The sequence below is a fragment of the Passer montanus genome, unplaced genomic scaffold (assembly GCF_014805655.1).
Source record: "Passer montanus isolate IOZ18808 unplaced genomic scaffold, ASM1480565v1 scaffold80, whole genome shotgun sequence".
NCBI lineage: Eukaryota > Metazoa > Chordata > Aves > Passeriformes > Passeridae > Passer > Passer montanus.
In genome coordinates, this window is record NW_024373257.1 from 586373 (window position 1) to 874730 (window position 288358).

Here is a 288358-nt window from a genome sequence, read left to right on the forward strand (position 1 = left end):
ACACAACTTGTATGTATCTGTTTTCTGATAAATTTGTATCTGATAAATTTGGCTACATTTATTTTTCTGGATTTCTTCTCTGAATGATACATCAAACAAATGTAGGGAAGTATATCTTCTCACTTTAATACCTTTTTGCAATAAAGCCCTGAATACATAGAAAGTTTGAAACTCAGATATTAAATGGTATAGAGAAAGATTTAATAACTTTTTGTGTGTGTGCTTCTAGGAATAAAAAGGATTCATTAATGAAAAGTATGATTAGCATCATCTCTACAGTGGTAGCACTTGCATCACCTGGATGATTGGCTACCTCATGTTAATAAGTTATGAAAAAACAAGTCTTGCTTTCAGCTTCCAGTTTTGCATTTTGAATGCTACCCAGGTATAATATTTAGCAATTCTGAAACTAATAATTGAGATTTAAAAACAAAATTTGACTTATTTGTTCTACAGCTTGATATAGGGTGGGAACTTGTTAGAAAGCAGTTATAGGAATTCAGATTTTTTTTCAAAAACAGATGCTGGTTTGTCACACAAAGAACTCTTACCCTTGTACAAATCAAGGTAGGATTTTATTTCAAGGTCAACATTGAAAAGACTGTTCTGTCTGGGGGGCTTCTCTTACACCAAATAATATATAAAATTATTTTCAGAAAGAATAGCAGGAAAAAAAATTCCTCTGCAACAGATTTTGGAAAGAGTCCCAGGGTAGTAACAAGAGCTTCATGGCTTGAGACCTTTCACAGTGATACTGAAAAAAAGCCTTCAGGGAAGTTGCTGCCTCTTCTTTCCCCCTTTTCCAGCCTTGCTGGACTCTTGGCCTTGTATTCCTACAAACAAATCCCTTCATATAAGGCATATGAAGTACTCAGAGTAATGGATTCTTCATTATTATGCCCCTGGCTACTTTCTACAAAACAGCTAATTGGAAATATGTGAAAATCTCCCATCCCCAAACATTAAGTTGATTATTGTCAGTTTGATCTACTGAAAACAGAGTGCCTGTACACCAGTGACAATCAGATCTGCAAACTCTGTGCAAAAAGTCCTGAGGAGATCATACCACACTGATGGACAGATTATGCCCAGGATTTAAAACTGAAGTCATGAGCAGGAAACAGAGATCCATTTATTTAGAAACATGAGCCTCCTTTTTTTTTTTTAAATCAATATTCTCCTGTTTAATCCTTGAAATGAGAATTTAGAAAACCAGTATAGAAATGTTAAAGTCTTTATTCCCTTTGTCTGAATCTGACTGAAGTGCTGACATGGCACACCACATTTAACGCTTACAGCATCCTCAGCCAGGTCTTATCTTCATCCTATCCAGATGAGAGTAACAATATGATCCTGAGACAGGCTCCTGACACATGCTAACTAATCCATTACAATGTGCAAATGAGGCATCTATAGCTGGGAATCACCTACATGGATTCATTTTCCTGTTCAAAGTACTTCATTTATTTCAAGTTTTTTATGTAATTGTTAGCAGTTACCAAAAATAATTTCATGGTTGTTTTTCAAATCAAGTCACATTGACTGGTTCTTTTCTGGTTTTAATAGCAAAATAAGTCCACACTTTCATTTCCTCTACAGGAACTCCAGATTTGTATTCTGTTCACTTTCAGAACACCACTCTTCAAGAAAAAAGTTTTCAAAGTGTTCCCATTTTCCAGGTACCACTGTATTTGCATGAAAAACACAAAATGTTTCAAAATCACAGCCTGAAAAACATTCACAGGAAACTTCCAGACCAACCCAGACTTTTTCAGACAGTATTTCCTTGTCTAACTGGAACTGGAAACCTGCAAATAGGTGAAATACAATCCCACTTTGTTCATGGTTTGTTTCATGCAGCTTTCACAGGTACCTCGAATGATGGACACACTTCTCCAGTACAGACACACAGAAGTTGCTCTCTTTATGCCTTTTGTATATTCCAGGCCCACTGGACGTGGCCAATGCACTGCAGCTCTCCTCTCCCTTTCATAAGTAAAAATTCCATTTAATTAAAAACCAAACAGTATCTCAACAACCAGCAATTATACATACACTGTGCATTACACATGAGACTTTCTGAGTGTCTTCATGGAAATGTTTCATCAGTCCTGAAAAGTCCTCCATGTCTTAGAAATCCATGCTGTCTTATGAAGCAGAAAATAAGTGTATTTTATGTATAAGCATTGTATAAACAATGTATAAGCATTGATACACCTCTAAAAAGATCAGTCACACCAGAAGCAAGGCTGAAGTTCATCACTACTGCTCCAGAAAAAGCAGAGAAGGTCATTAAAAGTTATTTAGGATAGGTGGTTCATAATTTTGGGTTGTTTTCTTTTTTTTTTTTTTTTTTGGAGAGGAAGTTCATGTACCTGTGGGCATCCATTTTTTATTTGTAAATCCAATGTATAATGCTTGCTTTTGCCAATTCCTCCAATTTCCTTCAGAAATTTTCCTTTTCCTTTAGAAATTTCTGTGGTTTAGGAAGGATGATACTTGATTGTGTTGTAAAACATTTCTAGGCACTGTGAGGATGACTCCTTAAATGAGTAATAATATTTTCTAATAATTGATATTTTTTTCTCCACAAACAAAAGTATTCTCTAAAGAACATCCCATTTAATTTTGAACAGCTCTTTAAAAAAACTAATAAAAATATTGTTTCCATATTATCCCAAAAAATGAAGCAAAAAACCTACAAAGAATTTGAAGTATGGAATTGGAAGTATTGTCTTCTTTTACTAATTAAACATCCTGTCATCTGTATTTCAGATGTGAACAAAATGCTGTTCTTGCCAACACTGAACATCTTTTGCTTAATATAGAACATAAACCCCCCCGCCCCTCCCAATTATACATTTCATGGCTTTTTTCTCCTTTCATCTAGGGAATCCTAATTTCAGAAATGGGACGAATTAAAATGATCTTTTTCAGGTAATATCCTAAATTATTACAGGAACAATAGTTCAGCTCTTATCTACACGTGGAATATATTTATCTTCATAATGTAGTGAACTTTAGCATTGTTTGTGATACGTGGGCTTTAGGGATCATGAAGTTTCTTGTTAATACTTTGGAAACACTGCTTTGATAAAGAAATGGATTGGAGAAGGACTGAATCATCAGTACAAAGGTATGCAATACAAGTGGCAGAAAGTAAAATGGATGGAAACATCCACTTGTCCAGATCTTTCCCATATTTTTTAAAGCAAAGATTTTTTTCATTGAAAATACCCAAATATTTTCTAAATACTTTGTAAAGTTTAGAAAAGAAGCCTCCCAAACCATGCCCCCTCCTCCTCCTTGAAATGTTTAGAATTAAAATTTGTATCGTGTTCCATTCCAAATTTTCACCTCCATTTTCAATCTCCTTACTGCTAGTTGGACCCTCCTCTAAGCCAGGACAGATAGAACAAAAATTTAAAAACTCTTGTATTTTTCTTGTCCCAGCAGAAAATAGATATTAAAGAAAAAAAGGTGTATTTTCAGAGGCATCTTTAACCCAGGAAATACCTAAGCACAGTTGTGCTTTCGGTAGCTGTGCACAGGCACGTCCTCGCTGCTGAACAAAACCGGGCAGCATTAATCCCAATTATCCCCCAGCAACACGAGTTCCAGCTCCAGAAGCTCTGGGAGAGGCCCCCTTAGGAATCCATTCCCACACATTGACAAAACTCGGGAAATTAGCTGCAGATTCATGGTTTGTGTCTCTTAGGGGGACAAGCTCTGAATAAAGAGAGGTCAGCGTGACAGGGTGTGAGGGCGTGTGCGGCAACGAGAGTGACGTGACCATTCAAGGACGAATGACTCCTGTATGTGGGTGTCTAGCAAGTCTAACAAGTACGGAGGAATTTTACGGCCCTTTTTTCCCCTGAGCACCGCCAGCCTACGAAGGCCAAGGCTGGTATTTCGACAGAAACCCTGTGTCAGAGCGCTGAGCTGGCACGGCGGGCAATGGGGACCCGCCATGCCGGCCGCGAGGGGCGGGCCCCGGCACGCGCAGCGCGCACGCGCGCGGCTCGCGCAGGCCCGGCCTGGCCCCGGCCCCTTCTCTCTGCCCTGCCACGTACGGGCGGCGGCGGCCGTGCGGGGCCGGACGGGGGGGCCGCACCGGCGGGACGGCGGAGGAGCCACAGTAAGAGAGCCGGGGCTGCCGCCGGGAGCAGCCGCGCGTGGGAGCGGCGGGAAGGAGGGGAGAGAGGGGCAGCTTTGGGCTTGGGACGGGCCGACCGCCCCCTCCTCCCGGCCCCGTCGTTCCCCGGTGCCAGCGGCGCCGCGGCCCCTGGCGGCGGGGCCGGGAGACCCCTCGCGTGCCCCCGGGCGCGGCTGAGGGAGGCGGAGAGCGGCCGCGGCCTCTGGGCCCCGGGAGCGGGGGATCCCGGGGTCCTGCCGCTGCACGGCCGGGTGTTTCCTGGGCCACCCAGCCCCTTTCCTCGGGGAGCCGCAAGAGCTGCCGGCTCCTCTCTGCCAGGCTGTGATTTCTGTTCCCCTTTGGGCCGGGCCTGCCGTACGGGAGCTGGAGAAAAGCGAAAAGAGCTCTTCTCCCTTCTGCTCCCTCGCGTCACCCCCCCCACCTGCCTTGGGAAAACTCATGGCTCTCTCTCGGGTGCCGTTTGGGAGGCACTCCTGCTTGCTCGTGTTTCACTCTAACCCTTAACCCTGTTTTGACAGAAAAAAATTGAAGCAGGAGTGTCTGTCCTTCCCTTGCTTGGGCAGGGCTGTTTTTCTCTGCTGCTGCGCAGAAGGGGTAGTGAAATGCAACGTGGTCATGGGATGCTGGCTTTAGATGGGATCCTGAAGTGGCTGGCCTAGATTGGGCAATCCCTGTCCACATGCACCACCTCGATTAGTGCATGATGTGAATGAAAAGTGAGCCGGGAGGGGAGGAAAAGTCTGTACCTGCGAAACGCAAGTGGTGCACCAGGAAGGTTAGAAAGATTTCAGTGTGTTTCTTATGGAAAGCGGTCTGTAGTCTGAAAGATGGAGACATAAATGTTTTTTGGTTGGTTCCTCCCCACCCCGGGAATGTAGACACTGATTTTGTTAAAAAGCTCATTAATGTGCATTCTGGATGTGTGTAGAACTCTCTTAATGGAGTCATCCATTCAGCTGTGTCACAGTGAGGGAAAAAGCTTTAGTGCTGTGTAATTCAGCAATTTGAGTATTTCACATAGTTTTCTGTAACAGTTGCAAGCAGCTACAGCGGCAGCGTTTAGTGTCTTTAAATCTGGACACCTTCGAGCAGAATGGAGAACAGCTAGACCAAAAGAAGTGCATTTATTCTCCTGCTACCTTTTCGTAGTCAGTGATGGACAGCAGGTTTCTGTGGGTAAATAAGGATTACAGTAGCTCCTTTCCTTGCACGAAGAAGTGAACAGTACATTCAATCTCTTGAAAGGCCACAGGAGTTCAGCTGTGTCCACCAAAATGTGTGTATGTTTAGGACTTAGAGGTGAGGTTCAGTTCTCACTGTTAACAGTTTCTGAGTAGCATACATTGTAACGCTGAAGAAGCAAAACCAGTGCCCAGATCTAACGCTTAAACAATGTGAGGGGAGTACTTAAATGAGGTTTTTGTTTCTGCCACTTTTGGAAGCATTATCTGTATTTGTCCAGTGCAATAAGCTCACCTGGAGCTGTAGCAGGTCTGGGGTGAAAGGGGTGCTATCTTCATGCCTTGCTTATTTCATAAAATGTGAGTGAGGCATCAGAGGAGTAGTCTCTTCCTGTTCCCCTGCTTAGTGTGTCACAGCAGTCTCACTGTCAGGAGCAGGCACAACCCTTTTTAAAGGGGAGCATTTCGTACCCAGGATGAGCTGCCAGCCTTTGAGGACCAGAGAGTGGCTTTGTGTCTTTTCTGGGGTTTGCTTATTCTCTGCCTTCATCCTGTATGTTCCAGTTTACTTCCACTTGAGCTGGGAGGCCCAGCTTTATGTGAATGAAGGGAAACCTACTTTTTTTTTTCCCCTGGTTAGCAGTGAATAATCTAAAAATCAGATTATGGATTTTTGAAATTGGCTGTGCCTGTGAAAGAGAGGAATTGCCAGGAGTGTACACCCATGGGGTCAAAAGGGTGGAGCCAGGGGTGTTCCCTATTGGACTGTTCTGTATGCTAAATCATCTCCTGATCTTAGTCCTGCAAAGGAATACATTACTGTTAGGAATTACTACATGCCATTAGAAAATATAAAAAAACCCTTCTATTACAAAATTTGAAATGTTGTTTGAGATCTCTTTTAGATGAATGCAAATTTTATGCAAATCTGATTGCTACATTATGGATAAAGCAAGGGCTTTTTATATTGGGTATGTTCACTAAGATGTTCTAAAGTGAAAGATGTGAGTTGTGTCATTCTAGGGAAGTGTGACTGTAAATGTTTAGAGTTGAAAGAGGAGAGCTGGGAGGCCCAGCTTTATGTGAATGAAGGGAAACCTACTTTTTTTTTTCCCCTGGTTAGCAGTGAATAATCTAAAAATCAGATTATGGATTTTTGAAATTGGCTGTGCCTGTGAAAGAGAGGAATTGCCAGGAGTGTACACCCATGGGGTCAAAAGGGTGGAGCCAGGGGTGTTCCCTATTGGACTGTTCTGTATGCTAAATCATCTCCTGATCTTAGTCCTGCAAAGGAATACATTACTGTTAGGAATTACTACATGCCATTAGAAAATATAAAAAAACCCTTCTATTACAAAATTTGAAATGTTGTTTGAGATCTCTTTTAGATGAATGCAAATTTTATGCAAATCTGATTGCTACATTATGGATAAAGCAAGGGCTTTTTATATTGGGTATGTTCACTAAGATGTTCTAAAGTGAAAGATGTGAGTTGTGTCATTCTAGGGAAGTGTGACTGTAAATGTTTACTTTCTGATGCAGCTTACTGTTCCCTGGCATTGACAGTGCATGGCGGCTTATCCTAACTCTGTCCTGAAGTGAGGTGGGAAAACTGTCCAGTAATCCAGCATCACTGAACAGACAAGGTAATGGTAACTGTATGTTACCATTTTTGGGTAATGTTACCATTTACTGTTTTGGGAAGGAGATTAAAGGAAGCCTGTGGGTCGATACTGTTTTATTTTTTAATGCTTAAATTAGAAAAAATCCCAACAACCAACCAACTTGTGCAAAACCCTATGCTTTTAAATCTAATTTAAAGTTAATTAGGTTGGGTTGATGTGCCTGCAGTCAAGATTCCTATGTTGCAAGACCTGAATAATGCATTAGTGAGCATTAACAATACTATAAACCTCACAGTTTGATCACAGTGCCTCAGCAGCAAGGTGGCTGTGTTAATTGCTGATCCCTTTCCCTGCAGTTAGACTGTATCCACCTGCCCAGTCTTACGTGTGATGAGGAGAGTGAGTTTTGTTCAATAATTGCTTGTATCTTTTTGGGCTAAACAAAGGGCTTTGCCTGAAGTCTTTGCTTTGTATTAAGTTAATTACCAACATGCCCAGAAATTTAATTGCAGTCTAAAGATAGCATTATACTCCTATCTTTTTAAGGCAAAATATTGTCACTGAAACAGTAGAGTTAAATATATAGAGTTGCATCAAAGAATGTACTCAAGGCTTTAGCTGAGTGTCTTGTTTCTGATAGGAGAGAATTTTCAGTGCAATATTTCAAAAATAGATTCAAAAATTCATTTTTCTCATAAGGCACTGTTTTATAACATCCTTAAAGATAAAAGAAAAATAGCTGCATATCTCTGAGAGTTCTTCTTGTGCAAAAGAATGAACAATGTTCTTGCCAGCATATGGCTTCAGAAATCTTGAGTTGGATATGGGCTGCTTATGTTTTAAGATCTCCAGTAATTGTATTTCAAATGTTAAGATAACTCCTGCTTTAGTTGCTCCTCATTCCAGATCTGTTGTTTTGGCCCTGTCCAAAACAGTGAAAATAGGAGGGGACATTTGACTAACTACCTGGATCTCTTTTTGTGTTTTTTCCCTCCGCTTACTCATTTTTTGAGTAACTTCACTGTAATCTCAGATTTTTAAATGTAAAGCCTTTGTGTTTTTAAATGAGAGATGCTTATATACAAAGTGGTAATTTTTAAATTTTCTTTACTAAAATGTTAAAAGATATAACAGAGGTATATGCTGTGTGCTGCTAGGACACAAGATGACTTTATTGCACTTTCTACTCAGTTGGAGCACCTCTTAAAACACTGAGAGTAACAGACTGTTCTGACCATGTGTTGAGCCCAATGAATAGCTAATGTGTGGTCTGTTGAGCTGCTTTTAAAAGTCTAAAATCTTGGTTAAAATATCCCAATCAAAGTTTTCAAAAATTAAAAAATTGTGCATCTTCTTTTCTGGAGAGGATCTCTCAGTGAGTTCTGATCATCCATGTGATAAAACCAATGTTTACCTCTGCATTTACTGTTCAGAAAATAATACATGATTCAGCTTGATCCCCTTAGTAAAGCTACCTTAGAGCCTGAAATCTTTGAGATATTTGTTCTGGCAGTCTTTTCTTAAATGAAAAAAAAAGTCATTTATTCTTTTTTGTAATGGAGGGGGCATGTAAAAGTAATCAAATTAGGTGATAATGTAAAGCTTCAGAACTGTCATCAGATAGATTAAAATAACTAACAGTTCAGTTTTCTGAAATGTTCTTAATGTTTTCCTGCTAACAGGTGTGCAGGTGATAAGGAATCCACCATGAATGGGCAGCTGGACTTAAGTGGGAAGCTGATCATCAAAGCTCAGCTTGGGGAAGATATCAGGAGAATCCCTATTCATAATGAAGATATCACCTATGATGAGTTGGTGCTAATGATGCAAAGAGTTTTTAGAGGAAAACTTCTGAGCAATGATGAAGTCACAATAAAATATAAAGATGAAGGTAAGGTTTAATTACTACTTTTGAGGTTTAATTGGCTACTGTTGCTCTGATATGGATACCAATAGATAGAAACTTTGACATTCACCTTTTAGAATTGTCCAGTCGCTACTGTTGCTCTGATATGGATACCAATAGATAGAAACTTTGACATTCACCTTTTAGAATTGTCCAATCTCATGGGCAAATGCAAGTGATTTCTTGTGAAATCTTTTTGATCAGACAATAGAAGCTGTATTTTGTTATCTCCTGTTATGCTCTCTTAATAGCATTTCCTCCATTTCTTTCATGAAATATTTCCTCAATTTTTCTCTCTGAAAGTGAACTTTTTGCTGTTGCAAGAAGTCGATTGCAGGTTTCTCTTGTGTTCATTCATTTAATCTTTTTTTGGTGTGTTTTCAGTGGTTTTGAAGGTGTAAAGAGAATAAACATGTATGGCCTAACACAAGTTCTTATAAGACTGAAAACTTAATCTATGTGATAGTAGTTCTTGATTGTTTTCTCCATCTATAAAGATTAGAAAGATAACTTTCAATACATAATTTCAAGTTAAAATTATCTTTCCTCTCTGGAACCCTTTGATCTGTTGCACACTGGTTGTTCCAAAGAAAATATTGATCATTAATGTTGAAACAAACATAACCTTAAGGACTTCCACAGACTGAGGAGCGAATGAGGAGAGCCCTATTTGAGATGCATAGAGACAGAAAGTTGTGATTGGAATGTCAATGGAGCATGGATAAGTTACTTGATTTGGGACAGAGGAATAGTGTTCATAAAATGAAACTTGGAATGAAGTGATAAAATCCAAAGTCTCTTAAAGACTGATGGTTATGCTGTTGCACAGTAAAAAGTGCCATGTTACTGAAGCATTCAGGTTCGTTTCCCTTTATGGCCCTAGGAAACTTCAGTGCTACCTAAAATGTCAACTTTTGTTCATATGTCTAAGCAGTAAAATTTCACTTTGAATAACCCTGAGGCTTGTTTTTTTTGAGGTTCATGAAGTTTTTGAGATGTTGCTTATCAAATTTGTAAGTAGTGTACGTCTTGGGGCTTGACCAATATTTTGGGTCTTGATCTCTGTTGAGAGGGAGCTCAGTGGATTTGTGGTGGTTTTGTACCACATTTTTTTTTCTTTCTGAAATGAGAAAGGTGAAAGGAGATGGAATGCTTTTTCCTTAGATTAAATCAAGTCAGTTACTTTGGTTTTTTTTTGCATTCTTATCTGTGCTTTAAGTATGGCCATTTGGGGGTTTTGGTGTACACTACTCTGTTTTATTCAAAATAAGATAATGATGTATGATGAGTTACTTGATTTGGGACAGAGGAATAGTGTTCATAAAATGAAACTTGGAATGAAGTGATAAAATCCAAAGTCTCTTAAAGACTGATGGTTATGCTGTTGCACAGTAAAAAGTGCCATGTTACTGAAGCATTCAGGTTCATTTCTCTTTATGGCCCTAGGAAACTTTAGTGCTACCTAAAATGTCAACTTTTGTTCATATATCTAAGCAGCAAAATTTCACTTTGAATAACCCTGAGGCATTTTTTTTTGAGGTTCATGAAGTTTTTGAGATGTTGCTTATCAAATTTGTAAGTAGTGTACGTCTTGGGTCTTGACCAATATTTTGGGTCTTGATCTCTGTTGAGAGGGAGCTCAGTGGATTTGTGGTGGTTTTGTACCACATTTTTTTTTCTTTCTGAAATGAGAAAGGTGAAAGGAGATGGAATGCTTTTTCCTTAGATTAAATCAAGTCAGTTACTTTGGGTTTTTTTTGCATTCTTATCTGTGCTTTAAGTATGGCCATTTGGGGGTTTTGGTGTACACTACTCTGTTTTATTCAAAATAAGATAATGATGTATGATGCAGACAGTAATTGCACTTTCATTCTTTGGTTGTCTTTTACAGTCTAGAGACTTCCTGCTTTCACTTACAGTTTTCTTTGTCGCAGAATTGCATTTGGAGACAGTAATTAGAGTTTAATTCTTTGTTGTCTTTTACAGTCTAGAGACTTCCTGCTTTCACTTATAGTTTTCTTTGTCTCAGAATTGTATTTGTTTTGCATGGCCAGGTTTTGGTAGTGGGGGGGCTCCAGGGGAGGCCAAAGCCAGGCAGTTCCAGGACAGACATGCTTGGCCTTAGCTGGCCAAGACTGAATCAGTCAGATATATGTGGTAATGCCTCTGTGGTAACATTTAAAAGGGGAAAAAAAAAGTTATGGCACAGATGTAGTTTTGGCCAGAGAAGAGAGGAGCAAGGATAAGTGAGAGGAATAGCTCTGCAGGCACCAAGGTCAGAGAAGGAGGGGCAGGAAGTGCTCCAGGCAGCCGAGCAGAGATTCCACTGCAGCCCATGGTGCTGACCATAGTGAGGCAGAATGTGCTCATGGAGGTCCATGGAAGTGCAGCCTGTGGAGGAACCTTACACCAGAGCAGCTGGATGCCTGAGAAGAGGCTGTGACCCCGTGGGAGGCTTGTGCTGAAACAGGTTCCTGGGGAACTCATGGGGAGAGGAGCCCATGCTCAAGCAGGTTTCCTGGTAGGACTTGTGACCCTGTGGGGGCCCCGTGCTGGAGCAGGTTATTCTGGAAGGACTGCACCCAACAGAAGAGTGACCCACGCTGGAGCAGTTCCTGGAGAACTGGTGCCAAGAGGATGCACTCACACTGGGGAAGTTTGTGGAGGACTCTCCCATGGGAGGGACCCCAGGCTGGAGCAGAAGAAGAACTCCTCTGCCTGAGCAGTGGCAGAAACCATAACCTTCACTCCTTGTGCCTCTGCACCACTAGGGGAAGAAGAGATAGAGCTGGGAAGGAAGGAGGGGTTGAAAGGTGAATTATCCTGCTCTGATTTTGACTGGTAATAAATTCAGTTCATCTCGCCAAGCTGAATCTGTTTTGCCCATGAGGGTAATTGATTTGTGATCCCTCCCTTTTCTTATCTCATATCTTGTCCTTTGTTCTCTGTCCTGGCCACTTGTGGAGGGGAGTGATGGAGTGGCTTTGGTGGTGTGGGGCCCCGTGCTGGAGCAGGTTGTTCTTGAAGGACTGCACCCAACAGAAGAGTGACCCACGCTGGAGCAGTTCCTGGAGAACTGGTGCCAAGAGGATGCACTCACACTGGGGAAGTTTGTGGAGGACTCTCCCATGGGAGGGACCCCAGGCTGGAGCAGAAGAAGAACTCCTCTGCCTGAGCAGTGGCAGAAACCATAACCTTCACTCCTTGTGCCTCTGCACCACTAGGGGAAGAAGAGATAGAGCTGGGAAGGAAGGAGGGGTTGAAAGGTGAATTATCCTGCTCTGATTTTGACTGGTAATAAATTCAGTTCATCTCGCCAAGCTGAATCTGTTTTGCCCATGAGGGTAATTGATTTGTGATCTCTCCCTTTTCTTATCTCCTATCTTGTCCTTTGTTCTCTGTCCTGGCCACTTGTGGAGGGGAGTGATGGAGTGGCTTTGGTGGGTACCTGGCATCCAGCCAGGGTTAACCCACCACACACAATGTACTGCTATTCCACTATTCAGTGTGTGTTATGCTAGCTGATCAGCACTGCTGTAAACAAATAAATGTTCTTGCTATCAGAATTAGTTGCAAGTGATCAAGGAAAAGGTTGACAAGTTTGCTTGTCATGTGAGAGCTGTTATATCCTTAACTTCATTTCAACTAAGCTTAGATTCTTCTTTAAATCTATTTCAGTCATTAGATGCATTGGAATACATACATTTTAGTTATTTCTGTTTTGTTACTTATCCCTGCAGACCTGCAGGAATGCTTGTCTGGATCTGTTATGAGGAGATAACTTAAACTGGTCTAAGGATGTCCACTACTTCCATAGCCTCCATCTGTGTCTTCTCGGAATTCTTATGCACAGTCTTTCAGTGTTCAAAGAATGTTTCATCTACCCCTCCATATTCCTGCAATACATTTAGGTTATGTAGTGCTTTTATTAATTACCAGAGAGAAGAAGCCTCAGGTTGAACGCTGCTTTGTGAAGTCAAGTTTTATATTCAAGCTTTCAAACTCCTGAGCTAAGGAAATTGCTCTGCTAGATGTGGAACAATTTTCATGTGCTATTTAAAGTTTTTGCACACACAAAACCCAATGTCAGCTAAAAAACCTCAACCCCAAACAAACTAATGAGGACTGTCAGCAGTGAATTTGTACGAATCAAAGGGTAAAATTGCATCTTAAACACACCATGTCACTGAGTTACACATGCTAAAAGGCTCTATAGAGCCAATAACAGGAACTTTACTTTTTTTTAAGTTATGCTTGAATTTAAAAACAGGGTGTAATGTGAGACTGGCCATTTTGCTCTTGTTCATTACCTTGTAATAGAAGATTGTTACTCATGCTGCATGTATTCAAGCTGCTGTGCTAGTCAGTAATCTCTCAGCCTTTGGTAAATTTACTAGAGTGAAGGAAAACTACATTTTGATGTAGTGTGGTTTTTTAATTATGTAGGATTTTGTGGTTTTTGTTTTTTCAAGAATGGACTAAATGAGAAATAAAAGCGTGGATAAGTGTAATAGATAATAAAGCTTAGCAGATGAGGAAACAGCTGGCAGGGCGAAGGAATGAGTCAGATTTCTAATGCCATGAAGGTTGGAATACATCATGGTGATGCAGCATTAATGCTGAAATAGCTTGCAGCCCAGTGGTTAGTTTAAGGGAGTCACTAGTTTATAGAAAGAAAAAAGTTATAATTGGCATAGCAGAGAATGTGGTACATGGGAAATTGTAGAGAGGGAAAGCAGTGTCCGTTGTGAAAACGAGAAAGATCTATTCCTAAAATAACAAGATTAGAAAGGAAAATAAAGGAAAGTATGTCTTATTTTTCAACAGAAAATAATTAACATTGTGTAATTCTATCCATGTCATGGTAACAGGAATTAAGCTTCATTGGCATTCCTTAAGATGAAGAGTTTTTTTTGCTATATCTAATATACTTAAATTGTCAGGCTTGACATATACCTTATGAACCCTAGCTTATACTCTACTTCAGTAATAATTTGATAGCTGTCATTAGGAATCATGGAACTGACTTTATGCATCTAACAAGATTCTGTACTTGGTACTTCTCAGCCTTTTTTTTTCTGCTAACAATTTACAACAGAAAATTTGTTCATTATTCTTAATGCCTTCAACCTAAAGGTTAAAATAGGTGAGGGAGAATTAGGATGGAATGATCCCAGTTCTTTTGGGTGGCATTAAGCAATGTGTATTGATGTGCATTTTCATTTCACTGTGCAGGATAGACTGTTTAGAACGTGCATCTTTGTTCAGGCAGTGAATCTGACTGTTCACTGGTATGACAGAGGAGCGTCAAAGGATGGTTTGCCAATGTTGTTAATTACTAAGAGAAGTAATTATAATTTATTGTGTTACCATGATAATAAGGAATAGAAGGGCTTTGTGTTAAGACACCGGTGGATTTTAGTATCAGTGTTTAGGAAAGGTTACTGAAAAGCTGGAGAAAGTGTTGAGTTGGAGGGAGCACAAGGTGGCATTAATCCATGTAAGCCATGTGTCTTGATGTGCATTTTCATTTCACTGTGCAGGATAGACTGTTTAGAACGTGCATCTTTGTTCAGGCAGTGAATCTGACTGTTCACTGGTATGACAGAGGAGCGTCAAAGGATGGTTTGCCAATGTTGTTAATTACTAAGAGAAGTAATTATAATTTATTGTGTTACCATGATAATAAGGAATAGAAGGGCTTTGTGTTAAGACACCGGTGGATTTTAGTATCAGTGTTTAGGAAAGGTTACTGAAAAGCTGGAGAAAGTGTTGAGTTGGAGCGAGCACACACCTCATCACACCCCTCTTTACCGCCAAAGCAAAAAGAAAAGATCTGTTTAACTTTGGTAAGGTCTGATTGTCCAAGTCCCATTATTGATCATAATGGCAAACAGGGACACTGAGCCTCCTCTTCCTGGCACTGGCGAGGTGGCACCAGGGAGGCTGCATGTCTGTGCTCACTTTTAATGTGTGCTATCCAGGACAAAAAGAACTTGGAAAAGCTGCAGAGGGGTCTAACAGGGTGTGGTGAGGACTGGGAGGGGCTTTGTGCAGGTGGCCTTCAGGGAGCATTGCAGGGAGCTGGGCTTATTCAGTGTGCTACAGAGGGGGCTAAGGGCAGAACCAGTGGAGAGGGAGTTGCAGTGTGACCATTGAGTGCAGTGTGACCACTGAATGTGAGCAATTTGCAGTAGCACCAGATGGCAGCAGTCAGAAATTGCAGTTTGGGAGGTTGAACATGAGTTTTGGCCAGGAGGGCAATGTGTCACTGGAGCAGGCTGCCTGGTGGGGTTTGGAGCCCTTGCTTCTGGAGACTTTCCAGTCTCTACTCAGAGAATCCATGGCTGATACTGCTATCAACAGATGTCTTTTAAGATTCTGAAAGTGAAAGGACATAAAAAATCTTGGGAGGCAACACTATTTCTTTCAGGAAAACTTGAAAATTATTTTATATGGCATCACTTTATTAGTGTTTGTAACTTCATTTTGTTGAAAGCACCTTCTTTGAAGACTGACAGGCACTGTGAGGTGTTATTAATAGTACTTAAGAAAACCTTGCTTTGCAGAGGTGTGACTTGTAGTCAGGGATGACAAAATTAGAATAAGTAGTTCTTAAAATTCTGAGCTGTTTTCTACTTGATATCATGTGGTTTATTACTATTCATACTGAAGGATTAATTTATTTGAAAATTTTAACCGTAACTTAGATGCAGTTTGCCCTTGTCACCAATGTGTAAGGAATTTATATATACAGAATTTTTAGACAGTAATCTGTAATGTAAAACATGTTCCTGTGTCTGTCCACAGAGCCTTGTTGCTACAGTGTTTTGTGGAGGAGTCTGGGCAGCCTGGACATGGCTTTGTTCCAAGCCGTGTGGCATTTATCTAAACACTGTTGCTTTTCGAGGTGAAACTTCACTGGATAGTGTTTCACCTCAGTTATGAAACTGCTCAGGCAGGAAGTGTTCCTGCTATTCCTTGTGCCAGTGCACGTTTTCCTGATAATGTGCTCTCATTCTTTCCTTTGCACTGCTTAGCTTGGGCTGATTTAAGCTGTGAATAACCTGTTGAACATGTTAAACACCAGGAAATCTGTCCTGCCAAAGACAATAGTTTTGTTTTAGTTGTGGTTTTGTTGAGTAAGCAAAGATGTCAACATAGCTTTCCTTGACTCAAATATCATGAGAGACCAGACTTAATGGGAACTTGGTATCACTTTTGAGGATTAATACGATTAAAAGTGATCAGTGATCAGTACTTCATGCATAGCCCTTTGTAGCTTAAGAGTAAATGATCCCATCCAGTTCTAATATAGTTCCTGGGACAGATGGCAATGTGTAAATTCATTAGGATCCTCTGACATGTGACATGGAAGAAATCCATGCCTAAGAGTTGTGACTTTGTGTAAAATTCCTGTTTGAGAGAAGTTTTCTTCTAACTATTTTGGCGGCTTTGTGTCTTCATACTTACTTGTGTGTTAAAGCTGAGAGAGCTTTACTATTCACTTTTACACACAAACTTTGTTTTTCAGCAAGGCAATGATAATAGTTTTGCAACTCATGTTCTGAATAAATACCTGAGGAAGTGTTCTAGACATTTGAAATTTTATTTTGATTTAAAAAAAATTAATTGGGTTTAGCTTGTGCCATTGTTTTGACTCTTGTCTGTTCATTAACAGTATGGTTCTGGAGCTGCTTGGCATAGCCATTTCACTTTTAACTGGTAGCATCATTTTTCCTGGTGTTGGACTTTATGAACTCTTAGCTCTAATATTTCATCCTGTATGTAAACATAAAAGAAAGATGGACTATACGAAACATCAAAGGGCTAATGTCAGAAGACTCCCTTTTGGAGCCATGCATGTTTCTGTCTTACCTTCTGTGCACAATTTCTCTGCACACCGATTCTTGCACTAAAATAATAAACATTTTTTTCTAATGAATTCAAAATCAAATAGGAAGGTTATTTTTGAGTAATGGAGGAACACTTCTGTCCTAGTCATAGGCTGTGATTTTAATGTAACTTTTTCTTGTTCTTTTCAGATGGAGATCTTATAACAATTTTTGATAGCTCAGATCTCTCCTTTGCAATTCAATGCAGTAGGATACTTAAGCTGACATTGTTTGGTAAGTACAGAAGGCTATATTTTTCTATTTCTTTTAAATAATATTTATTAAAAGTCAGGCAGTGGACTTCACTGAGAGGTACAGAATACTTTAAATTGTCACCTCAGAAGGTGAAGAAAATGCAATCAGTAAGTTGGTACTGCTGAGTTAATACATAATAGCTGTTTTCTCTTGACGTTTTTAATGAGACTTCCAAACTTAATGGAAATGGAAACTACTGCTTTTTCACACTTGCTCAACGTGTAAAAAGCATTTAAGTATTTGGCATGTTGGATATGCGTGTGATCAGTGGTGCTTTCTTCCTTAGTGCTCTTTTCCATGCTCTCTTCTGCTCTAGCATTTGTGGGGTTTTCTTCACAGGTGCCTGAGAATTTGAAGCTGACACTTATCTTGCAGTGGTACACTGCTCCAAACTAGTGTTAGTTGCTTGGAGTTGAATAGATCTTAATGTTTATCCTTTAGCCTTTGTGTAAAAGTTCTTTATTTTCAAACTAGCATAGGTAACTTAATGTGCAGTTCTAAGCCTTTAACTTGGACACTGACCTTCCTTATGAATTGCAGCAGGGTTGTGTGGACTGTGTTAGTTCTAAAGGGACACTTTCCAGAACCACTGCATCATTCAGGGTATATTCAGGGAAATGAGTAAACAATGCAGACACTCACTGTGGACTTTGATATTTTTTAGCTTTTGCTGAACTGAGATTATATGAAAGGAACAGTAAGCTCTAGAATGAGTTCAGTCTGTGTGGACTAAATTTTGTCACTTTAAACTCGGCAAAGGATGCTGATACTACAAGCAAGTAAAAGTTGGAATTTTTTTGGTCATCTTAAGCTGGATGTTACTACAGTCTTAAGTTTATCTAATTGCTGTTTTGCAGTGAATGGACAACCAAGACCCCTAGAATCTAACCAGGTGAAGTACCTGCGCCGAGAGCTGATAGAACTTCGCAATAAAGTCAATCGTTTATTGGACTGTTTAGAGCCGCCAGCGGAACCAGGACTTTCCACCAATCTGCCCGAGAGTGGTAGGCAGCATGGCAAAGAGTTTGATTTGCAGAGTGGTGTGCTGTTTAACAAAGTGAAAGATGGATCATTTTTAATTGTCGCTTGATGGCTCAGAACTTAATTTTTAATGCTTTAGTTATTTCAGAGGCAGAATTTTTGTTTGATGTATCTGGTGTAAAGCCCTGAACTAACTTAGGAATTGAAACTTCAGAGTCTGAGGTTTTGTTGCAATGTATGAAAACACTGTAACTAACACCCATGAACTCCAGCAATGTCTTGAGAGGGCTTTTTAGCCAAATTAATACCTTGTTGTTGCTGAAGAGTTCTTGCTCGCAGTTGAGTAGTCCCTCTGCTTACTTTGGGCTAGCTCTGGTGCTTATCTTGTGTTGCTAAGCAAGTTTGATTCACTAAAACAGTAAGAAGTGAATTCAGCAAAAATTATATCCACTTTTTTTGCCAGGTTAGGAAATTGAATCCACACATTTTGCGCTCAGACCAGCATCAGAGCTGTCTCAGGGTAAGCAGCACAAGGGTGCAGGTAGGGGTGGGAAAGGATTTTTGGGGGAGGGCAAAATGGGAAAGAAAGTCTTATTCTCACAGTTTTGAGGTATTTATCACCTAGCTTAGGGCAGTTGTACTGCAAATATTGTATCTCTGTGTGTTTAACTACAGAGTTTAGGTAAGCTGGACACAGAAAATAATGACACAAAGTCATGAAGTACAGTGCTCTGAGTAAAGAGGTGAACTGAGAACATCAGGCTGCCTTTTAGGAAATGTTACTTTTGTATTTGCACTTTGAAATTTACTGCTTTTGTTGCTTAAAAAAATCCCAGCCCTGTTCCTATAATACGTGCAATTAGTAATTTCAGTGGAATACCATGGATGCTGGTTACAAACTATTTGGAAAGAGGTTAGAGTGGTGGTCTAAGAATGTAAACAAAACTAGCCAGTCTGTATCTATCTGTAGTTGTTTACTTTTAACAGAAAATGTATCACTGTTAGGTAAGGCTTTTTTGAGCAATTCAGCTACTTGTATAGTTGCAAAGATCTCAACTTCACCTGTCAGTTTAGGAAAGATTAGTGGAGAAGGGTAGAGTACAAACCAGAAACTGTAGATGATAAAACACCATAATAAGTTGGAACTATGCTGTATGTTTTCCTAATTTTGGATTCTTTGTGGCCAATAATTTGTTTGAAACAGGAGCTTTGTAACTTTGCATTTCAGAACTGGTGATACATGATATTGATAGTCCACAGTGTTAGTGTATCTTTAAGCAACTGTGAAAGAAACCTAAGCTTTGTGATCCATCCCGGGTTCAGATACATCAGTGATTCTTCACTGCTATCCTAACACGCACATTTCAACAGTTGAATCTGTGAGGCGCCCCAGCTGTGCGATGTTGCGATTGCTGCAGTGCGATGTGTATGTGTGTGCTGGTGTTTCAGTTCTGGAGAGCTGGTAACCGGGCGTTTTGCTTTGTAGATGCTGTAGATGGTAGGGACGAAAAGCCTGCTGCTGCTGACGCTAATGTTAAGCCATCCACTCAAGTTATAGCAGCGAGCATGTCTGCATTCGATCCGCTAAAGAACCAGGATGAAATCAGCAAGAATGTCATGTCAGCCTTTGGCTTGACAGATGATCAGGTGTCAGGTAAGGATGTGGCTGGTGAAAAGGAAAGCTAAACCTGTTCATAATCAATTGCTCCAGTTTTGATTTGTAACAAAGCATTTGTTTGTTGGATGTATTAAGCTGTGTTCTGTGTTCACTGTGTCTTTTCAGAATTCTAAAACTTGCTATGTTAAGGTGTTGTGTCTGTGTGCTAATGTTTGTATACAAAATATTGAAATTCTGCTGTTGATTGTGTTTAGGGTGGAGTACAAAACAGCTTCATTTTTTTAAAATTTGAATTACTTAAAGCTATTGTGTTGACTAACTTAATTGTTATCTGCCAGTGGTAGTAGAACTCACTGCTCTCTGCTTTAAGGTTTGATCTTGCAGTTCATGTTCTTGGCTTGTGCTTCTGCAGTTTGGGTCATTCAGAATGTGTTGTATGATCCCAGCTTTTCTCTCTTTCATTTTAGAAGTAAATAGAATCAACATTTTCACAGTTAACAGAAAGGAATAACATACTGCTCTGAATTATGTTTATTTTTGAGGAGCTGTAGGACTGCTGGCCCTAGTAATAGAATGCTAAGCATATGAAAACTGACTATGCTAAACTGAATGCTGTCAACTTGAGACAGGATAACCGAAGCTAGAAAAGCAATGTAGAACGTGATAAGGAGTGTGATGCAGAACTTAGGGAAGTGATTTTGCACAGAACCTGTGTGGGCCTGGCAAGGTTTAATGGTTCATTGAAACATGAGAATGAAACTGCTGTTAGCTAACAGGTTTTGCTGTGTAATCCCATCTCCAGAGCAAGTGAGTTTATATGATGTGTGAAGTAATGATACAGATGAGCAAACCAGGAGGAACTTGAGGTCGTTCCTCCAGTATGCCTGCCATGGCAGAAGTCTGGAGTAAAAGTAATAGATCTGCACTGTGTGATTGTGACTGTACAGTATCTAAAGTTGTACCCACAGACAGTGGTTGACTTCAGTGTGAAGTACAGGTCTGTGGACCAGGCCTATTGTGTGATCTCCTCCTCCATGCCACATTTTGGGTATTGTCACAGCATGGTTCTTTCACAAACCAGATGGTACTTAAAAACTTGCAGTGGGCTATCTGAACAAGTAAGCAGTAGCAAGTGAGGCACAACTGGCAGAAAATGTGAGTAAATTTTTGAATGAGTGGTTTTGATCAGTGATATTTCAATATTTGTGTCTCCATAATTCTTCTGAGAGTGTGAAATTGCTTGACCGTTCTTTGAATGTGCAAAGAACTCCACAGAGGACATTTAAACAGGGTATAAGAAATCCCATTTCTAAAGCTGTCATCCTGCAGTTACGTATATAAATGCGAGTCAAGAGGTAGGCAGATGTAGTTAACTTTCCCCTAATAAGGTTAGCATGAAAACACAATGAGGGACTTGTTGGATGCATATTTATATTGTGTAAATATAACTATCTTAAAATTGCAGATGTACTGGCAGCAGTTCTAGCACTTGTGCTTAACTTAAAGTGTGTATTTGAAAGTAGTGTCTCTTAGCATTCATACAGTTGCAAAGATCCAGGTTTAAGCTCCCTTGTTTCTAACATTTTGCATTAAATTGTAGTGTATTATATTCACATGTGTGTTTCAGAACTTCTTACTAATGTAGAGAAAATCTGAATTCCCAGTTTCCATGGTGTCTTTGGGGGTCAGCTGGAATATTTTCAGAATTAGCAGAGCAGACAATTGCTTTTAGACTAAAGCCTGCCATATCCTGTCTTGGAGTGTGATTTTAACACCTCTTTGGAGGTTTTCTGTTCACGTGCTATTTGTGGCCTGGTCCATGTGTTTCACAGTAAGACGCTAATCCATTTGGATAGTTCCATGCAACCTTTTACCTTTCCTCCAGATAAGAAAAAATAGGTAAGTACATGTTGTGTCCAAACATGGCAGCTCCTCAGTGTATGTACGTGCAAGGTTAACACTTGAAGCTGTTGAAAAAACATGCTGTCATGAAGGGTTTTATCTCTCAAATGAATCAGGTTCCTCAGAAGAATGAAATCTGAGTGACCTAGAGATAGATGGAAAATTCTGCCCCCTCTGCCTGCTCCCACCCAGTATTTTCAAATGAAAGTTTAGGTGTGCAAATATACACTTAATTTTAGCTTAAGTATGACACACATGTAAATCTGAAGTGGAAAAAATTATAAAAAACATTGCAAGGGAGGGATCTTGTATTAGAATTTTTTAATTCCAACTCGGTGTTCATTTCATATACTGTATTTTGGTTTTGCTCCTCTAGGACCACCCAGTGCCCCTGCCGAGGAGCGATCAGGAACGCCGGACAGCATCGCTTCCTCCTCCTCTGCAGCTCATCCCCCTGGGGTTCAGGCACAGCAGCCACCCTACCCCAGCACACAGCCACAGACGGGGCAGGTGGAAGGTAAGCAGGGTGCTTTTCTGCTGTCCAGGATGTGAAGGATGTTGTCTGATTGTGCCTTGAATCAGCAGACCCAAAGTGGATACCAGACTGCAAATGGATGTGTGCCCCTAGGCAGAACAGCTTTTGTCCTTGCTGCCCGCGCTGGTCCGTACAGAATCAGCAGGTGGAGCAGTGGCTCTGTTTGAAAGGAGAGGGCTGTAACACGAGAGAATTTTCAGGCTACTGTTCTGTGCTTGCATCTGTGCTCGTGTCATACACTGTGTGTTGTGTCAAGCTTTCACTCAACTATCAGTTTGTGGACTTGTCTTCTATGTATTAAAACAGTTGTTTACTCACCATTTCTAACAGATTGGAGCTAGTATTTCATTGCTTCCTTTTTGTGTGTGGCTCTGTGCTAGTCAAGTGAAACCCTGTAACCATCTTAAATGCATGGTGGTTCCTTATAACTCCCGAGAGCTCAGCTGGCTATCTTTTACAGTTAGGACCTTAACTCTGGTATTCAGATTTGTTTGCACTATGCCCTTAAAAATTTTATTTAACTTCTCAAAATTTACATATTCTGAGGTTTCCTATATTTGGGCATCCTTTCTTCTGGTGCTATTTTGTAAGTGCGTTGAGCCTTCAGACCTTCAATTTCTGGATTAAACTGTCTGTGAAATAACCTGCTTTGTTACTTCTTCCTCCATATGAAGAATAATATAAAATTGTTTCTGTGCTGGTGTAGGCACAAGTGAGAGCCCCCTGATGCTTGCTTTACTGATGCTCAGACAAGTGTGAGATAGTGATCATAGTATCTATAGTCATTTGGATTGTCTTGCCTGAAGGGAAAAAGTAATATTTTGATCAAGCACAGCATTTGAACAGCTGGTACTTGTATATATTTAAAGAGGTATGAATACTGCTGGTTGAAGTGGAGCTTAAGAAACATGTCTTTTTCTGCTTTCAGCCTTTTCTTGCTTATTAGTCAAGTGTTATAACATAGTAAGAGACAAATTTGTAGCTTAAAGATAGAGCAGTTTGGTGTTTATGTATAAAATTTACTTTTGCAAAAAAGGGCTCCAGGTTCTTCTGTTGGCAGCCAGAAAACTTAATGTTCAGAAAACATATTCTCAGCTACTGAACTTGCATTTTATGAGTTTAATTTTTTTACTTTAGTTTAATACAGTAAGGTAAGAAGTTTTAAGTGTTGCTGTTAAACTGGAACTGAAACAGAGAAGTGAAGCACTTAAAAGCACTAGCAACACTAGCTTGGAATCCTCTATGGCAGCTAACACTAGGGAAGGGGAAAAGTATTTGTTTCATTAAAACTCATCTTACCTTGGGAGAAGATGTTATCTAGGCTCATGTATCAGAGTAGATGTAGTGATTTTTCTAAACTGTGGTCAAGGAAAGTATAGTGCAACAGTACCAATTATAAAGGGTTTGATCTGTAGTTTTATTATTGCTACTGCAATCTTTTAAGTATTGATTATATTTTCTTCACTCTGTGGTTCAGTCTTTGGGAAGAGATCAGAAGTAACTTTAGTCCTTGTTCATTAGAAATTAGAAATACATTGCTTATGCTGTGCATGGTATGTATGTGGTAAACAGCAGTCTCTCCCCAAAGCTGGGTAATGTAAGTGCAATCAATTTTATTCCAAAGTGTTCCAAGACTTTTCTTTGGAACATGGAGTTTTCTGTACTTCACTGAGGTTTGATAGGACCTCAGTCCAGTGGTAATTAGGGGGCTTGTGCTGTCCCCACAGAGCCATAACCCAGCCAGAACTTTGGATAGGTTTTGATTGTTAGGTTTTTAACAGGATGGGCTCACATAAATGGTACTGCTGGTGAACAGCAGGTTTGGTTAGAAACTAGTTTTGAAACTGGAAATTATTAGCTCACTTCATAAAAAACCCAAAACTCCCCAAGCTCTGCTTCCCCCACATGCTTTCTCAGTATTTTGAAGATATGAGTAAACTGGTGATGCCAATCATGTATCAGTCATTCTGGTGTATCAGGGCTTATTAATGGCTTTGTCTCCCAGTAAATGCCATGATGATTATGATTGGTTATTAGGTTGTTACCTGTGAATATCAAGTGCTGGTACTACTGAAGGGCTGCCACCCTTGAGAAGTTTTCAGCATTCACTAATTTGAATTAAATCAGTCCAGCAAAGATGTTGTGGTACAGTGCTGTGTCTTGTGGCCTCTGCTTTTCTATCACTAAATTCAGTCCTGAGCACACACAAGAAGCAATTATATACAGATGTGGATGCTTTTTTAGTCTTTGCTGAAATACATGTGAAATCTCAGTCCCATAAGCACTTCATGATTTTCTAGGGTAAAGACTGTTGTGTGGATATATGTAAATGGTCTGTATTCTGAATCAAACTAAAAGTCTTTTTTCAGTGCATAGAAACAATGGTAAATACTGGCAGACCTTTCACTGCAATAAGCACTGCTAAGTACAAAACCAGACATCAATGCTGTAGCTCATCTAGTTTTCAGAATAAAAATGCAGGGAGGGAAAAGAGTCTGTGTCTGAGGACTCAGAGTATCCCTGCCTGTATTCATGGCTATAAATTAAGAATGTTTTCTTAAATGGCATTGGAACACCTCTCTGTTCCTCAATAACACCTCGGCCCTGGAGAAGACAGCAAGCCTTCTCAGAAACCTTTAGTAAAACTCTGTGCTGTTTCTTTGCTATCCCTTTACCTGGGATTTCCAGCAGGGGCCACTGTGGTCTCTCTGTTAGCCTGTAGGGAACTATCCCAAGATAGGCAGCCTGCTGGTTATTCTCCCAGAACTTCCCCATGTCAAATGAGCTTCAGAAAGAGAACTTTCTGAGTTTCTAATTCTTAATTATCAAGCTAACAGGCTTAAGTTCTCTTCAAGCCTTGTGTTTTGCACTCTCATCATCCCACAATAATTGCACACCAAATAATATTTTCAGTGACTGCATCAGTATGAAGTATTCTAAACACCTTATTGTGAATATAAAATACTGTTACTTTCAGATGCAAGTAATACAGATAAAAGAAGAAATAAGGAGTTACTTTAAAGCAGTGTGGACAGGGATCTGTCTGGAAGAACTTGGAGCAGAGTTGAGTTGATTTTGTCTCTGTGCAGCTCCGAACATAGAGTTTACAGTCTATTTATACAGTCTGCTGATCTTTGCAGAATGAATAATAGTACAGTAACACTTCATAATAGTAAAGTTTCCATGTCTGCTTCAGTTCAGCTGAGCTTTAGTTTTGGCAGATAATTGATTTTGTTCTTTGACTGTGACTTTCTAGATTGAAAAACAGCAGAAGCATAAAGCCTCAACAGGACCCATAGGTTGTGTAAACAAATATTCTGCCTATTCTGGCCAAGAAATTGAAAACAGTGAATGTAGGAAAAATAAGCATTGGCTTGGACTGCCAAGCTTAAGAATATATGGTTTTATTTTTGCTTTGGGTGTATACTGCTGGGTCTCTTAAGAAAACTTAGCAGTGCTAGGAGACTGATGTCTTATCTGGAAATTGTGGTCAGGATAAATAATGTTCCGCTTGCTTACAGTACTTGGTTGCAGAAATGCTCTTAAAAAGCTAATCTAAACAGACAATCTAAGGACATGTTTAACTTTAGAAGTACTTTAATTTACAGTGTAAGTTCTTGAGCAGTTATGAAGATGTTTAAAGATTCCTGGTCTGTTACCCACCAGAGCAGTGCTAACTAAGGTGCATAGATGTGCAATAGTAAGCCTCACATAACTCTAGATAAACTTCATTTAGTCAGAACAGCGTCTTTCAGAAACTAAAATCTGTACTTTGGTGTCACTGGGTTTGTTTCTGTGATGTTGAACTGTCAGGGTATCGTTCACTGTAATGCACCAGGGTACTGGGCTTCATCGAACTGCATTTTTAATCCCTAGGTCAGATGTATCAGCAGTACCAGCAGCCTGGTTACCCTGCTCAGCAGCCGCAGGCTCAGCCCCAGCAGCAGTACGGCGTGCAGTACCCAGGTAAGCAGCTCTGCAACAGCAGCTCAGCTGCAGGACCTCTCCTGCAGTGCCCGACCCTCTCAAGCTTCAGTTCCTGACCCTGTGGGGCAGGTCAAGATGCTGAGCTGCCCAGATGCCTGTGTTCCTTATGGGAACTGGCACAATTCAGAAACAGCCAGGAAGGGAGTGCTGTAGCCTTTTATGTTGTTAATTTGTAGTCAAAGTTCAGTCCAACTTGATTATGAGCAAAGGCAGAGCTCGTCACTAATCAGCAGAATGCCGTGTTAAAAAGGCAGGCCAAATGAATCACCTGAAGGGTGAGCAGCCTTCAGGATTATATTCTGAAGTCATAGGATTCTAGCAAGTAAGTGACTAAACATCCCAATTTAGCTTCCTTAAATATCAAAGGTGTCTAAAGATGGCCCCTATTTCTTGCGTCTAGAATTATCTCTGTGTCCAAAATTTACTGTTGCAAACACTGTAGTTGTCATTCAGTAAATCCTTGGCTAACAGACATACTGTAAAAACCCAGAGAAACTTTTAAGTGATAGTTTTTCTTTTTTAGTTTTTGATTTTGCTGATATCTTAAGTAAGGTGCCAATAGACTTTCAGCAGTAGAATATTTTAGTGTACTAGAGGTTTATGTGCAGTGAAATATGAAAAGCTGGCTTTGGTGTATACCCAAAATAAACCTGACATCAGAGCTTTCAGTTCCTTTAGGAGCAGCTGATATCTAGGAATGCATAGTATATGCTAGGAATGATAATCCAGATGAGGTTTAGGGATGAACCTGTAAAAATTCAATTGCAACAAATTGCATTTTGCTTAATAATTTTAGAAAATGATACTAAGCATTTATTTCTTGTTTCAAAAAATCCTCCTTAAACTAAACAAAAGACTCCCATTAAGTGACTCAAAGCCAGTGTGACCTTTTCTGGGTGCACAGTGGGAGTGCATCACTTTTTATGTAGATGAGAAGATTTGCAGAGCTCACGAAGAAATTCCATGCTTAGCTTGGATAAGAACCCTAGAATACTTGGACTAAACGTTTTGTGCCTCAGACCTTGTTCCTGTGCACTGTGTGAGAGCTCGTTAGTTTGAGTGTCTAATGGTATCTTGTTCTCTGCAGATTTCTCTCCCACACATTTGTAATTAGAATACAGAGACAGATGTATTGAGGTATAATTTCAGAAGTAGCAAGCCAGTAGAAGTAGTAGAAGGGTCTGTCTGCCACTCTAGGCTTAAAAACTGAGTGGGGAAACAAAGGACTTCCAATCTGCTTTCTAGACATATCCTGCCATGGTCTAATCCATTATTTTACTGATGTTTCTGTGAAAACTGTAGTGCAATGTGAAGTTTGCTTTCCAACATCATTGTCAAGTATGAATGAAATGCCACCAGAAACTTACTGGGCACCTCTGTTTGTTATAACTTGGTTCACAATTAATCTTCAGAAACAGAGTTTGCTTTGAGGACCTCTTGACAGCAGCCTTTGGAGATGTTGAGTCATAGGATCTTTTTGTTTGTGTTGCTTTAGTTCTCATGAGTATTGTCTCCTTTCAAACCCATGTCTCCCCAAGAGCAAGATACCTTCCCACTCTTGTAGATCTACTAGGCAACAGTGGCTATTTATACATGAGTGTAAAAATGGACCCTTCAGAGGTTTGCCTCATGAGTAAATTTTGATCTCAGTTTCAAGGTGAGTTTACTGCAGTGCATTCTTACCCTTACTCTTTCCATTTAGGGCTGTGCACTTTTAATAATTTGTGTGTCTGGTGTTTAATGCTGACAGGATTCCAGTCACTGGAGAGGTTTCATTGCAAGTAGCTGCAGGTGTGTTTCACAATGGATAAAAGTAGCTATTTCTTCATGAAAGGACTTTGTTCCATTTTAAAATTTCTAAGAAGAAATATTCCCTTTGGAAGCTAGTGTTATACAGGAAAATCAAATTTGGAACATGTGTAAATGGAAGTTTTGTGCTGAAGTGTTCTGTAATACATAACCTTTTCGTATTTAACGCTAAAGAACTGAAAACACCTATGATTTCACCAATGATTTTTTAATATAAAATCCTGAGAGTATTGTCAAGACAGTTTAATTTGGAGGTTTTATTTGGGAAAAGGATTGAATTTTGCCTCATTTGCCAATGAAGGCTTTTGTTTTTTTGCGTGATATAAAGGAAAAGACTACCTGCCTTTTTTTTTTTCTTTATTTCTTGTCAGTCACAGGAAAACTGTTTTATGGTAACTGTTGTCAGTGTGCTGTGCTGCCGCGGTGTGCACCAAAACCCCGGCCGTGCGCTTATGTGAAAGGCAGGAAAACTCGCAGCTCACGCTTGGTTTGCCTTTTCTGTGCTTCCTGCATCGTTTTGCATTTGTCACTGTGAACATTAGGAACGAAAGGTCTTTCTGCAGGCACCCAGGGCTCCTTAGTGTCTCTCACCCCGCCTTGCTCTCTGCCTTTCCAGCAGGCTACAGCCAGCAGCAGCCGCCGTCGCAGCAAGCCCAGCAGTTCCCGGCCTACAGCCAGGCGGGTGCCCCGGCCCCGGCCGCCGCCTTCCCGGGGCAGGCGCAGCAGCCGCCGGCGCAGCAGCCGCCGCAGTACTCGGCGGGCAGCTTCCCCCCGCAGCCCTACACCACGCAGGCCTCCCAGCCCGCCGCCTACAGCGGTTCCCAGGCGGCCCCGGGCACCTTCCAGCCGCGGCCCGGCTTCACCCCGCTGCCCGGCAGCACCATGAACCCCCCGCCCAGCGGGCCCAACCCCTACGCCCGCAGCCGTCCCCCTTTCGGGCCGCAGGGTTACACCCAGCCCGGGCCCGGCTACCGCTAAGGAGGTGCCCCAAAGACAGCTGCTGACACGTGCGATTCCATCCCGACAGACTCCAGAATTTTTAATTGAGATTCCAAAACTGTAATGAGGCAAAACTATAGCTGTTAATTAAATTCTGCTGGGGGGAGGGAAATTACCAAATCTTTCCTGCTTTAAATTGTATTCGCTTCCTAGTTTAATTTGGGGCTGGGTGGTTTTTGGAAAACACTACTTAAATGTCTGTAAAGTGATTGACATTCTAGCTTGCCTTGTCTGAAGGATATGAAGATACTAGTTGGAAGTTTAGCCCACTTATCAGGCTTGTTTTTACTAATACCATGATGTACTAAATTAGATTCATTCTGGAGGTCAAACTAGATATGATGTATTATAAATTGTAATGTTCACATGGAAAAACTAATAAAAGCCCTGAATCTATTCAGTGCCTGATCTTGATTTTAGAAGTTAGGTAACACTGAACAAGACAGCTGTGCTAAGACCAGTGTGCATGCTGGGTGCAAAGACTTCATGGTGAAGAGCAGCAGTGCTGGGATCTGTGGGGGGAGAGGCAGATTTCTGGGTGTGTAAATGGAGAGGTGCTGGGACTGCAGATGGCTTTCACAGCAGGGAGTGGTTTTGTGCTGTCTGCTGTCATTAATTATCAAGTGTCTCTTTTACCAAATTGTTAGAAACCAGTCCATAAAATCTTAAAGCCTCTTATCAATTTTGCTTTAACAAGTTGTGGGAGAGAATTCATTTATTACTTGAAAATTTAAACCAACTGGGTAATTTAAAAAGAGCTCTTAAAAAAACTCCCAACTTTCCACAGGTTCTTTGCCACCCAGAAAAACTTGGGAATGACTCAATCCTAATGACTCAATTTTGAGCCAAGAAAAAGCAGATCAAGAGCTGTAATGAAGTCAATAGACCACATTACAGCAGAGGGCAAAACATTCTGCCAGTTAATATTTTCCATTTTGCAGAGTCTAGGAATATGTAAAACTAAGCAGGGAATAAAAGAAAATGAGCTGGAGCAAGCTGCTTGAGCTCTCCTAAAGACAAACTAGGAAGTTGAGTGAAAATATTCCTACCTTCAGCATCCTTAAATAGTGCTATGCCCACAGCTACTCAGTAAGCTAGGGCTGTACCTCCCATTTCTGGTCTTGGACCTAACACATCCCATGTTCATCAGACCATTTAACAGGGCCTTGGTTCCAGCAAGCAGTTTGTTCTGAATAACAGCATTTACTGCAGAAACTAAGTCTTGTTTCCATGTAAAACACTTGAAAAAACCACTTGATTAAAAAATATTTTATTAGGAGTACAGTGTACCTGCAATGTACTTTATAAGGTATTTTCTATAAATGACTACTATATAGATCTGGTAGTTCCTGTTCATATTTCTTCAATACATTAGTAAGGTAATGAATAACACCTTTAAAAAAAACCTACATCTCTTTATTTAGTTCATAAATGTTCAAGCAGTACAACAAGTAGCTTTGGGAGAGGTTTTAATCAAAATAACTATAAAGCAGTTTTAAAGTTCAGTTATCAGTATTTCCCCTTTGTCCCCAATGAAAACTGTTTTAAACCAGAATTTTTCTTTTTAAATAAAATAAACCTGATCATGCTGTTATAACTAGTTCATTCTTTTTCCTCTTTCATTTGTCTTTCCAAGTCCCCTTGCACGGTACATACATTTGGCTTTTGAACCAGTAAGTGTCAGGCTCAAAACTACATTTTCCTGAAAAACTCCAGCTGTGGAGGCCAGCTTTGTTTTCTTCATTCCATGTACATATGTACCTGTCCACTTCAATTAGAGAACACCAACCCTCCCTACCAGCCACTGCCAGGCTCTGACTCCATAGTGACAGGCTGAACATGGCTTTGAAAACAAACATGGAAGAAAACTCCACTGAACTTGATCATTTAAAGCTGCACATACAGCAACCTACCTTGGCATTTTGGCAGGAGCATAAACTGTTTGTACGTGTAAGGAGAAAGTGCTTCAAGTTTACTGGCTGCAGGATATTAAAAATTATAGGATCTTTTCTATAATTTATGACTGAGAGATGTTACAGATGGTAACAGATAGGATGGGTAGCTTATGGCACTTGCATTACAGGACCAGTGAATATTTAAAACTAACACACACTGCATTCCATGACCAACTCTGGCATATTTGTGCCTTAAACATTTATTACAACATCGTGATAAATAATATACACACTGTATCTTTTAAAATACCATATAAACCATACCTCAAGAATAGGGAGCCAGCTTCCCTATGCATTATCCTACAACACGTCCCTAGCCTGTGTTTTGTTTTTTTAAATTCTAAAAACAAATTTGTAACACTGGATAACTACAGTAAGCAGCCTACACTATTACACAATGAATGCAGTATTGGCATTAGACCGGTGTAAGCGTTGCCTTCCTGCAGCCTGCGCGGGGCAGCTGGGCCTCTGCTCCCTCTTCCCGTGGCACCTACCACTTGCCAGGAATCGATGTGCCGCACTCGTACCAGCGCACGTAGTTTATCTGAGTCTCCCCGCCTATCTTCCCAAATTTGACAGGTTCCTGACGAACTGCCCTGAAAAACCCTGGAACAGAGAAAAGAGTTTTGTTTGCATGAAGCTCTCAGGACAGTACCGTGCTTTGGTTCCATGAGAAGTCTGTAACTGACAATTCAGGGAGTGGCTGAAATGGTCACCAAGCCGCGAACCCACCTGCCACAAGCAGAGCTGTTTGCTGCCCATACATCCACTAGCACTCTGCAATTTGCCCATCCAACTCAAAGCAAAAGTACTTGGAGTGGTGGCACAGAGGTGAAGCGTGCCTCCCCTGGAGATCCCAGCACCCTGCCGTGGGTGGGGCTGGCTGGGCACAGCCTGTGCCCCCTCTGTCCCCCCTCTGGCTGTGCTGGGCTCCTGGAACAGGAGGGTGCACTGCATTGCAAAGTGACAGTGACAAATAGTCCCCACTGTGCAGCCGTGACACTGCAGTGAACTTCAATAAAACCCGGCCACTGGGGCAAGTTCACAGCATCCCCCATCCAAATAATCCTTCTGCTTTCACTCTGTTGCTTTTGACAACACGCTTCCCATTCAAACAATTAACATTAGGTAAAAAATTAAAGTGAGGAGTTGGGGCTCCATGCAACCTGACTGTAAGGAATATATGTGTGGCTGGAGCCAGACACACAAAAAATACTTTTCAGCTGAAAGACAGCATCAGCTGTGATTCTCTCACAGCCCTTCAGGTCAAATATACACACTGTATCTTTTAAAATACCATATAAACCATACCTCAGGAATAGGGAGCCAGCTTCCCCATACATTATCCTACAACATGTCCCGAGCCTGTGGTTTTTTTCACTCTCATTCTCTCACAGCACTTCATGTCAAATGCGTGAAGTTAATTCAGAAATCAATTTGCTGCAACTACAGCAATTAGTGTGTTGGTCTGTTCAGTTCATTTGCTAGAAGTACAAGCTACTGAAAAGGTGAAGTCTTTTGTTTTCTTGTTTTGTTGTTTATTTTGGCCTAAAATGATCGTACCTCATGAATTCACTCAAATCCAGTTGCTGAAATCAAATTGGTTATAAGTGTCTTTTAAACTGAGGTAGCAAGGTTGTTAGGTAAAAGTTTTTTTAAATATTAAAATATTTTTAAAGGTGTGAATCTGGTACAACTGAGAAGTTTGCTGTCCTGGCAATGCAAATTGGATTCTGACCATCTCTTACGCAAAATATCTTTTCAGATGGGCAGCACTGACTGGGAAGGGAAAAGCAAAAACCTCTTTAGAAAAAACCCACAAAACGCATAAACAAACACCCTTCAGACCATTCAATTACTTTGTTTTTTGGAAAAACTTGTGAAAGACTTAGGAGCTTCACCTTCATCTCCCACACCTACCTCGAAGTGTACCTGGACTCATGTGGGGTGTTTCGTAAATGAAGCACAGGAAGGTTTGGTAAACACGCTGATATTGTACTGAAAACTGTTTTGCTGTTTTCCTCAGTAAAATGTTCCGTGACATGCTCAGCTCTCGTGCACGTACCAGTACAGCCTGAATTCTTACCCCACAAGGAACAGAACACCTCACCCTGGCACTGCTGCCAGCAGCAAGGCAAGAGTTCAGCTGACAGAAGTACAAATTTCTTATCCCTCAGCCTCAGCAATGGATGAAAAATAGCCAGGCAGGTCACGGCTGTGTTTAGCACATCCAGTCCCATGTCCACTTAGACCAGACTGGAATTTCGGGCACCCTTTTGCAATTGGTACACACAGAATTACTGCAGCATGAATTACATTTTCCGGCCATAAATTTTCAGTTTCTCATTAGTACCAAACAAGGTATTTAATGCCCAACTGATTATGTACTGTGCTTTAAATCAACCTTGCTAGTTTGAACACACCACTTAATGCCTCTCTGCAAACTCAAATTTGTGGTTGGGTTTAAATATGTAATACCAACTGTGAATAATTTGTTGGGATGTTTTAAACAGGAGAGAGGCTGTTTGCTGCCTAACAGAACCCAAGTCATAACTTTCTTAATAAGTCATCATTCACTGTCAAAGAACTTCTTGACCCTCTTCTGCCTGCAAAGCTGGCAGCTCCTTTCATCGCCCACCCCAGCAGTGGGCATTCAATCCACTGGTAGGAAATAGAAACAAACAAAGGAGTTGCCCAGGTTTGCTACAGATACAGGTGTTGGGAGTTACCATCTTTGACTGGCAGATCTTCTTGCTGTCCTGTCCTTCCATCTAAGAATGAGTCTACAAATTGGCAGTGATCTTCTCCATGGCCCCTCTGGTCTCCTATGTTATAAAATTTTCCTGAAAGCAAAGAAGCAGCAGAGTTAGTGAAGGCTATTTCCAAAAACCACCAGAGGCAATGGGCTGTGCTCTTTCCTCTGTGGGGAAGCCAAGGTGAAAGCTGTGATTCTTTTCCTCTCAGGACCTGTAGCTGTAATTTGAACATGACGTGCAGGCTCCAAGTGCTCAAGGCTAAGGCCCCACTCCTGGCCGAAATCTATGCCTGGACATAATTTTTCCCTCTCCTTACATTTCATACAGTAAGGGAAATCTGTTACTACCAAGAACATCATCAAAAAGCAAGTTTTGGTAGTGATTTGAAGGGAAGACAGGTTTGGTTCCCTGTCAGGAAGCCCCCAGTACCTTCAGAGATGTTTTTACAGACTACCTCCTAACATAGCCAAGGCCTGTTTTATAAATCATCATATTTTTACAGCATGTATGTGCAAGTGATAGCCCTTAACATATAGATGACCTCGGATACTAAGTACTTATCCAGAGTATGGAGTGTGTCCATGTGTTTGTTTGCTTGCAGGATTACTTAACAGGACACTTGACTGTAACTGAGTAGAAATCAAGGTCTCAAGTGTCCCATGTAGCATGTGCTGATGTGACAGACTGTGCTTATCCTGTTAGCAGACACAGTGAAGGAGCTTTGACAGATTTTTTTTACTTGCTGATTTGATTTGCAAGACATTAGTAAAATTCAGTTCAGAAGATGGAGGAGAGCATGCTATGTTCTCTTCCCGAACCTGGGATGGAAACCTTTGTAGATAAACCTACCATTCTTTCTAATCTCCTTTCACAGCACATAGTTCTCAATATGTTCAACCTTTGGTTGAGATGTTGAAAGGAAAGGTAAGAGAATTTAGGAAAAGGCTCAGGATGGAGGTATAAGCTAAGCAGAAAGTCCAGTTACTCATTAGATACTGGGTGTCCTGGAGCCTTGAATCCATGCCAGTCTGGCCATTTGAGAGGTGGTGGGGTAGGTTATTATACTGCTCCCAAAGAACAATTAATAAAAAAAAGGAGCCTACCAATAAACTCCAACGTTTTTGTGATCTGAGCAATACTTTGCCAGAATTTCTCACCTCCAGTTGATGGCCTCTGTGCATGTGGTTCTTCTCTAGCTTTACAAAATTATTTATTGCTATCTAGCTTTGGCTGAAAACATGTTTTTTTCCGTAGGAGAACTGGTCAGAGGGAGTTCCTCTCAGCAAATTTTTGCACTGAAATTAAGAACATTCAGGCTGCCCAAAAAAGCCTTTTTTTTTTTTTTTTTTTCCACAGCTGTTGAAGGTCACACATAGAATTTATTTTTTTCCTTCCCTCAATAAATACTTATTTTTAGGTGGCCTGCTTTTCTGGAATGCCTACAGTGACTGCTCTGGAGGACTGTTAAATGAGGTCAGCAGTAGATGGTGGTTTATGGAACAGTCCTGGCATGTGTAACGGAGATCAGTTTTTCTCCATAAGAGAGAGAATAAGCCAGATATTTTAATGGCTAACACCAGAACAGTAACTTGCAGATCCACACATATTCTTCTGGCCCACATCTTAACCTATGCATAACTCAAATAATTGGTCTTCATAATTTAGCAGCATTCTCAGTGAATATTACATTCTTACTACCCAATTATTTCCATAATAAAAGAACACACTTAAGACCATTCAGCTAACAAATAACGGATTTTCTGCTTTGGGGATAGCAATTCTAGCAAAAGTTAATTTTTCCCCCCAGTGTTCCCTTGTGGGTGGCCTTACAATTGTACATACCAACTTTGTTTTATACATTATACTTGTTTTATACATTATAAATTCCGCAGCACTAGAAGAATAAATTCACGCTGAAAAACAGCATGCAAAGATACAGTTGCTGCCTGCCTGATACCATGGCATTTGGACAGAGCGCCCAAGTTGCCAGGCAATTACACTGCTTCAACAGCCAAGCGTTGGAAGATTTTTCAGCGTGCAGTGGAGTTCAGAGCTCGGTGCAGCCCTGCACAGCCGGCACACACGCTCCAGCTGGCAGGTGCTGGCAGGGACACTTCCGCTGGCCTCGGGGACACGGCGAGGTGGCCGTGAGGCACATCAGAACAGAGCCTGGCCTCAGACGGGCAAACTTCTCACTCACACTCAGAGGCCTCACTTAGCAAACGGGGCAAAAGCTGCTTTCCTTCTGCATAAATATTTCACTTCTTTTAAATATTGTGGCAACTGGTCAGCGCTGGTTGTAACAATTCAAGTGCAAGAACCAGGCTTAGCGAGTATAATGAATACAGTGTGTCTACCTCATTTTTTTCCAACGAGGTTAGGCCACCACCCTTCCAGCAAGAACAAAAACAATCTAATGAAAATAGGAAAATGGGCTCCTGATATTAAACTTTTCAGAGTGGAGCTGCTTTCACTGCAGTGTTAATTCACTTGATTTAGGGTTGAAGTCTAGTCCTGCTAGATTAGCACTGCTATTTCCTCTGCTGGCTGGTTTTGGGACACATCATGCCTTGTTGCCAATGCTTGTCATTTGATCACAGCTGGTTAGTACAGCAACAGTTGAATGAATGATACATCTGTTCAAAACATTCTCTTATTCACATAATATCTAAGATATTATTTACATACGGAATGTTGTACTTGACTATTAATGACAAGGCTTTCCTTCCTTTTCTGCTCATCAGAGAACGGTGCCGGATGCAAAGCAGGGAGGCTTAAAATTATGGCAGCATGAGCTGCCCTACACTCCCTTGCTCTTTTCCTTCCATATTCTTTCCATGAAGCCCAGAGCCCTGCTCCTGTGAGGTGCTGAGCTCAGAGATGCGGCAACTTCAGGTCATGAAAGTGGATTCTTCCAGACACACTGTCACCCTAACTAATTCAATGCAATGTGTTGAACAAACTTGCCTGACTTTCACTCAAAAGGCATTTCCCACACATCTTTGTGCTCAGATGCCATGCTAATGCTATTGTCACAGAGCTGGCTGATAACAGGCTTCACACAGAAGAGAGCCAGCAGCTTGGGATGCATTATAAGAAGTTAACATATTTCTTAGCAGATACAGCTTGGACAAGCTGCATGAGACACAAAGATCTCCTATCAACAAACTGAAAAACACTTCTCACAGGCTGATTCCCCAGCATGTCTCACCTCATTCAGGTCTTAAACACATCACACTCAACTGGCCTTAAAACACCAAAAAAACCTTGAGAATGTAAGGCCAAGAAATTTCCCTTAGAAATGAAATATAACATGAGGAATACAAAAAGGTGGAGGAAAAAGATCATAAGCAAAAATGGAGAATGTGAAAACAAAGCAAAAATTTCAAAGCAGGTAAGTAAAACCTGTTGACTAGAGTTAAAGCCATGTCTTTATAATCCTCCCAGTAAAGAAGTAAGCAGATGTTTACTGAAAGGAGTGGGAATGACAGATGTAATCCTGGTATAAAATGAGGTCCTGATCCTCTAATTAATAATTCTAATTAATAATTCTTCTCTAATTGATAATTAAACACCAGTTTGGCTGTTTTACAATATATGATATTCACTCTGATCTTTGTTTTCTGTATGATCCCCAGTATATGAACAGGTGCCTAAAATAATCAGATGATCACCACAGAGAGGTACCTCTGGAGTCTGAAAACTCAGTATCAAACATATCAATGGTTACTGAGCACAAGCAGATTACTGATGATTAATCTGTGGACTAAATTAAACAAATCTGATCACACTTCAGCAGAGCTCATCTTGTTAAACCTCTTATTTCAGAAACCATAATATCATTCAGGAATGTGTAATATGGACAGCACTGATTTAAATGTTTCTTACCTGTAAGTGAATCACTGAGGTATATCTTGTATCTCAAAGAATTGCACAGCTGCACACCTACAAACTTCTTATACCAAGTCCTCTTTACATATTGTTTGCCTTTGCATTCCGAGTATGTGTCTGAATTGAATGGGATTTCAGTCCAGATAGCATCTTTCCCCACTGCAGGAGAGGAAAAAAGAGGCTGAAGTATGATGCTGCATACAAAATTACACACAACAAATGTGTTTGAATAACTAGAATTAGAAACCTTGATGAAGCAGAATGTACCATGACATCTGCATTTTGAACATGAGAAATATTTCAGGGAAGCACCAAAATATGCAGATACAATTGGTGCTGTGAACTCCTGCTGTCCTCTGGTGCAGGTTTGGAATAGGTTCATTCTAGGACCTTGTTAGGGGGCAATGCTTGTATTGGAAATACTTTCATTTACGAAGTGTGTGATACAGTGACCATTCTTCAGTGTGTTCAAGCCAAGGCAATCAACTTTCAGCAAACTGTGATCTAACAAAAACACATATAAGAACGAAGTGCCATTAATTATGTGGAGAAAAATGGTGCCACGGTGTTTGTCAAAGTGAAAGTGATGACTATTACAGATACAAAAAGCAGCCCAATTTGCTTGAATGATCTCAGCTCTTCTTCAAAAGCTCAGTCCACCTTCCATCAAGGACAGGAAGAGTCTTGTAAGTGGCCTAAAGCAGAGCTAGATCAAACCTTCTGAAGCAGAACATTTTCCTAAAACACAAAGACAGATAAATAGAACCCTCCGAGTTGCGCTCTGTTAACTCACTTAAAAAGTGTGGAGTAGCTTATTCATTTTGCAGAGCTTTCTCTGCTTTAATGACAAGGCTGAGAAAATATGAGGCTGTCCTTGGCTCATTTGTGTACATTGGTTTGAAGCCATCCCAGCTGCCATGGGAGCTCCACATCACGTTGGTTGCCTGAAGCTCAGGTAAACAAACAGCCTCGCATGAATTGCTTAGCAGGGGCATGGGTGGAAGGAGTGAAATTGTGTGTGACTGCTGTTTGACTCTGTAACTCATCCAGCTGGTGCAGCAGAGCCACCCTCCTCGTAAAATTCTGCTATCTCATTTCTGAAAAAACTGCTGATCAGATTTATATATAAAACACTTACTTGAAATTGGCTCACTCACTCTTGGGTCCGCTGGGGGAAGAAAACAAACATTCAATCAGACACTGTAAAATGAACGTTTCCAATAATTCTATGGAAAAGCATTGGTAAGTGATTTTTTACAGCTGACGTAAGCTGTAATTTGTGAAACAGAAAGAGTTTTGGAAGCAAAGTTAACTTTTGTATTAAATTAAATTAGAAGAAATATATTTCTTGTGTGAAACTCCAGTATCAATGAGCTTTTAATAATTTTACTTATGGGACAACACCAGCCAAGCAGAGCTCTAGTAAAAACAAGAGTTTAAACCTGTAAACAGCAGAACCAATTGTACTGTGCCTTATTAAAATTTCAATTGCAAAACCTAAATAATAAAAAGGGCACATCTGTAATACTTGCCACAAAAATCTTGGCTTTGAAATCCCAAATGTGAGAAATGGATGTGTGCAATTAAGAAAAAACAAAACTGCATGCTTAATTTGTCCAAACTAAATAGGAGACAGAACACAAGCCTTGTCATTCATGAAAATTGCACTTGGCACAAACTTTTTTTTTTTGCTTTTAACAATCTAGAATTACAAAGAGTGTATTCAGAGGTTTTAAATATGTGTGGCATAGTCTGCACTCCTCCCTGAGTAATCCTTTGCTCAGCCAAAACTCTCATCCATCAGTGACAGCACTAGCTGAGGACTACTAAATTATTACACCTGGCTCAAAACACAGATTGAGAAAGTCCTTTTAAAAAGGCTAAATCCATTTTGTGTTTTATGTGGTCTTTCAGTACTACCAAGCAATAAACACTTCTGCACAAAAGATGGTATCTTACTTGCCTAGAGTCAACAAGTCAGCAAGAATAGGCAAAGCAAAAGCTCTCTGATTCTCACCTCTGAGTCAGAGAGTACTTGACTTGGGAACCAACCAGTGGCCAAAACAGGCTTGTACACACCTCTTTAGGAGTTTCACTGGAGAGTAAACAGCATGGAAGGGGACCTACTGGGACTCTGACTTTTCACAACAGCTCTTTCTCAATCTTTGTTTCAGCCAAACAACATCACTGTTTACAGCAGCCTTATTGAACAGGTAGCAAAAACACCTATGAACACACCAGCCCAAAAATGTCCCTAATGTTCCCCATCCAGAAGCTGTTAATGAGTTGGATAGATGCAAAAAGGTCAGGAATATAAATCTTAAATTACTGAGCCCTCTCTAAGGATGAAGTAATTTTCTTTGCAATGAATACCAGACAATGTTCCTCTGTTTCTTTTCTCTTGCAGTCTGTGCATCTTACATCCTCACACAACACAGTTCTGGTCCCTGGCTGACTTTGCAGGCATGGTGGTAAAAAGCCAATTAGGAGACATTAAAGAGCAGGACTGACTGCACAAAATGAAGTGAGAGAGCCTTTCATGCATCCCACAGACATGGGTACTAAAGGCCTGTAGATGATGATCTGATCTTTGGAAGTTCTCACCTGATTCAGTACTGAATGTCACAACATTGCTACTTGGACCTTCGCCAAGGGGGTTCCTGGGTTTCACATGGAATTCATAACTGGGGAATAAAAGAGAAGAGATGAAAATTTTGCAAACTGAGCATTCTTGAATAGTCTGGAGCAAGCAAGCAACACACACATTGAGGCTACTCCCCTTCTGGAGAACAAAAAAGCCCAATTTCTTGCCACAAAACCACTGAGATGTTTTTTGTCCTAACTGTGTAAGATCTGAACCGAACACAAAATTAACCCGTCCTTTTGATAATTCTTTGCACACATACTATTAATATTTGATTTAATTCAACACTGACTTGTCTGTCTCCTCTCACACAGCAGTTTCATTCTGGCACAGGGAGCAAGTTCAGATGAGGTCTGAGGCAACCTGATAAGCAGAAACTGAGTAAAGGACATTGCTATTTATTTGTACTTTTTGCTTTTTTAAGAACACAAACCTCCAATTCAATGCCTGTCAGGCCCACCCACAGTGACAGACAGGACCAGTAGCAAAACACAGGGGAAGTCTTCCAGGACAGGGGCTCAGCCAAGGCAAAGATCCAATTGCTTGAATGTATGTTAATAATAAGTATATGAAGCAATGACAAGACACTGTGCAGTCTCTTTTGCATGTGTTTTTACTGATGTGACACAACACTGGCCTGTGCTGCAATTGTCTCATAATCCCTTTTCACCACTGTGTTGGGAACCAAAACCAACACAACTGAAGAAAAAATCTAAACCAGCCTCCTCTTCTTAAGCCTGCCCCACCTCTCAGTGCTTGATTGCCAGTGGAAGTGCCATGTACAGAGGGACATCTCCCATGCTCTGAGCACATGCATGGTGAATCTCTCATAACAGAGAGGGTCTCTTCATCAGTGACAGGGAGCCACAGGGCATGAGTCAAATGGACTGGAAAACAGGCCCCAAATTAGAGGCACTTTTGCTGTAAACACATAAAAAAATGTGAGTCCCAGAAGTGGGCAACTAAACCTTCAGCTCTTGACTCAAGAAGGATCATTTACCCATGATAATTTTGGTAGCTTGTGACTGTAACATAGCATTGTAACGTACTGCTGGAATCATTTCCAAACAGCAATTTTCTAAAGAAAGAAAACCCCCATACCACACTCTGCACAGTTGGAAATTTGTAAACTCCATTTGCAATTCCCCAGAAGAATAATTCAATCCAAACTTTGGATTACCTTTCATTCCTCCTTGGCTCCCGCAAAACCTGAGCTAATTAACCTCAGTGGAGTATTCATGCAGTGCCCAGCAACTGTTTTCCATCCACCATACTTCTAAGACAATATTTAAATTTAAAATTGCTTACTTAAGCATTTGACTTTATTTCTAGGGTTTTCTTTTCTTTTTGAGGGAAATACTTATATAGACTGGTATGCTGAACAGATGCATTGTGGAAGTTCATGGATATTACTAAGAGAAACATGGGCTTCTTTTGAGCTGAAAAAGTCTATTTGGAGAAATCTTGACATTTATTTAAACATGCTGTAGAGAATTTGGAACTACCCATATTACCCCATGGTAGGAGGGAGACATACTAAATAATCAGTTTAATAAATTTATAAATCTTCATTCCCAACTTCACATTGCTTAAACAAAGACATGCTTTTAAAAATATGACCTGAGCAGTTAGTATTCACATTGGCCACGTGGTACAGAAACTTCTTTGGTCAAGAAGTATTCTTATCTGGTAGGAAATGTCATAATATAGAGAACTATAGCAAAGGAGTCGGAGATTCTTTCTGAAGAACCACTGAAGCATAAACAAAGATTTCCTAATGTGTTGGGACTCTTAAAGTAATAGCTAGATGATACAATTTTAAAAATGTAGATGTTAATCCACCCCCAAAGAGAAAAGACTGCAAAGAAGTTTTCCTGCTTCCTTCACAGGGGGAACACCTGATCTAAAGCTATTATTGTAATAGTGATCATCAAGATGGAATGTTCTATTGCTTTATGGGCAGTTTATGGTTTGATCTCATGGGTGATAATTATCTGGTTTTGTCCCTTTGTATGTGTTTTGCTGATTGTTGAGCAAATATATTGTTCTCAATAGTTGCTATCTCTGCTTTGGGATGCATTAGGCAACATTCTTCATAGGAATCAGTCCTGTTCCCAAAAATCTTTAGTCTATGAACTTGGACTCATCAATTCTCTAATTCCAAAGAGACAAAAACAAGAACTGAAGGCTATTTTCCAAGCACTGTTTTTCAAATTGTGGTTTAGACATCACTAGGTTCTCTGCAAAAGACCAAACCACAGCTTGGGAAATTAGGGCAAAATTTAAATAGAGAACTAAAATCTACAGATAGGTATTTCAGCTTATGTAAACATATAAAGAAAATTGGAGAAAAGAAAAATAATAAAGAAATGTCCAAAGTTTAGCTCAGTCAATTAGGGAAGCCTCTTATTAACAATGTTAAAAAGAAATTTTAGAAACTAAAATACATGCAGTTCTACAGTTCTGTGGTATGTGTTTTTACAAGCATCACAGGCTCCTTTCCTCTGCCAATTTCAATGTTAAAACAATACCAGTGGCTTCTACAGTATAAAAATAACAACCAACCACTTTTGGAGATGAAGAGAATTAGCTAGTTGACAGAACATTGAAAAGGAGAGGAAGGAAATGTCGGACAGAGATCACAATATGACATGGTTTACTGTATTTTTAAAGCTATACTGTGGCTGTTTTTATAGGAGACAATCTAAAGTCTTCCTTTTTTGTGTAAGGTGAAAGATCTGAAAAATACAATTAAAAGTGTAAAAAAAGTGGACTATCTGCTTTGTTATGCAGTCCTATAGAAACCACAAAGAAGGGGGAAAATGCTCAGAGTTTCAAGAGGAATGTACATCAAAATTAATAGAATCCATGTCTGCTCCTTAGTTAGACTTACTTAATGAGAAACTAGAGTCTACATTCCATCTTTATATCTGCCTGCCTAATATACCAAAAACTCTGCTGCCCTGTGTAAGCAGCAATCTAATGCCTCACACCTTTAACATCTATAAGATTGCTATCCTACAAACTTTTGGAGACCAGGCTTTCCAAATCCTCCCAAACTGTGTAAGACAGTCCATTAATCTGCACAAAGTCCTTGTGCAGATTGAATGGACTTGACTTACAGTAATTACTACTTGGAGCATATTTTTCCACCACAGGAAATCGCTATACCACATGGAACTCTGGCAAATGCAGCTGCTCCTGCATTTTTCAAATCATGCAAAAGGAGAAGATTGCAGAACTGAAAATAGGCGAAGAGAGATTTTCACCATAATTGGAGAACTGGAGCAGCTGAGTACAGTCCTGGGACTTTAGGTCTGTTTCTGGGGAGATGCTGGTGTTGGATGACAATTGTGCAGGGCTCTGTGCACAGAGCTCCTCTGTGTCTGCAGAGTGTGCTTGGGTGGCAGTGTCAGCAGGAAAGAAAGGAAGAAAGAGAGAGAGAGAAAGAGAGAACAAACCGCTATGCTTGTTTGAGGAATCTTTCTCCTAACAAATTTGGAAGAAGGGCTAAGAGAAACGGGAAATGCTTATCCATGAACCCTGATATCCACAGCAATTTAGTACAATACTGTTAGTTTTTTAATAAAACAAATAGAAACCTCCAGCATTTTTCTGCCACTTTCTGAATTTTGTTGCATTGAAGCTTTCTTTACAGTTTCCATGTCTTGGCCCTTGCGGTTAACAAAAGCTAAACAGTGATAGAGGTTTTCTTGGATTTTTCCTTGTATGTGATTAGAATGTTTGGGTGCTAACTACAATAAAAAACAATATTAGATAAAGGTGATAACAGCCTTAGGACACAATCAAACCCAAAAATCCAACAGAAACCACTCAAAACATTTTTAAAAAGAAGAAAAGTATATTTGAAATCACCAAAATAATTAATGGGGAAGCAGATCAGTACCTAATGGGAAGCTATACAAAACTGTGGAATGCAAGCCTCACAGGCTTTTTGTTTCTTATTCATACTCTTTTTCTACAGTAGGCTGGTGGAACACATCCTCCAATGGCTACTCAAACTTTCCCAGAGCTATTTGTGACAAATCTTAATATCTTTCTTTACTACCTTCCTATTACTGCCATCACAAACATGCATGAGAACAGTTTTCAGCAGTCTTCAGGCTTTTTTGACGGCTTGTATAGAAATTTGGGCTGTAGAACTTTCTGGACACTATGGTCTGTGCTATGGGCTACACTGCCTTTAAACAAACCACCAGAATGAAACAGAAAATGTGCATTCAACTGAAAAAGAAGGGTTTCAAGATAGGGCAGGGATACAGAAATAAGAACTACATATTTTGGCAGAGAAACCAGCAGAAACAACAAAAAAATCTCACTGGAAAAAAAAACCCAAACAACATCTGCATTTAATATATTAGGCTAGGAAAGTCCATGAAAAAACTACAGATCAGTGAAACCATTTTTTTTCCAAGGAGAATATGCAGAGGAACACCATTATTACTACAGAAGAGATGGAATTAAGACAACAAAAACCACAGTAAGCCCATTTCTCTCAGGCCTCTCAATGTTGCATACAAGCAGCTCAAGATGGAAAACACTGAAAATTGTGGATAGTAACCTTATCTTGATTCACATATGGAAGATGTTGCTTGACTATTACCATAGGAGAAATTACTGCAATGCTTTCTTATGAAATTTTAATGTAAAACAAGGAAAGAACAGAGTCCTGGGTATGCCAGTGCTACTACCACTGGGAGTTCCAATGTGAGCAGCCTTTTAAGGAAACTCAGAAACAGAAGACTGTAAGACAACTTAGGTGGAATATTGCAGGTCTCATTCCTCAAATGGCTGCTTGGAAGTTAGACTGTAACTACTTTGACCAAAATGATCAGTCTTGCACTTTGACTCTTTTCCAAGTGGAGTAAACACTGCATTTCTCACTATAAGAATCACAGAATTTCCATGTGGAGTCAAAACTCGATGAAAAATTGTTAGTTCATACTAGTGCATTTGTTTCTTTTTTGCTAAGATAGAAATGACATTTGCATTAACACACTAAGCCATCTTTGCCTGAATTAAAGAAACCAGAGGAAAATGAGATCTACAAGACCAGAGACTCTCCCTAAGGTCCAATCTTACAACAATATGTGTTGCAAGGCAGCTGTGAAGGTGACCTGGTCCAGGCCCCTTTTCAGCTGCTTTGAGCTCAGGATTCATCAAGTACAGTAGTGGCAGACACTCACTGTTTGAACAAAAGAGTAAAGACTGAGTAACTCACTGCTGTGTTCAGAGCAACCAGGAGAAAGAAGAATAAATATTTTCATTAAAAGAATAAAGATAACAAAGACTGCAGAAATTTTGGTGTGTGCTTCAGTGGGATAATGAACAGGGTGCTGAGTGAAATGTGACCTGAACCTACTCTAAAGTCCTTGGAAATAATATAAAGGGTAACAAAAGCTAACTACAGGATAAAGTCATAATCAACACTGTGTATATGTGAATATTAGATCATAGTAGCACATCTATAAGAGAAATGTTTAAGTAGGAGACATAAAACAAAAGGAAACTTTCTTCAGGCACTGGTTATATCCAATTAACTATCTGTATAAGGAAGATGTATATTTTTACCTAGCTCACATAGCATAAAAACACTACATGCTTTGAGATATTTCAATTAAAGGTTACAGGAGCAAATCTGATGAAATTAAACAGAATTCTAGACTGAAGCCAGTCAATAGCTTACTTACAGCAAGAGTACCAATTTCAAGAACTCTGACCAACCAAATAATGGATATCAAGATTTGAACTTTCCGGGTTATTTAGACTATCAGAAATCTTCTAAAATTTGAAATCCTGCAATTACCACATTTGATAATTCTCTAGGGGAAAAAGAGGATAAAATGTTTGTCCTACAAGGAAAAATCCTTTAAATTAATGTGTGGTTGTCACCTGTGAGGCATGCCTTACTGTGGGAAAATGTCATGGATGTCTTTCCTTGGGCAAAAAACATATGGATGTCAGCATTCCAATAAAATCACATTGTACAGGCACCTCTAAAACATTTTTTAAAAGAAAAAACTCCAAAACATCCCGTTGCATTAGAAAGCAGCTGACTGTGCCCCACATTTATTTAAAGAGTCTACGTCTTCACAGTCAGAAGCTTTTCAAATCTCTATTTTACTTTCATCTCAGAGTATCAGACTTGCAGTCAAGTCACCAGGAACACATAAAGCTGGCATATATAAGACAGAAAGGCAACAAACTTCCATAATATACACAACCTGATTTGTTTAAAATTAACCTTCACAAGTTGTTGTGCATCTATGAAAGTCCATTTCCATTTCCATCTCCATATTATCATGGAATGAGTCTGCTAAAACCAAGTACTTGATAACTGTACTCAAAGTCAAAACTCTTTTTTCAGCCAGTGCATTTTTTCTGGATCTAGTCACTTTTCAGACAGCTAAATGGACACACAGAATACTACACCATAATCCTCATCCCATTTAACTTCTGTGTTTGTACTTACTGACAGCTGCAGTCTCACATGCAATTTTTGATGAGCGGCTGTAAAAGTCTCTTTGTTGCCTCCCTAACACTGTCCAAATTCCTGAAATATTTAAAGTCTGGCCATTAGTTCCTAATGTTTAAAAGCTGCCTTGTATAAAGGCCAGCTGAAAGGGAGAAGGGTGTCTGCCTTGCTGCAGAGCTTTCCAGAGGTGTAGCAGTATCACCTATTTGAAGAATGTAAAAGAGTGAAGCAAACAAACAGCATGATCTGGCCCCCAGCCTTTCCCTGCTGCTTGTCCTCCCCCTTCACACCAAAAAGTTGTTTGTCTTGCCCTCCTGTTGGTTGTGGGCAATTAACTCATTAGCTTCTGGGCGAGGCACTCCCATATCCTACCTGAAGTGCCTCAATAGGATGCTAGACCTTGGCCAGCATGAGTGCAGAACCTCTGCCAGGTGCAGCTCCCCAAGAGCCAACACCTGCACAACTACAGCCTGCTTGCTGCTACAGGGTCTTTCTGGTTTAGACTTACCCATGAAGGCTGAGATAACAGATTCACAAACATTTTTATGCCTTTTTGGGAAGTCTTTGTTTAGGTCTGTCTGCTTTAGATCTGTCCTGGACAGCCTTTAGCTCTGAATGCACTGGACCTTCAGACCAGCATGGGGGGCTCACACAAGCCTCACTGAGGGCTTCAGGAAAGCTGGAAAAAAATAGGTCTCTAATTCAGCTTGTCAGTTTCTCCAAAGTGTTCCCAGGCCAAGAGGTTCTTCCCAGTTAATTCACCTTCTGCTACTGAGCACCTCTGTTTCCATATATTGCTGGTACTTTTGAAAATACTGATCATTTGTGGGAGGGATTTCTATTTCTCTACCAAGTTTCTTTTCCAGCTCTACCTCTTCTGCAGCTTTTCCCTTTGAGGCTAGTTATGGAAAAGTTTCCTTCCCAGTCTAATGTATTCTTGATGAATTTTTAAACATATCAGGGACTCTGTTACAATGATTATTGAGCTGTGTTTAATTTCTGCTCTTCCTCCCATTTGCAGTCAGTTTTATCCACAAGCACATTTCCTTCATCTAATGAGCAGCTCCTGATAGACAGGAGACTTTTATTATGGACATGTGATGTTTCTTGGCAGAACAGATACTGTCTACATGATGCCACCTGTCTTAAACACCTTCTTGTTTTCCCTGAATTTAGCGTGCCAGCAAGCCTGGATTTAAGTGGTAACAGTGACTTGTACTTCTGCCAAAGCTCTCAAGGTGTCCTCACAATTAGGAAACACACATTTCGCTTGGAATGGGAGTTTTATAGAACAGAGACACTCTGAGGACTTTACAACCTTAAATCTGATGAGACTTGGGGGACATGCACCACTGCAATTTATATCAAAGGTTTTCAATTTTGGGCAGTGGCCCTCTGGATCCAGAAAGGCTTTCATTGTCTTTCTTTTTTGAGGTTGGGATGAATGAAAAGTGAATGGTAGCTGCTCCCTTCTCAGGAAAAGCTATACCTTTGTATCTTAGTTTATCTAAAACAGAAACACCCATTCACCAAAGCCAAATGGTCTTGCAGGAAAAACCGCAAGTGTTGCTCATTAACTTTCTGATGAAATTAGTAAACAATGTAACAAACGACAAGTGGTTCTCTTCTCTGCTCTGAATTTTACCATAAAAAGAAGAATACTTTTTAATGAGATTTGATATTTAAAGACAATCATGCTTATTTGAACTAGTTGCATGAGAGGCACACCATGAACTGGAATTCACGTGCTCATTTTTAATTTGCCAGCTCTTCTAAGACACTGAACGAAAATGATACATTCAGGACAATCGTGTTTTTCCTCTCACAGCAATTTTCTTACTTTTGACAAGTAGTCTTTCTGATACAGTAGGTCACTTCTGCAGCTTGTCCAGACCACAAATACTCTTGTAAATTTCCTGAAGATTGCTCAAATATGTTTTATCTGTTAACTTACAAGAAAGCTAAACCAAATCATACTTTTTTTTTTCTTTCAAAACAGGAGTAAAACCAATCAGGTCTTCTTTCCACAGGTATTTCCATTTGATATGGCAGACAGCTGACAGTAAATTAGTTGGATTAACTTAAAACATTATATTATTTATCTACCTTGTGTCAGGTTTTAGGTTTTCCACAGTAGAATGGGTTTGATTTGTAGTGATAATTGATTTCTCCTTTTCACCATCGCTTCCTCCATTTTCAGTTGACACAACCTCATACTCTGGAAAATTACAGCAAAGAAAAATTAGATCAAGTAACATCTCTTGCTTGAGCTTCTTAAATACAGCCAGATAGTGAATGAGTATGCAATTTTACAGGAATTCAGCCTTTCTGCCTCTTGCCAGCCTGAAGTCAATACATTATGTGGACTTTTAAATTCATTCAGGTTGGAAAAGAAAATGCAGGAAATGAATGAGCATGCAAATATGTGCATGCACACAGGCACACACCAAGAACCACGGAGTCCATCCAGTGCCTGCTTCTTACTCAGTGCACAAGGCAACAAACTGCCCTTCATTTCTGTGGCGACACAAACGAGCAAAGCATGAGCAGAATGGTCTTGGTTCCCTGACGCTTGCAGTTTTTATGAAAACAAGGAGGTGAGTGTGATCACTGTTTTGGTTGTTATTTGTCAGACCTTTCCATTATGCTTTGGTTTTGGGCATACCCAACGAAACCCCTTGTACACAGTTAAAGTCAAGCAAAGTAAACATTCAAAAAGCAAAATGATGCAACAAATTATGTTTTCTGTTTCCACCTTTCTATCTGAAACAGCACATTTATTAAAAAAAAAGAGATGTGATGCCTAAATAAGATGATTGGAAAAACATGCATAAACTACAAAAATAGAAAGAGATGACAGCAAAACTGGTTTAAGCCTGTCTAAACAAGTAGTGTCATACTGGTGCCAATATGAAGCAATCACTGTTTTCAGAAAACAGGATTCAATGCCTTCTCTTGAATTCAGAATTGATTTTGATGAGTCATTTACTGAGTTGTTAATGTTGTTCAATGTTCAATTTTTGTCAGCTAATGTTGAAATACAGAAGACGATGGAAGAATGGCCATGTTGCATGTTTACCTGTCTGTGTGCTGAGCCCTGCATGACTCACAGGCATTTATTCTTAAGACAAAGCCCTTCCTTTAGAAACGAACGAAAAAACAGATTCTTTTAACAGAGTGGGCATGTTGACCCTCTTGCAGTGAGTCATAATACTGCAAGTATTGTGCTGGCACAGTTCTACTGACTTACTAGATGGACGTAAGCTTTGATTGTGTCTGGCCCACTGAAACAACAGCCTCAAGTCAAGAAAGATGCCTAAATTATGTGTGTGCATCTAGATATACTGCTGTGTTGTTGGTACTTCTTGACTAGGTCTTACCAGATCCTGTATAGAGAGGAGCCAGAAAATTGGAGGAAATACAGAGTCATATTTCTTAAGTATCTTTTTGTGTCATCACTGACACCAATTATCCTTGTTGTGTAATCTAGCAGCATTTTCTTATCCACACTGGAGCTGACAGTAGCACAAAAATCCCCAAACCACTGGGCTCCTTTAATCCCTGGGGATTAAAGTCCCTTTAAATGACAAAAAACTACTGTGAAAGTAAATTAAGCTGGAAATACTGTATTACCACACAATGGAGGAAAGAAATCAAACCAACCAGTAACAGTGTCATTATCTGGTTTCTCCCAGTCCAATATGACAAAGGATGGACAGCCCTCTACAGTCACCACTGTGAGGTTGGTTGGAGGATTTTGTGGAGGACGAGTGGGTTCTTCCTTGCTGCCAACTTCTTCTTGAGGAAAATGCTCAAGAGAGCTTGTGATGGAACAAGGCACATCATCATCTTTCTTCATGTACTTGACATGGGGGGCTAAGAACAATATAGGAAAGAGCCTTTATTCAATAGAGTGTTTTTACAAAATGGCAGTGCTTTTCACCTGGTGCACAATATCCATCTCAGGACACCAAGCAAAAGTCTGCACAAGTGAAACACAAAGCTTTCAGAATAAACCCCATATATTCAATATTAAGCTCCTTGTTCTCATTTTTGTTTGCTTGTTTTGGATTTCGTGTTTTTGTTGTTGTTTTTTGGTTTTTGGCTTGTTTTTAAAGTTTTACTTATTGTTGTTTGACCTGGAATCTGCACTGCTTCACCCTCTTCCCACTGGCACTACTGATGAAATGATACTCTGAAGATATTAGTAGGTGATACACACTGTTCGAAAGAATTAGAATCTGTCACAAAATAAACAAATCAACTTTATTTCTTCTACAGTAAAACGAGACTATAATTCTACTTGCAGCTTTTGAGGGGTATGCTAATACAATGACATGCATTTTTGTTTCACCAGAAGGAGCAATAACTTTAGTCCAGAAAAATATGGTTTGTACTGCAGCTCTTACATCTGCCAATAAAGTGACACAGAATCAAATAAAATGTCAGTCTTTGAATAACCAAATAAGATAATTTGATGCAAGATACCTCAGACTTCATATGCCCCCTGAAATAAGAAAACCATAGCTATAAATATCCTACCTTGGTACCTTGGTTTTCCTGAAGAATCGGTTTCTGATGTAGGACTTGAGCTGAAGACTGTTGCATCAACTGCGGAAAACACAGTTATAATTTGCAATAAATACAAAGTTTCATTGTTAGAACTGCAGCATTTCACAGTTTCTTTGGCATTTTAAATAATTTTAAGAATAGATAAATGGTAGATATTTGCTGGCAGATCTGGCTCTTCATTTTAGGTATTTTTTCTGTGATGCTGTGTGAACCCTGTACTTACCTGCTAGTACAGCCAGCCACAATCAAAATTACATATTTCGTGACTGCAGCTGGATTCAATTAATGCAATATATGTAAAATACTTTTTAGAACATTGTCTTGCATTTGCTTTAATTTAATTTTTTGGTAAGGAAGAAAAAGGCCAGCCATGGAAAAAGGGTCTTTTTGCACTGTGCTGGCTATTTAGCTTGGAGACTTTTTGATGTTCCTGGGATATATAGAACTATTACATTGGCAAAGTAACTTGTCTAAAAATAACAATAAGGAAATAAAAAAAAAAAAAATTAAAAATATGTCTTCAGAGTATACAACTTCCACAAAATTTGAAGGAAATTGAAAGCAAATACACTGGTGAAGAGAAATGAGCTAAAGCAATCAGGATTCATGATACAATGTTATATTAATTAGACACTACACTGAACATGATCCAAGTACTACAGTGGACCTCAACAGATAAAACACAATACCTTCCCAACAAGCATTTATAAATAAATCTAGCATCCAGTGTGCTTTACTGGGCACTGTGGGTCACAGTGAGTTCATGATCATTGTAAGGAGACAAGAATTTAAGTGTCACTATAAATCCAGGAAAATTAGAAGCAGCATCATTCATGACAATATACCAAGAACTGCACATTTGGGCCCAAAAATTCTAAGCACATCCTCCTCCAAACCCATTACTGTATGCCACCTTGAAAAGACTTAGCTCTGAATTTGTTATCAACTCCCAGTTTCATAAAGGACAAATTACCCACTGAGCACTGTGATTGCACTACAACAATTTTTTTCAGTTAAAATGGTGGCAGTTTGATCAAATAAAGGAGGCTATCACATCTGTGATGAGGACCCTCAGTCACTGAAAAAATAATATGTTTAATTTATGTCCTAGGAAAATTGAAATATCCAGGAAAAGTACCTTATTCAGTTTTTGCACAGCTTTAAATAACCACAGAGTAGTATTGAAAGCCTACTAAGCATGTCTGGATTTCTGAAGATGGAAGCCTTGTCATGTTCTCAATTAACAAGATGAATATGAGAAGGGAGCTAGATCTCAGTCAAATCAGAAAAGCCAAAGGCATAAAAGAAATAAGAATCACCCCAGACATAATATTTTTATTTTAAATATACAATGCATCAATAAAGTTCAGGGAAGAGAAGCAAAAGAAAAATGGAAACATTAATGTTAATTACAAAAAAAAAAAAAAACAAAAAAAAAAAAAAAAAAAACAGAACTGTTTTCAACATGCTTACCGTAATACTCTGGAGTTGCAAAAGCTGTTGGTGTCTTATATAATGTTCCTGTCCTCACAGGTGGTGTTGGTCCAGCAGGCTTAGCTATAGTGATAGATGGAGGGACTTGTAGCAACAAGACATTCAGCATTTGAAGGAGTCAAACAGCTTTCTCATTTTCTAAGAGAACTCAGTTTGTGACAACTGCTTCATGCAACAAGTATTGTCATTGAAATCTTAGTAATCCCTCAGCTGGATTTAGGAAAGTTCTGAACTGTGCTAGTTGCAAACATAACCTAATCCTAAAACCCAGTAAGAAATTTCTTTGCTACTTTGAGGTTGTCTTGGAGGACCTTAGTTGGCTAGAATATAACCTGGTGTAATGCACAGAACCATCCTACACAGACTGGTAAAAGGATGCAAAATGACCAGCGCTAACATTGCTGTTCCTAGAAAAAAGGGCACGCTTGTTCCTGAGTTGCAAGGCACAATAGCTGAAGTCAGCAAGTGAAACTTGGATCCTTCCTTCAAAGATAGGTAAGATTAATTTCTGCTCTCAACACAGCACATACATTAGCGGTGCTGGAACATTTCCAACAATAAACACCAAGTCCTTAACTGTGGTCTGCATTAAGAGTTTAACCACAAAGCAGTACTGAAGCTTACACTACATGAAATTAAGATACACTTCAAATGAAAGCAAAGAAAATGCAGCCAAGTCCAGCATTTTCAACATTTATAGCACTATATCACTCAAGAAGAAAAGTTTTCTTGCTGAACTCATTTCTGTAGTAGGTTCCATAAGTCTGGACAGAAACTAACTGATAGAGGCAATATTATCACCTATAATTAAACAATTATTTAAAAGAAGTGTTTTAGTTTATGTGACATTGCTGTTATTCTTCAGCTGTTACCACCTAATAAAGAAAACAGGTTTCTAAGAGGCAAACAATCCATGGTAAAGGTCTTGATTTCTTGCATAATAGCTGTAAAAGACAAGAATTAAATTCATAAAACATGCAGATACTCCCAGATAACCATGATATGACAGTGAAATCTCAACCCTGAAGAGTCAAGAACTATATAATGTAATTACCTCCCCATCATATATGATCCAGAACAAGGCAACTGAGGGCAGAACTCTGGTGAGCCAAGTTTAAGGCAACAAAAATCCCTACTTTCCACTAATTTTCTTAATGAAGTGGAAATCTGAAAGATTCTTGCTAGAGTTCAGTTTCACAAAGTTTCTGGAACTCTCATTTCCATTTGTTTTTACCCGTTCAGGAGACTTCTAATGTCTGCATAGAAACCTTTCCATAATATCCACTGGATGAGTTAGAAAGATTCAAGTAAGGAATTAATCACAGTGTTAATGAGAAATAGGACAGAATCCTGACAGGGAAAATCCAAGAAGAACATTGAGGCAAATTTTTCCTGTTAGTACAGTGGAACTGTCTCTCTCTCCAGGGAACCAGAAGAAACAAAATTACAGTGTTTAAAACTAAGCTGGATAAAACACTAGGAAACACAGAAGAAGGAAAATCTTCTACTGTCCCCACAAGGAAGAACCAGATAATTTAACCAATTTATTCCATCTTAAAAACCTAGGAAGGTATGGTAAATGCTGACTACCACATAACCTGGCATCCACTGTCAGGAAAAAGGCTGAAATTTCAAAACACTGGTAAATTAATTAGACACTTAGTGGAGAGAATTAGTATTGACCCTAATACAAGCAAAATAAAATATATCAGGTCTAAGACTGATGATGTCTTCTGTTTTCTGGGAACTATTACTAAGGAAACACCACCCAACAACAACAAGTACAGACACAGTATTTCAATCTTGGCTCTGCTGATGAATAAATATATAGATTGTCTCATCCATCCCGGAGATACTTGCTACTCATCTGCCACACAAAATACTAAAGCATTATTTAGGTGTTTCACAGCAGATAAAGTCCCAAATGAAATAAGGAAAAAAAAAAAACAAAAAACCCCAAAAACAAACAAACAAAACAAAAAAACCCCAATCAACCAACCAAAAACAAAACAAAAAAAACCACCACCAAAAAAACCCAAAAAAAACAACAGGAAATCCAGTAAAGCCATATATTCATATATAGCTGCATATTCTAATATATAAAGACCTTTACATCTCCAAGGAACTACAGAGATCAATATCAGGAGGAAAAAAGCTGTCATGATGTTAAGCTTAAGGAGATGATAGTTTCTGGAATGGAATATGGAATAATGTTAGCCTAAGGATTCTTATATAGAATCCATTGACAGAACATCCATGTGGATACTGAATACCTGCTTCAGGATTAATTTAAAATAAAATAGGAAAGGTGGAATTTTCTATGTCCTCTTAAACCAATACTGAGAAGCCAGAATACTTTAGCACAATATTCAAGGTAAACTCTGCACATGAAACAACTTAGCTTGCTCTACCTCCCAGTGCAGTTAGTTGTCTAGGTGACTATTAGCTCATTTTTTGCAGTGGTTAAAATTCCATAACAAATAACCAGCTAGGACTAGGCACTGAAGCACAGTAGTCAACACCTAACATACAACATGCACATTAAATAGCAAAAAATGATATTAGTAGACATGACATAGTCTCGAGGTTGATCTAAAAGGATGACTTGGAGTGTGTTATTTTGCTTTCAGCTTCCTTACTAGGTGTGATTTTGATATAACTTGGTTAGGGAAAAAAAAAGAAACAAGGTTTTTGTAAGAAGACAAAAAACTACAAGGCCTGTATGTTCCAAAAGATGAGTTTCTATAGATACCACAGATCAAAGAAATCTATGCTATAGAATTCTCCTATACCCTGCTAGTCAGTATTATCTCACACACAATAAAATGTTTATGCTGAAAAGGCTGAAATACCTGGACTCCCTGGTTTACCAGTCACGGCGTTAGGAGGCAGAGGTTTTCTTCTCATTTGTGTAGGTCTGGCAGGAGGTATAGGAGGGTACTGAGGGCCAGGTGGTATAGTCACTGAATGACATTACAAGACAGCATTATTAATTATTTAACCTCAAATTCCATAAAATCAGAAACACACTACAACTTGTATTCTGACTTCTCAAGCAATGTTTCATGTCTGATTTAAAATCAAAAGTGGAGAGGTGAGATTAGGAGAAAATCTGAGTTGTATTTTCAGTCTTAAATCTCTGAGAACTGTGTGCCATAAAGTTTTAAACAAAGTTTACACTGAAAAAATGTAGTTCCTTTGAGATTTTGCACAAGTGTTTCAGTGATTCACTTTCTGTGTAGTTACTAATTTTTGTCAACAGTAATTTTTTGGCATTCAAATGGATACATCTTCACACAACAAACACCACCTCAATGTGCTAGGAAACATCTTAAGTATCCTACTCACAAAATTTCTGACCTCTTGTCCTTTCTGACTAATACAACTGGCCACCCTCAGCTTGAAGCAAAATATGTAAGAAAATGAAATTATCATTAGGAACACTTTATTCTATGTCATTCAAAACTGAAAAAAGTTGCCTGATACAGTGACATGGCTAAAGACAATTACTGTTGTCAAAATTTCTGAAGCACCCAACTTGGTTATTTCAATGTGCAGCTCCAGCCAGTACCCATTACATTTCTCTAATAATTTCTTTTGACAGTGAGGTCTAAAAGGAAAACCCAAGCCCCTTAATTCATACTTACAAATAATTTTACTGTAATTTCCAGACAATTATGAAGGATTTTATTATGCAAAGGAAAGGCAAAGGAAAAAATTTTTGTTCCACTATTCACCTTTGCCCTTCTTTCCTTAAGAAAATCCAGGAGATATGTGAAACACATTTATGTAACAAAAGCCTTTTTGTACCTAAAAGGAGAAAATGCTCAAGAGTAGTATAATTCTCATAAGGCTGCCAATGTCAACAACCATGCAAGTTGCCTGATACTGAATTCCTGGCTCCATAAGGTACCTCAGGTCCTGTGTGTCAGACCTTAGTTTACCCTATAAATAGAGAGACTGTGGGCGAGAAAGGAGCAGATCCAAAGACTCATTTAGGAGAGCTTTTTTGGAAATACTTACAATATACAACCAGGCATATCTCCATCTCTCTCTCTTCCTTTTTCCTTTTAGGACTCTTGTAGTCACTTATGAAACAGCTGATTTATTTTTTTTTAAATCACTCAGATCAAGACAGAAAATAATGGTCTATCTAATTTAGGAGGATGTCATGGTTTTGAAAATAGCATTTCTAGGTTTCATAGTAATTTTTAATTTCCAAATGGAGATTAAAAAAATATGCTTAAGGCCAGAAAAAATATAGTAAATTTTTGTATATATGTCATCATACCCTAGATATTACTATATGGTAGTAGTCATTATTACCTTTCCCCCTGCCTATAATTAGAGAAGGTAGAATTGTCCAAGATATTTATGAAGTAAAAATGTGCAAGTATTGATTGACTTGCCAGTGGTTTCTATCACATTTTCTGAGCAGCACAACTACAACAGTTGCAGGCAAACTAAAACATCGCATTCAGACTACTGGATCACAATTGAATCTACTGTACTGTACTCTGGAAAAACAAGAATTCCTACTTTTCCCTTCTGCTACTTCTGACAATGATTTGGGTGCTGGTTGATGATGCTACCAAATCTAATTACCAGTGTGTGGAGACTGAACTTGTAAACTAGGATGCACAATAGAACTTAGGGATTTTGTGACTGTAGATTCTTGTAAGGACAACAACCTGGTGAAATGTTCTTATTTAAATAATCTCTAGGCTTCTTTCTGAACGGCGAGTCCTTAACTCAGACACTCTTGATGAAAGAGAAGGACGAGCAGCCTCTTAGGGCAGACATCTTTACTGGGGACACAACAGAGGGAATGAGTGCCCCCTCAGCTATTCTGTGGGTAATACCAAGCTGGTCGTGCAGTGGACACACTGGAGGGAAGGATCCCATCCAGACAACCCTGGCAGGTTGAGCAGTGGCCAATGCAAACCTCCTGAAGTCCATCATGGCCAAGCACAAAATCCATCTCCTGGACTGGGTGCAATCACCAGTCTCAGTGCTGGCTAGATGAGAGATTAAAAACAGCCCTGCTCTGCAGATATGGACTTGAGGATACTGGTGGATGAAAAGCCAGAGGCAAACCAGCAATGTGGGCTCTTAGCCCAGGAGGCCATTTGTACCCTGGGCTGCACCAAAAGGAGTGTGGCCAGAAAGGTGAGGGAGGTGTTTCCATTCCTCTGCTCTTGTGAGGTCCCACCTGCAGTGCTGCATCCAGCTCTGGGGTCTCCAGTAAAACAATAACATGGGCCTGTGAGGGCAAGTCCATGGAAGGGCCACAAAAGCCATCAGAGGGCTGGAGCTCTTCTGCTATGAAGAAACTCAGAGAGTTGGGGTTGCTTAATGAGGAGAAGAGAAGGCTCCAGAGAGACTTTAGTGCAACCTGCACTGCTTAAAGAGGGCTTGTGAGAGAAATGGAGAAAGGGTTTCTAACAGGGCCTGCAGTAGTAGGACAAGGAGAGACAGCTTTAAACTGTTTAAAGGGCAGATTTATTAGATATTAATATATACTGGAAGAGAGTTGGTTTAGATTAGCTATTAGGAAGAAATTCTTTACTGTGAAGGTGGTGAGGCACTGGAATAGATTGCCCAGAGAAATTGCGGATGCCCCATCCTTGGCACTGTTCAAGGCCAGGTTGGATGGGACTTGGAGCAGCCTGGTTTGGTGGAAGGGGTCCCTCCCAAGACAGGTGGGGTCTTTAAATGTTCTTTGATCTTTTTCTTTGATGAATTCTACGGTTCCATGAATTTTGATACACATTCTAAGGCCACATGAAGAGAGCTGAGATTGCAGCTATACAAGAAAATAATGAAACAGTAGTAGCTAATTTTACAACCACACCCAACTGCCTTTTATGACTACAGTTCAAGGTGTTGACTGACCTCAAAGCTCTAAAAGCTTAACTTTAGACATCAAATGTCATAAAACAAATAAAAGTTGGTCTTAATGTTCCCTCAAATCTATGTGCATAAAAAAACCTTCAAGTCTCTGCAAATCACAAGTTGGATTTACTTAAGGAAACACCACTGCCTGACATTCAGTAACAAAAAGTGCAGAGTATCATCCTTGTTTTGAGTTTACACTTTGCCTTCAGCTGCTACTAATAGTACATCACGCTAGATTTAATCTTTGCAAAGTACAGTGGTCAGACTGAATAAACTAAAAAAGCATGAAACATCAGAACCTGGCCATCAAGATAGGCTCTTATCTTTGTAGAGGTAAATTAGGTGCAAAGGAAATCCAACAGGGATTAGGAACACACAGCAGTTTATAAAACAGTATTTTAAAATCCAGTAACATGTTCTCAAAGAAGAAGCTACCTAAAATGAACATCTGCAGCTGAATAATAAATAAATTTAAAAAAATTAATTTTCAGTCAGTTTCTATGTCAGAAAAAACCACAGACAAAGCAAATTTTGTGCCTGATAATGCTTATGAAACAGAGAAATTCTTTACACATCTGGGTACTCACCTGTTGCATGTATGTTTCAGTTAAAATGTTTTGATTTTTTTGAAAACATGATTGCAAGATTTGCCAGAAGAGTAAACCCTATAAATCTTGTATTATACATGTAAAAAACCCTGTAACCTGATTTACTCCACATTGTTATTTTCCTTCAAGCCTAATGTTCAAATTTTTCAACAATTCCAATATTCAATGAAAATTCCTCATACATGGGACTATGAGTTTGTTATGCTTTTACCTGATTCTCCTTTGCTATGTGAAAAATATTAGTATGAAAAAAATCAGTGCTTACAGTATTGTAGCTGTTAGATCATAAGGATACAGCTCTGGTGGTGAAAATTTCTACCATACCTAGTGACTAAGCATATGTGACTAAGGAGCGGCTATAAATTATTCTTATTTTTATCTTTTAGTAGCATCTTGAAGCCATAAGAATGTGTATTGATGAGGATGATTATGAATGATTTTTTCTTCTCAGTAGAGGTGCTTTGTGTGCAGAAAAGGCATAATTTTTTATTTTTAATAGCAACTGTTAAAAATTGCTCTATTGTTTACTTTCATTAACCTTACCAGAAATTGGCTTTTGCCAGGTGTCAACATATTCTGGAGGTCTTTTGACATCCATGTCAATTGGTCTGGCAGTAGCCTCAGGTGTATAAAGGTCATCTGTGAAAGGAAGGAAATGAAATAAGTATCTGCAGGTATACTTGTATATTGAATGTGTTCAAACTCCAGCTGACATCATGTGCAAAACCAACATGCGTCTCATCTATGTTTTTACTGATAACTTGGTGATATCCATTATCTTCTTCTTCAGCTAAGTGGAAAGTGATCAGGTTCTACAAAGTATGCAGTTTAATTTCAAACATTCCCCGAGTAAAGCATATTTGGAAAGAGAAAATTAATAAGATGAAGAGGTAACAGATGAGTTAAACCAAGATTATATGTGGAAAAATGAGTAGAGAGAACACTCTAGTTTTTCAGTGTAAAATGTCCATTGATTCTTGCAAAGGGCACAGTTCTCCTTCTCCCCATTATATGACCTCTGGTCACCCTCCATATTAAATGGTTAGAGCAATTCTGGACCAAATATATTCACCATATTTGGAGTACAGGAGACAAAGTATACACAACATCCAGTTTGTATATAAGAGAAAGTCCTACTTGAAAGTTATATAAACACATTTTTTTTAAAAAGTAAGTGGCATTAACAGACCAACACAACTCCTGGTACAGAACTTCTAGTTTTTCAGTGTAAAGAGTAAAATGTCCATTGATTCTTGCAAAGGGCACAGTTCTCCTTCTCCCCATTATATGACCTCTGGTCACCCTCCATATTAAATGGTTAGAGCAATTCTGGACCAAATATATTCACCATATTTGGAGTACAGGAGACAAAGTATACACAACATCCAGTTTGTATATAAGAGAAAGTCCTACTTGAAAGTTATATAAACACATTTTTTTTAAAAAGTAAGTGGCATTAACAGACCAACACAACTCCTGGTACAGAACAACTGTTTCACATGCTGGTATTTTTAGGATGGCCAAACTGTTAAATTAATATCCTGTCTCTACATAAAATAAGTATATTTGCTTTATAAAGACTGTATATACAGTAAAGAAAGAAGATGCATTGCAACTTCATCATGTTTGTGGGACCCCCCCCCACCTTGCTTAGTGTGTAAGACAAAAACTCCTAAAATCTGTTATATTTAAAAAAAAATAAATCTCAATATTTAATTATCAAATTCCAACCCTGTTCCAACATGATGTAACCACTTCAGCTAAAGATTTCACAGATTTATAATCTGGTTCTCAATTTGTTTTGATATTTCACTAATTTAAAAAGTAAGTGGCATTAAAAGACCAACACAACTCCTGGTACAGAACAACTGTTTCACATGCTGGTATTTTTAGGATGGCCAAACTGTTAAATTAATATCCTGTCTCTACATAAAATAAGTATATTTGCTTTATAAAGACTGTATATACAGTAAAGAAAGAAGATGCATTGCAACTTCATCATGTTTGTGGGACCCCCCCCCACCTTGCTTAGTGTGTAAGACAAAAACTCCTAAAATCTGTTATATTTAAAAAAAAATAAATCTCAATATTTAATTATCAAATTCCAACCCTGTTCCAACATGATGTAACCACTTCAGCTAAAGATTTCACAGATTTATAATCTGGTTCTCAATTTGTTTTGATATTTCACTAGTATTTTAATTGTATGAAGCAGATAATTTTTCAACTGCTTTACTATTTGACCATTTTTGTTGCGTTTTCATTACAAATCCACAATCCATACATGATAAATAATTTACTGAAGATTAAAGCAAGCTGGGAGTAAGACTTGCAGGAAGCTGGGAAATGGATGCAGGTGACCTGGTCCCTATGTAAAATATCTGAATACATCATATGGTTTTATATAACTGCAAATTGTCTTCAGGTAATTAAAAAGATTAATTAGATCTTCAGCTATACAAAGCACCAGAGTGATAATCAATGTTTCATGTGAATGATGTTCAAGGAAGAAAAGGCATGAGAAGACCAGCACCAGCCTTAAAAAATTAAAAATAATCTTGTACATCATGAGGTAGAGTTTAGTTTCTCAGCTCACCTTTAAGTGAAGATATCAACAAAATGTGGTTGCACATTGGCTAATTCACACTAAATCACCCAAGTGTATATTACAAGTCTAAATTACTTTTGCATGTTACAGTCTCTACAGAAAACCCATCTCTATTCTGCTCCTTAGAATCTAATTTAGATTCATAATCTTTCTTGAGTTATGGCAGCTGAAAATGAACAAAATATTGTCCATGTTTTAGTTGGAAGAAGTAATTTTATTTTCTTTTCAGAAACATGCATTGCTGTTCTGATATTAGTAAAGTAGTAACAAAAAATAAGTCAAAGTTTCAAACCACAATACCTTCATGCTGACAAAATCTCCTATTTTGAGTGTTTCAATATGCTTTAAAGTTACATAAAATTTTGTGTTTTCACACGAGGTAACCGCACAACCAAAGTTTTCTGTATTTGTCATAGCATTTGCCTAATGCTATGCTTAATTCTACCTAATGTAACTTGCTTATTAAAAGCACTTATCACATTCATCCAAACTTTTAATCAGAATTTAGAATAGACCTATTACTTGCATATGTCTTTGTGTCTTCTTTTAATTCTGTATTTTTTCCTGGAAACACTCATGGGGTCTGGAACATGTTAAACTAACCTCTCCATCTTTAATTGTAGGAATACTATTAGAAGGGAGGATCATTTAAAGGGAAATAATAGAAAAAGTCCCCTTGATAAAATAAACTGAAACACCTTTATACTTCAGTTCCTCTGGAACTTGGCTATACACACACAGTTTAAAAATAAAAAGAAAATAGAACTCAAAGTTAATGGTCATTTTAATGAAAACCATGTATGCCTCCCTTTCAAAAGGGAAGCAAAAATGTTGCTCAAAGTTTGTTTGCTGACATTTGTCAGAAAGCTCAGTAGATCAGAAGCAGTATTTAAATGGTTAGGATTAAATTAAAAAAACAACCCAGTAAGGTAAGTTACATACACCAACATCTGAATAAAATGGCATTGTAGAGAAAATGACTAAAACATGACAAAAAACGCAAAGGAATGCTAGTCATGAGGAAGAAATCCCTGCCTCTTTTCCACAGTCCAGTTTACCACCTGGCACTGCAGCTGGCCAGGAGGCTGAAGAGCCTGCCAGGAAACCAGCCACAGCCCCATGTGCTGGTGATGGAAAAAACAAATTCCGCGGCTCATCATCTGGGCCCTGCAGCTGCCAAGCCCTCCCTGCATGGGGTGAAACATCTTTGCACTGAGGCTAACAAACCCAGTCAGGAAGAAGAAATGGAGTACAAACAACAGCGGTGCCAGTCCAGCAAGGAATAAAAAGATCCAAACTGGTGTCCAAATAATGGAATATCCAAGAATAAGTGATGTAATGTCTAAAGGTAAGTCTGAAAACATACTGTTGCACATATAGAGCATATTCCTAACAGCTCACTTAAAAATGTTCATCATCTTAGGTCAAAAGTTCAGGATTTTGATAAGCCAACCCCAGAAAATAGTAAAAGGAACTTTTTTTTGTCTTTGCTCAGCTGGTAGGATTTGGGGTTCCAGGTTATAGGGTTCTTTCCCAAGTATTTTGCAGACTTAGGAATTCTTTTGCAATAGGTAATTCACTGTACGTTGCTTGGGATAGATACAGAAGATTTCTTTAATTGGTTACTTGAATTCCTTTTTGTGTGAATTTATTTTCGTGGGCACAGTCAGCCTTGTGTCTCAGACACTGGAGCAATACTGTGAAGTACTTGCCTTACAGAAGACTTGGGATTTCGCTTACTGATCATCAAGAAAAGTACAGACGGAAAAGTTGTGACAAGCTCCAGTCCCCTCTCAAGATGACATAAATGTATGAAATTCATTGGTGATTTATCTTACACTTCTCAGAAGAAAGGTGCAGACTCAGCAATGTGTCAATGATTTGTTGTGGCAGGGGGGTTGGGGGTACAAAGAAGTGGGCAGGAGATACCAAAGGCCTTTGGTACTTTGACTTACAGGGCTTACTTGGCAGCACACAAAATTTAGCTGAGACATCTACAGCATGTTTCTTTAACTTAGAGGAAAAATATGCTTATTTAACTTGGCAATGGAAACCACTACTGGAAGTATAATTTTTCAGAAGAATTCCAAAAGAAGGTACTTATTTACCAGTGAGTACACATAGCATGCCCAGTAATTAGTAGTTTTGTGGTGACTTCTGACACCATCTACCACAATGAAGCTCTAGTTCTTCCTGGCAACAGGCACTACAACAAAGGCTTGGAAATAATAACAAATGATGGGCACACCAAGAGGGCTACTTACAACATGATTGCTAAAAACAATACTTTGGCAACTTAAACCAACATTAAGCACATAAAACTAGTAGTAGTAGCTAGAAGTTGATACTACTGATTTACTTAGCATGTATTAATTTTTGCTGGTGTTTCAATAACCTACCAATATCTGCTAAGTTTATGCTTATAGAAGAGAAAAGCTCAATGTACTGTGTAATGTGATTGTGTATTTGTGCATAATTTCATAATGTGATCATTCCTGGAGACTTGTGTGCATTGTCCTATTCCAGTAATCAGACATTAGAAAGCTCACTTGTATAAGGTGATTTCCAGTGCAAGTTAACAACAAAAGCTTTTGACCCACAACTACTGAAATTGGGCAATTGATGCTTTAACTGGCTCTGATGTCCTGGAATTTGACGGCCTCATTTAATTTACCAGGTTATGATTATAGAAGAGAAGAGAAAAGCTCAATGTACTGTGTAATGTGATTGTGTATTTGTGCATAATTTCATAATGTGATCATTCCTGGAGACTTGTGTGCATTGTCCTATTCCAGTAATCAGACATTAGAAAGCTCACTTGTATAAGGTGATTTCCAGTGCAAGTTAACAACAAAAGCTTTTGACCCACAACTACTGAAATTGGGCAATTGATGCTTTAACTGGCTCTGATGTCCTGGAATTTGACGGCCTCATTTAATTTACCAGAAGGACTATGAAAGGTCAAAGAACGTGTAGCTCTAGCGAAGGTATTCACTCCATATGTAATACAGAAATGTATGCCATACTCTAAACAGGTTAAATTTAATTCAGTTTAAATATACAACCATCTCCGCTGAATTTTTACCATTTCTAACAACATGGTGGGCTTGTGAAAATGAACAGGAATGAGTAGCTCAAGACATTCTATGATCAGCAACAGGTATTAAATTGCCAAATACAGCAGAAAGAAACATGACACAGCCAAAATTATTTAGAATAGATGGAATATCACTCAGACTACCCTAATCTAGCTAGCATAGAAATAGTAACAGGAGCCAGCAATAATATGGGACAATAGAACTTTTTGTGGGTGGCCAGCCAAATATTTGCCTTGAATATGTACATTATTTATTTATTTATATGATTTATTATTTTAAACTTGAACTGTTGGTGAAGAATTCCAAAAATATATATTTAATTAACCAATGGCTGTATTAAAAAAAAAAATCCCCAATGCTATTTGTATTGACGTAATAAATTAATGCTCTATGAAATAAAAAATATATGGATTCATTTTGAATTAACACTGAAAATATTATGTTGATTGGATGGAAAAATCAAGTACAACTGAAAAAGGATAAATTATATTTCCTCCAAGCAGCCATATACTTTTAATAAATCTTTGTGGTTAGGGACGTTTGTTATCTGTTGGTTAAGGACTTGTAAACTGAAACTCTCACTGTCGCCTGCCATCCACCAACATGGAATTTTTTGGTGCTGAAGTATCCAAGCCTGAATACTGCACAGTCCAAATACTGCATGGGCTGAGTGTGAGTAGGTCTGATGCAAACACACCACGGGCACAGGGAGTACCTAGAGAGATACTTGGCTTTAAGGCTTCCCTACCAAGCCTCCTGACTTGGGCTCCAACAAATGGGTGATCTTTTTCAATGAAGCATTTTCCAGTACTTATTGTGGATCTGACATCTAGAAAACATTAGGAAAGAGTAGCCACACAGTAATAAATCTGTAAATTTACACAGACGAGTGCCAGTATAATTTCATAATCACCCTCAGGAATTGTATAACAAGATCAGTAGAAGCAATTACACATGGCACTCTGAGGAATTAAATCTAGAATAAAACACAGAGAGCGTTGTAAACTGAAACTCTCACTGTCGCCTGCCATCCACCAACATGGAATTTTTTGGTGCTGAAGTATCCAAGCCTGAATACTGCACAGTCCAAATACTGCATGGGCTGAGTGTGAGTAGGTCTGATGCAAACACACCACGGGCACAGGGAGTACCTAGAGAGATACTTGGCTTTAAGGCTTCCCTACCAAGCCTCCTGACTTGGGCTCCAACAAATGGGTGATCTTTTTCAATGAAGCATTTTCCAGTACTTATTGTGGATCTGACATCTAGAAAACATTAGGAAAGAGTAGCCACACAGTAATAAATCTGTAAATTTACACAGACGAGTGCCAGTATAATTTCATAATCACCCTCAGGAATTGTATAACAAGATCAGTAGAAGCAATTACACATGGCACTCTGAGGAATTAAATCTAGAATAAAACACAGAGAGATATTTTGCAGAGTTCAGGATGACATGGGGAAGCCACATTCCAGTCTTTTATTGATAAATTTAAAAAAAAACCACCCCAACCCCAGAACTCTACCTGTTGTTGGCATAATCCACTTTGGCAGTCCAGGTGCTTTTGTTCTGACTGGTGCTGGTGTGGTTTTACTAAAAGCTGTGAGAGAGTTTCAAAGCAAAAAAGGAAAAAGAAGAAAAAAGAAAGAAGTTCCATGAGAAAAATACCCAACAGACTTCTATGTGATGCCAAGAATTCCACACTAGAGAAGAAGTAACACCTGCTGTGATGACACACATAGTTTTGGTTTCATTTCTTTTTCTTTTCTTTTTTTCTGTTTTGGAAAGGCTTTACCACTAGACTTATTAATTGATTGAAAAATATCCCCTTTTTTTCCTCCCAGCAGTACTTAAAATTCAACTAAGAATAGACAAATTTAATTAACTATTTAACCTCCTCCCCATCCCAGACTGAATAAACAATTATTACCAGGTCTGGTCTGTGATTTATCCGAAGGCTGTGGTCTTGCAGAAGTCAGACGAGTTTTATGAGGTGCTAAAAGAAATAAGGTCCTGTTTCAATGTTGTGTGCAACAGAACACGGACAGCACAGAGCAATTTGCCAGACAAAAAGGTCCATGCACCAATGTGATACAGCAAAATGGACACATGAGAGCTCTATGAGTTCTACTCCAAAATGCATGTGGAAAATGCTAGTTTCTTTAGTGGCCAGATGACTCCATCATGCAGTCTGACCAGTTACATTCATATATAGGTTTAGGAAAAAGATGTAAAATATTTACAGCCAGTTACCCAACTGTATATGGATACAGAGTTAGCTCTGCAAGGTATCCATGGCCTTAAGACATTTAATTAGGTTCTGTAAAAAACAAACAAACAAAAAACCTCAAAATAAAACACCGAACTGAATCTCCCCAAACCAAAGACTTAGATAAAACTGTGAAACACTAAAATATTGCTGAGAAAACAACTGGGGGCATTCAATGCAGACACTGTGCAGGGCAGATGAAGAACAGTGTCATTAGCAAGGCTGAAATCAGAAGCCCTCAACCTTTTTTTATTATTGCCTTTCACTTGAAAAATAATTTTGATAGTCTAGATGTTATGGGATCTGTGGAAGCTGAAAGCATGAGCAGTAGTCACTGTAAATCAGCTCTTTTAAGTAGAGCTGGTTGTTTGATATTCAAGACAAACATTTGACTCATAACACTTAATCCAGCCTCTCCAAAGGATCAGAGAAAATACAGGACAGAACATATTACTCACTTTTAACATTTAGATTGGGGAAGTTATACAGATTTAGATTTTGTAAGGAAAAAGTTGGAACTCAGTTACATTGTTTGCCACACTACATACATATGAGTATCCAATATACAGCTCTAATACTGTTTAAGAACTTCATATAATCTTTGATATTTGAGGCAATACTGTGCAAATCCCATTTTCAGAGAAATAAACTAAAATATTTGATAAGGGGAAAAATAAATTTTCATATTACCTATTTGAAACAGTTAAATTAAAAAGGTAATAATGAACAGACCATTAAACATTAAACTGTGCTGATTTTACTTAAGATCCACAGACTCTCAATAAAACAACTTAAGAAAATTCAAAAAATTACCTGTATTAAACCAAGGAATTTCAGTTGCTTGACCAATTTTGGGCCTGGGTGAAATGTGGTATGTTTCATTGGGAACTGAAAATGGACATATTACTGCTTAGCAAGTGCAAATGATTTCCTTTTAAACATAAGACATCACAGGTGGAAAGGAAATTCAAACTGTCTGTGTAAATCATAAACAAAAGAGTTGGTGCTAGAAACCTGGCTGAAAATCATGCTTTTATACATGTAAAAGACTTTTCAAGTCTGGTAAGGTATATATCATTAGTAAGTCAGACAAAACCAGAAAAGATGATAGGGCAATGCCTTTTTACATGACCCCTCAGCCTCATACATGTAGTACTTATTTCTATAAAGAATCGCATGAATAAGAAAAACAGCTGGAAAATTAAAACCAGCAATATTTTGTACATGCACTGGGCTGTAACTAACAAATGAACACAACAAAGGTATATTAAGGTATTTCTGTTGATTAAAGTGTAGGTTTAGCCATATAGCAAAAGCAGAGAAAGTAAAGATTGATGAAAAATAAACTGATGTAATATTCTCATTACCCAAAGTTATTTTGGACCCATCAACAACATGAACTGTTACAAGGTTAATTGATCCCAGGTGTGTTGCCCTTGGAGCTATAAAAAATAAACCATTGTTCTGTGAGAAGGCAAATAAAAGAAGTTGGATTTCATGAAGGAGCTGTCTCCATTGTTTCCTAAAAACCTATCTGCACATCTGCTAGGACAATTTTAACAGACATGAGACAGGCACAATCTGATTAGTCTGGATGTATTTTCATGCTGACAACCAGACAGTGCAACTATTCTGCTGGGCCCCCACTAACTTCAGAACACTTGCCCTAAACCTGGAGTTCTGCCAGTCTTTGGTCTTTCTCATACTTGTTGATTAACTTACACTTCTCAAAAAAAATTCTAGAAGTTATGAGTAATGTATTTATTTTTCAGACCTCACTCAAATTTGAATGAATTAATTGAAAGGTCTCTAAGTTGCTGGATGAAAAGGACAGACTGGCAGGCAGAGGCACACACTGCATGGCTCTTTGTCTTTCAGAAATAAGGTAAAAATATGGAAGCTGGAAAATAACCTACTTATATAAGGAGCAGTGTCTAAAAAGTGTCATTTATATTTCACAGTAAACATTTGATTACAATTTTTCCTACCTATAGCTTGTTTTGCATATACACCTTTATAATCACTTAAACTTTAAATATAAATTTTATAATTATTTTAAAAAGGCAAAAAATAAGCCTCTAAATTCTCTAAATTCTGTTCTCTAAAATTCTTTCACTAAAACTAAATTTGTAGTGGTACCAAAAGATGGCACTTGTTAACTATGATATGATTGCAATTAGCTCTTATTCAACTGAGACTTAGGATCTAACTTGGTTGTTGATCAGCCTTTCAAAGCAAGGTATTTATAAAAGAAATCTTTTTTCTGGACTGTTCAGTTTGATGTTCACAGTAACATATATGTACATATGATGTATGTATAGATAGAATATAGTTCTTGAATGAATAGGGTCTCTGCTTGAAATCTCTCTGGCCATAAAAAATGGACAAGGAGAAAGAAGTGGGGGGGAAATTACTAAACTATTAATTAAGCTTTTTTCTAAGAATAAAATTTTATCAATTCAAAGGTTAGATCAGAGAGAAGGAAAGATATAAACATGTAGTCTCTCCTCACCTAACTATATTTTTCTCCAGTTACCTTCCTCCTTAGCAATTTCTATTGAAATAGATCACCTCATGGTAAAGCTCAGATATCACCATCCTTCAGTACAGATGTGCATCTCTGAATCTACCATGGTTACTGCAAAATCACTGGTATTAAAGGCACTTCTACTCTTAGCAGGTAAAATATCTTGGACTAAAACTCTGTAACCCGATTTTCAAAAGTACTTGTGAAATTGAATCAGATGTATTTAGAATAATAAAATTCCCCAAAATAAAAGAACTTTTTGAATGCAAGCACAGAAATATATTTTAATTACAATTAATTAAATTTCTCACATTTTTTAGATGGCTACTAAAGCCATTCAACTGCTTTCCATAGAAATTGATCCAATCCTTGTGCATTCACTTTGATATAATTTATTAACAACTTCTCAGCTGAACAATGATACAAAATTCTGTCTACTTATTATGCATGCCCCATGACTGCAAAACTCAGTAACAGCAGAAATATAACTAAAGCAATGCCACAGTAACACTTCTAAAGTTACAAACTGTAAATTACCAGGTTTAGTTTGTGGTACTTCTGGCCCAACAGATGTTTTGGATTTGGAAGGAATGAGCAGTGTTTCTTTTGGAGCTGAAAGAAAAGGAAAAAGATTATTATTGTATTCTTCAGGAGTCATGATCCAATGCCATACTTAGCCCACAGAAAATGCATGCCTCAAATGCCTGAAAAAAAGACAATAACAATTCCATGGCTTTCTGGAACCTGAAAGAAAATGACTAGCCAAAACACAGAAAAGTCCCAGCAGTGCGCTGTAGGATAAGTTGAGTTAGGGGCTAAAATTCTTGCTCTAAAAGAAAAATAAGGCCACTGACTTTGATTGGAGATCTGACAAATACAGACTTCTGATCAGACATAAGCTGTAGGCTATTTTTGCTTTACTTGACAAACAGAAATGAGAATCCTCTGTGCTAAGATACATGCACATGGCAGCAGAATGAAGGATAATGGACTGGTGTTATATAAATACCACATTGGAGCATGTTCTCTAGAAATTTCTCCACTGAAAAATTAGAAATACCTTCATCTTAATGTTAAGGAAACTTATTTACCCATTGTTGCCCTTGAATGACCAGTGGTAGTAGAAGATTTTGTAATAATTGGTTGTGGAGTTGTCGGATGTATTGCTGTTAAGGAGAAAATGTGAAAAATCTTAGAATACTTATCTGTAAGCTAAACAAAGCAGCATTTTCTAAAACCAAACTAAGTCCCAAAACCAAACTAATGTCCCAAACTAAGGAGTAGCAGAATATCTGCTGACAGATATAATTATCTCTCTGTTAACTTCTGCCATACATTTATGCCAAAAATGGGAAGCCACACAGCCCTCCATAACTATTTTTAAAGCTATTTTCATTTCAGTAAAGCAGACAATGTCTGTTCCTAACTGCACAAGCACATTGTAAAGAAGTTCTGTTGCATTTCAAGAAACAATTAAAAAAAATGCTTACAGAGGAGCACCCAAGATTACCAGTAATCACAGAGAGCTCAGAGACCTGCCTAGTCACTGAAATTTGTCAATACCCACATTACTACATTTCAGTCATCATTTGCTGTGTGTAATAGACAGAGGAATGCCATTATATATATTATACATATCTTACTATTATTTGTAGTGCAGTTTTGGCTTATTTTGGGTTTATCATCTGAAGTGTAATGTATTTGTTTCACCATAAAACTGGCTATGAATAATCCCATTAAGAAGCACAAAACCTGAAACTTGGGGGAAGAATGATTGAACACAAAATTAAAATAATGACTCCATTACCAGGTTTGGTGTATGGCACTCTTGGTCTTTCATTTTTGGTTTATCATCTGAAGTGTAATTAATGCATTTGTTTCACCACAAAACTGGCTATGAATAATCCCATTAAGAAGCACAAAACCTGAAACATGGGGAAAGAATGATTGACCACAAAATTAAAATAACGACTCCATTACCAGGTTTGGTGTATGGCACTCTTGGTCTTTCAGTTGTTTTTCGTTTGGTATGAATGAACTCTTTTTCAGTTGGAGCTAGAATAAAAACAAAAAAGCACCCAAAACAATAATGAAAAAAAACACATTGCTTTTCTCGGTGCACGAGGAACATAAGTACGATCTGATCTAGAATAAGGCAAATTATATATGAATAAGCTGAAAGTTGTAATTCCTGCAAAGAAAGGAAAACAAGTCAAATGGCCACTTATACAAGACTTTTACAAAAATATATACAAATTTGTAGCTTTGCATCAAGCAGACTGGAATATAGTCATTAACGTCATCATATTGTAATAGGATAAAACTAGACAGAGGTAACCTGTGTCTTCCTCATCTGCCACACATGAGTATATGAGAACAGGATTTCTTTTTCAGTGGAACATTTGTGTCAAACTTGATTTCTAAATTAAATTCTTTTGTTCTTATGTGGGAATGATTTAATATTGTTGTCTTCACACTATTCAGATAAAAGAAGTCTTGTAGATAAAAGTAGGAATCATTGTAGAAAAAGTAGGAAAAGGTTATCTTAGCACTTTTCAGTCTGTGGTCTACACCAATGTAAGAGGTCCAAAATGATCTGCCTTAGTCTGTGCAGTTTTCATCCCCCTTGCTCTGAGGAATCATTTTCTGCAGTGACTGTTACTCAGGTAGCTCAGGTGTTTACAACAGGGCACCTACTTCATAAAGCTAGATGAAAAGATACTGAATGAATACTAACCCAAGTATCACTGCATACAGAGAATATAAATTGGAATAGAAACATGTTTAAAAGCAGTTTTAATTTCCTCTTCCTCAAAAAAGAAAAGAAACATAGGTTGAAGATTGTAAAATACCTATTTATATTTTATTCTCAGAAAATCACAGTCAAGGTCTGTCTCTGAAGCTGGGGACAGAAAACTGGTTGAACAACGATTGATCAAGCAATGCTCCTGCTCCTGGATAGTGCTTGGGTTCAGCGACCCTTACTTGGTCCACATCTGACAATTAACTGAAGAAGGAAGAACACTCAGCTAAGGTTTCATATATTTAAACGCAAGTCTTTCCAACAGATCACTAGAAGAAAGCAGAGAGGATGGTTTCAAGAAGCAGAGTGGGATTTAGATGGTCACATAGCTGGTCTGGAGACTATGCCATTGTTGATATGTTAGAATTTTTTTCTGTAAAATTAAACCATGAGGAGTGAAGAAGAAGAGTATTTTGGAATGAAATTATCAAAATTCACATGAAGAATAGGGGATTAACTCAGTTGGTTAGAGCATGGTGATAATGCAAGGGTTGTGATGGACCAGTTTACGTCAGAGTTGGACTCGATGATCCTTGTGGGTCCCTTCCAACTCAGACTATACTGTGATTCTGTAAAGTATCACTATCTGCTCTTTAAATAAAGTCCTCTTTTACTGGAAAATAGATAACATCTGGAGGAATTGCATCATCCTGACTGGAAAGGCTAGAAGAGGAGGAAAAGAACCTTTGAAAGTAAATAAGCTCATGCATTCTTACCCTTATCAACACCAAAGAGCAAGAAAGTATCTACAGGTAGAGCAAAATTTCATTATTAGCTTTTAATAAAATATAATAAGCTCTCTCTTAGAAGATTTTCTCTAAAAAAGGTGTAAAATAGAATAATTAATTATGAAATAGCAGTTACCAAATATTGCCTTTGTTCTTTCAGGAATATGAGAAATCGTAGTAGCATCTCGTTCATCAAAGGTTGGAAGAATCTCTGTAGGAAAAAATGTCAATAAATTATCTGAATAATGAAAGTAATCTCCCTTTCCTCCTTTTCTCAAAAAACCTTTCAGCACTATACTGCATACAACAGGAAAGGGATGTTTTAAAACAGCAATGAACATTTACCCTCAGAAATTTTTGGTTAGGAAACAACAGTAACAAACTTACAGTGAAATAACTGATTACATTATATAGGTCAGTTGGATTTATGATGGGGAGTCACCTAAGCAAAATGTAATTGAAGGGAATCATCACTCTAACCTGGGTGAAAATGCATGTGTAATGAAAAAGCACTGCAACAGTGTTAGGAGGTTTCTCTCATAAAAGCTTCAAAAACATGGTGCAAACTATTAAAGTGTGTTGTTCAGATAGAAGCTGCAAATAACTTTTTATCCTTGATTAAAACATAGAGGTTGATATTATTTCTTCTGTTAATTTCTGCATAAAATACAAAAACTCTTGAACTGTTGACGTTTCCATCAGATTTAATTGCATCCCTGCAGAGGTTTCTTAACCTAGAATAATAACCAGGTAACAGTGGATGCACTGGTGATTATTCCCCCCATTGCCACCCCAAAAGCTATTGTTCAATTATCCACTGAAGCTTCAAAAAGACCAGATAATTTACCAGGCCTCCTGTATGGAGCATCCGGGATGGGAGTTGTTCTAGGTTTAAAAGGAATACGTTGTGGTTCTTTAACAGCTGAAAGAAAAGATCTGTTTTAAGGGTTTATATTTTGACAAAATTTTGTTTGTACTTTGACAAAGGTTTGTTGCACAGGCACTGCATGTCTCATGCTTGCAAAGAAAAAACAATCCCTGCATCACAGCCTGAAAAACTGAGTGTCAGATACATATCAAGAACATGTCAGATACATGTCAGAAATTCAAGAGAAAACAAAATCCTGAATGAAAACATGAGTGGAAAATTAATCAGGTAAGCAAAATCTGGAGTCAAGCAACAAAGTCAGAAAGAGCACAGACAAGTACAGGGAATATATTTCCGTCTGTATTTCAGAACCCATAACTGCAACACCCATGGTGTGCTGGTCTCCTACAAGTGTCAAAGGAATTACAAGGTGTGTGACAGGGAAAGAAATTTTATGTGAAGACAACAAACTAGTTAAGAATCTTTCAATACCTGCAACAGAGTAGAATGTAGTTCAATTAGCAGAAAAGAAAACAATTCAAAACCATAAACAGATTATGTGAAAAACAGATTAGTGATAAATAAACATTGGCCCAAGGAGTAGTGAAAAATAATAATGACCAGATCAAGGTAACAAATTTACCTGCTGATATCTTTTGTTGTTCAACTGTAAATGCACTAAGTGCAAAAACTCCATAAAACAATAAGATACACAGAGTTAGTGGTGGGTGTGAATTAGTGGTAAAAATACTCCCTTTGACATGACTGGTTTGTTTTCAATTTGGAACAGATTTTTTTTTTTTACCTTTTCTTTGTAAAATTAGTGAATACACACTCAAAATAATGTTTAATGGATACTCTCAGAACTGTTAGAAGTTACAGAGATTTGGCTGTTCATTAGTATGTAAATCCCTATTAAGTTTATTTTTAAGTGTGACATTCCTTTACCAGGTCACACAAACCTATCAACAGTTCCAGTTAGAGATATTTGGAGTCATACATGAAGGCCCTCAAATAGGTTTTTCCCTAAGCACCTTTTGACAGGCACAAAAAGATGCAATTTCTTCCAACTTCTAATGATGTTTGTGTGCTGTCTACCCTGCTGTACAGATTATTCATCCATGATAGATGTCGGGTGGCTGAAAAGTAGAGGGAAATACTAAAACTCAGACATTAAAAATAGAAATCAGCTCTGTTTTCCTTGAAACACCTATTTAATGACCATCAGAGAATGTATTTGTAATATGAAGAAATGTTAATCCACACTTGATTCATTGAGAAAAGACAAACCAAAAGAACCCCTGGACATTCAAGCACAACAAAACAACAATGTGTACCAGGCTTTGTGTGTGGTACATCCGGACTTGGTGATGCCCTGGGCTTGGAAGGGACTCGTCGACTTTCTTTGGGACCTGTGGAAATGAGCAAAGTTTTGAATTTATTATTGAGGATGATGATTCTTGGACTTATGAAGATGTGCAAAGTTTTGAACACATTATTGAGGATGATGATTCAACATGAGTCTTTCAATTATCCTGCTGCATCAGAAGATTCATTTTCTGCTAAGAAATTTTTTATGGATTATTTCTGTCATTTTAAAATAATCCCAAAGAGATCTTTGGGTTGGATACAGTGCCAGTGCAGAAGCTAAAGTGACTTTCACAGTGCAGTGTTAGATCAGTTTTCCACTCCTAACACCAATAACAAACACAGCTTTCTACAGAGTAAACTGCTGTAGTGCTAATACTTCCTAATTGTGCTTCACAAGTGTTTCATATTCCAACAACCTGCTGATCATTTAAATGCAATTAAATCAACTGTGCATTAAAAAAAAAAAAATCCTCAGCAAAGCAGTCAAAGCAGAAGAAACATGGAAATTTACCTCTAATTTTCAAATTGACAGAGCTATATAAACCTGCTGCTCATTTAAATGCAATTAAGTCAAAATTGCATCAAAAAAAAAAAAAATCCTCAGCAAAGCAGTCAAAGCAGAAGAAACATGGAAATTTACCTCTAATTTTCAAATTGACAGAGCTATATCCAAAGCTTTGGGAACAGCAAAGTACTGTAATTTTACACTTTTAAAGAAACAACACAAAAATACAAATATTGCTGTCACACTCCAAAGAAATCAAGATGCAGATTTTCCTGTGTGCAAGGACTAAGGATGAGTGTTGTCCCATACCTCTCCATTGTGTGTCACTGACGTTTATAAATATACAGCTAATTATGTTCAATGACAACTGTATAGCAAAATTTGATTATGGCAGCAAAGCACAGCCTAGACAATAAGTATCTCTGTATCTTCACAGATCTCATCAATTTTTAACATTTTCAAAAGGATGAAACTTTCATGCACTAAAGGGCAAAATACTGATAAGCTTACTTGCTCTAGTTGGAGGAACACGTGGACTGGGTGATGTTTTAGGTTTGGAAGGCCTGTGATATATATCTTTAGAAGCTGAAAGAAAGAAACTGGGTTAAGCATTATTAAATAATAAGTAGCTTCAAATAAAAATACACTGCTCTGCAATGGATGTAGTCCTGGAATGATTCACAATATCAAATTCAAGTGACAAAAATGCCTCTGTCAAATGGATCTGCCTCAAGCAATCATATGACCCAGAATTAATGAAGTGATTGTGTTCTGACAGTAAAATTTAGGTTTGAGTGGAACAGAATTATTTTGCAGTCCTCTATGAAGGACTGAATTTCATTTCATAAAACTGGAGGGGAAGGGGGGAAAGAGGAAGAGGAAGAGAAAGAAAGCTTTCAGGATGCAGCTCTGCCCACCCATGGTGCTCTGCACCTGCAATGGTGCCATCTTCGCAGTGTGACTGAAAGCATATAATTAGGATCCTGTTCTGATCTGGCTCTGCTTCTTACCATTACATGTTAAAGGAAATTTTCCTATCTTATGTGCATATCAACTTGAAAGAAACAAGGATTCTTCTTGATTGTTTAATAGAAAATAAGAAGACACCGAGAACCTTGACTGTTAAATTATTAAGGAACATGCAAAGAAAGATGACAATTTTTTTCAGGTCTGCTTTTAACAATTTGTGCTGAAGAAGAAAGACAATGTGACCATTCAAACAAGAAAGTATCATTACCTATTGTTGCCTTTGATTTCTCAGTTCTAAACCTAATTGTTTCCAGAACTGCATTAACAGGATGACTGAAAACCATATAATTAGGATCCTGTTCTGATCTGGCTCTGCTTCTTACCATTACATGTTAAAGGAAATTTTCCTATCTTATGTGCATAACAACTTGAAAGAAACAAGGATTCTCCTTGATTGTTTAATAGAAAATAAGAAGACACCGAGAACCTTGACTGTTAAATTATTAAGGAACATGCAAAGAAAGATGACAATTTTTTTCAGGTCTGCTTTTAACAATTTGTGCTGAAGAAGAAAGACAATGTGACCATTCAAACAAGAAAGTATCATTACCTATTGTTGCCTTTGGTTTCTCAGTTCTAAACCTAATTGTTTCCAGAACTGCATTAGCATAATAAAACAACAAAACCAAAGTATTACCAAGAACAATCACTGCCTCCACAATAATCATACCACCCCTGCTAGGGCTGATGACAGATAGTCACTCCTCCCTGAAACTCAACATTGAAGTATTGTGTTCCACAGAATTTCCTCCATTTCAAGGTAACAGCTCTAACACAGAACAGATCCCAAATATAAATCCAAATTTTTTGTAAAAGCCACAAAGAAACTCTGGGTGGGTTTTTTTTTACCTTCAGCTTTGTACACTTTCCAGACTTATTTCAAGGTTTTTTTTTTCAAGCAATAAGTGCAGACTTACTGGGGAGAAAAGGAACCTGAGCTCTCTCCCTGCCCATTTCTTCACCAACACGCCATGTACCTTGGATACCCGTACTGGGTCTGGCTGGAATGGAGGTTATTTTCTTCATAGCAACCCTGTGGTACTCTGTTTTGGATTCAGGAGCAAGGAAGTGTTGATAAAATACCAATGTTTTAGTTGTTGCTGAGTACGCCTTGCCACACCATCCAAGAATTCTTTGTTTTTCATTCTGCCCCCAGGCAAGAGGCCTGGGCTAGGAGTGGGCAGGATGCTCAGAGGACACAGTCAGGACAGCAGAACCACCCTGGCAAAAGGGATATTCCACCTCACATAAAGCCATCTTAGCAACAAAACTTTCCAAAGCACCCATTGTTCCTGGACTGACACTGCTCTGCCTGTGGGATGTGGTGTGTGGTTGCTTTGTGCCACTTGCTTTCTTCCACCTCTTTTTATCCTTCCTTATTAAACTGTCTTTATCGTGAACTATGATTTTTTTGTCCTCTTTTTTTTTTTTTTTTTCCCTTACTTCTGCTCTTCTCCCCCAAACCACTGTGTGGTAGAATGAGCAAGAGGTTAGTATGTGCTTAGCTTCCGGCCAGGGTCAACCCACTATGGAATCTCACATCATGGAAGTGTGAGTTGTGTAATTTACTTTCTCCCTCCTTAATTCTGCTAAGGTTGTATATGGGTATAACAACACATGCAGACACAATTATAGGAAGTATTACACATTCTTAAATCTCTGAACAATTTTCTCCCCCAGACCACTGTGTGGTAGAATGAGCAAGAGGTTAGTATGTGCTTAGCTTCCGGCCAGGGTCAACCCACTATGGAATCTCACATCATGGAAGTGTGAGTTGTGTAATTTACTTTCTCCCTAATTCTGCTAAGGTTTAATGCAGACACAATTATAGGAAGTATTACACATTCCTAAATCTCTGAACAACACAAGGGCTCTGGAAAAGTGAATCAACAAGTATGAATGAAAACTTGTGCCTGGAAAAGAAGAAACACGCACAATTTAAGAAATACAGAGCAGAATCCTTCCTCTGCAATGACACCCCTCATTTTCACCTTCACTTTAGCAGAACACAAGTTACATAGAAAAGACTTATTTTTACTGAGAATTGTACAGAAAACATCCATTTCTGCAGTGACTTACAATGCAATAAAGAACTGAAGATGTTTTAAACTTACCAGGTTACTTATAAATTCTACATGTCACTGGATTTTATCCCTCAAGGAATGTTCTAAAATATATGCCCAAGGAATAAATGGCACAATTTAAGAAATACAGAGCTGAATCCTTCCTCTTTGCAATGACACCCCTCATTTTCACCTTCACTTTAGCAGAACACAAGTTACATAGAAAAGACTTATTTTTACTGAGAATTGTACAGAAAACATCCATTTCTGCAGTGACTTACAATGCAATAAAGAACTGAAGATGTTTTAAACTTACCAGGTTACTTATAAATTCTACATGTCACTGGATTTTATCCCTCAAGGAATGTTCTAAAATATATGCCCAAGGAATAAATACAAATCTGAAGCTCCAGCGATCACAGAAGAATCCATAAGACACATGTCAGTATGAAAAGGTAAAAAAATAAAGAACTTACCAGGTCTTGTTCGTGGCACCTCTGGGCTTGGTGATGTTCTAGGTTTGGAAGGAACATACTGTGGTACTCTAGGAACTAAAAAAATAGCAAATATTAGAATTTTTGGGAACTGATACTGACAGAAAGAATAACATTAAAGAAGAACACATGCCTTTGGGACCCTTTGGAATCACAAAAATTTGAGTAATGGAGAAATATGAACACTTGGAACATAAACGCCAGTGCTGATGGAAAACCTCTGTGACAGGACAATCTAAAACAAGGCCAGCATCATTACACAGTATAAAAGTGAAGCAGGACATGATGGAAATGGAGCATAGAGACAGCAGTCAAAGGTAGGTTGTGGTGCTTCCATCCCCTTTGCAAAACACACTTGTATGAGGAAAAAAAGAGAAAAAGATGATGATGAATTGTTAGTGAAAAACCACCAAACCCCCCCTTACAGGATGAACTTTAATAGTAAAAATTATGAGAGTGGAGTGCAATGAAACAGTGTTGTGATGGTCAGTGAGAAAAAAGCTAAAAGTGATGGTTCCCAGGTGATTTACCCTGTAGGTAAAACTGTTACCTATTGTTGGTTTTAGTTGATCAGTTCTAAGTGTTATAGATTCCAGGACTGTATCAGAAACAAAACAGAAAATACGTTTTGAAAGTTGAAAATTTACAATTAGCAGCACTTTTTGAATCACGTACTTTGTATACTGCCTCATACAGAAACAGTTGTATTAAAAGAAATATCTGAGAAAGCAGTGTGATCTCCAACATAGCGTGAGCTTTGTTCTCCCATAGACTTCAATGAAATATCCAAATATCATCATTCTCTTATTCAGAAAATGGCTTTTTAGAGACACAAATCTCTTCCCATGGTGATGAGTTTCAAACTCCGTATACACGACTGGAATCAGGCAGTACTTACTTGTGTACTGAACACTATTATTAAAGAGCATTACATGGTGCATTGCATTGCACAGTTATATAATTCAGCTCTAAACTGGAATGGATTTGGAGTCCATTGGTTTAGAGTCATAAGGATGTGAAATTGATGTGTCAATTCTTATGTATGGATTACAATTCAAAAAAAAGAAGAAATGTCTTTGGATATTTTAAGACAATTACAAGATGAGTGGATGATGCTGTAGAAAATATTCTGTATATTACAGATTCTTGAAAAAACAGTGAGTTGTAGGGGCTTTTGTTTTTGTTTGTTTGTTAGATTGTTTTAAACACAGAACAATACAAGCTCATAACATTTGTGTGACAAAACCATAAACCATTTCTGAGAAGGCCAGACTACCATAACAATGAAAAATGCATACAAAGGTAAAAACTGAGTGTATGAGAAGTTGCATCTTAAGGTGTAACTTGGAAACAATGTTTTATAATCAGATGCCATGGTTAAAAATTTAGGAGAAGACAAAGATTTTGACTGCTACATGAGGAAATCACATCTAATAGATAACATCAGAATTAAAAAATATTGCTCTATGTCTGCAATTTAAAGGTTTTCAAGAAAGCGTTTATCCTTAAATTTTTCACATTTACCAAAGGATAACATATGTTGATATTTGAGACCATTGCAATTTTCTATTGCTATTACCAACTGGAGACCATGGGACAGAAAGTAATTTTTTTCTGTCTACCACTAAATTCAACTGCTCTCACATTTAATGACATAAAAATCCAGTATTTTGGAATACAATGTAAAGGATCATTAATGCCAATAAATGTTTACAAGCAAATACTAGGTATGCATGTGTAACTGGGTAATTTAGTCCCTCATGCAGAAAATAATAATGATTCCAAATGAATTGATTGTGGCTTAGAAGGGAAACAGATTTATTTTAACAATGCAAAGCAATGTTGGAAAGAATTTATACCCCCCAAGTAGCGTCAGTACACACTTTAATTGCTTTGTATTTACTTCAGTTAGCAAGGTTAATCTGAGTGTAACAACACCATTCTCATCCTGTTGCCTTGAAGTAGCAGAGGTTTACTCTTTTACTCAGTGAAAAATACCTAGCAAATGTCACTACTCATGAAAGCTGCAATAAAACTGCTGAACGGCACAGAGCAGAACTCCATTCTGTTTTAACTGCCTCAGGTAACTAAACAGCTCCTTATAAACACATTTCAATCCAAAATAAACTGTACTAGAAACAATCACAAAATAGTTTACCATCTTTGGCTTGTGGAACGTGAGGTTGGGGTGAAGGTTTAGGTTTGGAAGGAACACGTTGAGTCACCTTTGGAGCTGGAAGAGAAAACGTGGGCAGTAAGTTGATTAAATTGCACAGCAGTTAGCGTCTGATACCAGCTGAACACACAAGCACAAAAACCTCACACCTGCAACTGAGAAGTAGTAGGCAAATCAGGTAATACTCTCCATGTGTTTACAATAATCTAAGCAAGAAAGTGGAATTTTAGTAATTTTTGAAGCTCAGGGTTTGTTTGTGTTTATAAAATAAAAACTGGAACAAGTGCAAATAAGCATAATTATGAGAAAGGTGATTGAGAGCTGCCAGCATAATTTATTTTTTTATAAAGGAGACATTCCAGCTGTGAAGAGAGCAATAGACCCAACTGTTTTGAATGCCAAGCAAGATAATTACCTAAAAGAAAAATGAGGTTAAATGAAACAATCCTGAGGCATAAGGTGACTACAGTGATGTTCGCTGTGATGTAAATAAAGCAAACACAACAGCTTGCCAAGGAAATATTATTACCTATGGGAGACCTCGGTGGTTCAGTTCTAAGTGTAATAGGTTCCAAGACTGCAACAGAAACATTGTGACAAAGAGAGTGAGGAACAAACACCAAAAATTTAAATACTCCAGTGGTAAGTAGAAAAGCAGGCACTAACACAACACCACAGTAATATGGATCTGCAAGCTGACTTTTAAATCATGGACAAGTACAATTCTTAATAATACAGGTAAAATAAGAAATAAGTAATTGGACAATCTTGATGGCAATAGAAGCAAAAATAGGTGGCTATAAATCAGTAAATCCAAGAACAAGCAAGAGAAGAGATTGCAGAGTTTAACTTAGAGACAGCAAGGGACTCTTGATACACAGAGTGTCAAACTGAACTCTGCTATTTCAAAGTAGTGTGCTGACTGAGACAAAATAGTTTAATTTTTTCCCTAAAGTGAGTAATCAAGCAGAGGACTAAAAAGCTGCTATTGTTAGAGCTGTATTTATCAGTCATCTGAAAAAAAGTAAGTTTGATACAGCATGTTCATTTTTTCTTAAAATTTGAATCACAAAACCAATATATCATGACCTTTTCCCGGTCACAAACTGTACCAAATAAGACAAAAAATTATGAGATGGCAGAATCTATAAAAATTACATGGCAATAAAGAAAACCTATTAAAAGAATTTTAATGCATTAATTCTTTCATCTCAAGGCAGTGACAAGTCAAGTAGCTTATAACACACAGATATACATATCTAAAGATAGAACCTGTTCTATAACCCACATTCACTTATCTCCCAAATTCTCTTATGCATCTACCCATTTTTAAAATGGGCTACACAGTCAGTAACACTATAAAACTTTGATTGCAATTGAGGGGGCTAATACTAAAGTATTTATTACATGCGTATTATCATACACAGTACAACATTCTGTAGTATTAATATTGCTGCAAATGAAGAAAAAAGCCCAAAACAACCAGTATTAACTTCTACTGACAGTGGTCAGATACTCCATAGAAATGTCAGACCAGCCACTAATTTTTCAAATGTTCTCACTACATATGCCTGGTTTTCAAAGACTTTGCCATAATTCAAGTTCATCAGTTACCTTTGGAATTCAAATTCAAAATCTTTCCCTAGAAAACACTAATTTCTATTTTCAGGTTGCGTTTGAAAATTCAGTCATTTCTTACAAAGAGAAAAACAGCTTTCAATAATAGAAAGATATTAATATTATTTGTTAGGTCTGCATACTGTCTTCTGGAGCAATATGGGTTCCTTTTGTAGAAGTATTATCTAAAAAAAAATGAATGTCTCTTCTCCCCACCTAGAGGGAAAAAAAGTTGTTTTCTTCTTTACTTTGTGTACTAATAGCAAGTCACAAAGTACATAATTTCAAAAGAAGTGCCTCATCAGACTTAGCTTGAGGTGTTTTGATCTTAGCAGATCATTTGGGCTTCATATGTGAGGAATGTGTATTTTGGATACTGGGAAAATTTGTTTTTCCCATAGTAAATCACATTCAGATTCAGCAACGAAGAAATGAAGTCTAGGGAATGATCCTCTGTCCCTATCAATGAATAAACACAGAAAAAATAATTGTACTATGTGTTTAATGCATGAAATATTGTTGGATATGAACAAAACAAGCACTGATTATCCATTTGATGGATAATCAGAGCTGGATGTTCTTGTGCAGCAAAATTAACTACTCATAATTTAGTAAAAAGCCAAAGAAAAGACTTAACAAGCAAAGCTAAGAAAAGGATGTTATGCAACATTGACCTTGAGAAATCAATGTCATTAGGGGAGTTTTGAGAGTATTTCATGGTGTAGAACTTGTTGCTATTGAAAACTACGAGTTTAAGTGAGTTACTGCTAATTGACCAAACCAAACTGATTCTATTTTATCAAATCATTTAAGTAAGGCTTAAAGATGTCCTTATCCTGTGAAGTATCATACATGTAGTCAGCTTCATCCAGGTTTTAAAGACCAAAGCTAGACTGCTGAAAACACCCTGAAGCCCTTCTCAGAATACAACCTGCCCAGCAAATGCAAACAGTAATTCAAATTTTCCTTTTAACTAGATAAAGTATTTTAGGGCTCAGTGCAAAGGAGAGCTTTGTCTGCATTAAAAAATGTATATATTAAACACATCACTTAACATATATTCCCATACTAAAAAAAGGCCATGCATTATTTTATAGACACTGTGCTCCTCATTAAAAATAAAATCATTTAGTTTGTTTTTTTTTTCTTTAAATTCAGCACAAGTTTGAATGTATTAATTGAAAAAATGCAGTATATTCCATACATTTGAGAAAATATCAAGCAATATGCCACAAAACTCCTTCTGCAGGAATTGTTTACCAGTGTGTAGTTTTACATGTCATTTTAGATTATGTTATTTCTATATTCCATAAAATCTTTATTATTGCAATAATTCTTATTCTTTCTTTTTCTAACGAAAGTGAAACGTTTGAAGTGATATTCTCTTTTAGAAGACATCTCCGTGTTAGAAACATGGAGAAATACTAAAGCAACAAGATCATACTTCCATTTGCTGGGTTTGGACCACACATGAATAAGCAAGAAGCCTCCAGGAAATGCTGTTTTCAGCTGCACATAATATGAGACCAGTGAAAAGAAGAATGACTAAGGATGACTCATAATCATTACCCTCTGCAGTCTTTGGACGTTCATATGTGTAGGGACTCCTAGAAGTGACTGACACTGGAATGGTTGCTGCTGCAATAAAGAGAATTTTTTTAAGAGAAATACAGGTGTATCTGTAGCTGTTTTTTAAGTGCTAGTAGAGCTCAGCTGCTCTTGCTTCCCAACTAAAATCCACCTCTTCAAAACTCCTCAAATGGAAACACTGACTGAATGACAAATTTACTGAAATTACACTATGTGGCTGTTGCTGCTTTTGGAAAAGAAAAAGTGCATTTATGCTACAGGAACACACTGGGTAAGGAGCTCTCTAAAGCTTCACCTCCTGTTTTACTGGATTTTTAAAATCTCTTTATGACTGTAGACCACAGAAAAGAAACAGCTCCAGAGAACTCAATTTTCTTTGTTAAATTTTTCTATTAATTTTCCTGGGTTTCTCCCATAGTGATACAAAGGATAGATATGAAAGGCTTTGGGTGTAAATAACTGTAAAGTCCCAGAAAGCAAGGCTGAAGATCCCAGCAGATTATCTAGTGCTACTGCACATTAGATAATCAAGTCAACAAGCTTCCCATCTCCATCTAGAGTACTTAATTTGGTTTGAAAGGAACAAACCCCAAACACCCTGAAAAATATAAAGAACTTTGAAGTCAAAATAGGTAATTGTTTGATAGCAGCATGACTTCACAAAGAGAATCCATTTTCATTCCTAAACACATCTACAGTCATTGAGTAATCTTTGTGCTCACCCTTTAAATTTTGCTTTGTTTACTCTGTTTTGACTCTTAGCTCCTGTCCCTCCCAACAGATTTTAATTTGGAAAGAAAAAGTGATGGATAAATACTGTATGATGGGCCTTAAACTATATCTTTGGACATACTAACAATTTGTCATGTTATAATTCACAAGCATTTTAAGACTCACAAGAAAACTTACTTAAAGGAAGTTACCGTAAAATTTTGAAATACAATAAAATCTGAGACCTAACACTTCCAAAATTCTGTCAGTTCAGATAGAAAATCACATTCTTTATTTAAAAGTCTCTATTTACCCACATGAAGGTTTATGATGGTTTATCTGTGTGGGCGGTGTTTGAATCTAAAAGAGTGAATTCAGATTTCCAAATTTTCCCTCTTTTTTTACTGACATTTTTTATAGCTTAGACAGCTTTTATGTTTGATAATATTGCCTCTATTTTAAGAAGGCAAAATACTCCAAAATGTCTTCAGGACAAATAATTTGTGCATCGAAGTAAATGCCCAGAGAAGTTGTGGAGTCTCAATCCCTGGAGATATTTAAAAACTTTTCTGTAAAGAAAGTGTGGTAGTGTATTTGTGTCACAATAGAAAATTCATTACAATTTCCTTTCCTGAAAAATGGAGGATGTTTAGAGAGAGGTATTCATGCTAACAACAGTAAAAGTGAGGACAATGGTTTGGCATAATAACATTGGCAAAAAAACCTAATTTTTTTTTATGTAGGCCACAGATTCTGTTACCCAAATGCCAAGAAAGAGAATGAAATTGTGAACTTTCACTAGAATGTACAGTTTGTTAGCTAGAGAATCTGAAAAATCATTTAAATGGTTGGGGTTTTTAAAATGAAGATTTTTTTCCACTGCCAAAAAAGGCAAATGCTTTACCAGGAACAGCACAAAAATCATATTAATAATGAGAGCCAAAATTAATTGCTTCACCCAAAGGCAGTTATTTAGCAGTAATGGCAGTAATTGATTAAATATGAATTTGGCATATATTGTTCATTACTCTGATTTACTCGTAGGGAAGGATGACAACCACTATCATGACACAAGTTTCTAATTTAAGTTGAACTTCCAGGTGATGCTGGACCACAGACAGGCTCCAGCTCTTTTACCCTTCTGGCATCTACCCAAAAGCCAGCTTGTCCCCATGCACTGCATATTTTATGGTTCAAATAATATTTTCTGAACAGGAATATAATTTGCCACATCAGAACACATGCCAGTCTCACTACCTACTTACAAGAGAATCATTACAAGTTTCATCAAGATTAAGAAGTGTGTCTTACCATTCTACCTGATTGATTCATGAGACCACTACTGGGAAAGAAAAAACCAGAGGCATGTGTACAAATATTTAAAAATGCCACTTTCTTCTTAGGCATATAGAAACTAGGCTATACAGCCTCTCAGTGTGGAAACACCAGGATAAAATCTTGATCTTGGCAGTCCCAGAATGCAAAACAAATCCATGCAACAGCTTCCATATGAGTTGTGCATGAGTTGCTGAATATAAATCTGAGTCCTGCATGTTGTTCAAAAAACAATAGGCAGGACTCGGATTTATATTCAGACACAGACATCTACAGCAGAGACAAAAATAAGGATTCTTGTAATACAATACTGGATTTCCTACACTTAAAATTATGTAGGAGCTGTTATCCACATAAAAAACTAATTATGCTCAATATTCTGACAATTGCAAGTCCTAAGTGCCTTTCCTTTAACAAGCTTCACAGGGAATAATTTGGTATGAAGAGAGTTAATTTCTTTTTATGAGCAAAAAATAATTTGCAGGGAATCTGGAAAGAATTTAATAAAATCATCTGATCTCTTCCAGCATTGAGTAATATATTCTTACAGTAAACAATTATGCAATTTCAAGCTTTCTAATTTCATTATAAACCATTTAACACTAGAAATATTTTTACAACTCTATTTATTTATTCTTCAGGTCCAGAAAATGCCAGGTGTCTTTTACTCTCTGCCATATATCATACGTGAAATTTAACATTGGTGTGAAGGTGCTATTTCATTTGGGATAATAAAATATGTCTTTACCAAATTCCAGAACAAAATTCCATTCTTATTTTCACAGTTTCAGCTAAGTCTACATATGCTCTAATGATCACTAAATCAATAAAATCTTATGGTTCTATGTAAGATGCTATAACCATCAGCAAAACAGTATAATTTTTTTCTGGACCCTATGCTGAACTAAGTTGGAAAACTTGTTATTCCAAAATGAAAAGCAGGAAAACAATTTGCTTTGATATCTGGCTGTGTGAGTTGGTGACTTGGGATACAAAAGTTAAAAGGTTTTTTGCTTTGCTTCTATTTTTTGGGGGATCCAATACCAAAATATTATTCCTCAAAGAGAAATTCCTCACCTTTCTGATGATTAAGTGCCAAACTTCACAACTGCACAGAAAAAATTCAAGCTAAAATACACTACTTCAGTGATACACTATAACAAATGTTTGCTATGGAAATAAATTACCAGGTTTAGTTCGTGGCTTTTGGGGTCTGGCAGATGGTCTAGGTTTAGATGCAGAAGTAGTGAGTTTTGCTTCTTTAGGAGCTGAAAGAAATATACTGGTTTATAAATTTATGCTTTCCACTGTATCACAAAAAAAAAAATCAAATGAGACAATGAATGGGAACAAAAGCAAATTGTAGAATCAGACATGCCAAGAAGTCTTAAAAATTTTCCAGAGAATTCACTAGTCCAGCAAAATCCCTGTTTGTCCTAAACAAAAGCAAATGGTAGAATCAGACATGCCAAGAAGTCTTCTCAAAAATTTTCCAGAGAATTCACTAGTCCAGCAAAATCCCTGTTTGTCCTTCATTGTAAAAGTGAGTAATTGCATTTAAATATGCAGTTGAAGCTTGCCATCACATCTGAATGTTCCTCTCATTAAGTCATTTTTGCAAGATACCTAAGAGGTAAAACAATAATGTTTTTTATAATTTTGAATTCCAGGTCAATTTTAAGCCATAAGACGACATATATAGACAAAATAAATCACATCTGAATGTTCCTCTCATTAAGTGAGCAAATTCATTTTTGCAAGATACGTAAGAGGTAAAACAATAATTTTTTAATAATTTTGAATTCCAGGTCAATTTTAAGCCATAAGAAGACATATATAGACAAAATATACAGAAATGTCCTCACTTTTTGGCACAGTAAAGAAATTACTGGCAAACAGCAGAAAGAATATGGAATCAATTAAAAAAATTGAACTGCTTCATAGCTGCAGTCATTGAATTCTGCTAATGGAATAGAAGTAGCTTCTATAAGTTGAATAATATAAGTAGAATAGCAGTATCATGTAAATGGTAAAAATTAAGAACAATGAGTTCTAGAAACCCTTTTCCCACCAAACATGCATGGGTTGAAACTGTAATTAGTTAATCTGCCTGACTTCAGATAAAGTGTAAACTCAGTTTCAGGCAGAGGTAAGTAACTTTGTACATTTTTAAAAAGCAGTGCTATGAGACTGCTTTCCAATAAAATGTTTCATAGCAATTGATGCAGTGCAAAAATGTTTGATGTCTACAAAAAGAGCAGAGAGGAGTGAGCCATGAACTGACTGAGAGGTGTTTTTTGAGCCAAAATGACATTCAGAAGGATTCATAAAGCAGTGGAATTAACACGTTAACCTAGTACCACAGGTATCCTTCACTGAGAGTTCTGGGATTAACATCCACAATACTACCTTTACACTTGGCAGTTCAATTGTATTTCCAATGAGTTCTCTGAATAAAGAGTGTTGGCATAGAAAAGCTCTCAGCAAATTGGAAGACAAAAGTTTTTACTGTACCATGGAACTAGCAAAACTGTGTGAAAAAATTTCCTTCTTTTTCTCCTAAGTGTAGAAAAACATTTCTGAGTGCTTATCTCCTAACCTCTTCTTTCAGAGAAATGGATTAAATACAGCAAAAACTGTGAGAAAAAGTACCAGAGTACAAACTGTGGCTTGGACTGCAGAGAAGAGTGACTAACAACTACAGAAACATGTATTACCTAGGGTTGATTTTGGTTGTTCAACAGTCTCAGAAGTTTTAGGCTCCCAAACTGGTGGTTTAGGGGCTAGAAAAGAAAAATTCAAGTGTAATCAAATCAATTATGACCAATTTGAGAATGATGAGTTAGTCAGGATGCTCACATATTGCATGGCTCCTGTCCTTTTAAGGAAGTTTTCATTAGATATTTTTAGAGAACATATCTATCTGCATACCAACTTATGAAAATGAAGTGCACAATTACCAGGTTTCATATGTTGTACTTCTGGGGTAGCAGATGGTTTCGGTTTAGAAGGAATAAGTGGTATTTCTTTTGGAGCTGAAAGAAAGAGCTCAGTTTGCAATGAAAAATTGTTTAACAAGCATTTCCCACAACAAACAGCACATGTCACATGTTTATATTGAAGACAACTTAGTATGGAATGTCAAAGCCAGCTGATGAAATTGGATTTTGAAGTGTGGAATGGAGATGATACTTAAATGCTGTACGTTGATCAGAAATAAGATTCTGTGAGCCCAAAACAATTAAAATTTCCATTTTGGAGGCTTTACATATGAGAGACAATCAGCACATGTGTGTGCATTGGGAGTAAAAGAGACAGAACACTAATAAAAAGATGGTGGTGTTGTATCATGCAAGAGACAAGTTTTATTTCACTGAGACAGTAAATCCACCCAGAAGCTTGTTCTCATACACAGGTATGTCAAGAGCAATCAGTATAACAATGATGGAAGAACAAGACTCTCTAACCAGGAAGAAGAATGATTATGCATGTGAAATGATATGTGGAAGGAATGCATTCATATGGGATGGAGTGCTCAAAACAAACACAGAGTTTTTCACTGGGTGAAAACATTACCTAATGTTACCCTTGGCCATTGAAAAGGATGGGAAGTTTTAGGTGTGAAAGATTCCAGAATGGATTCACTTGTTGCTGCTGGAAGAAATGATGACAAGTCATAAGAGAGCAAAGAGCTAATGGAAGAAACTCTTCCTTCATGAGCAAAAATAATTTTATTTTAACAAGAACAACAAATATTTCACTAATGTTTGGACATTTATCAGTTTAGTATGCATTAGGGAGAAATTCAGAACTGCACAGAGTTTCAGTGACTATAAATCAGCACATCTGTGATGTGCAAAAATTCTGGATATTTATTTCCTCCTGCCTGCTTTGCAACTGGTCTGGATCTCAACCACTGCCAAGTAAGATTTTAAGTTGAGCTTTTGAACATTTTGGGTTTTGGTCCAATACTTAAGGGAGGTGGTACCGTGTACAATGTAGATATTTAATGAAGAGGACATGTTGAACAATCAATTAGTCACACATTAAAACATATAAAATTTGGAATAGAAACCTGACAACAGATCCAGCTGTGGTTTCAGTCCAAAACCACTGAATGACTGTAACTGTTAACCAATTTCACACTGTTCAGGATGCACCGATGTTAACATTTTTAGTGATACTACAACAATAAAATGCAACCTACAGTTCACATCACAGTGTTTTCATCAGAACTACTCTATAAATACTGTTTTCTCAATTTTCTATGTGGTACATTTTTTTAACATACTGAATCATGTGACTGTGAGTTGCCATATGCATTATTACTGTGAGAAAACACCAAGTTCAACCATTAGCAGCAACGTAAATTTGAAATCAGCTGGTAGGGGCTAATCCAAATGTCCACTGAAAATAACATCAGTATATTGATTTCAGTTGAGTTTTAGAGCATGGTTTGAGCTGCTGAATTAAGAACTAGGTAGAGATTATTGTACCTGGTCCAGCTTCTGCTATTTCAGGCTTACTAGGTGCCACAGGACTTGAAAGAACAGGCTGAATACCACTGAAAACTATAAAAAAATCATGTCATGTTAGCTGTGATTATTAATTCTACACACAGCTTTTTTCATAGAAAAACAACCCAAAAATGTGATATGTTATGGCACACCCAATTTGCGCTTCACCATAAGCACACCTAGCTTCAGGAATGGAGCAGTATTGGATTAGAATGTAAACTGAAGGTAGAGCTTAAAGTGAGAACTAAAACTAAATTGACAGACAACCAAAGCTAATGCATCACATGGTCCACACAGCTTAAAGAGACTCAGAAAATACAAAGATAAAAACTTCTAACACCACAATTATAAAGTACTCAATCCCCCCTCCCCCAAAAACTATAAAAACTAAAAGCACTGCAAGTTTATTTCCATGAAGAAAAGCACCTGCCTTAGTTCTCTTCAGTGCTTTGTTTTGTGTCAATATTTTTTAGTGAATTTTGGTGTCATAAAATCTGTTATACACACATAAAAACAAGAGTAAAGCTAAAAAATTGCTAAACAGCGAAGAAAAAAAACCACACAAAAAACCCAAAAGTAAGAAAGGAGCTTCCTATTTCCTATGCTGGCAAGACAATATTTGGTATAACAACATGTGTTCTAATTGAGCATATAACAATTAAGCATATAAGAAAGCCACAAGTAATTTAAGAATTCTTATTAAGATTTATAGTAGTATTGAACCTAGTTTAGTAGTATTAAACCAGGTTTACTTCATGTAAGTATATCTCAAAATAGCCCTAGAAGCTTTTTGAGAAATGAATGTAAGATCAGAACCCCAAAAGTAAGAAAGGAGCTTCCTATTTCCTATGCTGGCAAGACAATATTTGGTATAACAACATGTGTTCTAATTGAGCATATAACAATTAAGCATATAAGAAAGCCACAAGTAATTTAAGAATTCTTATTAAGATTTATAGTAGTATTGAACCTAGTTTAGTAGTATTAAACCAGGTTTACTTCATGTAAGTATATCTCAAAATAGCCCTAGAAGCTTTTTGAGAAATGAATGTAAGATCAGAAACACTACTAGGTGAGTTTCTCGGCAGAAAGCGCAAGTTGTCATGTGAAAAAGGATGCTGTCAGTGATCATGACTCGCACAGAAGACAACATGGAAGATGATGAAAATATCTAGGATTAATAACATTTCAGAAATGGCTGTCTAAACATCAAAAGGGGTTTAACTGAAAAGCTAATGCATTACTATTACCCGCAGTTGTTGTTAGCACGTGAGGTGTTCTGGAAAATGGAGGCATAGGTTTTTCCAGGTCAGCTGAACTTGTAACTGTGGAAAAATGTAAATATCCCTGAGACAGATGCATATTGATGCAGACATAGCAAAGGAAGCAAAAATCAGAAAAAGAAAGATTGCTGTACGTTGCTTCGCAAGATGCCAACACCACTACAACAGAGTTTCACACATTTCCAACTTAAAAAGAAAGTAACAAAACTTCAAAGTTTTGTTAATAATAGACACACCCTGACAGGAAATGCAGTCCTGTTAAATCAGATTTATCAACAAGAATCAATTGATCTGTACCAATGTAACATGAAAAAAGCTGTGCTTTTGACTTCACCTGCACCCATAGAAAGAGACCTATATAATTTAAATGCATGCAAATATGAATTTGTACAACCAGGTATTTCTATTGTCAAAGCTTTATGTGTTTCAATATAACAAAAGCCAGTATTTTGACTAATGGGTTTTAATGTACTACACATCATGCAATTTGTCATTTGTGGTATTTTACCTAATTGACATAATACAAATTAACAAAACTTCTGTGATAGATAGAAGAGAAAGACTGAGGCAGAAATTCTAACACAAAAGTGTTGAAATACTGACTGCCAGGTTTAGGATAATTTTCCTTCTTATCTCTTGCACATTCCTACCTTTGTAATAAATGCAAATATGTTCTTGCATACCTATGGCCCCAGCAATAAAAGTTTCAAGGTGCAACAGCAACATAACCTGAAGAAAAGTCTTATGAATAGAGAAAGCTGCAAAATTATGTGTATGTTATGGCTAACAGAAAATCCCCCATGGTGAAATGTCCCAGTCAGGAGCATATGTTTATAATTGATAATGAACCCATCTAGCTATTGGTCCTACTGGTCCTAATCTATTCAACATCTTAAAATCACATAAAAATATTAATTTCTGTGATTTCATTTGTATCTGATCCCATAACACAAAATATCACCATGTAATTATAGAGCTTATCAGACACTGCAAACAAAATTCTTCAGACACCAAGCAATCAGAGCAAACAGCTTGTAACTGTAACATCCTTGATGTAAAACCAAACACTAAGCAATGGAAATACTGTGAATACAATTTACCAGTCTCTGTTTTTGATATTTCTGCAGATGCAGAAGTTTGGGACAGGAAACTAATGTGATTAGAGTCCAGTGAAGCTGGAAAAAGAAAACCAAAAGAAAACATTTTTTGGCATCATCTGAACATATAGACTGAACAGGTTTCAAGACGTGACTAAGAAACTAGGGATCTGGGAAAGGAAAACATCTCAAATGAACATGCCATGGATTTCCTAATGTAAATGTGTGAAAATGCACTGATGATGAAAATGATGAGGAAGCTGCTAGAAGAAATATGAAGAAGAGATCACATTACAAGAGAAGTGGAATTGCCATAGCCAAAGCCGGAAATAAATGTGGTTTTGCATGTATGGCCCCTTTTATCTCTATAATTAATCTTTCCTGAAATCTAGGCCCAAGAGAAGGAGCAGGGTGGCTAAAAGCACAACAATATCTCTTGGGACAATACCCATCTTGCATCACTACCGGAGCTGCAAGAAATATTACTGCCACAGGCGCTGGTGTCTCTAACTGTGAAGAAACATCTTATGATTCACCAAATGTTGAAATGAGGTTTTGGTCTTAAAACCCTAAAATGGCCTTAAAAAGTAACAGCACAGCAGAGCATTCCTAGTTCCAGGTGATGGCAATGGAAAGGCATGTGTTCTTATGCCAGCCTAGCTGGATTTGCCTCTTAGGAACGCTGTCATGTTTGAATGCACCAGAGAAAGCAAGACCCACCACCCAAACACAAAGAAGCAGGGCAATGCAGCTGAGGGCCAGGGGCAACAATATGGTCCCTCTGCAGAATGTCACGTGCTTCCTGCAGAAAATGCTCATCGGCCATGGAAAAAGCGTGGGATCAAACAAGAGAATGGCAGAACCGGTGTGGCGAGTGCTTCGGCAAGCCAAGCTGCACCAAGAGGATTCCATCCTCCCCATGGAAGGTGACAAAGGATGCCAGGTGGTTTGGGGTGGGAGGTGTGATGGGCAGTGCAAGAGATGGCAGACAATGGGAAAAGAAGGCTGTTGCTAGTTACCCATCACAGTTCCTGGAGTTGCCAGGGAGGAAGGGGTGGTGGACTTCGGCCTCGGTCTTCGAGCGGCTAAGATCAAACACAGAAACTGCCTTCAGCTCCTCACACAGGCTGCTGTCACACAGGTCACATCAAGACACAGCTATAAAGAAGGGCACGTGGCCCTGCTTGGGCCAGGCTACCGTGTCACAGCTTCACTGCCCAGGGTGGTGGCACAATGCTGCCTTTCAAATGGCATTGGCAGCCAAGGCATGAGAGCAAACCTGGAAATGCTTCCCCAGAGCATTTACAGGTAGAATGATTTTTAGCTCCAGCCACACCACTGAGCCACTCTTTGGGACACCAGCACATCTGCAGAGGCTCATTGCTGCAGAGAAGAGCATGGCCAAAGTAAGCAGTGAAGGAGGGAATCGCTGGCTATTTACCCTTCCTTGTGGTTTCCCGTGAAGCAGACGTGGTCCATTCCAGATCTGGTCTCTTGGTTGCTATGGTCAGACACAGAAATGATCTTGAGATATGCACTCAGCCTTGCCACAGCAGCACAAGCAGCACCAGCAGTACAACACCCTAAAAGTCTGTATCTAGGGCCACACCTGCCCTTTCCTGGCAGCACCCTGTGACTCAAACCCACAGTCAAGTGTCTTGTGGTGGTTGCAACTAACACAATACTCCCTGGCTTTACTCAGTGGCTAAATGGCTCTACATCAGCAGAAAAATGCCAGAATATCCAATTCACCAAACCACTCCTTACACATCCTTGGAAAATCCAAAACCAGTAGGAAATGCAGAGAGAGCAGGACACAAGACTTATGTTAGAATTCAAAATTCAGGATGACAAGTGCTGGGTACGTCTCCCATGCAAGCAGCTGCAAATGCTAATTACTAATTTTTCTAGCATGAAGAAATAAACTGCACATTGTGCTATCAATATTCAGTCATAACTCCAACCTTTCTTAAAAGTTCAATAATTTATGCAAGTATTTTCTTACTGTTTTCACTATTACTATTTTTACATATAACAGAATATGTAAGCTCTCATCATTCACATGAAAGGTGTTGCAATTCCCTATGAAATATAATTCCCCTTCTTCCTTACAGTTAGTTTATAAGCCATTCATTAACATGCCCATACATCAAGCTTGAGCTTTAGTCCTCATTCAAAAAGATTAAAAAAAAGTTCTGTATGCTAACAAATCCACGTTAGTAAGAAGACACAAAATGATGTTTCTGCCATATTGGAATATTTCATTCTAGAAAGAATTTTCAAAATAACAACTGCATATAGAGTCACACAGGAATTCTGTGACAAATTCTTTTTGTCACTGGTTCCTTCAAAACTGACTTTTCAAGTAATGGAAAAAAACATGTTCAAACATCATAACCATGTCATTAGTATGGCAAGTGTTTTACAGTGCTTTAACAAACCACAGATATTGCTCAAAGCAAGTGAAAATTATGTCAAATGACATCAAGGAAAAACAAAAAAATTAAAATATGTTTTTACCCTCCACTGTTCCTTGGCTTGCAAGGTAAGGAGAAGAAGATTTCGGCTTTGGTCTCTGAGTAACTAAGATTAAACCAGAAAACTTTCTTCACAAATAGTGACAAACTTCTTTTTTTTAAAGATGGATCAGTACAGAACTGTGTGATTAAAGCCCATATTAAACTCTTTTACATAACTATTTGCATTCATTACAAGGTTATTCCACTTCAAAATCAGGAGTTAGTGTAGTATAAAGACAGTTAATCTTTTAGTGAACTAAGCCTATAGAGCAGAAAATTAGAAAGAGTAATTGAGAAGTCTAATGATTAAGTACCTCATCATTTACGTAAATGACTGATAATCTTGCTGAAATGTTTGGCATTGCTGCTATCAGTAAAAGAACTGAAATGTTTGGACTAAATTTTAAAATACAGCTTTTCTTATTTAAGTATTGTGAAATGATAGATAGAAATTAGGATTACTCTTTACCCATCACTGTCTTCGTGGTTTGCAGGAAAGGGAAAGATGTGGGCTCCAGAACTGGTCTCGGAAGAACTAAGATTAGAGATGGAAACTATCTTGAGATGTTATGGAAGTGTCTCGATGCATATGAAAGCATTACTTCAATCACACCCAAGTAAATCAATTGTGGTTTCTCATGTATGCTCTTTCTACCAAATAAACCCTACATCAGCTTATAGTCACTTGATATTACCACAAACCACCAGCCACTGGCTAAACACTGCTCCTATTGCACAATAGTGGCAGACATGATGCTCCAGAGCTGCCTTTTAATTGCAGTAAATGACACATTCCAAAATCCTTTTTCAGGCACCAAATATTTTCCAACCATAAATTTCAAACTAGTCAATGAATATATAGCCAGAAGTTTTGTTTGCATCAAAGATACTGCCCACCTTATATTTTATCTGAAAAACTATTAACTAGCTCTGATTATTATATACTTCACCATACTTAAAAATGAACTTTGATCTAAACTAATACATGCCTGGAAAAAAAAAAAAGAAGAAGAGAAACAATAGGTTCTCCACTAAAAAATGCATACAAGTCAACTTAATAAGGATTTCCATGAAGAGTTGGGCACTCTGGTAGAAGAAAACCAACTTGTGCCTTCTTAACCAAAATCTGTAAGAATCTCTAATAGACTAGCTTGATTAATTTACAAGTTTTCATTCTGAACAAGTATGAAGTACTATGAAGCACTTTGGACAGACAGAATTTCATATAGACACTGGAAGACAAGGATAAGTTACAAGAAGAGTCACATTTACTACACAGTAATTAGTGAACAGATATGGAAATGACAACAGTGAATGCAAAGATCACAATAAAAAAATCCCTTCTTTTGTCTAAGAATGTATTATTGAAAAGGAAAAAAGTTTCTCATAAAAGCATAGAACAGATTCCTAACACAAACAGATGATAGTCAAACAGTTTATCTCAGAAAATGGAATCAAAGTTTGGACACCGTCATCACTCTTGCAAGAACACAGTACAGAAAAATTAGAAGAGCACAAATCTGATGGACCAACAAAGAGAACATTTCAAACAAGGAGTTCTTGTTCTGAAAATTCTGTTAGACTCCTCCAGTCTTAGCACATAAAATCTTTAAAAATTGCATCAAAAGTTTGTAGGGTAAATTGACAGGGGAGTGGATTGAAGTAGTTTCAGAAATGTATCCCTTTTCATCTGACTACGCACTTCTCTGCTACACAGGGCTACTTACTGGCCTCTCCATCTTAATTTTGTTGCTGAAAAATGGAAATAATAAGAGCTTCACAAGTACATTTTCTGAATATTTTCTCCTTGCCTACCACTGGTTTAAAGAAGTGATCAACATAACTGTTATGATGGCAAATATAAAAATACCTATTTGTTAATGTACAGGGGGATACTATAGAACATTTACAAATATCTGTAGAGATCTGCAGTAGAACACAAGGTTCAGAGTGTACCAAGAGAAAAAAAAGGAGAGTTCCTGTGTTCAGCATTAAATTTGTCCTATAGAGGGAGAAAATATGAAAGAAATTGACTGGACCCTTTAGGACACATGAGGAAAGCTGGCAAACCTTTATCTCCCCAAATAAAAGGTGTTTTTTTTTCCCTAGATGTAGCTAGACTATCAAGTCTCAAGCTGTTTAAAAAAGCCCCTCACCCTGAACTTGGGTTTGCAATGCTCACTGTGCTACCTCTAATCTCCCTGAAAGGATTTTTGTCATAGCTGGAGAGTTCTCCTTAATGACAAATATCCTTGAATATTCTATGCAGCTTCAGGATTTACAACCCCAACAACCATGAAGCTGTTTTAAAACTGCAACCGAACGTGAACAATATATATAGAAGATAAATCCACAAAGAGAATTTCCTGCACGTGTCACTCTCTGCCCCCAACATTGTAACTGACCAGGACAATGTCTTAAATACCAATAGCCATGGAAATACACTTTGGTAATGCCAAAGAAATTAGCAAATAAAAAAGAGTATGACTTACAGCAATACCACAGCTATCTGTATCATGATGCACTACATATAGTAGAGAAATTATAGTTTGGTTACAAGCCCCACGGTATCACATGGTAAAGTTCTATGACATTAAATAATACTGGTCAGTGGCAATCATGGCTAATACTACTAATTAGTACTGTAAAAGTGAACTCAGAATTTGGAAAGAAGATCATAATCCAGTATGTTAAACATCATAGATATTAACTTAAACACAAATAGTAACTGATGCAGAATTTTTATCTTGCAGTTTTTCTTATCCCCAAAGTAAAGGAAATCAACATTTCACTAAAAGCAACCTGGGAACCCTTCTGATAATTCAAGAACACTCAGTTTGCAAGAAATGTCAATACCAGACTGAGCTGATGGTATTTCCGTGACTCCAGATGCTTTAGATGGGAATTGAGAAACTGTCTGTGTTTCATTAAGAGCTGCACAGAAAATCTGGATTTAAAATGCCGAGGAATCTGACTGTTGCTGGGATAGCAAACACACAAGCTGTGTTGTTCAAGATGATGTCACTGCAAACACAAGCAAAATACTGGGCACTTCCAAGTCCTTTCTGTATTTTGTTAGTAAGGAGAAAGACATGTGTCCCAATATGGTGACAAGAACCAGTATCTGATGCTAGACAGAACTCCTAAGAATCTTCTTCTACACTTTCTGGAGTTTAAATTACACCAACACAAGGAAGAAATTCAAACAAGTTGGTGAAAAAGATCACTCTTTTTGCACCTTGTACCAAAAATGCTTTCTAGCTGCTGATCAAGAAGTGACAGATACAGAACTGTCTTTTAACAGGCTGGCCACTTGGACTTAGAAGAAAATGTGTTCACAGCAGAAAAAAGGCAGCAAGTGGCAATGTGATGAAAATTAAACCTAACTAATTTTTGCTGCAAGGAGTGTTGGTAACAACTTGAAATAGACTTTGAAGGAAATTGTCATCATTGAATGGAAATTAAATATTTCTCCTTGCAGGGACACTAAACTAAACAGAACACTGATATTTGTTCAGTGTCCCATTTTGTAAGGTATTGGTAAATTGACTTATTTAAGAATTGAGGAAGTAGAAGAACACTAAAGCATAAATGCTGATAAGGAAAACCAAAAAAACTATATAGATTATTATATACTATTAGGTGTAATTAATTTAAATGTCAATAAAATGCTATTAATCCACCAGTTCAATTTTACTTGGATCTGGTATAACAGGTTTCAAGGGTGTTTGCAAGCATCAGAGCTATCATGGAAGCGTCTGGTCAAGGACAATTTTTTGCAAATGTTTTCTTTAATTACAGTGTTGTACCTTTTATTTGCAAAGGTACAACATTATTGTACTCAAGCAATACACTTGGCATTGCACATTTTTGTTTCTCCTGACTATGCAGACTCCCAGCCAAATGTCTAACTTAATCACTGCTTTAAATATATTCAAATTAACGTATTTTAGAGTCTATTCTCCACCATTGCTATTGTTCCTGCTATTTCTATGAGACTTACTCAACAGTTCCAACTTAGGATGGTTTCATTCAGGGATTTATACAAAACTTATAATACCTTTCACTCTATCCCTCTTCAGTACTGCAACTTAGAAAGAGAACTTTATGTAATAAGACACGACTATTAACACCAAACACAGCAATACAGACTTGTAAATATACCAGGAATATAGGCCAAAATTAGAAGAGAATATTTACATTTTCATGCAAAATTTCCTAAATTAGTCTGGTATTTGAGAGAACAACCTAATTACAACAGTTCTGAAGCTATTTTGAGTCATATTCAACTTAACTAAGACACAATTTTTTAAAATAAAAATCTCTGGGGCAATTCCTATTTAAAATCACATTTTTCAAGTATTACCAGGTATAGCTGATGGTATTTCTTGGATGCCTGATGTTTCAGGTCTTGAAGAAATGTGCTGATTTTCATCAAAAGCTGAAAGAAAATCTGGAGTTAAAATTAGAACTGGCCTCAGATCCACAGTATTTGGCCATTAGCTGTTGGGCAGTTCAAGACAACATTGATGTGAGATCAAGCAAGGTGACAGCAGCTGTAAGGATCAACTGAGAAATGAGGTGTTACATGAACACTGAAGCTGGTGTGAAATGAAGGAGGGTCAATTCCAGTAGCTCATGTGAGGCAATCTTCTTCTCACTGGCCTCTTTTTAAAGTACTTATTCTTTGAAAGAAAACTGCAGCTGCCAGAAGAAACCTAGAGACAACATAAGCTAGCAGAGGTCTATTTGTGGATTGCTGTTCAGTCACTGTGGGGAATTATTTTCCAGCTTAGATTGCACAGAAATGGCTGAGTTGAGCAGGGGTGGGGGTGGAGTGTGGGGAGAAAGCCCAGCATCAAGCAGTCTTTGGAGCAACGTGTCTGAATGAAGCTTGGCACTCTCCACAGCTGCTGGAAGGGATGGCAAGCAATGGAAAAGCTAATGGAATTATAGGCTATTTACCCATCACGCTCCCTCTGGTTTCCATGGAGGGATGAGAAGTGATTTTCAGGCCTGATCCCTGGGTAGCTAAGATCAAATATGAAAATAATCTTGAAACAGTAAGTGAAATCAGCCTTTAGATAAGGGGATCTTCAGTTCTTAGCAGGTCCAAGGGACATACATTTATTTTATGATTCTTGTGTATACACTTCTGATTGATATTTGTGGTAACCTACTACATTTTTGTCTCATGGGGTAATTTTTTTTTTGGACACATAACATCTAATTTTAGGCATTAGCTACTAAGCCAACTGTCTGCATCTGATTTTAAAATTCTGTCCAATAGCAACAGCTGACAGCAAAACCCTCCTCCCCTACACTTTAGTTTGGATGTGCCAGACAAATCAAATAAGGAGTTTATTACAAACGCCCAATATTATTTTGATACAGCATGCACACAATTTTCACACAGGTGGTATCAAAACACTTTCCTACAAATCCGTATTTTGGCCAAGAATGAGATTTTCCCTGCAACTGTCACAAAACTACTTTGATAGAAGCAGGATTTTTGAGACAGACCATACTTTGCCAGATAACAGCTTAAAATGTTTTTACGTTTTTCTGACAATATATTAATAAAAACACAAATTAAAAAAAAAACCAAAACAACAAAAAGCAAACAAACAAAAACAACAACAGCAAAAAATACCAACCAAAAACTCCCAAGAAACCCAGATTCTATCAACCCCTAAGACCACCATTTCCATTAGAGAAATTATGCAGCCTAGAGCATGAAAGAAACATTTCTATGAGTGGTATTATATGAAAAAATGAAGAGTGGGTACTCTTAATGTTAAGAACACTCATGATTTAATAAAGCCCAAGGCCAAGTAATAAGTAATCTAAGTAGCCCACTTCTTTAAAACAAGAGAGAAGGCTGGGCTAACTTGGTGAGAGCAATACTGCAGACCACAGCAAAGTCATGCCTGATAAACTGCTAAAAGTTTTCCATCTACTGAAGATAGAAATGACCTTGGATAGATGGAGCCCTCAGCTTCAAAAGAAAACAAAGATCTTGTGTTCATGCAGAGGCAAGATAACTGTCAGCACCACCCACTGAGTATTAGTACAGCTGTATCATGTTTGTGTTCAGTGTGAATTCTGAATAGATAAAAGCTTTTCTAAATTTGTCTGTGAAGGAAAACTAAAAGAACACTGACCAAACTGTAGCCAAATAAGACCAGAGAAAACACAAATAGTGTATGCATGTTGTAATTAGCTAATCTTCAGATGATGAACTACGTCAATGCTCATTTACCCAGTTCCATTTGATTTGGCCCCAGAAAGAGTGATGTCTGATACACTGATGTAATAAAATGTCACTTGTTAAATCATGCTAGCATGAACAGAACCGAGAATGAGAACCTCGCAGCAACCTTCTACTATGTTTTATGACTATATGCTGGGAGAATCTCATGCTCAAATAAAAAGTCATAAATTGTGCTTAAAAATCTATATTCTTTATGAATAAATTGAGGAAAATAATAAATTATTAGCAGAAGTAACTGTAGAAATAACTTTTAGGACCAAAATTATGTACTGCAGCAGCCTTTTAAATATCAGAGACTACTTCAAAAAGTTGTAAACAGTAAACCAAAGACCAACCAGTGAATCTCATTAAATGTGTCTACTAGGTAAAGAAAAACATTCCCACTGCAAAGGATAACTGTTATGCTGATATCCCAAAATTCATCAAAGCCTGAGGGTTTCCTCTTAAGTGCTGAATTCTGCCCCACTGACCACATCAGAACCCTTCAGTAAGACAGTACTAGCCTGAAAGTGCCAGGTAGTATCAGGATCACTTACTTGAGGCTAGAACTACTAATTATACACTGGTGATTACTACAAATAACATGAAGTTTAATGAACAAATGAAAGACCACTGGAGATAGTACTAAAAATAGAGGATATATGAGAGACATAAAAATTGCACACGAATATCAAGAGAAATCAAGGATAGAGTATACAATAAATGCCATTTACCAGTCTCTCGCTCTGACATTTTTCCAGCTGTAGAAGTTTGGGGAGTGGAAGTAACATGAAAAAAGTCATGTGAAGCTGGAAAAAATGGTGGCTTATTATTTAAAAAAATACAAGAACAATCACACCATTGCATCACCTGCAACCATGGACTCAATGGTTTAGAGTACAAACAATAAAGAACAGAAAAAATATGTATTTTGCAAATTTAGCAGAATTTTAAAAAGAAAGATGTTAATATTCAAAGATGTGTAAACACACAAAAATATAATGCAAAAAATTAAACAGAATGGCACAAGGAATATGGAAAAAATTCCCATGTGGTTAGAAGGAATGCAAGATTGAAAAAGTACAAGAACACTGGCCAAGAGGAGTCAAGGAGAAAGTGAATTTATGAGATGAAGATACTGGAAAAAATCCAATTTAAAAATTTGGCAAAAATAAGAGAACATAAAAAGTGATTCAGACAACATCACCAGGCAGGGAAACAGAAATGAATATCCTTAGTCCAGCCAAATTTATATGCCTTGTTATAATTACAAGTATCTGATTTCTCCACTATAAAAACAAGAAAGCTTAGAAAATTACTTCAAGTAATGCAAAGTAGGGAATGTAAATTCCCTGGAAAAGATCCTGAAGTGTGTGAAATATCTCAGTTGATATGAAAGCAAGACTGCTCCAGACAAAAGTGCCAAGTCACTTTTTACTGTTCATTAAATTTTTAACTCACACTCAACTTCAGATTTTAGGTACACCAGCCTGCTCATGTAATACTTTGGTACCCCATGGGCCACAAAATACTACAAAGACACAGGACTGGTCTTGCACACCTGCCAGTGTGAAAGAAGCTGTTACTACAAGCATCTCCACCACTGTAGATAAGTGCCACAGGCAATGCCTGAACTAAATATGGTTTGCACGTATATACATTTGTATTTACACTGAAGGTTTATCCCAATGTAGGCCCAAGAGCCATAACAGGCTGGCTAAAAGCACAACAATATCTCTTGGGACACTGCTGCCTTGCATAGTTGTCAGATCTGCAAGAAATATTGTTAGTACCACTGTTACCACAAGCATCTCCACCACTGCAGATAAGTGCCACAGGAAATGTCTGAAATAATATGGTTTGCACGTATGGCCCCATTTGTATTCACACTGAAGGTTTATCCCAATGTAGGCCCAAGAACCATAACAGGCTGGCTAAAAGCACAACAATATCTCTTGGGACACTGCTGCCTTGCATAGTTGTCAGATCTGCAAGAAATATTGTTAGTACCAGACGCTGCCAGTGCCTTAAACCATGAAGAAACATACCAATATTCATCAAAAGCTGAAATGAGGTATCAATTCAAAAAAACATAGCCACAAAAGCAGCAGCAGGGCAGAGCATTCCCAGTTCCAGGTGATGGCAATGGAAAGGCATGGGCAGAAGAAAACCAGCTGCCTTGAGTTTCAGTGGTGAGGAAACCAAGAAGTGCAGCCTTGCCCACGGAATGCCTGGAGGGTGGCTGAGCTGCTTTGCTGTGTTCTTGTGCCAGCCCAGCTGGGTCTGCATCACAGGAACATGTTTGAATGCACCAGAGAAAGCAAGACCCACCACCCAAACACAAAAATGCAGCTGAGGGACAGGGGCAACAATATGGTCCCTCTGCAGAATGTCACGTGCTTCCTGCAGAAAATGCTCATCGGCCATGGAAAAAGCGTGGGATCAAACAAGAGAATGGCAGAACCGGTGTGGCGAGTGCTTCGGCAAGCCAAGCTGCACCAAGAGGATTCCATCCTCCCCATGGAAGGTGACAAAGGATGCCAGGTGGTTTGGGGTGGGAGGTGTGATGGGCAGTGCAAGAGATGGCAGACAATGGGAAAAGAAGGCTGTTGCTAGTTACCCATCACAGTTCCTGGAGTTGCCAGGGAGGAAGGGGTGGTGGACTTCGGCCTCGGTCTTCGAGCGGCTAAGATCAAACACAGAAACTGCCTTCAGCTCCTCACACAGGCTGCTGTCACACAGGTCACATCAAGACACAGCTATAAAGAAGGGCACGTGGCCCTGCTTGGGCCAGGCTACCGTGTCACAGCTTCACTGCCCAGGGTGGTGGCACAATGCTGCCTTTCAAATGGCATTGGCAGCCAAGGCATGAGAGCAAACCTGGAAATGCTTCCCCAGAGCATTTACAGGTAGAATGATTTCTAGTAAGGAGCCATAAAGGTCCAGCCACACCACTGAGCCACTCTTTGGGACACCAGCACATCTGCAGAGGCTCATTGCTGCAGAGAAGAGCATGGCCAAAGTAAGCAGTGAAGGAGGGAATCGCTGGCTATTTACCCTTCCTTGTGGTTTCCCGTGAAGCAGACGTGGTCCATTCCAGATCTGGTCTCTTGGTTGCTATGGTCAGACACAGAAATGATCTTGAGATATGCACTCAGCCTTGCCACAGCAGCACAAGCAGCACCAGCAGTACAACACCCTAAAAGTCTGTATCTAGGGCCACACCTGCCCTTTCCTGGCAGCACCCTGTGACTCAAACCCACAGTCAAGTGTCTTGTGGTGGTTGCAACTAACACAATACTCCCTGGCTTTACTCAGTGGCTAAATGGCTCTACATCAGCAGAAAAATGCCAGAATATCCAATTCACCAAACCACTCCTTACACTTTCTTGACAGATTCTAACAGTTCTTGCAGAGGTAACATGGCAACTAAGAATCTCACCTATGAATTTAGAATTCAAGATCTGATTTCACTTTTTGCCAATAATTAATGAAATCCTTCATTCTATGGGTCAGAAATTAGTGTCCCTGGCACTAATAAAACACAGTGTAGTGTTTATATCTCTCTTTATATAAATGCTTGCTAGCAAGTGAAAAAAAGCAATATTTTCCACATAATTCTAGCACATCTTACAACTTACACTTGTACAACTCAACACTTTCTGCACTGAAGAAAAAGTCCCTTTACTCAAGTGATCTCCTCATACCCTCTTATCCTAATTTCACACAGGGAGAATGCACGAACTAATACATAAACTAGTGTCAAACCTGGACTATGTGTACTCACTACTACCATGCATATTTGCCCATTGCTTTGGGCATGGTTTCAGGTTTAAGGCAGGCAAGACTTGTGACAGTTTACAAACATGCCCTTGGATGCAGCTGATGGCAATAAGGAAATAGTGCTGATTGATTCCTCTGGGATATTTTGATATTCCCAGTCTTTGGAAATGGAAATCCTTCTGTTCAGTTCTCTTCGACTTGACCCTTTCCTAGCAACACTCGATGACTCACTAACCACAGTGTTTGGACCTGCTTAAGAATTGTAGATAAATCTTTTTTCTACCAGTGGAGGAGCTTTTCCAGTGTGCAAAAAGGAGCAAATTGGACATGTTAACATTTATTTAACCATTCCTAACAGTGATGGGCCTCCACATATACGTGCATATATATACGTATATGTGTATGTGTATGTGTGTGTGTGTGTGTGTGTGTATTCATCTATACAAACAAACCTTCACAAGAAAATATGGACAAGGTAATTGCTTACAGACATCAAAAAAAATTAATCTTATCATTGCAATTTTCATTTCAAATGTCTCAAACATTGCAGCAGGTGCAACTAGTTTCTGTCTCTCCAGCTCTATACAGAGCAAGTCAGAATAAATCTTTCATTTTGCAAAGCATTGCTGTGTTTTTGAGAGGGTGCCTAGATGTGAGGAGAACTACAGAAAAGACAGATATCATTACCAGCTGAGATTGGTGGCATTTCTGGCATGCCAGATGTTTTGACACTTGAAGAAAGAGGCTTCCTTTCACCTAAATCTGGAAAAATAATCTTGTGTTAAAAGGCTTAATTGTCTCAGAGCTACCTGAATATCTCAGGACTTAGCAAAGAGATATTGCTTTGTTAAAACTGAAGCACAGGGAAAATTTCTTGCAAGTCAGCTGGGCATTACTCTGTCTCATGGATTGTTAGGCTGGTGTGGATGGAATGAGGATGGTGATACAGGAGTCGAAAAAAAATATTATGTAGGGCAACACCCAAGGCAAGTGGCATTCAATGGCTGTCTGAAATCATCAACACGAAAGCAGCAACAAACTTTTCATCACCAACCAATCAAAAGGCTTTTGAAAGAATATTATTATAATTTACCAGTGCTTGGTATTTCTGAAGATGTAAAAGTCTGGGGAGTAGAAATAACATGAAGAAAGTCATGTGAAACTGGAAAATAAAAGCAAAAATAATGCTGTGTTGTTTTGAACTGATAAGAAACCTTCTGCAACAACATCGTATTCCTTCATAATCTGACAAAACTTCTGGGTAATACTTAACATATTATGTTCCACAGAAAGATAAAGTGTGAAATGTACAATAACTGATTGTACATTTGACTTGAAAATTATTTCCAAAAAGACACATTGATGCATAAAGCATTTTATGACCAAATTTTTGTCAGACTCACATAAAAAGGTGAAATAAAGACTTAAAAAGTGAAAATACAAAGCTATTCAAAATGGGAGAACATACTATTAATAAAAAGTAGCAAACTGTGACTGCATGGAATTTTTTTCTAGGATCAGGAAGGACAATATCCTGGTGCTAAAACTGGAGAAGGAAAAAGGATGACAAAACAGGAGCTGGACCAAATGAAATATGGAAACTGCCTTTTGTCAGACATGTGAACAGCTGACTATTGTAATCAATCTCCCCCTCAGTAATGGATTTCCTTCAATGTTAATGTCTTCCAAAAACATATGCATCAGGCATACTATTGGCATGACAAGGAAATGAAATCTTTCCAACTGGCTCTTATTTTATTATTTTTTCCCTTATTTTGGAAAACTGTCTGTTGCCCCAGGCAAATAACATCTTTAAAATAATAAAAACACATAATAGAAATTTTGTAAGGATTAACTAGAAAGCATCTGAATCTTCAGTGATATGTTTTTTATAGTGCCAGTTTAGAAATCTGGGCAGAATTACATCTATGTTTATACAGAAAGGCTAAAAGAAGAGTGATAGTTTCAAAATATGTTGGAAGTCCTTTGGTTTTCATTAATCTCTTACAACTCAGAATTCTTCAGCAAATCAGGATATTCTATTTATGAAACTCAGGTGTGGACAGTCCTATTTAAATTTGATATTTATAGTAAATCCAATTTACATTTAAAATGAAGAATTACATGCTGTTGCCAAACATGGAAAAACCTCCTGAATCACTAGCTTAGTATTTCACATAGACTGTAATAAAGAGATCTAATACTTGATGCAGTACTTTCATACCCACAGTTATTCTTCATTTATGTCAAACTGAACAAACTATTTCATGAGGGGCACTGTCTGCTCCAAAAATTCCCAACTGTCAGGAGAATTAACCTCATGAGGACCATTACCGGGTCGGGTTGGTTGCATTTCCATGGTACTGGACGGTTTGGATCCTGAAGAAACAGTCTGTTTTTCCTCAAAAGCTGAAAAAAGAATCTAAGCTTAAAATGCTAAGAGAGCCATGACTTGATGGATCAACATCAAACAGCTGAGCAAGGCTGTGCATTTCGAGAGGATGGCAACGCCAAGCTGAGCAAGATGGAGGATGGCCTCAAGTGAGATGTGAGACAATGGCTGCGACAAGGGGAGGGGATGGCTGGAAAAACAGGTTTCTGGCCTCGGAATGCAAGTGCCACATGCTTGAAAGAACTCTTACCAGCAAGGAATTCTCTCTTATTAAGTTTTCTGGGTAAGAGCTGCAGCTATACCAAAAGAAATAAGATGATGACGAGATATGACAACACTGACAACACTGACTTTGGGCAGTTTTTAAGCTGACGACATTCTTCAGGTGGTTACACAGACACAAGGATGGTGAATAAGCAGCTCTCTGTGAATGTTGGTAGCCAAGATTAAAATTTGCAGATCTATATGATGCCAAGATAATGGAAAAAAAATCATGGAACTAATCTGCTATTTACCCATTTCCATCTCTCTTTTTTCTGCAGAAGGTGGAGATATGGATTTCAAGGCTGGACTCTGCGTAGCTAAGAGCAAACATGAAACAAAATTTTATCATTGCAAGACAGACTATTCTGGCAAGTGATACAAAATCTAATTTCAACTGTAACTAATAAGGGTTTTTTTGTTTGAATGTCTCTTTGCTCCATTAATTTCTACCCCATTCATATTTAGCATACCCTATTTAATCAAGCTGAATCCTTATTACTTAAGAGGATTTTATTCACAGCAAGGCAGCTACAACACAACATTTGATATTCACACCACTTGCAGGTCTCTAGTCACAACTGCAGTATGTATAACTATTTTTAAAGAAGTGGTAATGGTAAAAGATAAGAGTAGTACAATGAAATCAGTGAAATAATTGTTGAAGTTAGTAACAACGCCTACTACCTGTCATCTGTGATGAGGATTATTACAAAGACCTTTTGGTTCCTTCACTTTGAAGTATGGAAAACCTGAAGTGTGCTTTAATGAAAATGGAGTCAAGATGGAATTGGGCACTCTTACCCAAAAGTCATCATGAACAAGCTTCCACCATGTGCAGATTTTGCACTACTGTGCTGCTGATGATCCTACTTAGCTGTGTGTACTGGTCAGTAAGCATTTTTCTTTCTGTTAAAACCCTCATTCAAATAATTAGGTGTAGTGTTCATTTCTAGTACAGGAAATATGAATATACATGTCAAAAATTGAACAGCCTTTTTTTCACACATTGGATCTGCTTTCCCATTTACTTTCAATCTACCTTACCACATTAACAATTTGGATCCCGGGTTACTATCCTGATGTAGTCGGACTCAGCAGCTGGACCAGATGATCACTGTAGGTCCCTTGCAAATGGAACCATTCTATTTTATATTTCTAGAGAAGAAAACACTGCCAACAAAAGCTGTATGATTCACAGCTTTTGGCAAAAGCTTCTATTGATCCTTTTACACCCAGCAAGAACTGGAAGAGATCTCCCAAAGGCTTCAGAACACTGAAGGCATGTTCACAAATCTATCTTTTCAAAAACATTTGAATCCAAAATATACTGACCACACAGGAAGTTTACAAAACAAAGGAGAGATCTCCCTCTGGCACAATCCAGATAGAAAAATAAAGAAAAAAGTTCTTCAGGGGAACTAGGGCAGAATACAGGTCACACACAGTTGAACTTCATAAATTAAATTTTGCTTTCTTTGCTGGTTTTATGACAGCAGGTGATCAAGGCATGCAGAGACACAGTGCAGAGAAATCTCCTCTGTATAACCATGCCCTGACTCTCACAGAATATCTTTGTCCTCAACAGTGATTTCATGGAGAGCACAGATGCTCCCTTTGACCCAATGGCTGGGCCTAGCCTCACATAATGAAATCCTACTTTTACCAAGTGAAACTATTCAAAGGGAAGGGAGCACATGAGAACAAAACCATAATAAATGCTTGAATGAAAACACTTATTTTTTCCTCAAATGTTGTTATTATTCCACCTTTAACACTGAGACCAACATAGGATTAGATTATTATTTCTTTTTTATAGAAAGAAAAAATACTTCACATCCCTAACAATTTTGAGTTTTTCAGCTACATTTATAGCAAATAGGCTCTTAAATAATTGTGTGTCTCTTTTTCCAGTGCTGGAATCCATCTGGATTTAACCAGATGTCTCTTTCCATCCCCTCAAACATATCTGGAAAAGAGCTGTCAAAAATATCTATCAAATTAAGAACAGATTATGAAGATTATTTTCATGTTCTTGAGAATCTACTTCAAATATGCATTTCAAGAACTAAGAGGTGTTCCTGGAAATTATATTTAAATTTTGCAGACTAGATTAAGCAAAAGTATGCAGTCCTAATAAGCCAGCACTATTCTATAATAACTTCTTGACTTATGCTTAATAACATAGAAATGCATCTGATTCAAGGGCCCTCCAGGTAACTAGTGTAATATCTATGAATAATGAAAGCAACAACAAGCAATAGTTCTGGTAGAATGAGCTGTTTTAACACAAACACAGAGAAAATACGGGACTGTTATGAAATCAGAGGTCTCGAGAAAGGGAAACACAGAGTACAATGTAGAGGAGCAGAGGCACGAGGTGGTGAGAGGTGGGACTAAGGTTGGCACTGGACACCCCCTGCCACAGACAACTCAATAACATCAGTTGTAAAAACTGCACACTTGGAACTGGACAAAAATTAATTTAGGGTAACAACAAGGACACAGAAATAATATCTACCACACACAAATGGTCCCCTGTGCAGTGAGCTCATATCTGAGATGTCTCCCAGCAGAAGAAAGAAAGGAGGAGGAAGAAAGCATCAAACATCATATTCTTCCCAGCACAGGACTCCAGATGCTCAAAACTTGCTGGAATATCCCCACTCATCACCAACACAAGCATCAAAGCACTGAGCTTAGGGTCCAATTATGTAATGAAGGGGTGTACACCACACCACAAAAAGGGCACAATATAAGACATCTGTGTGTTACTGTTTTAATTACATTACTTCTCTTATTGGAGCAAGCTTTGTGAAGATAATTTTTCAGTAAAGGTTTTACTCATATTTACAAAGAAAGTAATTACCATGTTCTGTCAATGGACTTTTTGGAGCATCAGGGATTCTGGATCCAGAAGGAAGTAGCTGTATTTCGTTAGAAGCTATGATAAGAAAAAGAACCAAAATGTCTCTTGATTAAGAATAATACAAGGCACAACATGGATTTGTATTTGGCTTCTGGACCACTCACTCCTGAAAAAAATGAGAATTAATAAAAAAAGAAACAGTAGTTCCAACCTAGAGAAAAACCCACATAAATTGGCACTTAAAAAGGTACGGGGAATATGAAGGAAGCCCTTTTCTCCCTAATTGTTAAACAAAGATCCATTAATAATGGGAATTTTACAATGCACATCTGTCAGTAACTATAAGCACTTAGTTTAAAATTAATCAATGATCCATCTTGATTAGTTTTCCTATTTTAATATTTGAAACATAACAAAACCAAGGAACGCTGGGTATGGTTAAAAAAAAGGCAATTAGAAATGAAAATGAAATTAGATTACTGGTTTCACTTCAGTACATTCTGGAAATCTGCTGTCAAATTTAAATGAAAAAAGAAAAAAAGTGCAAGTAAGATATTAATGTGAATTCACAGGATTGTGTAGAATGCATTTATTGAGAAGCATTAGCAGTCCTCTTCATGGGAAGATCGGCATTTCAGTCCTGCAAACATTCCTCGTCCTTCCCTTTATCATGTATCCTCCTGAATGCAGGCTAGCTGTGCTTTAGAAAAATCTAAGTGAAGCTTAAAAAAAAAATAGAATTAAAGACAACTTCAAGTTTAGATTTGTCCTCATAATTTTGCATGGCTTAGGGAAGAAAACACAAGCAATAAAATCAACATTAGAGAATTTAAAATTCTGAATAACAGAATGAAATAAGTGTTACACAAAACTAACACAAAACTAACCATACAACATTGAGATAAAAAATTTGAAAAATCAGTAGAGCTTCTCTTTCCTTCAAGGCAAATGCAGTTATATCCCATCACATGTTATATAAAATTGTTCTTACTCATTGCTCTTGGTGTTACCTAAATGAATCTGTAATCAGAAGAAAATCAAGGAGGTAATTATTTAAATTCTATCACCGAGGTAAATTTTACAGATGGAAATTTTATGTTATGTCAAACATGCACATCACATAGACAGAAAGCATTAAATTCAAAAATCAAATTGAATCATTCAGTGAAATCTGTGAAAGTCACAGTTCAGCCAGAGCTAGGTGCACCCTGCTTTACAATTCATCCCAGTATTAGTCACTGGAACCACAAAAGAAACCAGAATATTTTAATCAGGACTTCCTTTGGAGCCAACACAAAGAGGATGCAGAAAGTAGAAGAAAAATTCTGCTGAAGGTAAAAAAGTGTTTAATGCAGAAAGAATGTAAAAAGCAGAAAAATGAGTTACCCAGTATGTTTTGAGTTGGAACCAATTTGGGTTTAGGTGTCGGTCTAAAATCTTCAGGTCCGTGTGTTTTCTCAGCCTGAGCTAAAAGAAAGAAGCTTAATGTCATTTAAAATCCCCCTGAACTTCTCTTGATTTACGACACAAAAACTGATGCTTTTCTTGTCACCATTTCATACCACATGATTAGAACGATTTCTACAGCAGCTCAACTTCACTGTGATTAATATTTACTTTTGTTTTCAGATATGAAATTTATATGATGCTTTGTATTTATTTTGCTGGAATTTTATATTAACAAAAGAAAATAAAAGTCATGAACAGCAAAGGTAAGGTCAGAAATTCACACTGTACTTCTGTTACAGCCTCTTAAATTCATTATAATAGGTTATAAACAAGATCCATTACATCACAAAGTAATTTACACAAAATATTTACAAATATTTTCCCTGTTATTCTGAATGATTTTTAATACTTCTAATATAAAAATTTTCAGGAACATAATACTCACTTGTAATATCCCAGATCTTTCAATTTTCTAGTAATTATATAACTTGTTAGGTTATAGAATAGGTTTTTATTTTCATTCATTCTTCTAGTTGTATATTTTTAGAGTAATACACAGGCAGTTTATTAAACAGCAATTAAATGCACCTAAACTGAATTGCTGGCCATATTTTAATATACTCTGCAAGCTGTTTCACATAACAATTAATGCCAATAGCAAGTCAAGGTCACTTCTTTCCTCTGCATCTTGCTGGAGATCCCAGAGGTGTTTAATCAGTCATGCAGCACTCAGAATTGGTCATCTAAGACTGTAAAATGCCAAGGCCTATGGGTATGGAACACAGAATGGTAAGGTCTCAGCCTTGAATGCCACAAGCACATTAATGCCCTCCACAGAGCAAACTATACAGTATTTAGTGCATGTAGCTACTTGGAAGAGATCTTTAATATTGATGGTAGGCATTAATATAGCACTAAGTTTAGTGTTAATTTAATAAAAGATCACTCTCTTTTTGAGACACATTAGAAGTTTCCTGCATGCTCTCCAAGCTTTTTCCACAATCTACTTAACACAGTTCAAGCAAGAGCTGATCATGGAGGTTTATAAGCTTCTTCTTTTTGAGACACATTAGAAGACATTGTGGTTTTTCCTGCATGCTCTCCAAGCTTTTTCCACAATCTACTTAACACAGTTCAAGCAAGAGCTGATCATGGAGGTTTATAAGCTTCTTATTTCATTTAGTGAAAATAAAATGTGCTGTTTCCTACTTTTAAATATTAGGATTTGGATGATATTACGGTTACAACAATTACACTATTTTCTAGTTTGGAGTATGTGCCACATAGTCTGAAGCCTTTACAGATGCTATTTGTTATGGCTCAATTCATCTTCTAAGCCAGTCACAGTGCTGTCACTGCCATCAGTGCAAGGACGAATTCATTGTCCAGAGAAGGCAGAGCATTTCTCTCTATGAAACTTGTGGGAGAGAATTCACTCATAAGAAATACTGAAGGAACAACTAACTACCTGTACCTCAGGAGCAGTTCAAAATCTAACATTTCTTGTTGGTGAGGTGCAATAATGAAAAAAAACCCCAAATACAAGCAAATACACAACTCATGATATTTTGAATTTTTTTCTTTTTTAGAAGTCAGAGGGTTTACACTCAGATGAAATGTGTCTTTGCTGAGCAAGCTGAGCAAGATAAAACATGCCTAGAATTAGAACAAAAGAAACCAAGGCCTCAGTTTTGCACAAAACATTGTAGGAATGACGGACATTTTTGTTAAAAAGAAGATACAGGAAGAAGAAAGTTTAGGCTCTGAAAGCTAAATTAGAGAAAAGAGAAATGCCTCTGAGTATTCCAGGGCAGCAGGTAAGCTAGGCCTGTTGAAGTGGTTCAAGGCTGTCTGTAAAGTAAAGCATCAACACAGCCAAGTTATTTTATCATCACAGCATGGAATACAGCAAGAATGCACCCAGGCAATGCTTCTTAAACCATTTCCTCTGGTTTTCATCTTTGTGATGGTGAAAGACATTATGATGAAAATATTCATCTCATTCCTGATATACCCTGTGAGCATAAGGGGAGCTCTTCAGAGGGCAGGAGGAGGACAGGAGGAGCAGAACTTGGGAGAGGTGGCAGCAAAGGAGTTATTTCAACTGAGCATTAACCCTGGTTAATGGAGTCACAGGTGGCACTTTTCATTTCAAGCTTATTCCGTATTTCACAAATCTAATTCACTAAATGTGTAGTACAACCCCTGACATAAATAACTAGCTTTCTTTTTTTGCCTTAAAAAAAAAAAAAAAGAGAGACACTAGTTCTTTTATGTCCCAGACTAATGTGCTCTAATGTGTATTTCTAAGGGTTGGTGAGCTCCAATTTCCCTGTGAAGTTAATAGAAAGACATATTTAGCAGAGAAAAAAAAAGTTTTAGCAGTAGTTTGAGGTATATTAGACAACAATTCAAAGATTGAGGAAATCACTAGAGATTTGAGCTGTTGTGTTATGAATAAATTAGTCCCGAGTGGAAAATATTGTAACAAGCCCGGAAAAACAAAGAATGAAAGCGCTTACTAACAAGTCTTTCCATGGAAATGCATGCCAAGGGAGGGGAGGGTTGAAATGAAGAAAATTATGGGATGCCTGGTAGACAAATAGATGAAAAAAAGTTACTAAACTGTGTCACATCACAGAACACACCCTTTGATGAAGAGCCAGTGGAATACAAGAGCAGCCCAGCCCACAGAGCCTTTCAGATAGACTGCTTGCTGAAATTCTTGGAGCTCCCTTCTTCCCTTCTACCGTGGCTGATGACACAACAGCTGCTACAGCACAGAGCTCCTGCTAAATCACTGTGCTCTTGCCAGCCTGGCACCAGTCCTTAAACCTTCCACAGCAAATAATTATTATGCCTTACTCAAAGAATCCAGTATGATTTTTCAAACAGCAATGTCTGAATTAAATATAATGAAGTATGTCCTGTTGCTAAACTCAATTAATTATGTCTATATACTAAACTGTTTAAATGCAACCCTTGCAAAGGGTTGGTGCTCAGATCTCCCACCTAAGTTACTCACAAAAGAATACTTCAGCATTTTAGCCAGACAAGTTATTTTTCCATATTCCATGGCAAGACAGAATTACACTTGAAGAACATTTTTTCTTTTAAAGGATTTATTTTCACTTCCCTGTTTCCTGACTTCCTTTTTTTTTCTCTTTAACTGAAATACCATAATCACAATGGAGTGTGACATACTCTTACTTTAACATGAGGCACTGGTGCTGAGATCAACAAATAATATCTGAAAGAAATCAACAAATAATATCTGAAAGGAATGGTCACCATAGGAAGGAAAGGCATGGAAGCAAAACCACAAAGGAAGCTTGAAATGGAAGATGAAAATTATTCTAAATATTTCAGTAAGTAACTATTGGTGTGAGAGCAATAAGAATGGTTTTAGTTGTAAAAAAATATCACTAAATTGTTACAAGGAAAGAGAGTATTTGCCAATTATTACCAGAGTAATGAAAACTTCTCCAACTTCATAAACACCCAATTCTGTGCTGTGTCTAGACACGGCACTGTTTATGGTTAGAAATTCTACATGTTGGTACATAAAGAATGGAAAGGAAAGGAAAGGAAAGGAAAGGAAAGGAAAGGAAAGGAAAGGAAAGGAAAGGAAATTGAAATTAATCTCCACATTTCACACCCTTTAGCTGACTAACCAATACATTCCATCAACAAGGAATGACACCTTCTGATTAGATGAATGCAAGCTTGAGGGCTGAGATTTGAGGATATGGATTCTGACAGAGAACGAACCATACAAATGTATTCAGTTCTCACTTTTACAAAAAATGGCAAAGTTCTAGAAAATACATTTTCAGATTGCCAGTTCTTAAACAGAAGTTACTTAAGGTAAATAATCTAGTAACATAGTAAAAAAATTTAATTCCACAAGAGACCTTGAACTGTAAGAGAAAACAAACCAATCAAACAACCTAAAAAGACTCCTTACAGCTCTCTGAAAAGGATCCACACATTTTCAATGTGTCCTTTGATAATAAATTCTTGTGAAGAGGCATCAATGTTTTCCCTCTTAATATTTAGGATGAACAGAAAAGAGCCATCCCTATGAAGGTTTTGCAGACAGGAAGGAATGGTTTAAAGTAAAATTTGGAAAATATATCTATTGAGTAGAAAATAAAGTTCTAACATTTTCACAGAAGAAAAAAATATGGATCAGTCAGTCTGAAAGATTGCTATCAATGATTACATGATATTGCTGCATTTCTTTACCCCTTTTTAATGTCCTATGCATTTTTGAAGGGCTTTTTATTCCGCTTTGTTTTTTTTTAAGACTAAGGTGCTATGATGAAGTTGAGCATAGCATTTTTTAATATACTTAAGGAATACAATAAACACAATCATATTTAAGGGCAGTATCTGTCTGAGTCGTGTGATGTCAAAGAAACCACATGCTACACTACTTCATCCAGCCAGGAAAGACTTGACAGACAGAAGACAGTAATGCCAGCAAGATCACATAATATGTCTAAACCAGACCAAAGCAAACCTTCGGTCATTGTTTCCTCAAATTGCTTTTTAGCTTTAAATTCTTGCCACTGTTCAGGCATCCCTTCTTCCTTTCAGCAAAGAAGTTGGCAGAAGCCAGCTATTGTCTCTTGTGACAGCAGAACCAAGACTTAAACTCAGTTATAGGATTAGAGTCAGACTAGAGAAAATGAAGATAGGCATATTCCTTCTTAAACAATTATGAAATGTGGGTCAGTAAAGTGGGTGATAAGTGATCTTCATCATTTGACTCTGAACAATTCAGCTCTTTCCGATCCTTTCCTCCCCCGCTCCCAGACTGAACATGTTAAAATATATGACTGTATTTTTCATACAAATTCATAAAGTATTCGGTGTTACACAAAAACACTCACTTTGCCATTTTTCAAATTTCAAGGCATCCATCATACCACAAAGTATGGTTCTAATTCTAAGTAGTTTTATAAACCTAATAATTATATCACCTGAAACTTTCGTCCAAAATTAGATTCGGATTTTTATCCACATTACCACTCCTTGCTAACTCAGCCACTATCCTCCTGTTTTCCAACTACTATTTTAACTGTAGAGCACAAAGTTGGGTTTCATTTTAGTTTATGTATTTGGCAAAGAAATTCTACAGAGTTTCTAAAAACAGAATTTTCATTACCTGGAAGGGACTGTGGGGAGATTTCTTGAACTTCTGGTGTTTTGGATTCAGCAGGCCATAGTCCAGTTTCATTCTTAGCTAAAAGAACAGACATTAGAGAGTAATTACAAAGATATATCTGCTCTCTTTTACCACAGATTTATTTCTGTCCCACTTTAGTTTGACTAAGTAAGCCAACGTGGATAAATGTGGACAGTTGAGTACCTTCAGGACCCAATGAGCTTCCACTGCACAATCACTCCAAGCTATGTTAAACACATGCGCTTTTGGTTTTGTTCATTAAAAGATACTTTAAAAATAAAATTACTTAGGAATCATTATTTTTACAGTGCAAAATATTTTTCAGCATTTCTCATTTGTTTAGCACTTCTGCTTACCCAGTTTTTTCCTGGATGCTTGAGGTATGTCATCTATTGTCAGGAGAGGAGGAAGTTTCTGCTGACTTTCATTGAGGCCGGGAACAATAAGGTGCACTGCAGAGAAAGATGCATGCCATTAATTCCAGAAGTCATGAAAGCAAACAGTCTGCTCTCTGAGATATGTGAGTAACTACTACTGAACCACTGGGAGCTCAGTCTGAATATCTGGAAAATTATTTTCTTTTATTCTCTAATTATCTCTCCTATTTGGTGCTATTTCCCTTTTATACCACTCCTTCTATCACCACCATCTCATGATTTATCAGAGTTAGAAACCATTTGACACTGGAACACACAACTCTGGAATACTGCAGCATCACTGATAGATTCTGTCTGGTGGGCCAAGACTAACTAGACTGGGTTAGTATGTGTGGGTTTGACTCACATCAATACACTGAAACTCACACCAAAAAAACTTCAGCCAAAGTTACGCAGTCATAGAAAATATATAAAGGAATAAATAATTTATCCAGGAATAAATTGGTCACAAGGTACATGGTGCAGTGAGCCTTTCATGGAAATTTCAGGCAGACCAGTAGTTCACCACAGTGTATGACAGACTTTCCCCTGGTTTAGTGTTCTAAGCCAATATTGCATATTCTTATAGGTGAAACAAAAACATAAAACATGAAACTGAATGGCTTGGAGGGAAACAGTAATGCCCGAGATCTAACATCAAATTCTAATTGCAAGATTTCTGTAAGTTTAATATATCAGGTTTGTGACTGTAGATGTGATGTTACTGTGCTACCTTAAAAGCCCAGTAAGAACAATCCCTCATCTCAACAAGATCTTTGCCATAGAACTTCAATTGAAGTGTGAAAGAACTCCTTGGCTTAAACAGTGACAGTGTCTTCTTTTAAATACAATGACAATGAAATGATTCTACTTCACTAAAGAAACAACATTCTTGAACCATCTGTACCACCATAAAATGTAACAAATATTGTCTGCACCAGCTGTAAAATACCCTTTGATATGCAAGGAAAAACAATTAAGATCAGGAAAATTAAAAGCATTTGCACAATTCTAAGTTTCAACCGGGGGGTTAAGAGAAATAATAAAAATATCTTCTAGTCACCTAATATTGCTCCTGGGAGAGAAGAACTATCTGGTGCTTTTGACTGTGTCCGATTTTGAATAACTGTGGAGACAACACAGGGATATTAGAAGCTAATTAAAACAACAACAACAACAAAACTGAAATTGGAAGCAAAACCAAACCTGAAACAAACCTCAGCATTCTAAAACCCTTTCCTCAATATTTGCAGATGAGGATGCCATCTGCATCCTTAATCCTTTCTGTATTTACATTCAGTTTAAGAGACTGTAAACTCTGTTTCCTCTACATCGCCTCCTAATTGTGCATCTCTTTCTCCTGGCATATTAATTGTGGTGAAACTGACATTCTGTGCTTATGTTATTATAGGGCCAGCTGCAGGACATCCCAATGCCCTGACACTCATTTTAGTCTCAAGTTACTCTTGCAGAGTATAAAAATACATTTTTAAAAATGCACAAACTTACTTTGTTTGATTATTGTGACAGGGACCAATTTCTTATTATCACTCAGTATAATCTGAAAAAAGAGAAAAAATGGATAAAAGTAGTGCCTTGGGAGAACTGCCATAATAGTAATTGAACTGAGTAATAAAAATAGAGGGTTCTAATCCAATACCACGCCTGTCCCAAGTTAACACTGGATATGGCTCTGGCCCTGGTCCCTGATGGTTGTGCTATTGCTTCAGTTCCCACGGGCTAATGTTGTAATATCGCATTTTGATCTTTTTCTATCAGCTTGAGATGTTTTGCTCAATAAAACCAAAGTAGTTGACAGCTTAGGAAACCCCAATTCTTTTTTCTCTTAAGGATCTCTGGAGCACCCCCTGGGGAGTAGTCCAGAATGCTGAAGAAAAGCTAAAATTTAACTATAGCAAAACGTGTGAAACATATGCAATTACAATTTGGTCACAGGACACAAATGTACTCTCAGGAACACTATATTTAGAACATAGACTATTCCAGAACCAGGTGCACATTTGTAAACCATCAGCACTCTTGGGTGCATAGCCTGATTAAAGTAGATTAGCTCAGAAAAATTGTATTTAGTGGAGTTGTTTCCAAAGCACAAGTGGCCAGCCACCCACATGATTCTTACATTTTTATGCTAAATACTTGGACTCTTATACTGTTCATACCTCTTTGACCCAGACAACATCTTGCCTAAATGTGAATATCAAATTATACTAATACCATAAAAAAAAGAAGAAATACATGAATGGACCCCACAGTTAATAAAACAAAACAGTTGACAACAAAGATAAGAATTACGAACAAATTCTGAAAGCTTAATAATACACTCAAGTTATGAGAGAAGGTAGACTGTAATGTTAATGACATAAAAATGCTACATACATTAAAAGGGGATTGTTTTAGTTATACTTGAGTTACAAGAAAGAAAACTCCGACAATCATCTTCCATGCTAAATACATTCTGCTGAAATCAGAATCAGATAATGTTAATTTTGCACTTTATGACATCTGGCTTACTTCACGTGAAAGAACACTTAGTTGCATGAGAAGTCACATTTGATGACAAAGTGCTAGTCATTTACCCAAAGATAGCTATTTTTGTTCTATTCTAAATAAGTCTGAAAAGCTTTAAAAACAATGGTTGGGTACACATTAAACACATAAAAAAGTTTAAGAAGCTGGAAAAAAGGCCAATCTCCACAAGTGAGATGGACCTTTCCTTGGGGAAATGGATGAAGGCAACTTTATGGTTCCTGTCTGCTACCTAATAACAGTTTTGCATTGGTGTGAACATGGCTCAATCACTGTCATTATATGAAGATTAAAATAATCTTCCTTTTTTATTTTTCCTTTTTTACATTTCCATTTTGTTTTCTAGTGAAAAAATTATGTTACAGATGATCTGCTTTTGAAGTAGCCCTCCTATTCATGTGACTAACAAATGGGATGGAATGCATATATTAGAAGAAGGCATTCATTTTATTGCATTTCTCCTCAGCAGCCTTACAATCAAATACACAGCTCTGAAGTTGTAGTAAGTGCTTGTGTAACCTCTACTGTAGAACTTCTAATCATAATTTCTATCAGCCTTTTTTACTAGTAAACAGTTCTTATATTGACAAGAGCATTCTTTCTTTGTTGACTAATAATGGATGTCTACAATGATAACAATATAACAACTCCAAATACATTTAAATAAATTAAAAATGTAGGTTTTTTCTCAGGAATGAATAACTGAATGAAATCCACATTCTCCAGCTGCTATAATTGACTGCTCATCTGCACAAATCTGTAACTGCTGCACTTGAAATCTATCCATGCTGTCAAAGCTTTCTTCTCAGTTTCCACAAAGTGACTAATTTAGATAGTCCTAGTAATATTTACTACTTATACAAACTGTTTTGGAAATGTCAGCCCATCATCTGTAGGAATGGCACTATCAATCATATTTTTCAGATAGGGAATATAAAACATATAGGTATTACGAACATCAGTTATTTAAACAACTGCTGTCATCATGAAAGAAGATGGCAAATAATATATTCCTGATTTTCAGAGGAAAATGAGAGATGTAAATTATACCATAGGTCAGGCATCTCACTTCTTACCATATACATACAGCATATTCTTACAGGACTGCTAATCTCAAACATTTTATGAAACAGCACATGGTAACATTACCTTAAGAGGCTTGTTCTTTCTTTCTTTCTGTGTTGTATTGTGATACCTCAAAAAGCCAAAACTGACTGGCATGCACATAAGAGACTCCTCAAGGAGGAACCATGGTCAGACTGGACTAAATAAGGTTTGGAAGAGCAGGAATGTTTCTTTCTAGAGTTTAAAAAATGGTAGAAGCTAAGAGTCCTTTTTGGCTGGAAAACTGGGGAGGACCCCACCTTCCAGGCCAACATTATGAAACTAGAGGAACTTAACCAGAAAGAAGAGGAAATAAATTTCTACTGCATTTTTTTCCGCCCTACCACTAGTCATTGTTTATGAAGGGAAGAAGAATGACCATTTCTAGAACACCCCTTTTCTTCCAACCTCTCCTTGGTTGCTGCTCACACAGCCCTGGGAGCTTAGACAAACTTAAAGGAAGAAACTGCCAAAAGAAACAAAAGATGATATTTGACTGATGTTGAAAGGGCAGAATGACTAGATGGGTTGGTAACGTTTTTAATAAACAGCCTTTAAAAATGTCCTTACAGAGAAGAGTTAGGACCATGTTGATATGAGTCAGTTGTGTCTGTGGAACAAAATAAAGCACAAACAAACTTGGCCTAAATAACACTCATTCTGGCTTTGCATCAATGATCTGATCACACCACTGAAACATACCCCACCTAGTGCTGTGGAAACTGAAGGAACAATGTAAACTATCTGCTTTTTGCACCACTAAAGCAAGAATGATAAGAGGACATATAGAATAATCTATGGTACATTTTCATGATATTTCTATGGAGGGTGATAAAGCAGTCCTGCTCTGGAGCTGAGCCCTGTGAAGATCACAAAAAAGACTAGAGGTTGGCTCTAGTCCTCCTTTCATACTTGAGCCGCGCAAATATTTGGAGAACTGCTTTAGCTCATTTTCTCAGGACTTCTCCTGTATAAATAGATTCCCTACTTGCACAGAAGCAGCACAACAGTCAGGGTTCTGGCACACAGGGTTTGCTAAGTGGAGCAAAGGAACTCAGCTTGCACTCCATAGTCCAGGATGAACTCCCTCATCTGGGGCTGTGCAACTTTAAAGACACTCGTGGGACCAAGGGGAAGAACAGTTAAGTTGACTTCATCAGCATAATGAAATGAGCACCCTCCTGAATATCAAGTCAACTGGATTTATACTAGTCACAAATAAAACCTTTTCTTGTGAACTCAAGACATATTTCCAATAAGCATTCCACTGATCTAACTCTGTATGTAATGCAATTATTGAAGTATTACTGCCCTAAATGAATGGACACGGACTCAAGTTGCAGTGGGGAGGTTTAGATCAGATATTAGGAAAATTTATTTTCACAGAAAGGGGTGTCAAGCATTGGAAATGACTGCCCAGGAACCATCGTGCCTGGAAGTGTTAAAAAATACATGGATACAGCACTTGAGGACATGATTTAACGATAAACATGGTGGTGGTGCTGGGTTAGCAGTTGGACTTGAGAAACTTGAAGATCTTTTCTAACCTCATGATTCTATGATTCTGTGCATACCTAATTATTCCTAGAAGAAAATTTTTTCAATGAATTTTGATTTGATTCCTGAAGGAATTCCAGGTCTGATAATTACAGACTATTTATAATATTCCGAAATATTAAAAACAAACAATGAGAAAGCATGCATTACCACTTCCTACCATGAAAACATTTGGAAAATCTCAGACAGAAGAGAATTGTGAAGAATGGGCTATTCTTTTGTAATAATTAATACTCATGAGTTAACCCTCATCCCAGTAAGAGGGATTTCTGCAACTTTTCTTGGGAAGTTATCCCAAGAACTAGGGATAGTAGGTTACTCAGGGAGAGTAACCCAAAAAGAAGCAGACAAAAAAAATCCTCCAGAAGATTAGGTGCTGAAAATTGCACTTAGATGAAAAAATAAGGAAAGGAAATATAAATGAACCAAATTTAATCTCATAGTAGAACTGGTAATGCACAGAATCTATGACTTAAATGTCTATTTTTCACTGTATTAAAACCCACTAGCTGGTTTGATTTAGAGAGCCTTCATTTATGCTTCAGGTCATTGAAGAAAAAAAAAATCTGGGTACATGAATCCATAAACAAATTAAATCCATCCATCCATGCTTGTTTGAGAATGTTTATGGAAAATGTCAAGTGAAGGGAAAAAAAATCTTTATTTATAAAAATCAATTTTTTTAAATGAAATGGTAAAAATTCTACCATGCCACATAAAAGGATTTAATGGACAGCCTAGCAAACTTAATTAAATTGCCCTTTCCAGCTTCCTCTGGTTCTGCAAACACTTGCTTCACATATGGGAACTATCAGTGAATTCAGTGGGATGACTAATTTAGAAGACCTGAGTATATACACAATTACTCTATAAAATCACATTACCAAGTTATCCCAAAGTTAACTGATCACAACAAATATCACAGTTTAACAAACCTGACTACTACAAAGGAATAAGCAACTTCTAGATTTTGAAGATACAAATGGAAACCATCAGATATATCTTGGATAGGTTGGAATAAGTGTATGTAATCAGCTCAGTTACAGTTCTCAATTATTTTGTCCATCAACACATTGAAATATTTTCCATACAGTGCATTTAACAGATTGTTTTCTATATTGGCAGTTGGTGGCCTTGATAATTTCTTTCTCATTGAACAATAACAGAGAATAAAAAAATTGATCATATGAAACATGCATCAGGTAAAAAAAGAGACTGTTTTGCATACCTGTGTTTGGGAATTGGGTACCAACTTATACATATTCTGGAGTTGTCCATTTACTTTTTTACCTGTTTTGACAGAAAGAAAAATAAATTCACAGAATTAATTTTTTGTTTTGTCCAAAGGAAAGCAAACCAAGTTTATTCACCTTTTATTTGTCAGCTCAGAAAGTTAGAAGTCTTTATTAAAAACCTGTATAAAAACACATAATGGAAAATTTTTATTGTCCTGTGTCTCGAGATCCGTTAATACATCTTCAAGGCCTTCTCTTCACATTTTGACAGCAAGGAAATTAAATGTATTCTTCTTGTTTTGTTTATGGTTTTGTTTGTCTCAGTGTATCAACAAGACCCCAGATTTAAACTCTGATTTTTTTCTCTTAAGTTTTCCTCTTAGTTTCTAAGTATTAGAAGTTTCTTGTGATGCAGCTGTTAAGTCAAGAAACAGTCTTGTTCAGCACCTACTCTATTCTAGCATGCTGCTTCAAACTTTCTCTGTATCTTCCACTTTTACACTTTTCTGCTGCCCTTCCAACAATGGATGTGCAAACAAGAGCCAAGCTACATGTTATCATATTTTTTTCGAATTCCATCCAAAACAGATGAGAAGTAGAAAAAAAAATTCAACTCTAAAAAAATATCAATTGAGAAACATTTAAGATGGAAACAAGTCTTTCAAAGTACTTGATACTTCTAAATAACAGGACTTACTATTGGCCTAAATTCAAGGGAAAAGTGACAGAAGTTTCTCAATGACTTCATGAGAAAATCATGGCAAGACGGTCTGAAATAAGCTACTTTAATCTCTTCTGAAAAAAATCAGTTAAATAAATGTTGAACTTTTGCCATGTCTTTCATGTGTTTTCAAATAATGAATTAAAAGCAGATTCTCTTCCCAACCCCTCCCAACATGTTTAGTATATAACAAAATTTCGGCCTGTGGATTCAACAAATCCAGGAACATGTAAAAGAACTTTCAGTTTCTAGTAACTGATATATTCTTCAGTGGCAAAAAGAACATTTACAGTGAAGGATATTTGGTTTAGGTTGAGATGCTTCTCCTATATGAGAAGAACTTGATACAAACCAAGAAATTAGCACAGAAAATAAGTGTCTGTTTTGTTGATTGATAATCTTTACAGGCATCTGGCTGCACATTTATTATAAATATACACTCTCTGTTTGCTGCCCACATTTTCTGTATCTACCTGCTATATACTAAAAATATGAAAGGTTTGAATTTGAAAGTGCTGACAATTTTCCCATTATAAGATTCTTTATCAGTAGACCAGAATGTAGACATGCAGGGTAATTACAAACTCCTGGGACTTAGCTGCTGCAGAAGCATCCACTGAATACACAAGTCTACACTGCAGAAAAAAAGAAATCTTATGTAAATAGAATATGAACTCTTAGAAGAAGTAATCTTTCAACCAAACTCAATGGGTCTCCATAAACCTACAAGAACAATTTTCCTGACCTATTAAAAATGTAAAATGTCTGTAAGAAACAGCAGTTGGAAATACATTCTATAGAAAGATAAAATGTGGTCATGTTTTCATCAGTCTTGAACAAGTAATAAACTATAAACATTTTGCACTCATCACTCTCTCTTATTCTAAGTGTTGAAATATCATCACTTGTTCTACAGATGACTTTAAGATGTTTGAAATGTAGAAAAAACCCAGAAAAAAAAAACCACTTGGTAAGATATCTGTAAGGCTGCAAAGCAGAGCTTTTTGTGAATCAGGTATAGGAAAAGGCTACCGCTATTATCCTCTTTAAACTATGGAATAGCAATGGCATTATTCTGGACAGCTAAAACACTGGGCAGGTGCTTCAAAGTTACAGCTTTGTACTTTATAATTAAGGCCAACAAAGCACTTTATTAGGCAGTGTAAAGGTTTTACCAGTGTTATAAGCCACCATACTGCTCCCCTCCTTTATCCTCAAGTATATCGAGCTCTGTAACTCACCTAGAAATCAAAACTGAAGTACAAATTAAATTTCAGATGGAAATCTCATATGAATAAGGGTCTCTAATGAGAATTCTCATTCTTTATATTTTGAGTCAAACTGAAAATACTAAGCATAAGATTTTCCAGCATCTTCTGAGCAACATCATGTTTCAAAATACTTTTATGCAAATACTTGAGGAAAATAAATCAAAATGGATAATCTGTTAAGTCCTGTCTTCTTCTCATTACAAGGAGGAAAACTCTACTGATACCTATTTCCTCTACTGGTATGAGTGACTCTTTCAGCATTACATGATTTCACAAGAGTTAATATGACATCATTTTTTCCTGCATTGTCTTGGTCTTTCAGAGGAGAACCTTAAAATATGAATGGCAGACAGCCAGAGGTGTTATACACTGCTCCATGAAAAAAAAAAAGCATACATGACACTGCATGCTTCAGACATGATCCATATAATACTTTGACTGTAAATTAGCTTCAAATTCATCTTTTGAGTGGAGTCATAAAGGGTCCATTGAGGCAGGACAGGCCCTGTCTAGCCTGAAGACCTTCAGCTTCAATGTAAATGCAGGTGTAAAAGAAGATACAAATAATGCTAATAATTTCCATCACTCATGATGGAAAAGAAATTCAATGGATTAGTTGGATGATGGTTGATGGATTAGTTCATTACTTGATCATCTAATTATTCATGGACTAAAAAACCTTAGAATCCAGAAAGAAGTGTAAATATTCCTACTCAACACTTGATGTGTATCTGTACTAAACACCTCTAGAATTCTATCAACCTGCAGCAGATCCTCCGTTTGCAATGACAAGAGAACACCTTTCAGAAGACTAGGTGGCAGCTTTTCAAAACCAAAATATTTCTAGTTTCAGCAATTCTTAAGAGAATTTTTAGGGGTATAATGGATGGCATTTAAACAATAAAAACTTGATCAGTGCCTTACTCTAATTAATACCATAATAGAGGAAAAATACTGTCAAAATCAGCAGCTCTTTGACTAACTATTGTCAAATACTTACTAGAGAGAACTGTCTTATGATTCAAAGTCTTGCTCCAAATACTATCCTCTGCATTGTCTTTAACTCCAAATTCATAAGGTGTGTTTGGCTTCAGATTGTCAATCACTGTCTCTGTAGCTGGGCAGAGCTGAAAAACCCATTTCTTGTCTTTACCTTTTTCTCTGTAGCGAACTGTATAGAACCTGCTCGGGGGAAAAAAAAAGAGTCTATGCAAAGGAATTCATGACAACATCTTTTGTGAGAAAATTAATAATAATAATAATAATAATAATAATAATAATAATAATAATAAATGTTCTATTGTTCTTGTTCTTTCTGCCTCTTTATGGTCACCAAATATCAGAATAGCCAGATCTATTCCACATATATGTACCCCATCATATAGACCATGACATTAGGAATATTGTACAAAGAGCAAAAGGACAGACTCCTTATTCAAAAACACCCATTGTACGTGAGGTTTTAACCACAAAGTGTAAGCTCATTGTCCAAGCAGTTCCTGCAATTCCGACATATGCCAGAACCAGTCAATTGCATCATGAGTCTGCTAGTCAAGAAGCCTGTACTGATTTCTCAAAATCATCTATATCCATCCAGTGAAAGGTGTTCCCTTCAAAATTAGTCCAAAACCATTCTCCAGGGAAGACCAGTAATATCTGTTGTTTGCTTAATACATTCCTCATTCAGAGATCCCATTATGTATTGCCCCCACTTCAAACAAAAAAATAAACCGAGACATTACTTCCAGCAGTTTAAAACATGTTGAATGCTAACAGATTGTGAAACTAGGAAACATTTCTACAGAAATTGCCCAATTCTGGCAAGGAGCACCACCCTGAAAAAGTATGACTGCAATGTTAACCAATCAAAAAAAGGTAGTGGAAATGGTGAGAGCTTCAGCGCAAGAACTCCCCTGCTGAAATAGTCTCATTTTCAATATACGTGCTGAATCACCACCAAAATGCAATGGATGTTTATTTTCTTGGAAAAGCAAATCTCAGAGTGATTTGGCCACTTTTAATCCAAGTATTACTGAAAATTGTTACACATAACATAAGTAACTCATGGGATGAATTCAGTCCAATTATATTTTGCCGCACTTAATGCTTGCAAATCAAGGTTGTGAGATTTATTACAGGCATTATACAGACAATTACATAGAGACAAAGGAATCTCTTCCTTAAAAAAAACCAAACCAACCAAAAAAAGGTTTCTAAACTGAAACTGAAAAAGTTTCAAGTCCAGACTAAAATTACTTAGTGGATCAAACCTAATACAGTCAATTAATAAAGCTTCTTCTGCTGAAGTTACAGAAGAGTCCTTTCAGAGTACAGTTTACATGAAATGCGACTGTTGAGTTGACAGAAATTCCTACTTCACTATTAAAACACGACCTAAGACAAGGAAAGTGTCACTCCTGGAAGATATTGCCATACATAATGGTTCACTTTGTTTACATATTTTATCTCATAACTGTCAAATTGGTTTTCTTGGCACCAAAAATATAGATTCTCCTGGTAAACCAGGAGCTACAATTCAGCTCATTCAGGTACTTCACCAGGTTCCAAGATCAATATTTGTGTTGACTCACATAACTTCATTAACTGTACTACTTTGTGTTCAAAAGAAGATATAGTCTAACTTAAAACTTGAAAAGGAAAAAAAAAAAACCCAAAAAAACCAAACTAGTGAGGAAAAAAAAAACAGTAAGTGAAAAAAAGACTGACAAGTAGTCAATATTCTCTCCCAGTTCCAGGACTGCCAAGAAATAATCTGCCTCCTTACTTCTGTGGGCTGTGATCTAATCAAATGTCAGATGGACCTAATTGTCAGTTAAACTGACAAAGAACATTTTAAACAATCAATTATTGGCAAAATTAAAAGAAGGAAAAATTCTTCTCCTTTATGTTCTTAATCTATTTGTATGTGGTCACAGAGACATTAACCAACAGGAAAAACTTATTTGAAATGCCTGTCACTGTCTTGCAAAGGATGTAACTTTAATAAACAAATTCAGTCTTCAACACAAATGACTCTTACTGGACCCCATACAGTCTTTTGGTGGGGGATTTGGAATAAGTATAGACAGACATTAGATGTGAATTCAAGTGGAAATAGTCACCTTTTCCCCTTGCCTGAAAGAGAAATTTTCATTGGTTTTCATCGTTATCCTCACCTTGTCCTACCTATTTTAATCCAATGGGATAGAAATAAAGTGTTTGCATGTGATGGAAAAAAGAGAGTATACTGTTTCAGTTCAGTTATTGAACAATCTAAAAGAACAGCTGCATCAGAAATGGGGAGAAAACAAACCACTAAAAACTTGTTGATAACAAATAAGCTTTTAAGTGGCTGTCCCCTCTTGCTTGTAGTGGACAAAATGTTCTACTTTTTAATGCTGTCTCCACACCCAGAATATTCTTCACTCTAATATAAATTAAAATACTAAGAACACATGCACAACCAGGAAAAGGCCCCATCTTTGACTTAAATTCAAGACTATTATAAAATCTGAAAAGAATATTTTTATAATTGTGCCGAACTATGCCATTAGAAGGAAAGAGAAACATAGAGCACAGAATAAATGTGCTCTCAACTCCAAAATTTCCAAGCCTATAAAAACTTCACTAAGGGTATAATTATTTCAGAGGAAACTTGCCATAGTGAGTACTAAAAACACTGACTCTGATGACAGAATTTCCTCAACCATTTCAATAAAAAGCAATAAAAATGAAGTTCCATTTAAGAGTTTGCAGGTCACAATCATTTGACTATTAACAATATCTAAATATCTACATGTGCTTTTGGGGTAATGTAATCATTTGTTTATAGAGTAAAAATTCAGAAATGCCAAGTTTTGTCATCAAAGAACAACAACTCATTGTTAAACCAGACCAAAAAACTGCCAAATAAATGCAATTTCAGTGTCTGCCTGAGAACACTGTACTGATTGAATACTGTTGTAATTTCAATTTCTCCCTTTTTCAAACCTTTCTTTCATCAAAAATACAATATCAAACAGTCAACACATATAATTGAAGACATGAATAAGCAGTAAGATCCAGTCACCACTCACATCTATCAATCCCCTTGTGGCAGTGACATACATGCACAAAATGAGTGCAGCTGGCTGAACTGGAAACATTCAGCAAAACATCTTCATAGATTCCCTCCAGAACAACATAAGGCAGTTGAAAGCACTGAAAGAGAGTGCTTAAAGGGAAAGCTACGCTACATGTTTCTCGAATAAAACACTTTCCATTATCTCTGTGAGGTAAGAAAAGGAAAAATCGATTGCTCACCACAGGGTCCTAGCAGCTAATACACTGTGGAATGCTCCTGGGAAAGCTATTCCCACCTGTGAATACTGGTTTGATGTTTCAGCAAGGAGATGGCACACCCAGCTACTCTTGGTGAGAAATTATTTCAATCTAGATTCTCAGCAGGTATAAGACCCAACAATATTTAACTTAATTTAACATTTCATTTTGATTAATTGATTTGTTATGTGTTTCGGTCGGGGGACAGACCTAACAATATTTAACTTAATATACCATTTCATTTTGATTAATTGATTTGTTATGTGTTTCGGTGGGGGGACATTTTATCAGAAAAATGTTTATTGAATACTATTTTATTTATATTTACAACAAATATTAATCAAATTATTGCAGGGGTTACTCTGTTTCTTTGCCAGCTAGCACTCTATAAAACATTAGAGCTCTTTTGTCAAACTCCATAAAAGTTAGTACCTCCCTCTCTCCCACTAATAGGCAATGCTTCACTCATTTGAAGATAACCACCAATTAGACCACTCTAGGAACTGTAGAAAAACGTTTTTACTAGACATCTAAAACTCCAACAATTTAAAACAAAAGGTGTTATAAGCAAGTGAGAGGTTTTGTTGCACTCAGAAATAATCTCTGTAATAATGAGGGAAAAAAACCACCCCAAAATTTGCCACAGCAGAGGAATAAAGAGCCTACATTCATTAAGAACCTCTCTCCATACACATTTGCACAAAATCATAGAATGTTTAGTGTCTACATTCTTGAAACTCTGTGTCTTTGATGATGTTTTTTACTTTGCTTGCCTCTACATAAGACGTACACAAAATGTGATGGCAGAAATAAAATAAGTAAGACCAAGTTAATAATTTAAAGGAAGCCACAAGAGCACAAGATTACTCATAGGCTAACCACTGTAGTGATTACTGTAGCTGCAGTCAATGCAAAAGACTCAGCCTGACACAGAAGGTTGTTTCTCCTCCTCTATGTTCAGCTTATGATGTTTGTTTTCATAACAAGGCAGTGCTCAGTTTAGAGACAGCCTTTTTGTTGCACTAGAAATCAAAATTTTAAAAAATGACCATTTTAAAGAAAGAACACAGAGGGTTTTTGCTTTTGAGATGAAGCAAATCTTATTCACTGTTAAAAGAAGTAGAATTCTAGGATGGATAGGCAAGACATTAAGTTTTCATCTATCAGTGTGAATGATACTGTTTTGCCAAGAATTCCAGTGTCATTTTTCGATTTTTTAACCAAATCTCATTTCAGCCAGATTCCCAGAACATGCTTGCACGATCAAATATTCAGACACAAACAATTAGATACTGGAAATCTTGTAAGGCAGATGGTTTTGTGAGATTTCAAGACTAGGTCAGTTTGTATAAATATCATGGATTTATTTGGAACCAGGTCCCAACCAAAACTCCAAACAATTTAATCATGACTATTTTAGTCACACATAACACTAAACAAACAATTAAGCCTTGGAGATATAAGAACATTCCAACTCTGTGATTTTGTGTTGCCAGAGACAATAGATTATAAAGCTTTTTTCTTTTTTTTTTTGTTCATAGAAATGTAATCAGAATTTTTTAAAAGAGATTATCAGCATAGCAGGTATTTATTTATTTATAATTAGACTTAATTAGAAGTGCAGCATCCATTAATATTAGAAAGCAATAAAAGAAATTGTTTGAACAATGATTTCTCATACACTGAATGTTGCACAAATTGACCCACGAAGTTGACTGTATTGTTTCCTTTTTTACTGCTAAGTTTACTTTAAAGTAACAGACACTGGAATGCATAAAAAATTGAAAGAACAATTTTTTCAATTTTTTCAAAGAACAATACCAGTGACAGTTACCAGCTAGGTTTGCAAAGCATTTTCTAATTTAGTTTTGACTCTTACATGATCACTAAAATTCACTTCTTCTACTTAAAACTTTTAGTAGAATGACTGAAATAAAGAGTGAGAGGTTCTGAAAAAGGAGAGACTGAACAACAACAAATAATTCCAGTTTAAACAAGCTTTTAGCATGTACTCCCACAGCAGCAACTCAAAAACATCTGAAACTCAAGGAGTGTATTTGCTGCTGTATATTTTCCTTTAAGAAATTCTGCTATGTTTAAAATACATTTTGTATGACACTTGCAACACAAAGTATGATTTAGTTGGCAGCTGCATAATGACAGTTTGTAAATAGGCACAGGAGAAGATATGTACATTTCTTTCTGAATTTCAGATTTTAAAAACACTACTTCTACATACTATACAACGAAAAGACTGTTTGGACTCATCCCTGATTTTCCTTTACTGTTTTCCTTGCATTTTTTTTTAAAGCATCAGATAAAAACAAAATAAAACACAAAACCTCTGCTACTTGCAAGTATGACATTAGGACATTTAAATCACAGGTAAATAAATTAAAACAATGCCAATGTGAAATTGTCATAGCATTTAACTTAAAAAAGACATACCTTCAGGTTTTAAATTCTTATTTTTGCATATATCTGAAAGTGTGTTTGTTTTTCTACACAATCCATTCAATTGAATATTATATTTTACTGCAAGTATAAATTCTGATTTAATCTAACATGAAAAAAAAAGGGTTTTGTTCCATCCCCTGACTTTTCTTCCTAAAGAATTGAAAGTTGAAGTCCATCTTTTTTGACCCCCAGCTACAGAGGTGTTCTAATCAAAGCAAAGAAAGAAAAATCTACAGAGTATTCTCTCTTTTTCAGATCTGAATGGAGACTAAATGAAGCCCCAGTACTTTTATTTTGACTTTTACTTTTATTTCACTAATATTTGTCTGAACACAGCTATGCAGAGAGGAAACAAACCTCTTACTCTTTTGGAAATAATAAAAAGAGGAACTGAACATGGCTGTGCAGCAGGATATTGTGACTTTGCCATCTTCCCTCATCAACTGCCTTCCACTCATTTCAGAAAGCAGAGGATGCTGAGAAAGGTTCCACCAACTGTGCTTCCTGGTGTTATGTAGTTTTCATCAGTTACATAAAACTAATCACTTGAGTTTTTTTATTTCAATTTTTTTTGTTTATTTTAGATTCTAGTGCTAAGCGTCTGAGAGATAATAGTCACTTCAAGAATGCTTCAAAATTTCACCTTCCATTTTTGGTCCACAAAAATGGCAGTGAATATTTTTGTTTCAACAAGGGATTAGCATTTGGGGTTATCTTGAAGGAAATATGTAGCACTCCTTTGGCTTATGCTCTTAATCTCTAGGGAGTTAAGCCAAAATAATGATTTGTTGAAAAATGTCACAGTAAATTTTTTTCATCAGTGTTTCTTAAAAATCTCATAGATACAGAAGACCACTATGTTCCCTGAAGAAGCAAGCAGCAATTTCACTGAATCAGTAAAAGATATTCTCTTTGAGATTTCTTTGAGACTCTCTTTGAGAATATGGCACCTCTTATTCCAAATTCATTAGCTCACAAAACCAGATCTTCCAAGGAATATCCCACTGAGGTCAAACTTGCACTAGAGAAAATCTTGGCCAGCAAAACTGTGCTATTCCATGTGGTTTCTATCTTCTGACTCAGTAACACATTGAAATAATGCAACATTTTATTATGCAACTGTTGTACAAAAACCTAACATACACATGGAGATGGTAAAATCTGAGGCTGAGAACAGTGACTCCATTTCAGGTCATTGAGAGTTACAAATTTAAACCTTGGTGGGACATTGACTGACAGAACTGAGTTAAGAGGTCCTGACTGCTATGTACTGTCAATGCCAAAGGTTAGAGTTCAGCCACTAACAGCAGTCTTGAGGATGATTAACAGTCACAGTAAGGAGAATATGCCAGATGAAAAAGCATCAAGCCAGGTACACTGCCCCTGAAATTTTGGTGAATCTGTTACTGGCTTTTTAAGTCTTGTACTTTTATCACAACACAAACTTGCTAAGAATGGGCTGCTTCCTATTTTTTTTCTTATTGTATATTATGAAGTCATTCAAATTATTATAATAAATTAATAGTTTTTCTTCTACACACTGACTTGAAATATATATGGATCTAATCTCTCTTAGAATTCTAGATATACACACCATGTATGTCTACATGTCATGGTCACATGGACAACTGTTCTTATAATTTATACAAATCATCTCGCAAGCACTTTGGTCCAGTAAAGGTAAAATTAATAAGAGTACCACTTAAGTGACTTTTTTCTTCATTAACTTCCTTGTAATGCTTGATTGAAAAACAGAAATCTGGTTATAAGTATATACCTAACTTTCATAAGATCATTTGTAACGTGATATAAATATTTTTAAACTATCTACTCCTGTCTGCCAATATTCCACTGAAATGTGCACTTTAATTCCTGAGAGGAGGAATACCTCAGAATGTATTCTAAGCATAGCAAAACACTAGTAGCACACTGTCCTAACTGAAAAACTATATTAAAAACTTTGTTCCAACTTTGAGTCAAGGAATGCCCAAAAAGAAAATTCAGCTACTGAGGAGAAAACAGAGAACTGATGAAGGCATGGTGGTGGATACCATTTGCCTGGAATTTGCAGGTGCATTAATATAGGATATAGGCTTCTCCTGAAGTGTTCTTCATTCCCACTGCACAATGGCTGCTGCAACACTGGTGCTGACACATCACATAAAGAAAAATTCCTTGGTAAAAACTGTGCTAAAACCACTATGTTGGAACACTCTACAAGTTCATCCAAGATCAGCGCATTTCTTCAATTTCAAGCAGTAGGAAAAATATTTTCTTCTTGCTTTATTGAAAGAGCAAAATCTAAGCCTTAACCAATTTTTATTTCTATTGAAGAAAAATCCGATCAAATTTCATCTTTGGACATTTACTAACATTCCATAACTGTTTCCTAACAAACATTAACTTTTTTTTTTTCAATGGTGCTTGAAATTCTGGTTGGTGATGAAGATCCAAATGTTTTTCATGAGCAATTTCCGATGCTTGAAAAGGATCAGTCCTTTTGAGAAGTATGAAACTTTTCTAAAGGCAGGAAAAAATAATCCTGGCTAAATGGGATGTGTTTTTTAACATAGCCTATATTTGACATCCAGTTTAATCATGTCCGCTAGAGTTTTCTTACAAACACCAGAGTAAGAAAAGTCAAGTCTAATGAGACAGCTACAAACTCGACAAATGTTAGACAGGTAAAAGAAATGTTTCTGAATCATAAAATAAAAAGAACATTTAAAAAGTTGCAAAACAGATGTAGATGCATCCCATGGTTCATAATGTTTAGTTTTACAAAACACTGTTGAGTAGAATAGAGCTTCACAAAATGTAAATGAAAGTAAAAATATTCTTCTGTCATCAAGGAACAATGTAAAGAGAAACACAAGTAGAGAAAACATCTGCATTAGCAATTTAAATAATTTTATTCATCTACAGAGGGTTGACTAAACCATAATAGTGCACTTAATTGAGAAGCTCTTCTGCACTATGACTTCTCTTGAACCTGCTACTTGAAGAGCTTTTCTGAGTTTCCCACCTCCTGTGCCACTCAGTTAATGCCAAAAATATTGACATAGAAGAGATAATTTTTTACTTACAACAGAAAATTAATGAAAGCTGTACTGTATCAGTTTTAATGATAAGAAAAATAAAGGAAACAAAATTCAAATGGTGTTAAAAAAAGGCATCATTCCCCCCATCTCAGCACAACAAAAGACTTCTTTTACACTTTTTCAGTCCACTCTAAAGTAAAATATTTCCTGTGATTTAACAAAGTTTCAATCGGTTCAGATACAAATGAAGGAAGAGCCAAGGCCATTATTTTAAGAACAAAGGATTCAGTGTGAAATAACAAGATTTGTAATTCAGTGTGTAGACATCTCAGTAAAGTTGCTGTCAAGTAAAGAGTTGCAAAGCACTAGAGTGAGCAAATGAAAAAACTGACTTCACATCCAGAACTATTGTTTACAACGTTTCAATTTTTACTGTAAAAATTATATTAATCACAGCAGAGAGCTGCACTGAGTGAACTCATGGTGGTAATAAAGCCCATCCTGTTCTGTTGTTACCTGTCACTGGCACAGTTACTTGTTGCTGTCCAGTCATGTTGGGGGTTGACTAGGATGCCCCAAGAGAGAAACACAGAGGTTGGGGTGAGAGTGCCAACCACCAGCTGCAGAGGCTTCTGGGTCTTGTTCCGACCTACATAAGAAACATAAAAAGTTAATTTCTCCTGCCTGCATTATGCAAAGGAAAGGTTTTGCAGATTGATAATTAAGTAAATGAAGATGTCTTCTAAGTTGAAGGGAAAGGTACAGCAGTTCTCTAATTTTCATGGTCACTATTTCTAACACATGACTTACAAATGTGACAGTGTCCATGGTCACTTTTTCAACCTAACATTCCAGTTAAAACTAGTTTTTGAAAACAGTCATTTGGTCGTTTAAGTACACTTAGTATAAGAATAAGCTATAGGTAGATTAAATTAAAAACTCTTGCTATCTTGGACTACAACACAGAAGACATGAGAGAGTCCAGGACATTAGAAAGCCTCCATGAATGTGATAAAAATAGCATTTCTTGGCAGGTTTCTCAGTTACACTGCAAATATATCTACACATAATAAATATTTTCTAGAGCATTCTTAAGAGCAAAATAAAACCTACAAAAGTTCTTTAGCTTTTAACTGCAGGCAGATCTGAATCAGTGTCTGTATCTGCAGAAATTTTCTCTTTTAATTACCAACTATATTGAAATCAGGTTTTGCATGATACTGAACTTCAGCTTTGCTCTGTATAAAGGAGTACAGTCCTTGTGGGGAGCAAGAACTTATTTTAAAGAAAGTTTAAAAGCTAATAGATGGAAATGAACAAATTATGTAGAGAGTCTATTTTGAACCTGTATTATATGGACTGCTATAGGCCCAAGGAGAATCTCTGGTGTTTGAAAGATTATTGACCATGGGAAATCAATATATTCTTTACATCACATTACATACTTAAAAAAATCTAAGGGATCTGTACCTTCTCAAAACATACAGGTGACCAACATTTCCTGAAATTTATAAGCCACTGACGTAAAGGGTTTTTTTCTCACAGTTGTGAACCAAATTTGACTTTCTACTCAGCCTTTTCAACCCTATTATCTCTTCACTTAACCAGCCCCAGTGACAGCCTGTTTTGTATTTTCAACCAATAGATGTGTGTACATTTAGAAATCTTAACCATGTTGGTTTGAACTTTATGTTGATGATGAATTTGTTGTTACAAAACCTACATTAAAAACCAACATAGATATGTTGCATCTGAAGGGTAAATCACTTTCCAAAATCTTTCCAGCCATATTGTGTTATACCTCACAAAGAACAAGAAAATATCCCAAACATTACCAGGAGTTAGGAAAAAAAAATCATCCAAAGATCATAGAATAATTTGGGTTGGAAGGGACCTTTAAGGACCTTCTAGTCCAAGCCCCCTGCCATGAGCAGGGACATCTTCAATTGGATCAGGTTTCTCAGACGTGATCTGCCCAAAATGACCTTGAGTGCTTGCAGGGATAGGTCATGAGTTTATTTTTTGTAACAGTCCAGTCATCCTGAAAGAAGTCTCCACATTAAAGTACAGAATTAAGTCACTATATTAAAGTAATATATTCAGAATTCAGAACTAACAATACTGATGGCATGATTAAGGTCATATAGAAATACTTTGAAACAGATGAGAACAAAATTCAGATTTCTACTCTGCTGTGTATAGATTCAGCTGGAAATATCACTTTCTGTAACTTCTTGCATTAGCAAACTTTGTGGTATATTGATATAGAGACAGACACACACTACCACTTTCCAACGAAAAACTAGGAGCATTAACATGTCTATGGATGAAGGAATCCTCACTTATAGTTTGGGAAGAATAACTTTAATGTCTTTAAACATCAAAAAATAGTAGTTTAAATTTCAATTCTCATTTGTAAGAACTTTATGCGAAAAAATCTTTAGGTATATCTTCATGTTTTGAGCACTGTGTGTGTGGCTACTGACTGGGAAACGCTGTCCCACATTTTACCTTTCCACACATGGAATTTGTGCATCCCAGTGAGATGCCTACAGGTAGAAACATCTTTTCAGAGAAACCCAGCACAAGGGTCTGTTTTCTTTCAAATATTTTAAGAAAGAGATGCAGCAAGATTAAAATACCTGAACAAGATTTCTTGTTATTTGAAACACGTGATGGTCTTACTGAAACCAAATACCGCGGCTCTGCATCTGCAAATGAATGAAAAATTAATTAGTACAGATGTGCTATTTATTTGAAAAAGAGATTAATCTGAAATTAATAAGAAAAAGTCAAATAGTCAGTGAATTCTTGACACATTGTCCAATCTTCATGATCTTTAGGCTTTTTTCTTTAAAATTCATTGAGTTTAAAATTATAAATTATTCGATTAAAGGAGATATTTATTTTAGTTTAGGGAATTCCTCTTCAGAAATAAGATTTTCTCTTACACTTAAAACCAGATGTCAGAGATTTCTGCCCTTCTTAATTATTTAAAACCAAGCTTTATTCCCTCTTAACTGCAACATGAGAGAAGTTGTCCTAGGATATTCCAGCAAGATATCCATGGGCAGAATTTGGCTCACTCTCTACTGACCAAATTTCTTTACTATGGCTTTTAAAAAACAGGACTACTCTCCATAGAATTCTTATTCTAGTTTCAATACATTTATCTAAATGCATAAGTACAAATAAGAGACTGAACTTCCTGCACATTTCAGGCACCTTGAATTCTACCAACTAAACAGAACTGCTAAGAAATCATTCATTTTTCTCTTACACTCAGATTTCTGTAAACAGAGAAAGGAAAAGCAGTACCAAAAAACCCAAAAGCTTGCCGTACTACTGAAATGGTTCTGCCAGTATGGGGAAAACCTCTCTAACTTAACTTCTCTGATTCTGTGCACCTAAAGCACTGGAAACCCATCTATGGATGTGCTTTAATTGTTTAATTAGTCTTTTTAAATGGGTTTCATCTGCACCAAATAACCAAATAAGCATTGAAAACAGCTGTTCAAAGCAGTGTGGAAAAAATAATTAGTTAAAAAAGGAATCCCAAAGTGAAAATATGCCTTCATTTACAAATTATGTTTTTTAATATTTAGAAGGATACACAAGTGTAGGAGTTGTGTAACCACTTGGATACTTTTTGTATTGAGACTGAAGAATAGAAATAAGCAACACTTTAAAATAATTTGGTTTCCCTGTGTTATAAACCCAGTTTTCTGCTCTGCATTTTTGACCACTTGTGAGATGTTATAACTCTCCCAAAGTATTCAACAGGATTATTTTAAAGCATGACCTTGAAATTTCTAGAACTATAAAGCCAGTCTTCAAAACTAAAAATTTATGGGTTTATCAGTAAAATGTCCAAGGATTGTGAAAGAAAATTATTCAAATACTTTGAAACAATTTTTGCCTGCTCCATAAATGAAAAAATTAATTCTGGCTGAAGTCTGAAATTACTTGTATAGCAGTATAGAAATAGATTAACTGCTAAACAAAATATGGCAATACACAAAGACCGTTAATGCCTCACTGCACATCTCAGCTACAAAACCTGGCAGTTTTCAGGATTCATTAGTGCTAGCAGGTGTTTATGTTCTCTAACAAAGTATTCTCTGTGGAAATATTTTGTTCTACATGCTGTTCATTAAGTTTTATTTTGGTGAATTTAACAAATGTTGCCTTAATAAAGAATACAACACATTCCCATTTTCCAGTGAATTCATGGCTCTTCCGACTGTAACACAACCTACAAAAGGAAGCATTTAGGAAAACAGGATGAGACTAGATGTTGACAGAGGGAAGAGGTAGGTTTAAAAAGTGCCACTTCTTTAGAACCACTGAACTTAAGACAATATTATGATCATTATAACTGAAATCAGAAAATGAATTTGTTAAACAAATCCATTCAATACCTGGGATACAACAATACATTTCTGTACGGTGTTTAAGCTATATCTTAATTTGGAGATATGATCCAAGATTCCTGAGCAGAACCACCCATGCTACTACATAGATCTTAAGAGTAGAGCGACTGTAACTTAAATTAAATTCACTGGTTTGATGCACAGTACCCAAGCATTATGCATGGACAGGAGGACACATGCCTTGAAATGCTTATACTCTGGGCAGATATGCAGTCTATATCCAAGACACATGAAATTAAAAAATGCAGAGAGCTTTTTCAATATCATATAAGGAGCCCTGACTCATTAGAATTGGGAGCTCTTTCTTAGTCTTCCACTGCAAATCAACATTTCTTTTAGTAAATTCAGAAGACTACTGAGTTTCTACAGTGATTCAGTTTTCTTGCTGAGAAATATGACTATCAGTCATCATCACAATGCTGAAATCAGCTGATGCTACTATGACTCAATTCATTTTCAGGGCGTTCAAACATTGCCTCACCCATGTATTAAATTCTGTCAAGTTACAAGAAATATTTCATGATAATCTGTGTTCTTTTATGATGCTTATATATTCATAATCCATTTCACAGATCCATGTCTATAAGAAGCAGGAATCTTGGGAAGAGATGAGTAACACAGCAGAAGAAAACTAAAATCCTGCAGAATATCAGAACATAAATAAAGCCATAATTTGCACTAATTCATGTAATGCTTAAAAGATAAATTGCTGAAATAGGAGGCAGGTAGGAAAATGTAATAGTCATAAAAATATGGATGTTTGACTGCATGTAATTATGATTCACAGAACAGATCAGCTATTTGCATGAAAATATATTTAAGAAGAGAAGCTTGTTTGAAAAATAAAATTATAACCTCAAGTAAAAGCAAACTACACCACAGACTACAGACAATCCTGTTTGCAACTGAATATTTCTTATTTTCTTTGAATTGTATTTAGTAAGAAAAGGATAGTTATGTAATTAAGATCAATGTTGAAATGTCTGGACACAAATTCATGAATCCAGCATCTGCCTCCAAAAATAATTTAATAATCAATATATAACAGAGAAATTTATGATAAAGATGCAAAATATAAATCTGTCTGTCTCCCATCTGTGAGGATCTATAATCTCATAAATGAAGGATCCCTACAAAACAACACAAGCTTTAAGAAGTTAAGTTTGAAAAATATTTGCAAATTTGCTACTAAAAATCTTAGTAGCTCCTTGATGCCTAACACATTCTTGGAGGGATGCTACTCCAAGACCACTTGTTTGAATCTACTACTGTCTAACCCCCTTAATCAAGGCTAGAACAACAAATATCTTGGCTAAGAACTCCTTTCAGATCAGAAATAAAGTCCAAAGAGTGACCACCTTCAATTCTTTAACCACAAAATACTCTAGGAAAACACCCACATATACCAGAGAAATGCTCCTCCATGAATCCATGCCTAATTATTAGTGAAGTAATTCCCCAAACATAGGCTATTATATTAATAAATATAATTATTAAAAGAATAAAGCTTCTATTAGCCACTTTAACAGCTTATGAAGACAACCAGAATGTAACAGACACATGTCACTGAAATATTAGATTAACAAAAAGATGTCTTACTTTCACGTGCCAAGAGCTAGGCTATCAAATCAGTGGCAGCAGGCAACTAACAGGCACTACAAAATGCCCCACCTTAACAGCTCATGAAGACAACCAGAATGCAACAGACACATGTCACTGACATATCAGATTAACAAAGAAGATGTCTTATTTTCATGTGCCATGAGCTAGGCTATCAAATCAGTGGCAGCAGGCAACTAACAGGCACTACAAAATGCTAGGAAATTCTGCTTCTGTTCAAGCACACGATTCAGGGCCCAGCCAATATGCACTTGCAAGCAAAACAATGTAAGTATGAACTGACTGATGAACTTAGAATAAATCTTAAAATAGTGTTACAAATGCATTATTAGAATTCATGGACCACAGGATTCAGAAATCAAAACAAAGTAATTTTTTGCTTCAGGCTGCAAGCCCTTAATCTGTATTTAGGGATTGCTAAAAACTTCCCATGGGATGTTGTTAAGGGCAAAGTTGGAAGAAGGGGAGGATGGAAAGTATTGTAGTGTAACAAGCATGGGAGAAGACAGAGAAGTGGGACAAAGAGGCTGGCATGAATGAACCTGCTGCTGATCAATGCACTTATCTAGAGGAAGGGGCATCTGCTGGACACCTCCAGTTCCTCTTCTCCACGAGACTCTGCTAACATTAGCAATGAGAACTTGCTTCCTGGTAAGTTAGCAGGAGGCAATGCTGAATTAACATCACGTTATTTGGCATCTTGAAAAGCATGTAGCGAATACAGCTGCCAGTTTCTGGTAACTGATAACAAACTGCACAGCAAGATCTTTTAGCTAAGCACTGCTCCAGGACAGATCCCTGAGTTACACTTCTAAAATGTGCTCAAGGTGGTACTAGAAGCCTCTCATATACATACATAAACATGAAATTCACATAACACTTACTGGCATTGTTACGAAGCAGGATTACCAATACATTCTCCTCTTACACTGTACAATCTTGTACAAGGAAAGGAAAAGCAAAAGCATTGCCCAACTTTGAGCTGGTTTTAGAAACAGAAAGGGAAAATAATTTTGTTAATTCTGTTAAGTAATTGCTGTTCATTCTTGCAAAAATTTCCTGTCTCCACCCAAATTTTTGGGTTTCTCCAACAGTATCAAAAATTTCTAGGAGGTTGGCTTGCAATCTTCCTAGCCAGGTTAGGAAAGACTAACACAAATCTCTTAAGCAAATACTTTCTTTACAAGTCAGGAAGATGGAAAAAATTAAGATAAAGTTTTAAGTCAATCCCAGAGCTTTTGGATGGGTCCATTCACCTTTCTATTATTCTAGTGGAATTAACCTCTTGATACCTTTTGACACTGAATAACTTTCATGACCAAAAATCATGTTGTTTACTGTCATGTGAGCACATAATGTACACTCAGCACAAACCAAATCTGATGTCCTGAAGCAGAGGCATAATTCTTGGGAACAAACTTGGCTGCTGCCTTGTCATTGTCATTTCAGTATATTCAGATCTATCTAGTAGAGCATGAAGCTGCTCAAGACTTTGCTGCCATCAGAAACTCATCACAAGTTCAGGAAATCCAACAGGATCCTTTTCTCTTTGCCCATGCCTTCTGCAGGCAGATCCCAATTTATTGATGATGTTATCCAATTGCTGCCTCAATTACTATATAATTTGCAAAATGAAGGGAAAACAGATATTTTAAGGTAAGAATTACTGCAGAGAGATGCTGAATATTTTAATGGATGAAATGTAGGTGAATGTCACACGTACAAAAGCATATCTCTCTTCTCAAAATCCTAGGACATGTCATGTCCTTAATAATTTTCTTAAAAAATATATCCATCTATAGACATGTAATTTTATAAATTAATACATCTGCTGACTTCAAGCTTCCTGTTAACAGGATCATAAAAGGTGTGTGACCCAGCAAAGAAGCTGACAATAAATTTCATATTAATCTACAATGGGTGTGTTGGAAATATGGAATTTGTGGGCCTCACAAATACATATTGTTGTGTATATTGTCATCTTCCATATTCCAGTTCCAACTGGGGACAATTATCCCAAACAGAATACTGATTATGCTGCTCCATTAACAAAACCAGGGATGCAGAACTAAATCAAGGAAATGTGGAAATTTCTGCAAGGCACTTCATTCTACTTGTAGACCTACACTCTTTGTTAGAAAGCAGAAATTATAATTTAAAGGACTACCATATTTTAGGAAGGGAATAGTGGTTTATATGTGAAGCCTGTGTAGTTTTTTACACTAGCCTAACACATAAATTAATGCCTTTTTTTATTATTGTTTACAGCTGATTGTGTATCTGTATGATTGTTTCTTCAACATTTTCACAGAATAAACAATTTTAATGCTACCAGAACAAGATCCACTTTCATGGATCTTCCATTTTCCTGGATCTAATCTCTCTCCCAGGGATTATATTCCACAGCATTGCTCCTTAATGAATTAGAAAAACATACATATTGTTTAGAGAGTAACAAATGCCTTTAAAAGTCCATTTCTAATCTTTACCTTTCACTACAAACTAATTTAAGGGTGTGATCATAGTCCCTGAATGGACTGGGAAAGGTTTCTCTTTCCACAAACCACTAAAACTGACAAGAGAGGAAGTATTAAATTGTATTAGTCTTGATCTAAACAGACCATAATAAATTTTCATATTTGGGAACCACTTCTTCCACATTCTGCTCAATAAAAACCTCACCTAACACTGATCAGGGAAGCCTATAAACTCACCCGCATTCTGTAAAATTCAGATCAGTCAAAGCATGAGAGGACCAAAAAGGAGTTCTCAGGGCAAATATGAATGGTGTTTTTTGTATCAGCCTAGTTGCTTTGACTGTGGAAAAATATGTGGAACACACTGAACACTATTTTCAGAGCGTGCAGTGGCACTTGGATCGTTAGAATATGTAGAACATGGGATAGACAACTTTGAGTGTGAAATTTAAAAGTACATTGTTTCAATATGAAGACAACATACTAGGCCAACTTCATCACATATGAGATGTACCAAGAGTACAAAGATAATCTGAGATTTTTCAGCAATAGGGTCCAGAGGGTTTATTCTTTGGCATATTTCTTGAGAGTATTTTCATTGTCCCTCTATAACACCTCGCTTTTTCTAAAATCAATATAAAGTGTATGCTAGAGCTGAGGTCTCTGGCTGCCACAATAAAACTTAATCATTTTTCCTAGAATTGAGAACCATTCTGCAGTTCTTCCAGTTTCTGCCAGCAACTGATCCCTAATAATGGTGGGGAGGAGGGAGTGTGCTAGCAATCATTTCTGTCTTCATTTCTGCCACACAAGTCACTCTTAAGTAGAGCCAAAAGCACAACTGATGTTTATTGCTTTAGCTCGTGTTCCATACATATTTGGAAAGCACAGTCAAAGCTGCAATTTAATGTTGTGTTTAATATTTGTGAAATGGGAAAGATTACGCACTCTCAGCTTCCAATAAATAAGTCCCCAAGGCACTCAATCTAACCCTAAATGTCTCAAATAAAAGCAGCAGCTCCAATAAATGTACTGGTAATTCCTCGAATTAATGTTTGCAACTTCAAGTACATATTGCTGATAACTTCTTTTACTCCTGTCTTTTCAAAGATGACATTTTTCTGAAGGTTAGAAATGCTTGTCTTGCTATCTATATTATGTTGTGTTTTGCATGTTTAGTTACTGGACACTCAGAAGTCACAAGCATAGATTTATTGTCAAAAGGAAACTGACAACTTCTATTAGCATGAGGGAGATAAAATTTTGATGTTATTCTCCTTTGAAATAATCATAAAAGAAGAGTATTCATCAACATTTGTGCTTTTCTCTCTCCAGACACCCTACAGCAAATGGATATGCATATGGTCAGTGCTCTGTGCTGTGGAACTAAAGAAAGGTGCCTAGATTCCAGCCATTAACTGTTATGGTTGAAGCTACAAAATATCAATATTCCTGAAATTCCTGGTAACTTTGAGCTTTCAGATTTGCAAAACAGTAGATATAAAAGCTTCTATTACATAGGGAGGGAAAATGATTTTACACAATGTTACATTCAGTCTTTTTTTTGTTCTTCCCTAAGATCTCAGAATACCTGAAAAAATTAATCCTCAAAAATTAATCCTCACTACTCCTGCAACAGGCATTGTTGTGCCTAATGCACAGTATACTACAGAAAATCCTGTACATCATTCTTAGTGAACTGATTCAAAAGTTACACACAAGATGAATTAGGTAAGCCAGACCCAGCTTAGGCAAAGGTTATGAAGTCAAACACTGGATGGGTGATAGAATTACAGAGGGATCCCAGGAGTACCAACTCATGAAAAGGAAAGTTAACCTTTGCCACAGTGACCCTATCAGTCTCCAATATCTTAATTATTTTGTGTCTAACATCTTTTTTTTTTTCAGATTTTATTCTGCAGTTTTCAGCCTGGAGCAGACACCCACAGTGGCCTTAACTGAACCCACTAAAACTGTGGCAATTATTACTTCTATGCTCATGCATCCTTTCTTCCCTCTTGCTTTACACCAAGATCATAAGCATTACAATGATGAGGGTGAACTGATTCATTTTAGGCTAGAAAAACTTAAAGAAATCAATAGAAAAATCCTTAGGGATTTAACAATTTCTCAAAAGGTCGAATCCTGATAAATCAATGTTTTAATAACTCGTTCTTTCTTCTCTCTATTCCAGATAACAGGATATAGCATTCTTGACATGGTTTAATCTCTTCCATAAAACAGTTCATGGCATTCCATCGGTAACTTCTGACATGGTAGTTAGAGGTTAATCTATAACATGCAATACTGGCGTAGATCCCTACAAGAAGAGGCATCTTGTTGATATGAATGTTTCTGTCAAAAAGAATCAACCACACAATTCTCAAGACTCTCACTGCTTCTTCTATTGTTTGTTAAAAGCATGTGAATTTCCCTTATGCTCTACTTTATAGCTGCATCTTTAGGCAAACCATCCCATTTGATGTGTGATGTGTTCAAGTATAGTACAGGCTCTCACTAAAACGAAAATCCCCAAAAGAAATACCAGTAAGCAAAATTTCCAGACAACAAGATCTAGTTGCTCTCCTTGAAGGATCTGCTAATTTCACTTTCCATTGAAGTTCTTGACAGCAACATTTTAAAAAAAACAAAGAAGCTGTGAGTAAAACAAAAAATTAGGTGAACAAAAGGTTCATATTCTTCTCAGTCTCTTCCCATAATTCATTACAACAACAGCATGCAAAGCAAATATGGCTTACCAAGTTCTGTTATGTAGTTTTTTCCTTCTGAAGGTAAAGGAATGTACTGATTAGAAAAGAAGTTGCTTCCATAACCCAGGACAAAACCTTCTAGTTTGGTGCTTTGACTTGGTCGAAGATACCTCATGCACACAGTGTCATCTGTCGCGTTGATCTGAACCTTCAGACTCTGCCTTTTCACTGGGGAAAGAGTGAAAAAGAAGAGATCAGACTGCATTACCTTGACATCACATATTCAGTAATGGAACATGACAATATAACAATACAGTGCTGTTAAATTTGTTAACAGCATGCAACTGAAAAATTTCTTATAGGTGATGTCCCCTGGAAACACCATGTATTTATAGAAGTGAACTAACAGTCATGTATAGTAATGGTTGCCAACATGACTGTTTTTCCACTAGTTTAGCATTATCATTTGCTTTAACATCTACTTTTGCAGTAGTAAAACCATGCATGAAGTGGAAAAAATGCAAGTGTTTTTTCCTTTAAATGCAAGTGTTGAAGTAGTATTAGCCATATGTAGGACTCATGGGAGAGAAATGTACAAGTTTTTGGTTTGATTTTTTTTTTTTTTCTTAGTAGAAAATATGAAGTTCCAAAATTAAGTTAATCAGTTAATCACACTCAAAAATTATGGTAGATTATAAACAGCAACTAGAGCCAAATAAATCTTCTACAATTTTTTTCCCCCTATATTGGGCTGGAAATGTAATTCTGTATTTGGAATTACACCAGGACACCTAACTAACATAAATACTTTACTCAAAACTACGAAAAAACTCTTTTTAAACATTCATTTTTATGCTTTCCAGGGGAACAGCACATAAAGTAAGACACATCTTGTATATCCATCTGCAAAAATTTAACTTGCAGCAACAGAGAATGACTTCACAAAAGAATAACTAACTTTTTAGGCTACAAGTTGGTGTTTTGGCTTCTTCTTGGTGGGGTAAGGGAGGATTGGCTTTTCCCTTTTCCTTCCTTGGTATGTACAATTTTAATACTCCCTTGTTACTGTTAGGCCTATCATATTTTCAGAACTGTGGAATTGCTGGCTTTTCCCCAAACTTACGACACCAGCACTAGACTAGTACATTTTGTGTACTAGTATTCTCAAAGTATAAATTTTTACCCCCAGCAGTTTTTCGGGCATCTGTTCAATCATGAGGGTTGAAATTAACTTATCAGGAAAAACCAGAATTTTTCAGATAGTAATTTTGCTTCGGGAACTAAATCCTGAAGAACAACTATGAAATAAATGATAAATAATATATCATTAAACAATAGAATAGAGCGATACTAAACTTTTCTTTCTTTCTTTCTCTCTCTCTCTCTTTCTTTTTCTCTCTCTCAGTAATTTCTCTCTCTCAGACTGATATTCAAACTTTCTCTAGACAAGTACATACTGATTCTCTGGTATCATCCCAACATACCCTGGGTTTTTTTAGAGAAATTCTAATGACTAGAGTTGCCAAGAGACCAAAACCCTCACTTTGTTTTAGTAGATGATTTGAGCATCTGCAGTTGTCTGCACACAGAATGTAAAGCCTTAAGCCAACACTTTATGCCTCTTCCCTTTACAGAAAGAAATGTACAAGTAAAATTGATGGAAAACATCTGCCTCCCTTCCTTTATCTAAAGACTGATCAAGAAAAATCATTCAGCCAGGAAACTGTCACAATTTTCCGAAGGCAACTCTGCCAGGTTCCAGAAGACTGCAAGGCTTCTAGAAAACTCAGTTCTCTGGCATTCTCAGCAGAGCAATGCCTTCATGGAGGAAAGGACAGCAGTGGCTTCTAATCTCTGTGACATCCTAGCTCATTTAATTTCAGTACACAAGAGTGCTGAGGATGGGCAACTCTGAATATTGACAGGGCTCCATATAGCACAAACCAGGAAGAAAACACAACACACTTCAAACACCCTAAACTGGGTTCATAAAGACACTTAGTGAAAACTGGTAACAAAGTTTAGAATTATTATCTCTGGCTGACAGTGAGCTACATCTGATTAAATTATGGATTCTTCAAAACCCATTAAGCATTATTGAAATGATGGTCTCCTGGTCTCTAATGATACTCATGTCTACAAAAAGAAGACTTACAGAACTTAATTCAAATATGGCAATTTGATTTCCATAATAAAATTCTTAATCAGTCTCAAACCTGAATTTATAAAAAAATACTAGAGAACATCTATTTAATTTTAAATTTATAATAAATTAAACCATTTTCCCCACAATTGTATCTATGTATCTCTGTTATACTTTACATCAATTTGATGACTTAATTCTACATCAAGATTATATTCAACTGGGTCTGATTTGAATTATATGGATACCATTATTTATTCCTAAGCAGTCAATTATAGTGACAAAGAGTCTTGATTTTATGAAAGCCTGAAAACTCAGTGAGGTTTCTGCAATTAGAAAGCCTAAATGGGATCCCAAAACAGTAGTAGCTTTAAGATCATACTCTTTAGATCTCTTTTTTATAGCTAGCGTATCGAAAGCACTAAGAGAGCTTTTAAAATCAAACAGAGTTCTAGCAGAAAATAAACAGGAATAATATATTAAAAAAAAAAAGATAATAAGGCAGGAAAGAAAAAAGAAGATGCACTTGAAATTTAAAAACAGTTCTAGCAGAAAATAATCAGGAATAATATATTAAAAAAAAAAAAAAGATAATAAGGCAGGAAAGAAAAAAGAAGATGCACTTGAAATTTAAAAAATAAATCCTTGTCCTCACCACCCTGTCTTGACCAGGCAGGTAATTTTTCCTCTAATTTACTTTTAAGTACAGTGATGGCAAAAAATATTGCAGAGTCCCTGTAGAGTTTAGGAAGAAAAACATTAAGAAAAAATTATTTAGGTTGGAAAAGACCATCAAGATCATCAAGTTCAACCATAAACCTATCACTGTCAAGTCTACCACTAAACCATGTCCCCAGGTGCCTCATCCACACAACTTTCAAATAACTCCAGGGATTGTGCCTCAAACATCATCAGTCTGTTTGGATGTTTCATGTTTTGGTGAAGATATTTTTCCTAGTATCCAACCTAAAGGTCCCCTGGCACAACCTGAGGCCATTTGCCCTTGTTCTGTCACTTGTTACTTGGCAGAAGAGGCTAATCCCCACCTGGGCCCTACACCCTCCCTTCAGGCAGTTGTATGGAGAGAAATAAGGTCCCCCCAAGCCTCCTTTTCTCCAGCTCCCTCAACTCCTCCTCATAAGACTTTTGCTCCAGTCCCTTCACCACTTTTGTGGCCCTTCTGTGGACATGCTTCAGCCCCTCAACATCTTTCTTGTAGAGAGGGACCCAATACTTAATACAGGATTTAGAATGCAGCTCTACCAGTGCCAAGTACAGGGCAGTGACCACTTTCCTGGTTCTGCTTGGCACACCATTGCTGATAAATGCTGAAGGTACACAATATCCACAACCTTTTCCTCGTCCAGTCATAAGAGGAGATCAGTTTAGGCAAGCAGGACCTATCTTTCCTAAAACCTGACCCCAAAGAGCAGCAAAGAGCAAGCAGACAAATCTCCTTCACTTTAACTTAGCCGTATGTTTTTCAGGAAAAATAACTGCTAAAGCAACAACACAGATGCCACAATTCATATGACTAAACCACATTCCTATTCATGGACTGTGTGCATTCCAGAATCAGTGAAAATGAGGGATGGATATTAACTGGTAAAACAATAAATGACCAGTTTCTGGAAGCATATGAACAGAAGTGGAGCAACCAAGGACGAGGAGAGCTCAATCCTACGTGCTGCACAGACACTGCCAGTCTAATCAAGAGAGGGCCAGCCTGGAGCAAGGCAGATACAAATGACATATAAATTATCTTGGTAAATGGGTACTGCCCCCAGCAGCATATTAACAATATAGATTGTTAACCTATAATCTATAATCAGTTAATCTAATCACTTGTGCTGATCTCAGTGTTTTAAACAACTAACCAGGAAAGCATTCTCATTCTGAGTAATATGTCTCTTTTAGTCATCACTCAGATAAATATTCATTAAATATGATTGAATGGACAAGGGAAGTCATAGGAACTTAACTCTTATGATACTGGGATAAGAATTTATTTGATTTTGAGAAAATATTTTTTTTGTATTAGGATTCCAAGAGACCTTTTTCCCTGCATCTCCTTGATAAAGGACTTAAATAATAGACTATATGCTCTCTAATTCCATTCATTTGTGTCAGTTTTTGGCATTTGTTAGTGAAACCCTGGTCTTAAGAATTTGTAATGTAATTCTTTTACATTGAGGCCATTTCCAAATGGAAGATTCTGAGATCTATAGCTACCTCTGAAATACAATCTTTCCCTCCATGCTTGCCAACAGAAATTCCACACTGATGTGCAAGTATTCTCTTCAACAAAAGTCATTTGATGGCCAAGATCAGCAGGAGAAACTGTGCAAAGCACAACATCTGAAGTAAAAGCACAACATTAAGTGCACCAGAGCACTTGGAGTGTTGGAATCACTCTGAGAAAAGGAGTCTGTCTACACTAGGAGAGAATGAAAAACAGCTTAATAACAAATCAGCTGCATCATCAGAGAACCGGCCACCACCAGAAAGAAGAAAATAGCTACTAATGCCCCAAAGAATCCAGCTGGAAGCACCATAGTTTGGCTAGTTGGAATGTATAGGCAACTGGAGACAAAGGCAAGAACATATTGAAACTTTTAAAAGTTTAGATGTTACTTTCACTTATACCAGGAATCTCCTGCAGACTTTAAGTGTGCAGGGTCTCTTGTGATCAAACACAGTCCTATTTTTTGTTTTTATCCATACAGTGAAGATCCTTAAACTCTGCCCTACAAAACCAGAGGGCGAATACAAGCTGTAGTGTATTACAGCAAATTTGGCTTTGTTGCCAGAATTCCTTTTGCCTTACATTGAAACTGTTTATTTTCCACTATTTCAAAGATTTTAAGGGGCATGAAGGCAAGACCCAGCACTGCCTCCCAGAGTGCTAGATAAATGAAGTGTGCCTTATGAAAATATATTAGCACCATCTATTTGTGAGCACTACCTCATTTATTCAAATCATTCACAGCAGTGCTTGGATTTCCCCAAATCTGGTGTAATAGTACCACCAGGCAAGTTTTCAATGATAATCTAAAACTATGAAACCTTTATTTTCTGCTCTTTTATATTTTTGTATTTATTTTGGCAGCCAAACATGGAGAAATATTGGCTGTTTGGCTGCAACCCAAATATATCTTAAAATGGGAAACATTTAAAAATAGTTCTGTTTCTATGTACTACAATAAACAAGACACACTTCTAAAGCAGCCACAAGCACAGAATAATGGACTAACTTAGGGTGGAAGGAACTTCTCCAAGTCATCTAGTTCAACTCCCTGCTCAAAGCCTCAAGTTGCTCAGGGCCACTTCCAGCTGAGTCTTGAACATCTCTGGGGTAATCTGTTTCAGTGCTTAGCATACTTCTGTTTAAAAAAAAAGTCCTAATATCTAACTGGAATTTCCCGTATTCCAGTTTGTGCCCAGTGCCTCTTGCCAAATTACTCTGCACTTCTGCAGAAAATATGTCTTTGTATTCTCTAATAAGATAGCTGAGGATCCTTTCTCATGAGAGATTACATCAAACACTAAGGTTCTTAGCTGTGAAATATTCACATTCACAAATACTCTGAATGATGAAAGTAGATGCTATATGAAGAGGGCAACCAAGAACACCTTTTTAGAGGAGAGCGAGCTAACAGCCTTGCATATAGTTTTGTCATTTGCAAATAAAGTTCCCCAATCATTTTTTCAAAGTATTATTATGCCTACACAAGTCTAACATTGCTTCAGAAGAATTGGCTGTCAACATGGAGCAGTCAGCTGTGCAAAACAAAAACAAGCATGTCTATCTACAAAAACCTAACCCTTGAGCTCTGAACTTCCACCTTCAAACTACTTTCACTTCAAAGAGGGCAACTTTTCTTAGGTGTATCAACATTCTTAACAGAATGTACACAGCAAATAAAATAGCATAAACTGCAGTTCCCTCCATATTTCTTTCATATCTGGGGGTACTAGTAATTTAAATTATAGAGAAATTTACTACTAAATGAATAGGAATTTCAGAAGTAGCCGAAATACACAATAGGGAGTAGTACTCAATACTGGTGTTCAGCTGAAGGTAGTGACCCAAAAGGAAAAGATGCCCTGTGAGGGCCCAGGGTGAGCCCCATCCCTTCCTGTGTCCTTTCTCACAGCGCTATTTCAAGGTTACTGACACCTTTTCCTCCGGTTGCTTTGCACATTTGGTTTTATTAATGCTAATCAGAAATATACTGTTCTTTAATGTTATAAACTAAACATATACTTCTGAAAGAGAATTGTTAGAGCATTTATATTACAAAATTACAAGGTTTTAAAACTTATTTTGCCAATTCCTCTCTAGTGATTATTACCGTTCAGAACTGAGTGAATAAATTGTACCCATTAGTACTTTAGGACCAGTTTGGTCAATGCAGAGGTGAAGATGTAGTTATTAGCAATTCCAGTTTCTATGTAGCAACAGAAACCATTGTACAAAGGAAATTCATAGCTCAAATGTTGCCATCTGTTTTGCCTATTTTCAGGTCATTCAAGAACTTCACTGAAGCTCCACTTCCATCTTCACAAGGCTTCTTCAACATAATGGTTTAAAATTTTTTTTTGTTGACTTAGTAAAATAATTGTCCTTATTTTTAGGGTGAAAAGCTGAAAACAGTCTGGATTTAAACTTGGGATCCCATTTCAGTGGTCCAACCCCCAGTTCCACCTTCCATTCTGCAGGTCATTTTTTTATTATTTATTAAAATATGAAATAAAGCTGAAAACGAGTAAGAAAACTGTTGTTTGAAAATAACCAAGCCTGCATCTCTGATGAAAAAGGGAAGAGGAGTTAGACCTCTAAAAACATCTTTGGTATGATTTAAAAGAACCTGACCCTGGCTCCTCTTATGGGATTTTGTTTCATTTTTATTTTGAACCTTAGAAAACCTTTATGTGTCCATCTGGACACATAAGTAAACTTAGTTTGGTGTTTGATGGTAAAAATTTATAAAATTCAACATTGAACAATTCAACATTTTTGAAGGATAAGGACAAAACCAAGCCTATTCATTATTTTCAATGCATAATGTCCTTTGAAACTCCTTCAAGCTGAATAATTTTTGATAGATAATACTTTTAAAATAAACAGTGCACAAATTTAAAAGGACAAGACAAAACTACTTGTTAATAAAGAAACCTGAAAGCCTTATTTCAGTTTAGATTATGGATCATTTATTTGTAGTAGGATAAAGTTTAATTTTGATCTGATGTCTTTAGGTTCTCCAGGGCCTTGTTTCCCTGGCTTTACTCTCAAAGCTCGTTATTGTTGTTGTTTTTTCCAGACTGGCCTGGTATGTATTTTTCAGGATGTAATTTCACCTGGACAGAGCTGATGAGACAGTGACTGCATCTTGCCCAAAAGAGCTGTCTTTCCAATCCTGGCTCCTTCTCCTGTCCAAGGAAACAAGTCCAAGGCAACTCCACCCAGGCTGGTCTATGAAGAAAAATATGTCCTGGCCAAAGAACCTGACAGATTCTGCATAAATATATTCAATAAAGGCAAGCAGAAGACTGTGGAGAGCAAGGAGAGTTTCACAAATTTTCTAGGTCTAGCTCCCTTTCTTAAGCCTTTAAAAAGCATCAGCCAATGCAAACGCCAAAAGAGAAATGTGGTCTTTGGACATGGCCTCATACAAGGTGGACATACTTTAGAGTTGATCAGTTGAATAAAATCAGGGACTTTCTCTAACAACCTCTGCTCAGTAGGAAAAGCTCAACAAAATACCAAGAACTTGAGCAGGTGAAGATTTAAAATACTGTTGGACTGGCTCTGCCCATAAACTTCAAATGTTTTGAAGCAATTGGTATTCAAGACCATAGACCTTAATGCAGGAAGTCTCTTATGACTGTGCTCCTGAGCAGGCAGTGCATCATCACTGCCATTACCTACTCAGTGGCACGCAGTGTTTGGCATCTCCACTTCCTTAAGCCACCTCTCACTTACAAAGATCAGTAGATTTTTGAAGAGTGAAAATTGAAGGCATAATAAAAACCAGTCTGGAACTGCAGCCCCCTTTGCTTCCCTGAGAAGAGTGAGGACACCACACTTAACAATCCGGGATGTTAGTGTTTGTTACTGAGTGCATAGGTAATCTGCTGCATGGGTTACTGTGTACCCAGGCTGCAGTGAGGGACTCACCTCCTACAGCCAATTTGGAGTCTATTCCTTACATGTCTTCACAATTTATTACATCATAATACTTAATTTCTTTTTCACTCTGTGACTCCTCATCTGGGGATCTTTTGAAACACTTTGGGAGGAATCATTCAAAAGAATATCAAAATAACCAACAGCAACAAAGTATAAATTCTACTGTGTTACAATAAGGCAGCTCCAAATCAATAGTTAAAAACCCTCAAGCAGTAATTAAATTTGCATGTTTATCTGCATTAATAGAACAAAATATGTAGTCATATACTGAAATCCTCTTCTGTGATAAGTATTACCTTGTTTGCCATAATCCAAGCAAATGAAAGAGCAAGTCTTTAGCTGAGTATTCTGTAACATTGGGTTAGATTATTTTAAAGCTAACTCTGTTTTGCCTCCTTCTCTGATTAAGCACGTGGTTATTTTTTAGGGACAAACCTGCTTAAAGATGGTAATATTTAGACAGCTGGGAGGATTTACAAGCTGTAGCAACAACATAAATTTGAAACCAACAGGTACTTCCAACCCTTTAGTTGTAAATTAATCTATACGTCTCAGAATCCCCAACGTGTAGATATATTTCAAAATTGTTGCCTTCTCTATTTTAAATATGAATAAATGGATGCCAGTCCTTTTATGCACTAGTTCTCACTTCTGAAAAGGTCTCATCACTAATGGATAAATACATAGAGCACTGCAAAACAGACCATCATGATAAATTCAGGAAAAAAATCAAATTGAATGACTAGAGGTAATGAGTATATTACCCAGGAAAGAAGCCTGAGAAAATAGGGGTAATTGATCTTGGAGGAAAAGTACATGGATAGATATGAAAACATTATCCAAATATATATGGCAAACAAACAAAGCCCTGAGGAAAAGCAGTATAAATTACTTCTGGTCCATATTTGTGAAGAGAAGAGACAAACTGCAGCAAGGAAGATACCTGGAAAACTGATACAGGGAGCTACACTCTGGAGCAAACTGTCTTGGGAATAAGAACAAGGTGGTCAAAATAAGTTCAGGAAGTCCATTTCAGCCCTATGTTTCCTTGTAAAAATTACTATTTTTCAGTTGAAGGCTACTACTTTTGTTCTACACATCTAAGTATATACCATAAAGCTTCAAGGAGGGCTGCATGAATCCCAGTATCCTACTTCCTATCTCTAAGACAGAGAAAATGAAAATCCAGTTAGGCATGGTATCTTCATTATATAGGTAAGCATAAGAGAATTGCCAGGGAAAAGTAAGATTAATTTGCTATGGAGAAGAGAAAAATATCTCAGTGCAATTGATTGAGTAAAGCCAAGAAAGGGCATCCAGGAAACTGCAAGCTGTTGTCCCTAGCCTCAGTCACCAGGAACAGACACACCTATGCACATGATGAACAAGAAGGTGATTTGGAACAGCCAGAGCAAATTTACCATGGCCAGGCTGTCTGGCAAAGCTTGCTGCCTTCTGTAATGTTATTCCTGGCTTTGCATACAATGGGAAAGGGGTGAACATAATTTACGTCAGCTTTGGCACAATTTAAACAGGTATCCTTCCTGTCAGACTGGAGAAATGCAGACTGGATCCCTGCATTACAGGGGAGATGGAAAACTGGGCAGTCAGTGGTTAAAAGCCCAAAGTCCCTTTTGATACCTCTTTGATATTGCTTAAGAAGCTCTTCCTGGTTCTTGAGCAATATTCAGTGTAATTCCTATACTCATTTTCGTGAGGGAGAATGTTTTGTGCTTTGTGTACACTGGAGAAAGAACTTGGGTTGTGGAAAAAAGTAGAAGCAGATGAGTTGTCCATAATCACCTGCTTTGGAATTGAAGGAAAACAAACTAGATGCTGACACCCATTCAGAAATAGGTGACATACTGTTTGTAAGTCCCCCCCACTATGCTGGGTACAGTTGAAGCAAGAACCTTTAAAATAATAGGCAAAAATATGGAAATGGAATGGGATTATTCTTCTTCTGAAGTCACAATGTTTTTCCATTTCCAGTATTGCAACCCACATATGATCACACAAAATACCTGTGTTCTCTGCTCAAAATAACACCCAAGACACACAGGACTTCAAACAGAGCAAGGATTAATACCTCTGAATGGCACTTGGCAAAGGTGCTTGCAATATTCTGTGTTAACTTTGGAATAAATTCCCCACTTTTAAGAAGTGGACAGATGATAAAGCAATTAAATATCTGAAGCACACATAAGAATTCCTGGGCGGTGTTTTATATCAAGTGCTAAACTCAGAAAGAGTAAAGAAATTTCCGTCAGTAACAAAAGCAGTACTGAAATATTAAATTCTATCGTGCTTGGACAACTATGATTTGGGCTAGTCAATGGAGTCAAGTCTGTCAACAAAGATTTTAGCCAGTTACTTTCCTTTGGTTTAGAAAGCTGTAGACACAAACAAACAAACAAAATGTAAATTAAAAAAAATTGCCTGATGTTTCCAAAAGAGCAGTCAAAATAAAGTGGTTTCATTTATGTTCCTGGTCTCCAAACTGAACGTTCTCACACATGTCTATGACACTTGCTGGATACAGCCCAGTCCTATAAGGATTGATTCCAACTGCACATAGTTTTCCCAGCTGGAATTGCACCATTAGATGAGACAGATCTCAGGACTGATGACCTGGCTTCTTACTACTACTCTAAAATAAACCCAACAAAAACCCCAACAGATTAAGAAAAATCAGAGGTGATTATTTTAATCTTCTTCTATATTGTTCAACATTTTGAGTTTGCAGAGATCAAAGGAAAGATTCCACAGTTCAAACACACCTGTACAAAAGAAGCAACAAATTGCCAGTACATCTTTAATTCAAAAAGTACTAATAACTTCATAAGTTTAGAATGTATTATTGAATTCCTAAATTTGACAGAAATTATTTTACAGCTCTATGAACACACTGTGAAGCAGAGGCATTGTTAATTCATCTTAACAAAACTAAAATATGAAGTAAATACTTCCACTAAATCAGTGGATAGCAGAAAATAATGGACACCAAGCCTAGTAAGTATACAACATGTAAAATAAAAGCTATGTCATGATTAATGGAGTACTAAGATACGAAAAATACTTATTTTTTCTTATTGAAGGTGTTTTATCTTTTCTCCCACATATTTCCCTTCCAACCCAGGACATGGTATAGAGTTCATGTTGTCTGACTATATTTCCAAATTCTTTATCTCTTACATCACCTGCTCTGTTTTCACCATGTTGTCTTTTATCTACAGAGATGAAAGAAAACTGCAGGAAGTAATCTCTCTTTCCAGCCTATCTTCCTATGTCTATATTACTTTTAAAATAAATTCTTCATTTGGTGTTGAAAGAAAAATGCCAATAAAGAATACTATCAGCTACAAAAGGAAGGCTTATGAAAACTTTGGGGTGGGATAAGGGCACGTACATCTACACACACCACCAGCTAAGCAATCTTTGTAGGCCTGACTTTGCTCTTTTACTTGTACTTCTCTCAGGCATTTATCCAAATGCTCATGGAGAATTTATGGTATGTAGGAAGCTATGTCTCTCTCATTACTGATCTTGCAACCCAGTGTGCAGTAGATTACATTAATTCCCAAGGAATGCTCTCTGACTTAAGAGTGTATTAAGCACATAAATAATGCTTCACGACTTTAGAGTTTTTACATGAGATGTCTTCCCTGTGCCAGTTTTATTGACAAGTGTTTTAATACTACAAAAACAAATAATTGAGAAAAAAATCCAGAAGGGCCATGGAAAAAATTTTTCACAATACCTGAACTTTCAACAGGGCATAAATGAGATTGTCTATTCCCTATAGTATCTATTCCCTATATGTAACTTTTCTACATCTTTAATACTATGAGCAACCTCACAGTGCCTTCAAATAAGTATAATAATAGCATATGATCTCCCTTGCTAATTGCTGTAAGTATTTCTGAGTGGAAAGGGAACACAGTAAACATCTGTTACATTACTGAGAAGCTGCTTTCTAAGAATTCATGGCTGTACATTAACAGCATACTAACGCTTTAATCAACTGCTATTTGATCATGTTACCAAAATCGTGACAGTACAGGGGATTGATGAAAGTGTGAAAGATTAAAAGAGATAATTTTTTATGTAATGCATTTACCAAAAGCAAATGAGCAAGATCCCACACTTTGTGTGTGCACCTGTACATCTCAGTGTACTAGAGAGTCTGTGTGAAATCACATTCATGACTTGGTTACTAGTGTGCAAGGTGAGTACAGATTCTCCGTTGGAGCAAAAATCCCCAAATCTGCCAACAATTCAAAATAAGTTCTTCAGCTAAAATTAATTGCATAATTAGTATTTTAATCTCTTGGGGGAAAAATCTTATTTATGTTTATACAGACTTTACTAACAAAGGACATAAATTACCTCCTACTCCATAACACCAAGTGAGTTACATCAGATATATCAGCTACTAAGGAGCACCAAATAACCGACATAAGCAAGAAGACATTTCTATTAGAATTGCCAGGTTTTGTGTTCCTTGTTACACAACCAAAGAGCAGGAAGGATTGCTGAAGAGATGCAGTATTGGTGTTTGTCAGATCATAGCTGAAAGCTGGTGCTCATCTGTAAGGTAGCAAATGATGAGCTGCCACTGTGGAGCAATTTCATAGTCATGTTCACACAGTAAATGTCTCTTAATTAGCTTTATGACAGAAGAAGGAGACCTATTGATTCAAGCTGAATATGAAACCTCATCACTTTTACCTGAGTCAGCTCTTCATCAAACTAAGGGAATTCATGGTTCTTAAGCCTGACTGCAGCCACTTCCCTGACTGTGAAACAAGCTGCACACTGTGCTATAAATAAAAATTCTGCTCTGCCATTTAATCCAACTACTTCAGTGTGTGCATGAACCACAGAATGGAACTCTGCCAAAATGTTCAGGTCAGACAGCAGAGTTTTATTTCTACTATTTGTATCCCAAAGCTCAATTTCTTATCAACTTTCAGACTATTGCACCCATGCCTTTGTTTTCAGAGTATGTTTGTTCATGTTGTACTGACACTGAGATTTCAAAAGAAGAGTGACAAGTGATAAAGTCTGAGAGTCTTACAATTTTCTCAGTGTGCATTTTTCTTATTCATGTATAGGCTTGAACTGTGCTAATGAGGTAATGTAAATTGCCAGAAAATGTTTTAACTTCGAAGTCAGAAAATGCTCTTCTGGAATATTTCAAGCATACATATTTGTATTTTTGAACCAAGCACAATTTTATGTGTTCTAAAATTAATCCAGACATTTCCATCACAGACAGAAAAATTAAAGTGAACAATTAATATAAAGCAGATATTGCAAGCAGCTGACAAAAGAAGAAAAGTCTTTTCCAAATGTGAGTTTAAAAATAATGTTATCCCACATACACTCTCAGTCCTTTAAAATTGGCCAGGTTCCCAAAGTATTAATTATGTAAACTCATATCAAGCATTCTGTGGCCATTTATAGATTCATAAACTAATGCCACAACTGCAGGTGATTGGAAAGAATCTTTTCCCACTCTATTAAATTGTGCTATTCCTGAGCAGATTTTAAGAACAGTGCAAAACATTAGAAGTATGTTAAAATGCTAGAATAGCCTTAAACAATAATTCCCTCATACTTTGAGAACCCATTTTGCCACCAACTCTTCAGCTTGAGAAAGAGTATAGAATTACAATTTCTTTTTAAGTACATGCAGTGACACCCTAGTGTTAGCACACCCCATACACACACAAAATAAATAAAAATCCAATCACATGCAGAGACTTAGGCAAGTCATTAAGCTGGGTTTTATCAAAGTGGATTTATTCACATAGAGCCCTGATGACATGTTCGTTCAAGGTAAACAGTATTTATATAAGAGCCATGGCTACAATTAGTCTAAGAAAAACTATGGATTCACTTGCCTTGTTTATTTTTCTTCCAAAAGATGCTGTCAATAATACTAAATTATTGCTAAGTGATGGACCTCAGCAACAACTCTAAAGCATTTTAGAGAACACAGGTTATATTTTGTCTACCAACCTCTGAAGAAATGTCATAAAGCTCCCCTCCAGACTGGGAGGAAAGTAGTTTTTGTCTCATAGAAGAGCATTCCCTACCTCCCTGCCTTTAGATCTATCTTCATAGCTAGAGCCTCAACTCTTCACCAGTATTTTATTCAGAAGCTCTGAATGGGTAAAGACTCTGTGTTGATATTCTTAATGCAACCATCCTTCCATAACCTTGCCTGGATACCTGCATGCTCTGAATCAGTGAGTGCAAAAACATCAGTTCTGGTGACCATAACTGCAATCACCACTTCATGAACAGTAGAAATTCACTTGGTTGTTCAAAACTTGACCCGTTTTTTCTTCCCCTTGATATGACACACACCGGTTTGCTCAAGTGAGGTTTAGAGTTGATATAGCTGGAGTAAAATGGCACATGATTGTTATGTTTTGAGGGATGGCAGTAATGGAAAAGTTGGCCCAGGCCTTGCCCACGTAATAGTTTCATTCATGATCTGCCAGTAGTCATCTTCACAACCACCATTCTCACAGCACAACAAGCAAATATCTATCTCACGATGCAAACTAGCATTACATACACGTTATCCTGTATTGTAGAAAAAACAAATTTTAACCAAGACCATTTGAACTAAGGCCTGTCAAGCAAGTTCATGTAGGATCTGGACTGTTTCCAGCTGTCATTTTCCACTTGGGAAGACATTGCAGACTGGGCTGTTATGCTAATGGCACCTATTTTAGGCTGCAGTCTGTCCAGAACATGAATACCTGCTTCTGCTCTCACCAAGATCCACCATGCCAGTGAGTAGGACTCCAACTGTCTTCTGTAAAAGGCAGTAGTCAAGAACACTCCACAGCAACAAATTTGTCTTGCTCACAAACAATTTCAAGTCTGCACTTGAATTCCCTGAAGGAAAATAGATCCCCTAGGAGCTGCATGAAAAGTTCTGACTAAGGCAGGTCACTGCTAGCCATCTTTTCCCCCTGGAGCAGACAGAGGTTTTTGTTTCCACATGCAGTGTGCAGTGCACACCTGGTGAGCCCAAAAGGTCCAAAGAAGGCTCAAACCCATTGTCCATTCACTGTATCATCAGTCAACTGATCCACAGTAGGTCTGGCCCCACAGCAGCAGCAAGATTTAGCCTAGAGCTCTCCCCTCACGTGAATTTTGTAGCTTGTCCTTCTGGAACAGCTAGAGCCAAAGATTATATGAAGGAGGGCTGAAAAATAAGGTTCAAAAAGAGATACTCGGGAACATAAAAATTAAAATGAAGAGGTGGAAGGTTATATAGATTATCCAGCAGTGAGATCATTTTGGAGGTATTCATATGCAGTGGAATTTAATTCTGGCAGAATCCACCCATATGTATCATCACAATGTTGCACCACTGCATGTGCCAATACAAAAATGGAATTCTGGTATTACAGATTATCTTTGAACTCAGAAGCCTGACACTCAGTACTGGGTTTTGATATGTTTATGTGCAAGCCTAGGACACAACTGTCTGCATGATAAGATAACTTTGATTAAATGAACTGCTATAATTTTTACATTCTTATGAGTTGTTTTCACTCTCTGCAAGAATCAGCCAAATTTGCCATGACATATCTAGTGACTGAAAACCCTATTATACCAGATAAAGGATCCCTTTTAAATTTCCTGTTTGACTTGTCACTTATATGCTATTAAACATAAGAAAAATATTTCACAAAAAACCCAAATTAATTTTGCACTTCTTTTTCCAGACACAACAAAAAATGAAGTTAAATAATTTAGTTCAAACTGGCTCTTCTTCATAACAACGTTTTTTAAAGGTTAATGTATTGTGTATTTTGAAAAATAGTTCCCAGAAAGATGTTTTATAAACCATGGGGACAGTAACATATAAACCACATGTCATTTTGTGATATTTTGATATGCCAGCTTCATTGCATGCTCAAAACCCCACAACTTCCAGGAGACTTTTCCCTGTCTTACAGTTTTTGCCATGCCGCCCTACAGCTACCAAAGGGGTGATTCTGGCAGGAAGGGAGAGGGCAGCACAAAAGTTTAAAGTTTGGCTGCTGCAATATAATAACTGTGATACATTGAAAAAACTCTACATTGTTTTAACTGTTTGACACTAGTAAATGAAAACACATGCTCTGCTTAGTAAGATGTATTACGTAACATAGCATAGCCAGCAAACTTAGCTAGGAATAAAATTAGTCTACTCCTTTTCTCAAATGTCAAAGTTTGGGAGTCTACTGTAAATACAGCATTCACTCTAAAAGAGATGTCAGTTATAATTACCTTAAGTACAAGTATTAGCTAGTAGCTATCTACAATATCAGACCAAACATATTCAGTACGTCCAAACAAAGAAACAAATCCTCAATGCAAAACAATTATTTTTCCCACTTAACCCCACTGCTAACAACTATAGATACAAAGAAGTTTTGGATCTGGTTTTCCCTACAGGCGTCTGTAAATCAGGCTTTTTCACATGATTCCCTAAGAAATGTCAAGTCCATATTCTTTTTCCCTAAGTAGACAGCAACCAGAAGAAAGCCAAATTAGGGTTTCCTGAGCCTTCCTGGACAGCAGAGTAGGATAGGCCTGAGTCTTGGAAAGTAGAGGCGGGATGGACCTGCATTCCACTGTACCTGATGACTAATTCAAATAGTAGGAAAACCACAGTGGTCAGAAATGTGTCAAAAAATACCCTGAAAAAAACCCAGAAAAAACACTAAGGCTCTTTTTTTTAATAACTTCCTAAAACTGAAATTTTATAAGAAGGGATCAACCCCCAAGTTCTCTTCAGCTCTAACAAAGTAAAACACAACATGAAGATAGACGAAAGCTATCAGAACAAGAGATTCTAGTGAAAAAAACACATTTCCATGCACCTCTGTGCTGTAACTGGAAAGTTAAGTGACAAAATCAAAAACATGAAACGCTGTTTTACCAAACACTAAGAACTTATTCTTCACTTGTTCCTTCAACAATTGTATCAGCTCCAACTGGATAGATGACAGTGAAACACGGTTTATAAGGCAGTACAATCTCGGGGATTGCATCCTGTAATTTGTTTGTTCTGGATTCTGTGGCTTTGTTTTCTCATCCCTGTCTCAGATCCGGGATGATCTGCTGACCAATTCATTCTCTAAAGACAAGTCTTTTTGTCTCTACTTAATTCCTGTCTAGAGAGACAACACTGAGCTCTTTAAGAATGGAACTTTTCTGTTATGCAGAGCCATAAAAATTAGAGCATGTTTCCATCCATCGATGAAGCACAACAGTGTTGAACTTTAGAATCATGTATGTTGGATGGCACTGGCATAATGGCACAATGACAGAGACAAAAACAAGTAGAAAAATTCTAATTAGAAGAAAACTTTAGAGGCTAGACAAAGTTGAACAGACAGCCACTGAAATACTGGATGAAATGTCTTCTGTAATGGTACCACCATCTCTCACTCTGATGTCCTGTCATCCCTCATTCAGTATCCAAAGGCATTGACTGCAGAATTTTCTTAGCAGCTGATCCCCCAGATGAAACACAAACATAATTGTAAAAAATCCACTGCCTTCACACTGAAACACGCTACCCACCAGCCTTCCTTTTCCAATTATATTGTCTTTACTTATCATTATTATTCCTCCAACAATACCTTAATCTTTGATGTCAAAACAATGAAAGAATTCATTAATAAAAACACACTTTTGAGAACAGCAATAATATTTTCTTTTTCATCCTAGTAAAACACACATATGTGGAGGTGAAAGTACAAAAATATATGGGAATAGGGAGCAATTTGTGTTCCAGCCTCCTGACCAGCACATTTGCACACAGTCTCTCAAACAGCTCTGGAAGTCACTGTACTGGCTCTGTTCCTTTGCAGCTGCAGGAGGCAAGATGTTCCTTGTACCAGTGAAAGGAAATCCCAGTCCATGAGACATGGGGTCAATGTGTTTCACCTCTGGGAGAGAAGACCTGAGCACTAGAATTGCAAAGTGCTGGTAAGAAGGGCAAGATTTACTCTGGTAACCTGTTCCCAGAAGTACCTGCATCACCAGAAAGAGAGTTGGGCTAGATTGCTCTCCTTCAAGTTATGAACTTGATTCCACTGTTCCCCAGAGAGCAAGAGTGACTCTGAAACCTCAGTTACATGCTTTGGGACTTAAAGAGCACGGGAGTTCACTGGAATTTAAGCTTGCAGAACAAGGCAAAGAAGCCCTCTTAAAACAGAATATTACCAGTACACATTTTAATTTTTAAAACTCATATTCTCTTTGCTTACAAAAAAAGTCTCTAGTCCCTATCAAACAAGACAATGCTGTAGAAGACAATCCGCTGAACATTTCTGGATAGCAGCTAAGTACTAATACTCTTGCTTTTTCAATGCAATTATTTGAAAATAGTAACTGGAGAGGCAGCTACAAACAAAATAATTAGACTGATGTTTCCACACTGCAATGGGAGAATCTTAAAAGTTATTTCACTGAAAAGAAATGAAGTTTCCACCTGCAGTTTTATGCATTTGGCAAAGAGAACTTCACTTCTGCAATGTTATTTTAGGACAGAAAAAATGCATGCCAGAGTTAATCTTGCAGTGGATTAGAAGCTTTGTCTGAACTTCACAGTTAGCATAAACTTAGAGCCACTATTCTACAGTAGTGAGCAGAAAGTCCAGTGAAATCATTTAAAAAGACAAGCACTGGAAAAGTTCCTTCCCTCAGCCTAGGCAATACATACAAGATTCCTGTCTGGTCAACATAATCCTCTCTTAAGTCCTTTTTTGACAAAACTAAATTCTTAGAGTTAGCTTGACTGGAACTGTATATCTGTTACTTGCAGACTACACACTGTTCCACTTTTACCAGTATATAAAAAACTCCACATTGTCTCCAGAAGATGAGATTAAAAGAAAGATAATTTCAAAAGAACATCATCATAGGAAAGAAAAATAATGATATTCTGGAGAAAATAAAAATATCTTAAAGAGGGGTAGAGATGAAAAATCATCTTAACTCCTCAAAATAACTTTAGGTTTCCCTTCTACGAAAGAGAGGAAGCCCTCAAGGTGTTTATTTCTTAAAAAATACTCTTATAACTAAATCACAGGTTCTTCTAAATGTCGGTGTCTGCAGGAGAATGCAGATGTAAAATGCATTACAAAGCACAGTGGACTCAGGCAAGCACTGCCACAAAGTGAGAACAATACGTGCAGTACAGAAACAGTTGTGAAATTGCTGCCTTAATGCCAAGGAACTACGAAGTGTTTTACCATCCAGATAGAGAAATATTCTTTTAATTTTATGCTATGAGTGCTCTTCCTGCAGTAAGCAATAAACTACTCTTAAAATGCCAATGTTACGAGTGTCATATAAGCAAGGAGAAGAAGAGATCACTGCCAGCTTTGCAAATCTACTGTACTTCCAGACTCTGGGAGAAAGGAATGGTTAAACAAATATTCACATAGGTTGGAGGGGTTTTTCTACTTGTATAAATTTTAATCAATCATATTTCTCTCCCTCAAAATGCATGCAACCTGACCAACACTAGTCAATTCCTACTGAATTGTTAGGATAGATACAAAGGAAAGTATACAAGTTCTTTCAAAGACGGAACTGAAATCTTCCACCAGTGACACAGGGTGCTTCCAAGTCACATTGTCTTTAAGATATTAAACCACAGACCTGCACACTGCTGTCCAAATCACTATAAAATCACTAAATCCAGCAACTTTGTCATGATAATTCTCACTAGAGTCACAAGATACCAAGAAAACTTTTGAGCTTATTTTATTTAAGAGCTTTAAGGTTGCTGTTATACCTGGATTTGCCCTTTTCCCTGACCTTCTTTCATTTTGTCTATTATTCTTAATCATTTCTAACATGTTGAAAGCAAGTTTCGATAACAAAATGCAGGCTTTAAAAACCCCGAAGTCCCACAACAGAAAAACAAACAAACCCCCAGAAAGTTGTTCATAGCTACTTGCCTCTTGGCAATTTCTGAGTACTTCCCAGGTTTAGTGCAATATATCCACAGAAAAGAAGACAGACAAATCTTGACATCATGGTCACAAACCCAACCTCGCACTGGGAATGGCTCTGACAGGTATCACACAGAAGTACTGCAGCTGCATTTAAGTGAACCGTTCTCTCTGTGACAAGAGGCAGCAACACTTTGACACGAGCTTAGTTTACACAGTGGGAGGAGACAGGATGACATCATTCACTCCCACTTCAAAACGAGAATTAGCATAAAAAAATATTATCAGGCTCCCCCTGCAATATTCTTCTGGGGTTTGTTACAAGATTTTTTCCACCACTAAGGGTAAGGCATTACCATTTTATTACTTATATTTCATGAAAATAAAATAATGAATATCAAACTTTCTATTAATGGGAAACTGATCTGAGAGACATTTTCACTGTTTTATCCAAGAGAGCTGGACTTAAACTGCAAAAACAGCATCTGCATTACTCAGAGAACTGTTTGCTATATTGACCTCAGTATTTTTGCAATCTCAACATTTTTCTTAAGGTTAATTCAGGCTACTCGTGGCTTTCATCCAGGCAAAATAAATACTAGTTTAATTTGACATGACATAATAAACAGACATTGTAAATATTTATTCAGCAAAAGAACTGGACTTGAAAAATCTAAATGTCATTTTTCACTTGTATCTAGTGTTGGCAATTTAAAAATACTTTATAATTTTCCCTTTCATAAGTGTCTGGTGAGTTAATGGGTACAACACACATTGAAAGGAATAAAGCAATGCTTCTCTTTCCAGGGTGATCTTCTCACCAGTTACATAACTTTAGATAGAAAAGAAGTTCCATTTTTTCATTAAAAGCTGTTGCATTCCATGTTTACAATGAGCCAAGTAAGCACAGCTTTTGGTCCCACTCACAAGTGGAAAGATGGGAAGGAAAGGGTAAAGCAGAAGAAAAGGAAGAATTTACTCTCAGTATCTGGAAAAGTTTCCAAAGAGATTAAATCTATTCAACTAAGTAGTGATATCTCTTTCTCTCTCCCTCAAAATAAAAACCCCAAAACCAAACAAGGAACAACCCAACAAAGAAAGAAAACCCAAAACTGTCCCCAAGGGGAAAGAAATAAATAGCACCAAAAAAAATCCAACCAAAACCAAACCCAAAATAATCATCAACAACCAAACCTAAGCATATTTCTTGCTTACAATATGTGAAGTTCTTCAGTAGGCTTAGTCTGCTCCCACTCCCTGCTTGACTGCACCTGATACTGTTCTGCTTCTATAGTGTTTATAAGCAAGGAAAATCACACAGCTCGTACCTGGGTTAGAAACTGGTAGTTTAAAATAAAAAAAGTAATATCTTGAAGCATATGGGAATGTTTCTCAAAGATCAGATTAATCACATATTTAAAAAGACTCCATGTTTGCCATAATTCAAGAAGAACTTTACAAAAGAAACCAGCAGTCATTGTCTTAGAGACAAACCTGAGGAATTTCAAGCTCTCCTAATCAATATGAACAGCACACAGCTATAACAAAAACAGCTGGACTATGGGGATGTGTTCCAGACTCATCACACTATATGAATTTGGACATAAGGAAATGTTTTTATTATTCAGTAACTCAAGTCTGGGAAAAGCAACTTGAAAGTCCATATTTGAGACAGACCTCAAAAAATCCCCAAACACCTGAAGGATCTTTGGGAGGATTCAGATCTTGAATATGAACACTCTGAACAGTGATGAGACAAGTACAATTAGAAAAGATGTTTGAGATGAAAAGATGTTTGAAAGGCTGTACATTTAGACAGGGTGTCTCCCAAAACACCACACCAAAAGAGTGTTAAATGGCAGAAAGATGGATACAGAGAACAAAGATGCCATTCTTATTGTTTTTTAAGTTGAAGTACTATTTTCAAAAATGCTCCAGAAACCATATTCTATTTTTTCTCTTCAAAATTAAAAAATAAGAAATCAGTCATTTGATGTAACTGTCTCTTGGGAGGAGTAATGGGAAAAATTGCTCCATGGTCACACAGAGCTGTCTTTGTATTAGTGTAAACTAGACTCTCCTATTTGTCTTATGGCAAATTCACTTTCCTTCAAAAGATTACACAACACCTTCCAAAAAAGGTCCCAAAGGCCAACTTCTACTCAGAGAAATCTTAGTGAAACAAACATATTAATTACTTGCCTACCTCACAACCTCTCCCATAGACAAATATAGTCCCATCCCTCTTTTCACAACTACTTTCTTCTCTGTTGCCATCTTACTTCTTCCTCCTTGGTGCATTATCCAACCATGTTTTCTCTGCTCAGGTGTTCCATATAGATATTTAACCTTCCCCTTGAGAGCCTAGCAGACTATGCAGGTCCCTTTCCCTCTGATCCTTGTAGAACACAGCTCTTCCCAGCCCAGAGTTCAAAAACCCATGTCAAGAAGCATTTTCTTCTGTCTTATCAAGGATATGCTTTGTCAGGGACAATTTTGCTATAAGGAGATGCAAGTGTAACTTTCCATTAAATATATGTCAAGAGTACAAGAATCAGTTATATAATATCCTTTTATAATTTTCTGATACAGTCACCTCATCTTGCAGGACTAACCTTTCCTAGGAAACCTCTGCTACATGAAAAAATGAAAAATGAAAAAAAATCAGCTTCTGCTTTCCTTTGTCCTAAATCCTCCTGCCATTTCAATGGATGTTGACTATCGCAGTGCAAAACTAAAGAAGGCAACATCAGGGAGTTCCTGGGACTTGAAGCATTATCCTGCTCTGCTGGATGCTTCCATAATGCTGTTCAGGTATACAATTTCTCCTCCAATTTACCTCCTCAGATATCCAATTCTCTCCTCCATTGAAACAGAAAGAGAATCTGATTTCAAAGTTATCAAACCTAGGACATTCCTCAGGTTTCTCTCATTCGCACAGGCCTGGAAGTACATCACCCATCCTTTGACTCCTCAGAAGGAAAATATTAAACAAAGAAGATTCAGTTAATGCCAGTTTTGTGTTACAGCTTTAACATAAAAGGCAAGAATATTTAGCTAAGTGCAAGAATGAAAAGTCTCAAACAGATCAAGCAGGAAAAGACAAAAACTCTGATCCTCCAGTGACTCCTCTTTTTCAGCACCAAACTAATGTTTAAGTAACAAAGTCAAGTACTCAAAAGTTTACTTGCTTACCTCAACTGGCTCTCTATGGGTTAGATCTCAAAAAATGGAGATTCCAACAAGATAGTATCACAGCACATCTGGGGGCAAAGCAGGGCTTTTCTAGTCCTCTTTTAATAGTTCCCAGACCAGCAAGTACAACAAAAACAAATGTATGGGAAGAAAAAGAAAAATTGAGGGGATGGGAGGAAGAAGAGCAGGAGACAAGACTTTACATTTTGTTTCCAAATACAAACATGCTTTTGTTGAGATTTGGGCTCAGTCCCAATTCACCTATCATTCCTGATTATTTTGACAAGCAAAAGCCAAGGTGCCTCAATTCCTTGATGTTCTAATTTAAAGCAGAAAGAATGTGCAAAGAATAACATTAACAAACAAAATCCTGTCTTCATTTTGAAAAGCACAATAATGCCATGTGGAGCTCTCCAAGAGTAAAGACTTACTCACAGTACACTTGATCTGCTTTTTCTCAGAAAATTTCTGGTTGATACTATTTATTTCAGCAATGCTTTTCAATTATTTATGAAGCGTCTTTTTCATAAAATATGCTATATAAATGTTAATTATAATTTTCATTCTCTTATGGGTCACTCAATTATTGAATTTTTCTTGCAAATATCATGGGATCTCCTCTAAAGGCCTTCAGGAAAAAAGAGATGCCCAAGAACATATTTCTGATGTGCTGTTTATAGAAGAAAAAGAAGAAAAAAGAAAATTGTAAGTCTACTTTCTAGAAGTCTCTAATTTCTTTTTTTTCCAATATTCAATTCTCATTTTGATAAGCAAATATTTGAGCTCTCATGCTATTGAAAATACAGGGTTCACACATTAGTCTATTAGTCAAATGTAAGACATATTAATTTCATAACATAAAAGACAAAGACAGGGCATTCTAGTGTCCTTTTCCCAAACTGATTTACAGATTTCCAAATTCATGGGATCTGAGACAAAGTGAAAATAATAAATTCAGTGAAAAAGAGTGGACAGAATAGCTGGTTCTTGTGACATGTTTTACACAGTTCAAACTCTTTCAGCACTTATTTGTTTGACATTCATAATTTCAGACAGTGACTCGTCTTTTCTAACAGACAGTGTATTTCAACAAAATTCTGTACAACATGGAGTGAAATAAAAAAAATCCCATTTATTTAATTTCTCTATTAAGTATTTAATTTCTCTGTTAAGTATTGACTTATCTTATTGTTCCCTTTGTAACGCAAATAACCTGCTACTCTCAGTTCTGCAGTTTTGATAACATTATCATGACCTGCCACATGAAGAACCAACACAATTCCAGGTTTTCAACAGTGCCACTCCCCTCTGTTACCAAGGCTTTGCATTATTTAATTTGGTGCTTATTTTGCCTTTTAAAATTATTTTTTAACTGTCAGGTTTTGACTGACTCCAAGGAATGACTCTGCAGAGTGTCACTAGTAGCTCCTGGTACCATCCACATAGGGGAAAAACATTTTTCCCTTATAACCAGCCTAAACCTCCTTTGTTTTAGCTCATGCCTGTTTTCTCTCATGCTCCCACCACACAGGAATGTGAGGAGCCTAGCTTCATGTTGTTGGCCACCTCCTGGGGAACACTGTAAGGGCTGCTGTTAGGTTCCCGACTGAGCAAGTCCCTGACCATCTTGGTTGCCCTTTGCTAGACTTGTTCCAGTTTATTGCTGTCTGTCCTGAATTTGGGAGTGGGGTGAGGCAACACTGGATGCTGCCTAGCTTTGTAATTCACCAAGTGGTGAGTAGTGGGTGGAAATGACTTCCCTCAATCTCCTGGCCATGCTCGTGTTCATACAGCCCCGGGCACTGCCGGCCTGCCCTGCTGCCAGGACCCACTGCTGGCTCCCGTGCAGCCTTCTGCCCACCAAGATCCCCACTGCTCTTCACCAGGGCTGCTCCCAACCTGCCAGTCCCCAGCCTGTATCACGGCAGGGCTTACTCCCAATCAGACAGAGGACTTTGCAGCTGTACTTGTTGAATTTCATAACATCCCTGTCAGCCCATTCCTCCAGTGTAGTGAGGGCATCCCTGCCCTAAAGAGTATGAAGTGATCATCCAAATTTATGTCAAACCAATAGGTCCTAAGATAACAAGCTATGGTGCCCCACTTGTTAACTCCACCTAGGTAATGTATGATCCACTACCTACTGCCCTCTGAGCCCAAGCATCCAACCACTTGGCCAGAGAGCTGATCATGGTCTCTGTGAACCACTTTGGTAGATGTGCACTCCATCAAACACATGATGTGTGCTACAATTTATATTTTAAAATGCTATCTAGAAACCAGCTCCTTTAAGCAAACACTCAACACATCAAATGGGTTCCTCACCTGAAGGTTTCCCCTTCATTGTTACATCTTAACAGAAATAAATCTGCCCAACCTCATCACGCCTCTAGGGCAAAAACCTAGCCTCGCCTTTGAAGAACAATGTAATTACTAAGTATTGAAGACACTGCTTCTGCCTGTAAAGAAAACAACATTATTCTCCTCTTCTATCAACACCTTTGTGCCACTTGAGATAATTAACACAATTACAGCCTCTCTACTATTGGATTACCCCTGAACATTCCTTCCAAACATCTTCTGTCTCTGCCTTTCCCACCATCATATCTCTAAATACTTATCACTGCCTAAAGACAATCTGATTAACTGGAAATGCAGACAGAAGCAAAGAGCAAAACACAAAAAGGCATGTGACAGTAATGAGCCTTTAACAGAGTAATTGCATGAATCAAATACATTTTAGCATATATTGATTTTCCTGTGATTAGAATGAATTTTGGATAACAAATTTTTCTCAATTATAATTTAATTATTCTACACATGCTTAAAATATGAGCAAAGACTTTAAGAACCAGTCCTGTCCCAGACTGCTTTGGAAAGTGGGCTTCATAATCCATGCTGTACCGAGTCTTGGTCTTTCAATACTCCATTACAACCTTCCTTTGCAGAAGTCAGCACCTCCTGGTCTCTTTCAGTCTCTTTCTACAATATGTTCTGACTTGTGAAGATAATGCAAGATCACAGTCCAGATTAGTGAACTCAGATGTGAAGTCTGGAGTCTATTACTATACACTAGGATGGGATACAAAATCTGTTTATACATTTAGAACATGAATGTTGATGCCATTGGCAATTCTATTTTGAAGAAGAGATCTGTCTGTATCACAGATCTGCAGAAGCACTCACCTCTGAACATAACAACGAAGTGCTAATGATTGGCTTCTCTGATCCTTGCCAAGTTATGTTATAGTGGGTTTGTACAGGAGTAAGTGCCATATGCCACATGTCATATCACGTATCTGACAGAGATTTGGTTTATTTTGGATTATTGCCACAGGACAAACTACTCTGCCCTTATGCTACTGCTCCCTCATTGCTCAGCCACATTCTAATCAAGCACTTCTGGCTTCCATCTCACAGAGACACAATACGCTCCCTTACTTCTCAGTACCCCCACCATTTTCCTGTGCCCTGCTCCTTTACCTCTGGCTCGCTCCTTAGCTGCCCTTCCCAGTGCTCCAGCTCCCGGGGCATCCCGGCCCGAGCGCTCCGGGAGCTGCCGCTGCTGGCCGCCAGGGCGCAGCCCCGGGACAGGGACAGCGGGACGGGGACAGCGGGGACAGCACCGCCCTGGGACAGCGTGACAGGGGTGACACCTGGGACAGCGGGGACAGCACGGGCCAGAGGCCGGTTCCAGAGCCCGGCCTGGCCAGCGGGTGCGGCGGAGCGGCCTGCAGAGCCCCAAGGGCCGCTGTTGCCCCGGCAGGAGAGCGAGCTGTGCCCCCACACGGCACAATCCTTGTCCCTCAGAAAGAGGCAGCGCTGGGAAGGTTGCTGCTGCTCGAACTGCTCCTCCGTGTACCCCGCACACCGACGGCCACCAAGCCCTGCTGGTTCTGCTCGTGGTTTGGGGTTTTCCCTGTTGATTTCATGGCGCCTCCCAGCAGAAGCTCCGAGGACAGAATGGAGGGAGACACCAAACTGCTCTTGTATCGAGGCAATGCACAACAGCGCACAAGAATGTTGCTTGTGCTCTTTTACTTAAAATAGAAAAGATTATTCTCCCCATGGCTGCTGGCTCAATTCATCACACACACACACACAAAAATAAATTTAAAAAAAATAAAGTTCAAGTTCTGCCTCACTACAGTGGGGACACTGAACTGAATGCAACTCAGTACTGAATCTGGCCCGCTCCAGAGACAGCAGGTGCAGCCTTAAACTGCGCTTATTTCCCTCTTCCCTCCTCCCTTTCTCTACACCAATCTTTCAAATATTCTGACAAAAAGCCAGGGGAAGCCCTGCAAAAACTAGAGCAAATAATAAAAACAAAACACTGTTAACTTTTATCAAAATTGGAGAAGTCATCTCCAAGTTATATGGAGAAAGAGGACTAGATTCTTAGTTTTATTAAAAGATATTATTTTCTTGGCATAAGAAAATTAGTTATTTGGCTAGGATGCACAGATTTGATGAATGCATGCAAAGACAGAAGGGAAATAATTCATGTTTTTTCCTCTCTCCTTATGAGTCATTTTGGCCTAAAACACATCTTCCAGAAACTTTTTGGCTGAATTTGGCTACATTAGTTTGCACTCGACATCAGCAGGCTTATCTAGGTCAGAATACTGTGAATAACATTCAAGTGTCATTGCTTGTCACTACTGTGCACAGAATTTAAACATCTAAAAAACGCTATGAACTATACACTTTAAGCTGAAAAAGGCAGCTAATGAGTAACAGAAACCCATTATTCTAAAGTACACAGCACATTTATTACAAAGAACTTGTACACATTAATATGAATATGTTTACTTGTCATAATTGTTCTCTGTATCCCCAGATAAAAATAATAGGAAGCTATATTACATGAAGATTAAAGTAACAGTGCATGCACAATTTATTTGAAGCAAACTAAAACCAGGATTCAATAAATTCTAAATGCTGTCTTTAGAACAAAATTATTTGCATGGCACTCTTGGAGCAAGTATTTAACAACTGTAAATCTAATCAAAACAACTCTGAAACATTATAGCCAAAGCACATAATCTGTCGAGGAAAGAGGTTATGTCTCACTTCAAAAATGAACAGCAACTGCTCATTTCTGACAAGTAGCTCTCAACTGTGTGTTAGGAGATTTCTTTTATGCCAAGGACTGTACTTAGCTTTCTCAAAAAGCACAGCCCAAAAGAAATGCCTTTGTACGGTCAAGCAGTGCATCAGACCTCACATCCTTGCTTTAGGTTCAAGACAGAACAGTGGTTACTTAATACTGGTCTTAATCTGTTCTGTGACCCACATGGCCAGTGGTGGTGTCATGGATTGACCCAAGACAGATGCCAGACACTCACAAAAGCCACTCACTCACTCCCCTCTGCAGCTGGACAGAGGGGAGAAAATTTAACCAAGGGTCCATGGGTTGGGATAAGGACTAGGAGAGATTACTCATTAAATACCATCACAGCCAAATCAGGCTCAACTTAGAGATACAAAGTGAATTTATTACTAACAAAATCAGAGCAGGAGAATGAGAAGTAAAACAAGCCCTTAAAAACCACCTTCCCCTCGCTCTTCCCTCCTTCCCAGCTCTGCCGCGTACCCCAGCGGCACAAGGAAACAGGGAATGGGGGTTATGGTCTGTTCATCACCCATAGCTTCTCCTGCTGCTCAGGGAGAGGAATTGTTCCTCTGCTGGTTTATGGGATTCTTCCCATGGGAGATAATCCTTCATTAACTTTTCTGATGTGGCTCAATCTCACAAGCAACAGTACTTCCAAAACTGGTGCAACTAAAGTCCTTCCCATGGGCAACAGTCCTCCCAAAACTGCTGCTGCATGGGGTGCGGTCCCTTGAGGACAGGCTGCTCCAGCATGGGAGCCAGGGCTTCTCTTTCCACAGGTCTCCCACAGTGTCACAGCCTCCTCCAGGCATCCATTGCTCCAGTGTGAGCACCTCCCTCACAGGCTGTGGGTGGATCTCTGCACCCCTGGTGGACCTCCATGGGCTGCAAGGGGACAACCTGCTTCACCATGGTCCTCACCATGGCCTGCAGAGGACTCTCAGTTCCCGTGCCAGGAGCACCTCCTGTCCTTCCCTCTCCACTGACCTCAGTGTCTGCAGAGTTGTTCTCATTTCTGTTCCTATGACTGTAATTTAAACTATGCCACCACCTCTGTTATGATTTCTTTTTGGACCAGTTATCACAGAGGCCTTACCACCATCTCCAATTAGCCCAGCCTTGGCCAACAGCATGTCTGTCTTTGGAGTTTCCAGAAATTGACTCTGTTGGACACAGTGGAAGCTTCCAGCAGCTTCTCACAGAAGCCACCTCTGTGGCCATCCCTGTTACCAAACACTAAGCCATGAAAACCCAAGTGGCTATAGAAGGTTACATCCTATAAGATGGATCTTACCTTCCATCTTATCTTTTCTGTAAATTTAAAAAATTTAGAATTCTGTAAATGTCTAAATTAAAAATACTATTGACAGCTAAAGAAAGTCAACAGTATCCCTTACACCAAATGAAAGGGTACTGCAACACAGAAGAGTTATAATATCACATGCCCAGAACAAACCTCATTTCAACATAATTTGTCTTAAAAAATCAATAGTATTTGGGAAATCTAGAGTTTGGGAACTGTCTCATAATTTGAAGAGCTGGGAAACTGAATTCTGAGTTCTTTGTGAGTTTAAAATCCTGTAAGACTTCCATATAAAATTGGATTTTGTTCTGTGAAAATATGTAGAACCTCTTGAACCTGGTTGTACCTCAGGATCTTGAAAAACTTTCAAGGAACATAGATATAATGTCCAAAGTGCAAGTCTTCAAAAGCTCAGACAGTCTGTAAGAGCTGGGAACTGCTACAGAGACATGGACACTCTCTGGAGTACACCCAGTTGTAATAGTACGTTTTGGAAATCTCTTCTTGTGCAACAGTGAGGTATTTTTGTAACAGTTGATACTACTATTTATCAAATAATATCAGCATCTGTGTTTCTGTTACAGTAAACATGAGTGAGCACACAAAAACATGCACACAAACTTAGAGCTCATTTCAAAACCTTTTCCTGCAAAATTATTGTTTCTGTATTTTCAGAGAAAGGTTGACAGCACAGAGTAGGACAATTTTGAAGCATTCCTGAATTGAGCACAGAGTGCCAGATGACCCTCTATGATGAATTCCTGTGTAATCACCAGACAAATACTTTACTAGGTCAGTAACTGTATTCTGCCAGTTTGCATCAGTCATAAAGGAGACTTCCTCTCTCAAGCTGTTCATCCTTGGTGTCGCTGCAGACAAATGAGAACTCTGAGCATTGTGTTCATTTTACAGCCTTGACACCTGACTGCAGTCACTACCAGTTCACCACAGAGATGTTTGCAGAGGACCCTGACCTGCTCTCAAATTATGAGAGCATGAAACACCACAAAACCTAATCTTCTCAATGACTATTACATGACAGTATAAAAACCTTATTGGCAAGGTACAAGAAGCCACATAACAACCACATACATGATTATCCCCTAGCATAACACAAAAATAAGAATTTTGGGATACTTAATGGATGGCAAATTACATTTGTTCCAAATAAGTTCAAATTTGTATCAATTAATATAAAAACTACACATTTTTTAAATAAGCTCTGTATTTGCTACACCAATGAAAAAGTGAAGGATTTAATAATGAGAAATACTAGTTGAATACATATGGAAAAACATTAACATATGCCTGCTCACCATTGCATTGATTTTCAATTTTAATATTGTAATTAAAAGTAAGAGAGAATATGAAGATAATTTGTGGGTTTGATTAATTAATGCGTAATCTTTTCCTTCTTTTTCACATTGCAAATGTCTTGCTATAACCGCTCCAGTGCACAGGGAAAAAAAAAAAATCTCCCTTTTAATTTTAGTTAAAAGCTACTTACTGGCATACTGTGAGAAAATGAATCTTAGCTACAAATCTGTGCATTCCAGATCAGAACCAGTGGTAGTCCTCAAATGGATAAGATAAACTTTAAATTGATCTAAATCTTGTCTCACTCATAGTCACATACCTATGAAATTGGAAATATGTTCTGATCTTGCATGTGCCATTCTTATCTTTATAAGCAGATGCTGAACATACTTTTGCACACATGAACTTTAAAAAAGAATTGACAAACAGAGGAGATTTCCTACTTTTAGTGTGGAGTAAGATAAACCATGAAAACTTACAAAGAAAACAATACCACTTGGTAAGAAAACTCTTCAGACTGTAAAGGCAGAAAAGAATTACAGTACCACCATTCTTAGTTTAATTAGATGAGAAAATGAAGAGACAGATGTGCAAAATAATTGGTTTTCAAAGAAATCATGGTTTGTCCAAACAGAATGGATCCCATTCGCATTACATGATGAAATCACTTTTCAATTAAAGCAGTGTATGTGCTTCCCTGTGGATCAAAGTTTCCCTAGCCAACTCAGGAAAGCACTCAAAACTTCAGATTACTAGTGGGATGTGTCTGGCCTTTGGATAGTATTAGAACAGCTAAATAGCTTGCATTCCCCTGTATAATTTATAACAACTCTGATAATACCGGGAGATTTGGTTTAGAAAATTTGGAACATAAAAGGGCATCAAAAGCTCTCAGAAGTCTGCAAACAGAACTCCTGGAATGGTATAAAAATGTTACAGAATAACATAATGCACATTGGTTTTGCTACTGTACCAAATTACAACCCAGTCTTGGCTACTGGAATAATTTAGTAAATGGAGATAAACTACACATGGGTATACAGGCATACCTTTTGCAACAAGCCTTTCCTTTAACAGCAAAATATTCTGCCATCTGCCAAATCCCTAAAAATTTGTGGGCAATGATAAGTCAAAGTAGTTAAGGGGAAAAGCCCACAGCATCAGTGGTATCGTGCAAGCAGCATAAGCATGGATTTAATCTACTGAATCAACTAATTCTTAAATCAGTATTCAAGATGTTGGCTCACCCTCAGTGAACCAGTGACAAGGGAACAAGTGCTGCAAGTGTAGAGCGGTCCCAAAAATAGAGAAAAACAGCAGAAAGAAAGATGACCTCTTCATACTCTCAGGGTATGCTGAAACCAAAATTAGCTCAGTCTTGGGTCAGAGGCTTCTTCCCCCTGTTCCCCTACCCACCCTTTTCTTCTATAGGAGAACTGAAAAAAGTCAAACATGACATGGACTTAATTCGCAGAAATTCCTCAGGCATTGGTTATGTACTTTCCACAGATGTTAGCTGTTTTCAAATGGAAATTACAGTGTCAGACATCATTTTCTCAGAAAAACAGTTTTAAACTCTTTTGATCGGAAGAGATTTAGCTCAGTTTCACATGAGTCAGGGTGAACAATTTCTAGAAGGTCCCCTGGGAACAGCATTTGGATGCTAAAAGACAAAAGCTTTTCAAATAACATGACAACAGAAAAACTAGGGGTATCTTCTGTAGTGTGCAAGTGGGGGAAGGGAATGGTGGGAAGAAGTGCATGAGGACTATAGGGATTTTCCAAAAGAGCATGTGAGAAAGCAGCCAATAAACTGACAAAGCATACAGCATCACTTATTTCACAAACAGCATGCAGTCTCTAAGGTACAAAAAGGGTTTTTTTTAGCTTTCAAAACAACTCACAAAGCTGCCAACTGTTACTCATTGCATTATCAAGTTAATGGAGGGAAGGGGTTGGGGTGGGGGAGACAGAGAAAGAGAGAGCTTTTATCTTCTCCAACACTGACCAAAAGAATGAAGTCAAAAGTAACAACTTCAGGCATAGGTCAGGGTTCTCCCCTGCAGGGCAGTGCATGACTGGATGAATATTAAAATCAGTACACAAAAATGTGCATGAAACAACTGCCTTGAGATCTCTATATTCAAAATTAGTATTGCAAATATATCCACCTGGTTATGTGAGCCTAAGTTAGCTTTTATTTTTCATTCATCTTACCTTTTTCTTTTCTAAAAAGGAAAAATTCTACTTAGTCACCAGCATGTCCCTTATACGTGTATGTTACAACGTTCATTTTATGCTTGCTCTGCTTTATTGATACAAAGGCAATATCCTTTCTGTTGTATTATGAAATTTTTCTTACCATGCTTTTAACACTGTGATGAAGAAATTTACTATAGTAGGCAAATTTCTGTAAAGTAATACTTAAAATCATTAAGCCAAACAATTTTTAACATTCACCTTGAGGGTTGCCAAAAGTCAAAATAATCCTAACAAACTGCAACAAAGATGTCCTGGATTTAGAACATAACATTTAATTCCCTCTGCTTTCATCCAATAACTGTCAAAACACTTGCAGTTCTGGCTTGGAACAACAAAAGCTTTTGCAAAGGAACTCTTCTCCTCTGACCATGCTCCACTTCACTCTTGTCTTTCAAAAAAATAGGGCAGACACATTATTTAAGACACTAAGTTCAAATGCTGAAAATTCATAGGCATTCAGCAAGTTTTCAATCCACCTCACTATCCACTTATCTAACCCATAATTTGCCAGTTGGTCTATTAGGATTTCACAGGACACAGAAGGAATCCCAGACCATCCTGTGTTTTAAGTAGTGTCTGCAGTACCCTGGCAAAAAGGAGTTAGAAGTAGCAGCTGAATTACTGAAAACAGACTGTATTGATCTCTGGTGTGAATCCTGTTCCCTATTTCTTGATCCTTGTTCCAGTACCCTTTGAAAGGCAAAAAGGAATTAGAAGTAGCAGCTGAATTACTGAAAAGACTGTATTGATCTCTGGTGTGAATCCTGTTCCCTATTTCTTGATCCTTGTTACCCTTGTCTGATATTCGTCTACAAAGATATTTGTGAGATTTCTGCTGATTTTTGTTTCTCTTTCTAGTTGAATTTTAAGGGCTAATCAAAAATACACAGGACAACTATTGCTGTCTCACCATGCTTCTGTTGGTAACTTTTAATAGTCTAAAGAGAATGCCAATAAGGACTGGACCAAAACATGATCCTAATAGTCTTTATTACAGTAATGTCTATTTCTGTATCTGGAGCTTCTCTGTGTAACTACTTCTAATAGTATTTTAATAACATGAATACTATTAAATGCTTCTGAAAGTAAAGTTTAAGTTATCTCTTAAGAAAGATCTTTGATAAGAGAACAGAAAAGTCTAGGAGGTTGCTGGAATCTCATAAGTTTATATATTTGTATATTTCTATATAAAGAGGAGGGGGTAATACTGACTACATATTTACAGAAACACGGTGGAACAGATAATCTAATCATGCCTAGATGCAAGGAAAGCTTCACCTCAGCAAAATAACTGAGTGTATGTCAGTCCATGGAGCCTGACAGAAGGAATCCATGGATGCTGAGAAAGCTGGCTGATGAATTTGCAAGACCACTCTTGAATATCTTTGAAATTATGTGATGATCAGGAGAGATTCCCCATGATCAGAAGAAATAATTGTCACATTCTTCTTCAAGAAAGGCAAGAAGGAGGATCTAGGCAACAGGAGGCTAGTTCACAACAAGGTGAATGGAGGAATTAATCTTGGAAACAATTTCCAGATACACTAATGCCATTAGGAGTAGTAAACATGAATTTATGAAGGGGAAATCATGCTTAATAAGCCAAAAAATCTTTTTCAATGGTGATTAGCTGCGTGATAATCTTCCCTTTGATGAGGGAAGAGTGGCAGATGTTCACCTCAACTTTAGTAAGGCTTTGAACACTGTCTTCTGGGATTCCTTCCCCTCAGGTAAGTCCAAGCCTCTGGGAGTGAATTTGCTGAGATGTTTTCTGCTCTTTTTTTTTTCCCCTGTTCTTAGAACAGCTGTCTTTCTCTGCAGTACCAAGTTTCTGGCTGTAGAAGCAGGTGTTGAAGTTTAAAATGCTGGCATTGTAAAATTATGGATTGTTGAGCTTAAGGTTCCATGTTATTATCCTTCATGATTTACTGGATAAGTTCTATAGGTGATCAATAACCCTTCTCCTACCAAGATGAGAAAGTAGTGGTCAAGAACAGGACCTGTCCCAAACTAATGTACAGGCTGTCCCCACATGCAGGCTCAGGTGAGCAAAGAGGACAGTGTGAATGGGTCTGCTGGCCTCAGTGTATTTCCAGAGCCTGCTGATTCCATGGTGCAGGGCTGACACACACACAGACAAAATCCACAGTGTCAGAGAAACATTACAGGATTGGGAACTTGTGGATCAAATACCTTGAACAGGTATGGAGGAAAGTCAAAGCAGCAGATATCTCCTTGGTGTTCAGATCAACTTACTGCTATACTCTGCTCTTCAATGCAAAAGAAGCAAAAAAATTAAGAAATAAAGACCATCATTTGGGACTCAAACAGTAACTGGACAGGACCTTTCCACTCAAAAACCTTCTTTAAAGGCTATGTCTGCTTTTACTGAAAATTTAAAATGATTTGTTATACAGAGGAGGTATGACCAAATGATGTAATAGTCTCTTGTTGTCTTAGAGACCATATGAATGCCCATAACAATGATTTTGTTCATAAATGTTCTGCACACCAGTGCTGAAATCCAGTGTATGTTGTGACTAAGCTAGACAAATACCAGAAATACTTGTATGAGATTATACATACACATGACTCTTATGCAAGCTCCTTATGGGAACCAAAGGAGAATTTTGAAAATAAAAAAACCTAAAAGCTGTATCCATCCTGAGGAAATCTGATAGCAATGAAGGCAAGGCAGGGGTATCAGAATATTTGCTAGGAAACGAGCATTTGTTTATACACACCCATCATTACATCAGCTGTTGCACTGCAAGTCACTATTAATGAGTTTTGAGAAAAGTGGGTTTGTCCTTGACTGAGATGGTTCCAAGCTTTATAAGGGCTTCCTAATTTCAAAACTGGTGCTCAGTAGCTCTAAAATTTGTGCATAAGAAAACCATGAATAGTAAGTCATGAGGTGTAATAATGTGAAACCTTAAGTAGGCTACTGCTCAACAATCCATAATTTTATAATTCTAGCATTTTAAACTTCAACACCTGTTTCTACAGCCAGAACCTTGGTACTACAGAGAAAGGCTGTCAGCTGTTCTAAGAAGGGAAAAAAATTATATTAATAGCAAACATCTCAGCAAATTCGGTCCCTCGGGTTGAGACTTAAAGGACTCTAAAGAACTCTGAGGGTTCTGAAACCAGAAAGACATCCATGCTAATCTATTCCAGAAAAAATAAGACTAACAGAATCTCGTGTCAGAATCTAGTGGCATGTTACTGAAACAAGGAACACTTACAAACAAAACACCAGTTTCAAGATCTCAGATTATGTGAATTTTATCATTAGCAAAAATACGTTTTAAAGGATGCAGAGATGCAGTAATTTGTCTCTTTTGTGCCTGGTAATTGTCAACATGAAATTGTTGGGTAAAAATATCTTTCAAAGACCTGCTTAGTAAATATTGACCATATATGAACTCCAATTCCAATACCAATACTGTTTCAGAATTCCCTTAATTAGAGTGTACCATACCATAAGCATTAACACTGAAGATACTAATTTACAATAAATGTGCCAAGCCAAAAAGGAATTAGGAGAGAATATTCTCATGGAAATACTTCAGAGTTTGAGGCTTTTTACTATATTCATCTCTGCAGATAAGGTATGCTAAGTATGGGTATGATCACTTATGGCAGTTCCCTTACCCTGGTGTGAGGAAATCCTTTGTAATGCCTCCACCAGAGTATGATAACACAGATGTAAAGCAATGTGATTTGAGAGACCTCACACAGCTTATACAATGACAGAACGGCAAAATTAACAGAACACAGAAATTTAACATTTGGCTGAACTGACAATGTTGGGAACAAGGTTTCAGATTCATTCCAGAAAGCAAGAATGCTTCTGTATTGCAAAGATCCCATATAAGAAACAGGTTTCGTCTGAACCTTAGGAAAACTGTGCCCATGGCACATAAAAAAAATTTTTAAAAGTCACAAACAAGACTTTAAATCACAGAATACAAGCAAATCATCAGGTGCACAAGACAGCGTGGTACTATTACAGGTAAAGATACAAAAGTTCAATTTCTCCAAGAAAATGGTGCAGATTAAAAAAACCCAAAAAAGATAAAGAAAAGTAGCACTTTTGATTTCATAAATAACCAATTAATTTTATACTTGCAGCTCCAAGCAGCTTACACTTTCCCCTTCAATCTTTTCTAGTGAGACATTGGACTGGTGCTGTGGTTACTTCTTCAGGCAAAACATCCCAGTGTTCATCATCCCTGAATCTTGTCTTTAGAAGTTACACCTGTGACAAGCAGAAGCAAAACTGAGGGAGGCAAAAGGCTTATACATCCCCCGGGATAAACTCAACTCAGCTTTTGTAGCTTTTCTAACCTTATTCAGCTGGCAGTAAACCCCCATACCCAATTCTTAATTAAACTAATTAGCTGGCAAACAAGGGACCAAAGAAACCCCAAAGTGCTTCTTGAGCAAAATCAACCAAAAAAAATAGCATATGGCTCATGTTTAAGTTGCCCCACTGCATTTTACAAGACTTCCAAAATAGCTACACCATGCAACATCATTTATATAATATATAAATTTATATAAATTATATAAAATCAGTGTCAAATACTGATTTTCAAAATATTATTTGCAAATATTACTGCCATATTTTCATATTTTGTAGCACATTACCCTATGTTTACAAAAACTACAAACTTCCCTTTGTCAGAACACATCATTTATTTATTACACATCATTAAGTATATGCCTGAATAGGATTTTTGACTAACAGTGTTAATCACCCTGAGGCCATGCAATCATAACAAAATGAGGTAATTATAAAATCACATTTGATCTGTGGCTTTAGATGAAATGCATGTTTCTCAATAAGAAATTTTGGAGTATTGTAAGATTCTAGCACAATCTTCTGAGCAAATGCAATTTAAATGTGGAAGAGGATTGATGATACAGGATAACAGAAATATTTCTGCATGGTGACAAAAGAAGGTATCTTTGTACAGTGTAATTGCCTATGTACACAGTTACATTAAGAGAATACTTAGGTAAATGGACACGTAGGAACTTTATTACACAAAAGCTGAATTAATTGGTATTAGTTGGCAAACTTAATAAATTAGGAGTAGCAGCAAGAGTCCTCTGCCCCCTTATTTTATTTAACGTGTATGACAGTCATGATAGGATACTACTGTTCCTCAGTCACTCTGCTCTCTGGAGGGAGTAGAGATGGAACAGCAGGAAAATAAAACATATGGTAATGAACACTGAAAAATCCAAGACACAGGAACGTAAAAGCAACAGAAAAACTAAGTAAAGAACTCAAAGAGAGCTCAAAAATAATTTTTTAGGTATGGTGGTATACACCAGCTGATCCTAATGTACATTTTGATGAAATATTTGCATAATAGAGTGGGTTTGAAAAATGCAGGGAAACTTTGACACATTCATACACTGAAATCTGCTCCCTGAAACAGCTGCCTTCTCTTGCAGACAGAAACGGACTGTGCATACAGAGAAAGAAATCTCTCAGCTACATGTTCTTTCATGATTTTTCTGCTTAGTCTAAGAAAATACTCCTGGTGAGTTAGAACAAGTTCATTCATCATCTTAAAAACATTATTTCATTAATACAAAATACAGTGGATATGACTTTGAGACTGAAGAGTACTTACTATATTTTTGGCTAAAGAACTAGAGATGAGTCAAAAGGAACTTCATGTCAGTACCCTGCCCCAAGCAAACAAAACAATCAGTGTATTTTACAATCAAGCTCAAGAGGAAGATGCTGCTTGCTCATAACTCCCTAGACAGTTTAGAGCACGTGCAGACTTTCCACACTCACACTCTGATATTTCTATCAGCACCTCTGGTGAACAATCACAAGTTGATTCTCCCAGTTGCCAGTGGGAGAATCCATCTGGCTCAAACGCTGCTAGGCACACTAGCATGATGCCATTTCTCTGAGCAAGGTATTAATGCTCCGTTAAGAGCTCTATGACTGATTTTCTGATACATTTTGCATTAGAAACTGTCACCAGTCCCATAACAACACTCCCACTTTCTGTCTCTCTGGTGGGCAGAATGCCAAAAAGAAGAAAAACTAGATGGCTCTTACCATTTTAAGCCTTCCCCTACAGGCATCCAAACAATAAAAAATTCTATTTAAAATCTTTACAGATATTTTCTGTGAACCACACAATTGTCCTTTCCAGCTTGATCACTTCCTTCTCCTCTCATGTACATTAAATACATGTATTTCAAATGAGACATCCATATTCTAACCAGTTTTAAATATGCCACATACAGAGAAAGGAAGCAGTGTTTTCCTAGGTTGGAACTACAGAAAGAGCCTCCCCTCTTCTCACAGAATACAAGAATAGCAATCAGAATAAAAACAGCTTCAATAAGCAGCATCACCAACAAAAACTTTTTGTTACACAGTCACGAAGTAAAGTGATGCCTTCCCAAGCTTGTGAATATTTACTCAGCATTATGTTATAGAAATTTTATTTTAAAATAAAATTTATGTTTTCCTAAATTTCCAGTGTGGCTTAATTACCACAAGAGAATTATTTTTTCATCCTACAAGTAAATACCATTGTGTTAGTTATGATCATTGATGATTAAACCACAAGGATTTTTTTTAGATGGTCACATGTGGTCTTTTTTCTCATCTTAGGCTGAATTAATTTGGCATCGCAACTGTAAAAGTCAGGAAATTTTACCTTACTGGAAATTATTCTAGAAATTCCATTTTTTCTGAACATACTTGGGGCTAAAATCACACTTTTATCTGCTTGCATAATCCTGTAACTCAAGGTTTACTCATGCACAGTGCCTATAGTATTTAGAATCACCATCCTTACGTGGCAAGAGTTGTCAAAAGCAAGTGAATTAATTTGTTTATCTTCTTGACTCAGGAATGACTAACAACTCCACTGCCTAAAAGCTGAGAATTGGAAAAAAAACCTGTATATTGTGCTCGAATAGATTTTTTTTCCTCTAGCAGATGCATCTGACACTCCCTCATTGTGCAAGTAAGCCAAGCCAGACAAAAAGCAAGGGAAGAACACTGTGTAACCTTGTCCTTGATGAACCCTAAAAGAGTCAACAAAAGTATTGGTGTAGTTGGAAAGTCTGGCCATGCTGATTAACCTGAAAGGAGCAGGCACTTCACTGATACACTTTTCAATCTCCATTACACAGATTAAATAATACTGCTGAAGTTTGACTGCAAAGCAGAGGACAAAAAAAGAAAATTCACTTTGTTTTGATGACGTTGCTGAATGCTTATCTGGCTGCTCTGTCACCATATCTTGTTTAGTCTAATATGAGACTACTCTTCTTGCCAGTGAATAAAAAATCCTACTCAAGCATCTGACTCTGATACAATCTAAAAATAATACTCACTATCAGATATAAAACTCAGAGAGAAAAGATATATTGAAATGAAGAAGAAATTAACATCACAAAACCTCACACCTGACTAGCATTCAAATAGTTTCCAACATGTTAAAGCAAATTTTGGTTTGGTCAAGTCTACAGGAAGCTGCAATCCTTAGAAAACAATATTTAAAATGAGCTGGTCATTGACAAGGCCCCCACAATCTGGCTGCATTTGTGGACTGTAATTCTGACAAGCAACAAGACCTTAGTCCATGCAAAGATCTGCACAGAGAACACAGAGAACTTTTTAAAATGGCAAAATAAGATAAAGACCTTAAATAAAAGTGCCTAGTGACGCTAGTGTTTCTGTCTTGGAAGCTTTGGCTCCTTTTGAGTAAGATATGAAAGAGATTTGTTTCTTTCAGAGTTTATTTTCAGACTTGCTAACTACAGACTCTTAAAAAATGGCAAGATATGGAACCAAAGACTTCAAACAATACGTAAAATATGTTCATTTACTTTGTTTTAATGAGCTTGCATGGCAAATTTGTGAAACCTGAGTTTCAATAGAATAATTTTAAAGTGAGTAAATTCATTTGATATCCTAGTAGAGCAGATTCACAGAAGACATTTTTTGTCTCCTTTTGTCCACCTACTTTAGGGTTTTGTTGGTTTGTTTTTTATAATGATCCCAGGAATTCCTCATCTTTCATATTTTTAAAATAATACATATGACAGAAGCAAAACAGCTTATAATATATTCACAATTATTCCTAGCTATTACAAGCTTCTCGTATGAGAGAACATATATTTTACTTTGGGAAAATTTTTTGTTTTGTTCATGTCACAGAGAGGGCATGATGTTAGAAATATTGCATTCAAAATCCACAGCAGAGGAGCTATATACATCATTAATTCAAAACACTATTTGTCTTCTGTTCTGCTCATTGTAGAGGTAGTAGCAGTTCTGTGAATCAGTGCCATTCACATCCTAGAGAGTCGTGGATTCACCTAGCTTGGGGGGAGGAGCTATATATCCAAACTGACCCTGAGAAAGTTTTCACATAATTGTGTCTGTAGGAACACTCTAAATAAACAAATTTTTTTGGGAAACTCTTTGGTCCCCAGTACTCTGTCAAAGTCAAAATGTTCAGAGAGAAGTTAAATCATGAAGCAACCACATCTGCTAAAAAATTTGTCCTCTGCTTTAATGTGGATTGTTTACATGCTTATTCAGAAACCTACACTAGTCTGGAAAGATACTATGTGCAGGAATGATGATGCATGATTAAAAATCCCAAATAAATAGAACTATTTATCTAAACATAGTTATACATATACATAGCTACACCCATAACCACTTGGCTTCCTTTCTTTTAGCTTGCCTCAACTTTCAACAGTTTTGTCTTCAGTAGCCATGAGAGCCATAAACCACATATGTATAACAACCATTTGGTGATAAGGGTATTGTTTGAATTCTTTCACTTATTTAATTTGAATTATTGCTAATTGTATCTAGTTGCACAGGGTTATTCTCTCTTTAAATACAGATAGCAGGATTCCATTTTATTTTCCTCATCACCACTGCAGCTGCTAGCATGTCCTACAAGCCACAGTGGAGTGTGCAGAAAGCTTTTCACACCAGTGCTGTTAGTAGAAAGCTACAAATCTCCACCCACTAATATTTCCTGACAGAACCCACAGCTTCAATCCTAAACTAAGAAGGGTCAGTCGCTGGAATAATCTCTCAGTTCAGAGATTAAAGCCCTGACAACGTAATTCCATTGCTGTACAACTTCCACATGGGGAAGGAAAGAACCTCTTGGCAGAGACCAAGCACTTTCCAGAGTAAAAATGTCATTGTTTACTCCTTGCCTTTCAACTCTAGGCAGAGTTACCAAGCCTGCTATGCTTGGACAATTGCCTGGTGGTTTGATCAGCCTGAGGCAAGCAGGAGGTGCTTGAAAGCTCATCCAGATCCATTTGTGATACCACAGTTTATTTTCTATGCAAAGAACAATTGACAGTTACTTTAGTTGATTTTTTGAGGTTTTTATATTTAGATAATCTTTTGCACTGTTTTCCTTCAGCAGTGCAACTAGAGGAAAAAATATGAAAGTTGTTCTTTCTGCTGTGGCAAAGACACAGATGCACAATATTTGGCCTAGCTATAGTTCCAAAATATCCTAATGTGGACATAGCTTTTACTGGCAAAAGAATACTAGTTAATGTCACAGTTTGCTGAATTAGGCTGAGCAGTTTTTCAATTATTTATACTTTTTCCATTTCTACAAGGTTTCAGCTGTCCAACAATTTTCCTAACCCAAGTGTCCTTTAAATAAATATGCTCCTCAGCAACAAAAAACAAATCCCAAGTCAGGCCCAGATCCAGGGTAAAATTTACACCATTTAAAGTCACTTCCTAAAGAGATGGCTGGACAGGGTGAGTACTAACTTAACAGAGTATGCCTGTATCTCCATTTCTGCTTCCAGGCTTTGTGTTAGAATCTTTTTTTTTTTTTTTTTTTTGGGAGGGCATACAGTAATGGTTTTCTGCCATAAAATAAGTATTTCCACATTAGAAACCTTTCACTTGTATCTCCTGAAGCCTTTTCATTTCACTCCTGGATATTAGACATGTATGTGCATTGCCAAATTGTAAAACCAACAAGATGCTTCCCCATCTTCTTCAATTACATTTTTCAAGATAAAACACAGGTGCAATGATGATGATAGTTTTTTGAATTTAGATAAAATGTTAGTGAGTGCTGACAACATCCTGAATCTGTGTAAATAGTTCGCACTTTTTCTGACTTGGCACTGCCTAGAATTTGGATAGGGACATTAAAGAAAAAACACATAACCAACCAAACAAAAGGAGTTTCATTTAAGGGTGTCCCTTTCTTGACAGAGGGCCAAAGAAAGAGAAGCTGATTTCTGTAATGTAGAAAAGACTCTCTAAGCCACTAGATCCTTCCACTGACATCTTCTGGCTATTCACTTCATTTATATACTTCTAAGTTGGTAAGATGTTTGAGTGGTTTAGAAGAAGGAAAAACAACTGTCAGTTGTGCAAGCTGTAAACTTTGGGTAGACAAAATCTCTTTAACTTTCTTTTAATTAAAGTCAAATCTTCCAGCCACAGAGCAGTGAAGTAAAACTGATGCAATCTTGAGACAATGAAACATTCATAAACAATATCAAATATCAGATCTTAGTATTGATATAAATTGATTAATCTATTTATTAGGATAAGAGGAGAATACAGGCAAAATATGAAATAGGCATCCTTCAGCATCTAGAACATTCAGGCTATTGCAAGAAGAAACTGCAATTCTAGGATCCAAAGAGCAAACTGAAATTGTACCACAATTTACAGATAGTGGAAGAATAGACTCGAGAATTAAAAGCTCTGCTGTTAAAAGAGCTGCTGAAACTGTCTTGTCTGACTGAAGTGAGTCAGTTTGAAATTACTAATTTGAAATTACATCAGTAGCAGAAATGGCCAGTTACTGAAAGTAAGGACTGTAATGACAACACAGAATTTATATTCCTAGGCACACTGTCCTCCTCAAGAGTATTTTTGAATACCCTCTTCCTGTTCTTCTATTGTAAAAAAACCCAGCGTGGTGGTGATGAAAAAACTACAAATTCCAAGTGATTTACTTATTCAAGCCATAACATAATTTTCTTACTATTATGCCCTGACAATAGGAAGTATTAAGTTTTTGAACAGTCTGCAAACATGCACTGAAAAGTTTGTTTCATAAAAAAATCAGAAAGGTGATCTAAATGATACATGTCTAGGAGGGGAAGGAGATGACATACCTAACACAATGGTGAGTTGGACACACAGAATCAAAATCTTGGTACTAACTTGGGCTTCTCTGTATCTCCAGACCTCAATAGAGTGAGCCAGCCCTTGTAAAAGAAATTCAAATATATTTTGGAAAATGCCATTCACAACTTTTCCTTAAATCAGGTCACACAAACCAAGTGGTGAATAAGATCCCAATCATCTCTCCTCCCAAGCCCTGCACTGGCTCTCCAGCCCTCACTCATCAGCCAGCACCCCCTTGGTTCACAGCTGGGAGAAGATGCAATTTAACAAAGAGCAATTACTTACTACCAGTGGAAAAGCCACAAATTCCCAGAGGCACGTGCAATGTGTGTCTCACAAACCACACCCCTGAGTGAGTACACTGCTCACAACTTCCTCAAACACCACTTCCCCTCAGAACATGCCAAAACAATAATCCCAGAAAAGCCAACACCCACATGAACTTTTAAACTGTCTTTTAAAAAAGAGCACATTCATTACTGAGGTTTTTTTGTCTTGCTTATTTGTAATGACTGAAAAAATACTGAATTAAACTGAAAAAATACTGAATTAAACCAGAATGAAAGAAACACGACAAACAGGAATTATGCTGACTACAAATTTAAATAAACAAGGTAAAACTGAACACCATAAATACCAAATGGAAAGATTTAATACATTGATATCTACTTTTACCTGCTTAGAGAATATTATCTGTAAAAGTGTCCTTCAAACTTTTGTCCTTCAAGCTTGTGTTCCTCAAAAGAGAAGTTTAAGGAAAAACAGATAAACTGTAATGCAGTAAAATGTGCTGATGACCTAGCTACACAAATCAACAAAAACAAGACAGCTGAATGGTTAAAAATCATTAAGAAAGAGATAACAAAGAATATCACTGTGCCTAAACACTGTATAAAGCACAGTAGGTACAAGTGATGCAGCTGTCTCTGCCCCATCCCGAAACTCAATAAAAAGGACATGGCAGAACTGAAAAGATAAAGAAAAAAAGCAACAGTGGGAAAAGTTTAGAAGTAGATTCCACATGAAGAAGAAATTTATTTCAAAATAAACGAGTAAGTAAGCTGACCAAAAAAAAACCCACCCAAAATTTTTCAACCGGGGAAACATCTGCTGAAGGCTCCTGCACTAAAGATGTGTGAATCAGTAGTGGAACCTTAAAAGTGAATGGGAAGCAATTGTTTCCTTTCTCCCTAATCATGAGGGCAAAAAGCATTGAACTAAACTTTCAAGGGCAGAAATGACACATGCCACTGGTTTCTTTTTTCTCCTAAAATACTTACTTAAAAAAATAGAATGGGATTCAAAACAGCATGTATACAGCAATTTCTCTCTTTCTCCCAGGATATTTACAGAATCTTAATATTACTGCAGCATAAAGGACATTTACGAACAACAATGTAAGCAAAATATATGCTCATAAGCTTCATTTTCTTAGAAAATCAGACCAAACATTGGTCGTCAGACAGTTCTAGTAAACCAAGTGCTTCAAAATAGTTTTATTCCACGTGCTGTTCTTCCATGTTTCATCTGGTTTGCTTTCAAGTGTGCTGTGGATGGTAATAGTCTTAAATGCACTAATATATTATCATTATATATTCATATACTAAATGAAAAAGTCTACAGTGTGTGTGGGGGGGGGGAAGATGAGTAGCTTGGAGGAAATTGCTTTTTACACAAATCTCAGAGCTGTTCTTTGTTCACACTTTTAATAGGTTCTAAATAATTTCCCAAGGCAAGAAAGATTAAGATAAAAAAATACAGACAAGATACAGAAAAAAGTACAATTGTGAGATGCAAAGCTGTGAATTTAGAGAATGTGAACAAAATCAGGAGGATTGTTTTCATACTCTGAAAAACGACACAATGTGGATTTTTACTTTCATCCTGTGGGGGTGGGTAGTGGGATCCAATCCAAAGAAAGCTATAAGGAAAGTCTTAGCATGTATCATATACCAAAAGTAGAATAAAAATAAACCCGACCATTTTAAGAAATAGTAGTACTGGTAATTTCAGCAGAATTTTTCATTGTGCTAAAAGACTAAAAAACTAAATACTAAAAGACTAAAATACTAAAAAAACCCCAATAACTATTTATGGAATAAAATATCCATAGGTTTGAATGATTTCTTTTTTTTCTTGAAGTTAATTAATTCATATACATCATCCTTTTCCAAAAGTAATTTCAGTTTTGACAAATGCACATTCTTAACAGAAAAAGGAAATGACCTAATATTCCTGAAAAAGTCTGGATAAAAAGTAAGAGCACTTCACATCAAAGAAGGGATAGTAGAAAGTAGCTTTAATAAATGCAGTACTTTCTATGGAAGATTCACAGAAAAGCAGTGACAGAAGCTTAAATAAAAGGCAGAGTGTACACTTGCCTACTGTTACCTACACATGAAATTCTTCAGATGAGGGAAACACCAATAGAGCCAATTCTTTGATGCCAAAGTGAAAAAGCATAACCAGGGTAAAAACTTGTCCCAATTATGAAAGATCACACTGTACACGGTATTGCTTATGATACAACATGCTTGTTATCAATGGCAGAAAATTTCCAGAGGACACCGCAGTTTATTATTTATATAGAAAATGTTACTTGGGGCTAGTTACAAAAACACTTGCCAAAAGTAAATCCCAAATAGAAGTAATTTTGAATTAGCCTGAAATTATGAGATCATTAAAAATATCTCACTTTATAATTGCACTTTAACTCATTCCTGAATCACTAAGTTAGCATTTCAAAACTACTAATCTATGCAGCAATCAGATAAATGGAAGTGGAATAAAAACTCAAAGATGCATACCACCATCTTACACACTAACTCCTGAACCTAACTTTATATAAATATCCTTTTGATTGTATAAAGGAAATCTGATTCTGGGGAATACATAGTCAACTCCTACAGAGCTACTAACAACTGAGTATCACATGCATGATGTTAGTTGATCAAAGTACTGAGGACAAGTCAATTCTATATGCAAATTACTGTGAAACATCATATACCATTTATCCTTTACATTTTGAACTTTCTACCATCTTAAGAGCATTCTCTCTTACTAAGCATCATAAATGTCAAGATGACTGATATTTGTGATTTTCTGACACTATATTTATTTGAAACATTTGCATTTCTACATCCCCTTTAGACTAAATTAGCCCTGTGAAGGGCCATGGCAGCAATAGCTGGCATTGTTTACTGTGGAATCCAGACTTTCCAGAGTAACTGGAATAAGCTACCCAAGAAGAAACATGACAACTTTCACATTGCTGGCAAAGTTCTCCACTCTGCACTCCAGAAGTTCTAGCAGTGAATTTCTGAGAGGCAACATGCTATGTCGAAGCTACCCAAGAAGAAACATGACACATTACTTCACATTACTGGCAAAGTTCTCCACTCTGCACTCAAGAAGTTCTAGCAGTGAATTTCTGAGAGGCAACATGCTATGTCATGACACAGGGAATAGTGAAGATCTACTCCTGGGAGGCTGTGGCAAAAGGAAGGAGATACCTCCAGAACAGTGGTGATCCATGAAAGAGGGATATTTTTGTGCACTCCATCTTCCCAGTAAGCAATCCTAATAACCCCAGTGCCATATTGCTTCTAATACAAATGCAGTTGATACCCCCAACAAAACATAACCTGCAGCTCCTGATTCTTTCTTAACTGGCAGAGAGGTGCTAGACTCAGAGATGACTGGGAACAAGAAACCAGGGCAAGTCATTTAACTCTGAGAGACATCTATTTTATTGAAACACCCTCTTCTGAGGGGTCTGGAGACAGTTTGAATCTCACACTGGGGACAAAGACACTAAAGAAAAGTTCTTGGGGGACACCAAAGTTGTAAAATACAGTAAGCTATGTCACAAAGAATGAAAATAGCTGTGGTTTACATTCACAACATTTTTAAATTATATGAATTATTGAAGACCTAGACAATAAAAGTAAACAAAAAAATAGATAACACTCAAATTGCAAAACATATTTACTAGTACTACAAATAGCTGTTGCATTTTTTATATCTACAGATGTATCAAATATAATCAATCTAAGCAGATGAATCAATACCAGGTTTCATTTCAGAACACTTAAGCTTAATACAAAAACATATAATACAAAGCCTTGTCATTAACAAAGAGTGTTTATAGACATAACATATGGCCTTACTACAGTGGACAACACTGTCCAAAAAAAATCAAAAGCTAGAACTGACACATGAAATAATAGAAAAACAGAGCAAAGAAGCAGCCCCACCCCAAAAAAAATTAATCTTAAAGAAAAAACAGATTAATCTCAACAAAACCAGATACTGATAAAAGTGAGAATCACCAAAGTTTTATATTGATAAGCAATGCAAATATGAAACTCAGCATCATACATAATTATCATCTGTTGTTTGACCCAGTTAAAGAGATCATACACATCCATCTTTCTTTTACGGATTAAGATAAGAACTTAGTCAAACAGGAAATCAACTCAGCAGAAATTCCCTAGTAAAAATTTAATTAGACTTTTCTTTTACTTTACAGTCTGTTGCGCATCAACACAGTGACTGGTAAAACTAGACACAAACAGCAACCAGCTTAACCTAGGCTGGAACTGCAAACATGTTATTGTTCTTATAATTATGTGGATTTTGAATGACATGATCTGTAAGAAAAACTAAAACTAAGACAGCAAACTTAAGTACATTATATCAGATAACATTTTACAAAACTTTTAGCTTTATAGGCCATTGTTATCAATTGACATTATGAGTATATACAGAAATGACTCTCTGTTCTGGTCTAAGTACTAAAAACAATTGCTCTACGTATGAACATCTGTAACAGTTTGCTGGCACCCTCATCAAAATCTGGGGTGGTGCAAGGGGAAAACAATACACAGTCTACTCAACTCGTGACTGAGGTTCATTTGTTCAGCAGCACTGTGACTACATAAGCCATCCTAGTCAGTACAAAAATAAACAAAATAGAGAGCAAAGAGGTGGAAAAAAGTCTGAGGCACCTGTCACTACAATCTCTCAATGCGAATAATGCAGTTCATTTCTAAATGTTCACTTATTTATTACACAAACTGATTATTTCACTTCCTACAGAGGAACTTGCAAATGCTAGCTACATTTTTTTACTACATGTAATTAACTAAGTCTGTAGAAACAGTCAATATAGTTCATATTTTCATATTATTATCTTATTGTAGATTGAGAGAGGTCAAATCCCTCGCTTTTTTCATATTACTCTGAAGGAAAATAAGCAGAACAAAAGCATTTAAGCATTAGATTTTTGGTCAGCAGTCCAGACTTAGTTAACCAAACCAAATTTAAAAAAATTACAAGCTCCAGAAAAACACAACAAACCAAAACCAAAAATATGCCACTGTGCCAAGCCAGAGAATTTTCAAAGGATTTTTTTTTCAAAATTTCCCACAAGAAGGATCACAATTTCTACAATTTTTCCAAGTCAAGATTAAAATAATTCTCACAATACAAAAAAATGTAGCATTTTATCCACTTGGTGGCAGAAATAAAACAATATACAATACACTTAAATAGCTAAACTACTAGATAAATATTAGATAAATAGCTAGGTCAAGCACAGCCATGTTTTAGTGCTTGGCAACATGTTACATTTAAAAGGTCTGTTGAGTTTCCATGATGCAGGACTCTCAGATTACTGGTGGAATCTGTCAGAGTGCATGGATTAGTGTCTTTTTCCATTAATATGTTTTGCTGAATATGACATTTGCAAGACACATGTGCATGGAGCTGCACATGACATGTGAGAAGATACAGCAGAGAAGCTGATACAGAAAGAACGCATTCAGTGTTTAGTATGACCTCTTCCAGAATGTCTGGTGACAGCACTACCTGTTTAATGCCAAGTTTAATGCCCAACCAATTCAGCTGTTTATTTAGCAAAAGCTGCCAACAAAGATATCAACACCATAAACAGTAGTTACTTGTGCAGTTTGGAGAGCTGCCTGCTGGGAGTGGAATTGATGCAAACAAGACACAGCAGACTACGAAACAAGCATTGGAAGACTGTTTTAGACATAAATTTGTATTTGCACAGGGTTTCATGGATGTTAATGGCTGAATGGGATTTCAACACTCCTAGCTGCAGTAAAGCAACTGTTAATAGATTATGAAAATTCACCAGATATAAATCAGTAATTGAGGGTATTGAATTAGTCCAGTCTTTAACTTACAGATGTTAATTCTATGCATATATTTCCATATTCTCCAATTAATGTACTCTCCATATCTAATCATAACATTCATCTCATTTTCTGTCATTAAAATAGATGTAATTGGCAATGTAGGTACTAGCTGTTGATTAAGTTCTCTGAACATTGTCTCAAAACACAGTCCACACAAACACAATGTGCAATCCAACTTCTACATGCCAAAGTGAAAAACAAAAAAGATTACTGCATAGCTTAGCCTGTATAAATCTGTGAAGGTTAACTCTCAAAGGTTAAAAGTCTTTGAGGTGTTAAAGATTCATTGACCATGGCTGGCACCATATTAGACTGTGTCAGAGGAATTAACCAGGACAGTCCTATCTGGGAAGTAAACCAGTGCCATACAGAGAGCTTAGAGAGGAACAACACATGAGAGAAGCAGAGGAAAACGTTGCCATTAAATGGTGAGCCAACGAGTCAGCGCTCAGACATTCCACTTTGGGCTGATCTCTTGTCTTTCTTGTGGGGCTTATTCCTTAGGGGCTTTTTTCTATCAGTCCAGCATGTCAAGAGAACAAAGTTTAGAGCAGTAAGAACCAGCCATCAAGCCTTGGAGCCTTGAGCCCTTCCCAAAAGAAACAAGACCTCTATGTTATTTTAGGATTGCTTTTATAAACAAATGATTTTGTAACTTTAAAACAAATCTCAAAGATCATACCTTAAAATTTAAAAATAAAAAAAAAATGTAGAAAGAATACCATTTTCATTAGTTCAATCAGTTCTCAAAGGAAGTGACTATGGTAACAAAAATAGAAAAAATTAATCTATGTGCATAAATCGCTCTGTCACCAATTCTTTCTCCTATCCCAGTATTTCCAAATCACTACAGCATAAATACCCTGAAAACTGAGCTATTAATTAAAAACATAAATGTTTTGAAATTATTTGAAAGCAAGTCAGGAAATAGAAAAATATGTCACCTCTTACTCCTTTTGGAGCAGCACATTAAGAACTGCAATCTACAAGGCATGAAAGATGTTATCATTATCATGTGGGAATTTTTTTAGCATTAACATCCATAATTTTCTTTGCCATAGTATGGTCCCAATTCTATTACTCATATACTACAGCCAAAAATATTAAAGGACAGCCATGGTTCAATATTAAGGACTTCTTGAGGTGAAGCAGAGCATTCCAAAATTCACCCTCAGAAGAACATGCTAAAATAACATGAAAGCTTTATAAAAAACAGCTTTTCTATTAATTAAACTTTACCACCTTAATCCAGCAAAAGGCAGCAATTCTTAACAGAAAGACCAAAAGCTGTTTCTGCTCCTGCCACTTTTCTCACTTCATTCCTTTTGTGCTTCTAAGCCCTGGAGAGGACAGAAGTAACGAAAAAATGAGCTTTCTTTACTTGCAGCTTTGTCAGCATCTTACTCAGGTGACAGCAATATACTGCTTTTAGGTGGCTTTTGTTTGGTTAAAAGGGAATCCAAATGTAGGCATTGCTTACATATGGAGTAAATTTAACCAGTGATGATTAAATAAGGAAAAAGCGGAGAACATTCAAGTCCTTTCTCACCAGATTATATTTTGCCACAAACATCACATGCTATTTTTAGTGAGAGGGTCATAAGTAACAATGCTTTTAAGTTTTTGATGTTCAAATCTCTCTTTAAAGAAGATAGCTGGCTCAGCTCACATGTATTAAAACCATGAGGATGCCAATGTGCAGGTTATTTTCAGAAACAACACAAAGAGGAGCAAAAGTATTAAGAAGAATCTTAAGATGACTTGGTTGTTTTACAATCTTCCCTATCGACAGCTGGAACATGCCAAAAACATGATATTGAATAATGTTACATTATTTGTCAACAGATAAGCTGAAGGAGTTTTTAGAACAGCATAGAAGCAAGCAGGGCCCTTAGGTACTTTTTCTGCTATTAACCCCCACAGCTTTTTTAAAAGTTATAAAAAACCCCAATTAACAAGTTAACTGGGCAAGACATTTGTTATCTCAGCAACTCACAAAGGTAGATCTACCATTTTGACAGAGATTACAAAGTAAAATGTAAATCTCAACTCTAAATAATCACTAGAACAACAGAATCTGATCCTTCTGTTATCATGGACACACCCACATCAAAAACTCATCATGTCATAGGTATGCCACTGTGCTGGATTTCTGTTGACGTGACTCTTGTAGGCATTATTTATCATTTAAAGATTCTGGAAACATGCTGCAAACATAGAAAATGTGCTCAAGATAGTCAGAGAGTCCTTGCTGTGCTCTGTCACTGCACCATACTCCTGAAGAAAACATGCTACATCATCTTAATTGTAGTAACATCTGCATTTGCACAATTGTTTCTGCATTACTTCTTGTTAATAAATCAAGATGACAGAAGTAGAATCATGATCATTTTTTCAAAGATTTCCACTAGTTGAATCACTGCTGTTGGCTCTGACTCCCAGTAGAGTGCTGAATTTGGGAAGTGTCCTAGACAGCACTGAAAATACTGTATTTCTGTCCCTACAGAACCTCCCTGCAAGCCATGCTGGATCAATTCTTCTGGTTTAGACCCATTTTAGACCGATTATAAACCACATTCATCTCTTTAAATGAGTGCATTATTGTGTTGTCAGAAGTATTATTTAAAGACGGTGTTCTGGCAGTTCTGCTGTCACCGAAAGTGAGGGAAAGCCGGGTAAACAGGGCTCCTTATCCCCAGCGCAGCATCGAGAAGCGAGCGCCATCAGCTGCGGGCGGCGGGGACAGCTCCATCCAGCTGCGTTCCCGTCCTCCGCATTCACCGCAGGCACTCGCTTCACAATTCCCAGAAGTTCATACATATTGTAATTGCTCATTACCATAAAACCCTCCGCTGGTTCTGCCCCTCTCATGGTCTTTGGCTGTGGCTGCGCTCCCAAGCCAGATACGTTCCCCTCCAAGTGTCCCTTCTGTCCTTGCTCAGTAAGCACATCCTGTGCACCCTGTTTCTTTGCTAAGAGAACACAGGTGCAGAAGAACTCCTTGTTCTTAGATTAACCCTTTGAAATCAATTCCCCCCTTTGAAACTTCTAAAATTCCCTGAGGGCACTTGATAAACCTCAACTCAGGTTTTATCCAAGTACATATATTCTTGCAAGATTAAGGTCAATCCTTTTGTGAACACAACCAATTGCAATGCTGATAATTATTACAATTATAATCACCATTGTAGCCGTTTCCTGCACCTCAGCCAGGCATCCTTTCAAGGACCATTCTCCTATTTCTTGGAGAATTTTATTGAGCCAATTAGTTTTGGAGGCTGTTTGGATAGCATTGCTGTCAGCAGCTTGCTGGATTTTGTTGTCTTTGGAGATCTTCTTTTACATTTGGGGTGTGCATACAACAATGATCTCTATCCACAAAGCCCTTGTTCTTTGGTCAATAATAGATCCAAGGCCATTCTGTTTTGTAATATTATTTTAGTATCTATTTAAAATCTGGAATCCCTCTTCTGTGACTTTGGATAGTTTCTTTACTTACCAAGTTTCTTTGCCATTACATTAGTCAGAATATCATTGAATCATTGACAGATTTATGGGTATAATCTCCCAAGGAATACACTCCTTTTCTGAATTGGGGATAGCGAGGCAGGATATCATGCTGAACAAATTACACATTTTACCAAACCCTTGGATTAAAATCAATATTAAATTTTTTTCAACTTCTCCACCTAAAATAAAATGATTCCCATAAACATTAGTCTATACCTTTTGCTGCTCATTTACAGTTGTCTCTGAAATTTTCAGCTACCATGATCTGGATCCACTGTCTACTCTGGGTCGGGAGCTCTCTTAATTTGGGTGCAGTGTATCCAGGAGTTAATTCCTTCCATTTTCACAGCAATTCTGGTAGTCAACAGAACCAGAAAAGGTCTTTCCCAGTGCTCCTGAAGTGGTTCTCTCCAGGTCTTGAGGTGTATGTGATCCCTGGCTGAAATCAATGAACTGGAGTCTGTAGGGTAAGAGACTCGGAGAGAATGATAAATCTTTCATGTAAATTCAAGTATTTCTCTAATTAAATTAAATATTGTATTTCCTGATTCCCAATTTGTTCTTTGCACCCAGGGAAGGTTGCAATATTCTCCCAAACATAAACTCATACGGGCTCACCTTCAGGGTGGTTCAGGCCTGTACTCGAACTCATAACAAGGCCAGTGATAAAACCATTTCAAGAAAGTTTCCTGACACATTTTGCTAATGTGCCCTTTCAAGGTTTGATTCATTTGCACAACCATCCATTAGATTGTGGTCTCCATGGACTATGTAAATCCCAGCTAATACCCAACTGCTTACTAAATTGATGTAATACTTCAGATATAAAATAGGGTCCCCTGTCAGCTGACATCCAAACCTGGGTATGATCTCTTTGAGGAGTACCTTGGTGACTTCCATAACCTTGTTGGTGCAGCAGGGGAAGGCTTCTGGACACCTGGAATCTACTAATCTACTAATACCAGGAAATACTTACATCCTTGTTGGCTTGGTAACTCAGAAAAACTAACTTGCCAGTAACCTCCAGGAGTGTTTCCTCTCTTAGTAATTCCTGGAGGCACTATTTTTTAATTCCATGTATTATTTTTAAGACATATCAGGCACTTTTCTGTAACAGACCTGACAATTTTTGTGATACAGACACTGAGTATCTGAGTCCATAGACCAATCACCATAGCATCATTTCCCCAGTGGGTTTGCTGATGTTTCTCTTTCACAATTTGCAACACCAGTTGTGGTGGGAGTCACCAACCACCCACCCTCTTCATTCTGGGCTTTGACTAGGTAGCTAATTTTGAATCAGCTTGACTATATCCAGGGCTAACTTCTGGAAGTGAAAGAACTTTCTTATGTATTAATGCTAAGATGCCTTGTTGCACAACCTCTCATGCAGCTTTCTCTGCAAGTCTACTTCCTACATGAATTTGGGAATCCCCACACTGGTGTGCCTTGCAGAATAGTTTTAGGGCAATGCTTACAGGCTGAACTTATCAGAACAGCCTGGAGCACTGTCAGCCCAAATCAAGGGTGTTAGTGCATTTTCTAGGGCTTCTGGTATTCCTCCACAATTGTCTGGTTCCACTGTTCCCTGCAACGTAAAATTCCTTGCCTCAGTGGCTTTAGTCTTGGGTACCAATTATTGTATTTTTCCATCTTTAAATACAATCTGAACCTCCAATATACAAGTCTCTTCCTAAAAGAAGAACCAGACACTCAGGCATATATAAAAACTGGTGTGTTATCCACTGTTTGCCAAATTCAAAGTTCATGGGGTTAAAGAATATTTGTTTTTCCAATTTCCCAACTGCACCAATAACATTTACCTAATGGTAAATGGCCTAATTTTCCATGGTTGGTATTTAATACTGAATAAGTAGCCCCAGTGTCTGTTAAAAGTCCATTTTCTGTTTCTTTCTTTTTCCTCCTTCTCCTTTTTCCTCTTTCACTCAGACACAGAGCACACACACAGTGCACAGAGAGCACACACAGTGTACACAAGGCTAGCACGAGACAACATCAGCTGCTAAATGTTCCCCTTCAGACCTCTTCCAGCCTTGCAAAATACAATCTAGAGGTGAACTTCTTGGTATTCCTCTGTCTGGAACCTGCAATGAAAATTCTAAACCCACACCAAATCTTGCAATCACTAAGACTGAGACAAGAGGGCACTTCACACCCACAGATGCAATCTCAGCTACACACACTGCAGTCAAAGCACAGTGGACAGCACACACCCCAGTTGCCACAAAACCCCAAAAGACACTCAGCCATGCGTCTATAAATGAATGAACAAGCAAATGAGCCTTACATCACAGGCATTCCAGCGTCAATCCTACGCAAACCCAAGTCCACACACAACTCCCTCCTATACACACGCGCTCTGAGAGCCCAAAAAGGCCTCAGAGCATCTGAGCAAATCCCACCACAAACCATGGTATAGCATCAACCATTAGGAAGAGAATACAGCCATGCCCTCAGCCAGGGGCCCCACGGCAGTCTCAGGGCTGTAGTGGGGCAGTGAAGCTGCCTGGGCTCTGCTATCCCAGTTAAAAAAGTTGAGACCAAGAACTAATCACCATGTTTAAAAGGAAGTTAATGTGGACTTTGCCAGTGTGCTCAGGGATCTAAGGACATATTCTCTGCAAGATCTGGAACATTTGCCATCTGGTAAAATTACACAGGGGGTAGGCAAAACAGGGAGATTTTACATTTAATGTTTGTATCAAACTAGTTGCTACCATTTGCAAAAGGATGTTATTTTAACTTTTTAAAAAGGAACCAAGCAAACAAAACTCTTACATTACAAATGGGTTGTGCCCAGTTGCAAAACGGTGAACAGCTTCCTCTGCCTTCTAACAGTATTCACAGGATCAGTCAGTGATGCACAATTTCCAGTCAGAATATTTCTGTTGTGGAGTTTAGTAGAAAGTGGCAAATTTTCCTAACCTAATTGTAGTTATATCTTGGATGTGTTTCTCTCCTCAAAGACTTTAGTAGAGGACTGAGACACATATTTTACTCTATAATTAACATTTTTTTCAGTGAAACTGTAAATACATGGTTGTTTTCTAGAGATATATTGATTTAATTGATCACCTAGTCTTGTAGAGTACCATGGTATGTCTTTAAGACAATAATAATAATAAAATAATGGGGTGGGCAGCAGCAAAATTTAGGAACTTTCTTCTCTCCACTCTTCCCTTCAGTATGGATAATCGTGATACAAATGAATTAAATGAATACTCCAATTTTCTCATGGAAATTGGCTTTTCCTCTCATATTTGACATAGCATTTATTTAATTTTTTCTTGAAAGTTATAATTGAAGTGAAGTCTTCTGTAGTAATTTGGGATAGCAATCTAGATGTAACAGTCTAGTCTGTGCTCTGTCCTTAAGACAGTAGGTATTGACTACTTCCCTGAAATTTCCTTCCCTATTGTCCCGTACTTGTGCGTACTTCTAATTAAAATAATATGCTCCTTCTCTGAAGTGCAGGTACCTTTTCTAATGCATCTCTAGGGCACAATGTTAACAATAATATAAGACTTTAAATTGTAATTATCATTTGTGTATGTATAAAAGTAAATTACTTGGAAAAGCATGAGTGAAAAAATTCTCAGTTAAGTACCAGCCTAGAAATTCCAGCAGAGTGTGCTGTAGGTTATCTGCTTAAATACATTTGAGAGTGAGAGTGTTGGAAAGGCAGGTGTTTCCCTGTGATCTAAAATGTGAAGTTCAGATAGCAAGGTAGAGCCTGTATACATACACGCCTCAAAAAATTCTCAGGTGTTTTTATTGATTGTTAAATTTGGTAGCTGTAGAATAATTTTATTTATTTGAAGCCATCATATTTTATTATTCTGCCTGAAATAATAGAATAAATGACAATTTTACTTCTTTATTCAAGGTTACCCCGTTCAGGAGACTAAGCTGGTGAAGTATATATTGAGAGGAAGGAGTGTCTTTCACTCCAGTTACTTTATTGTCTCTTTCTAGCTTGTGTTGCTGATTGATCTGAATGGAGGGAGCTTAATTTATTTTAGATGAAACATTTTCTGTCAATAATGCCAAAATACTCTTGATACTCTCAGAGTATGATGAAATACTTTCTTTTCACAAAGATTGATCCATGTTTGTCTGCTGCCTTCCTAATAGCCAACAATGGTCATTCCTGTCTGCCAAACCAGTATGCACTACATCAAACAGCCTTCATGTAAAAGTCTTATGAACTAATGCCTTCTGAACCATGTTTGGTTTTGAGTCTCTTATCTTTCCCTTTTCTCCCAAAGCGCAAAAGGTGAAAAGAAAATAGCATAAGACTTTCCAGAGAGATCTCATAAGAAAGGCTCAAATTAACAAACCTTTTAAATCAGGAAGCTGTAGTATAGCCACAAAAACATACACACACATCCTCACACCAAAGAAGACAAAGCAAATGCCCACTTTAAATATGTTCTTTTAAATGCACTATTGAAAGAGGTCTCCTATGCTTTATGAGCAGCCAGAAGGTGTTGCTGGAAAGGCATCAGCTGATTAACTAGCATTCAGGTTGGTATTCCAGCATGTCCTACAGTCTCTCTCTCAGTTGCTTAGTCAGATGGCAGTCTATTTTTACAGACTTGCTGGTTTGTTGCCAAATGGGATAAAGGGACTCATCTGACTGACAGGAAAGCTTAAATTTTTCCAAGCCTGTCAGGAAAGAAGTCTTGTAGTAAGGGGAAAGCTTGCACTATGCCATTTGCCAAAGACAGGACTGACAGGAGGTAAGACTATTAAATAAATGGATCAGCTTTCTTTACTCAGAAGCTGTGCAGGAATGATACACCATCTGCTCTCCTGATTGTCCTTAAAGGATAAATGAAAATTGAAGAGAAGTTTGGCCAGGTTTTCTCCTTCATTCTTTCTAATGAGCCCTTGTGTTGCTATTCATGCAATTTTAATTTAAGACACCTGTTACTGCTTATGCCAGCTGACAGCTTGCAAAGACCCTGACACTGTGGTTAGTGAGACACGAGGAGAACCATGTAAATGCAGAGAATTTTCTAATGTAATTTGGAGGAGAGGTAATATATGTTTAACAGGTTATATGATCTTTCATGAATCTTTATTTGTCCTGCACTATTGGGGTTTGAGGTGTTACACTGCTTTGCTTTTCTGGGTTTTTTTTTGGTTTTTTTTTGGCCAGATTTAATGCCTTTGGTTGGATTTTAGATTTGCTCTTTTAAAAATATTAATTTGTACAGCTTCTGTGTGAACTTTCCTCAAATGCTTAATGGACCTCTTCAGCATCCAAATGAAGCACTAATATAATCCTTGTCTAATTATTAGGTGAGAACAATTAATAGATTGAGGAAAAGGCGTACAGATAAATATAATTTGGCCTACCATTAACCTGAGAAAGCTGAGTACTTCTCTTGGTTCTGTGGAAGAGGAAGTAGGTGCTCCAGATTTCCAGATATTTAGTAACTTAGCAGCTGCTCAGAACAACACAGAAACCCTGTGACAGCTAGGAATATGGCCCAGAGCAGAGGAAACTGAATGTGATTCTGTAAACTAAATGTACAAGGCCAGACATAATTTCAGAATATAAGAATGGCGTGTTTATAACTGTATAAAAAACTGGAAATGGGATCCTCTTCTGTGTGTTATTAAAAGAAAGTTAAATTTCCTTTTCTTACTTTCGTAAGTTAAGTTTGGTGGGATTTTTTTAAGTTAGCAGCACTTATTTGATACATCTGTTGGGTAGATTTCCTACTGGAAAACCATGTCTGTGGGGTTGGAAATCACCCCAGTCACCCCAATAATGAAAAGTGTTTCAAAAAGGAAGACAGGGAAATCTCCACAGAGAGCTGTGGACAAGAGTTTTCTATTGGAGGTGATACAGAGAGTGGGACAGCAAAGGGTGGTGGCACCAAGTGGGCTGGGTGGCAGCACAGTAAAGCAGTACAGTGTAAGACAAGGTAAATACATTCCTGGAGGCAGAGGATGCGTCCTGGTAGAGCTCCCAGGCTTATGAGGATGATTAATCAATGAAGGAAGAGTAATTGAAGCCCCTGCTTAGGGTAACTATCTAAATAGTGCTACACTGAACAGCTCCGAGGAAATGTGATGAGTGTAAAAAGGCCAGTGGTGATGGGGCTGAAAGAAAAAATATCAAGCTGTTGAGATCAGATTTTATAGGTATTACAAAGAAAGAAATAGCAGGCACAGGCTGGAGATGAGACACACGCAAAAAATGCTGTGGTCAGTGTCACAAGAGTGATATCTTTACAGAGGAAGAATCCAAGAATGCCTGGAAAAAATAAAAAGTGAAACTCTGGTCAGGATCCAGGAGCTGACAAAAGATGGAACAAAACCTATTTTCTTTGTGAGCAGTTTGTGAAATTCACATTTGAGTAGTGTAAGTACACACAGTTTTTGAGGGAAGAAGCCACCTTAGGATCTACCAGAGTTAAGAATGTGAGAAAACTTCTAGCAGAATGTGCATGCATTAACTTTCAAGAGCTTTGTTCCCTTTGGCACTGGTTTCCATCTTTGCTTCAGAGAACAGGACAATGCAAACTTGCTGGCTGGGATAGCTCTGGGTGTGTACAAAGTCATGATTTTTTATGGGTATTACACAGATATGCTGATTTTTATGCTAAGTTAACCCAGTCTCATGTAAGTGTTTCTGTACCCTGAGGCCCGTCTGTATCACAGTAGCTGTGTACAGAATGTAAAGCAGAATTGCCCAATCAGATGAGGGGAGATGGTGATGGCTGAAGCAGTATGTCAGTTTGGTGTGGTCTGCTCAGCCAGGGTGTAAATGAGGACAAGGATGAAGTCCACGTGCTCATGCTGAAAGGTATTGCTGTCAGATGCCTTCAAGGGTGGCCATCACATTTCCCTCTTGGAAGTGAAGCTAAGCTGTCCCATTTTAGAAAGCTGGGGGTAATAATATTTAGGTTTGAGGACTCCAAGTGGAAGTGAGCCCAGAATCCAAGCAACCCCTCCAGAACGACTCTGTGTTTAAATTCCCGAGTACTTCTCATTTGTTGTCCACCTCTTTTAAGTTCATTGTCAGGTCACAGGATTGTATGCAAAGTTCTCCAGTCTCAGACAGCTTGTTTTATTACAGGTGAATAGCAAGACAGACACATTTTAGTCCTTATTTTCAATTATTAGCTGATGATAATAACAATATTGGGGCATAACAATCTGATCAAGGAAAGGCAACTGGATATAAGGGGAGACAAAATATTGTTTAAAGTTGAGACACCTGAGATAGCACATGAGAAAATCAGCAGCCATTCAGTGTGTAACACACCTTCAACTCCCACTTTATGACAGGAGAAAATTAAATATTATACTACATTATACCCATACTATAAGAAATGCAGCTAAGAAGTGGGAGAAGTTGAGAAAATTAAAGGAGCAAAAAGCAAGAAACTAAAAGAGAAACTGGGGTGCGGAAGATGGTAAGAAAGATAATATAGTCTTAGCACACATCCCTTTTATCTCTGAGTGTTTTCTGGTACATGTAATAACATTGAAGTCTACTGCAATAGTTGTGTGTCATTTCCTTTAAAAAATCTGCATTTGATATATTATTCTACCTATTTATTTATTCACTTGGAGACGGAGCTAAAAGAGTTAACAAGGCATAGCTCAGCAGGTTCCACAGGCTGAGTCCTGACAGTGAGGAAGCTTGATGATTACAAAGTTAGAGGCAGTTTTCCTTGTGTATTACTGCAAATGTAAATTCAAAAGTGACTAGCACCAAGGTGTGCACTCTGAGTTGAGGCTCACCCAGAAGAAAGTTACTGCATCCATGATTATGATGATGTATGATCCAACATGGACCACAAGGCCTCTGAGAGTTTACTGCAGAAGTCTTTGCAATGCGCAGGTGCACCAATTATGAATTAATTTCTCTGGCTTTTGGAAAGCATGGTCCTAGAGGAGCTGCAAATTGTGGGAAGCCACTGCTAACTTAGACTCTGAATTGGACACCTTACCAAACCTCTTGGGATCTTTGCTCTGGATTTACACAGCATCCAATAAGACACTTGGTTTGCCTTGCAAATGCCACTGCACTCTGGTTTGAGCTGGTTTTGTGGGGATGGCAGTGAGTCTCTGGTACCTCCTGTCCTTCTGGTTTACCTTTTGTTAGGACAGCACAGGCTTCTGTTGAAGTTTTGTGGTCCATTTCAAAGCAAACTTTGCCCCTTTATCTCTTTTCTAGGACTCTGTCTAGTTTCAGCCAGCTTGTAATTGTATTTAAACCTGTGTCAAATTGTTGCTTTTCCATTCTGGTTTTGTATTTATGTTATTGTTGTTTTTTTCCTGGTAAACTTGCTAGAGCAGTGCACCAGCTGACAGAGAGCCTTAAAGAAGCCATTTGTTTCGATGAGAGACAGGACTATCTGAAAGCAAGGCTCAAATTAAGCAGTCTTTCCTTCTGTCTGTGCCACAAACACATAGAAGACTCTGAAGGACAAAGGTTGTGGATTGAAATTTTGAATGGACAAGTGTCAAGAAAATCCTAAACTGGGCTGTCTTTCTAGCAGGCCATGCAGATATGGCAGGCATCTGGGCCCATGACTTTCTGGCCCTTGAAATTCTTGAGTAACTCTTCATGCATTGTGCTTCATTTTTAGAAGAGCACCCCTTGAAACTTTGCACATTCATTCAGCCAGGAATTCCACTGTGGTTCAGCAGTTGTGTAATTAATAGCATGCTAGAGCTGGAAGGGAGAAGTCATTGCAGAAACCAAGATGCACACTGTGTTTAAACTACAGCCTGGAACTTGGTCACTTTGAAGTAATGCAGACTGTTCTCTGTTGTACAGGGCTACTTTTGGCTCCAAAAATTTGGTGACTAAGTAGTTTATTGATGTTTTATTTTAATATTATTTTTCTCAGAGTAAGGATAAAAGCCCAAAGATACCTGGAAAAGTTTAGCAGATGCATGAAAATGTTCCCTGGGGAGCCCTGCCAGAGAGTGTATCCATACATAGGTGGTCAGACCAGGGAGCTGGTGTGACTGGAGTTTGAAAAGACATAATATGATTTGTAAGATGGCGTTTCTGGCAGATCTCAATCCCTTTTAGCTATTTCTAGCTTTGTCTCACTTGGTGTGTGTTAATCATCCCAATAAAACAGGCAAAGGAGAAAGAATAGAAAGTCTCTCTTTTGCATTGTCATGCCTTTGATCAGTAGTGTTTAAAGTGTACGTGGGGTGATGAAATAAGAACCCTTATTGGTTTGGTTTTTTGTTGGGTTTTTTTTTATTAAGAGGCTACAAAACAACAGGTGCAGCTTTGCCAAGGAAACTTAAGGGATTTCTCTGATGCGATTTGTGTTCCTGGATCTTACATGATGTGAAAGTAGCTGCATTCAGCCTTAGCCAAAAACACACTACTTGCTCTGGGATAAAAATAGAGCTTTAAACAAGGCAAGCAAATGATCTTTTGACTATCCCAGTTTCAAGTTATTCAGAGAAGCTCCCATATGCCAGTAAGAAAGATTAGATCTATTAAACAGCTAGTAACTTCTGCTATATATAAAGTGATTTCCACATTTCCAAGTGATAAATTAACAGGAAATTCAGAGGTCAATTATGTATCTGTTGCTATTAACTTAAAAACTGATAGTAACTGCTTGTATGTTTCCTACAATATTAATGATAATATTTCTTTTAGCAAAAAACCTTTATAACTCATAGGGAGAAATTGGAGCATGAGAGAGCAAATTTATTAACAAACCAGGTAACTCAAACTTGGATGGTACTCTTGAATAAAGAAGCATAATGTTCAAAAGAACATGGAGGCATGGAAGCTGATTACTTCAGGCTTCCTTGTTATGGGTGATATGAGAGCTGCTAAATGTGAATCATGGTAAAGTAGCATTGCTATAGCAGCAATGATTTAAGAAGCTAGATAAAGCTTATAGGAAAGGAGAATGTTGTTACACCTACTGCTTTGGGGCATTGTGATGGAGGAAAGAAATGGATGAGATTTTGGGTTGAAAACCGCAAATCATCCTGTTCCCTAACAAAGGGAATAAAATATGGTCATATTTTAATTTCTGGTATTGGATTGATAGTATTATTTGGCATTTGTCCTCACTTCTCAGGTAAATAGTCCATTTATACTGGAGGGGGAGAAGAGTGTTCTACCCCTTGATCTTTTGACTATCCCAGTTTCAAGTTATTCAGAGAAGCTCCCATATACCACTAAGAAAGATTAGATATATTAAACAGCTAGTAACTTCTGCTGTATATAAAGTGATTTCCACATTTCCAAGTGATAAATTAACAGGAAATTCAGAGGTCAATTATGTATCTGTTGCTATTAACTTAAAAACTGATAGTAACTGCTTGTATGTTTCCTACAATATTAATGATAATATTTCTTTTAGCAAAAAACCTTTCTAACTCATAGGGAGAAATTGGAGCATGAGAGAGCAAATTTATTAACAAACCAGGTAACTCAAACTTGGATGGTACTCTTGAATAAAGAAGCATAATGTTCAAAAGAACATGGAGGCATGGAAGCTGATTACTTCAGGCTTCCTTGTTATGGGTGATATGAGAGCTGCTAAATGTGAATCATGGTAAAGTAGCATTGCTATAGCAGCAATGATTTAAGAAGCTAGATAAAGCTTGTAGGAAAGGAGAATGATGTTACACCTACTGCTTTGGGGCATTGTGATGGAGGAAAGAAATGGATGAGATTTTTGGTTGAAAACCGCAAATCATCCTGTTCCCTAACAAAGGGAATAAAATATGGTCATATTTTAATTTCTGGTATTGGATTGATAGTATTATTTGGCATTTGTCCTCACTTCTCAGGTAAATAGTCCATTTATACTGGAGGGGGAGAAGAGTGTTCTACCCCTCTTCGATCTGTCTATTGAGAAAGCCAACAAGACTTCCAGTTATGGTGGTGGATTTTGTGTATGTAAGATATAAACACCTGCTTCTTTTCCATAAAGTAATAAGTCACCAGATGGTAAAGGTTTTTATCCATGCTGCTCCAGCTGGATTTGTACCAGTAAATTAGAGGCGAAAGGTACCATATGCTACTGTTAATCCCCAAAGTATTGATTATTCCTAAAATCATTTTCCACGCCTTTTAGTGCTGACATCTCCCTTTTATTAAAACATCCATACTTATTTATGTGGGTAATGTTCAGATGAAATGTAACTTTGAGTACATGGGGTTTAGTGTGAATGCTCATGGGATACAGTGCCAACTAGAAAATCAATTGACCTCGGATAATGATTTGGTGGCTTATGTGAAATGGTCATATCATTGCAGTCTCCAGTGGCTATGGACTGTCACTAGCAGCCTCAGCAGAGAGGCAAACTGCAGATAAGTGTTGGGAAGTGATGCATGTTTGGGTGGAAAATAGCTAATTATTACTGCCAAAAATGTTTTACTGTGAGCAGTGGTGCTTACTATCACTGCTGGCAAGGATCTACTAGACTGGGATGAGACTGTTCTGAGGTTCTGGGAGCACAGTTTATTGAACATACAGTTAAATATTGGACCTTGGTAACTCTGTGGGTAGATGGCAGTTTTGGAGGGAGGTGTGAAGGAAAGGATTAGTGTTGAAGGAGTTTACTTAAATCAGAATTTTTCAAGACTGGGTCATGATCAATTCTGGGGCAACACTCAGGGATTTGTTCAATGGCTGGATGTTCTTCAGCCTACTAAGTGTCCAGGGTGATGTTTGCCAACTTTCTGCAGAAAGCACCCTGACTACAAGACAGTGCCTCTAGAAACATCTTGTGGCAGATTTCTCAGTGATGTGTCAACATGTGAGTTAACAGGTTGCTTTTTCAAAGTGATAGGCATAAGATAATCCAGCATGGTTTAAAGAAATAATTTCAAAGTAATTAAAAAAAAAAGCAAGTAAAATGTCAAACTTTATGCTGACAGTTGGAATAGGACTGTATTCAGTCTTCCTTTAAGAAGCAAAAGCTGTACCAGTAGTTGACGTCTTCTGCAGAGGAGTCAGACATGAAACCACTTTCCATAACCTATGAGGTGAACTGTCAGATCCTGAAACCAAAGAACACTTTTCTCTTTGTACTTCTGTCTGCTCAGGAGACACTGGAAAATGTCTGTTTGACAGCTGCAGTGTTTCCACCCTTGGCAGTGAGCAGTGCCCAGCACCCTTCCAGCCTGTGCCATTTGGAGAACCAGTACAACGCTGTGTGTGCCAAATGTGAGTACCCACCAGAGCCAGGGCACCCCTTCTTGGCCAAAATGAACTGCCCTGTCATCACTGGGGAGGGAGCTTGGCCTCCCTACCCAAGGGAAGGTGTGGATACGGGTCTTGCTGAGAGGACAGCGGCTGTCAGTGCAGGTGAAATGGCCAGGGTGATGTGGGCTGCCCCATGGGATGATCCTTTCCAAGCCAACAATTGCCAGCTGCAGCCAACATGCTTTGGCAGAGCCCAGTTGCTGATCAAGGCAGATCAGCACTGATAAAACCATCACTTGTGTGCTCTGTGAGGTTCCCTGGTCTGGAAACAACCTGAGCAACCTCACAGTCCATGTAGAATAGCTTACCCAGGAGGGCAAGTTAGCCTTCACTGAACTTCAGATTGTGCTACCCTACACGGGATCTTTATCCCTAGACCACTGCCCTGAACCCAATATAAGCTGGCAGTCTTCCCTCTAGTGTGATATCAACTGTTTGTGGTCTGCATATTTTATAGCAACTTTACTGAGCTGACACTTGCTTGTTAGGCTGTAGTTGCTTTGGTCTTCTTGCTGATGCTCAGGAGAACCCTGTTTGTCTATAACATATTTTGAAAGCAGCTGCAAATGAGATTTAATCAGCTGGAAACATCCAAAAGTCTTTTAACTAGAGTAGGCTGACATCAGCTCTTTGTCCTGCCCTTGGAAAGACCCTTATAAACACAGGTGGATGAGACTTCTTTCGGTTTCTACAGTTTCACGTAAACTTGTATCTGAGCTCTTGTTGCTGACTCACACTGCAACTTTGTCTTTTCTCTGTTTTTCTTCCCATCTTTTGCTCCTTCCTCCCAGCCTCAAAAGCACTCCAAAGTGCGATCCAATTGATGTGGATGTAGAGCAATTAGCATTGCTGTTGCTAGTGGGCTGGGCTGCTTCTTTAATTTGAACCAAGTTTTGATTAGGCCTTTCTAAGCTCAAGCTCTTTGATACTAAGTAGAGGGAAGAAAGCTCAGAGTGGCAGGGTTTTGAGGCAAGCACCCTGGAGATCAGCGGATGTCCTGAAATGATCAAATAATCCCAGACAGCTGATGGTCTTATAAAATGCAGCCAAAGTAATGGCATTTTGCTGTACCAGTTCTGTTTTTCAGCATTAATTTTCTGTGGGATTTTGCATGATCTTTCATTTAAAGCTGAATAAATACTTCTGATTTTCAGATTTGGTCCCTGAATGCATCCTCTAATGACTGATCTTTGCTAAATTTGAGATTTCCCTTTTCCCAGAGTAGAATGGGGACAGGGCACAACCACTGTATGTCAGGAGGCTTAAACTACAGCCTGGAACTTGGTCACTTTGAAGTAATGCAGACTGTTCTCTGTTGTACAGGGCTACTTTTGGCTCCAAAAATTTGGTGACTAAGTAGTTTATTGATGTTTTATTTTAATATTATTTTTCTGACTTTCTGGCCCTTGAAATTCTTGAGTAACTCTTCATGCATTGTGCTTCATTTTTAGAAGAGCACCCCTTGAAACTTTGCACATTCATTCAGCCAGGAATTCCACTGTGGTTCAGCAGTTGTGTAATTAATAGCATGCTAGAGCTGGAAGGGAGAAGTCATTGCAGAAACCAAGATGCACACTGTGTTTAAACTACAGCCTGGAACTTGGTCACTTTGAAGTAATGCAGACTGTTCTCTGTTGTACAGGGCTACTTTTGGCTCCAAAAATTTGGTGACTAAGTAGTTTATTGATGTTTTATTTTAATATTATTTTTCTCAGAGTAAGGATAAAAGCCCAAAGATACCTGGAAAAGTTTAGCAGATGCATGAAAATGTTCCCTGGGGAGCCCTGCCAGAGAGTGTATCCATACATAGGTGGTCAGACCAGGGAGCTGGTGTGACTGGAGTTTGAAAAGATATAATATGATTTGTAAGATGGTGTTTCTGGCAGATCTCAATCCCTTTTAGCTATTTCTAGCTTTGTCTCACTTGGTGTGTGTTAATCATCCCAATAAAACAGGCAAAGGAGAAAGAATAGAAAGTCTCTCTTTTGCATTGTCATGCCTTTGATCAGTAGTGTTTAAAGTGTACGTGGGGTGATGAAATAAGAACCCTTATTGGTTTGGTTTTTTGTTGGGTTTTTTTTTATTAAGAGGCTACAAAACAACAGGTGCAGCTTTGCCAAGGAAACTTAAGGGATTTCTCTGATGCGATTTGTGTTCCTGGATCTTACATGATGTGAAAGTAGCTGCATTCAGCCTTAGCCAAAAACACACTACTTGCTCTGGGATAAAAATAGAGCTTTAAACAAGGCAAGCAAATGATCTTTTGACTATCCCAGTTTCAAGTTATTCAGAGAAGCTCCCATATGCCAGTAAGAAAGATTAGATCTATTAAACAGCTAGTAACTTCTGCTATATATAAAGTGATTTCCACATTTCCAAGTGATAAATTAACAGGAAATTCAGAGGTCAATTATGTATCTGTTGCTATTAACTTAAAAACTGATAGTAACTGCTTGTATGTTTCCTACAATATTAATGATAATATTTCTTTTAGCAAAAAACCTTTCTAACTCATAGGGAGAAATTGGAGCATGAGAGAGCAAATTTATTAACAAACCAGGTAACTCAAACTTGGATGGTACTCTTGAATAAAAAAGCATAATGTTCAAAAGAACTCATGGAGGCATGGAAGTTGATTACTTCAGGCTTGCTTGTTATGGGTGATACGAGAGCTGCTAAATGTGAATCATGGTAAAGTAGCATTGCTATAGCAGCAATGATTTAAGAAGCTAGATAAAGCTTGTAGGAAAGGAGAATGATGTTACACCTACTGCTTTGGGGCATTGTGATGGAGGAAAGAAATGGATGAGATTTTTGGTTGAAAACCGCAAATCATCCTGTTCCCTAACAAAGGGAATAAAATATGGTCATATTTTAATTTCTGGTATTGGATTGATAGTATTATTTGGCATTTGTCCTCACTTCTCAGGTAAATAGTCCAGTTATACTGGAGGGGGAGAAGAGTGTTCTACCCCTCTTCGATCTGTCTATTGAGAAAGCCAACAAGACTTCCAGTTATGGTGGTGGATTTTGTGTATGTAAGATATAAACACCTGCTTCTTTTCCATAAAGTAATAAGTCACCAGATGGTAAAGGTTTTTATCCATGCTGCTCCAGCTGGATTTGTACCAGTAAATTAGAGGCGAAAGGTACCATATGCTACTGTTAATCCCCAAAGTATTGATTATTCCTAAAATCATTTTCCACGCCTTTTAGTGCTGACATCTCCCTTTTATTAAAACATCCATACTTATTTATGTGGGTAATGTTCAGATGAAATGTAACTTTGAGTACATGGGGTTTAGTGTGAGTGCTCATGGGATACAGTGCCAACTAGAAAATCAATTGACCTCGGATAATGATTTGGTGGCTTATGTGAAATGGTCATATCATTGCAGTCTCCAGTGGCTATGGACTGTCACTAGCAGCCTCAGCAGAGAGGCAAACTGCAGATAAGTGTGATAACTTGGGAAGTGATACGTGTTTGGGTGGAAAATAGCTAATTATTACTGCCAAAAATGTTTTACTGTGAGCAGTGATGCTTACTATCACTGCTGGCAAGGATCTACTAGACTGGGATGAGACTGTTCTGAGGTTCTGGGAGCACAGTTTATTGAACATACAGTTAAAGATTGGACCTTGGTGACCCTGTGGGTAGATGGCAGTTTTGGAGGGAGGTGTGAAGGAAAGGATTAGTGTTGAAAGAGTTTACTTAAATCAGAATTTTTCAAGACTGGGTCATGATCAATTCTGGGGCAACACTCAGGGATTTGTTCAATGGCTGGATGTTCTTCAGCCTACTAAGTGTCCGTTATGGTGGTGGATTTTGTGTATGTAAGATATAAACACCTGCTTCTTTTCCATAAAGTAATAAGTCACCAGATGGTAAAGGTTTTTATCCATGCAGCTCCAGCTGGATTTGTACCAGTAAATTAGAGGCGAAAGGTACCATATGCTACTGTTAATCCCCAAAGTATTGATTATTCCTAAAATCATTTTCCACGCCTTTTAGTGCTGACATCTCCCTTTTATTAAAACATCCATACTTATTTATGTGGGTAATGTTCAGATGAAATGTAACTTTGAGTACATGGGGTTTAGTGTGAGTGCTCATGGGATACAGTGCCAACTAGAAAATCAATTGACCTCGGATAATGATTTGGTGGCTTATGTGAAATGGTCATATCATTGCAGTCTCCAGTGGCTATGGACTGCCACTAGCAGCCTCAGCAGAGAGGCAAACTGCAGATAAGTGTTGGGAAGTGATGCATGTTTGGGTGGAAAATAGCTAATTATTACTGCCAAAAATGTTTTACTGTGAGCAGTGATGCTTACTATCACTGCTGGCAAGGATCTACTAGACTGGGATGAGACTGTTCTGAGGTTCTGGGAGCACAGTTTATTGAACATACAGTTAAAGATTGGACCTTGGTGACCCTGTGGGTAGATGGCAGTTTTGGAGGGAGGTGTGAAGGAAAGGATTAGTGTTGAAAGAGTTTACTTAAATCAGAATTTTTCAAGACTGGGTCATGATCAATTCTGGGGCAACACTCAGGGATTTGTTCAATGGCTGGATGTTCTTCAGCCTACTAAGTGTCCAGGGTGATGTTTGCCAACTTTCTGCAGAAAGCACCCTGACTACAAGACAGTGCCTCTAGAAACATCTTGTGGCAGATTTCTCAGTGATGTGTCAACATGTGAGTTAACAGGTTGCTTTTTCAAAGTGATAGGCATAAGATAATCCAGCATGGTTTAAAGAAATAATTTCAAAGTAATTTAAAAAAAAGCAAGTAAAATGTCAAACTTTATGCTGACAGTTGGAATAGGACTGTATTCAGTCTTCCTTTAAGAAGCAAAAGCTGTACCAGTAGTTGACGTCTTCTGCAGAGGAGTCAGACATGAAACCACTTTCCATAACCTATGAGGTGAACTGTCAGATCCTGAAACCAAAGAACACTTTTCTCTTTGTGCTTCTGTCTGCTCAGGAGACACTGGAAAATGTCTGTTTGACAGCTGCAGTGTTTCCACCCTTGGCAGTGAGCAGTGCCCAGCACCCTTCCAGCCTGTGCCATTTGGAGAACCAGTACAACGCTGTGTGTGCCAAATGTGAGTACCCACCAGAGCCAGGGCACCCCTTCTTGGCCAAAATGAACTGCCTGTCATCACTGGGGAGGGAGCTTGGCCTCCCTACCCAAGGGAAGGTGTGGATAGGGGTCTTGCTGAGAGGACAGCGGCTGTCAGTGCAGGTGAAATGGCCAGGGTGATGTGGGCTGCCCCATGGGATGATCCTTTCCAAGCCAACAATTGCCAGCTGCAGCCAACATGCTTTGGCAGAGCCCAGTTGCTGATCAAGGCAGATCAGCACTGATAAAACCATCACTTGTGTGCTCTGTGAGGTTCCCTGGTCTGGAAACAACCTGAGCAACCTCACAGTCCATGTAGAATAGCTTACCCAGGAGGGCAAGTTAGCCTTCACTGAACTTCAGATTGTGCTACCCTACACGGGATCTTTATCCCTAGACCACTGCCCTGAACCCAATATAAGCTGGCAGTCTTCCCTCTAGTGTGATATCAACTGTTTGTGGTCTGCATATTTTATAGCAACTTTACTGAGCTGACACTTGCTTGTTAGGCTGTAGTTGCTTTGGTCTTCTTGCTGATGCTCAGGAGAACCCTGTTTGTCTATAACATATTTTGAAAGCAGCTGCAAATGAGATTTAATCAGCTGGAAACATCCAAAAGTCTTTTAACTAGAGTAGGCTGACATCAGCTCTTTGTCCTGCCCTTGGAAAGACCCTTATAAACACAGGTGGATGAGACTTCTTTCGGTTTCTACAGTTTCACGTAAACTTGTATCTGAGCTCTTGTTGCTGACTCACACTGCAACTTTGTCTTTTCTCTGTTTTTCTTCCCATCTTTTGCTCCTTCCTCCCAGCCTCAAAAGCACTCCAAAGTGCGATCCAATTGATGTGGATGTAGAGCAATTAGCATTGCTGTTGCTAGTGGGCTGGGCTGCTTCTTTAATTTGAACCAAGTTTTGATTAGGCCTTTCTAAGCTCAAGCTCTTTGATACTAAGTAGAGGGAAGAAAGCTCAGAGTGGCAGGGTTTTGAGGCAAGCCCCCTGGAGATCAGCGGATGTCCTGAAATGATCAAATAATCCCAGACAGCTGATGGTCTTATAAAATGCAGCCAAAGTAATGGCATTTTGCTGTACCAGTTCTGTTTTTCAGCATTAATTTTCTGTGGGATTTTGCATGATCTTTCATTTAAAGCTGAATAAATACTTCTGATTTTCAGATTTGGTCCCTGAATGCATCCTCTAATGACTGATCTTTGCTAAATTTGAGATTTCCCTTTTCCCAGAGTAGAATGGGGACAGGGCACAACCACTGTATGTCAGGAGGCTTGGTTAACTAGAGCTGGTTTAAGAAATGTTCATGAGAAGTTCATATGAGTGTTGGAGAATTCTCATCTTTGGTTTTCTGTATTACAGGGCTGAACGGCTCTCCTATTTTTGTTGGGTTGCAAGGTTTTTCCCCCATGACCAAGTTTTTCCTGTTATAAAATCACCCGATTTGTACACACAAGTAATTAAAGAGCAGGAAGTTTTGTTAAGTGCTTTTGAAACTTACTGGTCATCACAGCTAATCAGGTTTTTAAATGATGACAAGGGGTGCTGCAGTGCTCCATCTGGAGAGAAACAGTGCACAGCTCACAAGTTTGTTCACAGACAGCTGAGAGTACCCGATACAAGACAGTTCTTGAATAGGTGCTGAGCAGTGAAGCTGCAGAACCTCTGCTCTACTGGGCCATGCACATCCCTGACTAATATTTCAGAAGTAGAATTTTCCATGTAACCTTCAAGGATAAATGCACACAGCATACTTAAACCTTCCTCCCTGCTCAGCTCTGTGTGCAGAGCAGGCTGCAGAGGGTCTGACTGGGAAAAATTCTCAGTTCTGCCCTCCCCTTTGCAAAGCAATATTAAGGAGAATTACATAAAAGCTTAGCTTGACTAGAAGATTTATCAAATCATAGTGACTGTGGGGTATTTCTCCTCTTCTTAATAGAGGGAAAAACCTTTAAAATATAACCTCTATGTTTACTTTGTTTTTCCTGACATGACTTTATTCCATCTTTCCAGGCTAAATTATTCCCTTTTAGAGACTGGTTTGGTCTGCCTGCAAACTGTGGACTGGTTCTCTTACCAGGAGCTTCTATTTCCTTTCTTTTCTTGGCAGATAAGTGAAAAGCTCTCATGTGCTTTGCTCTTTGGAAAATGTCCGTGGTGGCATCAATGTTCTTAGAGATAATCCCAAAGCATTTACCATCCACCTTACTCTGAAGTCACATGCCCACTGCTTCTGCTTTTGTTAGCTTGGTGTATTCCGTGTTGCATTAGGCATGTCCCATCAGGAGCTATCTGCATAATGCTAATGACTTATGGGTCAGTTTCTGTGTTTGTGAGGCTCCCATTCACATTCCCTGCCAGCCCTGGGAGGACATTCCAGTGTGGGATCGTTTTTGAAACTTGATGGGTTTTTTTAACAGATATTTGCATGCTGACTTTATAAATTTTGCTGTGGTGGGAAGAAGTGCAAAGTGAGAGTTTCATGTGGAAGAGTTCTGTAGACCACACTGCCTTCCCATCATGGCTGTGTGTTTGTCTCCATGCCTAACAGGGGCAGGTAAAAAGCAAACACTAAAAATAAGCATGGGAAGGTTTTGTTGATTTTTGTTGTCATTGTTGTTGTTGTTTCTGGTTGTTCTTGTTTAATTTTTTAATCAAAACTTTAAATAATAATAATAACTTTAAATAATGATAAATAATAAAAAGGAAAAAGGAAAAGCTGTGAAGCAGTCTCTGGTTTACTGGAGGACTATATAAAGCATTCTTTTGGATCAAAGCATTTTGATCTTTCCATGTCAAACTAGGGAAAAGTCACTGCCTTACTGAGCACATGATGGGATCTACAAACAGTCAGGTGCAGTCAGTTACCTGCAGGTCACAGTAGGAAACGAGTCCTGTGTTGCTGCTGGAAGTGTTCTGCATCCCCCTCCCTTTCTGAGACAAGAGACCATACAATCACTGTGTAATCTTTAGGTGGGGCTGAGTGAATTTCCTCATAGCTATAGTAGAGATTTCCATGAGTAGATGGAAATCTTCCACACTTCAGATTGCTTGTAAGCTCACCTCTGCAAATCTACTCTTCACTTGCTCTCTTTTATCCAGGCACAAGCCTGTGCTACCACATAAAGTTTTGATGTATAGATATATCCTTTTTGCTCCCATTTTAATTTCTGTTCAAGCTATGTCAGTCTTTCCAGAAAGGCATGGTTTCCCCACCTGGTAATCAGCTGTGGTGATGAAACTGCAAGCTTAATTAACACCAACTCTAATTTGTGCTTAATAGATTTTTGAACAACATTTAAAACTCCAGTGATTCAAGACAGATAGTCATATTGTGTTGGTTTAGTCATATTAATGAGAGCTGGGGGCAGTGTCCCCTTCTAAAAGGTCAGGCTTTAAGTGTAATTTACTCCAGCATAATATATTTAGCACAGAAACAAAGTCCTTAGATATGCTGATGATAGAACTGATTTTTAAAAAAATATAAATTGGCATCTTGTCATTGTGATATTTTCTGAAAAATTCTCTTTGCCCAGGATTCGTCTCCTGGGAAACTGAGCGGTCTCAGAGAAAAATGTAAATAATAATTATCTGATTTGCTTCTGCTGTTTTCTGCTTTGTAATGTGGTAGGTGATTGTTTCATTGGTTTCATATGAATTGTTTTTACTTAATGACCAGTCATGGTCCAGCTGTGTCGGGACTCTGGCGAGTCATGAGTTTTCATTACCATTCCTTCTAGCCTTCTGTCTCTATCCTCTCTATAGTTTTAGTATAGCATTCTTTAATATAATAATATAATAAATTAGCCTTCTAAGAACATGGAGTCATATTCACTCATCTCTCACCTCGTCCTGGGGACCCATGCAAACTCAACAGCATCTGTCTCACAAAATTCCAGTATTGAGGGCTTTTCTCATCCTGAAACAACTAAGAGTTGAAATCTACTTTTATGTCATCTGTCTCACAAAATTCTAGTATTGAGGGCTTTTCTCATCCTGAAACAACTAAGAGTTGAAATCTACTTTTATGTTTAACTGGAAACACAGGAAAACTAAAGGAACAGGCTCAGAACAGCTGTAACACCTCAGGCAAGTGACATTTCAGTCCTGCAACCAGCTGCCATCCTCCAAGCAGAGCTGCCTGCACTGCTCAGTGTGGTGGGTGACCCAGCAAGGAGGGTGAGTAGCAGCACAAACTAGGGCCCAAGAGGAGAGGAACCCAACAAAAATTCCTGGGGGTCATTAATAATCTGGAATAGGAGAGCTAATAAGTGGTAAATATGGCAAAACAAAAACTTTCCCACTTGGTCTGACAAATGAAAAAATCCTGTCACAGGAATAGCTTTGGAATTTTTTTCCAGTTATGAAACCAAAGCAAATGGATCAATGTTATATAGAAGATGATGCATCTGTTCCCAAACTGGATCAAGTAGCAGAAGGATAAGACAGAATGCTGCTGCTGTTGTAGTACTCTTCAAACAAACCAAACACCACAAAAGCCCTGTTTTTTACTAATATTTAAAGCAGTAATGATACCCTGACCCATTTCCTTTGTGGTACAGAGTCAGTCTGTGTCTGTCCTATGATGCTTACAGATAGACAAATAAATTGGTATTGGTGAATATTTTTGTTTTGTTTTATAGGATGAGATGACTGTCCCTGTGCTGGAGCTCTAACACCTTTGTGTGCCTCTCTTCACAGAATCCATGGGGCAGAGGGCTCAAAGCCCTGTCATACTCCTGCAGCCCTTTAGAATAAGGATCAATTCCAACAGCCTGATGGGAAATGTGAATGAAAGCCGTGATTATTATTTTCATTCGAACATTTAAGCTGTAAGTTCTTAAAACCTAAAAAGTTTATTCATGTCCTTCCTTGATCTGGAGGAGATCGGAGAAATTTGTAGTTTCAGCTGTATCTGAGAACCTGAAAAAGCCTTTTTTTCTGGAACTAAACTGTTATTCACAGTACATGGAGCTCACAGTCTGGGGCTTCATGGAATAGAGACTCAGTTACTTGGTATCTTTTAGCTTCTTGCTGGAAAAGGCTCCGTGCTCTGCGAAAAAGCAAATACAGGACAAGCACACAATTCCTGAAAGGCTTATGTGCTAGACTTGCAGCTCTGAACACTTGTTTTCTGTTAGAATTTCAGGCCCTGGTAGAATTCTGCCACTGTGGATTAGTGCCTTGAGGTTTAGAAATGAGGCCTTGAGAGATCCAGCCTGGGCTGCTGCATGTTTGAGATCTCTGTTAAAGGGGCAGCTGGTAGCATCCTGGGGGACCTCATTTTCTCCGGTGTTTCCAGCCTTGAGGGGAGCCACAGATGCTGACAGACATGTCAGCATTTAGCAAACAATTCCTGCTTTATTTCATGCTCTTAAATTAAGCCAAGTTACTAGAACCTGCACTTTTTACTTTTATCAAGTGAAAAAATGCATGCTAACTGATAATAGATTGATAGACTTGTACAGAGCTGATTGGGTGGTGGTTGGCTTTTTTTGTTGTTTTGGGGTTTTTTTTATTTGCTTTGTTAGAATATTTAGAGTTCTTTATCTTTGCCTTGGATTGGGAAAGTACCAAAGAAAAATCAATCATTCATTACGTTCTTGGTTTTTTGATTAGGGATGAAACATCTTCAAAAGAGTTTAACAGAAAGCAAACACCCAGGAATGTGCTTTCCAGCACAAATTTTCAGTCTATAACCTTGCTATAGTTAATGAAATATATTTGGCACTTTTGTTAGCAAAGGAGTTTAACAGCTTAGCCAACTCTGTTAAAACAATTTTCTGATCCTACACACACACAAATGCTCATGGCTAAGACCCCTTCTCCATGTCAAACTCATAGTCTCTACATGAATATTATAGAAAAAATATTTTGGAAATAATTTTTTATTGTAGTGAAAACATATGTTCATATGTATACACACACACAAATAAAATACCACTGTGTATTCACTGAAACACCTCACACTCAGTATAAGCAAGCCTCATCTCAGCTTGTGCACAGCAGAATACCATGAAAACCTGTGATCCCAGCTGCCATCCACTGCTGCACCCAGCAGGAGCAGCACCAAATCTCCCAGGGCTGCACAGAAACACATCCCAAGCTGCTGCCCACCCTGAGCCCAGCAATCCTCTGCTCTGATCACAGGCCCTGGTGCTATGGGATGGCTCGCCGTGCTGCTGCAGGGCAACAAGGAGTGGGCTGTGCCTCAAGCTCTGGAGCAGCTGCTCTGACAGCCTGTGGGCCTGCCAGTAGAACTCTGTCTCATAACATCTGGTCACAATGTTCAGCAGCACCATAATATTTCCTGCTGTCTGGCATTATTTGGCTTTCAGTGGTTTATAGAAGTATTTCTTTGACAGATGTGTGGCTCTGATACCCATCCCCTGCCACTCAAGGCAAGAAAGTACTACACAAGTGATCCAGTGAGGCTCTCCAGGACACACAGAAAAATTGCATTGAAATATTCTGTTGTTTAGCTAAGCTGCCTAAAGACAACCAAGTAATTCTCACTGTCACTTAACTCTAGAAAGTATCAGGTGGCTGTTGGCACATGGGGGCCGAGAACTACAGATGTTGTAGGAATAAATCACTTGGCCTTTTTTGCTAGCACAAGGTAATGTGATTGTAATTGATGCCCTAACTCTGACGGCTGTGTAAATGACTTAAACAAGAGATCTTGGGTGACTGAACAGAGCCCACACACAGCTTAACATATAGTCAGAATTTTCTTCATAACTTGAAGATAAAATTCCATTTCTTTACTTGGAAGCCCCCCTCTCAATTCAGCTATTTCAAAATGCTTTAGGCTTCTTCTGTTTAAGGGATTCTATGCTGATTTCCAATAAACTAAGAATAATTTCAGTTTTTCCCTTCCCCACAGGAAAGTGCTGACATCTACCAAATGTGCATGGATTGAAGTACCTGATTTTGAAAGGGAACTCATGGCAGGCTACTGCCCAGTACAGCAATTTCAAATATTAGTTGGCTGAATTCAACACTGAGTAAACACTAAATATAATATAGATATAAAAGAATGGGTACAAATACCAGCGTAGTATTTCATTATTAAAACTAGTCATCATTCTATTTCAACAACTAAATCCATTATGAAAACAAGCGGGGAAGGAGACACACAACAAATAAATAATGCAATTAACTTACAAAATATGAAACAAAATGTCTACATACAAAAAAAAGAGTAAAAATCAACGTTAGTCACTTAAGCTTCACAGAACATTTGTACGATAGAAGACCTTCTGTGCCCCAGCTTGTGTGTCTGCCAGAATGAGCTGGAGAACCACCCATCCTGGCTTTAAAGACACTGCAGTGTGCTGCAGAAGCACTGTCCTGCCTGGCCAAGGCTCCCTGTATTCCAGGGAGAGCCCTCAGGGGGCTGCAGGCTCGGTGCTCTCCTCTGCTTTGTTAATGCCAGGTAGCAAAATGTACATCAGGCATCTGTACAGAAGAAAAACTTTTCCAGTGAGGTTTTGGTTGTGTCTGCTTTAAAATTTCATGAATGCTTTAAAATAATGCTAACATAACTCTAGCACAATAGTTCTCCCCTACAACTCGTTCATTTGCAAATCAAATATTTCCTTCTGCTAGTGTTTTATACCCATAAAATTTCCACTGGAAGTTCCAGTGAGGGGACAAAATGTCAGGCAGGGATTTTCAATATGCATTTTATTTTGATTGTGCATGTATCTTTTCTTATCTGAGAAATTTTTTTTTGCCTTTGTATACAAAATCTTTCAATGTCCATTTTGAAGTTAAAGAGCAATGAACTTTCATAACCTCTGCCACTCCTGATTACCTCTTAAAAGTGTCAGTTTACATGGAGAAGCCAGAAGAAACTGAGACAAACAGACATCTGGACATTTTAGCCATTCATTTAGAAAACATCTGTATCCATCCATGCAATTTTAAGACTATAAGTAACTTTGCAGTTACATCTGAGCCCATTGCTGGGGCAGCAAGGTAGCGTTTATCTCCCACGTGTATTCTATCAATTTCTTTTTTTCTTAAAGCAGCTTCCTAAAATGAAAAACAGAAAAGCAGTGGTTAAGTTCATCTCTTTCAAGCACTGGATTCAAGGCTTATACAAGGCAGCCCTTACTGTTTCCAGCTGTGGAAAATCTAGATGCTGATTCTTTTCAAGACAAAAAAATTAACTACTGACATGGAAAAATGGGAACTGCTGTTCCTTTCAATTAAAAAATATTGCTGAAGATCTGGAACATGAGATTTTGCTGCCGTATATATATTTAATAGGATGCCAAGGAATTGTACTACAGTATTATTCAAAGTAACCCAGCAAGTTGTGGTTTGCTGCTTCCTACAGCAGGAATACAGTTCATGCTAATAATTCAGTCTTTGAGGACCTTCCTTCTGCTTAGCTTTCATCAAAGCACACAGCCCGGATTGATTAAATGTTTGGAATTGTAACATTTCTGTTACAGCTGGTGCCCACCATACCAGACAGGACTATACCAATGATCTGTCTGGTGCTGGTCAGTTGCCAGATCTTGAGAACGCAAGGCAAACTAACATTTTTGTTTTGGCTTTTTAAAATTTCCAGTTTTAAACAAAGCACTGGGCAATGGGAATTACACCAGAAGAATTAATAAGATTCTAGCTGTGCTTTCAAGGACCTGAATTGAGGTCAGAGCTCTGACACCCATTAACTCTGGGATTCCTCTTCACTGTTTTTTTTTATTTTTTTCCTTGGGACTGCTGGGATTATTAAAGACTGTAAAAGGGTTGAACCTCTTCAAAAATAATGTTGAAGTCTTTGCCTCTAGTGTCCTAGCATTTCTAGAACTTTAAAATATAATACAGTAATGTAAAGGCCACAGAACAAAATATCAAAGGAGTTAGTTATTCAGACAAGACATTTCACTCACATTTGATGCTGCCTGACAAACTCTGCAAATTGGCGGTCTTTAGCGTAGAGCTCTATAATTCGAATCCTGTCCTGAATTTCCTAGAATACAATAAACAGAATTGTAAGTACATAATAGAAATCAGAATGCTACTGAAATAACTGATTTCTGGGTTTGGGGAAATAAAGCTCCTATGTGTTGCTATTTCAAAGAGTGGAGCTTGAAACTGGGCACTCCGATGCTAAAATTCTTCTTTTTTATTTATTTTAATTTTTCTAAATGAAAAAAAAAAAGTGAAGCACTTCATTTTACTTCAGTAATACTTCACTTTCAAATAAAAACCAGGGTTTGGACAGTGTGTAGCATTTCAATAGGCTTTCACAAAACCATTTATGTCTCAGAGATACTTTACCTACCAGCCTTCCAGCTATACGCTGGATTCATACCTCTCACAGTTGCTTAAGGATCTGTGGTTAGTTCTGGGATGTAAATCCCTTCTCTTTAGCCTTCTACAGTAACCCTTGGATACTGTGTATACAGGAAGAAATAAGATGTGATCTAACTTGCAGGTTATAGAAAGACTTAAACTTTAAAAACAATCAGAAAACACCCAAAAAAAAAAAGCTTCCTGTGAAAAGGCCTGGATGTACCAATTTTTCACTGTGCAACTACTCTTACCTAAGAGAGTTGGCTTTAAAAGGTAAATGTTGTGTCGAGTAATACATCAAACCTCCCCAACTCCCATGAAGTTACCTAAGGGGTCAGGTCCTGTATTATGTGAAATTCATTACTGGTCAGAACAAAACCATAACTTTCTCCAAAAGCAAGCAGGGAAAGCAAGTTTTTCTGTCTTCTTTTAAATAGTTGCAGCAGCTGCAGCCTGTTTATCTGGAGCATAGACACCGGGGAAAGATCGGGCCCACCTCTGAGGTTAGAAGTGTGGAATAAGCTTACTGTTTCCATGATCTTTCCCATGCCACTATGAAAACAAGGTCATTTACCTCCTTAGTAAGCTCACTGTTTTCATAAATGTGCCTGATCTCTTCACTGCTGTAGTCTGTGGATGTCTCTGCACTGGTGGAACTGTAGGACGTTAGCTGCGGATATCTCCGGTAATAATGGCTGTAGCCAGTCGTGTCACTTTCATACATGGGGTTGTATTTAACTGCATTCTCAATGGACGAGAGGCTGTCACCCTGCCTGGGGGAGCAATAAACACACTGTGAGCTTCTCTGCAGCCTGGAAGGGCAGCAGACAGACTAAGGAAGCCCGGCATTTGGAGGTGCCTGTACGTCCTGTTGCTTGTAAACCGTGTGATATAAGACTTAGGACAGAATTATCCTTATTGTAGCTGATGTGTTCTAAAATATTAGATGGTGTCACCTACCCCTGGGAGTCCCCAGTCTCACTCTTTGTGTACTGATCTCGAAGGGTTCTGGCCAAGAAGAAGATGACAGCAGATGCCACAAGAAGGAATCCTGCCACAGAAGCAATTGCAATACCCACAACCAGTGGCTCAGACACATATTCCTCACAGTGCTCCCCTCTGTACCACCAGTTCTCTCCCACACGGCACCTGCCACAAAGAAACACAGGGAAATTACACACCAGCAAAAGCTTTGGTTAATGTATTTAAGTTCCTGTTATGATGTGCTCTCAGTTAAATCACTCCAAAAATATCTTTGCATTGTCCAATCACTAATTTTCTTTATTTTTGTTATGGACATACATTTTGGTAGATAATCATGTAACAGTTTGAGTTTAAAGATACCTTTAATGATCATCTAATCCCCTGCAATGAGCAGGGACATCTTCAACTAGATCAGGTTGCTCAGAGCCCCATCCAATCCAGGGGCATCTACTGTCTCTCTGGATAACCAGTTCCAGTGTTTCACCACCACCACTGTAAAAAATTTCTTCCTTATATCTAGTCTGAATCTACCTTCTTTTAGTTTAAAACCATTCAGTCTTGCCCTATCACAACAGACCCCGCCAAAGGGTTTGATTTCACCTTTCTTTCAAGCCCCCTTTATGTATGGAAAGGCCACAGAAAGATTCTCCCAGGAGCCTCCTATTCTCCAGGGTGGAATCACAGATTTGAATTATGTTAGGAAAAATAGCAAAAGGGTAATGCATTTGTGGTGGAAACCACCTGTGCTTTATGAAATTTACAGTACCCTGTGAGGTTTTAAAACTGGAAGGTGCTTAGACTGAGGAAAAACTCCTGCCCTGATTGAGCCTTGCCTGTGATATATCATCACTGCAAAGGTAGAACTGGAACAGGCTTGGTTTCAGATACGTACCTGCTTCTGATTAACACTATCACACAAATGTTTAAATGTATAATGCATCTGTGATAATATCCAATTCTAAAGTTTTAAAACCATTTTTATTTCTTCTGTTAACAGTCTAAGATTGACTTTAGAGAACTTCTAGGTGAAACTTAAAAGCAAAATCACATGAAGAAACATAAATAACTACTAGTAGTACTAATATTGTTTGTGGTAATTTTCTTAATTTTTGTTGATAGGCACATTTTATTTTTACAAAATAGACTATTATATTGTTTTAAAAGTAAAAAGTAAAGTGCTGTGTCAGGGGCATCACCAAGTTGTCTGCATCTTGCAGAAAGTCTTTTTGATTACCTGCAAAATACAGCAATCCTGTTCAGATGCATCTATCTTTTTTTTTTTAAGCAAATATCTGGAGCCTGTTCCTTCATCCTTTTATGAACCCACATGAGTTTTCCCAAATGTACATTGATTTACGTTTATGCTTTTTTTCCAGACCAAAAGCAGTATATTAAATGTGCTTATGCACTATCAGTGTGATGTTCAGATATAAATTTCTGTTATGGAATTAACTCTTATAGGTGACATAACACTATCAAACACTTTGCTACTTGAGAAAACCTCTGGTGGAGGTAAATTCTGTCCCCAGAGGCCAATAAAAGTGATTTGAACAACTGAGTGTGTTCCATTACAATCTCTATTCCTTGTTACTTTTATTTTCTGATGCTTCTTTTCTATGAATTTGTTACTGTCTCATTTATGATCTATACATAGGAAAACTAATGTTAATACTACGACTTGCAGTAAGCAGCACAACATGAATGATAACCACAATCTACTCATGTGTTACACAGAATTTTGGGCAATTCTTATACAATGCTACAACAGAGGGGACAGCAGGAGTTTTCATCCAGGAAGCACAACTTCCAGCAGCAGGGTGACCTACCTACAGATGGCCCCTTGCCCAGGGCTTATGTCACACTTGCCGTCGTTCAGGCAGAAGTTTGGCTGCAGGTCACAAATGCTGTTGCACGGCAGCCCATCGATGCTGAGGTAGCCAGGGTTGCAGACACACTCAGCTTCCCCACTCCAACGGTTTACTAAGCATTCAGAGAACTCGTTGCAGGCCTGGAACTTGCAGGGGTCTGCTTGCTCACCTGACAATACACAGAGCAAAAATTGTTAATGAAAGGGGAGAGCCTTAACTGAGACAAGGTACTGGCTGCCATCTTCTCTAATGGTCTCTTGATAATCCACAAAAATCCAGTGTGCATCTTTCCTGAGTAACAAAAGGTTCTGCTAAGGTGAACTAGTACTAACAAATATTCCTCTGTCTGCACATGCCAGTGGCATGGCTAAGACCACCCAAAAAACAGTCAAAAAAGCAAGTATAAAATAATCTTTTTCATACTGGAACAGACAGTATCTCCTATTTTCTCTGTCTGCTGGAACTCTCTCTTAAAAATGAGTAAATCACAGGTGATCTCCAGTATTTCTTGCTATGGAAAACCTAGGCAGCATATGGAGAAGGGCAGTGGGACTTCAGACACTCACCATCTGCTGCAAGGGGATTTGCCTTTTTGTCTGCAAGGAGCACGAGCTTGTGGCATTCAAGATATCTCACTTGTATCGGGCTTAAGAGGCTGGCATACAGCTAAACAATCAATATCAGAACATTTGCCATGCTAATTAGACCATCCTTGTAAGAGACCTATCTGGGAAGAACAGCCAACAGGTCAGCACTCTTATTTTTCTCTAACCTTAAAACAGGAGATATTTCCAGGTTGAAAATGTGGTAAACTACTGGCTGACTTGGACAGGGGAAAAAACCAAAACAAGCTTCTCCCTATATCAGAGAAGTGAAGCAAGAGGGCCTGTGACTTTTTAGTGCAACCAAGACCTTACCACAAGCATGAGGCAGCAACTTGTGCAGATGCCCACCTGGCAGGTAAACTGGCTACCACCTGTGGGAATAACCATGTGGAGTAAGTTCAAACCACACATGAAAGTAAGCACAGGAGAGATGGACACCACCGTGCTCCCTGAGCTGTCCACTCCCCAGGTCAAATACAGGGACATTATACAGAGTATTCCATGAGTTATCTTTTCTCCAGAAATCTATATGGACCCCATACAACTTTTCTGTCTGGGTCCCACTTTGACGTTCATTTCTTTAGTCGCAGAGCAGATTTTCATTTGTTTGTTTTTACTCTATGAAAGACTGTCTTTCTAAAGCTCAGCCTGTGAAGAGCACTGGGCAGCCTCTGAGCTGTTGGGATCCTTAGCACTTAAACCAGACATTCTTCTGGATCCCTTGCTTTAAGCTGCATTTTCCTGCTGTCCTTACCCGATTCAACATCCAGGGAGTATTTATCGATGGCCAGGTTCATGGTGTGATATGCAGTGTTGCAGAAATCTTCCAGGATCATGTACACAGCATTGGTGACATTCCGAGGCACAGGTTTGGCAAATTTCATTCGACTGTTCACGACAATGCTGCCATTTCTGAAGTTCAGGATTTCCAGATTCTGGAATCCTGTCAGATTTGACTGAAGGTAGGGCACCAGCTGCAACACACGGGATATGACAGAAAAGCTGAGTCTTTGAGTCTCTCTCTGATCAAGCCAGTTGCACTGTTACAATTAGAGTCTGAATGATTTTATCCAAATCCAACATCAAGGGCATTAATCTTTATCCAGCTGAGGTCTGGCAGCTGAGGTCTGTGCTGGCAGCCTGCCAGGAGCCTGAATACTTCAGGCAGTACTTACATCCAAATCCAACCTCAAGGCCATTAATCTTTACCCAGAGGAGGTCTGTGCTGGCAGCCTGCCAGGAGCCTGAATACTTCAGGCAGTACTTAAGAGTATAGCAATTTGCAAGGAGTTTCTAAAATTATACAATTCAGAAACACAGTTCTCAGGACACATGTTGTGTTCTCCCTTGACCTAAGTACCTGGAATACTTGCCATTTCACAGGGTTTTTTCTTTTATCATGTCCCACTTCCCTCTCTCTGCTTTGCTTCCTTCATCTCTCACAGGAGAATGTTTGTTTCAGTCAGAAGAGGGGAATTTCCCAGTTAAAATTTGTCAGTTGTTGCTGTGTAACTCCTGTGAGGTTTTCCTAGTCATCAGTCAGGTTAGGAACAGCTTAATTCTCTGAGCTACCTCTTAATTAGGACAGGTTGAGTGTGTTGCAGAAGTTACCTGCTCACAGCCCCAGGTTTTCTTGCTTCTTCCTCCCTAGACACTACATACAGAGCACTCTGGAAGCAAATAGGGGGATGTAGCAGTGACTTCAGCTACACTGCTGTATTCATTGCCACCAGCAGAGCAGCTGGTCCACGATGCTGAGGAGTTCTCCTTTAGAGAGACAATTATCTGAATAAGAGATGAACAGCATCCCACCACCCATTTCCAGATGGAGCTTTCCCCACAGAGGGACACAAATCTTATATGTAAACACCAGTTTTGAGTTGCTCTCTGTAAGGGATGACTAAATATAATTTACCAACAGTTTTCGTCTATCTGGTAATGGACATTTAGCACACAAGTGACTCTTACCAGTTCCAAGAATCGCTGCTCCAAGGCTTTGTATTCAGGGGAGTTTTTATTAAACAGGTCTTCTGAAAACATCATGTTGGTAACCCGAAGACTGAAGAACACAACTAGAGCTCGGGATGGGACAGTACTGCTGTAGTGAGTTTCATGGGTGGCCCAAGCCACACTGGCCATCTCTGTGGACTGGACACGAGTTGTTAGCTCAATGTGACTTTCAGTCATTCTCCTTCCCTCCTCAGTCTGCTCAGGAGAAAATTGGGCAGTGCTAACATGACCCAGGTCTACTGAAACATCCAGGACTCTTGTTGTTTCATCTGCCAGCTTTGTTGAGGTAGCCACAGAAAATGACGGCGTGGATCCCACAGGAGGGAGATGAGACGGAAGCTCAATGGTGCTTGTTGTTACACTCGCTGTTTGATAATCCATAACAGTGCTGAAGCTCATGGAAATATGTGTACCATGTTCTGTATCATCCTGTACAGCAAAGCCCTCTAGGACAGTGGTGTGATCTACTGCAGAAGGAACTGCAGCTGAACCTGGAGTAAGCACTGGCATTGCTGGTTGCACTGTCTGATCTAAGGAGGTTTCTAGTGCCCTGTCAGTAGGCCAAACATCAGCTGGTTCCTTCACCGCTGATCCACGAGATTCTTGGTCTGCCAGTGATGAATCTGGGGCTTGCCACTCTTCTGTGGAAGCAACAGGCTTTACCACAGAAGGATCTGCAGTCAGAATAGTTTCTAAAGAGATTGTGTCCAAGTGTCCTATTGTAGCAGCTTCCATTACATCCGGCTGCTTCACTGTGAATGGTTCTTCTGCCACTGCCCTGTCTTTGCTTTGGTGTTCAATTACTTCAGGGATTGTGTTCTGGCCTACACTAGACTCCTCAGGTTGCTCCGTACTGACAGTCCCTGTGGATATTTGGAGACTGTCTTCCACAGACAGATCTGTATGTGGTGGTGAGACAGGGGCCTCTCCAGTTGGCATGACAAAAGAGGAATCATACATGCCCAGTGTTTCTGTCTGTGTAGATGGTTCCACAGACGATGACTCTTCTGTCTGTAACAGAGGTGCTTGTGGAGTTGTAGTCTCTGGAAAGACAAATATTTCAGACTCATCAAGGAAATCTTTTATATTGACTATCCCTTCATTCTCATCTTTGGAAAGATCATAATCTAATTTATTCCCAGAGTTAAGAATATAGTCTAAAATCATGCCTTCAGGAATATCCTCAGTTTTGATTAATAAAGACTCATTGTCATCTTCAAGCCAGCTATCAGGACCAGGGTAGAAAACTGGTTCCAGGGTTGCTTCTTCCCAAGGCCAGATATTTGATTCCATTTCTTTTCCTGAACCATCAAAAGCTGAACCAGACCCATCATCATATGTAACTCTATCTCCAAGAAATATATCAGTTTCGTCTTCCATAGGGGGCACTTCTAAGGGAAAAGTAATTTCTTCCACAGAGTCTGCACTGTCTCTGCCCTCAGGACTACCTTGGATTACTTCTTCCTTCTCTTTAATATCAGTCTCTATGACTGATGAAGAGGCCACTGTTGGTGCAGAAAGCAAAGGAACTGCATAGTCATCGGTAGATGGAGATTCTTCAGGCACAAGGTGAGAAGGACTTAAAGGCAAAAGTTCTTCAGATAGCCCAGCATCTTCAAACATTAAAAATAAAAACAAATTGACAATTAGATATTGTTTGTGATAAAAAGTGTCAAACTTCATTAATTTCATTATCTGTAGATCTGTGTTCCACATTTTCCATAACATATCCCGGCCTTTGCATGCCAAAGTCATAAGGACCCCTGTTAACCTCTTCCACTTTCCATTCAGATATTCTATGGGCCAAGTCAAGACATACAAAATTACTTCTATGCTATTTAACAAGTGCCATGTATGTATCATTTCCAGAAGAGAGAAACAGGTATTATTAGCTATTACAAGCATTTTACCTTGGTATATAGCTCTTGGATACATTGCACACAAAAAAAGGTAAAAACTGACAGAGAAAGACACTCAATTTCCAGACCTTTCTGAAAACTCATTCCAGTGAACTATAATTTGGTGAGTATCAGGAAATATTTGTATCCAAATTTAAGCTTCAGTCTATAGCATTAACTTACCATCTAAAGAACTGGGGGCTGAAAGCCATTCCAGAGAGTCCACAGAATCCTGCTCTAGTACTGGTACAGTGACTAAATGAGTAGTCTCTAAATTCTGCCCATCAGGCAAAGAAGTGACATCAACCTCTGAGGAAAGTGGAGCTTCAGGTGCCAAACCGACCTCGTAGTCAATGTTCTCTGGCATTGGCTGGATTTCATTGTCACTGGCCTGCTCACTGTCTGAGGTGGAACCTGGTTTGGTGTAATCGAAGGGCAGGGCATTGCTGACAGTCGACTCATCTGCAGAAGGACGTTCAGCTAAAAAGGTGCTGTCCTGGAACAAAAAGGCACTATTAATATTCCCACTATTACAGGGGAAACAGTGATTGTCTGCACTGGGCTGAACACACAGAAGGGGTTAACAGCAGGCAGTGGCCAAGCCTCGGACTATTGCTGCTGAGGGAGCAATGCACAGCAGCAGGACGAGTGGCAAATATAGACCCTTGCTAATCTCGTGCAATAGACATGCAAGATGCACATCCTTCCAACAAATGTCATGTCCAGTCATGCCCACCAAAAAGGGAATGGAGCCATTCTGATTGTTTGGAGTGCAGAACCCGTTAGAGTATTAACAGATTTACCATCTATATCCAAAACCATCTCCTTTCCTATGCTAAAAAAATCAATCTGTCCATCTCCAACTAAATCAAAGATAAATGTTTTCTGCCTTGCTAAAGCATGATGAGGTTCTAACAGCTTATTCAGGTTATTCATCAGCCACACAAGCAATACAGTAGTTCTAATGTTTCAGTTACTATGATACATGAAACATTGTAGAAAGTGAATTTCAATGGATGCATGCCCAGTTATCATTTATTGATATCTTTTAGTTTGTGGGTATGAGAACAACAAAGACCAGAATGTAATGAAGAGCATTTAGAACCTAGAATAATTTAGTCTCAAAGCCAATCTACCTGTGCAGGAAAAAAAATATAAATCTATCAGCAGTAATGATGAACAACAAAATGCAGGCAAAATGAATTTGTGTATTATTTGAAATGTGAAAAAATAATTTGTCATTACATCTCCAATTTCCATGCTGTTTGCTTACTATTCCATGTACCAGTCATTAGTTAGTTTACAGTTAAAGTAGTTAGCATATTTCGTCTTTGAATATTAATCTCCTACTCTGGTGTCTGATGAGGTAATTATATTAGAAAAAGGCAATAAAGATAATAAGTTATTTGGTCAAGGCTACGAAAGCAAGCTGATAGCCTAAAACTCAGGAATTAGTGTTTTACATGGATACCTGCCCACATATAAATGCTGTGCAGCAGTGGGATATGAATCAAAAACCCTGTAGGGTATGAAAAACTGCCAAGCAATTTCAAGAAGCAGCAATTTGCTAAGGGCTAAGAAACTGCCAATAATGACAAGTAAAGTTACAGTGGACACAGGTTTCTGCAATTTCAGTTCAAAACCACTCTAATAATTTCTGTAGCTCACCATTCCTGTCAAATCTCTTTCTGTTGCTTCACCAGAAGGAATCACAGGAAGAAGCCAAAAATTTTCAGTTTGAAATTTTACTCCAGGTTGAAATGTGGGTGAATTAACTTTTCAGCTTAATTCAAACAACATTTGAATGCTTTGGAAACAGGCCAGTTAAGGTACTTTTATTTCTTAAATTACTTGCTTGCATGTAATGATCATATTTTAAAATGCCAGTTGTTATGCCACCACAGTCTTGTAACATTTTTTAATTTATATGGTGAAAATCAGTTGAAAAGTATATATACCATAGAGACATGTGCTGCATCAATTTTATTTTTGGCAGGACTAGCCACTATAAAAAAAAGCTGTAAAAAGAGTTACTGTACAAAATTAGAAATAAATTACACATATAAATTCCATAAAGAATGAATTAGGACTACCAGCAATATCTCTTCAATACATTCACTTAATGTAACCATTTAGTTGCCAGGGATTGCACCTCATCATTTATTTGAATGTGGATAAATTCTCCTATGGCAACTAACATTATTCAAAGACTCTTGTTACAGGGCAATATATTAACAAGTTTAATATCACATTGGCTACCTCTGGTTTTCAACAATGTAAAAGGTTTACAAATATGATAGATGGCTGTAAACACAGAACCCTTCTCCCTGATTTTTAATTTTCTGCTGCCAGAAAGGCATTGTAATCCTCAAGCCAGAGTGTTCCACCTCTTACAACTCAATACAAACAAGAAAATACAGATTTCAAAAACTAGACCTGATTTTTGCTTTAGTTTTAAAGAGTGTGGCAAAACTCAAAAGAATTAGTTGTACCATCATGAAATCATGACAGTCCCATGTAATGTCATGATATTGGTATGCTAATACAAATCCAACTTATTCTCAAATCACCAGGGGAAAACTGTAGCAAAATTCTTTTCCATGGGTAACAATTCTACTTGAAAGCAGCTATTTGAACCATAAAGGTTCAACATCTGTGGAAATAATTTATCAATTGTGTACTGTTTAAACATATGTAGGATTTTCTTATATTTATCTGAAGCTATTACCTGTGTATTGCAGATTGTACACAGCTGGTTTGGGGATATACTTGATACCTTTTACATAATCAGAGTTTTTGTCTGAAGATGTAGAAGATTTTATCCACAGTCATGATTAGAGAAATATTACTTCCACAATTTTTTGTTATAATAATATTCCCAAAAACTGGCTTAAAATTTATTATTGCAAAGCACCACTACTCTAAAATATCTTCCTGCCTGCACATCTGTCAGCATGGCAGAATTCATTGTCTTACTAAAATAAACATCTACAACATTTTCGACTAGTTAGATGTCTCCAGTAAGGAGAAAAGAAAAAGTTAGATGTCTCCAGCAAAGAGAAAGCCTTTTTCTGAAAGCCAACTCAAATTCATGTTTATCTACACCATGTTTAATCCATTATGGGAAAGCCACATGAATTTTCATTTTAGGCATCAATGAGTAGTTTTTAAGACTCAGTGAAAGCTGCCATGAAATTAAGGACATTATACCTATGTCCATTCTAACAATGTTTGCATTCTGTGAAAAAAAAAAAAATTGCTTACATAAAATTTTCAGAAGTTGGCTAAAATTAAATGTGTCTGTGTTCATAACATTGTCTCATGATGGACTGAATGAGAACCAACCATCCAGCACATGTGGATCTGGATTTTAGAGCATGATCTGAGCTCATTTCTTGTTGAAAGCACATCTGTGTTACAGAACAGAGTGGAGAGCAGAAACCAACTGCCCAGACAACAATTCAGCACTCAGAAGACCTCCCTGTTGGCAGAACTGACTGACTTGATCTCAGCATTGCTGGCACCTAACTCAATGTCTTTGCTTAAAGTCCCTTTGTACAGGCAGGGTCAGGGACATCAAGTGTCCTGTCCAATACAGAGCTCTAGTCTGGGTCTTGGATTATTCCAGAGGGAGTCAGAGGAGACAATTACAATTTCAAAAGACAAAATAAAAAAGAACCAATGTCAGTTATTTTCCTCTTCTGGTATTAGGAAGATGGACATAATTTGAAAACCAAATTGAGAATTTTCTTTGAAATAAATACAGTAACAAAAGGAGCTTATGAAACTTAGCATTTTGTCTCTTCCAGCAGAAGGATTTACATCTATTTCTTCTTTCCAAAGAAAGGTAGTATCATGGAAGGAAGAATCACCTCTTTAGAGATGTTTGCAATCAAAATAAGATGATCACAGCAAACTGTTGGGCAGCAGACACTAGAATTGTCACATAAGAAGTTTCACCAGTTTTCACTCCAATATAAGGTGAACCTTCATTAGTACTTACTCTGCATGAACAACAGGATAGAGAAGCTCTGGGTGTTGGCTACAAGCTGACCTTGCTGAACTAAGTTGTTCAAATGTCCAAAAGCCACTGCTCAGAACCATACTCACATCAAACTCCGGGCGCTCCAGGACAACTGGATGCTCAGTAATCCAGGATGTGTCTTCCGATGTGGGGTGCAGGATTTCCTTCACTGTGGAAATAGAAACACTTGGGATCCAAAGGCTGCAGTGACAGTGTGAGGAAGTTGTGTTGGAAGACTGACTGAAAAACCCTCTCTGATTTCAGATTTGTAAGTAAAATCTTCTCAAAAAGTTTGCCAGAGAGATTTTGTTTCTGGAAATGCCTCCAAATCACTGACAGGAAGTGCAGGGGAAAGATAAGAACAAAGGGATGACAGCACTCTTTTGTCATCTCTAGCAGGATCACTGAATATTCAACAATAATCTGGGTATTCCCTTGTGCTGCCTAAAGCCAACACAGAGCTATTAAGTTGAAGGTCACCCTGATGCAATGTACACCATGTGAACCACATTTCCCCTTTTTATTCCTATTAATTTTTTAAAGTATTACTGAAACGGCATACCGCAAACCTCAGTTTCAAAATAAAAATTAAAATACAATGGGGATCTAGGCTAATACATCAAGAATAGGATGCTACTGCTAATGATTTGACCTGGTTAAGACCAGAGCAAATCAGGCTATAACATAGTTGATTTTGTTCTGTTTAATTTTTCAGAGGACAGCTGAATAATTCACTCATGTGAGATTTATTTTATAAGAAGTCAGATGTGTGGCACACCGATGCATCATAATTAATACCCACCATTAGTAAGCTGAAGAGAGTTTGGGTCTAAAGAGATGGAAGCATTTTCAAGCAGAGCATTTTTCTGGAGGATCTCAGCAATATAATCTCGGAAATCACTGATGGTGTACACTACTGTTGGATTATCCTCTATGCCCATGAAGGAGTTGTCCTCCACCTTGTTTGAATGAAGGTTAATCAGGTCCCACGTGGCATTGCTGATGGCTTTTCCATCAAATGTGACAGCATAGTGAACTTCCACCCCACTTCAGTTGTACAAAGAGAAAGAATACAAATGAGAAATTCCAGGTTTTCCTAAGAAAGCAAACACTATATTTTTTCACAAGGGCCCACATCAATACCCTTTTTAATATAAAAATATATGGCTTTAAAGGATGAATAAAAACTACTTGATACTTTTCACAAAGTTCTCAAGGGAAATGCTACCCAAAACTGAAATCTGCTCTGGTTCCAGTCCCATATTTCTACTAGTGAATGGCAGACAGACCACAAGCAGACCAAAACACTGACTTTCTGCAAGCATTATTAGTGGGTCCACCAGCATGCAGTGGTGAGAGTGGTGATTTTAAGATCATACCAACAATAGGAATTGCTCTGAGGTATGAAAATATACAGGAAAAACATGTTGTACATAGTAGCAATCTATAGTAGCAAGTGAGAGCCCCAGTCTCTGTCACTGCACAGTGTTAACCTTTGTGAAAGAATATTTTTAGTGGCAATAAAATAGTATTTAATTCATCAAACTGGGAAAATTTATCTAGACTCATTTGATCATTTATTCTCAGATCTGTATCTATGTACAGTTTGGGGTTTTTTTCATATTAGCTCTTCTCCATTTTCTTAATTTTCCTTTCCTTAATACATCTGGGTGTCCTTTTCCACATGACAGGTTAGGCTGCAATCAGATTTACCATACGCTGGGCATAAGCACAAGAGAACTTTACAAGATACAACACATTTTGGCTGTAGACAGAGCACAGCAAGAAAAATTAAGTAACCTCTGAAGCGTTAGAAACGCGTACTCTGAATACAGGTCTTCCTGATTCCACAGAGCTGGATTGGATTTCTAAAACAATTGCTCTGTTCAGAGAAGTCTTTAAAACCCCAGTTCCAGACACAACAGAGAAAATTCACAAACACACCGACTAAACCTAGGAGCCTGGGTTTTGCTGCTGGCTCTATCATTGACATGAGCCCACCACAGGCTCACCAAGGGCACTGACTGTCAGCAGAGATTTAAAAGGACAGCAGTAGTGAAAAGACACATGAAAGATGGAACAGAATGTGCTCCTCAAACACAACATTTAGATTTAATACCACTGTGCTGCCATTCATAATGCCTAACAAATAACTACAACACCAACCTCTTTCTGGAAAGGGCTGACCATCTGGTGCCTGGAACATAGCCCTTGTGAACAGTTGTACATAGTTTGTAAAGAGATTTGTGTTTCTAACCTTTTTTGAAAAGTTAGAAGAATGCTCATTGTCTTTAAACTTGTTCATGGAAACTGCTATGCTGAGATACATGCAGAACAAATTAATACATTTAATAAATTAAGGCTGCAATGCTTTTTCTATCTTGCGACATTCTTAACACACTAAAGAAGGAAAATTCTGGATTCTTAACTTGCATATGTCTGATGAAAACAAGTCCAGACTAATCCCATGTTCTGCTAAATAACATTTATTAAAATTCTGCTAAGATCTGTAGCACCTCTGGCCTTGAAGCTAAGCCAACAGCCTTTGCTGGAGAACTGTGGGGTTCTTATCTACTTCTATTTCAGTAAGCATAATAGTCCCATGTCTATTCAAGACTTTGCTGCAAAGTATGAAGGCTTTGAGTCATTGTTCATCAATCTTGTTTTCTTCACAAAAGAGATTCTTATACACGAGTTACCCCAGTAGCTGACTTGTGTTTAGGATGATATTTCCTGAGGGATTTTTTTTAAAATTATTACTTGAATAAGAAAATTAAGTTTATCCTTAATTGAAACAGACCAGTTACTTGCAGTTTCTAGTAGAACCTTCTCTCACAATATTTATGTTAGATAACCCTCTTGCTCTGAACACAAAAATACAAATCCCAAAAAACAATTCCGTCCAGCTAAACATGTTTTTCCCATCTATATTGTGAAAATATCTATAAAAAAAGTTGTCTTTACCTGTCTTCCTCGGAAGGGCTGATTATGAAAACAAAACAGAACAGCAAAACTTGTTAAATCAAATAATAACTTCCTTTAAGTCTTAAAAATTTAACACTTTTGCTTTAGTGTTCTATAGAGCATAACCATTTGAAAATCCTTTTTAGTTGCTTAGCTATTCATAGTTACTCAGCTACATACATAACAAATTGCTCTGCTTTTAGTGAACTGAGATATTTTCTATTAATCCCAAGGGATCAGCAGAGCAGAGCCATCTCAGATAATTGTAAATAATGCAGGTAAGTTGATGTCAGTATCAAGAAGATCAAGGCTCACTTACTCTACCTAAAGGTTTAACTTCAACCAATGGGTTTTTGTCATGCACAGCAGAGAACAGACTTTGCCAGAACTTTTATTTGTCTCCTCAAATGAACCTAGTGTTTGCAAACCTACTGGACTGCAAACACCAAGATGGAAGGTTTTGCCACCTTCCAGGCTGAAAACTGGATGTAGCCTAGCACTCCAACCACAAGACCTCTCTCACTACAGTTGCTTTCTTACCTGCATGTATGATAATTAAAATACTCTAGACAATAAATTCTAAGAAATACAGCTTACAGTCTCAAAGAAAACACAATTTAAATTAACTCATGAAAACATTCATTAGTTTCTAAAAGTTATATCCAGTCCATTCAAGAAAAATCACAATTTGTGAGTTCTGTACTCCAAAAGTCAGACATTTTTTGCATGTTTGATGCATTAGCTTAACAAATTAACTTGAAATGTCACTCTGAAGCACAAATGGATTTAAAAGTATGTTTCTAGTAATACAGAGAGTTAAAACTTTCCATATCGTTCATCAAACTATCCCTCACCTCTCTTCTTTTGATCCGAGAGACCTTTACATATCCTAAACACTAACCTTTAGAGCCATCCCAAATTAACTTTAAGAATTTGAAAAAGAACTTTAAATACACCACTTTTGCCCAAAATTATTTCTGTGTCCTTCCTTGTTTCATACATGGATATATTAGAAGTAGCAGATATGAATATAACTTTTAATTTTAGGATAGAATCTTGAACAATAATGCCTTGTCTTAAAATCACAGCAAACATTTCATGTGAAGAATGTCAGAAGGGAAAAAAACCAGTTGTATATTTCTATTTCGGTTGCACATATAGAGGTACCAAATATGAGAGCAGTGGGTGAATACATCCTAGGAGTTCCCACACACACCCGACATCCTGCCAAGCATCATGTCAGCTCATTACACCATCCTGCATGATCATGTTCAATCACCATTTATGCATCAGGATCTTTTTACCTGTAATCCAGGATATGGATGCTTTTGTATCCAGGTAGTCCTTCAAATACGCTTTTAATCTATTTTGATGGAAAAACAAAAAAATTAACACAGATTCCGTTCACTTCTGCTCATGTGGTGAACAATTAGGAAGTGTTTCTAGCATTGTCCAAAAATGTATCTGAGCTGTTATATCTAATAGGTGAAAAACAGTTAAATATTCTTTTCTTTATGGAAGATTAGTTTTAATGACATTGTTTCATTATTAGAAAAAGGGGAATAAAAAGTATGAAGAACGACATCCAGCATTCCCCAAGAACCATACAGAAACATTCCTGGGGAGAAATGGAAAGAGACTGCCAAGATAATTAATTGTGCTACAGGAGACAAAACCAAGATAAAGAATACTGAAAGCTCATGCTGGTTTAGAAAGATATTTTGCTTCCAAAGATCCTTGCCAGTTGAGGATTATTTTTTACTCTGTAAATTCTTGTTCCCCTCCCCCATCTCCTTATTTTTAAACTGTCTCTGGTGAAACTTAAACAATCACAGTGCTGCTGACTTTTTTTGCCAAGAGCTTCTTTATTTAAACTCAGAGAAAACCAGGCAAGGGATCAAAGGAGTGGAATATCCATGTGCCAGGTGGACTCTGTCCCATCTGACATTTTTGACACACACACACACACACACACCATGGCATTTCTACTTGGACTCACAGCTAGGAAAAGTAAGATGTCTAGCCTATGCTAGCAACTTGTGAAAGTTGCCATATCTGACTGCAGTGAAGAGTACATCTCTTTCCATTTGGCCCAGGATCTGGCACAGGGTTAGCCCCAGTAAAAAGGATTCAGAGAACCAACTTGAACTAAATGGGGCTAGGAAGGAGACAAAGCTAGAGAAAAGATAAGCCTCATGATAAGCAGCCACATGACAACTTAGATGTCTCCCTTCTCCAAAGAGAAAAGGCAGACAAACACCCAGCTCCCAACATATGATGGCAATATAATTACCACCATTACAGACAAAAGAAAAAACAAATATTGGAAACCATAGGTAGACAAAAATCAGCAGCCCTGACAAAGATGCTTTTTGCTGCTGACGCTTTTCAGAGCCAGCAAAAGGAAAAATGAAGTTAGGGAAGGGAATCACCTGAGAAATGAATCGTTCTGACAGCAGTTGATACTCAGCAGCAGATGGGTCCTTCAGCTCCTCACTGTACTGTTCACCAACAATCAAAATGTTGAACTCAATCATTTGCTCAGTTACAGGTCTGACTATCTTTTCATCCTGCTTCTTTATCTCATTATTGATCTGGAAGGGAAGGAAGAGGGGAGAGAAGAGACACACTTAATGGCACATGAATGCTGCAGTCCAAAGCACAGCGTGTTCACTGCTGGAGCCATCAGCACACTTGCTTGCCTGGTACTGGAGTGGACAGAGGCAGCAACTAAAGTCTACTAAGCAAGAACACTTCCTGAGAATTCCCATCTTGAAGATAATTCTGTTTTCCATTTGGACATCTTTAGTGTAAATCCATCTCATTGACCCCAGGTACAAAGTGAAACACAGATGTGTGGGAGCAATTTAAAGTGCAACCATGGCTACTCAAACATCTCACTTGAGCCCAGTCAGTGTAGGCTGATTTATCTGAAATTTACTCATTTATCACAAGGCTCCTACTCACTATTCCAGCTGGAAGACAAGCTGCCTTTGCCAAGTTCTACATTTGGAATAACACTCTGTGTTGTTCAGCCTCAGGAGGTGAAGGATCTCCCCCAGATATACAATGGGCACTGGGAATGGGAGCTCTGCTGAGCTAAAGCAGTGGGCTTCAACTGCTGTGTCTATAAAAATGTCTACTCATTTTTGTATTTCTTTCAAAAAGCCCCAGAGCAGTTGCTGTGCAGTGCATCAGGGATGCATGGAGCTATCAGGGTTGCCACAGGCAGCAGTGAATGCCAAGTTTTAATCCAATTTGGATGACTGAGCATGCTTTCTGCTTACTTCCCTAGTATTTTTAAAACAGAATACTATTCCTTGTGGTATACTGAAAGACATCAGAAATTTGTTTTTTTAAAAATAGAGATTTGTCTGGGAGGGAAGAGAAATTAAGGCTTCTTAACTTTAGCCAAATGTCTTTTGCTAGAGGTTTTGTCTGACTGTTTACACACATATTTGTTGCTTTTTTCCTACTAAAAGGGAAAAATAGAGAGCCAGAAAGACAGATCTTGTCAATGAAGCTGCAGTCTTAAGTTATGCATCATGCAGGAAATGGAAAAAAACTTTCTCCAGCAAGTTCATCAGCCATCAGTAAGCAATTTCTACATTGTTTAGGAACTCTCTAAAATTTTTTTGTTAAATTCTCTTTCCTTTTTCATTGAATAATGCTGTCCAAAGATCATAAGGACTGGTACATTACTTAAAGTGAGTTAGCATTTGAAAGATACACATTTAGCAGGCATATATATAGTTCTACCATTTGTCTTTTTGCAACACCATGTAGTTTAAATAATTTATCAGCCCCCCAAACCTGGTACAGTCAGCATAGAAAGTGCAGAAGATGATTGCTTACTCTTGGCCTTGTAATCAGCAATGCTTTTTGACTGCTAAGAGAAATGAGGTGGAATGTAACTGTACAGAGTAAAAATGCTGTAGCAGCAGCAGCAATCTAATTCTGGTTCCTTTCCAATTTACTGAGTGGTCCTATTCTCTGCTCCAGTAGAAATATTCTAGGCAGTTCGGCTTCAAAAGAAGAATAATGCTGTTCTTGGGACCAAACCACAAGTGTTCTTGGTACATAACATAAGGCCAGACCCTGCACTTGAGTCAGAAGCTGTCTTTTCCATACTCTGCATTTATTCCAACATCAGAGCTCCAGTCAGCACTGAAAGCTCTAGAAGAAAGTACAGTCTAGTTCAGCTTTGTTTCAGGCCCGAGGTTATTGAACAACATGGCCCAAGTACAGTAAATCAGCATGTGAAACTGTGAGCTTCTCTGTGATCCATTGAGAGCTTCATTTTTGTAAGAGAAAAAAAATCCAGCTGATGGATAACACTGGTTTATAAAATTTTCTTCATGTTGGCCCATGAATACTGCAATTGGATTCTAGAGTGTGGAATTAAAATTCCATCTGGAGGACCTGTTTTCTGGAAGCAAATACCGTCCTGGGACCTATGTGGTGGTCAGTTCACTTCTACACAGATGTTTTAAATATGGGGTCTAGACTTCTCTGTGTTGTGAGCTTTGGTTAAATATCACAGAAAGAGTGACTTGCAAGATGCTACATACAAGTTCACCTACATCAGCAGAGGAAAAAGAGCAGAGTATCAGACTCTTCAAGGATGTCTACCTCTCTGCTGTCCTACATAATTGTACCCCTCAGACCCTCAAAACTCTACTACAGCAACCTAAGGAACATTGTGCCTCCATAGGAATAATAGTGCTCCACATTCTTCTTGGAGCTTTCAAAGCCACTAGGCATTCCCTCTCTAGTCCTATGACACTAGCAAAATCCTCACCTGATGGTGGTAATATATCAACTGATATATTATCTCCCACTGTGGGGGAAGAGGTATTTCAAAGCCTCTCCAAATGGAAAATATATCTGCCCAGGAAAATGTCTTCAAACTTTACAAATTCACACTCTGATTTTATTGATGCTGTGATGATTTTTTGCCTTTTTTTTTTTTTTAAATATACCTCTTATGTATTCTCAGTACCCTTAGCATGCATACTTGTAATTCCTTAAGTCTGATACCTTAGCATAGTCCTAGTATTGTGTTAGGCCAGGAGACCAAATGCCCTCAAGGCCTCACAGCTGGAGACCAGAAAGCCTTATGCTATCTTGAGAAACCACAGCCCCCTCTAGAATACATCCTGCAGACCAAGATTAGGCCCATCTGAAGGAGCACACTTGGGGATAGGGGGATGTCGAACCATTCAAACCTCTCATTGGAACATCCTTGTTAGATATACTAATTTGCAAGGTTTGTAAAATTGTATATGTGATCTACCATGTGCATTTCAGTGTATTCCACCTTGGTGAATTGTTGCACCATAAGAATCCTTATTAAATACTGAGGTAAAAACCCTTTATCCCTTTATTGTGTCTGGCTCTTAATTTTAGGACCAAGGCATTACTATGAAATTCTAGTTTGTGTTAACACACCATATTAACAACACCTTCAATTGCAATTAAAATGTAAATGACCATAAACAATATCATGCAGGGAAGGCAACAGAATGTTGAACCAAATGAAAAAAACCCACTCACAGTGGTGTCTACATTGTCATGCTCACGGATGGTGTCACCCACAGGACTCTCGACGGAGACCTCATGAGGGGGAGGAACATTGGCAGCTGCATCTGAGTTTGAAAGAGAACAGTATTATTTTGTTTGGGTTTGTTTGTAGTTTTTCTTTTTCTATATACCCACAGAAGCAGTTCAGCAAGCATAAACCAACAGTCAGATTTGATTTCTATTCCCATCATCATGACAGCTAAAGCATGGGAGACACATGAAAAGCCTGAGGAAAAGTATCAAATACTCTAATCACTATAAGATGCTGACATTCTGCTAAGCGGATGCATTTTTGGAAACATGAATTTAGGTGAACTAAAACCACCACAGAACTAATTTCTTGAATATTATTTTTATGATCCATGAAATAACAAAATGTCAGCGCATAACATGATCTCCAGATTACAAATGGCATTAGAGAGGTGTAAAAATTATTTCTGAAATCCAAACACATGAATTTCTCAATTTTCTGGTAACTCAGAATCAGCCTTAACATCACACAGTTAGATAAAAACTGACCTCTCAGTGTGGTAACATCAGCATCTGAAGGTGGAGTAGGAGTCCCACTAGATAAAAAACAAATCAGAAATTGAAGCTGGATGTGGTAAGATAAATGTAGTAGTTTTTGATATTTCTGTGATTCTGATACTGCACCAAGAAGAATATGTGCAGAAGAAATTTTTCATGCTACCATTATGCTCATAACTTCATAAAAATTAGGCTTCCCGGTATTTCAGTTATATTTTGCAACTTAGATTTTGGGTCACTTGCATCATACAACACATTATGTGCGTCTCTGGGTTGCTAAGCCTCTTATATCCCAAATGACCTGGAGTCCAATACAAAAATACATTTTGCCCTCTAGTTCTGTAAAGAAAGCAAATGCAAAGAGTTAAACCACAAAGATAAATGGTAATACCCTATAAACCACTCAGTTTTTAAAATACTCCCCTCGGTGCACTAAAACACCATAACTGCACTGAAATCACTGCAAGAAGATGGGCTCTTTCCATAATTAATTTTACTCTGCTTATTTGGAAATCTTCAAAACACATCAGTTTTCAAACCCGGTTATGGGATTCACACACATGTATAAAATGACTCTGGGCCAAATGTGAAAAGAAGAACAATCACATGAGGACTGTCAGCCTGAAAAAATACTATCAGCTTTGACAACTCCTACAGTAAACCCAAGCTGCCTGGAGCCAATTCTGTAAGCCTGGAGCAACTGTCAAGTTACCAAGAGTGGGAGACATGCTCTGACAGAAACAAGTCCTTCCTGGATGAAGGGAAAATTATTTTTTGATTTTGTCATGTTGTTGATATATACAGCACAAGCAATAAGACTGGAGGTTTAACTGCTGGGGAGAAACGGAACACAAACATTACTGAAGTTCATTGTATTGAGATATTTCTCTCACTTCTAAAGGATCTCCTTTTTTATTGCTGATCATACTTGTGCCATGAAACACTCATTGCAGCAAGTCTTCACTATAATATATGCAACATCAGCCATGCTTCCTGGCCTTGCCAGGTTTGTTTTATGATTCACATACTCTATGACTGGTCTTGCAGTTCATCCTATCCTCAAGCAAAACTCCACTCAAGTTTGATATCTTTCCTCCTTCAGGCTGTATAGTCAGGCTTTGTATTACTCCAAAAAAGGCTTCCAGCACCAGGCAGACAACCAGACTCAAATTTACATTCTACAGACACCTGAGCACCGGCATATGAGCATAGACCATAGTTTCACTGACTTAATGTCTGAAACACTTTCTGCCCCCCACAGACACATAAGACTCATGTGCCAATAAACAGACCTGAAGGCAAAGCTGATGAACTTTCTATTTGAATCAAGGATCTTTTCACCCATCTTTTCCCAGAAGGCACAGTCAATCCTCCACAAAGTAATTAACTATACCAAAACATAGTTCAGGGAATGTTAAACTGACAGGGTGAGATCTCCACAAGAATTCTAAAACATGAACAACAAAAAAAAAAAAACTTCCACATGAAAAGATCAGAAAATACTTATTCAAGAATTTAAACAGTACCTTCATATATTTTCTTGCACAAATAAAATCAATGAACTCCATGCAAGCTTTGAATGTAGTTTTGCCTGCTTCCATCTCATGGACACTGGTACCTGTTTTCAGCCAGCACAGTGCAAGCTGGCTGAAATTGTAATTTTGACAAGATAGCCTCTATTAAGGATATTTTCTTGAGAATGTTGGTTATGTTTTGGAGGAATTTGTTTTCTTTACTCGTTTGTCATCTTAGAACTGCAATAAAAACTATTGCTTAATTATTAATTGGTCTGATGAAACATTTTCCAATTAAGTTCACCTAACTTCAAGATGCCTCTTTTACCAGTTTCAGTAGGAAGCATATTACATCTATAACAGAGTGTCACCAAATTACAGCATCAGAGCATTTTAGTGCATCATGTTTAATGTTCAGAAGCAAGAATGACTCTGCTTTTCAGGAGAGGTGAACCAGTTTGTGATTTTATTTCTTACAAGCTGTTCAGTGTAACTAGGTTCAGAATAGAAGCTCAACAAAAGCAAAGCAATGAGTAGTAAAAACTCTGCTACAGGATTTTTAATGTTCTGGTCTGCTCAAACCTATATCTAGCCATTAGCTAGTCTTGTATCCACCCCCTTTTCTAAATAAGAGGACAACAAGACACAAGATTTGCTGTGGGGAGCCCTGATCCCAACCTGAGACTCGTGGGGCTTGATCCAGGTGGCCACAGGTTGGTGCCCAGTATTCTTTGAGGGGTCTCCAGGCACTCCTGACCTCCACCTACTGCCCCACAAGGCACAGGTCCCCCATGCAACCCACATTGTCCCTGCCAGCCTTCTGCACCCTTGTGCTGCCACTCAAGGCATCTCAAAAGAAGCAAAATTACTATTTGACCAACTGATCTCCCAATTCTGCTGTGGGTTAGCCTTGGCCAAGGGCCAAACACCCACCCAGCCACTCTGTCACTCCCTCCATCTCCATAAGACAGGGGAGAATTACAATGAAAAGCTTCTTGATTGAAATAAAGCCAGGAAGATCACTCACCAATTACTTCCATGGGAAAATCAGAGTCAGCTCAGGGAAAACTAATTTATTGCATATTTGAGTACATTTGGGTAGTGAAAAGTAGACTAACATTAAAACACCACTTCTTCACTCTTTCCCAGACTCAACTTCACTCCAGACTCCTCTACCCAGTGCATGTTCTGCAGGAGCAGCAGCTCCTTCAGGAAAGGTCTGCTTGTTCCAGTCGGAGTCCTCCCTTGGCTGCAGGGACTACATGATTTGCTATGGTGTGCTGCCTTTGGCCTTGGCATTCCACACACCACTGTTTCTCATTCTTTTTGCTCCCTCTTCCTCTCCCTGTGCCATGTTTTTGCCGTTTCTCACACAGGCTTTTCCCGAGCTGCCACTGCCCCCAGTGTAGGGCTCAGCCCTGCCCATCAAAGTTGTCTGGAACCACCCCAGGGCAGCCCCAGACCCACCCAGACAGGAGCCCCCTGAACTAAGTTGCTTGAGTTTTTAAAGGAAAAATCCCCAAAGTAGACAAGAAACCCCTAACAAAACACTGTGCCATTAACCACACTTTCAAAAGAGGAGCAGTTTACAAATGGAAAGGCCTAATATCTTTCTCAGTTTCTACTTCTAGGTCAGATTACAGGTCATAGACACATCCAAGTGAAGTTCTCCAAGTTTCAAAAGTCCAAGAGGACTTTCTCTGTCACTGCCCCCAACAAATGGCAGCTCTCCAACAGGGTGCTTCTGTCACAAGCATCACCTTTGGCACTGGTTTAGACACATGGTGAAAACCACAGCCCAAGCCAGGCCTTGGGGGCAGCCAGGATAGCGCTGAAAGGCGAGGTGAAAGTAAGGCCAGTGTCAAGGTGAGAGTTAAGGCTGTGTAGCAAACCCAGCTCCTTCAGCAACAACAGACCACACTCTTTGTCAAGGCCAGGTAATGTGTTCTTACTGGTGCTGAGGGGCTTTTAAATACAAGCCCTCAGGACTACCAAATTTTCTGACAGAATTCCACTGGATAGCTGGCTGAAAATTAAAAACCAAGCACTTAAACATCACCCACTAAAACCCTAATAAATCTAATCAAACCAGTCAAGCACCAAATTTGGTCAAATGATCAGCTAGCACTTTTTTTCAAGAGGATGAAAATATAGTTTTAAGGACACTATGCTGTAACAAAGCTCACTCTACACACAACTTTGGTTTTTCATTGCCTTACCAGAATGATGAAGTTTGCTTTATTTTTGCCTTGTACTTCCCCTTAACATTTTTCAAATGCCTACTTTATTGATCACCTAAAAATGCAACAATTGTACTGAGCATGCCTAATGAAGTCACTCAAAATGCATATACTGGGGCAGAGCATATACTGGATTGTCTGAACACATCACTTTTCAAGGTAAACGCAGATTCAAATTCACTCTACTTGCACCACTTAAAATACACTGGATTTTTTAAGGTTTTGCCCCAGGATTAATTCAAGGCCCACACTTGATTTTTAATTCTACCTACACAAGCAAGCCACTCCAGGTAGAGGGACTGTATTCCAACAAGATTTTATTGTGACTTTGAGACACAGACACATGAAATGTAATTTCCATTGTCCTACCTGCATGAGTGATTCCCTGGATCATCTTGGCTGAGCAGTAAGCAAAATATAAAAACATACACATATGTATGGAGAGGCAGGAAGGAATATGGACAAGCAGATGTCTAAGCACCAGAACAAACAACACTGCACTCATGTTTCCTTGGCAGAAACAAGCAGTTTCAGATCACACAGCTCTGTTAGACACCAGGATCTGGCAGGTGTAAGACAAGATCCATAAGGGCCTAGGAAGCTGATCTGAAGCAAACAGTGCTCATGGACAGCCTACACATATTAATGCAGCAATCACAGCTCACAAATGCAGCCTGCATCCCCCTTCTTTCAAGGCCCACGGTACGTACTTCTGCTTGACAGCAGTCATGTCAGGAGAAGACATGACAAGTTCCAGTCCACCAAAGCATAAACAGAGTTCCACTGACTCGTAGGCCTGAACTGGTTCTTTATGTGCAGCCATACTGTGTTATCAAGGAGAAACAGCACTCTGGACCTGTCAAATGGGCCATCAGTGATACCATTTCACAGCTCCCCATGAAGTTCCCTGTGAAGGTATTAGTTAGATTTTTCTCTACATTTCTCTTCAAGGTTTAAGACAAACCCAACTCTGTGGTTGAATAAAGTAACATCTTCAAATTTGTATTACATGTTGTGTACATCCACCAGTTTATCATTATTTATAAGATTGTTGGTCAGTTTGAATGTTCTAAAGTCTAACTGGCTATGTCAAGCTTTTCTTTTTCTTGAATAACATTACTTCAATTCTCATGTTGCACAAAGGTGAGAAAAATTTATTGTCTAATTTTCTCATTTTTAAATATTTCAATCACTCGGCCTTGAACTAACTAGCATGCAATTTAAAAAGTATTTTTATGCAATTTCAGAATGTAAGACAAACCCTTGTATAGAGATTCTCTTCCTTTTAATATTTTCATGAATTTATCTTAATTTTCATTTAGGTAGTTCTTGAATTTTCATCTCTTTTGGTTCTAAATAAAATAGGACAAACCTTTCATACTTGCTACCAGACAGTAGGGAGCACAAAAGAAAATGTACAACTGAAAAGGAACAGTGTGGAACTCTTCACATGTGGTAAAGCTGTGCAGATGATTTTAAAAAATGTCTGAAATGAGGAATATCACTAGCAAGTCCACATGCAAACAGTAGAGAAACTCAGGTAGGTTTCTACATCACTGCAGGCAGAACTGCTGAACTGATGAAATTATCCCAGCATAGAAGACAAACTCTTTCATGAAGCACATTTAGATAAATAGTACAAAAGCCAAATTGATACATCATCATCCATTGCTACCACTGCTGATAAAATATGGATTCCAGATTTGCCAAGGCAGAGAACATGGACAGAACACAGAAGGTCTGGACAAGATTTACTGCAACTAATTTCAGAGAGGTTGGAATTGGCAAGTACCATCAGAAAGGGCACGTGCCTCTACACATTTCATTTTGCATTAAAAAATGCTCCTGAAGAAGTCAAAATGTAGTTTATTCTATTCCTCCTTTTCAACTATCCTATCCTCTTTATCTTTTCCTCAATATGCTGTTGTGCATACAGCATTCAAGCAAGGCTATGACATAAAACCTCTTGTTTTCCGCTGCAAGAATTTTGTGCTACTTCTTTGCTTGCAGCAGTTCCTCAAGATCTGGCTTTTGATCCCCCAGGAATTAGACAAAAGAACTGTCCTATTTTCAAGATAAAGACTCCAATATTAAGAGCCAGAACTTCATTGTTTGAAGCGCCAGTGGCCTACTGAATAAAGCAATCAGGAAAAGTCTTTAGCTGATGTAGTGCTCTGACACTTCCAGCTGGGGCAAAAACTCTGCAATGTCCACTGTGCTGCTCTGTACACATCTGGCTTGTGCCCCACATATGGCTTTTCCTTTTGAGGCTTTCTCCTTGGTGGTACTTAGTTTAATCCCTCAGTTCCTGAAAAGGCCAGGGTAGCTGAGCATTTAACCTACATGAATGCATGCTCTAAACCTTACGGGAACACGCTTCCATCCTGCTGTTACGCACTGTCAGTAATGCCGGATTGGGAGTTATTCCAGGAACTAAAGCACAAGAGCACAAGGCACCTTTCCATAGGCTACTTTAAAGCTATTCCAGCATTTAACTAGATGAAGTCAGCTTTTTCCAGCTAGAGGGAGACACCATATTGACGTCTAGGTAGGGTTATATGAGTTGTATCAAGCTACTCAAGTCACAGCTTCAATTCTACAGCTGTTTATGGCTTTCAGCACAGTTTTGATTTGATTTAGAGAGGCATATAGTTAAAGTGATTAACAGATATAAAAAGGCCTGTATTCCATTCCAGATCAACCCCAAATTAAGAAATTGTTTCAAAGAAAAAAAATAATGTTCCACAGAGTAAAAGAGATTGGTCGAAGCTTATGGAATAGTTTCTTGTATAGGGGCTATACTTTAGAACCTATGGCAAAATTTCTCTTGTTCTTATCATTGGGAAAACACACAGAGAAATATGCCCAGTGCCAGGCCTCCAAAGTGAAATGGCTGCTACTGCTCAGTCATCAGAGACACTAGATCTCACCACAGGACACATCAAAGACTAGTCTCTGATGTCTAGACCCTCACTTCAGGGCACCATCTAGAGAAGTCTGCTCTTCCCTGGCAGTGTGGGAATCTCACCTGAACATCTCATCTAGATACTGAGGACAGTCTTGCCTTCGCTCGAGACAAGGCCAGAACAGTCATTCATTCTGACACAAGGGGCACAGCTGGGTGACAATTGCCCTGCACTGGACCACACTGCACAGGTGGGTCAGCAGGTGAGAACAGACTCGAGACAAGGCCAGAACAGTCATCCATTCTGACACAAAGTGGCAGAGCTGGGTGACAGTGCCTAGCATTGCCCTGCACTGGACCACACTGCACAGGTGGGTCAGCAGGTGAGAACAGCAGTGCCCAGGAGAGGGTGGAACTGCACTCACTTTTCCTTTCTGCAGGAGGGACTTGACGCTGGATTTACCATCCTGTGCCTTAGAGGCTGATGGTGGTCCTGGGTTGGGTACTTATGCTAATTTCTTACAGAATATTTTTAGAAGAACATTTATTCTGACCTTACTGGGAGGTGTGGTTAATTTTTCAGGGAATGACATTGGCTGTTGGCAGTACTGAGTTGGCTGACTTACTCCTCTTGGGACAAGACATCTGGAGTTAGATATTTTCTACCCATGACAGAAAATCATGACTTTGTTTATAGGACTCCGGCTTACAATCTGCACATCTTAAACCATGAATGCTCTAAAATGTCCACAATGGTCTTAGAGTAAATTTGGATTTTATAATGGAAAAAATATTTCTACTAATTTCTCCTGATGTTCCATTACCCAGGGCAAGTCTACCTGTTTCTGTCACTGCTTTGGTTCTCTGTCACCCTCTTTATGTTATAAAACACTACAATTTCCAAGCACAAGACAAAAAAAAAACAAACCATAGAGGAAAAGATACAGTAAACTCAAAATTTAAACTGGCAATACCAAAGATCCCAACCTGAAGCAATACATACTGAACTAAAAGCAATGTATTTTTGAGACAGATGCAGCACAGCCCAACAGTGAACTGAGTTTGGCAAAGTTTGCCAGTTGTCTACTGGAACTCCTTTAATGTTGCCATGAAACGCTTCATAAGATGGCTTTTGGACAAGTACAACATTTATCACTCTGATCCACCTTTCAATCAAAAGCTGGTTTTTTGCACTGTTCCTTTGCTTAGCCCAGTACATGCAGACTTTAGATGCATTGACTCCAATTCCTCTCATGTATCTCTACATTTACTAGATCTCCTGAATGATCACACAGAGTGATTCAGTGGGTTTTCAAACTCAAACTTCTTCAGAACAGATGGACACTACCCAGCTGACCTAGAGGCTTCAGGGAGTGCTCTTGACAAAGGAGCACTCAGCTCCACAGGACAGAGAGAAACCAACCTTTTAGGAATCACATTTGCCATTACCATCTCACATTATTAATTTTAACTTATGATGTGGTTATGAAATCACAAGAAGAATAACTAATTTGAGAAGTTAGGGGCTTTTCTAAGTCTGTTAAATGATTACTCTTCCTGGTATTTTAATTACTCATATTAGGCATATCTTTATGTGTCTTATAAAACAGAGAATTGAACCTGCCAGTTTTTCAAGATTGTCTGGGTTTGAATTACCCTAAATTTAATAGCTTAGATTAAGTTCTGAGTAGCAGTGGAGCAATAATAATTTGAACTTGTGTTCAGTTCAATAAAAGACATGAAAATAACAGGTAAAGTTCAGGTTTGCTTTGCTACAAAGATGCCACAAATCAGATTTCAGTTTTATTGCCTTGTTAAAAGTGTGAGGAGCCCAAACAGCCAGTTCCCTTGTAACTGTTTATGGAGCACATCTCTTGAAAGTCTTTCAAAATAGCATTTCAAAATATTCCATTTTCTTTTTGTTTTTGTAATGAAGACCAGGACTACCTGAAAGTCTTTGGGAAAGATTTGCAAGAAAACCAGAACACTAACACAAGTAACTATGGACACACATCTTTCCCAGAATAGATTTCCCCCACTAAACCTCTTCAGGTAAATAGCCTGGGCCTGTGCCTGACAGACAACAAGGTGATGACACACTTAAGCACAAGTACAAGCCTCAGATTGGCAGAGATATTTTGAGCCTGCCAACCATGCCAGGACATGCAAGAGTCACCAGATTTCTCCACCACACTTTTCTATACATCCTTTTGCACATAGATGAATGTTGTCCATTTTCAATACACCAATCAATGCCAGCAGCAGCAAGAACCAGAGGAAGGACCTACCAATAGCCTTTAGAAATGGAAAATTACTTACCCACATGACCAATCAGCACAGGAACTGACAAGAAAAAGAGAGAAAAGGTTACAAAATGTCACAGCTCAGCCCTGTTGTTATCTCCAGAGAGAATAAAATGCAAGGAGAACACAGATACTCACCTGCCCATTGCTTCCTTTGTATAGGCCAGTTTCTGGAAAACAAAAACAAATCCTAAATATATTTGAGTAATATAAAATGAAAGAAATTGAAATGCAGTTTATACCACTTTATTTCCTTCTGCGCGCTGAAAAAATTCTATTCTCTGTACTGTCATTCGTTAGTTCCAAATTTATTACCAAAGTCCCTGCTGATAAGGAAATATGTCTGACATTTCCAAAATACAACTGAAAATTGACACCAGACAGTGTAAAGAGCGTTAGGTTTGTCAGAGGTGTTCTACATTTCCTACAGTGTTCTGCAGGTACAACATACTCCCACTTTAGAGGATGCCAACAATAAGAAGCTTTTAAGCCTGCAGTCTTCAGAAATTCAGTATTACTTCTGCTAATTATCTACAGATTTAAAAGCATATTTCCAAAGTAAATCTACAGCTCAAAGTACTAGAGCAGGATTAATCTGACTTTGTTTATGGTTACACAAGTGGCATGATGCTTTTTCATGTATTGGTATAAAAAGACTAAGAAGGGCTACACAGCTCATGTTTTTTTCATCAAAATTCTCAAGGTATTAGTGCCATTAGTTCCAGAGGCAAGTCAGGGATGCTTCTGTGAGGAACACTGCAAGAAGTGGAGGAGGTCCTGAGAAATAATGGGAGCTGTTGAGAAATAATGCTGTATCCTGCTGCTGTACCAATGTAAAGAGAATATCAAATATTTACAGAAAATTAATGTCCCTCTGCAAAATTCCTGCTTCTCTGCTTTAAGGGGCCAAAAAGGGATTGTTTGGTGGACTGCTTATTGGGCTGGCTTTCTTTGTATAATAAATGCAGGTATATTTTTCAGTAAAAACAACAGGAGGTGAATCAACTCAAGTATCTACTTTGAAATTAAATTAAAATTAGCTTTAAACATACTATTTTCACTTTGCTCACTTCTCTGAAAAACACCCATATGTATTCAGTGACCTAAGAACTGTCACTCTAAGCTATCCTGATGGTTCTTCTTGTTGAAAAGGCAAAAGAGACTTTTTGAGCTGGTTAGCCTGCTCACTCTCTTCACCTCTGTTTTCCTGTGCTTCTAGGAAAATTAAGAAATTCAGCTGTTATTGATTTGGAGCCATGTCAGTGAGTAGCCCTCTCTTCTTTCCAGGACATGAGGGCATTGTGATCACACCTAGAACGGAAGCCAGCCTGGATATCAGCCTGAGCAGGGCTTGTCAAAACACTCATTTCAGTCAGCTTGCCTTCCAGCATGTTCTCTTACCAACTTTTATTACACAATTCCATTTAATGAAGCATTTGGGATTCTTTGGTGTGGAAAACTAAGACACAGCAAGACTAGGTCTAAGCGACAAACAAAGAAACCAGGTAGTCTACAGTGGAAGCTAACCTGGGGCCACTACAGCTGTGTTGGACTTTGGGTAGTTTTATTAAGGGCTCATTATGCTGATCTGTACAGTGTCTGTATATTCACCCCTACTGCACTGGCATCTACAAGGAAGATAGAGATTGATTCCCTCTCTACAAGGTTTTGGAAAGTTATCTGTAAGCAGTAGCTCAGTAAAAAGTGTTTTTTCATTAGCCAAGGAGATGTTCTTCCACACTCAGCCAGTCAGGATGATTTGTGGGTGCTATTAAAACCAGCCCCAGGTATTACAGGTCTCACACATCTTTTCAGTACCTAGTACTGGTCTGTACCCAGCAGCTTTACTCACTGCTCCTCAGAGGCCCCTGAGACCAGAGCTCAGTCAGTTTCCTGACTTCCTAGGGAAAGGAATAGGGACAGCCCAGTGAGGGGTGCCTGGGCCAAAACTCTGTTGCAGGGCAGTCTGAGGAGCTGGTGGCTCTCAGGTTCCCTGAGTCTGGGTCCCTGAACTTAACCAATATGTCTTATTATTTCCAAGTCACCTATCTGACAAATTATAAGGAGAACTTATAAGAACCAAACCTGAAATATCAAATTATTATTTTAATGGCCAAAGTCTAGAATGAGAAACACTACACAGTCTCCACATCCACATTTTTAATAAGGCATCAAATTACTTAATTCTCATATAATTTCATAGTAAACTAGCACCCCCTGTTGCAATAGTCTGTAGTGTGACTGTCTTCCTCTCTCTTGATTGTTCAATTTGCTTTCCAGCCTGGGGTGGGGGCAAGTGATGACATATTCGAACTCCATGGTAAACACCATCTTTTCCCCCTAATTAGAACCCAAGGGCTCTAGAGTTCTAACACTGGCTTGTTTAATCATTTAAGACAGAATAGCCTTTGCCAAAACACCTCACCTCTCTGACTCAGTTCCTTCATTATGATGGAATTAGAAATTTACCTACTGCACACAGACTGCAAAGATTATTTAATTTCTTCACCCTTTCAATACGTGAAGTGATCTATAAATAGTTCTCCATAACAGCAGCAGCCACACCAAAGGGGAGCTTTTATTCACTGAAGTTATCTCTGGCAGGGGCTTTGTACAAAATTAGTTCTCTTGAAGTGAGACCTTTCTGATATTATTGTACCAATTCTCCTGATGCTGGAAGCTGAGTTTTGCATCCGTTCCTCTAGTGCTCACCTTCCACAACAGTTATTTTACATAATGAAAATTATAATGAATCAATACAAATACATTAAACACGGGCTACAACAATGCAGCAAATCATATGTACCAGCCATATGAGCTTCTGTCAACTCATGATCTTGCACAAAAGCAATTATATAGGACATTCTTGCCTGATCTTGAGACTACTGTTATGCACAGAAGACAAAATATCCAGGCAGGGTAATCCCAGGCAGGAGAAAAAGGCAAAGGAAATGTCAAGGAGATCTGAAATAATCCCATATTAGTTAATTCCATCTGTGTAGTACTGTACAAAACATATTTGATTTAACCCACCAATACACCTCATTTACAACAGAGAAGTCATACCAAGAAATTATTCTCTATCTGCCTGTCCTGATTCCCCACCACGGTGCATGGCAGAGCCACGCTGTCATGAAGGCAAGACCACAGCACTGGGAATGACTCAAGGAAACAGAGGACAATGTCCAGAACTGAAGCTATAGAGAAAGGGAGAATAGGGAGCAGTGCTCTGAGGAACATCCCTGACAGGTTAGGTAAAAACACTGTTTACAGTAAGTTAGAGGAGAAATAGTGGGAGCAGCTTAGTGGAACAGATATTGTTTCAACTACATGCAACTTAAAATGAATGCTAGGTACATATATATATATGATAAAGGGTTTTCTTTTTAAACTAGAGGAGGCTAAAACTTGAAATGCAAAAAATGAGTCAATAAGAGAACAGTAAGTGCATGGATAAGAAAAGAGCTAAAGGAAATCTGAGACTATGGCTGAACAGATGGAGGGCAACTGATTTTTTTTTTTTTTGCATGCATAGAAGGGGATGGGGGATGTGAAAGAGCAGATATGATCTGCTTTTTTCCAGATATAGACAAAATTAAAGGAGGTGCTCTGTGCAAAGAAAGCAGTATAAAGAACTAGAAAGAGTGGTTAGAAAATTTAATTAAACAGAAAAAGACAATGGTTAGCAAGGAAGGTCACCCAACAGGGGAAGAGGAGAGACAGCAGAAGAGATCTTCCACAGGAACCTGAGGAATACAAAATAATCTGCCTCTGTGAAGCATTCAATAGCAGCACTGAGAGTAAGCGGTTACAGGTAATTTGTATCATTGGGATGCTCCATCCCACCTTCAAATATGACTCTCAGAATTCAGAAAATGAGACAAAATCACTCATTTTACATTGCTAAGTACCCATTTCAACACGCTAAGGAGGTGTTTTGTTATGCCACCCATTCAGGCATCCTCAGGCAGGGTTGTCTTCTCCCCTCTTACCCTAATCTGTCACTGTGCACTTTGAGGTGCAAACTCTGTGAAGAAGATAGAGCTGCTCATGGAAAGTCAATACTACACAAAAGTACTGCTGAGTCAACACCCTGAAGGGTTTGTATCTTGTCCCAGGAACTTTTCAAGTTGTCTTTTGGTATGCTAGCACCTCCCACCACAGTTTTGGGGATTCCTGGGAAAATTGTCTGCCTTTTGATTCTCAGGGAAAGCTTTGCCACAAACTCCTCTCCATGCTAAATCTCAGCTTAACTCTTGGCTCTCAGACCCACCAGAGTGGGCAGAGCACATATTTTCCTCTCACCAGCAACCAAAAAAAACCTCACAGACCCGCTTCCTTTGAAAAGAATTCATAACATAGTACCTGTAGTCCCAACAACAGGACAACAGGAGCTATGACCTGTTGCATGGGGTAACAACTGCCCAACACTGTCAGATATACTTTGTTAAAGACATGGGGTTGTGCAGGAGCCCTCAGCAGGTATGGTTAAGTACCTGCTCAACAAATTAAGTTGCATGGGTTCCTTTAATTCTTCATTTCTCATAACAGCTTTTCTCAACATCTCTTGTCATTGTAGACTGTCATCAGACCTGTAAGGAACGGCAGCTCCTTAAAACTTTATTTTCTGAAATTTGATTGAAGTCAGGGGAAATTCAAATTATGACATGTGTAACATGCCCACATTGGAAATGTAGGATGCAGACAAAACTTTACTCTGAAAGCCCTGCAGGATCAGGCTTTAAGCTGCTTTTTTCTATGGACTCTGGAAGGAGTCCTGTATGTCAGCTGTGAATTCTTCTATGAACAGCACAGGTTGTGCTCCTTTGGCATCAGTGTTTCCATCTCATATCAAGTCATCCACTGTTCTTGGGAAAACAATGTTTACTTTTGCTTGCATTTCTCCTCACATGGATTTTCCAAAAATTGTCTAGCACAAGTGGGAACATGGCCACAATCACAGGGCAGAGTCAGGGCAAATTTGGCAACACTGAGATTCCAAACATTCCAAGGTATAGAATGGGATGAATGTTATATTCTATGAACTGAATACAGCTACACAGTAAGGAACACAAGCCAAGTTAATTTATAGGAAGGAAGGTTCACATGAAGATTTATACTGGAAAAAACCCCACCATATGGATCTCAATTACCTTCCATTTGCATTTCAGTCAGGAATTGAAAAAAAAGATGGGTTAACAATCTCACAATTTTTAAATCTACTTAATATCCAAAGAAATTAATTGGGATAGTATTCTTTCTAAATAAGGTACTCTCTGTTAACATGATCACACAAATTAAAATGAAAATTCAAGGGGGAGAAAAAGATATTTAAAATATTTTTTATGTTTGGCATGATTATGTCCACCTGCTCATTCTGAAAATCTGGCAGGTGACCTTAAAGAAACTCGGGATATATTCTGTATTAGCACATACAGAGCATGCATGTATATACAGATATTGCAGGGTAACCCACAAAGGCACACCTCACATCTCCAAGACAAAAAAAAGAAGCATGAAAGATGAGACAAGCTGGTCTAAGCTTTAAGTGATATCCAGTAAGAACGTTTGTTAAAAGTGAGAGAAAGATATTTTTTCTCGACACGAACTAAGTAAGGATGGAACAGACATTCCAGCATCTGTGGGAGCCTGACAGTGATTACTGGGGATTAGAGGAAAGGATAAGAAAGAAAACCAAGGAGGAAGGCTAATAAGAAGGCATTTAATTACACTGGTGGTAACAGGCCCTCTACACTACAACAAAAGCATCATGAAAGCAATAACTTTGCTGAATTATTAAATGCAAACCCCACAGATTTAATTTGCCTAATTTTCAGATACACTGAACTTCTTTTGAGAGAGAGGGGGGAAATTCAGCACATGCAGCATTTCTAAAAATTAAATTTCATGTTGCAATCTACCAAAAAGTAATACAAAAATACACTTTGAAATAATATTGCCAGAATCTGCCAACATGCCCATACAAAAGAAGCAGCCAAGCAATGCTGTGACCATAAAAGCCAATGTATACAAAAAGAAAAGCAGAATTTTGTCAGCTGCAGGCTCTCAACTAAACTCTTGAAATTAACCACAGATGATTTGCAGACATTGGAGAGCAGAGGAATATTAGAAACAAGTGGTATTTAATGAGGACTGTAATGGTCAAACTAAAAAAACCACTGCAGAAGCCAATCTTCCTTTGAAGCAGCAGTGTGGCCCTTTCACATGGACCACACCTGCCCACTACAGAGTCCTGTGCAGTGAAATGACAGCAGCCCTTTGGTGACAAGGGCTCCATGCTTTAGAGATCAAATCTAAGGAATAGGAAAAAAATAGCAACAGCTGATCATGACCAAATGAATGAACATTCTGTAATGAGAGGGAAACAAAATCCCACTCGTAATGGAAAGGCTTGACCATACAACATGGTCTTCTTAGCTGGTGAGAGTGGAAAGAACAAGGGAGTTGGAACACAGGGCTTCAGAAAGTGTGTTTGGTGCCACAGGCTGAGCCCCACATTAGACTGGGGCAAGCATCTAGCAGGAAGAAGGATGTTCTTAAAAGCAGAGATGTATCCCCTGCATCTGTTTGGACTTTACATTCTCACAGCTGCTTTAAAAAGGTTTCACACACTGACAAGAATTTCGTGCACAAGCACATATGAGAAAGGTGAGTCAGTACTAGAGCTAGCAATTAAATTCACTTTCTGACCCATGCATTTAAAAATACCACTGTATCTTTTTACAGTGACTGGTTGGGGGAGAGGGTGCTCTTGCCTTCAGTCTTCGGTTCAAAGTCAAATTGAGTTCAGCTTCTTATTCCAAAAAAGTCACTTGACTGATTTTGTGACATTTTGTGGAGCAAAGAGGTGACAGCATTTGGTCCCTCTTATCACAGACTTGTCTGCCATCAAATCAGCCCAAAAACCATCACCTTTTACCACCTGTGCTGAAAGAAAATAGAAGAATGAACAGAATATTTTCCTGAATATGGCATTGCTGAAGGGAATATGTCCATCTACAGGAGAAAGGAAACCTAATTAAATATAAACCTTCTGAAAATATCAAATCCAGAGCACTTTATCTGACTCCACTGAAATGCTGTAGAGCCATACCCAAAAGGGGAGAGCAGCAGTGGGAACTTAGATGCATCATATTGTTTGCAAGAGTCATTTTGATTTCTTTTAAACTCCCACTATAGATCATCTTACTTGTGAAAATTGAACACAAAACAGTTACATGAACTGTGTGCATAGAAAAAAAAATCACATTAATTTTATTTCTCTCTATTTTTTGCGAAGACTTGTAAGGGCAACAGCATCATCAGACTTCACAGAAGCAAACTTTGTCTAGCACCTCCTAGGAAGACTAACATGCAGGCTCAGGAAAAAACCTTCTCTCCATTATCTACAATAGTTTACATATTCACCTTCCTTAGTGCAGATTCCTAGCATAGAAGTCCAATAAAAAAGCAGGAGGGGAAAAAAATCAGTGCATCCACACTGACAGAACTTACAGTTTCTATGGAGTTACACATTTCAGACTTACAAGTTCCATAAAACTATTCGTCCATTGGCTTGCAAAAGTAATCTTAAAGAAGATACATAAGCCACCACACATTTTAAGAACCTTTTATCCAGAGAAAATAAGATATCTACTGTATCTTACATGAATACAAAATTAAGCACTCTATTTTAAAATTCACAAACTACTGAAACTGTGTCTTTGTATTTCATTTGAGACAGGCTTTTTTTGTTTGACTTAATATTTCTTTTACTTTCTTTAAGCTAAAATAAACTTGAATCAACAGAAAATATACCAAGATATTCTGTATTTTTATTGGCTTGTTTTACACTTTTTGTACACTGATTTTAACCTGCAGTTTCCCGTGGCAAGTTACTTAAAGTTATTACCAAAGTTTATAACTACACTCATTTCTGTCAGGCAGCAGTGCACAGACATCACAGACCTGTAGAACATCCAACAGGCAACTATGCCGTAGGGCTTGGTAGAACTACAGCTTGGAAATTCCTGCTCCCAAGTGCCATTTGTGCTGAAGGCACCTCAGTGTGCAGCACAGAGCAGGGAGGCTGCTGCACACCCCAGGGGAAAAGGCACCACAGCCTGGCTCACGTTGTGGGTCTAAACACTATATACTTCACAGGAACACCTCTGCTGACGACAACATCTCTTCATCATAGCTGCTTTCCTCTGCATTGGATCACCCACAACTTTGTTTTGGAACTGATCTCAGAGCTACAGATCCCAGAGCTGGAATACCCACGCCTGTCTGTTCTGAGGGCTCTGTCCATCACTGCCAAACGCAGTGCCAAAGGTGCAGGTTGCAGTGGGACACGATGCCCTTGCCCATGAGAACACTCCAAGCAGCCGCTGCACCCACCTTCACAATCAGGCTCCGGTGCTCCTCAGACTGACTGAAGTTGGTGCCCATTTCAAAGATGCTCATCGTGCCCTCCTCACACAGGCTCATCCAGGTGTTGTATTCTTCACGCTCCGGCAGTCTGTCCCAGAACGTCTTGAAGACCTCCCAGACTGTTTCCTGGCACACTGAAGGCACAAGAAAGGTCTGGTGTTAGTACAACAGGAGTGCTTCTGTGGCACAAATGGCCAGGCTATTATTGACCTAGTGTTGTAAGCTTTTCAGGACATGGAAAACAGCAACCTGACATCTACGTGTAATTGAGGAAAGCACTGGAATGAAGATGTGGTGGATCTTCCACACCCATATTACCTCTCTCCCTGCAAAACAGTATTTCCACTGAATGAAACTGCCATTTGATCAATGAACTGAATTTTTAGAAAACCTAGAAAACCAAAGTACTATGGCAAATGTCCTCATAGGACACTGGAAGTAGAGGTGGAGCTTAATTTGTAAGAAAGAGGGTGGCACTGATCAAAGTCTAGTAAGCTCAGTCAGTAACAATTCCTTCAGATTTACCTTTACACAGAATTTAAACACGTTTCAGAAATTAAAACTGCATTTATAATTCAAAAAACAAGGCAGGATGATTACAAAAGAATAAGTTACTTAATAAGTCAATCTCTAACAGTACTGTATATGTTCACTGAAAAAAAACTGGACAGCTCTGAAGAGTCAGCCTGAGCACTAAGGTCTAACATCATATGCTACACTGCCTATTTTAACCTCCCAGCCTTGCACATGCTCTTTTTGCCAGTCAGAGCAGTTGGTCACAGGATGCTGAACAACTGCTGAACAACTTCAAGCAAGAACAACTCTGTGACCCAGGATAACTCAAAGAGAGAAAGACTTAGAGGTTTTTCTTTGCATCCTGGAAAAGAGCAACATTAAAAGGTGAACTCTCAAAATCATTCATACCAAATGCCATCCTGGAGGAATAGCAGACAAACCTGCTTTTTGGCCTTAATCTGATTTCACTACTTAGACACACAATTCAGCAGAGAAATGCTTTACATTCTGGGAAAGTCCTGACATCACAAGCAAGCCCTTACAGGAGACTAAGTCTATCACTTGAAAGCCATTTTCTTCAATCAGCTTTAAAGTTAGCTCTGGACTGCCAAACCCAGTACCTTACTGTTATTTCTTCTCTATGCTTTGTTTTCCAAATTCCAAAGTTGTTTAAATGTGTAAACATACATGTTTACATACATGTTTACATGTGTATGTAAAACTTAACACATAGATCACATATGGAAACATTTTATTCAACCAAGAGATGGACATTTTTCTTAAATGCAAAGGCTTTACAAATAACAACCTTAAGGAACTGTTTCCTATGCAGCACCACCCTTAAAGCTGAGCTGACTCTGTCACACTGGATAGAACCATGCAGAAAAAGTCTTTTTCTTCACCCTGAATTTTTATCAGAGCAGTTGAGATCATTTCTCTGTTGTGGAACTCTACAGATACAAACACATTTCTCATTTCCATGCCACACTCCCAGGTTTATGACATGGAGATTAGCATTGTAGCTCATGTGGTATGCATGACCAGAGAACAATAAAATCCCCAAACTCTGCATTATTAACTGTCAGTAGTATTGCTGTTCTAGCACCCCTTCAGCATCTAGGCAGTTAACTTTATCTGTAAAACACACTAATTCGGAAAGTATTGTCCATGTTTCCAATCAGTGTATGCATCTCTATTAATCAGAAACAAATAGGCAAAATGACAAACATCCATGCACCATCGCACATTTCCCCCTCGAGTTTCACTTCCAAACACTTTGAGGCAGAGACCACATTTCCGTCTGACCTCTGCACAAACCTCAGGCAATGGAGCCACAATCCTGCTCTGGGATTTCTGGTTCCTGCTGGAGTACTAATAAGCTTCCTGAAGTAGAGTAACATCTGAAATATTCTCTCTATCATCCCACTTGTAAGAGCTAGGCATCCAGGAAAAGACTGAAGTCTAATTTCAAACCCAAAAGCCTTCACTAAGGAATATCCCTGGCTCACGTTTCTTTTGGTGGTTCTTGTATCCTACATACTTTTCACTCCAGGTGCCACATTGTGGAGCAACAATCCTGCAATGAGATTACTCCCTGTGGTTGGGGTAAATCCTAAGCAGACTCTCAGTAACAACTGAAGCCACAGCAGTGGCTTGCAAATACATTGCAGGGACACTGTCTAATCCTAGAGTTTTCAAGCACCAGCAGGCAAAGGACTTGCTTTGCGGTTGCAAGTAATTGAAGATAATTTTCCTTAATGCTCTTAAACAAGTTTAAAATAAATGTGATGAGACAGTGTCTTGCCTGAATACAAGCTGCTCCCATATAAACAGTTGTTCCAATCGGCTCCCAATAGATTAAGGATTTTCTGAGTGTCCTTTCGTTTGGAATTAGACACCCCACTGAATTTCAGTAGCAAAGGCTTTGTGCCATCTGTGGGCTCCAAGCCCATTAATTAGACCTAAGCTCTCAACACAGCCATGTATTCTACAAAAGGAGGAGACGAGATGGGGATAAGGAGTCACATTTTTTCCTCTCTAGCCTCTCCTATCTAGCTGCTTCCACTGAAGTGAGCAACAAGTTGGACAGCATAGTGCAAATTGCTTCTGTATTCTCCTCCATCCACACAGTCAGAGTGTGTTAGTTCTGACACACAGAGAGGGATTAAAAGCTCCAGTCAAACATCTACCACAACTGCCATTTGAACACCTCTGTTAGCTGTGTTCAGGAAAACAAACTCAGGCTGTAAGGGCTCAACATAAGAACCATCCTCAGATGTGCTTACCTATAGGGTGCTCAAGAGTAAATTAATGGACTGGCTAAGGAAGACTGACACAAAGCTGTTTTCTTTCTTTCTCATAAATCTTCATTGTTTTACAGTTAGAAGAGAGTTGCCATTTCACACACAGAGAGAGAACAACACAATTTATTCAGTGTGGTTCAAATCACACACATCTAAAGACAGAGACAAGCACAGTTCTATCTTCCACCTCTCCTTCAGGAATGTCATAAAAGGAGCCAATTCTCATCTTGAAAGGCCACCCAGGGAACTGAAAAGACACTACCCTCACAGTGCATTTAAGTTGGCTAAAAAGTGTGATTGACTTTCTTCTATCTTGAAGGTGGAGCCCACCCTGTAATGGGTGAGAGAGGTTTTTCATTAACTAGATTTTAAGCATTCTGAGACTGTAGACAAAAGCTGGAGGCACAAAACCAAAGTGAAACAGGACTTGGCTGGAAGCTTCAAGTAATAACTATAACTTACTTTTTAAAATAATTCATTGTCTTTTCTTTCTGTCCTTCCAGAAACTTGCCAGTGTCTGTGTCAAACACATTACCTAGATATGCTGACAATAAATGAAACAACTTTTGACTAAGATTTAAAATAGCAACTCCTTCACACCTAAACAGAAAATGAAACAAAATGAGAGGTAGGGAGACCAAAAAGTTGACCACCGAGCTTTTCACCTGGAAATGCTACTCTGAGTTTTAAATACAAAGCTTTTAAAGGAGACAGAGAATGGGAAAAAGAATTGCTGCATGAGAGCTTATAATAAACTGCCATGAGCCAAATTATTCAGAGTTACTATTGAAGCTGCTGGGCAGGCTTTGCATTATGATCTTTCCAGGATTTCATTTTCGAAGACTAGCTACAAAATTCTTAAAAAACAACAAAGCAGACAGTCCTGCCAGCATGAGGAAGAGCTGCTGAGCAGACCCAGCAGCACTGCCACTGCCACCTGAAGGGCAGCTCAGCCCTCGGGCCATGTGTGAAGAGCTGCTCTTCATGCCTGGATCTCACACCAAACTTTCACTGGCCTGCTACAAGGGCACAGATATGTGGGACAGCATCAGCCACACCAGGCCCTGGAGGAGACAGGATTTGTGGTGAGGCCTCTAATCCCCAGCAAACAATACTGATTAAAAGCATAATAAAATCGAGATCAATCTTTTAAGGCAGTGAGCTAAGACTCTTGGATCTACACGTGAGTGGGAAGGTAAGCTCACCTGGAAAATTGTTTCCTTCATTCCATGGCTGCAGTAATAAATAACTTCTATTTTTAAGTTAGTTGATCACTCAGCTACCTTGCAATTTTCCTCCAAAGAATTCAAATGTTAAAAAAAGAATGAAGGCTCATGAGAAGAGAAGCTCCCTGCTACAAGAGCTGTGATCAGGTCCAGTTGGCTACAGAAAAAGGAATAGTTATGCTGAAGTCATGTAACTGACTGGCACAATAAACCAGAATTCAAACCAAGAATGCAAATCACATGGCTTGGTTGCAGTTTGTCTCCAAAGTATATTTTGCATGCATATACTACATTTTCCACGTACTCCAGGCCTCACAAGTTAGAAGTCACTTAACTCATCATTGAGATAATCATCTTCAATGTGAAAGAAAGGCTAGGAAAAAAATTAAAAGATGGGCACATTTGGTCCATGCCCTTGTTCAAGCTTCTACTGAGCCAAGTGTCACAGACACTTGAAGTAAGAAATATCTTAACCTTTAAAGGCCACATTGGGTTTCAAAGGATGCTTCAGAAAGCCAGACCTATCATAAAACAATTCCAATGGAAACTGTCTATCAGCATATCTGCTTCAAAACCAGAAAAGCCCAGCCCTTGGGAGCTTATCTACTTCAAATGCAGTGTCTATGCTCAAGTAATACTCAAAACAGTAAATATCCTGAAAAACTTAAGATAATTATGTTTCAACCCAAAATATTACTCATAGGCAGACATAAGCTCTTTGCAGTCCTACTAATATAGAGAAATGAGTGAAAAAAAGTTTATTTGAAGCTTCCTTTCCCATCGTCATTCTTTTCAAAACCTCCAGCTAAGATCTATGATGTGTTTAGATGATCTTTCTCTTGCTCTGAAATTCTCCAGTCTGGCTACCCCTCATGCACCTGCGTAGGATACAGCATCCTTGTGGCTCAAACTGTACCACTGGGGATGCATTTATCTCTCCAACCAGAGACAATTAGCCTATTACACTCAGTCTGTGCTCAGGGATTTCTGAGGTTAACAGAAGGGGCACCACATGACAGCACTGAGCACCCTGTAGGGGGTAGGGTGGCTTTCTGGCCATTTGTGTAAGTGGGCAGTGCTGGAACTTAATCCCAATTAAATCTCATTAGTGCTTCTTAAGAGTTGGATCGTCTGTGGTAGCTAGGAGCACTGAATCAGGCTGAATATTCTATTTTGAGGCAACGTGAGACCAACTCCTCGTCCTCCCTAACAATTTCTGCACAACTGAACAGCTTAATTGCAGAGGGGTTTGATGAAGACCACAGTCACAGGGACACACACCTCCTAAGAGGTCATTGCTGCAAAGGCTTTGTTAGCATTTGTTAAACAAATTAATACACACATGCAGAGAAATCACTCATCTATTTGCTGCTGTGTACGGCCTGTAACACAGCAACCCTTAAAAAATATACAAAACAAACGAGGGGTTTAATTGAGAAAAGACTTGAATGTGAATTAGCTCACCTGAAAGAGTTTAGATTTGAACATTCACATACTAAACTCTAGCACCTAAATTATTCTCACCAATAATATTTCAGTAAAAACTAACGAGTGCCCTCCATGGAAAAAGTCAAGTGTCTTAGAAGCATGTGCTGGTATCTCAAAATTCAAATGTAGAGGAGACAGACCTTCTACAAACAAACTTCAGAAATTCATTGCAGGAGTATGAGGTATATGTAATATGGGCCCGGGATGCAGGGGAAACAGGGAAAAAAGGCTTACTCAGATAGATTCTTTATTTAATGTATGGATTTTAGCCAGGTACTTTTCATGACTTTTGGCTCTTTCCTTTCATTATTAGTAGCAAGATCTGAATAACTTGTAACATTATGACTTTAGTTTCAAATTGAAACTTTATTCATGACTATGTTCATGTGCAGAAAGTAACACCATTATTTCTAATCCTTTGGTAAACAGATTTTAAGGAATCTTAAAATCTGTTTAGGGGGAAAGGAGCAGGCATAGTGCTATGCCCAATCTAGGAATTACATTCATGCATAGAATTTGATTCCTGAGAAACAGGAATTCTTTCCAAAGTTTAAAAATGTCCATGTGTCTCATCAGCTATGGCTCACTGCAATATCATCTATTTCCTTTTTGGTCAGTATCTTTAAAAGCTATCCTTAGATCTTTGGCTTTATCTGAATTCTGGCTGACAAGAACATTTCTGGCAGAGAGACTATCTGATCCACTCATGTGAAAAGATCAGTGCTCACAAAAAAATAAAAAAAATGTGCTCACAACATACGCTGAATAGTTTAAGACAGAGGGTCAAAGTAGGGAAAAATTGTAAAGAGAATTTAGGAAAGGTAGCCACCACAGTAATTACATCTCAGAGGTGGCAAAGAAGCATATTACCCTGAGCCGTGGTGACAAAATCCAGCAGCCCAATTAAGAGGCATGAGATAGCATGGCTTGTACTGCTTACCCATCTTTAATCCTTATATTGTTTCTGTTTTACATGCTAATTCAACTTCTAAGTCTACTAAAATCCTCTCCCAACAACTTACCCAATAGAGAATGGACAGATTCACTGAATTGTTCACATAAGGTGACTGGTCACAAAAGACTTGATCTGAGTGGGTGTGGCTGTTTTTCCCATAATAAATTTTATTTACCTATTGCTCAGGCTACAATTTCCCTATCAGCAGTAAAGAGCATCATACCAGACACTCACTGTCTGTAATCCCACTATTAGATTTCCACAACATTTTTTTTGTACAATCTCCAGCTGCCATTGGACGCACTTTGTGTTTGTCACAACAGTCTAGCAAAGAACTGAACCAACCACCATTTACATGACTCTTCCATCAGCAACCATAACGTTACACCATTTAAAAGGAAATCAGTCAAAAACACTCTAAAACCGAATCTATAGGCCTACAGTACCCAGTCTGTAAAATATTTATGACTGATTTCCATCCCAAAATTCCAAAAAATTAAATACAAAATCAGCCAATAGCAGCAACCTCCATACACAGCTACAAGAGATACAGAGACAGGGCAGTACAGAGACAATCATAATCCAGGATTCGTCTCAAAAGAGTGAAAATAACATCATCTGCTACTGCAAAACTCTGTTCTGATTGTAGGAATAAAGCAGCACTTCAGAAATTTGTCTTGTAGACTACAGGTGTAGAAAAGCAAGTACAACCCACCCTGTTCCAAGCTGCTCTTTGTGAATACCACAGTAATAAAATGACCACCAATAATCATACCATTAATTAGACTTTCATATCTTGAAGGGTGATACTGCTGTTTTATAAAACACTGATTTTTCTCCACGTCCCTGTATTTTGTTGCACTTCAAAAATTTGTAATGGTTTATTATGTATTTGTCATATTTTTCATCTTCTATCTTTTTAAGGCTCAAAAAATCTAGATGTTGTAGCCAAAAAAAAAAAAAAGAGAAAAAAAAAAGGCTTTACACTGTTAAGCCTACAGCAATACTACAAAAGCACTTCCTTAAAGCCCAAGACAGAAATTTTCATCTGTCAGTCTCTGACACTTAGAGAGGCTTTTGCCAGCTAGCAAAAGTAAATAAAGCTATAGGAGCTACAGATAATTATATTCTCACCTGTTTCCTTCTAAGGTAGATACAGATAGAATAAACAATCTGGATAATCAGCACATGCAAACCTTTTCTTATTTCCTAACAACCTCTTACATCACAATACAATCTGCCTTTCCTTCCAGTGTAGTGGCATGTTACTGCTGGCAGAACAGCAAAACCAAGGAAAGAATAGACTGTATTAGAACCATCCTTTCCATAGAAAGTATATATTGATATTGAAGTCTTTTCTTACTTCAACACATGCAGAAAAAAAAAAAATAAATCTAAAAATACATACTGAAATTGAAAAATCAGCAGATTCTGTGTACATTTATATTTATTCCCTTCTGGGGTCAGTTTTCCTGGTGGCTCATAGTAGCTGGTCCCTGAGTGTTAAACAGTGACCACATTTTTCCTAGGATTATTTTGTTGACAGTAAATTATTGGTATCTGGATGGCTACTAAAAACTTTGCACATAATTCAGCAGCACTGAATTCAGACACTAGGTGTCCATCAAACCTGCTTTATCACTCCACTCTTCAGCTGGACAAGAGGCTCATGGGTTGAGATAAGGACAGCAAGAGATCACTCACTAGATTCTGTCAAGACAGGCTCAGCTTGGGGTATTCCTTGAATTTATTACCAATCAAATCTCAGCAGGACAATGAGAAATGAAATCAAATCATAAAACACCTTCCCCTCACCCCTCTCTTCTTCCCAGGCTTAACTTCGCTCCTGGTTTTCTCTAACTCCTCACCTGTGGTGCTGGGGAATGGGGGAGTGGGGCTGTGGTCAGTTCATCACTGCAGTCTCTGCCGCTACTTCCCCCTCAGGGAGAGGACTCCTCACACTCTTCCCCTGCTCCAGGTGAGGCCTCTCCCATGGGAAACAGTTCTTTCCTAACTTCTCCAATATCAGTCCTTTCTGATACTGGCTGCAGTTCTTCACGGGCTGCTCCAGTGGGGGTTCCTTCCATGGGGTGCACAGGCTGCAGTTCTTCACGGGCTGCTCCAGTGGGGGTTCCTTCCATGGGGTGCAATCCTTCAGGAACAGAATCCCATGGGGTCACATATCCTGCCAGCCAACCTGCTCCACTGTGGACTCCCTCTCTATGGGGCCACAGGTCCTGCCAAATGCCTGCTCCAGTGTGGGTTTCCCATGGGGTTCCAGCCTCCTACGGGCATTCCTATGGGCATCCACCTGCTCTGGCATAGGGTGGAAGTGGATCTCTGCAGTTCCACTGACCGCTGTGGTCTGCACCACGGGCTGCAGGGAGCCCTGCTCTGGCACGTGCAGCACCTCCTCCTTCACTCACTTTGGTGTCTGCAAGGCTGTTTCTCTCTTATGTTTTCACTCTTCTCTTTCAACTGCAATTGCTGCTGTGCAACTTTTTCCTTCTCAAGTATTTTACCCTAGAGGTGCTACCACTGTTGCTGATGGGATTGGCCTTGACTAGCAGAGCTGGTTGTCCTTGGTTCTGTTGGTACAGAGGAAGCTTCTGGCAGCTTCTCAGAGAAGCCACCCTTGTAGCCCCCTGCTACCAAAATTTTGCCACACAAACCCAATACACAGCACATGAACTCTCATGACTTCAGGTCATGAGACTCAGGACATCATTACACACCACCCAACACTCCTGGGGCAGCAGTTGCTGTTAACAGAAGGAATGACAAGTTGCTTGAACCAGACCTTGTGTGACTTGCTGCTAATTAGTCACCACTACTATTTTCAGAGACCTTTTTCAAAAATTTTAACTTTTGTTAAAATTTTAAAAGCACTAACAGTAATCACAGCCTCTCTGCTCAAGAAAACCTTGTTGACTGTGAAAGCTGTTAAATCTAGTAAGGAAACAGATGGACTTGGTGGATTTTTGTTTCAGCCTAGGATTATTAAGACCTAAATATACTTTTTCAACCTAATTTACAGATTTCTTTCTTCCTTACTATCACTCACACCTTTGCTTAGTAGGTATTGTCCTAATGTACCCCTACCACAGATAATTGAGAGGTGACTACAGTTAAAGCCCATGGTATGTATGGATCGTTTGGAACAAACAAAGAACAGTTGAATCCTCCTGGGTGGAAATAAGAAACTGGCAAAACCTGTCAAACCATCAGCATCATCATCTGTGTCAACATCCCTTGCAAGCTGGGCACAATTCATATTTGAATGAGGCTGTAAAACTCCATATAATTCCACTTTGATATCCAAATACATTGTTCATGTTTATTTTTATGCACACACTTAGCAACTCATGGCTGTCAGTGTTTTTCACTTGTCTAAGTAAATAAACTGTCACCAGTGAGAGCTTTTCTATAGGCATCAAATCTCATCAAACATGAGTCTCTGAACACCCTTCCTTCTACTCTGACAGCAGCTCTGTCATTTTGCCAGTTCTGTACAGACACATTAAGATAACTCCAAATTGTTTGAATGCTATAACACAAAGAGCAGAAAGTGCTGCATGACTGTGATGCCCCATTCCAATGCAGTCAGACAGAAGGGTTTGAAATACATCACGTTACTGTAATATTTCATCAAGGGAAAGAAGATGTTAAGGGGAATATGGCTGCTCTGCAGGGAAAGCTGTGCCACACCAATTTCCATATGTTAAAAGAAAGGTTGCTTGTCTATTGTACTACAGACTGACACACAGAGATTGCACATTTTCTACAACCAGCCATAGCTAAAAGTCACATGGCTGAAGTGACAGTGTCTCAGACTTAAATTTTCTGATTGGCCCCCTCAATGAATTCTGCTGGCACCTTAAGAACACTAAATAAACCAAACAAACACTGTTAGTTAGCTACTCTGTATGTAGCACCTATTTTTCTTAGCATTCAAATTGTTCTGAAAAAGGATTCTTTTAGTAAACAATGCAGTTTCAGGGAGCAAGTGTTCTTATGATATTTGAGTGTAGACAGATAGTGGTAGGGTTTTAACCCAGAACAGCTCTCATAAGCAAGATTATCACAGAAAAGTAAGTTTCACCAGTAATAATGTATTTCCTATGGCCTGGTACGTCTAAAAGCTTGAACTATTGTTTAATAAGTGAATGTTCTTTATCAGTTACCCATGAGATGTACTTACCTCTGAGCCTGAAATACTTCAGATGGTTGGCAATAGCCTGCTCAACAGATTCATCAGGGCAGATCTTAACTCCACTGGGAAACAGAGTGGACCTCTTCCTTCGTAACTGCAAATGCCTGTGGAACTGCTCAGCGTCCATGGTGCCTTCAGGCTTTTCCAAGCCAGGAGGCAGAGAAGGGTTTGCCAACTGCCAGTCACTGAGCTGAGGGGCTGGTGAAACATCTTTAGCCTGTCCTCCTCCTGCAGCTGTATAAGCTTCTGCTGTGAAATTAAAACCACACAAATTCCTCAGATGAGATAATGATGCACTCATCACTATCTTCATGCCATTTCTGTGGTCTCTGAAGGAGATTGCTGTGCTTTTTTTCTGTTAACAGAACCTGTCTCTGACTGTGATGTTATAAACAATCTTAAGCTCTTTACAATACCCCATCAAATGGTAACATAGTAGAGGCTCTAACCTTTTGAATTCTAACACCTTGTGTTTAACTTTCCATCTGCCGTTAGGCTTAAGCCAATGGGACTATATTTGCGAACAAACATGTATTTGGAAGCTTTCAGGACTTTTCAGAATAGTAAAAAAAAAACAAACTAAGAAATAATCCTCCTCCATATTTTTTTTCCATAACAGATTTGTATACCTTGCAAAAAGAAAGCTGCTTGAATTGACACAAACTTCATCAGCAGAGACAGGTCTCTACTCTACTAGAGCAGGGGAGAGAAAAAAGGAATAAAAGGCCTCATCAGCTTCATGTTAGGGGTTTTTCAGTGCTGGGGGTTTTTTTGTTTGTTTTGGGTCAGGGTTTTTTTTTTTTTTGGTGTGTTTTATGTTTTTAATTCCCTTTTATGTTAGTTGTTCCGCATCATTCCAGAGGAAACTTGAGGAAACAGCTGAGGTAAGAACATGTATATTGAGATTTAGTCTGACAGTCTAATTTTCCACCCTTTAAAGCCAGTTGATCTGAAATTATTAAACTCAACTTCTTTCACTTTTTTCCTGGAAAACATGCCTGAAAAACAATTACAACCAATCATTTATTAGAGAAAGAATAGGAATAATTCTATGGCATTTGTCATCCAATAGATTATAGGTTTATTCTACAGCTTCATAGTCAGTCGACCTTTGACTTTTATGACTGAAAGATGAAAGGCATTATTATTTTGATGGTACATTAATAATCAGCTCTGTTGCGGAAGATCACCAGATGGCAGAAAGAACATCAAAAAAGATCTCTAAGGCAAACCCCCAATCTTTACCCAAACTGACACATGTTCAGTGCCCATATGCAGAAAACAGAACCTTACTTTTTAATATTTAATATAAAAGTAATAAAGGAAAACAAAAAATGAAAAAATTACCAGCATTTAACATCTCAAAGTTGAAAACAATTGCCCCCTATACCTACTTCTACGCTCAAAGCAAGACAAATGTGCAGTTATACTACCTGGAAATCAGTCTTATTTACACTGCTATCACAGCACAGATTTGACCAAACATTCCTCTGTATTAGCCCCCTTTGTTACAATTAAATCAGAGAAGTAGAAAATAGAATTAGAAATACTATACACTGCCATACCTAAATTTGTAAACACGAACATAAGAAAGATGTCTGCATTACCTGCAACTATTTGAAGATCTGTGTTAATCATTCCCGGAAGGCAAAGAAAGATTTTCCACATGAAGCCAAACATACTTATTTGTATAATTAAAAAAATATATAAAAGCAAAATAATCCAAATCCCTTTTAGCAAAAGAGCTGTTGTCTTTACCGTAGCCTTGAACCAACCAAGAGCATTGCACTTCTTGAAAATGTCTTGACGTCACATATCATTATCTTTGGAGAAAGCATTAGGTAAAAAAAGTCAACCAATACATCCTGGCTCTGCTCTTTTCAAAGACAGTATTCTGCTTTAGTGAAGAAACAAGAAAAGGTGATTGAAGTAGACTCCTTGGAGCTAGCAGATGGACTGACACAATTTTTAATTTTAATCTGGCCAGCTAAGCTCTTTACCAGGGCTTGTCATACCATTAACAGACAGTCCAAACAAGGACAGCACCTTTCACATTTAATTAACCACGCTTTTTCATTGGCCTTTCAATTTCTGCTCTTTTTAAAAATCCTGCTGGCCAAAAAACATCAGGGGGAGCACACTTATCTCCAGTAGAAAGTCTCGTGTGTTTTGTCTTCTGCTTGTACAAATATAAATACACATATATAAATACATTACTCACTTAAGCATCATTGTATATGTAAAGACTGAAGCAACCTGTCTGCGGGACTGTTTCTTCTGGTTCCATGGCTGCTGTCGAGTCTGTGCTAAAGGAGAAAATCTTGTGCTGTTCCACCACTATCCCCAGCATCCCAAAAGCGGTGCTTCCTCCAAACATAAAGCCAGGGCAAGTCACGATTCTTTCATTTCTGTTCAGGTATTACCTGACATAAGCAGCAGCAAGAAGGGAGTACAGGTAGCTGATGTTCAGCCAAGGAAACTGCAGAAAGGACAGAGCATAGGAAAGCAGCACCACTCCCAGTTCCCATCCAGGGTCACTGTGAAAACGTGTATGGAAGCTGCCCTGCAATGGCAGACTGCATTCAGACCACTAGGAAATCTCCTTCAGGGCTGTATTCTGCATAGTGTTACTCAGGAATTCCTGGTTACTGTGTTCAGATCAACCTGAACAAACTCCCAGGTTGACTAAAGTGACTATTTTTGGTACTGGTTTTGTATAAGTATTTCAAAGCTGGATTCCCAGGTCTCTGCCATCAAAGCTTTTACACAGAGCTCCTTAGGCAGTACAATGCTTCCTTCTGTCTTCTAGGTGCTCTACTGAACTGCCAGCAATTCACATATCAGGAATTATCAGTAGTATTACACATACAACACTCACAGGAATCAAATAAAATGACTTTTGTTTTTATGCTGTCTCTGACATCTAACAGACTCTAGCTGATATTTTTCAAAACAGCAACATACTTTCTTTGGTTCTCCCCTCTCCGCCCCAAAATTATTAAATTACACTTAAAGCTTAACCACTGAGCTGCTTGAACACCCCCAGTTTTCTTAGAATCAGACATTTTGGATCTATCAAACCATCACTGCAGACCTAGTCTGGCTCTGCCAAGCTAACCATGATGCTGGCAGCACTATGCTGGAGCTATACATGGAACAGCACAGCGACAACACTGCACTGGTGCCCAGGAGCTGTTTCAAAGTCCTGTTCAGCTTGTCTGGGTAGAGACAGCAGCTTCTGAGGCTAGCTTGGATATCTTTACTATGATCCTGTATCCAACACAGACCAGCTTTTTTTTTTTATCCTCTACAGAAACTCATACTTTCAGTACCATGAATGTTTTTGCTCGCATTACCCTGCACAAATGCAATTGGATCAAGGTTAGAAACACTACACGTGCTTAATAAGGGCAAAAGGTATCTTACCTCCAGAACACGTGACAACTAATCCCTTTACAGAGCACACATACTACATTAAAAATATGAAACCCAGTTAAAAGTTTTCTTAGAGTTTTTTAGATTTACAGTATTGTTGTTTCTTTTGTCAAAGTACTCAAAGGCACTCACAATGTGAAGGCTATTAAAAACATCTCTGTCAAAATTTGTTTTCTATGGTGTGGTTATGTCAGCTTCTGTGAAATAAAATACTTTAAAAGTATAAATTCAGTTCTATTCATATTAGTTTGCTATCAATTTTATATTCAAGTGATTTCAGCACTGAAATGTAGACTTGGAAGAGCTGAAAATCTCCTACATTTATTATAGCAAAAGGCATATATAAAAGCATAATCTTTTAAAGTTTCTTAAAATAAGCAAAACAACACTTGCAACAGATTTCCAAAATAATTGTGGAAAACTAACTCTTTCCTTGACTTGAAAACAGCGTTTACAGTAACACTTTGTATCAGAACATATATAATTCTTTATTTTCAGCATCCAAGTTTTATCTGTTCAAAAGTATTCAAGCAAAGCACTCTTGTTGAATGAGAAAAAAAGAGGAGTGTAATTCTAGTGACACAACACACCAACTCATCCCAGTACCTCCAAAAATAAAGACGGTTTTCTGACAGTTTTCATTTCTGAGAAGAAACGTATTTTCATACAGCAAATGTGATTAGCTGAATTACAGTTCTCTACAGAGCAGTGCTCACTGAAATACTGCTACAAAACACAGACCATTCTAAATGATGCCCCTGGTTTTCAAATGCAAGTTATTCAAAAAGCTGAATCTACCTGTAACTAAAAAAAATGTCAAATAAAGGATTACATTAATGAAAATGCCTCTACTAAAGAGCCACACCATGGCTAATACCTGCTATCTCCAAACTCATGAGTTTACTATCCAGAATCTAAATTGTCTCCCTGACTGTACAAAAAAGATGGCTTTATGGCATTTGACAGGCTCCACCAACAAAATCCCAGTCAGTTTAGCAGAGACAATTAGGTTAGACAAAACCTTTTCACTTGTTCAGTTTCTGTGGTTGCTGTGACCAGGCGTTCACCATTGTCACTTTTCGCTTGTGCTCCTGGAGAGTTCTCTGGTGAACACCTCCCAAGAATAAACAAGTTCTGAGGCTGTTTAAACTTCCAGCTGATGAAATGTAGCCCACCGTACCCTGTTGTACTGCCACCTCTTCCATCATACAGTATCATAAAGTATTTTCAGCAGAAGACTTAGGAAGTGAGGTCAACCAAATTAATCTCACACTTATCAATGCTGTCCATGTAATGTAAACCTATTCCCAGCATTCCTTCTTTTCTAAGCTGCTGACCAGAAACGTCTTACCTTGTTCAATAGTCAAAGATGACCCCAGTGTCTGTGCTCCTCTTTGAACTTCAATTTCCAACTTCAATTTCCTCTTTGAACTTCAGTTTGGTTGGGCAGAATTATTACTGTCAGTCTTGGTTTTATTCAACACATTTTCAATTCTGAGACTCTTCAAGTCTCATACTACAAGCAATTCCTGCTTTTCCATCTGGAAAGCAGTTTTCTTTTTGCTTGTTTGGGTTTCTTTTTTTGTTGGGTCAGGGATGGGTGCCAGAAGCAGTATTCTGCTTCTCTGTCCTAATCGAAGATCTAATCTGTCCTAAACTAAGATGAAAGCATTACTACTGTGGCTCTCAAGTTTTTATTATTTTCTAAGGCGTAGTACTTCCACTGCAAGCTCAGCTCAGGGTCAAGTTCCATGAGGTGAGGACCACAAAAGCCCAGATGAACTGCAATTTATCCATGCCTGCAGTTCCATTGCTAAAACACAGCAGTCCCTTCATACTTAAAAAATGAACAAAAACTCCCAAAAAAACTACTTGCAGATTTGCTTTCCCAGTTCTTAATGAAAATTAAGTGTCTATTATTAGATTTTTCCTGGAAGATTTACTTCCTACAAGTTACTTCTCTTCTACCTTGCTTCTTGTGTTGTGCAGTACCTTAAACAGATCTCCATGACTTGGATGTCTTCATGGAAGTGATTTTCTGATCCCACAGACAGAATGCAGCAGTTTCTTTTAAAGAAACTGAGGGGTACATTTGGGTACAACTGATCGCCTTAAAACAAAAATTACACTGGCTAGGGTAAAGAGCCTTACAGAGACTGGTTTGCTTTGAAATACTCTGTCACTCCACTCTTTCAGTTAAACAGGGCTTTATACAGGAAATAGAAATACATGAGATGTGCTAAAACGTGTGTGTCAGTCTGGTTAAAAAGTTAATTTTGGGGAGTTCCAGCAAGTAAAAAGAAAACATGAAGATACCTGGAATATAGCTTCTTCCATAGAAACACTTCCTAGCATTTACCACATACCTGATAAATGCAAATGGCAGGAAACGGGGTGGGTGGTGGCTGCTGGTCCCATAACCACTGGGTGAGACTTTTGGGTTAAGACACAGTACTGTGTATGTACCTTAAAAGCAGTCAGATGGCCTATGTTATAATGAACTTGTGGGTTAACTGTAGCAGCTGGGAAAAGAATGGCAACAACCACAGTCAGCAACTTCTGGAGATATTTTTAATATCAAATGCATCGGCATTCTCATAGCACATATATAAGAAATCTAAAAAGGCAATCCTTTTGTGTTATAAAAATCAATTTAGAAAATTGCATACATTATTTTGCTTTTAAATATCTATAAACCAGTCAATCTAAAAAAGAACAAATGGCTTGGTGCTAAAACCTAACTTTACCATAAGAAAAAGTCCAAATTGTTTTTCATAAGGGAACACTGAAAATATTATTTGATTAAGAAAGAGAAGGGGAACATACTTCTGCATTGTATCTTTTGTTTTACAATAAATACACAGATTATTCTTGTAAGCAATGCTGGTGTTGCGATTTTGGTGCTGAAAGACACAACTCTGGGATGTGAGAGAAAGATGTTGGGGGGCAGGGAAAAAAGGGGTAGTGCAAAACTACAGAATTAAACTAGAAACAAAGACAAAAAACATTCAGTGATTGCACAAGGCTGCTCACAGCACAGCTACAGAAGGTAGCTGTGCGCAGCAAATGGTTTAAAATTCTCTCCCCCCGAGAAAGAACACTTCCTGGTTTGAGAAACAAATAAGGGGGAGTGGAGGGGTGTTGGATGACCGTACAGAACCTGAAATAACAACTGGAATTTCCAGAAGCCAGGTTTCTGAGCTGTCTTGAGGGAAGGGGCCCTGAGAATTCTCCAATGACAAAGATGCTCACATCTTTGGGTTGCCCTCAATTTTTATTTTAACTCTCCGTTGTATTTCCAGCTTTAAGAGCTCTGGTTTTGTAGACTATTTTATGACACAAGTGGTTTTGGTGGTTATCTGACACACAGTCTTTCTGAAGGGTAAGATGACAATAAAGTTACAGTGGAGAACAGCAGAAAGTATCCTTTTAGAACAGTCACCTTCTAACGTGCAGTAAGTACAGAAAAAACTGCACGCATCAAAATGTGATCACTGTTCAAGGAAAACCTACATAAATACAAATTAGGACAATGATGAACTTGTGCTAGTTTATCAAATCAAGTCTGAGTTCAAACACTCAATATTCAGTCATCTTTACTCAATTCTCCTAAGCAAGGTAAAAATCCCGTTTGTCTTCTATGTAAATCACATATCTTAATGACCTTATTTTTCAATAAAACACTTCAGACTTTTGAGGTTGTTAAGCCACAGCCTGCTTGCCTTGCTAATACAGGTGATGCCTTAAGATTTGTAGGAATTATTCCCCAAAATCAGGTGAACAGCATTAAAAATCTACTGCCTACACGTACTGTATTGGCATGTACTTTGAGAGCAAGTTTGCTTCTAAAATCTGATAAGAAAAAAAAAACTTAAAAGAAAATACACTCCCGACATTGAAGTATTTCAACAGTCACTCTCAAACAAATGTCTTCCATTTGTAGAAACACACTTTTATGAAAATGTTAGGAAGGTGGAAAATTAGTTTTTAAAAAAAAAAACCATCAAAACTCATGAGCCTCAAATCTTGGCAGAATTTTCTGACACATGCAGATTACTTCTGTATTTAACCAGAAACAAAACAAAAAATACATCTCTAAAGAGAGTCAACATTAAATTCTTAAAGTAAAAAAATACATAGTATTCATTCTATCTGTATCAGCTGCAAATCAAGAGACATAATACAAGATCCAGATCCTGTCTTCAGGCCTGACTCCTACATGACCATCCCTGTCCATACAGAATTATAAAGAACAGGCTCCAAAAGATGAAAGTGTTTTTTATATCCTTGAGGCATATACCTGTAAGCAGCTTTCATATTCCAAGAATCAACTAGCAATCCATATGCATTAGCTTTAACTTACATATTTATATTCTTATCTACAACATTCTCCTTTCCCCCTTCCAGCATCTTAAGACCACACAACACCAGTGAAAAAGAATCTTTAAATAAATACATGCTGAACAAAAAGTACTCCTTGTGCCTTATTATTTTTTTCTTCTCTGCAAGGCAGGGAGAGATCAAACATCACTAAGCAGAGTTCCAGTTATTTTATACAGCAGTGTCCTTTGCCAGGACTTCCCAATTAGATTTATTAGCTGTTGCTGCCACTCTGCTGTTGAAAGTGCAGTTGCAAGATCAGGTCTCGAATTTCTTCTCTTTTGTTTCTGATCAGCTGACGAGGGAACCAATTCTCCAGATGCAGTGGTTGTTCAAAATTAACTATGGGATTCTGGTAAGACAAAAATGAATAATTTATGGAATTCATTTCCTAACACAACCTTCAGAATGAATTTCAAACCCTTCCACTGCTGCTGAGATCAAGGAGGCACAAACAAGTTTCCATACAAGATGGCCAGCCTTCGAAGTCAAATTGCAGTTCCTTCACCGTAATCACACATATATGTGCCCTTGCCAAAAGGTACTCATGGTAAACACCAAACAGTTTATCATCACTTCTCTTAAAGACACATCAGTATCAACACATATTAAAGACAAATTTCATGTATTTTAACAAAGTAACCATACTTTTGATATCTAACAAGGGACAGATGCATTTTAGTCACCAAACACAATTACAATCACACTATAGCAAAGAATCAAGCATACTGTGGTTGAGCATCCTGAGATTTTGTTGTCTCAAGCATATGCTTTTTATGTCATGAGCAAGTCTTCTGATAGAAGACAGCAAAAAGTAAGAATACTGATAACATTTTTAGCAGGACATGAGAAGGGGAGAATTTAGAACAAAAGAGGATAGCAAAACAAAATAGCTGAGAGGTGCTGGCAGATTTGGTAGTTAAGACCACAATATCACATCTGATTTGCCAAAACCAATTTTTTTTCTTCTTTTCCTCTTCACTCTTTTGCCCTTTCACCTCCTCCTTCCTTTGAATAAAGTAATATATGATAAATTGAAACAGTAAACTAAAGAACACATCATGGTTTGCAGTCCATGAGTCCTGGCATCTTTAGGACAAATTACAAACACCTTGTCCCAAGCCTTACTTCTTCTTGTTAGAGAATGGGAAGTTCAAAAGCCTTGGTAAGTTGGTAACCTACATAAGAGCACAACCTATCTATTGGGGAACCACAGAACGGTTGGGGATTGAAGGCACTTCTGGAGTTTTGTATCCCCAACCACACCTTCCTGGCTTCCAGCAGAGCACCTCTTCTCATTGGGTCCCCTGTCGCTCAGGTCAGGAACTCTTCAGGAAGCTGTCAGCCCAAGTCACCCCAAGGGTCCAGGGTCTGTGAATATGAGGCTGCTTTTACCTGTCCAAAGGGGCCTCGTGCCCTTGTTGTTCTTGGCCGACAGCAGACGCCCACAGCTATGTCACCCATGGTGCTCTGCTCTTTAGGCACTACTCAGAACCTCTCAGATGGCTCCTCACCCAGCCCTAGGCATAAATCCATGCATTCCAGCTGACCCACATGAAGGACAACTCTACCTCCTTGTGCTCGGTGCCTGTGCTTTCCAAAGAGCCCATACCCATCCATAGCACTCCTGCTATGGACGTACATCCCACATGATGTATCCAACAACATCCCCATGACCTGGACAAGATCACAGCCTGCATCTGCACACAGAGCTCCAATCTCCCCACCCTCCCCCAGTGGGTGTACCTGTGTACAGCTGCTTTGAAATGGCAATCTGTTCTCCTACAGCAGAAAAGCCTGCCCATTGCCCAAGGCCTCACACAAGGCTCTGCATGCACAGGAATATCAGAGAAGGCAAACCACACACATCAAGCACCAAACAAGCAGAGGCATGCAAAGGACAGAACAAAGGGCAGTGTGCTGGTCAGAGGGAGGAAGACTTGGGACACCCTAGAAAACAGTGCCTGAAGCCCAGGATCTGCAGATATTTAAATGTATGTGCTGGAAAAGAAAAATAAGCTCCCTTAGCCCTACATATTCCCTTTTAATAATTTCCACCTCCCTCTCTCTACAGAAACTGGCGCCTGCAGAGCCACTCAAAGACCAATGCACAAGCTGACAAAGCTTTAGATACTGCAAGAAGAGATGCAAAGATACTTTTGTAACACCTGTAGGGCAGCAGAGCATACACCAATAGGCTCCAAATACACACAAGTAGTCAGGGATACTGCATGCATCAATATAAAAGCAACACTAACCTACAAGGTCAGAAGCACTTGAGGATAGACACACATAAGACACCAGACAGAAAGACCCCTGCCATTACTTAAGAAT

General features: G+C 38.1%; 4 protein-coding genes and 1 long non-coding RNA gene across 27 annotated transcripts in view; 2 read left to right on the forward strand and 3 right to left on the reverse strand.

Annotated features, from left to right (window-relative positions):
- The first annotated feature begins 3992 nt into the window (after nucleotides 1–3992).
- Nucleotides 3993–29245, forward strand: TFG (trafficking from ER to golgi regulator). 7 transcript variants are annotated; one of them, XM_039732701.1, is made up of 9 exons: nucleotides 3993–4138; nucleotides 6880–6983; nucleotides 8645–8853; nucleotides 16914–16997; nucleotides 17876–18022; nucleotides 19486–19653; nucleotides 21896–22036; nucleotides 25931–26020; nucleotides 28467–29245. In XM_039732701.1, the coding sequence occupies exons 3-9, from the start codon at nucleotides 8670–8672 to the stop codon at nucleotides 28826–28828; spliced, it is 1176 nt and encodes a 391-aa protein (XP_039588635.1). In that variant the 5' UTR covers nucleotides 3993–4138; nucleotides 6880–6983; nucleotides 8645–8669; the 3' UTR covers nucleotides 28829–29245. The 7 variants fall into 7 exon arrangements, with proteins under 7 accessions (XP_039588635.1, XP_039588638.1, XP_039588639.1 ...); XM_039732704.1 differs by having other exon boundaries at nucleotides 28470–29245; XM_039732703.1 differs by having other exon boundaries at nucleotides 4064–4138; nucleotides 6904–6983.
- LOC120513356 (ABI family member 3 binding protein) lies at nucleotides 29106–168988 on the reverse strand. Of its 5 annotated transcripts, XM_039732696.1 has the most exons (59): nucleotides 168816–168988; nucleotides 148532–148711; nucleotides 139885–139953; nucleotides 137759–137891; nucleotides 128425–128606; nucleotides 125426–125487; nucleotides 120499–120550; nucleotides 120053–120115; nucleotides 118930–119025; nucleotides 118553–118630; nucleotides 113317–113397; nucleotides 111931–112005; nucleotides 109316–109381; nucleotides 108743–108817; nucleotides 107502–107570; nucleotides 107096–107170; nucleotides 105683–105742; nucleotides 105246–105311; nucleotides 103360–103386; nucleotides 101338–101403; nucleotides 100739–100813; nucleotides 96842–96907; nucleotides 96374–96436; nucleotides 95295–95354; nucleotides 94873–94938; nucleotides 93857–93931; nucleotides 92724–92798; nucleotides 91453–91527; nucleotides 90533–90610; nucleotides 89917–89991; nucleotides 89674–89739; nucleotides 88144–88224; nucleotides 84890–84958; nucleotides 82233–82280; nucleotides 81686–81760; nucleotides 80078–80125; nucleotides 79510–79584; nucleotides 76452–76526; nucleotides 75403–75477; nucleotides 74045–74119; nucleotides 73334–73408; nucleotides 71647–71721; nucleotides 70758–70832; nucleotides 70204–70278; nucleotides 68507–68581; nucleotides 67953–68027; nucleotides 66801–66866; nucleotides 66396–66470; nucleotides 59707–59802; nucleotides 55510–55620; nucleotides 52637–52720; nucleotides 51134–51202; nucleotides 50255–50467; nucleotides 48698–48809; nucleotides 40056–40135; nucleotides 38590–38619; nucleotides 37449–37610; nucleotides 33534–33647; nucleotides 29106–31410 (listed from the first exon to the last, which is right to left on the reverse strand). In XM_039732696.1, the coding sequence occupies exons 1-59, from the start codon at nucleotides 168892–168894 to the stop codon at nucleotides 31295–31297; spliced, it is 4827 nt and encodes a 1608-aa protein (XP_039588630.1). In that variant the 5' UTR covers nucleotides 168895–168988; the 3' UTR covers nucleotides 29106–31294. The 5 variants fall into 5 exon arrangements, with proteins under 5 accessions (XP_039588630.1, XP_039588631.1, XP_039588632.1 ...); XM_039732697.1 differs by lacking the exon at nucleotides 103360–103386; XM_039732698.1 differs by lacking the exons at nucleotides 100739–100813; nucleotides 101338–101403; nucleotides 103360–103386; ... (2 more) ...; nucleotides 107096–107170; nucleotides 107502–107570.
- Nucleotides 168989–224530: 55542 nt separating this feature from the next.
- LOC120513409 lies at nucleotides 224531–230177 on the forward strand. The gene is made up of 3 exons (XR_005630270.1): nucleotides 224531–224837; nucleotides 224978–225166; nucleotides 227221–230177. It is a non-coding gene; the product is annotated as an uncharacterized LOC120513409 (long non-coding RNA).
- Nucleotides 228236–279889, reverse strand: IMPG2 (interphotoreceptor matrix proteoglycan 2). The gene is made up of 21 exons (XM_039732843.1): nucleotides 279817–279889; nucleotides 278198–278458; nucleotides 267476–267642; nucleotides 259214–259245; nucleotides 259092–259115; nucleotides 257612–257617; nucleotides 250105–250151; nucleotides 249559–249650; nucleotides 246435–246596; nucleotides 245307–245365; nucleotides 244003–244020; nucleotides 241841–242085; nucleotides 241125–241207; nucleotides 237198–237510; nucleotides 235075–236738; nucleotides 233861–234080; nucleotides 232460–232670; nucleotides 230610–230798; nucleotides 230224–230422; nucleotides 229244–229323; nucleotides 228236–228374 (listed from the first exon to the last, which is right to left on the reverse strand). The coding sequence occupies exons 1-21, from the start codon at nucleotides 279887–279889 to the stop codon at nucleotides 228362–228364; spliced, it is 4158 nt and encodes a 1385-aa protein (XP_039588777.1). The 3' UTR covers nucleotides 228236–228361.
- A 4312-nt stretch (nucleotides 279890–284201) lies between these two features.
- The window catches only part of SENP7 (SUMO specific peptidase 7), a 43329-nt gene continuing 39172 nt past the window's right edge, over nucleotides 284202–288358 (reverse strand). For all 13 annotated transcript variants that reach the window (XM_039732756.1, XM_039732757.1, XM_039732752.1 and 10 more), the window contains one exon: nucleotides 284202–286376. In XM_039732756.1, coding sequence (XP_039588690.1) covers nucleotides 286239–286376 — 138 coding nt within the window. In that variant the 3' untranslated portion in view covers nucleotides 284202–286238. The remainder of the gene's footprint in view (nucleotides 286377–288358) is intronic.

Coding starts and splice junctions, on each gene's coding strand:
- TFG (XM_039732701.1), top strand. CDS start 8,670: ATGAATGGGCAGCTGGACTTAAGTGGGAAGCTGATCATCAAAGCTCAG. Junction 18,023..19,485: donor CACCAATCTGCCCGAGAGTG/GTAGGCAGCATG, acceptor TTTGCTTTGTAG/ATGCTGTAGATGGTAGGGAC. Junction 22,037..25,930: donor ACAGACGGGGCAGGTGGAAG/GTAAGCAGGGTG, acceptor TTTAATCCCTAG/GTCAGATGTATCAGCAGTAC.
- LOC120513356 (XM_039732696.1), bottom strand. CDS start 168,894: ATGATGTCAAGATTTGTCTGTCTTCTTTTCTGTGGATATATTGCACTA. Junction 139,954..148,531: donor AAACTACATAACAGAACTTG/GTAAGCCATATT, acceptor ATTCATTTGCAG/ATGCAGAGCCGCGGTATTTG. Junction 96,908..100,738: donor AATACCATCAGCTATACCTG/GTAATACTTGAA, acceptor CTCTAATCTTAG/TTCTTCCGAGACCAGTTCTG.
- IMPG2 (XM_039732843.1), bottom strand. CDS start 279,889: ATGTTTGGCTTCATGTGGAAAATCTTTCTTTGCCTTCCGGGAATGATT. Junction 230,799..232,459: donor GGGCAAGGGGCCATCTGTAG/GTAGGTCACCCT, acceptor TCTTTGTGGCAG/GTGCCGTGTGGGAGAGAACT. Junction 229,324..230,223: donor ACAGTGAGCTTACTAAGGAG/GTAAATGACCTT, acceptor ATTGTATTCTAG/GAAATTCAGGACAGGATTCG.